Source organism: Buteo buteo, chromosome 2 (assembly GCF_964188355.1).
Source record: "Buteo buteo chromosome 2, bButBut1.hap1.1, whole genome shotgun sequence".
NCBI lineage: Eukaryota > Metazoa > Chordata > Aves > Accipitriformes > Accipitridae > Buteo > Buteo buteo.
Window position 1 is genome coordinate 62,108,157 of NC_134172.1, and position 242,173 is coordinate 62,350,329.

Genomic DNA, 242,173 nt, shown 5'->3' on the forward strand with positions numbered 1-242,173 from the left:
ACAGATGTGCTGTCATGGGGGATTACCCAGGGTTTGTGTCAAGTGGTCCCCTGAGACACTGCTCAGGCATAAACCCAAGCATTTCCTCTCTAACAACAGCTGTTCACAAAGGGTGGCCAGGGAGGTACTTGGACAGCAATGCATGTGTTCAGGTTGTCAGCACCCAGCCTGTGTGCACAGCACTCTAATTAAAATACAAGAACCTGTTCGTTGAGTTGGTCTGCTTAGTAGATATCCAAGATGTTTAAAAAACTAGCAAAGAACAGCTTTCAAACTGGTTTGCCTAAAGCCGAATACCTGGATGCTGAGAGGAACCGAGCTTGCCTGACAGCGCAGCAAATGCAAACAGGAACATTTGGCATTGCAACGCTGGCAACCACAGGTTCAGAAACTTAATTTCTCCCTACAGTTATGTGGTAGAGCAAGGAACTTGCTGCTGTTCCCATTGACTTCAGCAGGAGCATGGCTGGTCCTCAAACCCTTGACTGTGTGAGAAAGGATAAAAGATAAAGAGTAATAAACCACTTCTTGCACTCATTATAGGACTTAGTTATCAGTATGTATTAGTAAGCAGGTGGTGTGCAGGCAGAACTCAAGACACTATCTGAGGGCAAAAAGGATTAAGTTTAAGTTTTAAAAAAATCAAATTTGTATTATTTCACTGAAAGAATATGGTGAGAAATGTCAACTTGCAGATATTTCAGTTGGGGACATCTATAAACAACAAAATGGAGCAATTTTTTTTGTGATAGTTGAGAAGAACAGGAATAATGGGATGAAGCTGAGAAAACTTAGGCAGATTGTAATGCAAAACACCCTGACAGGATCTCAGATAGATGTCTGAATGATTGCCCCAGGAGACAACAAGGCCAGCAAGAAATAGCCCCAGAAAAGCCTCTGCACTGGTTAGAAATGGCGTAGGTGACCTCACAAATCCCCATCTTTAACTCTGGAGTCCTGACTGTGGGACTTTCCTTCCAGGTTTCTCAAAGAAATGGGGATTCAATTAATTTGTCAAGGCTTGTAAGAAAAAAACATCAGACTGCAGGATTAGCTTGAGGAATTACAGGTTCTGTCTGTGGCTAAAAAATAAACTCGGTTCTTGGCAAGTACCTACAACAGTATTACATTGTCTGGCACAAACATCAGCCACAGCAAAGCCAGACGGGTCAGGCAGCTCATGCAGCCCGGTGGAAGAGGGAGCAGGGAGTTACAGTGAGATGGGACAGCTGTGTCACCACTGCTCATGTTGCTGGTTGGGTGCATGTGGCCGTGCCAGCTCAGTCTCATGTCATCGGCCTTGGCCACCCACCTCTTGGCAAGTGTCTTCTGCTCTGGGCAGCTGTCCCCCAGCTCAGGGCAGCTGATGGTGGAATTCGTGTAGCCAACCCACACACAGTTTCATGTTTTCCAGTGTATGATGTCTCCTGCAGGGGAGAGAGCACCATCGCCCAGCTCATGCATTTGGACGGATCGGTAAATCCTTAGAGGATGTAGATTGAAAGCAGCAGAGCTCTTACTGGACACAAAGAGGTGTGAGAGGCTGTGATAGAGTACAAGTCCCTTGGGAACCTGTAACTGATGTGGTGGCAGGGACATACGCACCTTATTTTGGGGAGTTTTCATCCCACGGGAATTTTGAAGCAAGGCAGGCAAACCTCTGCTGTGGACATTTTTCTGACCTTCATTGCCAGCAGCCTCAGAGTTTGGCTCACAGAAAGTGACCTGGAAGCATGGACTTTCATCCCCGTGCCTGCCTAGCTTTGGGGCAAGGACTGCCCAGGAGAGCAGAGTTGATCTCCTGGTTCACAAGGGACATTCCCACCTCCACCTTCCTCCCCTGCTTGTAGCGTTTGCTACATATCAAGGTGCTGCGACTAGATCACTGGTCGGCCCGGACCAGGGAAAGAGACAGATAACACACACAGTGTGAGCATCAACTTCCGCCTTTTATTGCACAGTTAATTCCTTTTATACTAACAAGGGTAGGCGGGATTACAGATGCGTCATAGGGGCTGCAACTAACCCTCCATCTTTCTGTGACATCGCGAGATCTTCTGAACGCCATACCCTACACTGTTCTGTCCTCCCAGCCTGTTCTGGTGTGTGGCTCTGTTCCTCATCCTCATCTCAGCACTCGCCTGATCATCCATCAGGCCAGCTGAGGTTACTAGCCTGGCAAAACACCACTCACTTCTGTTTTGTGCCAGTTTAATGAGCTGATGTGGTTCATCCAGGGTTAGATGAACACCAGAACCAAGACTCAGAGCAGCAGAAGGAGCAGGACTTGATGCACGGGGAGCCCTCAGCTCAGTTCAGCCATCTCACCCACTGCATCCTTCTTTCCCCTATAAAGGCTTGTAATCATTGTATTTGATGCCCTTCCCCTCTTTTCAGCTCCCCTCTAAAAAGGCAGAGCTCTCCTTTGCTGTGGGGAGCAGTAACCCCTGCTAGAGCTCATCCCAAAGCTTTGTCAGCAGCAGGGAAGGTAGGTAGCAGGGAAGATGGCAGAAACCTTTCCTGTATGTTTTTAGTCACAACCTGTTTTAGAAAGCAGGAAAGGAAATAAAGAGCATTTGCTGCTCCATCTGTTTCCGCGTCCCATGCTGCTAAGGTTGGGTTATAGCCAGCTGCTGCCATTGCCAATCGGTAATGTGATAGCACGACTGCTTACTTTGCAAGAGAGCTAAAGACAGTAAGATGGAAAAAATTGGGACAGGATGATTTTGAAAAAGCCCCATTGCAGAACATCTGGCTTGTTACATAAATTTACATCATGCCCACTATAAAAAAACCCTGCTGATTGCTGCTTAAAAACACTTATTTTTACAAATGGCCAAATATCTCCAACTAGCTCTTTCCAAAGGACAGTCCTGGGCTATTCAATATCTTCAGTCAGCTTCAAAACACAGACAGGGTTAATTAAGAACAGGATGTTTTTTCTTTGCCTCATACATGCTAAGACCATTTGTTGGAGAGGACTCTCACAGCACACAATCCAGAGAACCTCAGCCAGCAACTCCTGCATCCAGTTCAGCCTCGTCCTGTTCACTAATGTATTTGAGACATTTGATACAAGATGTCTGTGCTCTGAAATAGTGGAGAACTCACCACATCTGCTTGCCCAGCTTGAACCTCAAGCCCCTTGACACAGAATTACAGATGCAGTGATTAGAAGGGGCCTTTGGAGGGCGTTAGCGCAAACTCTTGCTTGAAGTGAGACCATCACCATCATTAGAACAGGTCAACCATGGCTTTGCATAGCCAAACCTTGAAAATCTCCAAGGATGGAGATCCCATCACCCATGGGGGTGAACTGTACCCCCTGGTCAACCTAGCACTTCATCTTGTTTCCTGTTGGAACAAAGAGCTGCCCATGGCGAGAAATCTTGCCCATGTGTAGGCACTCACAGTAGTAGCTTGGTAGTAGTTTGACCTATGTAACATATGACTTTCACAGTACAGAACGTTTTCTGGTATTGGCTCCTTCAAGAGTGCACAGAGCTGCTCCTGGTGTCCCCCACAGCCCTGGGGGCTTGTGGTGCCAGGGGCAGTAGGACGTGACAGGCAAGCTGGAGACAAGGTGACGGCATGGCAGTGCCATACCCACCATGCAAGAGGAGCAGAGCAGGTTCAGTGATAGTAATCAGGGTCAGCCATGGCCGAGTGACTGCTGACCCAGTTGGTGGGTCAGAGTCAGCAAGGTGCCAAGTGGGGCATAGGCTTCACTGGAATGTAGCACAGGTGGGGCCAAGGGTGAGGACCTGAGCTTAAATGCAGCTCCCAAGGGGAGCAGGGAGCCACTGATGAAGCATCTCCCAGCTCATTCTCCCATCATTGCTGGTGCCCTGGAAGGCTGATCCAAGGTTGCAACTGCACTGGGTCAGTGCTGGCCGTAAACCCAGACACCGAAGCCTTGGCAGGCATTTTAGGCATCACCAGTCTCTCCTCAACACAGGGTTTGTTCCCACATGACTGGCGCTGTTACTCCCCTCTTGCTCTATATGGAGACACTTACTGTGGGGCTGGTATGGGGCTGGGCTGGTTCCAGGCTGTGCAGTCTTGCTTGTTAACAGAGGCAGTGCAAGGGCAGTGCCTGCTGGCCCAAAACTCTGGGGCAACATGCTGTCTGCGCTCACAGCTGTAGCACATCTGCCTGGGCATTGTCCCAACTCCCCAGCCCGGTACGTGCGGGCAGGGCAGCTGCAGTGCAATACTGAGCTTTCCTTACCTTTGGCATCACCAGTTCTTCCACACCCACAGATGAGGAAGACCCCTCATGCAAGGTCCTCCACCTGCCATTTCCTGACATGGAGTGTGTGCACAAGTACAAACGTCCACCAGCTGAGCAGCTTCATGAAAGGGGGGTGAGTGTATGACTCCAGGTACACTTTCTTCTACCCGGGGGCAGCATCTGAAGAAATGATTTGAGCATGATCTCAGGGAGCTGGCTCCTTTTGCACTTCTTCAGTGACAGTTGTAGGAAATATCTTTCAGCCAAGAACAGGCAACAAGGGGATACTTTGGCCTGGAAATATTGATCACACATCTCTTAATTCATCTTACAGTGATCTAGTGTTCACAGCCTCACAATTTATGAAGGCTGTTTCTTCTTGTAGGCAGTGTGGTTTTATTAGCAAAAGAGCCAGGGTTTATAACCCTCTGTTCTCAGAGACACTGCGGTGTCTTTGCCATGCTCTCAAAGTCTGTTCAGACACTTCATATTCACCTCCTGTTGCCATCTTTGGTGTATTGATTGCAGACATCATGACTGGTGGGTTTGATCTCCCATGTACATGTCACAGAGTGACCCACCTGTATCTCTGGAGGAGGACCAGGTACCACTAGTATAAGTTTTCCTCTGCCCATGACTGCCTGAGCTGTGAAAGCCTCTGAAAAAGTCACTGCAGAGGTCCCACAAAAGAAGCTGTTCCCTTAGCTGCTTAATTTTTCCCCTCTGGGATTTCTCTCCCCCTCCCTGAGTCACGGGTGCCAACACAGCTCATGTCCACCAGTGCTCCCTGGCTCTCCCGAAGAGGCAGACCCTGGTCTGGCAGCTTTGTACCTGTGTGCCAGTCACAGCCTCACAACCATCTATCATGCCTGGTACTTGAACCCCCTTCCACCAAGCTGTCCTCTTCCAGCAGTGGGGATCTCTGCTCCCAAGAGTGTCCTTGGTGCCAGTGGGTATGTGAGCATCCTCTGGTGGGGAGGTTCTGCCTTCATGGTGGTTTCCTTGCTCTTCATTTTGATGTCCTCCTGCTGCATGACTTTGTGCAAGACAGCACTACCCCATGAGTAGGACTGATCTGAGATGTCATCTCAGTGTGTTCTCTGCATCCTTGAGTGCCTCCAGCTCACCCGCTTTGGCCTCAAGAAAGGATCTCTTAGCTCACTATGTGCAGAATCATGTCCCAAGAGCTTTAGCCGCAGCAGCTAGGCAATGATGTTACATGTTCTCCAGCAAGCCTGCCAGAGGTGTAGGTTGAAAGCAGCCTACACATTATCATCAAACCCTGAAATATGCAAAATAAAATTAGCATGTCACAGAAAAAATGAATGCTTGCCTGGTCCCTCCTGCAGCCAAATTCCCATGTACTGCATCGGGTCACTCATTTTGGGATGCCCCTGAAGCTGGGGCTCTTGCAACCTCCCATCGCCCCAGCTTCTATTTGGAGTCTGTCCAAAGGCTTTTGCTAGCACAGCAACATCAAACAGGCTGTTAAAGTTTTTATACCCCAAGTCTGTGTCTACAAGAGCCCTTGAACAGAGACTGTCAGGCTGCTACAAGCATTTTCGCAGTATTGCTGTTTCTCTCAGAGTACAGGTATAGCCTTTGTTGGCAAAGGCGAATAATATCTGCATCTCCACAAGGAAAGCTGCCAATTTAACCACATTAGAGCTACACCAGCAAACTTTTATTTCCAACGCAGACCTGGTTTAATGCTTCCTTTTCTTCCCTGCTAGCCCACGCCTCAGTCCCTGAGCTTTGCAGCCCTGCAAAACTCAGCCTCCCCTGCCCACTCTCCCGCAGCACCACGGGCATCTCCAGCAGCTTCGCAGCTCCCATGGTGGCCTCACTCTCCTCTGGCCCCCACGGCACAGACCCCCCTGGTAAGCACAATGCAGCTGTGCGTCCAGCCAGCGAGCAGAGCGGCCATGATCTCACTGTCTCTCCATTTGTTATTTAAAAGTGCAGTGGGACTTTCACGTGAATGTCTTCAGATTAAGTTACTCTGAAGTTCTTCAGTAGGGCCAAAACGCCGTCTGCAAGAGAGCACCGTGAGCACGGTATCGCTCTGCGCAGGGACCCTGTCCACTGGCTCGCTTGGGATGATTAATAAGCCAAACAGACTCATTTCTGACTGTAGCAGAAATTTGCTGCACGGTGTGATATGGGTCAAAAATCACTCTGTTAGTGGCAAAATCCACCGAGTATCTGCCAAGTCTTGCACCCCCAGTTAGAGGGGTCTGAGGCATCTGGGCAGCTCAACCCCCAGGATTTGCCTCTGCATGGGGTTGTTCCTATTCTGGAATAACAGGACCCTGTATGAAAATCGTTGGCAGCAGTGCCACATTGCAGCAGTCACTGAGGTAACAGGGGCTCTACTGTGCCACCGTGCCAAGTGACATACTCCAAACTGGTGGCTGACAGAAGCTGATCTAGCAGGGCTGACCTTTAGTGCATGGTTTGTTTATTCAGACTACTCACGCTGGTCAAGGAGCAGGGCTCTACCTTTTACCAAGGCCTCTGAATTGCCATTTGTACGCTGAGGGTTGATCCCTGCATGCGCAGGGGACACACTTGGTCTTCCTGCACAGCCTTGACTAGACTGCTATGTGCTCAGGACACAGACAAACACAGAAAGTCCCCCAAACCTGCCCAGACGAAATTGCTGGGGCAAACCTTGGCCTGACCCAAGGCTTGTCACCCCACCAGGTGACCTTGCCGGGACAGCCCGGCATCCAGTGTAGGCGAAGACGTTTTCCTCTCTCGATGCTCCAGGCTGGTTCAAGTCCCAGGGGCCCAAGTCCCACTTTCCATCCCTGCTCACGAAGGGTGTCAGGAATAACAGAGGGCAGAGCAGAGCCCCTGAAGCACCCTGCGCCCCAGGGGGCAGCTGCCTGTTTGGACCACCCCCCCGCCCCCACCAGGTCCGGGTGCAGCAGGAGGCAGTGTCGGGGACACCCATCACGAGGACAAACAATTTACCGGGGCAGCTGCGATCCAGGAGCAAGCACAGGCTACATCTGGGACCTGCACCGGCTACGGTCTCCAGGTGGTCTTAAGCAGGGGGGGCAAGCGTGTGACCCGCCTGCGCTCCCAAGACCCCCGCACCACCACCTGTGACAGATAGTACAGCTCTTGCCGCTAACCAACGCTTTTCCTCGCAAACCTGGTCACGACAGCTGACCGTCGCCATTGACCTGCAGCCCAAGTAACGCTCAGCTGGTCCGAAACAGAGGTCACGGCTCTGCTTCTCCTCTCTTCATTTCCACCCCCTCGGGTCGGGCCGGGGCTCGGCGGCGCCAGGGGCTCGGCGGGCTCGGGAGGGCCCCGAAGCGGCCGCAACCGCCGCCAGGGGCTGCCCTCGGCCCGCGGGCCCCGCCGCTGCCGCCGGCCCCGGGCGCCGCTGCCCGGCCCGCCCCGCCCCGGCCCGGCGCGGCGCGGCGGCCCCCAGCAGAGGGACCCGGGGAGCGGCCGGGGGTCCCGGCGGCCGGGCCGGGCCGTGCCGGGCCGCGCCGCCCCCCGGGCGGGGCCGGGATCGGGTTTCACATCCTGCCCCGCTCGCGGGCAGAGCGGGCGGCGCGGTTGAGCGGGCCATGGCGGAGAGGTGAGTGCGGGCGCCGCGCACCTGTTGAGGCGGGCGGCGGGCATCGCCGCCCTCTCAGGGCCTGCCGGGCGGGCCCGGGGAGCGGGCCGGGGCCGGGAGGCGCCCCTGGCTCGGGTGGCGGGTTGCGGGTGCGGGGCCGGGCGAGCTGCGGGCCCCGGCGGGGCAGGTGAGGGGCGGCCGGGCCGGGCCCGGCCCCGGCCCCGTGGCGGCGGCAGGGCCGGGCCGGGCGGGGCGGCCAACTCGTGCGAGGAGCTGCTCTCCTGCAGCCCCTCTCTGGGCCTCCTCCCGTCTGCGCTGGCCTCTGGGCGGGGGAAACCCCCGCGCCCTCCCGGCTCCACCAGATCGGCTCCCCGCCAGGCCCGGCTCCCGCTGGGGCCCGGCGGCCGTTGCCGGGACCCGGCTGTTCGCAGCCTCCGAGCGAGGCGGGTGGCCCCGAGTTTCCCTGAGCTGAGCTGGCCTGAGCCCGACCCAGAGGTCCCCATCCTGCCCGGGCCTTGGGGGTCCGGCGGACTGGTAGCAGGCAGCATCGCCCTCCCCAGAGGCTGTGGCCAGGCTCTGCCGGCTGCCCTCACACCTTTGAAGGTGTGCGGTTAACCAGAAGCACCTGCTGTTTTTGTGCCTGTTTTGGGCTAGGCTCGCGGGCTCTGGGGTGAATTTCAGGTGTAGGTTGCTCTCCGTTGCTTAAAAAAGCAGACACGGTTACAAAATGGCAGTGTTTTCCTGGTCAAGCACAGGAACGGCTTTTGCACTTGGTCTGCTGGAGGGGTGACTTAGGTGAGGGTTCACTCCTCACCTGGAAGCACCTGGCAAGTCAGGATCACCTGTTGGCAGTGAAAATGGAGGGCCAGGTAGCCAGGCCAGTTTCCCAGGCTGCATCCCGCTTCTGACAAATGCGGGGGCATTTTGTGGCTCCTCTGAATAACCCTATTCAGGGAGAATTCCTCCTGGTCGCTCCTGTGCTTCAGCTTTTTGGCCAGAAGTGGTTAAGTTTGGCTCCTCTGGGAGGAAGGTACAGAGCCTGGCAGAAGCACTGTCTTCCCCATGGCTGATGCCAGTTGCTGTTGCGCTGTTTTGCCAGCATTTTTCTTCATCCTAGATGAAAAGCTCGGAATGATTTAACATTCCTGCGAGCGAGGCTCTCCCCAGGGGCACCAGATTTCAGCTGGCTTCTCACATTCTCTTTGTCTCGGGGAGAGGAGGGAGGGTTGTGTTGGCATTTTGCCGGGTACCTTGGTGATGGTGCAAGGTGTTTGGAGTAATTTTTTATTTCTCTTGCATTTGAAGTTGTTTTGCTTTTTTTTTTCTTATGTCTCTTCTGCATCTTCTCCAGCAGAACGTGGTTTGAGTTGGTGCGTAAGAAGCAGCGGCTTGGGAAGGGATAGCAAATCCGCTTGAGAGCGGATGTAGAATACCAGGATTCATCCAGAGCAAAATGATCAGCACAGCAGCACGCTCTCGGTCTGCCAGGAGCAGCAACTCGTAGCGGCTGCTTCTGCCTCCATGCCTGTGACAGCAAAGGGCACTCACTGCTCGGGGGTTGAGGTTGCAGGTTGCTCATTTCAGGGGATAAACTGCAAAACCTGACACAGCCATGTAGATTCGAGGCTCTTGTTCTGCTAGCCAGTGCAGAGAAGCGCAGGGCTTCTTGTGCTGGATTTCAGCATAATTTTTCCAGCATTTCCCCACTGACTATCTCTGGTGCTTTTTGAGTCTGCTGTTTGCCAGGTTGATGAGACAGCTCTTTCCCATCAGTTGGATGGAGGCTTTTCGGAGTGATGCTGAGATCACAGTGGATTATAGGAATGCAGATTTTCAAGCCAGGTTTTTGGTCAGATAGTTCACATGCCTTCTGTATTCACAACAGGTTTGCTTAGCTGAAACAGATGTCTTGGCCTTAGCTGGGAGCACATAAGCTACAGGGAGATCTAAGTATACTGGCCTGGTGCATTTTGTAACCAGGATGATGTGATGCAAAAGGCTGCTTTTAGCCTGTTTCTGGATCTGTGGCTGAAAACCTCATGAGAGACTTGCACTTTTAATGTGCCAACAAGACATGCAGAATCTGGTTCACTGAACACTGCCCTGCTTTAGGGGCACAAAAGGCAAATGTCTCCCATTCAACTGATTTACTTGATCTCTAGAAAAATGTTATGTGCCATGGTGCAAAGATGAAAGGAGGAGAGACTGAGACTCTTGTAGTGAACTGCCTAATGGGTAAGAAAATCTTGCAGACTTCAATGTATTTGTGTCTGAGCTTTGAGGCTTTTTTTTTTTTTTAATCAATCCTGCCGTTCTTTTGGGGTTGGCTTCATAGGATTGGGGCAACTGCCTACTGGCAACCAGGTAAAGTTTTGTAAACCAGGGAACAGGGTTTTTTTCCATAGAGCCATGGAGGAAGAACTATTAGCATTGTTGAGGGACTGTGGGAAGGACTGTAAGATCCGAATCAGCTTTAATGGAATTGCTTCTGTAATTAAAGATACCGAAGCGTAAACTGCTGTAGGATTCTGACTTTTTGGCCCATGAGGGTGGTTGTGTCTTGTTGTTTGGTTGTTTTTGTGGGTTTTTTTTGTTCTCCCCTGGCAGTGCAGTTTAATAAGTATTCATATTCATGAACTCTTTCTTTGAAGTCGCAAAAGGATGTGTCATACCTATGTTTCTTAATAGGTAAATGCATTAGTAGGACTACTACTTGATTGCCATTTTACTTATGGAGAAGAAAGCTTTTCAGTTTGGACTTGCCGTTTTAGCAGCATGTTTTTGGCTGTTTGAATTAAACAGCCTCAGGACGTGAGCAGAGGGAGATCTTCCAGCTTGCGCCAGAAGTACTGGGGATTGCTGAAGTCCTGTTAAGCTGCGTGGGCAGGACTGGAGATGGTAATGAGTGCACTTGTTCGGTGCGAAACCTATGTTCTGATTACGATGAAGACTCTAATTTTGTTATTGAATCTCAGTATCTTGAGTTTGTTGCATATAGTTAAGTCAGGCTTTAATTTGCCTTTGCCTCAATACTAGTTGTTGTGTTTTTTCGGAAGCTTTAATTTAGTAACAAGTGAAAACTTCTACACTTCATCAGCCTGCCCTCGAGTTGCTGATGGACTTCATGTGTCTGAACTCAGCCGTGGCTTGCAGCAAAGGGGTCTTCTGGTTTTGGCAGGGCATCTGAACCTCCCGCTGTTATTCAGCGCAGAGCCCCCCACATCCTCTGAACTGGGTCCATGTGCCCTGTTCTGGTTTACCCTCTTCTTAAGTGGCTTAAATAAAGCCATGAATAAATGTCCTCTCTGTAGCTAGCTGTGAGTGCAGGACAAGCTTCTGCTCCCAGCAAGTTGTCCCACTCTTGTCTGCTGGATGAGCCTATTCCTGGATGAGCGTTGGGGTAACTCACTTCACAGGAAGTGAGCTGGGGTAGTGAAGGTCTGTGTTTGCTCTCTGACATCAGCAGAGATAAGTGCAGTTGGGAGAGATTATCGGCAGCACGACCTCTGCTGTGCAGTCCTGGTGTCATCCCTGCTCCTCTGAATGTGAGCTTGCCAGGGTACTTTCCTTGGGATGAAATCGTTTAAGCGTGAAAGACTGACTGGCTTTAAGTGAAACCAAGAGTGTGTTTTTGCTCTGGTAGCTCTGCTGGCAGAGACAAGAGGAGGACAAGGTTGTCATCTTGTCCACTGTCACTGCCGTATCCTTTTTAAGCTGCTCCCATCAGCAGGCCCAGCATAGCCTGGAGCTAGCTCCTGAGGTGGAGTCATGCCTTCAGTTACAGTGTTTGACTCTATGCAGATAAAGGCTGGTCCTTGGGAAATACCTTCAGACACAGCAGAGTCTTCTGATGGAAACTAATCAGAAGTTCAAAGGAAAGAAGCAGCATTTCTTCCTTCCCTGTGGTCTGCTTTCCCAGTATTTCCATTCCTGTCGTACTACCCTAATGGCTTTCTCAGTGGATGATGCAATTAGGAGGAGATGCTTGCAAGCTTTCAGCAAATAAATACGTCAGAATTTGAAATGCTCCATTTAGGCTCCATCAATCCTTCCCGGGTGGAGCGCAATTGTTTGTGCCTTGTTGTGACATGTATATGCTCGTGGTTCTTTAAAAAGCCCTCTGGGAAAATTCAAATAGTTAGTGAAGTGCCTCTTCTTTGTAATAAAAATAAAATCCAGAGCAGACACTGGGGTTTGGTTTTAGCTGGATTCATAGAGCTCTGCTGTCGTTACTTAAATATTTGATGTTAATTCTTGCCTTTGTCAAGGTGTGCAGAAAGGCAGTTCCCTTGCAGGAAGTACAACTTTAATGATCAAGCTTTTTAGTAGCTCAGTCATGAGTATCCACTGAAGCAAGCTGTCTGTCTGATTGTTTTATACTTTTAATGGGGAAGAGTATGTAGTCTTCTGCTTTGGGCAATTTTTTAAAGCACTCAGTTTTTGGAGTGGCAGGAAAGTATTAATTAAAGCAGCAGAGGTGAAGTCCATCTGCCTAGTACATCTGGAATGAGACACTGTAGGTCAGGAGAAAATTTTTTTGCACTTGGTCTTTGTCTTGTGGAAGAATGGAAAAAATACCATTATTTGGGATATATTCTCTCATCCTAACTACTGTTCCAAGTGTTTGAGGTTACTGATGTAAGGAATAACAGTATTTTATATTTTCAGTTGCATATTGACCAGCGAATTCCAGTGTAGCTGGTGTCAATCATCCTCCAGCTACTCTCCCAAGCTTTTTTCTTTGTGTGTTGTCAGCTGCCATTTTTTTGGTTATGCAGTGCACAGAGCCAAAAGAGGTTTGGGAAGCTTATAATGAGGATGCTGAAGATCCAGATTGCTTGCTTGCAATGAAGCATGGGAGATGGAAAGGACTCCGTGATGCCCAGGGGGAGTGTTGGTATGGCAGCTCAAGGAGTTGGGGTGTGTCTGGCCTCCTGCAGTTACGTGCTTCAGGCAAAAAGAAGGGACTCGGGTTGGACAATATCAACTTCAGAAAATTCCCTCTGAAAAAACAAGCTGAAAGGCCAAAGCACTGGAGATGCTGAGATTATTTTTTCAGGGCCTTTTGTCTTTTTGGACTTAAGGTCTTGTATGAAATTCCACTGAGGGCTTTATGCTGTAGAGTGCTGGGGAACTTCTGAAATAGAGAGGTCTGGATAAAATTGTTCATTGGCGTCTTTGTCAGCCACCAGAGGCAAATAGAAGGCTTGTTCTATGCAGAGGATGGATTTTCTTACCCCTCTTGTATTCTGCTTGTGGCCAGCTTCTGCAGCCAAGCTCTCACTGCACTTTGCCTTTCTTGATGGAAACAGCTCTGACACGGGATGAAACGAAGATGACAGCAAGTGCCCTGTGCTCCCAGGACTTGCTGCATGTTCCTGTTTCAGCTGGGAGCAGAGTAGTCCTGGGCCCCTCTAAACCAACCTTTTTCTTAGCCACAGGGTTTATGATCTACCAAAAACAAACAAGCCAAGTGGGACAGGGAAAAAACCCAAACCTGTGCTGCGCTTATTTGTGTGTGTAACTTGGCAGATGTGGGACACTGCCATAAGGCACTTTGATTTGGCAGATGGGGCTGTTTCCTACCTGGGCAAACAAGGTTGCTGCTTTCTGGCTGGAAGCCTGTTACAGAGGCAGAAAAGACTCCGTGTAGTGGGATTTTGTGTCATCTTGGACATCACAAACGGGTGGCCCAGGGCCAAGTGCACTGTAGCAGGGATAACTTCTTTGTTCTGTAGATCTAGTTTTTCTGTTTGGTTTTGCTTGTGTTTATTTTTTTCCCAGAAGAATGATAAAGAGGCTTACTGTCTCCATCACCAGTGATACCAAGAAAAGCCCTGCACAATGCTGCCTGACGAGTTGGGACCGAGCTCAGTAAGTCCCCTTTAACCACATGGAGTTCAGCTGTCTTGGTTTTTTTGACTCTGAGGCAGCGCTATGTCTTGCATGTGGGTTTTCAGGTGTAGCAGCAGCCAGGGCACAGTTTAGAAGGATGAATTGGCATAAAATATTTTCAGTAACAAAGTGAAGGCAGAGAAAAAGTTATCGTAGGAGACTTCATAGCTGAATAATTAAATACGGACCTAGGGGATGTAATGGGTGAGCAATGCTGTGTAGTTTTGCCTGGAAAGATGCCCCTCTGGAGACTATGGCCAGGCCAGACCAGGTGGTGGGTGTTGGCTGCAGTTTTTGGTGCCTCTGCACTGGCTGCTGGGCCCTCAGGATGGCTGGCTTGGTTTTATTGTCAGGACCCTGACCTGCTCCAGCCAACTGGTCTTGGCCACCCCAGCTGCTCCAGCACCTGGTCCTTGCCCCTCTGCTAATCTGCGTGTGCAGTCATGCTCCCCCACGCAGCCTTATCTACTCTGGGTTTGTCCCCCATGTGCTCTTGGTGCTGTGTGGGAAATAGCAAGTGCTGGGTTGTTTCCAGACATGGGGTAAGCTGTGGGTGGTCACACACTGTAATCCAGGTTCTCAGTCTCCCTTATATGCATTTAAACAGTAACTCAAGGTCCAACTGTTAGTTTCAACATGTTCAGTTTGTCATGAAACTGTAAATGCTGTGTTTGGTCCTCTTCTGGTCTGGCGACTGTTTCCCCTTCAGTATATTGTAATACTTTGATAGCCCTTTGATAGCTACAGATATCCAGCTGTGTTATCAGCCACACTGTCTAGCTCTTCTTTGCTCCCTAGCTACAGTAATTAGGTTTGGGATTTTTTTTATTAGGCCTTCCAAGTATTGCTCTAAGCTATGGTAGAGGAGAAGCTCCAAGTGTTCTACAAGTTCTTGGTGATGAATCAACATCAAGTGAAGCAAAGAGAGATGGTGAAAGGGCTATGAGCTGAGGTGGAGAGCCTGGAGTGCAGCTGGCATGAGAAGCATTTAATGTATGCCTAAGGACAAATGCTAAGCATGCCGTAATATGGAGGTACATTTTCTTAGCAATTTATACCATCATAACACAATGGATAGTCTGTCTGGGATACAGCTGAGTTGCCTTCAGTCAGTACAGTGAATTGAGTGTGAAGCAAGTAGCATTGGGGTTTGGAGGGCAGCTTCGTGCTTGGGTTGGTACTGCCCTTGGGCTCTCACCTGCAGTCCTGCATTAGAGCACAAATGGCAGAAGAGTTGTGGTTTTGGCTTGGAAACTCCTTAGAAAACTTGCCCCTGAAATAAGCTACTTCAATTTTCATGAAATTAGTTTCAAAATCACTGAAAATGAGGGTGAAAAGCAAGTGCCATGGTCCTTTCTGTATTGTGGGTTTAGAAGCTGCTGAGGAAAAGCCTGGTGAGTAGGTGGTAGTCTGACAACTCAGCCTAAATTCGCTAAAGCTGTAATTTGAAATTAGTCTAAAGCATGGGTTTGACGTTCTGGAGGCTGAAGACTTTTCCAAAGCAGAAGTCTCTTTTGGGGTGGCAATAAGCATAAAAGATAAGAAGGACAATGGTGATCTTCAGTCTGCTGCCACCCTTGTTTCTTCTGGCCCTGGGTCCCATCACCAGAATGGTTGAGTTCACTAAAGCGGGAGAAAATTGGCTGCTTTTTAGTTAGTAAGCTGAATTGTCTCCATGCAGGATTTGAAGAGCTCCAGTGTCCTTGTGTGATGAGTGCTGGGGAAAGAGTGTGGCGGGGAATGCAGAGGGGATCCCCTCCTTCTAGCAACAGCAAGTCATTGGATCTGTGCTGCTTTCAGCCTACCATGACGTTACCATTCAGTTCCCTCTCGCATGGTCCATCGGGCTGGCTTTGGACACCATGCTGCAGGGGTGACTTTGGGTACATTGTTGAGACTTTGGCCTTGAATGCCAAAACCCTGCTTCAAGAGAGGGAGGGTGGCAGAGAGCCACTGTGGGGCAGAGCTCCCTTTGGTGGGGGACACTTGTTCAGGTTGCTCTTGTTGTTGAAACAAGGAGGGCCAGATGAGTCCAGCAAAGGGGGAGATGTCGGTGATTTCAGCCTCTCTGGCTCCCCGTAACTCTCCCCTGGCAAGGCGGCCTTGTGGGCTGTGATGGCAGAGTCCCCCACTGGCCACCCAGCACTGCCTCTAATGGCTGAGCACTTGTGTGCTTAAACTTTATTTGGTCTTGGAGGGATGAAATCACTTGCTTTTATCTGCATTTGAATAAGGAAAGCTTCTGCTGAGCTGCGAGACCTGTCTCTGCATGGGGGAGGTGAAGTTTTTTGGTAACCTGGCATGTTCAGTGCAAGGCTGCAGGGCTAGGGGGAAACTTCATCTTGGGCTGCTTTCTCTGTTCACCCCACTGTCTCTGGAGCGTGAAGCGGACTGCAGGTGGAAAAGGGTGGACAGCATGGTGGTCACCAAACAGCTCAGTGAAACAGCCTAGAGTTCAGCTCAAAATGTGAAAACGGGCGACTTGCAGTGGTTGACGTGCTCATTCCTGCCTGGCCTGGATGGCTCCGGTGGTGAGTTGTGCTTGGGGTGTGTTGATTTTGGGCTGCATCCTGCGCTGGAGTCTCCTTGGGGAAGAGCACAGTTTCCTATTTGGGAGTGTCTCCTGATACCACGTACATCTTGTACTCTGGGCGCTGAAATAAAATAGCCCCTGCAGCTGGCTGTGGCAGCTCCCTTACTGTCATCCTGGCAGCGCCTGTGGTGCCTGCCAGAAGAGGAGTTCAGCACGGGCAGGGGAGGGCATGTGTTTAATTCCTATTACCTTGCTCAAACCTCTGCTGTTCGCAGCAGTTGCCATTTCTTCAAGTGAATGCATGGGGATGGTCAGAAAACAGACAAATTTCTCATGGGGCTGCCTGCGGTGCTGCTTTCTTGCCCTCCATGTCCCAGCCAGACCTGGGTTAAACCCAGAGTTTCTGTGGACTGCAGAGAGGATTTGAGAGGCTTTATGTGAATTAACAGTATTCCCCTGAAATTACCATTTTGGGGCTCTTACCTGCAGTAGGAATTTGTGCTGCTTTACCTATAGGGCTATAGCTGTAAACTGTCCTAATGGTGTGGCTGTTTCCCCTCATAGAATCGTAGAATCATTTAGGTTGGAAAAGACCTTCAAGATTGAGTCCAACTATCAACCATGCCCACTAAACCATGTCCTGAAGTACCCCATCTACTTGCATTTTGAATACCTTCAGGAATGGTGACTCAACCGGCAGCCTATTCCAATGTCTGACAACCCTCTCAGTAAAAAATTTTTTCCTAATATCTAACCTAAATCTCCCTTGCCTCAACTTGAGGCCATTTCCTCTCGTCCTATCTCCAGCTACCTGACAGAAGAGGCCAGCACCCACCTCACTACAACCCCCCTTCAGGTAGTTGTAGAGAGCTATAAGGTCTCCCCTCAGCCTCCTCTTCTCTAGACTAAACAGCCCCAGGTCCCTCAACCGCTCCTCATAAGACTTATGCTCCAGGCTGCTCACCAACTTGGTTGCCCTTCTCTGAACATGATCCAGCAACTCAATGTCTTTCTTGTAGTGAGCGGCCCAAAACTGAACACAGTGCTTGAGGTGTGGCCTCACCAGTGCCGAGTACAGGGGAACAATCACTTCCGTGCTCCTGCTGGCCACACTATTTCTGATACAGGCCAGGATGCCATTGGCCTTCTTGGCCACCTGGGCACACTGCTGGCTCATATTCAGCTGGCTGTCAACCAGCACGCCTAGGTCTTTCTCTGCCGGTCGGCTTTCCAACCACTGTTCCCCAAGCCTATAGCACTGCATGGGGTTGTTGTGACCAAAGTGCAGGACCCAGCACTTGGCCTTGTTGAACTTCATACGATTGGCCTCAGCCCACCGATCCAGCCTGTCCAGATCTCTCTGTAGAGCCTCCCTACCCTCAAGCAGATTGACCCTGCCTCCCAACTTGGTGTCGTCTGTAAACTTGCTGAGGGTGCACTCAATCCCCTCATCCAAATCATCGATAAAGATATTAAACAGAACCAACCCCAACACTGAGCCCTGAGGAACACCACTTGTGACTCACTGCCAACTGGATTTCACCCCATTCACCGCAACCCTCTGGGCTCGTCCATCCAGCCAGTTTTTCACCCAACGAAGAGTACACTTGTCCAAGCCATGAGGCGCCAGCTTCTCAAGGAGTATGCCGTGGGACAGTGTCAAAGGCCATGCTGAAGTCAAGGAAGATAACATCCACAGCCTTTCCCTCATCCACTAGGCGGGTTACCTGGTCATAGAAGGAGATCAGGTTGGTCAAGCAGGACCTGCCTTTCGTAAACCCATGCTGACTGGGCCTGATCCCCTTCTTATCCTCGACTTGCCATGTGAGTGCTCTCAAGACAAACCATTCCATAATCTTCCATGGTACCGACGTCAGGCTGACAGGCCTGTAGTTCCCTGGATCCTCCCTCTGACCCTTCTTGTAAATGGGCATCATATTGGCAAGCCTCCAGTCCTCTGGGACCTCCCCTGTTGACCAGGATCGCTGATAGAGAGTGGCTTGGCAAGGACCTCTGCCAGTTCCCTCAGTACTCTTGGATGGATCCCATCGGGACCCATAGATTTATGAGTTTCCAGATGGCACTCTTACCTGCAGTAGGAACTTGTGCTGCTTTGCCTATAGGGCTATAGCTGTAAACTGTCCTAATGGTGTGGCTGTTTCCCCTCGGAAGGGCGAATGACATCCGTGGGCATAAACAGTTTTAATGGTGAAATGTGTCTGTACTAGAGCTTGCACCTGCTCTGTTGGTCCTCATGGAAGTGCAGCCTTTCATTAGGACAGGCGGTACGTGAGCCCCTGGACAAAGAGCAATGTCAGTGCACCAGGCTGTGAAAAGTGAGTGCTGCTGCGGGAGGTGTTCAGCAACCCCCTTTCCGAGGTGCAGCCCTGTTGTGGCAGAGCTTTCCATACTGCTCAAGATGCAGGAGAGTATCAGGCTTTATGTCTTTCAACTTCACACCTGCTAAGCTGTGACAGAAGATGTCAAGAAGAGTTATGAACAGCTGGGAGACGCAAACCCTAATTTTTCTTGTGCTTCAGGCATAACTTGATTGGTGAATTTTAAAATTTTTTTAAATTAAAGCCTGTTGCTGACTAAACCTGTTTTGCAGTTTGTTAGCAATTGGGCCCTGCCTCTTGTCTCCAGCAGGACCTTGGCAGGAGCCTTGTGGGCCTTGACCTTGACTGCATCTCTGTGCACTCAGCAGTGCCAAAACCAAGGGAGAATGTCCAGGCTGCAGGTGCTCCCTGGAAGGGAGACACTGCCACAGGGCACTGCTCTCCTGGGATCTTGGCTGCCCTTTGATGTGGTCCTGTATTCCCCCAGGAAGGAACAGCTTTGAACCCTCTGCCTTTTATCTGGTGTGTGCCTCAGGAGGTGCTTTCATTGCATAATGTGTTTCGAGCTGGAAACACATCTCAGTTTGGGCATCTGGAAACTGGGAATATGCAGTTACCTGTGAAAACTCAGTACGTATGTGCCCAGGAACCGTCGTAATAATTCCGAGCCTGTCGTTTTGATGGGCTCTTTATGACTGGTAGCATTAATAAAATTAATGAGACTTATGTGTGCCCTGCTGTAGAGCTGGCATTTAGTCCTGAGTTGGGGCTGTTGTTGCAGTTGTGTAAGAGCCCTGTTACTTGTCTGCCTTGCACGACTCTGTCCCTCTGCTAAAGAGTAGCTGATAGGACCAGTGGTGGTATGGAAGTTATTTGGTGTTGACATTGGCGGCTCAGGAGGAATGGATACCTCCACCAAGAAAATATCAAATACTTTTTTTTTTTTTAAAGAAAGAAAACAGAAGGAAATGTGCAGGGAAAGAAGGCTGGTAGAGTGATAAGGATGTTGGTCAGAAAGGGGAAGCTGTATCCACACAAGATGACCAAAAAACTATATATTTCAGCAGATTACATGTAAAATCAAAATAAGGCAGGCCAGAATAAGACTTTTGAACCGTGAACTTTCCAAATACGATAAGTTTCAAATGCATCAGAAACCTTTTGGAGACAGGCAGCAGAAGAGCTCAAGGTGTGAGAGGCATGGAAGATAAAGCCATCACAGAAAAATCTAAACCATTTTTTGACTGTCTTGACTCCTGTGGAGGAGCTTTGTAGCTTTGCAAACTGCAAGCTTGCTACAAAAGAGCTGTCTGAGAAGTTGTCTCGCATTGAATATCAGTAGAAATAGCTTTAGAGCAAACAGAGGAACTGATAACAAACTGTAAGGAACAGATAGCTTTACTCAAGAGTGCCATAGGATCTTAAATCTGAAATTGCCGAGATACTTCTGTGCGTATCCTGTTGCTGAAAGTGCCCTTGGTATCACAGAAATTGATGGTGGCAAATGTGATGGCACTTTTTAAAAGAGGGGGATCTTGGCGAAATCAGGGAGGTACGCATAAGGGGGCTCAACACCTGTGCCAGGCACACTGCTAGGGAAGGGCTGTAGACAGGATCCTGAGGACCACGGACTGGTGGGTCTGACCTCTGTTCCTGGACTTCTGCAGCGAAGAAAAAGATCACTGAAGGCATGGCCAAGCACAGCTTATTTGAAAAGAGTTAAAAGAGCTAACATAAAGGCAAGCCCTGCCTCATTGACCTGCTGGAGGTTGGTGACCATGTGGTAGTAGGATGAATAGACTTCACATATGTGGGTTTTCAAACAGACTTTGACAAGGTTCTCCATTGAAAGCTTTCAAGAAACTAAGTCACCATGGGCATGGAGGAAATGTCTTGTTATGGACCGAGAGCTGGTGAAAGCAGAGGATGCAAAGGGTGGGGCTTAATGGTCATTTTTCAGCATGGGTAGGCATCAGCAGTAAGACCCCAGAGACTGGTCCTGGGACTGGTTTTCATCCTATGGGTGACGTCAGGCATGGAGAGGTGCAGTGAAGTTCCCAGGTTTACAGAGGATCCTCAATTCCTTTGGGTGGTTGAATACCTCACTGAAGGTGAGGAAATCCGGAAGGACCTCGCAGAACTGAACAAGTGGGCAAATAAGTGGCAGATGAACTTCAGTGTAGGAAAACGTGGAGTACCTGTAGGGGAAGATTATCTATACTGGGCCTGTACAATGCTGAACCTGGAACTGGTGGTTACAGCTCAGGAAGGAGCTCAGAGTCATCATCGGCAGTTCTCTGAATCATCAGCTTAGTGTGCAACGTTAGCCAAAAAAGCCAATAAATTGTGGTCACCATCAGCAAGGGAGGTAGTAACAAAGCAGAGGGCATCGTTTTGACCTTCTATAACATGCTGGTGCATATCTTGGGGGCTGCATGTAGTTCTGGCTTCTGCATCTTGACAGTGGTGTTGGAGAGGCTGCAGAGAAGACAATTAAAATCACTGAGGGACAGAGCAGCTGCCTTAGGAGAGAGAAGAAAATTTGCAGCTCCTTGGTTTGGAGTAGAAGTTTGGCACAGCATATGATCAAGGTATACAAAATCATGAAGGTACTGATTAAGTTCAATTTTCTCTACCAGGTCTTGTGGCGCTAGAACCAGGGGCACTTGATGAAACCTATAGGAGATTGGTTTAAAGTAGGTGGAAGGAAGTACTTTTATTTTATGCAATGTGTGATGAACTTCTGAATTCATTGTCCTGGGGGGTTGTGGATGCAAAAGGTATCAGCAGGTTCAAAAAGCATTTGGGTAAACTTATGGGCAGTCAGTCTGAAACAGATGCTAGGAAGAACAGCCAGGGATGTGCCTTTAGCATCCATAATACAAGTGTGTGGCTGGGGAGGCAGCACATGCGGTGCAGGAGCACTTGGCAGTGCCTCCAGTGGTACTACATTCAACAGACCCTCCATCCTGAGAAACAGGTAGAGCAGCAATAAAAGAAGGATGCAGTCACTCCCTGTGGACACAATTGAATTGTTTCTTGCCGTGGACTAACCTTTTGCAGGTCATATGCTCGTTTCTTCAGCATCCCCAAGGAGGTTGGTAGGATAAAAGATTCTGTGTTTTCACTAAATCTTTTTCTCTCAGTTGATCGTCAGCTGTCAGTCCAGCAGGTCGGGGAGATCTGGGAAAGGATGATCTCAAAGACAGTGACATAGGAAGAAGCTGCAAGACTTAAGTGCCAGAAAATAAGGAAAACCAGAGTGCTCATAGAGACTCTTCCTTTTAACTCTCCAGGTGGTGAGGAAAGGAGGCAGGGAGGCTTTTACAGTTAATTGCTACAATTCTGCAGAAGAAAAACCAACTCCCTGGGGGACAGGAGAGTGGCCTGGCAAAACAACTTGTTCCTCTAGAGAGATGAAACTGGACGACTGCACGATTGTGACTTGTGTACAACCAGAACCAGAGCTGGGGACAGATCATGACCCCTGTCCTCATCCACTGCAGTGCATCACAGATGCTCAGGCTTGAGAGGAACCACCCAAGCACAAGCCCAAGTCCCACCTTTTCCACAGCTCCTCAGCAGGTGCCAAAAGACCTGCTGATGGTATTTCTGACACGCTTCCAACTCAAAGGAGATTCATATGGGCGTGCTAATGCAGCTGGGAAAAGGTGGATGTGCACTTGGGGGTTTTAAATGTGGCTAAATTCAACTACTGACAAGAATAGTTGAACAGAAAATTTGAATACACAGTGGTTATCTTGCTTAAATGACCAAGAGATAAGTAAAGAAACTTTGCAGACCAGAGCCTGGCCCAGATCATGTTTAATTGGCAGCAAGTTCCCCCCTTGACCAAGTCAGCCTGAAATAAACACTTAAGCTTCTGTGCATAGCTGGAAGAGTAAATATGTGTCATCTGTTTGTCCTGGTTTAAGGGGAGGAGAAAAAAAAAAATTCAGACTGGGCTTTGTTATAAATAGCACAAGAGAGACAGCTCAGCTCAGAAGGTGGCTGCAGAGCTGGCAGTGCTAGACAGGATCTCCAGAACAAAACAAAAAAAATTCCAGGAAATCCCCAGTGTCACTTCTCCCCACAATTGATTTAAAATGAGCTTATCCCTTGCACTTGGTACATGAGGAAGAAGAAACTTCCTGGCTATGACGGGGGGAAAACACAGTTATTAACAGCACCACAATGAGCAAGTATCAGAAGTTATGCTGCAGCCCTGGAAGATCTTGGCTGGATCTTGAAAATATCTGTTGCCATAGCAGTAATTGCTATACATGGTAACAGTGAACAGAGTGTGAGAACAATTTACTTTTTGATTTGGTGCCCAAAACAAGTCCCTTTTGTTTTCTCTCACCAAAACCTCAAGCATTTATTAGCTTGTGTTCAGTCCAAAACTGAGCTTTTCACTTTCAGCAGTGGCAAGGAAGGCAGCAGAAAAGGGGCAAATTCAGAAAGACATCAAAGCTGGCAGTGCGCTCTCCATCCTCCTTTTACAGCATAGCCAGTGGATTGGGGCAAAGATCTGGACCATACTCAACTTCCCTTTATATTTGATGTCCACCTAGATGGTCCTCATCTGCCTCCAGTACATAGTATTTGCCACTGATTTTAAAAAAAAAAAAGAGAGAGAGAAAAAAAAACAGAGGCACTTATTCTACTTCCAGCAGTTAGAAGCAAGGACTCCTCTGAGATGGGATGACCTGATGCTCACTTAATAGTTAACGTGATACCAGACCACAGTGGTGGTGTGACTTTTTCGTTCTGTTGTCTGCTCCCCTCTTTGCCATTCACAACCTCCTCTTCCCTTCCTGCAGTGCTGCCAAACACCGGCCGATACTTCTGCAGAAACACTTGTTACCCCCAACCTCATTCCTGAATTTCAGTGCTCAGGATTTCTTACTTCATTTGCTCAGAGCCCATCACTGTGCATGTGGATCGTGGCGCACGCTGCCCCATCCATCTGGGGGATGGCAGTGTGTACCCTCCCTGGGGAGGCAGCACATGCAATGCAGGAATTCAGCCAAGTAAGCCTGGCTGGGGTGGTACCAGCTCATGCAGCCCAGCTGGTTTTTCTCCTGGACATCTCCAAGAAACTGAGACCTTTTTTGAGAGCCTTTGGTGACTGACAGTTATTTACCAGTAACTACCTTCTTGCTGACTCTTGGGAAGGTTAATCCCACCTTTGTTTCTATGACATGGTGAGAGGAAAGGCAGATTTGGGGCTTTAACTTATCACGCTTTGTTCCGACATACAGGATTGCAGAGATGTTCAGTTTTAAAAAGGCCACGACTGTGTTTTAAGGCAAGATTGAGAGACTCAGTCTTTGTTTCTCATTAATTAAAGCCAGATCTTGTTAATGACAAAGCACCAGAACTATACATAACTAGTATTTTTGTTTATTTGGTGTTCAAAGATGTTACTATAGTCACTGCTAATCTTACAGATGTGCGTGTATAGTACACAAAGCAGAGGTTGAAATACAGCTCACAGGATGTGACTCTTACCCACACTGTAACGTTTTGGAGACCATCGGGAAAAGAATGTCAGTTCAGGGCAACACTTGACACACCTTTCCTTTCAGAGGAAGCTTTTTTCATGGCTTATTACATCAGAATTAAAAGCAATGGAAAAAATCAAACACAGGCTGTGTTTTTTCATCCCAAACTGCTAATTCACTCATCGATAGGTGAGCTTTTCAGAGCTTGAGGTATGCATGGAGCAGGGAACTGTGCGCTGCTCCATGAGGCAAGTGTGTGGGAGGGGGAAGCTGCAGGAGGGGACTGATGCTGTGCGGTCCAGTTCATTGGCTCCGCAGCATCCTTACTGTGTCATGTCCGACGTGATTTTCATTCGGCGATTCCTGCAGGCAAAACAAATATAAGAAATTAATTTCTCATGGAAATGAGGGGGTTTTGCTTATTGTTTTATGAAGGGTTTATGAACTCTCTGGCTGAGGTTTTCAGCAATTTATTTACTGCCTCTCTTCCCTTGCCAGAGGAAATTAGTGTGCTTTGGGCTGGGAAAAATGACAACTCCTAAGCAGCTCCTCAGCATGGAGTCCTGTTGGGATGAGTTTCCTGATGGCAGCTCAGGGCGCAGGGGAGAGTTACTCATTTGCGGACTCTGTGTTTCCTGTTGCCTCTGACTCGCTGCCAAATTCTGCTGCCATCCCGGCATTGTAGTGGTTAACTTGAGTCACAGTTAACAAGCTTGGACAGCTAATACTTTCAAGAGGTTCTCTGCATTTGTTCCTGCTTAGTTTTTTCAACAGAGTTGGCGGAGACAGCTGCAGCCAGAGAGATTGGCAGAAGAATGAAACAGCCTAGAAAAGTTGTGATGAAACACTGTTATCTTTGTTTTGTACTTTTAGCCACCAGTGTCTTGTGGGCTCCACCAGCTGAGAAATAACCCAGTCCCTTGCAAATCACATCTGTGCTGCACATGAGTTTTCAAGGGACTCTGTGTTTCCGCTAATAAATGACTGGCAGCCCTTTAAACGAGGAGAGACAGAGGGCTATTATTTTGCTAATGCCATGCATTTAGGAATGTCGCTGCTTCAGATATGTGGCTTTGCAGACTGGTGCTTGAAAACCTTATGCTCTGCGATCTGGCTGTTTGTAGGGAGTCAACAGCTGGCACTCTCGGTGACACCAGGCTGTTTGTGTACGGCCTTGCCTTGCAGGTGCTCTACCCTGTAATTGCAACCTTGGTCTGCTCTTACCCCCCACCACTGCTGGCTCCTGTGCCTCCTTTAGAAAAGCTGAAGTTGTGGTGGGTTTTTTATGGTCTGGTGGGGTTATTTTAGACCTGAGGTGGGTGCCTCAAGAGGTCCTTTCAGTCCCTGTGCCGGCATGATATTGCTAAGGCAGCTGCTCGGTCCTGAGGTACCAGCTGATGGGTTTGCCTTTTCTGGTTTTGTAGGTTTCTTTTCTTTTCCTGTCTTCCCAGTCTTCACTCACCAACATCATTCAGAAACCTCTGTAAATTTTTTCTCCTTGTTACTCAGTGTTTCCTTGCATAGCAAAGGAATATCTCTGTGCCTGGTGTAAGCAACCCTCTGGCACTTGGCTGTTTGCTTTGCTCTGTCATGGCTGCAATGGGCGCTCTCTTCCCTTCAATGAAGATGGTACAAAAATTGTTCTTCTTTTCCCCTTCTGTATGGGGGAAATGGTACGCCCTGTAGCACTGCAGTGTGTTTGTGGCCATGCAATGCCTTGCATGGTTTCACTAAGCCCAGGATGATCTTGTCCGTGCACAGAAAAGATGAAAATCAGTTGGCTGCAGAGTTAATGCTGCAGAGTTGTGTTCTTTGTGCAGTGTGAGTGATGTGGGCTGCTGCTGGGGTGGTGGAGCAGTTGCTGGGTTTATGTAGTGGGGCAGCTTTTCCAGAACAGCTTCTGATTGTGGAGCCTCCTGTTCCTGGGGGTGTTCTCCTTGGCATTGGCTGGCCAAGGCAGCAGCTGCGGGTTCCCTGGCTGGAGGGGCTTCATGGGAATACTGGGAGGAATCCCTGAAATTGGTAGCAGTGAAATAGGAGGCCATGAAGAGTAAATCTCAGTCTGAAGCAGCTGGGCAGCAAGCTAGATAAATCAGTACCTTTGTCAGTAATTCCTAGACTGACAGAGAGGGCAGTGGGTGCTGCTGTGTCCTTGAAATAGCAGGGATATTATCTGTGTGACATTACTTGCTTTGGCACAGGGAGAGGACTTGGCGTGTGCTGATTCTCCAGAGTTCTGGGCTTTTGCCCTTCATCCCTTTGGCAGGTGCATCTTCTCCACCTCGTTCCTGCAGCCATATCAGCATGATGCTCTTGGCCCTGGGAGCAGCCTTGTCAGCTCTGGGAAATGTTGCCCTGCTTAGGTCTGATTTATTTCTGTTCAGCAGCTGGCAAGAGTTGTGGGGGACTTAGGGGTCTGTGGAAACAGAAACAAGCCATGTCAAGCTTTCTGGTCACTGACCAGGGTTTCAGCAGAGGATAACCCTATGGTGTTGGGGTCATCAGGAAGGCAGGAGACTCATGCGCAGGTTCTGGTCTGTCCCTTTCTCTTGCTGTGTGTCCATCCCCTGATAAAAACAGGAACAACTCAGGCCTTATTTTAGGGTCACATTCATGCTGGGAGGCTCTGAGGTGCTTTGGGTCCCATCTTGGGCAGATCCTGTACGACTCCATGCCAGCACATGCTCCTGGAGGTGGGTAAAGCCTGGCTCTGCTCTGGCTGGAAGCATCTGTCTTAGCTTGGTGTGTCCCAAGAAGACATAAGGAGAAAGCAGATGTGTGAACTTGGATACCTCACTGCAGAGATTTTCATGCCCAAAAGGATCCGGGTGGTGCAGCTGGTGATGGCCTCACGTAAGTAGCAGCTGCCCCTTCGGTAGGGTCATGTACAGGTAGGATGGCCACAATGATGTTCATCAAGCTGTGCTCACAACATATGTGCCTGTACAAATCCTCCCTGAAACTGGGGGCATCACCTCTGGGGGCGATGGGAAGGTGTCAGGCTGCTGCCCTGGGGCTGGTCTTGGGTTGCCTTGGTGGGGCAGCACCATGGGATGGAGGGAGGGCAGGATATGTCCCAGCCGTGGTGGTCAGTTGTTGCTGAACTCACAGGTTGTCCTGTAATTCCTTCACCTAAGCAGCTGTGAAGTATTTACTCTCTAGGACATTGCTAAAATTGAGGTTTTCCCATGTAAATCCTGTTTGTTGAAGACAAAGTCTGGTTATGAGTGTGTTGAGGTGGGATGCAATCACTGTCAGAGTGTGGTGCTGCTGTATTGCTCTGAGTCTGACGGCATCGGACCTGACCATGTGTCCTGGGATTGATGCAGCCTGTGGCTGTGCAGGTGGGAGGACAGTACTGAGCTGCGCCAGGCCTCAGCTCCCCTCCAGAGTACCCTGTGCCCCCTGGGTAGGGACTGTCTGGCTGGCGCTGAGCCTCCCCTGCAGCTGCACCCCCTCCAGTAGCTGGGATTTGGATGGGGCTATGGATCCATGCAGCATGTTTCGGAAGGCGAGAGAGGGGATGAAAACTGCCAGTACTTTTTTTTTTTCTTCTGAAACTCTCTCAAATGTTCAGCCCTTAAAAGGAAGAACGACTCTGCTGAAGCCTTTGCTGAGCTTAGGAGGTGCCGCTGTGTCTGGGGCAAAGCAGAGCTTTCGGGAGGCTGTTTAAGGATTGGGGGTTTGCGCTGAGTTCTGACAAAAAAACTCCTACCATGGTGGCAGGAGAGATCCAGGGGATGCCATGGCAGCAGCTGGAGCACTGGATGGGTTGTCCGGGCAGATCCTGTAGCCCAAGGAAACTGGCTCACTGCTCTGTTGTGGCCTGGGGCTCAAGCTCTACAAGGGATTTTTTTCCCCAGTCATGTAAAAACCCTGGGTTGGCTGGGACAGATACGCAGGAGAGGCTGTCCAGCAACATCTGTGTCCTTGGCCAGCTTGGGGACCCTTACAAAGAGCAGAGGGAAGTGCCTGTAACTTTTTTGACACTGAATGCTTTTTGACATCTTGCATCTTTTACCTTCTGCCCAGGCTGCAGCGGCCACAGCTGGTCTGTAACCGTAATGCAGTCAGACATGTTCACCCTCACTGACAATTTGGGGACAGAGAGAAGCAAGAGGCCCTTGGCCTTCAAGGGAGCAGCAGGTCCTTTCCCCAGGCACAGCAGCCAGCTCTGCTCTGCACCTCCAACAGGAGCTGCGGCAAGAGCCTGTGCTTACCCCAACTGTGCAGGCACAGGCAGAGCTATGCCTGGTCTGCATTGTCAAGATTTCTTTTAATGGGAGTGGATTTCACTTCTCCTTCTGCCCTCAGGTGCAATTTCCTTAGTGTTGGTCTGTGCAATCCCCTGGTGACTGTGCCCACATCTCTGGTACCTGAACTCTTCCTGCTCTGTTAGTGTCCATCTAGCAGGTGCTTTATGCTCTGTCCCAAAGCCATGAAAACACAGATGTTTCCTGCCCCTTGCTCTTCCTTCTGTCACAGAAACCCTGTCCTGTGGAGGAGGGATGGAGGATGATGTGGGGGCAAGCAACACTTCCAAGTCCTTCTGTCTTCCCATCCCCATGGGGTGCTCTCTGCGTGACTCCAAGGCTTGCCTGGGAGTGATTACAGGGTCTGGATCAGTATGAGCCTGGTGCTGCCAGTGGGGCTGCGCAAGTCCTCGTGGGCAGTGCTCAGCACAGAGTGAATGATGGAGAGCATGAAGGTTGGCGTGGTGGGAGTTTCTGTGGTGCCCTCCCTTCTCCCTGCTGAGATAACAGTGCTCTTGAGATGCCTGTGCATCCATCCTGCACAAGGTGCAGGTGCTGGTGTCAGGCTGTAGGAGCTTATGCCTTTGGGGCTCTTCTGGCCTTCATTTTAAGTTGATTATCTTTGTAGTGCATGGCATAGCACTTGGCATGGTGTCTGTCCTCTCTTGGGGAGGATTCCCCTCTACCCTGCCAGGTCCTCTTGTGGAGACCCCAGGAAATCTTAGCTGTGTCCTGAAAGTCCTTTTTTCTTACTTTCACTGTGAGACAAGATCTTGGAGGAATCTGCTGTTAATTTTGGTGCTGCCCTGACCAGCTCCTATGGGCTGAGCTGCCCCATTGCTGTCAGTTCTACTCTGGAGCCAGGGTGAATTGGGAGACTTGCAGTGGCAAGATTGGAGCCAGCAGTGCTGGCACAAGGGCTGAGGGAAAGTTTGGGAACAGCTCGGGAAGAAGCAAGAACCAGCAGAGTCTGAGCAACCAAAAGACCACTAAGTTTGTCATCTGACATCTCTATCTTTGAAAATACCAGTTAGCAGAAGGCTTGGGGCTTTGTCTGGTTGGTAGGTTAGGTTTTTTTGTTGGTTTGTGTTTTGTTGTTTTTTTTAATTAAAAACACCAAAGCAATGAGATGCTTTGCATGATAGGAGAGAACCTGGAAAAGGTCTTACCTCTAACCCACCCAAGTCATGGTGCTGGGCTCTGTTCTCGTCTCTGTAATGTGTTGCTGGGCTGGGCTCTGCTTTCAGAGGGCTGCCCCCGTTCTGCTTTTGCTGGAGCTGAGCATATGTGCTCAGGCTTTGAGCAATTGCAGCCATTTGTTCTATATTTTCACAGTCTGGTCTGTCTCCTGTGAAGCAGAGGTTGGTTTGTTTGCATAATGCTTATTTTCAGAAGCAGGAGAGTTTTAGGAACAGGCTGACATTGTATTTATTTTAGTTTCTCTATAATTTTTGTTAGAAGGATGCATGTGTATTCAAAAGAAGTTCAGATATATGTATAGGAGGGGAAGAGGGTTGTTTTGGTTACTTGCTGCCCCCCCCACTCTCCCCCCAAGATCTAAATTACAGCTTTTCTGTACTTGGCTGAGAGAAGGCAGTGAATAAAGCCTAAATTGACTGAGTCAGCTGATGGAGCATTTCTGCAAGGAGCTCGTGCTAGAGACCTTTTTGAAGGCCCTCTGCAGCACCAGGATATAGATGAGTTTTACAGCCTTGTCCTGGCTTTGATGTGCAAATCTGAGCAACTTGGAGCCACATGGGTGTTGCACTTTATTGTTCAGCATTTGCACTGAGCAAAGTTGTTTTTTTGGTTTTTTGGGGGTTTTTTAGGGGACTCTGTCTGATAACCCATCCAGTGTGCTGGGGTGCTGTGCTGGCTTTGCCTATTATGCAGAAGGTGAAGGGGCAAGCATGATCCTCTTTTAAAAAAAACAAAACAAAAAGCTATGCTGATGTTGGGGTGCTTGAAGGAGGCTCTGAACTCCCTGTCTATGCAGGACAGATCATTTCAGATGCCCGTCCCTATGATCCCAGCTGCTTGCTGCAGCTCCATCCATGCATCCCCACCTCTAGCCAGTGTCACAGTGTGACTGGTCTCTGAGAGTTGTACTTCAATTTCTGTGTGTGTCTGATGGCCAAACTCTTCATTCCTCATCCTCAAGGAGGACCACTTCATAGGCACTTAGTCTCAGCATTGATACATCCTTAGATGACCTCTGATGATGGGATCTGGCTGGTCCTGGGGCCCCACAAGCTCCTGGGGCTTCACAGAGGCTTCAGCAGCCCTGGCTTGGAGCCACAGGCAAAGAACTGCAGCTCTTCGTGGAAGGACACAGCAAGGTGACTGCCCTGTGCACAGTGTGGTAGCACCACCTTGTCCCTGCAAGGTGTGGAGATGATGTAAAGGGAAGCATCAACACTCAAAGGTCATGTTGGCCTATAGCCCCTCTAGTTCTTCAGCCTCCTGCTGTCCAGGAGGGTCCCTTGCCCTCTGAGCATAGCCATCCTTCTGTGATACTCAATATGAGACAATACACAAGCTGAATTCAGACTCCTGTTTCCTGGAGGAAGAGCTTATTTTCCCAGTTGCTTTTCTTTGTGTTGGGGCCACCTTTGACGATGCTGCAGGCTCCCTTTGAGGGCATTAGTCTTCAGAAATCCCACTTAGTATGGAGTCATGTTTGACCAAGAAGGACTTGGTACTGCCCCAGCTCTCTGCAGAGCTCATCCCGAAGAAGGGAAGTGGGGGAAGGACGTGGGATCTTGGCTTGGAGCACAGAAGTCCAAAAATTACAGAACATGCAAGTAAAATGGGGGAGCAAGCCATAAGAGCTCTCTTTGCAGCCATGCAGAGGGGTTTGCTCACAGCCTGGTGTGAAGCTCCCTGAGCCAGGGGTTTCCTGTGGCTTTCCTTGGGGCTCCCTCACCCTTTGCAGGTGAATGCTTCCTTGAGTTGGTGCTGAGCAGTGTGCACACTTAATGAGTGGAGAGAAGGCTTCATGCGGAGGGCTGGGTGGTTGCATCGCACTGGTCTCAAGCTGGCAGCTCCAGCTGAGAAAACATCTCTCTACTATTCTTGTCTTTGGATGGCCTTGCAAAGAACTTGTGTCCTAGGCTTGGCTGCCCAGGATGCTGCCCACTTGGGTGATGGTGGTAAGAAAACCAGCTCTCCTGTGGAGTAGTGGCTGTTTGACTTCTTGGGGTTTCTCAGCTCTTCCTGCAAGTGACTTTTCTCCTGTATCTGGTCCCTTCCATTTCTAGTCCTTCTCCCTTCTCTTTAGTTAAAACAATTTTATTCTTTCCTGGACTTCAGCCTAACATTTGTATTCTTTGTGAGAAGATGTAATGAGGTGATGCTAGCAGGACGCTCTTTCAGGCCGAAGTACACTTTTTTAAAAAATTATTGGTTTTGTTGTTAATTCCCAGGCTTTGCCAAGCAGGAGTGGCAGCCAGGAGGGACCCAAGCTATTTTTGAAGGAGCAAAGTTTGCAAATGTCCATCACCTCTGTCCCAGAGGCTGGCAGAACAGAGCGCAGCAGCTTGGCCTCTTAACCTGCTCTGTCTGTATAACACTTCATAGAAAACAAGCTGCTGCCTGTAAGGGCTAAGCCTTCAGGTGGAAACAAACCTGTCTGCCTGTGTGACATGCAGTTGTGCACAAAAAGCCCTATGCTTCCTCCTGGTTTTTGCATGCCTGGTGCACTGTCCCACCACATGGCACCTCACAGCTTGGGGACCGAGTCCCCCGCCCGCCCCTCCATGGCCCTGCCACACCTCCAAAATTCAGTGTGCCCGAGGCAAGTGCCTTTGTGGTCAGGTGGGGCTTAGGTCACTCAGGGCAAGTGGCTGGAACTGTGGCCTATTTATGAGCTATGAGGCGTGGAAAGTATTTGTGTATTTGCTCAGGACACAGAGGAAACTCCTGAAATCTCTCCAACAATGTGGGAGGATGCACACTGGGAATGTGGGTTTGTTTTTGGAATCAAGTGGGGATTTTGTTGAAATTCCTCCGTGTTGTGGGCTCTGGTGACCGGATTAGTCCCCCAATGCTGCCATGATGCTGGCGGGCTGCATGTCCCCACACTCGGGCTGCGGTGGGGGTTCGGTCTGGGTTTGCAAACTGGGCCTGCAGGGAAGTTCTGCACCTGGGGACGTTGAGTCCCAAGAGATGAGACAGACTGAAACCACTGCAGTAATCCCGCTGGTGTGACCGTGACTCGGTGCTGCCATGCTGGTGGGAGTGGGCATGTGCTCTATAGCTGCTGCGTCACCCAGCACTTGGAGCTGAGAGGGTGGGGAAAAAGATTATTCAAACCATTCCCAGGAAAGTTCTTTAACCCTGTGAAGGGGAGTTGGAATAAATTTTTTCTGTGTCCAGGTTAAGGCCTTATGTCTCTGCAATCCTGGGTTTATCACATCTTTCCAGAGTTCCTGATGTTATGTTCAAGGCTTGTGTGGCAGCCCAGGGCTGGCCCTGCTCCAGGAATGTGCTCCTTGCCTTTCCTTTTCTTTCTTTACATATAAATGTGTTTATACCAAACTCTTTGGTATTTCAATGTGTTCTGTGCAGATTTTTTCCCTGGTTAAACTCCACCTTGGTCATCCTCAACCCCTCAATTTTCAGAGGAGCAAAGAGGTCACCAACCCAAGTCATCCACTTACATGTCTTTGCACGCAAAGATAAATGTAAGCTTGTTAAAACGGAAGACTATAGTTAGTAACACATGCTCGGTCATGGCCAAGTGCCATGAGAAGAATTTGTTATTTTCAATAGCTTGCACTTAACAGAAAATAGCTGACCTCTTCTCTCTCCCGAGGAGCAACAGCCCTGGTAGAGCGATTGGTGTTTCAGAGCTTTGCTAATCCAGTTGCTGGCAAAACAGATCAAAACCAGCGTGCTCTTCAACATTGAAAAGGTTGATCACTCAACTGCATCTTGATCACTCAGCTGGGTCTTGCAGGGTTTGGGGTTTTTTTCCCTTGCCAAGCAAATACTCCATAACTACCTCCTGTCTCTCTCCGAAGCTTGTCTGTGTGTGTGTTTCTGTGTTGCTTTCAGAGGAGGGGGTCCTGCCATGCCTGCTTTCATCTTCCAGCGCTTCCAATGCCTGCTTTCTTCCTCCTCTGCCTTTTCCCTCCCCAGGGCAGCGTGCCGTGCTCTCCACCTTTGGGTGAAGCCCCCCACCTTCCAGCACTGGCAGCAGCCTCTCCCCACCTGAAGCTGCCAGTTTGCCACCTCAGTCTAAGTCTCCTTTTCAGTTCCCTGTGCTCCTTTTCCTATTGACTGCCTGTCCTTGTTGTGAAGAGTTATGGTGCTCTCAGAGGTCACTGCTCATCTTATGTCCCCTCTGAGCTGTCCTGCGGACGGTCTTTGCCAGTTCCTTGTCCTACCTGCACTACTTTGCTGCTGTCTCCATGGACATGCTCATCTCGTTCTTCTCCCAGCACTGCTGGGCTCTGCTTCTGCCCTTGTTTCCCCCTTTTCATGCCCTGTTTATGGATGACACCCCTTTGCAGTTTACAATGCCCTTGATGATGGCAGTGACTTGCTGACTTGTTCCTGTGCCTATGGTTTGACGTTGCAACTGCATGGAAATAACTGGGCTGGCTCTGTGATTCCCACCCTGAGCCATGGCATGGGATGCTGGTATGGCTTGTGTTGCACCTTAAATAGTGGAACTGATGTAGTTTTGACCAAAAAATACCAAACAACAAACCAGATGTTTTCTGGACACAGGGTTTTCCAAGTGGGATCCCCTCACAGGTGCATTCTTGGCGGTGCCCTGTCCTGCTCTGGCAATGGTGGAAGCTCAGCAGGAATTGATGCTGTGGGGAAAGGCAGTGTGCTCTGCTCCCAGCTGCTTGTTGGACCAGTGTGAATGGTTGTGGGTGGTGATAGCCTGGTCTGGGTGAGCTGATCTGGCTGAAAACAGACCTATGCCACAAAAAAGGTGTCTTTCACCTGGATCAGCTTCTCCAAACAGCATGTCTGTGGTAGCCTGAACGTTGGCCTTCCATGAAGCTGCATGGAGGTCAGTGTTGCATGGTAGGTGTTGTGGTGGGGAGAATTGCACCTTTTCAGAGGCAGGTTGGGTTTATTTTGGGTTGAAATGACATTGTACCTATCAATTTTGTATTCTCAAAGACCTGAGGAACAGCCTGCTTTTTAGGGGTGCATGCCAGACTGCTCATTATTGAATACACCCACGGTTTTCCTAGCAGGGAGGTGTGATGTGCAATTAAATGCCCTCCCGGACTTGCCCAGTGGGAGGGGACACACTGACCTTCCCCAGAAAGCTGGGGCAGAGCTTAGGGCTGTGCTGCCCTGCCAGCAAACACCTTCTCTCCTATGACTGTGCCAGCAGGGCTGAGCACCAGGAGCCTGGGCTGCCATTTCAGACACTGCAGGGCTGCCACTGTCAACCCAGACACCTCTGAGAAACCGCAGGCCAGCAGCAGAGGGTGTGCAAGAGGGATGCAATGGGATCTCTTCTCCTGATGCTCCTCTGGGAATGACTCCTGTTGCCGTGCCCTCAGGGGAGCAGCCAGAGACTAGTGTGAGCCCCCAAGGCACTGGGCAGGAGCAGGTTTCAAGGGTGGCCCTGGATCCATCCTCTTCATATGGCTTTTATTAATAGCAAAAATAAGTTGGGTTAAATAGGGCATCCTTCCTGCAGCCTCAACTGACACAGGGTGGAGGAGGAGGGTGGAGGGCCAGGACTCGGGGGAGAGGGGGGGGCCGGGGGGGAGGTGCGAGGAGGAGCTGGGGGACATGTGTAGGTTTTCTCTCTGTTTTCAGCTGCACACTCAAGTGTGCTGCCAGGGGCGGGATCACTTTAGTGGCAGCATCTCTCCCGTGTGGGAGGAGACCTTGCTGGGGTTTGCACCCCCTTGTTCTGTTTACCTGGGCTGGCCAAAATGGTTTTGGGTACAGCATTGTGGAGGTGTTGGCTTTGCTGAGCTGCTCTGTTCTCACCCAGGCCAGCTTTTTGGGGTAGGTGGGTCAGTGTTAAAGGCTGACATGCCATGTGTGAGGACTGCGCAGCCCAATACCTCTGTTGCCACAAAACCATCACGCTGATCAGCCTGAAAACCAACCGTACAGCACTGCCCATGTTGCTGTCTCTCTGGGCCAATGTGGGTGCTGGCAAGGGGCCCTGGGGATGGAGGGGCTGCTCTGGGTCTCAGGGGGGTTACAGATCAGCAGCAGGCCGTGCCTGTCCTTTGAGTCACCTTACGCCCAAAGGGCCACCAAGGGTTTTGTCCCATCAGCCAAGGGAAGAGGGGAAGAGCTTGCAATGAAGATGGTCTCATCCACCAGTCGCTCCCCACATTTATTTTTTGGGCAAGCAAGTGTGGCTTCAAGCAGGGACTGGGTGGCCCAGAGGTCCCCTCCAGCCCCACAGCATGTGAGCCCTGCAGGCAGGCACTCGCATGAGCAGTCTGCCCACGTTGTCAGGAGCCAGGGGTTTTGTCTCCCGAGGTGTCATTAACAACAGGGTGCAGCTCCCAAAAGGAGCAGATCCTCCCTGTTCTCCAGAGCAAGTTCCCCTGCACATCTTGCCAGGCACTGGCCCTCCCCAGCCTTGATGTGAGTTATCAGAGCATCAGCAGACAATGCTCGCCTGCCCCATACCATTTGTCCCGGGCTGGTGAGTGGCATGAGCTGACATTGGAGCTGGGCTTAGGGGGTGACCTCCCCTTCCCTGTGCCAGGGAGCTGCTGATTTGGCTCTGCCCTGTCTCAGTCTCAAACCCTTCCCCTCATCTTCCCCTGAGCTTGTTAGACTGCTGAATGGCCCCAAGCAATGCTTTGATCTGCAGCAGGGCTGCCTGGCCCAGAGGCAGCAGTTCTGTAGGACTCTCAGACAACCCATTTGCCTCAAGCCTTTGGCCCAGACTAACGCAGTTCTTATGTCCCTGCAGCTCAGACTGGGTGGAGATCATCGAGCCCCGCTCCCAGGAGCGGATGTACGTCAACCTGACCACCGGTGAGTGTGGCTGGGAGCCCCCTCCCAACCTGAAGGTGCGCCAGTCGGACCAGAAGCAGTGGTGGGAGCTCTTCGACCAGAACAACAACCGCTTCTACTACTACAATGCTATCACGCAGCAGACGGTGTGGCACCGGCCCCAAGGCTGTGACATCGTGCCCTTGGCGCAGCTCCAGGCCATGAAGCGCAGCTCCCAGCCTGACTGCCAGGGCCAGCAGCACCGGGGCAGCATCGGCAGTGACAGCAGAAGCACCCCCATCCAAATGGCCCTCCTGCAGGAGATGGAGAAGGGCAAGGGGGATTGCGCCGTGGAGAAGAGGAAAGACCCTGGCAGGTGGGGAGAGCTCTAGCCTTTTCTGTTTATATCTAATGGGTGGCTTCAGTTGCCAGGCAGGCACTGGCTGCCTGGAAAATGGGCTGGGAAGCTGTGTTGCCCCAAGAGAGTACAGCGCTGGGGCAAAGTGCTGCCAGGCCAGCGATCACCACCACATACCCTCCTTTTCCCAGGGTACAGCTGTCCGCTTTCACCATTGCGCTACTGCTTTAACATCCCTGGTTTGGGCCAGGCCTCGTTTGTGTGAGGCACCATAAAAACACACATCAAAAGATAATCATTGCTCTAGAGCCCTTTGTGCTAAATAGAAGGAGAGGGGATGGGCAGGAGTGTCACACAGTGATGAGAGCTGTGTCAGACGCTCATGGCGGGGTTTGCTGGGATGACTGAGCTGCCGTGCAAGGGGTTGGGCTGCTGCAGAATGCAGGTGAGCCCGGCTGCTCTGGCTGATTCCCTCCTCACTCGCTCGGTTGCTTGCATGTGCTCGCAGCTTTGGCCAGGGTGGGAGGTGGAGCTGCAGGGACAGAGCTCCTGGGCACAGTTATCTGCTCACATGAAGGCTGAAATGAAAGAACAATAATAGGATGCTATTTTGTTTGGCTAAGAGATTTTCTTACACTCAAACCAGTCTGACAACAATCGGTTTGGGGTTTTTTTTAATTGAAACTTTGCCAACTTCAGCTGCACAAAAGCATCCCCTCCCCAGTCTCTGTGGGGACGGCCCCTCCACCTGGGGCACTGGCTGGGACTGCCCTGCCTCCCTCCTGCCCTGCCTGGGCATCATCCTGCCCTGGAGAATGTGGTACCAACAGCTGGGGAGGCCATGCAGTGAGCGGAGTTGAGTCACGCTGGGAAGTGACTCACCCAAAGGCTAGAGCAGAGCTTGAGTGAGCCTGGCACTCCTGCCATCCATGCCAGTGTTCCTTGTCCCCACTTCTAGGCAATGCAGCAAGCCAGGCTTCTCTAACAGCTTGGTTCTTTGATTGAGGTTGCCTCTCTGTGTGCCTGGTGCTGGCAGGGAAAGAAGAAAAAAGCCAGGATGATAAAAACCATGTAGGATGGTGATTTTGGAAAATATATGCTCTAGAGCTCCTTAAACTGAGGTTTATGCCTTGTCTGCTGCCCCCTGCAAGATGCTCTGGTATTCGCTTCTGATCTGCATGACTGGGAGACACTGGTGATGCACATAAAGTGCACCAGAAAGAGCCCAGAGCTTTGCTGCTGCCTGCAATGCTTCCACTGCCTCCTGCCCCATGAGCACCCCCTCTGAGCTTCAAACCCATCCAGAGGATGATCCCTGCCCTGCCGGGAGAAACCTGAACGGTGAGAAATGCCTTAAGCTGAACCCCAGTAGCTCCCACTTCCCTCTGGTTCTGCCCTGGTGACCACAGGTGAGCCACAGGCACGTGGGATTTGCCATGAGCTGAGCGGCTTCCCCTCCTTATCCCTCTGCAGCCCAGCACTCTGGGGCAGCTGGGATGGGTACTGACAAACTACGTGTTACCAGAAGAGCAAGTGCAAGAGCCTTGCACAGGATATAAAATAGTCTGAGCTCCGTGGGGTCCAAAATATTTCTGTCTCAGGCTATCAGGAGGGGAATGTGGCCTCCTCTGCCTCAGTCCGGGGAATGGCTGCGCCTTGAAGGATAAGCAATGCTAGCTGTGGCCCATCCCTCAGCTCTGCGGCCCTCTCGGCAGGGAGGACCCCATGCAGGCCCCCTTGTATAGGAGGAAAGGGAGCAATGCAATGTGGGCAGGGGTTTGCTTCACCTTTCCTTGCCAGCTAGGCTGGTGCCAGGCAGCATCTCAGGCATCACTGCCACTTCTCCTGCAAGGAAGGAAAATGGGAAGGGGTTCTTCCTCGCTCCATCCCAAGCCCAGGTTTTTGTAGCAACCTTGGGGCACTTTGAGCCTGCAAAAAAACTCCATTGAAGGGCAAGTGCTAGAAAACGTGTGAGTGGCAGCTTGCTCGGGAGCTAACAGGCTGCTTGGACATGTGGCTTTTCCAGAGCCTCACACCAGTAAGCTGACAGTATTGGCCTGTGGAAGCTGCTTTCTTGGAAGCAGGAGACTGAGTACTGTTGCCCTGCACATCCATCACATGTTGTCACTGCTGTTTGTGAGGGGGGGTTGCATGTCTGGTTATGGCACAGAGAACAATTTCCCTACCCAAGTCTGACACCTGAGGAGAGATTTCTTGCCTTTTGCTAGCTCATAAAATGGTAAGCAAAGAGCTGAGCCCAAAGCAAGTGTTCCCAGGTGGTATCTAATGCCCTTGCTGGGATGTCTGGTCTAGTAACAGCAAAAGCAAACCAAGGTTGTCAGCTCTGTAGTCTGTGTTGTTCTCCAAAGACAAACATAAGTGTGTCCTCTTCCTTCCCTTGGCAGGGATACAGCTGTATAAACAGAGGGCGAATACACCAAGTGCTGCTGGTAGCATTTGACATTTTCATAGGTACCTGCGTCCAAGACGGTTTCGCTTTTGTCTCTAACGGCAGCACAAAAGATTTGGTTTTCTTCCCTTCCTGTTTGTCATCCCATGATAGATGGAGAGGCCAGAAGAGACCAGCATAGTCCCCAACAGGGGCCTCCTGCAAGCACATGCCACAGAGCTGGGGGAAGGGATTTTGTCCTTTTTTCAGTAATACTTTGTGGTTAAGGTTTTTTTTTTTTTTTCTTTTAGCAGGCTGGTTTTTCCCACCCCTCCTCTCTCGTGCCTTCTATCAGCACTGCTAAATCTGCTGTGCCAGCTGCCATGTCTCGGAGCTGCCAAACCCTCTGTGTGCTGCTCTCGACAGCCTCAGGTGGAACAGAGATGCTCCTTGGACAGGCGAGGGCTGCACCACCACCACTACTTGCTGCCCATTCCCTCTGTCTACACACTGATCCCATCCTCTCACTTGCTGCCTCACTGCTTGCTGCTGCTTTTCCAGCTCTCTAAAACACACCAGCTCAGAGCAGCCTTCTCTAGACACTGGCCCTTGGCTTCCCCAGCAGCATGGGGAGGTTGACCCTCCTGGGGAAATGGTAGCTGCTTGCTGAGGGGAAGACACTGCTGCGATCACCGGAGCCTCCTGGGGAAGCTTTTCTGCCTGTGCATGTGCTCTTGCTCCTGTGTTGGTTTTCAGCTGCACTTCCCAGGGCTGCCCAGCCCAGTGCCAGCTCTGATGCTCCCTTGCCGGAGCAAGGACAGTGGGCAGCACTTGCCTTGCAGCTCCAAACGCCTCCTGAGCACTTGGGATCCTAGTAGGAAGGAAGATGGACTCTCCAGGGAAGATGGGGGCCAGATGATCCTTTCAGACACTGGAAAGCTCTGCAAAGGATGGACGTGTTCCCTTGGGGACCATGAGACCAGTCTGGGCCTGAAAGCAGCCTGTAGCATTTTGGAAGTCAGTGTCTTGTGAGCTGCTGCAGCCGCACTGGGGTTTGCTGGAGCTCCTTGGGCCTCATAGGTGAGAAAGGGCTGGTCATGGTGGAGGGCCAAAACCTAGAGAGGACAGTCTTGCTGGGAGTGGAGCCTGTGTGCTGGTCTGCAGTATTTGGGCACACCATCAGTCAGGGCTGTGAGTGGGCTCTGCTGTCCCCAGCCCTGCTGTCTGTGCAGGCCAGCCCTTTTCCTCCTCTTCTCATGGTTCTCCCAGGGTCAGGGACTTGTTTTGGAGTGGGGTTTCCAAGGTTCCCCTTGTGATAACAATGGATCTCAAAGTCCTCCAGGTAGAAATCCACCATCCCTAGGAACATCCTGTCCCCCAGAACAGGAGAGGCATGGGCCCCTTCTGCTTGGGCAGCAGGTTGTGCTCCCTGTCCCCTCCTTGCCCACCTTCCCCATGGCTCAGCATCCTGGGCTGGGAGGGAGAAGGGGCTTGGTCTTACCATTCCAGGAAGGTGTGCTGGAAGGGGAGTTAGAAGGGATGCATGATGTGAAGCCCATGAAGTTGGCTATGAGGGTACCTCTGCCTCTTCCAAGTCTGGTTTGCCTCGTCACAGGCTTAGGTTGCTCAATGCCCAGTGTAAGTAATGCCAATATTAAGTTCTTTATAATCAGGTAAGAAACACCATCAGGACTCCTAATACAGGCTTGTTTCCTTCTTATGCCACCGGCCTTGGGGCCGGGCGCACAAGCACAATGCGCTTTGCATGTGTCCACAGAGCTCTCCTTGGGGCTGTGCAGACCTGGGTTTGGGTGGGTTGCCTCCACAGGGTCTCCATCCCTGCCTCCAGTGTGGGCACCGGAGGCAGCAGCAGCAGTGCTGCTGAAATACAAACATCCCTGTTCATTCACCTCTGTCAAAGCACCAGGAAAACGACTGCTGGAAAGCACAGAGCTGAGGTGCAGGGCCTTTTCTTCAGGCTTCTGGGAGGGAAGAGCAAACAATGGAGCTCTGGAGCCTGGGAAGAGCTGCTGGATACGCTAGGCCTGCTGGAGCTGGGTGCGGGCTGGGAAAGCCAGTGCCAGGTTGTGGTGTTTATACTGGAGCTACTTGAAAGCATTCCTCAAAGGAACCATCTCAGGGGACTCAGCAGGATCTCTGCTGCTGGTGGCTGAAGGGCATGGCCAAGAGGCTGCATTGGGATGGCTTTGCTTTCTGTCAGGGCTTTCACTGCTCATAAGGACAAGGCTGAACCTTTTCCCCTGCTGGGAAGTCAGGAGGTCCCTGTTCTCCTCTGCTTGGTCTTTTCAGCAGCCTAGGGATGGGTTTGAGAGAAGCTGTATCCAGATGCAGCCCCAAGAGATCATTCATAGCTGTTGAAATGGTCCTTTCAAAAAAGCCTTGTCTTCTCTGCAGTGGTGCCTCTTTCCTCTGATCTCCAGCAGCCAGGGAGGCTGGAGATTGCGCAGTGTCCAAGACTGACAGGCGAAGTGGGATACGGCACATGTTTAGAGATTTCACTTCTCCATCGTGTTCCCTTACAAACTTCCTGGTCGGGGGACTGTGGTGGCTGTGGTCAGGCTGGAGCTTGGCTCCCTCTGCCCTCAGTGCCACTGGAGTGGCACAGCTCCCCTGTCTCTTCCAGCCCTGTAAGACCTCCCTGGATATCCTGGTGGAGTCATGCAAGGACACTATTGTGGCATGAGGAACATGCCTGAGTCCCACACCAGCCCTGAATGCAAAGCTCCTGGGTGCACTACCCTCTCCTTGAAGTAGGAGTGCCCATGGGCACACAGTGGGCACTGGGGCAACCCAGGGAGATACTAATACCCAGTGGGTACCGAGGAACCCCTGGCAAGTGCTTGGGTACCTGGACCACTCCTTGCATCCTGAATCACAGCCAGAGAGGAGCAGTGGCATGGTGGCCTTGCTCATCTCCTGCCTCTGACTGCCCCTTTGCAGCCCACAAAGGCTGCTCGGCTGCCCTGCGTGGCTGTTGTGTAGAAGGTCCCAGTGCCATCATCCCCCGAGAGCTGCCTGAGCACCGCTGGGCTCTGCTGGCTCTGGGGTTCATAGCAGCTGGTCTGAAATGGTCCGGGGTGGGCTGGGTCCCAACACGAGCTTTGCCCCTAAGCCTGAAGGAGGGAATGCGAGACCGCGGAGACAGCTGAGCCCGTTTCTCTGGCTGTATTGCCTGTCAGGGTGCAGACCGTAAGCGCCGAAAACCTGCTTCGGGGAGACTTGCTGCTTGCGGCAGAACCCCTTGCCCCCTTCCTTGCCGTGGCCATCTGTCTAACCCATGCTGCTGTCCTGCCGCCTGGTCTCGGTGCAGTCGTGGAGCAGGCGCAGGGAGCGACCCGTGCCGGTGCGGAGCTCCTGCCGCTCCCTGCCATGTCCCACCCAAGCCGGTGCCAAGGCCCCACCCCATTCTCACTTCCCGGGCAGGGCCAAGGCATGGGATGCCTTCCTCCTGCCCGGTGAAGTGACTCGGGGCAGCGAGGAGCTGGTGCACTGTTGCGCTTCGGGACGCCCGCTGCCCTCCAGCTGGCACCAGGTCACAGGTAGGCAGCCTGTCATCTGGGGGAGGCCGTCAGCACAGCACCCACTTTCCGGATTAAATCCCTCTTTGCTCGCTTGAAGGCAAGATCTGGGCTTTGCTCTTTTCCACAGATGTAAGGGGGGCCCTAAAATCATGTGTCACGCTGGGGCAGGACTCCTTCTCCAGAGGCTGGGCTGGTGGTGCTGCTCTGATGCCCTGCCCCGCACCCGAGCAGGGACAGGTCGGGACGTGCCCGGTGCTGCGGCGTGGGTGCAAATCGGGACAGGCGCTGATACGACCGATCGGTCAGGAGGTGGTGCTACTGCCTGCTCTGGAGGCAGGGAGAGGCTCCTCACTGCGGCCCAGAGCTGAGCGAGGAGGAGGCAGAGCTTCGGACTGAGTTCCTGCCGCTCCGGATCAGCAGGGGTTTGGTGAGTGCCGGAGCAGCAGGCACTGGTTGCCTGCCAATGCTGGACCGTACCAGCGCAAGCTGAGCCTGTGCCAGGGGACGAGTCTGGTCATGCCATGCCTGACAGAGGTGGGTCAGCCAAGTCTTTGCTGAGCTTGGGGTTCAGGTATGTGCGGAGCTGGCTGGAGGTGCAACGTTCTAGGTTAAGGAGAGGAATAACCTCAGGAGGTGGCTCATGGGATGGGGGATCCAGCGCCTTCCCGCAGAGCGCAGGGTTATTTTCTAGCCCTGCTACAGCTGCGGGTCTCTGAAGGCAGGGGGACACGCCTGCAGCTCAGGGGCTGCAGGGCTGCAGCACTTCTCCCCTGGGACCCAACAGCTGGACAGTGGTGGTCCAGATGAGATGCTGCTCTGCGCATAATGTTGAGTTAAAATCACTCCCACTTGATCGCTCCTGGCCTGCCCACTGAGTCAGGAACCCGTGAGCGGCTCTGTCCTGCTTGTCCTTGATGCAGCTCTTTGCCAGTCTCACTTCCCTGCCGCAAAATGAGCTGCTGGTACAGCCAAGTGGAGGGGTAGGTGGAGGGATGTCAGAAATGCTCATTTAAAAGCCTATCAAATGTTACTGCTCTAGTTCTTCCTGCTAGTCCAGGAGCTCTTCGAGGAACAACTGGGTCTTCAGCAGCACCTTTACTTGGGATTGGGGCTTGGCCGCGTGCAGGAGGGATGCACTGGTGCAAGGAGCAGTCCCTGTGGCCCCCAGGGAGGGATGCATGGTGGGTTGCAGGGCTGCGTGTCCTCGTGAATGCCACCTCCGTCCTGCCATTACTGCTGGCTGTTCCCTGCCCATGTCCTTGCTTGGCACTGCTGATGGTCACCCCGCTGCTCCAGGCATCACGTCTCTGGGAAGAAGCGTGTAGAGGACAAGCTACTGATGGCAAAACAGGAGTGGGAGAGCGAGGGCTGTGCTTGATGGCGGCCTGGGCAGGTGGAGGGGGGTCAGTCCCAAATCCCTTGGTGTTTCCCAAGCAGCCGCTCTTGGGACAGGGTTTGGGTCAGTCCTGGGCTGCGATGCTGTGAGCAGGAGGCAGTGGCTGGGGGACAGTCCTTCCTCACAGTGGTGGCATCTCTATCTTGAAGTAGTATCAAGAGCTCCCTTAAAATAAAACCCTTCATGCCTTAGTGGGAGATGCTGGGGGAGGTCCCTAGAACAAGGGGGACCCCAGGGTGGGACAGCATCTGGGTAGTTGCATGAGGCAGAGTCACATGTTTGTCGTGGGGAAGGAGCCAGGCCCTGCAAAGGCAGTGGTGCAGTACGGTGTGGCCAGAGGGTGGCGGGGACCTTTGGACTCTGGCTGGGAGCCAGCTGCTGCGCCTACGGCGGGGCAGCACTGGCCTCACCCGCTCCTCTCCCGACGCCACTGTGCCAAGGTGGGATTCACAGCAACGCAGTGCCATCGGAGAGCATGTTTTGCCAAAAATATGGTAAGCAGTGGATGGGGAAGGGGCATGCCACCCCCTTAGGAGTGATTGGGTGCAGATGTGGGGTATTGGGTGTGGGACAGAGGATGTGGGGCAGCTCATGGGGGGGAGCAGGTGAAATAGGGCACCCACAGTGATGTGGGGCTGCTGCTGTGGGGCCGACATGTCCCAGTGGGGTGGGGTGTGGGGAGAGCAGAGTGTGTGCAGTTGCAGCCTGCTGGTGAGAGAGCCATGGGGGGGAGGGCAGGCTCAGGGAACCTGTGCTGAAGGAGGGGCCTGTGACCCGGCAAAGTGCAAGAGGGTTAGGATGTCTGGGTATCTTGGGGCTTGGCGGGGAAGGCAGTAGCAGGGGGTAGCATCACCCAGAGGCAGCTCTGGGCATGTGGTGGAGGTAGGTCCATCTGCCAGCACAGGGGCCATGCAGGACAGGTCAGTAGCACGGGATGGGGAACAAGTGTTAAGGTTGAACTAGAGCAAAGCGACCATGAAGGTGTTACAGGAACATCTTCTGTTGCAGTGTGCCCTTAGATCTTACCCAGTGATGGCTGGTAGCGGATACATGGAAGGAGGGCACAAAATGGGGCCAGGTTCAGAGGGATTTTCCTGGTGACAGTGGTGCCTTTGAAGACCTGGAAGCTCAGGCTGGTTTAATAGCCTTTCTGTTCCCTTTTCCTCAGGGCTCACAAATAAGGACTGGCTATAGCTGCAGCCTGACAGCAGGTTGTTACTACACTGCAGAATGTGCCTTTGGGACTAGGATATTGCAGTGGGCACGTTGGGTTGTGGTGGATCCTGAGTACCACCATAGGTCAGAGGATACTCCCAGCAGAGAAGGATTTCGCAGCCATGAGAGCTGAGCGGGGCCAGTAGGTTTGGCCAAGGTAACCAGATGTGAGGGCATCTGGACCGGACTGGGAGGATGCTCTACACAGAGGCTTGGTGGGTTGTGTGGGAGCATAACACACATCCTGTGAGCCGAGGACATCTGCCCAGGTACACCTCCCATAGACCTCATAGGTTCTTCTGCAAAATAAAAGTGCATTTGGAAACTTAGATCAAAAAAATAACGTGGTCTGGAAAGACTGTCATCATAGTTTGACAATCTGAAGGCAGACAGTTGGGATTATTTTCCAGCTCTCTGCTTGAGTGGTCCAGAATAGTTTATTGGTCTTCAGCTGGTCATTCTGGGTGCTGTGCTAGCTAATGCAGCTTGGGAAGCGTAGGTTGTTTCCTATTTCAGTGCTGCTGATACCAGCCAGGTTATAGTATGATGAACTTGTTTCATCCTGTTGTTCTGCTGTTCATGACTCAGAAATTTATCATGTGTGTAACAACAATGTGTTTCTGTTTTGGGAAGGGAGATCTCCAGGAAAAAACAATGAGGAGCTGATCTAACTGGTTGGGGAATTCCAGGCACTTTGAAACTAACAATCTGGTATTTAGGTAGAAGTAGAGGATACTTCAGTTAATATAATTCTTAAATAATTCCCTGTATTTGTATCTTTCTTCCTTTAGGGAGACTCCTACCCACTGGCAGCCTCTGCCAGGTACGAAAGCAGCCATGTTGGTCAAGGTGAATAGTTTGAGGCAGATACAGAGCTCTTCAAACAGTTTGCTTCAGCTGCAGAGTGCTCCAGAGGCCAACAGCCAAAAATCCCTTCCAAAACCAGCCATATATGCTCAGCCTCAATCCACGACCCAGAGTCCTGGAGCCACAAAGCAAATGCCTACAGGAGAAACGAAGCAGTCTATGCAGATCAAAAAGATGGAGAATGGTGGGTTTTGCCTAGTGCTGATGAATGGTCCAACTTCTCAAACACCTTCAAGGAGCCAGACAGGAACCCCCCAGCCTGCATCCCCCAAGTATGCCTCCCCTGCACCTATATATGATGAGCCATCTTTAGAGTCTCCAATTTATGATGAGCCACCAGTAGATATGGACACTGAAAGCATCAGTATGAGTGGGATGTCTCCACCAAGGTCACCAAGCAATAGCTTAAAAAAGCAGCTGCAATCAACCAAATTATTACAGCATCCAGGTATGCAACAGCAGCAAGCTGCAAAGAAGCATGCAGGAAATCCCTCTTCCACTGAATACAGCCCAGCTGGCAGAGAATATATAAAACACATGGTCAATGTTGACCAGTCTTCCAAACTCTCCCACTCTTCTGCTACAACAGCTGATGCCTCTAAACTGCCTGGTCAGCTTACTTCAAAGGACAGCTTCAAGCAGTCTTGGAGGATCTTGGAAGCCAACATCCTGAAGAACATGGAAGCCCACCACAGTCAGCAGAACAGCCTGCAAACTCAAGAGTACCCAACCAGTATAAGCCACCAGGATTCTGGTTATTCGACTGGCCCTTCTCCAAGCTTGAGAAGAAGGAAAGGAAGGAGGCAAGGGACAGGTCAAGGAAGACCTGGCTCTGTGGGCAGCAGCAGTGAGCTCACAGCTTTGAATGATAAGCTGATTGCCGAGATGCGTGCTGTGGTGGGCAGGTCAGCAGCTTGCAGGGGAAGCAAAGCCAGCCTCGATGCTGAAAGTCTGGAGAGTGGCATCCCAGCAGAGAGCAGCAAAGTCAGATTTCAGTCTGACCACTTGAAAAAATGCATCAGCCGGAGCTCAAGGGATGACGTCTCAGCTAGTAATAGGTCTCTGTATAGACAGGGCCTGGAGAGCAGGGGCAGCTTTCCCAACAGTGTGGCTGTTCCACAGGATGCAGTGAGGCAGAAGAGGACTTTTGAGAAAATAGATTCTTTAGAAAAGAACGTGCCCAGCCAGACAAGTTCAGCTTCATCAGATGCTACACACCACTCCTCCCAGGTACCTCCCCATCTACACTGGGTTAAATTGCACGCCTTTGCTGGACTGTTGTACCTCATCTGCTCCCGGGTGGGTTTAGTGGATGTGCTGCAGGTGGAACACATCTGTGCCTGCAGAATAGCAAACAGGTCATAAAGCTTCACAGTTTTGCAGGTGGAGACTGCATTTCAGGTCTGTGGCATGAGAGGTGGGGGAATTGTGGAGGGGCTTGTGTCCAGCAAGCCCTCAGCGCTGCAGGTAGCTCTGCTATGTTACTTGGGTAAATCTGCTGCCTGATCGTTTTACTGACACTCATGTCTTCTTTAGTAGCCCTTGCCCTCACATGTCCTTTCTGCATTGGCATGGCCAGAGTTGGTGGGGTACAGGATGCAGGCACCAGGATTTGCATGGCTGCATGGCCACATGGCAGTGGTTTCTGGTTTTTTGTCTCTTTTCTTTTTCTAATAGTTCCTCATACTCTGTTCTCCCTTCCGATCATTCCTGAGCATTGAATGGAAATATTCAGAAAACCGGTGACGGTGCCTCTAGCATCTTCTTGTTGGAAACAGCTGTTTTAAAGCCCATTAGTGTGCGTGCACAAGTGGAGTAGTTTTTCTCTATAACGCAGCTCTTCTTCAGAATTTAGTTTGCCGTCTTTTCTCGTATTTGGATTTGAAGGAACCTCCTGCTTTCATGGTTTTAGTTCAGATTTAGGTTCTACATAGGTAATTTTATATCCTGTGAAGGTTTTGTCTTTTTTCTCTTTGATCATTCTTCCAATTATTTCACTCCTGCTGAACAGCCCGAGTCTCTGCATCTCTTCTGTGAGGCACAGCTGATAACAATCCTCCAGTGTGAAAAGTGACTATTTATTTTAACCATTTGTTCTCTTTTCTCCTGTTCGCTAGTCCATGACCTTTCATGAAGAAACTCAGCAAAGCTCCTTGACCATTTCAGATTGCTCCAGTAGACCTGTGAGGTGTAACTTTTCTCTAAAAGCCAGGCTGACCTCCCACTGTGTCAGATTTATGTGTGTGTGTTCTCCTCTTTATTGTAATTTCTGATCGATATTGCCTTGCATTCACCTGAAACCCTTTTTAAAAGGGGTGATGTTCCTGCGTTTTCCATTTTTCAAGCACAGGGCCAGCTTGAGGTTACACAACTCTCATGTTACAGTTAATAGTTCAGCAATTTCATTTCACAGCCTCTTTAAGCTTGCTGGAAGACTACTATCCGGTCTTCAGGATGTGTTAAACCTCATTGCATTGATAGGGAGAGCTGAGACTTGATGTCTTGATTATGCACAAGCAATGGTGGGTTGGGGATAGGCTGTGAATGGCCTTGAAAATGAAGAAAAATAATTCATGTGTGGTAGGATGGAGAAGGAGAATATAGTGGAAGATGTAAGAAGATGAATGTTATGGTAAAGGCAATGAGTCAATGAATAAATGCTCTATTTACAGAAATACTCTGAGATGTAAGAGTCCAAGTAAGATGGGGAGGAGGTTGCAGAGAATACAGCAGCAAAATTGCTGCCTTGCCTGAAAGTGGCACTGTGTGGCTTGAGCCACCAGCAATGTCCTGTGCTGGGCCTGCATGATGGAGAGGAGAATCGGGAGATGAGGAAATTCATTATCTGAGGAAGGTGGGCAGAAGTTCTAGGACAGGCTGAGCAGAGGTGGATGTGTACTGTCAGCACAAAGATAATAGCTGGGTAGTTGTATGAGTGAGATTAGAGAGAGAAGAGGAGAGAACCAAGAGCCTGTTGAACCTCTAGAGAGTATAAGGAGGTGGATCCTCAGAAGTAACATGCTGAAGGAGCAATTAGGGTGATAGGAGGAAAACCAACTCTGGGCATGGAAGGTGGTTTGAAGGAGACTGAGGATGGAGGTGGCAGAAAAAACTGCAGGCAGGGATTTTTAGGCAGTGTGTTGGGTGAATTCAGAGAGTGTGAGGAGGTACAGGGGTAACTCAAGGGATAAAAAACCAAAACGAAGTAGAAGAGCAGGAGAAATGATTGTGCCCCAGGCTGGCAATAAAAGGCAGTGTGATGTGTGCTAATCCTGTCATCCACATGTAGGTACATGTTGGGTGTAAGATAGGGAAGGGTTGGACTGCACAAGCCTCTGTCGTGAGTTCAGCAGTTCCTCCTTACTAAGAAGAAAACACTGACTTAGTCAAAACATTTAAGAACTACCATGTATTTTGGGGTTGACTGTAGGCCAGGACCGGAATAGAGTGTGGCACGCAAGTTAAAGGTGATCCATGAAGAAGGAAAATGCATGTTTTATTTCACTTTTTCCACTGCAAAACCAAAATTTACAGGTTTTCTGTTTCTTTGTCTCCCTTTAAAAACAAAAAACCTCAAGATTATCTTGTTTGGCTTTATCCTACTTGCTGGAGATCTCCTTGGAGAATGCATAGTGCAGTGTGGGCTGTTTAGCTCTTAGTTTCTGTATGTGGGAATTTCAAGTCTAACAAAACGTCTGTTTCCTAGAACAACTTGTTGGGTGTTTGAGTTCAATATGTGTCCCAGGTTGCTACTTCCATCCAAAACAGAGAGTTCTGGATGGGCAAAATAAGTGTCTTATTCTCACAAGTAGTTATTACACATCATTTTCTTGGGATCAGTACTACCAAAGTTCTAATTATGTAGTTATCCATAGCGATCACTGGGGAAGGATGATGGGACAAGGGCTGCATGTAAAAACTGCATACAAAGTCTGGGAGGAAGGAGGGTCTTTGTCTCTGCTGCTTATCTCTGTAAACTTGTGTCCCTGGAGCAAATGAGTTTGATCACTGCAGACTGTGAGTGGGGAGCAGCTGTTCCTAGTTCTCTGAGAAGAAAAAATAACCCAGTACTTGTGAACAATTCTGATTTAATTTGGGGAAGGTTATGCCTATCTTGGATAGGAAAACATGGTACGGAGCCCATTGCAGAGGTGTTCCTGAGTCCTGTGCAGTGGTACTTGCAGAAGCTCTGGGTCTGTAGTCACAGGCTATATCTTTCCTATGGATGCTGAGGACCAGGGCCTGTTTGGCAGGAGGTCGTGGTGTGTCTGTAGGGTACAGTGCAAGCCAGTTCCGTTGGTGGTGGAAGTTGACTGATGCAGATATCCAGTCTCCTTCACTTCACCAACTCACACACAATTTATCCTACCTGGGTGACAGCCTTGCCATCAAAGAGCTGTGCCCATGCTCCGCTGCTCCTCTCTTAGCTTCTTCTGTCCCATTTCTGTGTCTGGCCAGTATTTCTGTTAGGAGGGTCATAGTGGAATTGAGATATGTATTTTCAATGCCTCGATGCAGAGGCTGTCCAGACACAGGCTGCCCAAAGCTCAGCAGCTCCTGGTGGTTGCTAGCCATGTTGATTTGTTTTTTTCTGGGTTTTTTTTTTGCTAGATCTTAGAAAAATGGTAAAGGCAGGAACTAGCTATGGGATTGTGGGGGCCACAAAGGGTAAAAATGAGAAGGAAACGGTGCTAACAGTGCTGTGGCTGTCTAGTCTCTGCCACCCACCTCCTGGGTTCCTGTGGCTCCGCAGGAGCTGAGGGGTGAAGAGTGGGGAGAGGAACTTGCCTTCTTGGTATGTGCTTGGTGCCACAGAGCTGCACTGCTGCTCTGGGAGTCAGCCCAGCTCCTGCTTGGGCTTTCCCCAGAGCTCTGGGACAACTTGGACAGTCAGCCCTGTTACTCCATGTCCCAACACTTCCCTTCGCGACAGCATCAGTGTGTGGCTGTGCCAGCCAGGCTCTTGAAGAACTGCTGATGTCAGCCACCAATTCTGCACAAAATCATGTTTTGTACAGATTCACCACTTTGCAGTTGCTGGTAGCTTCATGACTCACTGTTGATAATTTTCCTAGCAGGCTAAGGAGTCATCTAAGCTGCTTTTAACACGTCTGTTCTCCATTGCAGCCTGGGACAATAGAGTTGGACTCCAAGCAGGAGAGCAGTGGCCAGCCTGGTGGCTGCATAGGATATCATTTCCCTTACAATACTCTACGGAAGCCCATCTCCCAGAGCAGCATGGCAGACTGGGCTTCTAAAAACCTGAACATGCACACGCAGGGCATCTTCCGCCGAAGGATCTCCATCTCCAACATGCTGTCCTGGAATGGTGGCTCTATCAAGAAGCCAATGCTCATTACTAGCAACCGCACGATCAAAAAAGAGGCATGTGAGATGTTCAAACTGGTGCAGAGCTACATGGGAGATCGTCAGACTCGCATGGACCAGAATCACGTGGCGTTGGTCACAGTCACCAAGTGCTGGAGCATGCAAGGTTTACGGGATGAGCTCTACATACAACTGATCCGGCAAACAACAGATAATACATGCTACCGAAGTCTGGCATGGGGCTGGGAACTGATGGCCATCAGTCTGGCCTTTTTCTCCCCATCACCAAAATTTCAATCTTATCTTGAAGGTTACATTTATCGCCACCTTGACAGTGATGAAAACAGTAAGTGCTTCATGCACACCCACTCTGACCCCAGCAGCATTCTGGTGTGTTGTGCCACTTATTCAGGGTTTTCTGGTTTTTAAAAAAACAGGTAGTCACCAGCCAGTGCTGTGGTTTCCGTCAGTGAGAGCACCATGTGCTGCATGGGATGAAGCTGCCACCAGCTCATCTCCCTGCAGTTCTCACTTTTGTCTGGTAAAGAAATGCCAGCCCTAGACTGTGCTCGTCTCACTGATCAGCATGGCAAGATCAGCCCTGAAAAGAGCTGATTTGGACCCACCAAGGGCAGAGTTTCTTTGGGTTCTCTGAAGACATGATTTGCTTCAAAGTTCCTTAAAGCAGGCAAAAAAAAAAAAAAAAAAAAAAAAAGATGAATGTTAATACAGAATTTTTTAAGGGAGCCATTGCAAACATTGCGAACAGGTCTTAGCTTGGCAAATAGTCGGGGATCCTGAAGGATGCTGGCTTTTGTTGTGAATAGATGCGATTTATCTGTCTTTCACAAGCCTTGTGGACCAGCCCAGGATATATTCAGTTATTACCCCAATTTTAAACTGCCATAGCATCCTGGGGGGGGGGGGGGGGGCGGGGAAGCCAAGTGCCAGCCTGGAGAGTATTTATTGGCTGATTTTCACTGTTTCAGCAGTGCTTGCTGTGTCTTGTCCAGTCTCAGGTGAGAAACCAGAGCACCTATTTCCATTTGGGGTTTCAAATGCAGATTAAAGCCCCCACAGGTCTGCAGGGCAGGTGGAGAAGTTCTGCCCCAGCACCTCTCTGCCCCTGCTAGTAAGCAGTGGTGCAATGCCAACCTTTGCCTTGTTTCATGCTTCTAGCCTTGACGTGGGGTTCCTTCACTGAACTTCTGGATGTGCAACACTGGTTTGGGTTTTCATAAGGATCCTAAACCCTTGTCACTTCTCCCCAAAACCATTCCCTCCAGCTATGCTTGGCCCAGGAGTGAAAAATCACCCTGCCAGCACCAGGGTCCAGGCAGCAAGGAGGAGTAATCTGAACTATTTGAGTGGGTTGTTCCTTCTGCTGGTATTTAGGCAATAAGTTTGTCTAGGTATAAGCTTGCTGCCTGGAGCCCCTTCTCAACTATTTGGCCATTTGGAGAAGTTGAGCGGTGTTCTGGGCTCCTCACTCTGATGTGTTCAGAGCTGGCCGTGGTACAGGACCTTTGCCCAAGCAGACCTCAAGCTGGAGTTGGGCTGGCTACCATGTCTAAGGGCAGTTCTGGGATTTGGTATTTTATCATTCCACATTGTTAATCCAGAGCCTCTTTTGAATTTTCAGTTGCCCAGCGCATCAAGGAGCTTGTGGATCTGAAAAACAAGAAGAACTCAAAATCCAGGAAAAAGAGAAAACAAAACACTGAGGATGAAGGTAAAGGCAGGCACAGCATGCAGGGAGCCAAGAGGGAGGACCACACTGACCTCAGACAGACGGGGATGCTGAGCTCCGCTGAAAATCAGATCATTTAAGTGCATAGACTTAGATTTGCAAAATTTTACTGCAGGTGGCTGGTGTGAGAGGTTTGACCAGAGCATGGATCAGCAGTGTGGGTGGCAGCTGGGCAGCAAGTGGGACATGTAGCAGTGTGGCAGCAGGTCTGGACCCCTTTCACTCACAGTTGTATGAGAAAAGGGATTTTAATTTGTATGCAGACCTGGGGCTGTAATTCAACTGGTCTGTGTATGCCACTGAGTTTTCTATAGCACATTCCAGTGCTAAAAGCCGTACAAGCCAGTGTGTTGAAAAGAACCTGTCTCAATTGTAGTAGTGGATTTTGTAAACCACCACCCAACCTGAGGACCTTCAGGGAGGACACTGATACCTGGCAAAGAGCACTGCCTTTTTCTCTCCAGTAGTGGCTTCCTCTTGTCCATGCTTCCTGGACTCTGCAGTTCAGGGCTTGCAATAGCATCTCTGCTGAATGAACAAGAGCTCACATATTCCTCCAGCCTCAGGTTTTAACTACTGGTTGCAGAATAATAATTTATCTGGCTAAAGTCTTGCTAGACAAAGTCCATTCAATTTTTTTTTTATATTGCTTTCAGGAAACTTGAGTCAACCCTGTGAATTTGTATCAGGCAGCAGTTTATATCATGTGGCCTTGGTATTTTTAATCTGGGAGAGCTAGAGTCCAGCTCCCTGCATTGCTGAGCCCTACCTGATGCCTGTGCAGACATGGCAGCTGCGCTCTCCTGCAGTGGTTTCCCTGTGTCACTGCTCCCCCAAAGCAGCTGCAAGCCTGGGAGGTGACTGAGGAGGTCCCTTGGTCACAGCCCCTGCTGTAAGAGTGTCTATCACTTCTCTGTCTCCAGTGGGATTTGGAGCAGAGACCTGAAATTGCACAGAGGGATTATATTTCTGGTAGGGATATGTCTTTTTCCTTTCCTGTTGAGGCCCTGGACAGCCCATTCTGAGTCTTTGAAAAGTCATTTTGCTTGTGCTCGGAGGGACTTTGACATCTTCATGGGACAACTCCCCGGAAATTGGTTTGGGCAGGGTGTGCTCTATCTTGTGGCTGAGCAGGCTCTTCTGTGCAATTGCTTGCCTATGTTGCATGTGCTGGAGTTGTGCTTAGTAGGATAGAGATAGTTTTTCCCTAAAACTAAAAAATATATCTAAAATATATATGTATTTATATATGAAATGTTATGAAAAAGGCATGCCAGGATAGCTTTATAGAGTTTCCAGAACGAACCACTTGAAAGTCAGAAGTGCCTGTGTGGCCTCAGATGGGGCTCTGGTGACAGGTCACACACTACTCCCTTTGCTGGACCCTCTCTGCTTTCTGGCACACAGAAGACCTGCTCTGGCAGTGAACTGGAGCTTTAGAATAAATGAGCTGGTCTGCAGGCTCCTGCCGGCTTCTGCAAACATGGCGAGGGGTGCAGCAAAAGAGGCAGGAGGGCTGGCAGGTCACTTGAACCAGCTTTTTCACAAGTGACCAGTAATGCTGAGGATTTTTTCCGGGGCCTGACCTCAGAGCTGCACCTGAAGTAAGGGGAGATCCTGCAGGAACATGCCAGGTTCTATCTGCTGCTGACTGGAAAGGTCAGGCTTTTCTTCAGGATGCCTATGTCTGCTCCACTGGCCTTGCCTGCCAGACACGTGAGGGGTGGGTAGAATGCAGCTCCCTGAAGTTGCAAGGCAAATGTGAGAAGTTGTTCATTAGTAGCTCTGAAATACTTAGATGCTTATGGATGTAGCAGCAATTTAGCAGAGAAATCCACGAGGAAATTAAATGTACTGTCTTCAAACAGAACTGAACAGAGGTATGTAGAGATGTATTTAAGTCTTTCAGTGAAAAATGGAGTTAAAGCAGTGATTACACACACACACACACTCTCACTTCTTTCAGTGCAGAGGCTTGTAAGTAAACACTTGGGTGAGTAAACATTTATCATCTGACACACACCCAAAGAAATAATTTTGAAGTTTCCCATGCTTACCTCTGCAATCTTCATCTTCTAGTGTAATTCTCTGTGAGTAAATGAAATATGAAGGTGGTGTGAGATCTTTTCATGGATCAATAACCCATTGGAAGGCAGAAGAATAACAGGTAGAAATAAATCATGTGTTTTCAGAAAGAGGATTGCTGATCCTGCAGGAATGTAAGCTGGGCTTTGAGTCTATACAAGGAGGCAAATAATGAGCTGGCAGCTCGGTGTTGGTACAAAATTATTCAGCATTGTAAAAACTAAAGGTGCAGAAGGATCTAGCAAGCGTGAGTGAGCTATCAAGCAGCAGAGATGGTGTCAACAAAAGCAAAGTATTATACATGGGAGAGACGTCCCTAACTGCATGTGCAGCAGCAGGCTCCTATATAGCTGTTTCAGGGTCGGAAAGACATTTTGCACCTTGTATATAGATTTCCAGCAATGTGTATACACAGTGCTGGGAAGTGGTCCAAAACCAGAGGATCAGGAGCTTGTAGAAAAGGGACAAAGAGCAAACCAGCACTCGGCCATAGTAGTGCTGTGCCCACTTTGCATGTCCTGCCCACGGTCCCTCCAGGGCTGATGAGTGCAGCAGGGGAAGCCCCACAGGAGCTGGACCTGGAGGAGAGAGGAGGGGCAAAGGTCAGTGGGCTGAAAGAAATTGCAGGTCACCTGGGGAAAGCAAGAGGAAGAAATTTTCTCCTTGTTTGTCGTAGCGGAAGAATTGGAAACCACCTGGTTTTGTTGTTGGGCAGCAGGCTTAAGAACGCTCTGTCCTGAAGCACAAAATTAAATCGTTAAGAGTCAGCAGGTTAGGAGAATAACAGGTTTAGGAACAAATGGGACAAATTCAAATGAGGGAGGTCTGTCAGTCGATGGTTAATGGTCCAGATGCAGCACTGCCTCAGGGTATCTCCCATCTGCTGTTAGCTGGGAGATTTTTGCAGGGGAATACTCATTTTTCAGACTTCCTGTATCTGTTTCTTATCCTCCTGGTGGCAGATGCAGGTTGCTGATTCGTACGGTCCCTTGGGCTGACAAAGCACGGCATTTCCCATGTAGGGAATGGTGATGGAGCAGCATTGCTGGGATGCAGAAGGACACACTGGTGGTGTGAGGAAGAGGAGCTAAAACACTGCCATAAAATAGGGGTGCCTGGGCAGATCTAAGCCAGGAGAGCAGCGCTGGTGCAAAGCCTAGCTGAGCTGCTCAGGAGGCACCTACCCCTGTGCTAAAGAGCACAGCAGGATGGGGCCCTGGTCTGAGAGCCTCCTCTGACTGTGCCAGACTGAGGTCTGTGAGAGGCCACCATAGATCGGAGAAATACTCAGACAGCAGCTTCTGCTGGGCTAAAATATGTGTCCTGTGGCAGGGTTCTGAATCCACGTTGTTTGCTGCATTTTTTAAGACATTTTTTGGCAGAAGAGTGTTTAAGTCTGTTCCAGAAGGTATGTTCCTGCATGTGCCCCGCCTAGATTTTAACTTGTTATAAAAGCAGAGGTTCTTTAAGAAGCTCTTCACATATGTTTCTAAGCCAGCACATGGCAGAATATTTTCCTTTGCAAACTGTTTTTCACTGTGTGGGTTGTTAGTAGTCTTCTGTTCCTGAGCTCCTGGGGCTATTGTGGTACCACAGGAAATAACAGATCAACTTGGATTTCACAGATTCATGGTGTGCTCAGAGAAGTGGAATTGCCTTCAGTATTAGCCCTTTCCAGGCCATGCAGGCAAAGCTGCCTGTCCCTGTGCCAAGGGGTGTGAGGTGGGGAGCAGAGGGAGTACCTGGCCTGCTTGTTAGGAGAACTGACCCTGCGTGATGAGCTAAATGCCAGGAGCTGGTCTCTAGCTGAGCATTTTAAAACAGCCAGACGGTTGAGTCAAGTCGCTTGTTTGGGAAAGCGGAGGCTAAAGCTAAATTCTGCTCCTCTCCCTCACGTTTCCTTCTGCAGCTCACTGCTTGCCTCCCAGCCTTTCTGCATCTCCTTTGCCCATCTCACTCTGCATGTGTGCTGGGAGCCGGGAGCACTCGCATTGGGGCGGTTGAGTTCTACTACATGGCAGAGAGGCTGCACGCTGCATGTTTAAGGTGTCAGCCCCTGCGGGAGCCATTCATTCTGTGCCTGCCGTGGCAGAGTGCTAGTCACCATATTCCTCAGGGCTCCCTTTGCTCTTTTGGCGATTCAGGTCCATGGACAGTAGTGTGTCCAGCCCCTCACGTATGGGGCAGGGCAAGTTTAGTTTTCAGTTTATTTGCTTGAAATTTGGTTGGCTCCACTCATGGCCCCAACAGTCTCCTCTGGGTCAGAGGCTGCAGCTTGGTCATCATTGGGAGCAGGACGCCTCTCTGCAGAAACGGCAGGATGTAGGTTTTAGGCTTTTCCCAGGATTGGAGAGCTTTCTGGGAAAGTACAAAACAGGCTTCAAGTAGACATGTCCGGCTGCTGCCCACACATCAGCCTTGCAGGCTCTTCAAGGCAACCAGTTCCTTTGCAACCTTGTTAAACTCTTAGGGTGATTATGGTTTCATGGTCTAATTACAGTGTGAAAAAACATTTCCTATTATTGGTTTTGAATATGCTGCCTCCCGCATATTTGGTGTGATGCAGAGACACAGTCCAGTCTTTTTCCCATTCCCTCCTTCGTGAAGCAGATGACACTTTACATCTGGGTGCGTCTGCAGATTTTAACAACAGAAGCCATAACCTGGAATAACGAAGCATCACAAAGCAGCTCCTTGGGTTTTTTCTTTAATCCTTAGACATTTCCAGTATAAATCATGCCTGGGATTAGCAGGATTTTTGCATTCAGGGAATATTTTGCTTTAGATATTCCCAAGAGAGAGAAATTCTTAAAATTGACTTTCCTTCCCATTGCCTGCAGGAGAGGGGGATGCTGTTGTACTTCCTTTGGCATTGCTCCAGTGTTACAGAGAGGCTCCGCCCCAGCTGTCAAGCAGATTGATTGAGGCAGGGGGTGCTTGTTTTGTCATGGGGAGCCAAGGACTATGGTTTGTCTGCTGGCTGAGAGGAGAATGGAGGAAAGTGGAGTTCTCACCGTTGTGAATTGTTCTGCTTGGGTAGAGCTTGTCCTCCCTCTGCTTTGAGAGGATTTGAGGAACTCCAGGCTCCTGACCAGCTTACCTAAGCCACAGGGTATGTGAAAGGCTGCTCTAAAATACGCAGCATCTGACCAGAATGTAGATTTTAAAAGCCACAAGTATTTTGAACTCTGCTGCAAGCTTTAAGCCTGGCAGGGAATCAAATAGGGCAGATCTATTCACTGCTTTCAGCAAGCACTTTGGGTTTGACTCGAAAAAGAACAAAAGGCCAACAGTTTTGGAAAAACTCTCCCAGCAATCAGTGCTCTGTCAGTGCAAACATTTCTCTTGGTGTCACGGGGGGATTAGCTCTGTGAATCCTGGCTCTGCTCGCCCTCAGAGTTCACTGAACCAAATGCAACCGGAGCAGCCATTCTTGCAGAGGGCTGCAGCTTTTGCACCAAGCTCTGGTGTGTCTGATTTTCCTTGTATCACAGAGCACACCTGAGCATCACAATACAACACTGGGTTGGAGGAGGCTGCAGGCGGGAGAGTGAGGAAGCCTTCTGCAGGGCTTTGAGAAGATGAGAGAGATTCTGCCACCTTTCCACACCTCTCCTTGCATCCTGAGCTCACTCTTGGTGCTGGTGCTGCCTCTCTGGCCATACATGCCTTTCTCTACTGCTTCCTCTCTCATAGTCCAGGACTGCAGTTCTTGAATCATAAACAATTTATTCAAAACACTGAAATCTTTCCTGGCAGGAGGCTGGCTCTGCGTGCTCTTTGGCTGAGATCTGGCAATATGTAAATACCCAGCCCTGTGTCTGTGAGCCACATAACTCCAGCCACGCCGCCGGGAACAAGGACGCTCGCATGCATGCCTGGGCTATGAATGCTGAACGGGCACCTTGCGTTGAGTCAGGACAGGGTCAGGCTGCCTCTGCGAGAGGTGGAGATCTGCAGGAGTGGAGCTGGGAGGTGCAGAGCTACGAGTCTTGACTCAGAAGACAAATCCCTCCAAGCACAAGCACCTACTTCCACTGACACTGCCTGCCACAGGGCTGCAGGGCCAGGAGGCTTTGGGGCGCTCAGTGTGAGGTTTCCGCAGTCCCTCTACCCTGCCCGCACAACAGGCTGCATAGAAGGGGGGTGGCTGTTTGTGCCGGTGTGCACTGCTGTGCTGGTGCTCTCTGAAGGGCTCTGGTGTGGTGGGTGCATGGCGCTGCAAGCTGACTGCTGGTTTCTCCTTCCCACCAGGTCTGCCCATCAGCACTTACGCCAAATACTGCTACCGGAAACTCCAGAAAGTAGCCGTCACCGGAGGCAAAAAGGTGAGCGGCTGCCCCTGCTCCAGGACCTGTAGGCTGCCCGAGCAGTACTCTGCTTCCCAGGTCCCAGAGCAATCAGCCCCTTGACTCTCGGAGGTCACTGCTGATTCAGTGATGGGAAATGGACATAGAGCTAGTGGGGGAGGCTTGCTCAGGGCTCGTCTCTCCATGAATGTGTGGGAGAAGGCTGCTGCCCAGGTCCCGCCATCCTCCTGGCAGACAGCAGTGGCTGACATGCTGGCAGCTGCATGGCTCTATGCTCCCTGGCCTTAGGGACGAGGAGGACAAACCTGATGTTTACCTGTCTCCAGGGTAAGAGGAGCTGTCTGTGCAGGGGTTGCGCATCATTAGGTTTCTTCAGGTGAGGGGAGAGTCTCCCTTTGCCACTGAGAGCTTGCATGGGCCAGGTCTTGCAGCTGGTTTACTGCAGAGTTGTTCATTCCCAGTTCAAAAAATCACACAGCAGAGATGGCTGGTGCAGAGGGGAGCCTCTGTGCTCTGTGTTATCTGGAAATCCCTCTCCTCCCTTTCTTCCACATGGTTCTGTGCATGGCTGTAAAAGCTGGCAGGCAGCCTTACCCTGTCCGTTCTAGGTCTCTGAGCCAGATTGGGGTGTCTTTTATTTCTGCAAATCCCTCTGGGGCCTTCCTGCCATCTTGACTCTGTGTACAGTGAGCAAATAGCTGAAATACCTCGGGAGGGGTGAAGGCTCCTGGCATCCCTGCAGGGGCAGGACAAGAAGTGTCCAGACACACATCGCACACAACTGCAACCCCGGTGGCTGCCACCCTCTGAGGGGTCAGCAGGAGCTTTCCCTCTGTCACACTCACACTTGGCTGTGGGGATGCTGCCGAATGGCCACCATGCTGGGCAGCCTGTCACCCCTGTGACAGCGCTCTGTGTTTCAATCTCTGCCAGGGGAGATTCAAAGCCCCTTTCAAGTGTCAGCATCTTTCAAAAGCAACAGGCCCTGGTGCCCTCTTTTCAGAGAGCTTTAGCACCTCTGAGAGCAAAGCTTTCCCTAGAGTTGGACATACCTGGAATTCCCGTCTCCAAAAGGCTGTTTTTCAGCTGTCCCGTGGCCAAGCGCTCACCCGGTGCCGGGCTGGTATACACATGCCCTCTGCTGACCTCACCACAGCTGGGACAGGCTGGGCTCCATCCTTCCTCCCACCACACCAGCAGGTAGAGCTACAGCTGGAGCAGCCTCCCAGATGTGCAAAACACGGCAACAGAATCCCTGCAAAAACAGCCCGAACTCTCCAAAGTGGTCTCCTGCCAACAGGCAGCAGCTTCTCTGCTCCTCTTGGGCCTGATGAGTTCAACCCCCACCCTGATTTTAGGAGGTGGAGGCTGCAGAGCAAGAACTGTGCTGCCAGGAGGCCAGCGAGGTGTCCATGTGCATGGCCGGCCCTCTCCATCCTGGCCGCTCACCACCACCATCCCCAGGTCACTGTTTCTGTGGGGGCTGGCTGTGCCACAGCTGCACTGAGCTCTTCTCTGTCCTCAGGGCCTCCGTAAACCGACAGTGGAAGAGATAATGCATGCCAGGAATGCCATTGTGACGCCATCGCTCTTCGGCAGCTCTCTGGAGGAAATCATGCTGCGGCAGCAGGACATGTACCCGGGTAACAAGCTGCCCTGGGTGCAGACGCAGCTATCGCAGCAGGTCCTGGCTCTGGGAGGAGAACAGACGGAGGGGATTTTCAGGTGAGCTTTTGGGGTGCTGTGTTACTTTTGAGCCACCCACATGTCAGTCCTCAAAGTGGAGAGGTCAAGATTGACCTCCATGTGCTTCCTCTTCCCTGAGAATAGCACTCTGCTGTGGATCGGACAAAACCTGACCTTTCCCAGGTTCAGGAATCGCCTCTTAAAGTAGCATTGGTCCATTTGCATGCATTAGCACAGAGGGGACAGCATAGATGTGACTTGAACTACTTAGGACAGCACGTACCCAGGCAAGGCATTGAACTTTCATCAACTTCAACAGAAGTAGTTGGCCAGTGCGGGGAAGGGATGAGCTCTTGGGTCCCTGGCAGAGCGGTTCATCAAATGCAGCTCATCAGCCTTGATGATGCACAAGATGATGCTGAGGAGTCGAGAGAGACAAAGAATCTGTATGGTGAACATAGGGGATTCTGGTTTGGGTTTGTTTTGGGGTTTTTTTTTAGTATTATTATTTAAGATTTGTGTTAGTTTTTCAGTAGCTAGTTTTTCAGTGATTTAAAGTAGCTAGCAAAAGAACTCAACCTTGCATTGTAAGGCTTTCTAATACCTTGGTATATTTAGCCAGAGATGCTTCTTATCTTTGGACTGAACATGCTGCAGAGAGGCCTAGTTACAGAAAATAATCACTTCTGAGGACAGAATGATAGTTGCTGTCTGAGCTAGTGGGAAGGAGACAAGCATTTCTTCTACCCCCACTTGAAAGCTGTGTTTAAAAACAGGCAATGCATTCTCTCTGAGGAACTGCTTCTGTAGCTGCTGCTGGTGCATGCTCCCTTCTCCCTGGGGCCCCAGAAGCAGCTTTGGAGCCATGGTTTGCCGGCCAGCTGCCACACCAGGCACGTTGCACTGCTCACTCTCTGAAGCACCTTTGCTGTGTCTCTGTTTGCAGGATACCTGGTGACATAGATGAAGTCAATGCATTGAAGTTGCAGGTGGATCAGTGGAGAATCCCAAGCAGCCTCAGTGACCCCAACATCCCAGGTATGGGAGTGCAGCAGATGTGTGTGCTGCAGCCTCAGCCGTGGTACAGTGCAGAGGGGAAGGTACAGGAGCAGCCCAGGAGGTGTGCTGCTGCCTGGGGACGTGTACCCAGGCTGTCTTCACTAACTGGGTTTTCATTCTGTGCCTTTCCACTGCCTTTCCAAATACTGCCCATAATAAAAATATGGGGGGTGGTGGGGGAACCTCTGCCTCCAGTTGGCGCCAGCACAGTGAGGCTATGCAAGCTGGGCAAGCTGGGCAGCATGCAGAGCAGCTAGGAGTCATTCAGGAGCAGCTCTTTAGCTCCAAGGTCTCATTGGCCTCTCCTTTAGGCAGCCCCAGAGCTGCTTCCTGGAGGAGCACGTAGATAAGAGCCAGTGTTTCCCTCTAACTGGCCTGTTTGGCTGCCTGAGAATTTCAGAGCCAAGACTGAAATAAGGTGAAACAGGACAAGTGCAGAATACCTTCTCTGCCCTCTGTTTCCTGGGGCATTGAGTCTTGCTGTCAAGTTTGCCTCTGAAGGTGGTGGGGAGGTCACCAGAGCTGTTCTCATGCACCCTGCTTTCTGCCCAGCCTCTCTCCTCAAGCTCTGGTATCGGGAGCTGGAGGAGCCCGTGATCCCCCAGCAGTTCTACAAAGAGTGTATCAGCAACTATGAGAACCCCGATGCTGCCGTGGCTGTGGTGCAGCTTTTGCCGGAGCTTAACAGACTGGTGCTGTGTTACCTCATACACTTCCTGCAGGTAGGCAGCCCCCGCAGTCCTGCGCCCCTGCTGCTGGCCAAGAGCCTGGAGCACATGGGGCACAGTTAGTGGGACAGCTGTGGTGGGCCATCGGCAGGGTTTTAGGACCTCTCACCTGTATTTAAGGTGGGATTGATGGAGGGGGGGGTCTGCTGTCTTTGTCCCTTATGGGAGCAATAAACGGTATTCCTGATCTTGTAGAGCATGGGCCTGGTCCCAAAGGTTGAGATCTGCAAGATGTTCCCTGCCTGCTGAGGCTCCCACGCTGTTGGCTACATCAGAGCATAGTGGTCTTCCCCTATGAACATGTGGCTGTTGGGGCACTGTCTTTTAGGGAGGCCACATCTCTGCTCTCCTTGCACCTCTTCTTAGGCCACGTGTTTGGAGTCTTTTGCCCTTTTCCACTGCTCCAGCTGAATGTCGTCTTATTATCTGCAGATCTTTGCTCAGCCATCAAATGTGGGCAGAACAAAGATGGATGTGAATAACCTGGCCATGGTGATGGCCCCCAACTGCCTGCGCTGCCAGTCTGACGACCCTCGCATTATCTTTGAGAACACACGCAAAGAAATGTCCTTTCTTCGCATGCTGATAGTGCACTTGGACACGAGCTTCATCAAAGGGCTGGTTTGAGCCGCTGGCCCTGGCATCCAAAACATTGCTCTGGGGAGTTGCTGGGTGCCTGAAGTCTTCTCCACTTAGGTTTCTTCCATTGTCTTTGCTGTTGTCACACCCTGGGTTAGCCCCTGAGCATCTCCCAGCATATGACCTCAAGGACAAGGACTAGACACTCCTGGAAGGCTCAAGCTGTTCAGCACCAGGAAGTCCTTGGGCATGCCAGGCCAGATTCAGTGGTTCCTGGCCTTCCAGCGTGTGTCAGAGGGGAGCAGCCCTCCCCCTTGGAGCCACAGGACTGGTTGCTCATTGAAAGGGCTGTGACATCTGTGAGAAACCGCTACCTGGGGCAGTGAGACTCTCCATCTCCCTTCTGGAGGCAGAGTTGACTTCAGGTAGGAGGACATCACTCCTGTGTTGTGGCATAAGCTGGTCCTGGGGAGATGCTGCCTCATTGGGGATAATCCCAGTGCTATGGAGCCAGCCTGGTTCACCTCTGCAGACTGTTGGTTGGAGGTGTGAGGGTTGTTCTGACACCCCACGATGCTGTGGGTAGAGGGATGTGAAGGTGCGGGTGGGTTCGCTGAGGCAGAGAGGTTCCTTGGACTGCGCTGGTCAGTGGAAACACATTGCAGCCCAGGGAGAGGAGATGTTTGAGCCTCTGCTGCTGGTGGGCAGGTAGGCAGACATCCCACAGCTGGGAGCCCTGGCAGGCCAGATCTACACATCATCCACCTCACCTTCTTTAGGCGGCTTCAGAGCTGCACAGCAGCATGTGGTTAGCATGTGGGACCAGCCCTGTGCTGAGCTAAACCAGCACCCACCCATGCCACGGAAGCAGGGGACAAGAGGAAGGCCATGCACCTGACAACAGACAGATAAACAACCTCTTTGGCATCCTCCTAATGAGGGCTGTATCCTCTGGAGGGGTAACCCCAGCGGCCTTGCAGCTCCTTTCTGCTACGGGCAAAGTGACCTGACACCAGCTTTCCTGAAGGGCCATGCTCAGACCAGCCTCACGGCTCTGGCACCCACCCGTCCTGGTACCACATCCTTCCCAGTCTCTGCTGGGGACTGAATACCAGTTTTGTCCACCCTTCTGGTTCAGCCCAGGTCTAAAGAAAGCTGGGAAGGCCCTCAACAGTACCTGTGCTCAGATATGCCTTTCCAGGCAGAGCAGCAGCATTGCTGTGTGCTTGTGAAATGCTTGGTACTGCCTGGAGTCAACTGTGGCACCTATGTGCCTCCCGCCTAATTCCCAGAGGATTTACAGAGAGGTTGGGAAGAGAAGGGGAAGGAAGGGAAGAGAAAGGAGGAGGCAGGTCTGAGTGGCTGAGATGTGCTGGAGCCTGTGTAGGAGCGGTGTTAGGTGGGCAGCTCAGCATTCTTACTGCTGCTGTTAAACACCTGCGACTTTCTGTGTGCCACCAGAAGTAAGGCACAGCAAGGACAGTGTCTTTCAGAGGCAGTGCATGGATTTCCCTGCAGCTTCTGGATACTGTTGCATGTTCCTTAGCAAGCAGCAATTTCTAATTCGGTGGCATCCTGGTATTACTCTTCTCTTCCTTTGAAGTGTTTTCCCTGCTGGAGGCAGGTCTGCTGCAAAAAGCTGCATGTTGGGATTACTCATGCAATGCTAAGTCTGCTGGTAGCATCCAAGCTTTCATTTATATTTCTGCATTCCTCTCCCTTTCAAGTGGGGACCTGGGATCATCCTCTTCTGATTGCAGTGGGGAGCTGAGCCCTGCTAGTAGAGAGGTTTAAAGCTGGTGTCTGAATCTGTACTAAACGTTTGGGCATAAGGTGCCATGTGCAGAGAGTGTCCCAAGCCTACTGGCTGCTTGGATCTCCTGAAGTACCTGAATGGGGTTGCCAGGGCACACGTTTGCTCAGATGAACTCCACAGAGGGAGTTCGGTTTGTGCCCAGCTGAACAAGGGTTGTGGTTCCTCTCCTTGTACCAGGTGCTTCTGTGGTCCAATGGGCCAGGAAATCTTGCTCCCACGTCAGGATTAGCTCTGTCAAACATGCCCGCAAAAATGTGTCAGGATCTGTTTCACACAGCCATCCCATCTCACCCCATCCTATCCCATCACTTTGAAGCCATTCAGCTCAGCTTGGCCTTCTGAAATGCTGAACAACTTGTACTTCAGATGTGGGGCTACCTTCCCAGAAATGTAGAGACAGGTAGGGGGACCGGCTCTGCCATATTGTACTGAAATTTGAATCGTTGAATAGGCTTGGGGTGCCACATCCTGCCCCCCCTCTGTGGGCTGGAGCAGCCGTGTAGTGCCTGCCCTCCTCTTTGGGCTGCAGATGCATGTGCCTGTGTTGGGCTTCACCCACAGCCAGCCACACCGTGTAGGTGATCCATGTTACTCCTTGCACTTAGCTGTAGCAGTCAATCAAACTGTAGGCATTTGCTGCTATTACAACTGAATGCTTCTTGCCAGGGCTGTAAAATAGGCTAATAAATGACACTGGATATTATTTTCTTTGCCAATAGATTTGTAAATACAAATCAGTAAAGCAGCCTCTCCTCTGTTCTAATAATAAATACAATCTCCATGGTTGTCTCTTGTCCTTTTTGTGAATTTCTGAAGCATGATCATGTCCACCTGGAGCTGCAGATTTCAGACTGGATGTCAGTGTTAATGAATAACATTTGGGAATCAGCGTGACATAAACACTTGGAAACCAAGCTGTGGGCTGGTTCTGTCTTAACTCTCAGGCAGCTACTAGGGACACTCAATTAAACTTGGAAGAGAAGAGGTTAAAACAGATAAAGGACAATACTTCTTTACACAGGATCTTCTGGAGCCTTTCAGAAAACAAGTCAAAAAGGGATTAGAGAAGTTTATGGGCAATAGCTCCACAAATGGGCAGTCGGAGGATAAGGAGAGATGTGCTGCTAACAGGCCTCATCCAGCAGCTGTGGGCACGGCAAGTGGACTGCAGGAGGTGGCCACACACACGTGCTGTCCCTGCATAGTCTCTGCTGTTGGAGATGTGGTTAGACAGGCTGTCGGGCTGACCCACCTGGGACATTTTTACGTTCAGACTGGAGTATTGTCTGACCTTTCCTCCATCCCTGCTCCAAGGAGCAGCTGGGAGCACTCTGTGTTGGTGCTCCAGACTCGCGCTGCTTGCACACTGTGGTGGGGCTGCAGCACAAGTGCTGGCTGTGCAACTTCAGCCACGCAGTGACGAGTTACTGCCCTGGGTCTGGCCAGTGCTGCTGATGCTCTGGGGGTGGTCACTGTCCTGGCAGCACTGAGCAAAGATGGTGCACTTCAGGCAAAGCTGGTAAGGGCTGCTCAGTCACTCCAGCAGTTCAAGATCACCTGTGCTGGCCACATCACTGGGTCTTCACACCAGCCTTGCTGGCAGGAGCGTGGTAGGAGGTATGTACCCTTCAGGAGGCAAGCAATGACAAGTGAGAGCGGAAGGAAGATCAACAGCATTGTAACCTCACGCAGCCCTTTCCTAGGTGGATTTCTGCAGCCTGATGTCTAAGTGTTCCCCAAGGCTCTGCTGTGAAATGAGCCGATTTTGGCCAAATCAAAAAAGCCCACAAACTAAGTGCTTCAGCTCAGGCTCAGAGACTTGGACTCACTCGTGCAGTCACCTTGGCCTGATACCTGGATCACTCAAAAAATCAATGGCCAGAGTAGCGGCTGGGCTCATAATGAGCTGGTGGTTTGTTCTCTTGCTTCCACCAGCCGCTCAGTAAGACCCTGTGCCAGAGGGTGGCTTGAGACACAGCTCACTTGTCTTTGGCTCCTTGTAGAGAGGAGGCAGCTGCAGCTTCTCTGAGACTTGCCACCATTTGTGGAAGGGTAATATGTCCTGATGGGACCAGCACCCTTGCGGTGCTGCATGCTCTTGCTGGTGCTGTTGAATTTCCGGCTGGTCTAAGTCTCCTTTTCACAGAGCCTGGCATGAGCCTTTTGCTGTCTCTGCAATTGTGTCCTGGGAATCTGCAAACAAAAATGGTAAAAGCAATTCTCCCAGCTACTGACTGCAGCTGACAGACACCATGCCCTCAGGTCTGCTGTCCATGCTCCACCCCAGCTCCTGAAGAGGTTCGGCAGCTGTTGGGGGATCACAGGCAGCTTTTGGACCTCTTGTAGATTCAGCTTGAGATGGAGGAAGGTAGGGCTCAGCTCTGGCAACTGCCTGGTGTTTTACAGGACATGGTAACCACAAGGCCACCCATCCTGCGCGCCTCTCCTGGTAGAGAAGCTTCCTGCAGTCTTTCCTACCCTTGCAAATGTGAGGGGTCTGCCTCCTCCCGGCCCACCAGAGATACTCCATTTCTCCCTCTAACCAGAGGTGCCCAGAGGTTGTGATGCCTCCCCAAAAATCCAGGGCAGCGGGAGGCCAGTTTTTAGCCTAATCCTCACATCGAGCTTTGCACTAAATCAGCCCTGTGGGAGGAGAGAGACCAGAGGAACAGGCAAGGCTCTGTCAGGAGCCCTGCAGCACCAGAGGGAGGCAGAGACAGGAGGGTCCCTGTCCTGACGCTGCCCAAGTGCAGGTTTGATGTGGGCGCAGCAAAGCGCTGGCAGATTCAGTGGAACTAGCTAGTGGAGATGGCACTGAGCTAGGGCTCTGCAGAGCAGGGCTCAGGCTCTGGCACATCCACAGACCTGTCTGTGGGACAGCCATCAACGATAAGATGTAGAAAGCTCATGTAGCTGCTGAGCATTGCAGCTTTTAGAGCTCCTGTTGTCCTATAGCATTTGTCAGCCACAGTTAATGGTGGAGAGAACTGGGTGTGGGTGCAGGCAGCTGGGGAACCATCTCAGGCATGAAGAGGGAACAGGGAAAAGCCTAGGCATTCAGTGAGAGGTAGACCACTTAACGGACCCTGCTGGAGTTCAGTGCATCCAGGTGGCCATGCAGGAAAACTTTTGGGACACACTGCATCACTCATGAGCTGGACTTTTCCTTTCAAAGCAGGGGGCACCAGCTGAAGACTCTGCCCAGCCCACAAAGGTTTGAACCTGCATCTCCCAGGGGCTCCTCCTGGCCTGGCCTCCACCTGGAGCTTCCTCTGCCTCACCATCAAAGCCATCCCCCTTTGTCTGAAGTGCTTAGTGTTTACTGGTACCATAAAGGGAGCCTGTGTCTGAGGATTGTGTGACCTCAGCTGTCGGGGCTGGGTGCTAGCAGAATTCAGGGCCCAAATCCATGAAGGTGTTCAGAAGCCCAAGACCAAGGCTGGTCTTACAAGCTACTACTTCTCCCAAAGGAGAACTGGTGGCTTACATCAGCTCGTCTCCACTCACAGCCCCATTTCCTCCATCCCATCTGTGCCAGGTCTGGTGCTTCATTCAGATCACAAGCAACAGGGGAGACCGGGTGGGCTGTGGGGGGGATGTGGAGGGTGGGGGATGGAGGAGGAGCAGGACCCTCCCTTTTGAGGGCAGTGAGCTATTGGATTGTTTCAGCTGCGAGGTACAGCTTCTCCCAGAATGACCTAGCCTTGGTGTCTGCTGGGGAAGGTGAAGGTACTGCAATTGCAAACAGTACCCAAATACTGGGCTGGGGTGTCCCTGCGGTGTGTGCCACCTCCCCACTCCCAGGACAGGATAACCATTCAGAAGAGCGCAAGACAGCCAGATCCTATAGCCTCAGGGGCCACAGAAGGGCCTATAGGGCAGGGTCTCTATCACCTGCAGGCAGACAGCCCCAAAGAGGACAAGGAGAGGAAGGGGTCTACAGCCTCCCCCCTACTCCCAGTTTAATCAGCAGGGGTGGGGGGTGTCTAAGTGCACTGATGGCAGAAGTGCCTGCTTGTTTGCACGTCTCTCCCACGCCACTCCATGGACGCGGCTGTCCCTGTCCCGACCAAGGGCACAGGCTGAGGGTGGACATCCTTCCCTGGAGATCTGCAGCCGGTTCCCAGCCTCTCTGGATGTTGGCTCTGGCCAACAAAGAAGGGATGAGAAACTGTCCTGAGGTAGAAACTGCCCAGCTGTGGAGTGCTGTTGTGAGGAAGGCACACTGACTTGGCGAGTCCCTCATCTCCCACCATTACCTGCACCTTGGGACCAGGCCTGGAGGTCAGCCAGACCTGTGGGGACCTCCAGCAACGCTCTGAGAAGAGCAGGTACGAGCAGGGTGAGGGCTGGTGGGGAGAACTGGACACAGAAAACTCATCCCTGGACCACTGCACGCACTTTGGTGTGGAGGGCCAGGACTATGTCCAGATGAGTCAGTAAACCCCCTGCCAAGCCGTGCTGGCCCCCATGTAATCACCAGCAGGGCTGGTGATCTGCACAACACGCTGCCTCTCTAGGCAGCAGAGCAGTCAGCTTCTGCAGTAGTGCAGACTACAGTGACCCCGCCTGGGCTGCGTGGAGGCAGCCGAGGGCCTTGTGCAGGTGAAGACAAACCCCTGCGGGCACAGAGCCCCCCACATCCCAACCGCCTGCCGGCCCCTTGCGTGGCCGGTCAGGAGGAGGGGAGGGTCCCCTGCAGGCGATTACTCCAGCCAAGTGCAGAGGCTGGCTGGCCTCCCTGCTTTGGCCCCCTTTTATAGTCAAAGCAAGAGGCATTTTCTGAGCACAGTTCCTCTGGTCCTGAAGTGGAGGCAGAAGGCTGGCCCGGTGCATTGCCCTTGCCATGTGCCTGATTTTTCTCTGTTGAGATATGGGGAGGCCAAACAACAAGCTCAGCTCTCCGGCAGGCAAGCAAAGTGCCAGCAGTGAGGCTGCCTGTGCTCAAGGCCAGCTCTTTGATAGCACAGCTGTAGAGCTGGCCTTGAAGGAAAAGAGCTGGAGGATGCCTCGCTGGGAGCTTTCTCCCTCTTTCTCAGGAATGCTGCCTAATCACAGGCCCTTGCCCTTGGGTCTCTGCCTGAGCCAGGTCAGCCACTCCTGTGCCGATCTGGACCCTGACCCCAACCCGTGGACCGACTTCCTCCCTTGACCTCAGACCTGCCTTATCGCTGCAGGACTTGCATGCTCATCTGGACACTGTCACTGGACCTGCTCTGTTCCCATCTACTGCTGGCCTGCACTGTGCTGGGTAGGGCAGTGCCCTGCCTGTCCTGCTGACAGCTCAGCTCCAGCTCACCTGTCCTGGCACAGCATGCTGCTCCTGCTGCTCCCCAACAGTGAGCCAGGTGGGGTTCATGATGCTGCTTATGCTGAGCATAAATAAAGGCTTTGCAGGTGAGACCTGAATTGCTTTCCAGACACAGCAGACAGACCCTTCCTGGCTGCAAAGCTTAATTTGTCCATATCTATTGGTTTCCTTCACGGGTGAGGAAACACTGGATCCCAATTGATTCAGCTGAGATCTTGGAGGGGTCAGGGATCTGACTGAGACACAGCTGGGAACAGGCAGAGGCAGCACTGGTGCATATGGTGGCTGCCAGCGCAGGAGGAGCACTGTTCCCTGGGAAGGGCTGCCACTCCGTGGTCAGCCAAAGCAGGCGGGTATGTCTAACATCTGAGGGTTTCCGATAATGTTAACCATGGCCGCTGACATCGGATACTGCAGCTGGAGTCCTGGACAGTGCACAAGAAGAAATATCACAAATTGGCATAGACACATCCCAGGACTGCCAAAAGCCATGTGGTGTCGGTGGCAACAGCAGAACAAAGGGTTATTTCCCACATTTCAAAACCAGTGGGATCTAGAAAGACCCATTTCTGTGGAGAAGTAAGTGGATTCTGACATGTGCCCTGTCATGGTAGATGTGCTAAGATTTGTTTGTTTTTTTAAATGAGGAAAACTCCTCAATGAAATATGGTGCTCTCAAAAAAACCCAATACACAAACAGTATGCTGACATATTGGTAAAAAAAAAAAAAAGTTTCACGCAAAACTTTGGAGTTATTTTTTTTAGCTGTTTTCTGTTTTAATTCTGCATTTTTTTCTCTTGCTTCTAGAAACCTGTAATGTTAAAACCCCATGTGAGATTTCCAGGTTAAAAAATAAATCCAAACTGATAACGACATTTTCTGCCACAGTTTTTTTTCCTGTTGTGGTATTTTTAGCAAGCTACTCTGCTTCCACAAATTCCCAGCAGATAGCTCACAGGCTCTGTCAGAGAAGCATTAACACAAGTTGCTGTACAGTGACGGGGACCATTCTGCTTTAAACCATCCTTTGTGCTCTCTGGGTCCTGTGCCACTCATGGCACTGGGCTGAGGCTGATGTCATGGGAGCAGCCAGATTTGTGCAGTGACAGCAGTTCCTGTGGGTATTTGGGAGGGACAAGACAGGAGAGGAAAGCACTTGGACTCAGGGCCCTGCTGTGTCCTCCTCTGGAGCCTGGCAGCACCTGCACCCCTAGCCCTGCTTCTGCAGACACCTTGGCCACACCAGTTACTCTTCTGATCTGGAAACCTGGCAGGCAACAATCATCCACTTGTCTGTGGCCTCTGAGCAGAAGATGGATTATCCCAGGAAAACCACCTGAACCAGAAGAGTTTACTCACCCACAGTGACAAACACTGTAATATTTGACACGAAGAACTTCAGCCCGCAAAGATTTTTGCTCTTCTGTGTCAGCCAGGTTTTGGCTATCACCTAGCATAAAACAAACAAACAAAAGATTACTTGCCCCTGTACAATTCTGTCCATAGGACAGAAGAACATGCAGTTCTCTGGCTGTACCAAAGGGTAGCCAGACAGCCGGGGGCTGTTAACAATCCCCGTCTGCTTGGCACTGGTGAGGCCTCACCTGGAGTACTGTGTTCAGGTCTGGGCTCCCCAGAACAAGGGACATCAACGAAGGGGACCAAGTCCAGCAGACAGCTGCTGAGAAGGTCAGAGGGCCAGTGCATGGGAGGAATGCCCGCAGCCTGGCCATCCGGGTTCATGGAGGACCAAAGGTGTCAGACTGCTTTGTTTGTGCCTGTATTTCACCCTTGTACAGACCCCTGCCACCCCGAAACGGTTCACGCCTCTGCTCGCAGAGTGCTCCTGATGCCTCACTGGGGATTTTTGCCAGGCAGGCTGCCCAGCTTTGGTCAGCAGGGCTCTCCGCGGCCTCCAGCACCCGAGGGCTGTTTACCCCGAGAGCTGCGTCGCGGTGCCGCTGGGGCCCGGCGTGAGAAGCTGCAGCCGCGGGAGAGGCACGGGGTCTTCCCTCTGAGGCGGCAGGAGGCTGGGCGGGCTCCATGAGCGGGTGCCGTTCCCATGGGGGTAACGGGACGGCACCTGGCCCGGCCAGGGCCACCTTGGGCCGCGCTGCCCCAGCTCCCGCCCCGCCGCCCCCTCAGCGCCTGGCACCGCCCCCCGCCTCAAGCACCCAACGAGCACGACGTCCGCCGCCACGCGGGGAGAGCGCGCCTCGCCAGCTGCGAGGGGGCGGGGCTCCCGCCCCCGCCCCTCCCGGCGGGCCCCGCCCCCTCCCTGGTGGCTCCGCATCGAGGCGGCCATTTTGTGGTGCTGAGCGGTCGGTGGCGTTGGGCTCGGCGCGGAGCGGGGCCCGGGGCAGTTCGGCTCCGTTCTAACCCTTTTTCCCGTACAGATCCCTCGGTAAGAGCGCGGCTGCGCCCGGGCGGGCTGGGCTGGGCTGGGCTGGGCTGCGCCGGGTCGGGCCGGGCCGGGCCACCTGCCCGCCCTGCGGGCCTGCGGCGTGGCGTGGGGTGGAAGCGAGGCGAGGGGAGGGGAGGAGAGGGAGGCCGGGCGCGGGGCGGCTGGCACGCGTCCCCGCGCACAAAGGGCCGGGCCGAGCGACGCCTCCCGCGCTGCGGGCCCGGGGCGCCGAGCGGGGGCCGCTTCCGCCTCGCCGCGGCTTGGCGTGCTGAGGCCGGGGGTCCCGGGCCGCGGGCCGGCCCTCGCCCGCCCGCTTGCTCGCTCCCTCCCTCCCGCCCGCCGCGCCTCCGCCCGCGCCCGGCGGCCGACGGAGCTGCGCGGCCGGCGCGGGCAGGTGAGTATGTGCGGGCCGAGTGCAGGCGCCGAGGGCCCGGCCGGCGGGGGCGGCCGAGTGACCTTGCGGTGGCGCCGGAGCCCGAGGCGGGCGCGGGGGCTCTGCCGGCGGCGGCCGGCGCTGGGCGGGCGCGGGCGGCGTCCGCGGCGGTCTGGGGGTCGCGCGGGCCGGGAGCGGCGCCTCGCGGGCCTCGCGCTGCGGGGGAGCAGCGGGGCTGCGGGAGTTGCGCGCGCGGCGGCGCGGTCCCGTCGTCGGCGCCTCGCCCCTTCGGCGCGCGAGGAAGCGGCGCGGGGCCGCTCCCGGTGGGGCTCGTCCCGGGGGGGGCTCGGCGGGGCGCCGGCCGCTGCTCCTCGCCCGGCCCCGCGGAACGAAGCGGGGAGGAACCTCGCGTGGGGCGGGTACCTGCCCCATAAGGTGTGCTCCGCGGCTGGGGTTCGTCTCCGTAGGCAGTACCGTCAGCAGGAGGCTTCTGGCCTTTTTGTGTCGTGTGAAGTCTGGGACACATTGTCATCCCACTGCATTTTGTCCCTTCAAAATGTCTTTAAGGAACAGAAATAACGGTGGATCCTTGCACTAACCCGAAAGCTGCTTCATGGCACACCTGTTTAATGCACAGAATTGAGAGGTACCGTATTCTTTTTCCTGACAGGCCTAGGTTCAGATAGGGCTTATTGCCACCAAAATGGATTGCTGTACCATTTGGCTTGGCATGGATGTGCGAACCATAGCCCTATAGCAGGGCTTGGTTAATCGAAGCAGGTTGTCAGTACCATTTTGGGAAACGGTTGTATCTCCTTTACTTATTAAAATTTTCCTGGTATCAGAGATGTTTCTAGCCTAAATGCATGAAAATAGATCAGGAGGGATATTTGAATGTTGATGAGTCCAAGCTGGATAAAATAAATATCTTTCTGTGTACAGAATTTAGTACTGTATGCAGTATGAGAATAAAAACAAATATTAAAAGCAATGCTAATGACTTGAAGTAACTTTTTGTAGGTATCTGTACAGAAGGTTGTAGCTGAGCATCTCTGTAACAGAAATGCTTTTGACCTGTGTTCATTTAATTTTCTATAATGAGCAAGGATCCTTTCACAGGACCAGTTTCCAAAAAAAGCCAAGTGAGAAGAGTTGCAACGAAGATCGCTGATAGTATAATTCTCTCTTTAATTTTTGTGTGACTTTATTAATAGTTTTGGAATTGAAGGTGGTTTAGATGAATACTCATTATTTGATCTAAGTCAGCTTGTGGAATAGTTAAGTTTACATTCTTGCTGATAACTTTGTTGATGTCTCTTGAATGGAAATAAAATTTTACTTGAGCTGTTTGAGAGTAAAATCTGCTTGTCTGTAATCCAGAGTAATTAATTAAGGTCAAATTGGGAATGAGGCTAGAATAGTAATTGCTCATAACAGTGCTGCCTTGACTGAAATGTAAGAAGCATGTAATTAATTCTTACCTTTAATTAGATAAGTTCTCTGAAGTGCTTTCTTATGCTCTTGTAGTTCCTGGATAACCTAGGCAATGATATTGACCTAAATTCTCCCCCTTGGTCAAGAAAGGAGGATGCAATCCCGAATTTAATTGTAGGCGATGATAAATTTTCTGTAACTGCGTATTTTATTTATAACTGCATCTCTAGAAGCTAGTTATTGTCTGTGGCTGTAATTTGTCAGACCTTGACAGGAACTGATGCTGTTGCAGTAGAAAAGCTGCCCTGCCACTTGGCTCTTCATTTCTGCCCATATGGCACTGTCCTGCGCAGATGTGAGCACTTGTGCAACAGTGTTGTGAGCTGAGCTAAAGAATGTACATGGGGTGGGCGCATGGGGGGAGGATTTATTGTTCAGCCCTGCAAGTGGTTGTCATCAGTATTTAAACTGCATTCTTGATGGCTGCCTAATTGCGTGGGTGCAGGTTTTTTTTTAAATTAAAGAAAAGTTGCATATACTTTGGACCTAGTGGTGCTTCGTATTGAAAAGTCTTGTGAAGTGCTCATAATAGTTCATTCAACAGCTGAACAAGTCTACTCCTTTCTTCTTTGCTTCAATGTATACCTTATCATCTTCACACTACTGTTCCTTGCTTGCCTACAGGTTTATTTTGCTTTCTTGTGCTTACCTGACTTTTTCAGGTAAGAAATAGTGACTTCGAGCTCTTGGTTTGTCCTTGGTGTCAAAATGCCAATAGCTACATGGCCTATATGTTTCAAAAAACCTTTTGGAACTGGTGGCTTTTCAGCTTTTTTGTGGATGCAAGCACCAGACTTAAGTGATTGTGCGGGTCTATAATGTGTCCATGCTGACTGACTCCAGATGTGTGTGGCAGAAAATAATGCATGTTGGAATATAATTACTTCTTTTTGAGGCTTGTTAGTTTGTTGACATGCCTTTGTGTGGTTTGAGTGGGCTTGAGAACTTTGAGTCGGCCCTGTTTTGGTATAGCCAGCTGCAGTCAGCCTTATTTTTGAAGAACTCTGTTTCAGGTGGGCTTATGAAATTGGTTAAAAAGAGATGTTATTGTCTCCAGCTGTGTCTTTTAGCTAGGTAGCCTGTATTAAAAGAAAGAGGGGAAGCACTGCTTAGTGTGGGATGGGGTATTTTTTTCAGTGTGAAGTTAGCACCAAAGAGCTTTCCTGATCTTGTTGCTGATGTTAAAATACTAGTTTCAAAACTGACTTCTTTTTTCTGCTACTTATATGCAGTACTTCTTTCCCAAGGAGATAAGCTCTTGATCCACAGAGTGCTTGAGTCAGGAAACTATCTTGAACACTTCTAGTGCTCTGGATACAGAACTGAGCATCCTTAGCCTAGACCAGTGCATCAGTGGTACAAAGACAGTGCCATTAGTAGGGTTTGAGTTTGGGTTTTTAGTTAATCTTAAAGTTGAAGGCTTAAAGCATAAAGGCTTCTGTTAGTGTAGCAGAGCTTGCAAGTATACCAGACTTCAATTGCTTCTTTGCTATAATGCAAGTTGCTAATGGCTTTTTTGTTATGTGATCCCCTGTATTTATATCAGTCCTTTGCCTAGATTGCAGTTCTGTCTTCTCAGTATTGCTGCCATCAAACTTGCAAAAAGATGCACTGATTTTTTTGTTTGTTTGTTTTTTTCTGCTGTCCTTTCATCTCTGAGCTGGGGGACAAGTCTACAAGCAGCCTTGAAGTGCACCCCTTTCTTTCCTTCTTGTAATAAAACGGGCAAGTCGCATCCTTCTTACAGTGTGGCACACACGATTTGTCTGCTTAATGCATTATCTTAAATGAAGACATAGTTTTTCATCAAAGCTCATGGCAGTGTAACTTGCAAGATTTGCCTTTATTTGACTGTCAGGAAAATATCCTCTTCTTTATCAACAAGTAGGGTAGACTTGGTCCTGTCCAGTCAGGAAGCAATTGAATAATGAAACTGAGAATGCCACATCTGAGTGTCAGAACCCTATATGCTGACTGCCTGGAAACAATGCCCTATGGGATTTTCAGTGGCCAATATTGCAGGTGCTATAAATTATCTGTGGAAAAATGTTTCTCAAATTTTTTTAATGGATGTTTTTACAGGTAGACTTCTTCTTAAGAGTCAGAAGTCCAAGTCCAGTTACTGCTGCAGGTACTGTTGCTGGGTCATTTTTGTGCTTTCCTACTGGCTCCTTTCATTTTTGGTCATAATCTTTTCTTCTGATAGCTAAAATACATGTGTATGCTCACTGATAAGAAAAATCTTAGGTTCAACAAACTGCTGTAAGTGTATAGTGTGCTACTGGAATATCCAGAGCAACCTCAAAGCCAGGGGCAGGACATCTGGTCAAAACTGAGAAATTAATTGGTCAGCTTACTGACCAACACATAGCCTTAAGCATTAATTTTTTATCTCAGGTGTGGACTTCTCTAGAATACCAAGGTATTGCTTTCAGAAGAGATGGAGGCGGTAACACTTCAGAGTGACTTAATACTTAAATGTACTTAAATGTTTGTATTGACTTTAAAACATTGGCATTGAGTGCAAAATGGTATTAGTAATCTAAGTGTTGTAGCCAAGCAGACAATATGTAGGCAAATGGAAGTCATGTTCTCGGACCCTGCCTATTTCTTAAAAGTATGTTCTTTTAAGAAGAAACCTAAGAGGAAACCTGTTGTCTTTACAAAATCATGAAATTGTCATACAAGTTTTTGAGCCCATGTGTGGTTCCTTTCCTCATCTGTCATGCAAAGCCACTCTCCAATGCTTAGCACCTTGTCCAAGGTTGTTCAATAGGTTCAACCTTAGGCTGCTGCAACACCACCCTAAACCAAATATTAAAATATAGTCCCACTGTAAGTAAGTTTGTCCAAGGAGTTCTGTGGGATTTTTGTTGGGTTTGCTTCTGAGGGAGTATAGAATGGTAATGAGAACCAGTCTACTTTTTTCCTTTTCCTGATTTCATTTTTATTTGACAAAGGCACTGTGAACCCATAGATACCCATTAGGCAGGGGAGAAGTGTCTTTTTGAGGACAGTTACACTTGGTGCATTCAGCATGATGAAGTGGTTTTATTCAGTTCAGGTAGAAAAACAGGAAAATGGCATTGGGGTGCCCAATCTGTGGGCTACATTAAGCTTCTCAGAACAATTCAATTAGCTGTAGCTTGTTTCTGCCACTCCTGCAGTCTGGAGAAGCCTTGCATGTATTGACATGAATTGGATTTGTGGATGAAGAAACTGTTGTGGAGAAATCCTTTTAGTTAATTTCTTGTATGACCAAAATGCAGATCACTCTGCCATGTGATGAATGTAGTTTATCCAACTGAGGATGTCTTCGTTGACAGGAGAGAACTAACTGCATTTGGTCATCTTGGCTTGTGTGTGTTCATGTGGCTAGACGTGCGTGGATTGATATGGTGAACTCATGATTTGGAGATTGTGCTTCCATAAGAAACAACACAGCTTGCTTGAGCTGTCTGCAGGTCTTTTAGCTGTTAAACATTTGAGCTCTTAATTTCCTAGAGAGATTTCTGGCTGTCTGATATTAATTTGCACCTTAAAATATCCTTCACACTAAATTTATTATTTCTTAACTAAGAAGATCTAAAACCATAGAGATGTTTAGAGTTTTAAGTTGCTAGAAGCTTTTTTAATGAAAGAAGTGTTCTGTGTAATGTTTTTTTTCCTTGATTTGTTAGGCTGTTTTTTTCACAGCAGTTGGAATTGCTTCTAAATGCAAGAAGGTTTTTTTTTCTGTCTCTCTGAATAGATTAAAAGATATTTTTAAATATTCAGAAATCATCAGTCTTACCATGGTATATATTGAAAAGCCATGCTTGTTAAATAAGAGTATATCTGTAATTTGAGCTTGTTGAAGGCTTGTGTCTGACCTAGGGTTTTGGTTGGTTTTTTAAATAACCCATACTGAAAGTTGACTTGTTAAAGTTTGTTAACCACTGTGGTATTGCAGCAGAAATCCACCAATACGTGTAGGAATTGTATGTTACATCAGAAGTGATGACTTCAGTTGTGCGAATCCCGGTCTACTGTAATTAATTGTTTTGCAAAAGAATTTTGATGTACTTCCAAATCTAGAAGGCATTTTGACCCTTTGACTCAGATTTGGCAGTTTGGTTTTGTTTATGGGTTGCTTCCCATACTTAGTATTTCAGAATTGAGGCTTTCTCTTTTTTTAGCTGCTGTCCTCAGAGTTAAAGACTGTTTGGGTGATAGGAGTATAATTGATGCAGTGATATTTGTGGGGGTTTCTCAGTAGCAGTTCTCAGTAAACTCCTGGGAGGAAGAGAGGGTGTTAGATTTGGGGCAGATTGGTTGCATTTAAGTATCTTCGAATGTTTCAGATACACTTGCTTAAAAGTCTTATCTACCAAGTAGCGGTTGATAGAAAAGTGTGGAGAGCAGTTAAAAATTTCTGCAACTTGGAATAACAGAGAAAGGAAAAGCAAAAAAAAACCAAAACCAAAAAAAAAAATGCCAAAAAAACCCACCAAACAACCAATAAATGAGATGAAGGGTGGCGGGGGACACCCAACAGTAGGAACTCTTGTTTTCATATTTAGCAATCCATTGGAAGAGATGGTGAACTCGTTATGATCATCTGTGCTGGATCTTTAGCCTATCATTTCACCTAGAATCATACATTCTCAATGTACAAGATAAAACTGACTGTAGCCTGTAATTTCCTTTAAGTGCAACTCGGCCCATATGGTGGATTTAACATGTCAGTGATCTAGTCTTTAAATGTCTGCAGACAGTACCTTGAATTTTGTGTTACTTGCATATACAAGGTTTGGTAGTTACACTGTCTGCTTGCCTAGTTGATGGTGTTACTCTGAAATATCTGGTGTGCCAGAGTAGGAGTAATGATAAAGTTACTGGTGGCTTCTGTTTGGCAAAGGATAAATAAATGATGGAGAAATTTGATGTGGATATGCAGAGGGAGTATCTGTGTGTCTGTAAAGATCTCATAAGTTTCTGTCTAATATGGATCACAGCAGCCTGCTGACCCTCTGTATTGAAATATTTTCAGATTAAATTGATGTTCTAGAGGTGTTATTGTATGATATTGTTGGCTGTAGAGAAAATATTTTTTTAAACTCTAATCTACTTTTAGTCTCAGAATTCACATGACTTATGTTTTTCCTTCCCTATAGTTGTACAACAGTGTTTGGAATGTTTGCAGCCATATAAGCAACGAGTTTTTTCTTGGTGAGTATAAGCATGGATCCTTGGTTTTGTTAATTGTAGCTTTTCTTTATGCTTTGGAAATTTTGCTTTAAAATTGAGGTTTTTATTAATTCTTGCAGAGGCACTGTGGATAATATTTTTCTAAATGAAATCCTTATATTCTTAAAACAAAGACTGCACATTTTCAGTTGGAGGAAAAAATGGCAGTTTTGTTGAAGTATATTTTCTTGAATATTTAGTTAGGAAAAACCTGCTTTATTTCGTGTGACTTAAATCCTTTTCCCAAATCTTTTTGCTTGTTCAGTGTTTTAAGAGTGTTTGTCTTTTGCCTTTAGTGTGTTACAGGAAAAAAGAGGGAAAACCAGAACAGCTAAATGAGCGATGATCAAATGATTGAAAAGAATTTTTTCAGTAATGAGTATTTATTTCTTTAATTGCACTTGGTAATTCAAATAGGTTTTATTATAGAAAAATATTTTTTCTATTCTGTTGAATTACCCACGTTCATAATTTCTGCTTCCATGTTGGTCTGTCCCAGTCTCACCACCAATTTGACAGCACAGTTACATGAGATGTTGTTGAGAGGATGAAAATGACATTCTTGATGTCCTCTGACCATAGGGAGGGTGTGAGGATCTTGATCTGGGGAGGGTAACTTATTGCTGACACCTTTTCACTTTTGTCACTGAGTACTTTGAGTAAGTCTTGGCTTTTGCCTGAAGAGGAGAGCAAATTAGATTTTTACTGGTGTCAGTTTTGTTAGTCTACTTGTATAAACTAGAGGAAAAATAGGAGTCTGAAATAAAATACTAAGACTAATATTAAGGGAATGTTTCAGTGTTGAGGAATTAGCTGTACAGTGTTCTTGTTACAGAAATTTTAAGTATCAATTCAGGATCCAGTTTCACTGCTGTGTTGCTCAAAGAGTTTGTGTAGTTGTTGATTGAGTCTGGGAAACCTTGAAAGCAAGAAGTCAGTGCTGGTCGAGATCTAGCTGAGGATCCTACATGGTGCAAATAAGAACTGCACGTAGTCCAATGTTTTGTTTGAAATGAGTCTTTTAGATAGAAAAAGGGAGGTGATACAGTATTCCTTGGAATTTATTTAGTGTCTAATGGTCTTCATGTCCAGTTCAAATCTCTCCTGTTTCTGTTCCTGTTGCATTAAAAAACTGCTTGACTGAAGATCTGAGACAATGTGTTTTGAAATACTGGTGCTAAGGACATCTTCTGAAACTCATGGTTGTGTCCTGAAACTTACTCATGTTGCTATGAAATGGTATGCATAAACAAAACATGAGGCAGGAGCATAGGGATCCTTAGATGAATAGTTAGTACAGAAACTGTTTGTGGATTAATACTTTTAACAGGTGTGGGGTTTTATTTCTGTTTTTATATGTAGGGCAAAATACAGTGAGGCATACTTAGTGCTAGCAACACTGCTGTAGGCAAAACCTGGTAGGCAGAATTTTTTTGTCTGCAGGCAATAAAAGTCTGTTGTAATCAGCTTCCCAAGTCAGCGCCAAAACAATTTTTAAAAGTGGTGTTTAAATGTTTGTGAGACTTGTATTTAGTCTTCATAAGATGCCATTAGGATTGTATAATATAAATGGTGTCTGTAAATACTGTTTTGCAGTCTCATACAGCCATTACCTTTTCTCATCTGCAGGTGTGTGGTTTCAGCACAGCATGGCTGTGTTCATCCACTTGCAAGGTCTTCCGATTGTGGTGGGGACCATGGACTTCTCTGGATTGACCATTCCTGATGGGGGCGTGCATATTGTAGGGGGTGAACTGGGTGAGGCTTTCATTGTTTTACCACTGATGAAGATGTGAGGCTTGGTATCATGTGTGCAGATGGTCTAAGTAAAAGGTCAAAACTAACTATTGCAGAGCAATAAAAACCTTATGTGCAAAATGTGATTGAACTTAGTCCTTGGCAGTTTCAAAATGGGCACATAGATACGTTAGCAGTTTTGGAACACTGGTGCTGGAGTGAATGGTAGAGTAGGCTAGGCTTTGTGGAATTGACTGTAAACGTGTTTTGGCATAGAAACTGCTTATACTGCTATATATGAAGGAGACAGAACAAGCTTGTGTCTTGTCACTTGTTTAGGAGCTGCAATTCAAATCTTGGGGCTGCCTTCAGTATCCCAGTTGTTACACCTGTGCTGCATCTTCAGTCAACACAGGACAATCTCTTGCTAGTTACTTATACTCCCTGGTTTTGCCAGTGCTTTTTATTAACCTGCTCCCTGTCCTACCATGTAGTCCTACTGACTCACCAGTGACATAGAATGCCTCATAGGAATTGGACAGCAAGCTTACCATCCAGAATAAAACTTTTGCATTGAAAATTTATGCAAACTGTCAAAGTTTACCATGCTCCTTTATGAAGTCAGAGAACTATGGTTTTTCATGGAGTTCCTCTTTCTCTATTGTGTTCTGATGGGGGTTGGGGGGAAATCCCTGGCTTTGGCACAGATACGCTAAAGAGTGAAGGAGACAAGAGGCTGAATTGTGGGAATGAATTGCCTTTTTTCTGAGCTGCTTATGAAGTACTGAATTGAGACAGTACGAAGTTTGGAAGTGGGACTGATTTAAAGGCAGGGGTTTTGGTGTGGTACTACATAGAGAATGGTTTAATCATACTTATCAGTGATTTGGAAAACAGTGTTTGCAAAGGTAGGTAAGGTTTTGAAAAAGGCAGCAGTGATTCTGTAGTTTCCAGAGAGGAAACAATAGAGGCTCTTGTTAGTGAAAGTTTGCCATAGCTGCTCGGTTTTGCTCCGTATGATAATATGAAAGATTTCTCCAGTTTCAAGAGGAACCCTCTTCTGTTGGAACTTAGTGATGTGCCAGGTTTGGGGCTCAGCACTGACAGAGCTTAAAACTGAAGAGAATAAGAATGGTTACGCGTGCAGGTATACAGGACCCACGCTGTTAGCAGAGCAGAAAACGTGTTTTAAAAAAACAAAAATTATGATCCCTGAAGGGATCGATATTAATGTAAGTGTGTTCTCCTCTGAATTGCCCTGATACTTAGAGGTACCAATCAGGAAGGCACATTTGTATCTGAATAGTCTTTAAAAGCTAAAATACTTCATGGTGACTTTTATGGGGAAGAAAAGGCTCTCCCTTTTAAACAGAAATGTTTACTTTCAGAGATGCAGATTTACAAATATTTTCTGTTCGAAGTAGTGACTTGTCTAAATCCTGGAGTATTTGTTCCTGAAACAGGTCTAATCCTCATAGTGGAATAAGAAGTTTTGGAGAAAAGCTGTACAGCTTTGGGGGTAGGCCTTGTAACTACCCCTTGTTTTAATCATGGTCTTGAGCACTTGAGAAAAAAGGATTCCCAGAGTTACTGGAGTGAAAAGCCTGCTCGTGTCTCAGTTTAGTTACCAAGTTAGTACAAATTCATTTTCTGCTGAAGAAAATTTTGGAAGAGATGTTCTGGTGAAGTATTCTTATTTCCGAGATGTAGCTGTGACTGTGTCTGATTTGTCTGGGGTTGTTTGTTAAACAGTCTGTTTTGATGTAGTTCAAAGTTCTTAAGTAGTCCTTGCAGGAGAGGACAGAGGCTGAAATATAAAATCTCGAAGCAGAGGCATGCCCCTCTATTCACTGCTTTCTTTCTGAGAAACTAAGTTCTCTATATGGTCAAGGTCATGCTGGTGAAATGTGGATGGGCTTTAGTGTTGCCTGTTGGCCTTGTTTGTGACAAGCTATGTGATGGCTCCCAGTGCAAGTTGTATCATATGGTTTCGGTCTTGCTCTAAGGCTGTATGTTTCAGGGTAAAATTGTTGAGGTCCTCTATTGGGTAATTTCTTGTGTAATGTTCTACCAAGTATGCATCTGCTTGAGGAAGTTGTTCCTGAAACTAGCTGCAAATGAAAAAGATAGCCGGCTTTGCAAGGCATGCTGAGTATAGGGACTGCTGGGTCAAGTGAAATCCTGTTGCAGAACGTGAGTGAGAACCCAAAGCAGCCCAAGTTTCATAACTTGGGAGGGGAGAGGAAGGATGATTTTGGGGGAGGAGGCAGTGGTATGAGATTTTTGCCCATACAATTTCACCTATTTCAACTTTCTGATCAGCTGCCTTGTAACAAGCTTGGCCAAGTTAGTGAAGTGCAGAATGTGTGTGCTCTGACAAATGCTGATGTTCAGCTTCTCTAGCTGTAAAGTGCACAGAGTTCAGATTTTTCACGGAATCTGCAGCCTCTGTAAATATGGTTAAATGGCTTCTGCTGTTTTTTTCAGACTTCCCTTTAGTTGTGATACTTGTTTTTTTAATGTTTGACTGAAACTATATTAAGGCCTTTCTCACCAAAATTGATGTTTATTTATAGAAGCCCTATTGTATGAGATCCTGTTACTCAAGCCAGGAGATGTGTATGTTCCTCTTCAGCCTCATGTAGGTGAGCTGAAATGACTCCCATTCTTCAGGATTGCAGCTGTTACTGAAGCGGACCACTGCAGAGAACTTAAACAATGTACTTCCAGTACTTTTAGGAGTACGTTGTCTTTGTGTGTCCCTACTTAGTGAAAAGGAGAAATAAGTTTACTAGCACAAGAGCCATCTTGCAGGTGTAATTTCTCCTACAAGTGTTAAGCAAAATGTCTCCTCCACATTTGGAGGCATGAAATTCTATTGCTAGTGTGAGAAAGTGGTATTTTAATGACGTAAATCTGCAGAGAAGATGGTGGATGTTTGAGGTGTGGGTGGATAAACTGTTTAAAAAAGAGAATGTAGCTTTGTACTGGCTGTTTGCATTTCCAGATTTTTTAAAATTATATATAATTTTTTTTAATTCTTACTGTTTATTTTTCATCAGAATGTAAAACCCCAACTGTCCTGACTTTTCCTTAATTTCCTTCCCCCTCTTCTTTCCCAATTAAAAGTTAGGAGGGTGGTAGTTGAATCCCTGCCCCACCCCAACCTCTAGCCATATTAAAAGACCGAGTCCTGGACTGGTTCAGATCCATGCTGGGCAAACTCAACAGTTTGTTATCAGATACTTTAGAAAAGTAACTTGCAATGTTTCTTGGTGGCTAAAATATTGTTTCTTTTGGTGTGAAATCACTGTGTTGTGAATTGAGCTTACAGGTAAGAGCATTTTTTTTTTTTCCCCATACTATTGCATGCTGCTTTAACAGTAGTGCAGATGAGTCTAAAAGCAGTGCTTTAGAGGAAGACAGCAGATCATCTTCTGGTAGAGAAGTTTCTTTGCATTGTGGTTATAATACTCGAGGTGGTGGGGGTGCCTCCATGGCCAGCCCTTGGCAAATAGCCTGGTTTGAAAAGTGTATTGATGGAGTAGCTTTTCCCTGCGTTAAAAGCTTTGACTTTCCTAAAGATCTTTGATTTCTGAACCACACTTGAACTTAAGAGTAGTTCTTCATAAAATAATGTTAACCCTTTTATAGATGCAGTTCAGTATCATTGCTGTTTATGCGTTGTGTGAACCAAAATGCTGCTGCTTATTTCTGTTGCCAGTGCATGTCTCCCTATTCTTGTAGTGTAAGATTAGAAGGTTTTTTAATTTAACCTGCGTCTGTTTTATACATCTTTAATTGAATCTTCAAGATACAGCCTTACTGTAAAGAGGACAGTATTGAATAAAACTTATTTGTATTTTTGGATCTTGTGAGCTTGAAGACTACAGGAACGGATTGTAATTTGTATCTTACAATTGTGGGAAATGACTGACAAAAATTTGGGAAAAATAACTCCTGATCAGGCTTTTTCACTAAATGTACCTTGAGAGAAACTACTTTGGCAAGATTTCTTAAACCTTTCTATTATCTGTTGGAAACATGTCTTAATAAAGACTGTTTTTATTTTCTGGTGAAAATGGTGGAGAATTGGGAAGAAAGCAATGCAAATATGGAAGCAGTATAGACAGTCTTCTAAAATTGGTTAAAGAAACTATGTATTTCTAATATCTTTGAACTGTATTGCATTTTTAGTGATGAGGTGACATAGTGTTCTTGAGTGTTTCCCTAACATGGTAGCTGTTGAAAGATTGTTACTGTGTGTGTTTTTGCCCACTTCCTGTTTACTGGATTCCTTGTTTTCATCAAAACTGGGAGGGGGGAGAGAATATTATGAAACTTCTATCTCAGTTGTGAATAAACATTGGGTTGCAGAGTTCTTAATTGACCTGGAACTTGGACTACTGGACAAAGGTTGTGCTTCAATCTTTCATGGTCCAGTAGCTACCACTTTGAACGCTTCTTTTGAATGATTCTGCACACTGTCACTTGGGAACCTTTGTTTAATAGATAATTGCCCCCATTACTTTCTGCAAACCAAAAATACAGGGGTCCCTTAACATCTAGCTTTTGGGGATTATGGTACATAAGCTTATTTTGTCTATGTCTTGATTAGTGATTGATATTTAATTGCATTTTTCAGGGGAATAAAATCAGCAGTGTTGATATTACAAAATGACAAAACATCCTCCGAATAGAAGAGGGATCAACTTTGAGGTGGGAGCCCAGTTGGAAGCCCGTGACAGATTAAAAAACTGGTATTTTTTTAAAACCATTCATATTATATTAACTCTAAGTCTTTAATATCTTAAACATTTTGTATTGGTACAATATTTAGAGCCCTGGTCATTGGTTTGTAGGAAAGTAGTTAATTTATAAAAGTTAATATACCAGTGGTTCAGATGGGCGATAGATGCTGATATGTTGTGCTGGTCCTTAAAAAGAAGTGTACTGGTGCTATCTGTATCTGGGAAATAGGACTACTCATAAATCTAGTGGGACTTCAGACTCTGATACTCCTGAATTCACACTTCAAGTTCTGTGCGATACACAGATTGCAGAGCAGAAATTATGGAGAGAGAAATCCTTCGCAATACAGAATACCCAATGTAGTTCCTCACTACTTGCTTTCCCATTGCTGTTGTGAATTCATAGGCTTTAAAGTCTGATTGAAATTGTTACAGCCTGTGCTCATTTGGGGATGGTCAGCTTTAGAATTAAAGAAGTGGGTGGGGAAATGCATTCCACACTAAGTCTGCTCTGGAGCTTGTCTTGCAGACTTCAGTTCTGAGGAGGAACACTTTTCTTGACTAACCACTGCAGTAGGAAGGGGAAAAAGGACCTAAAAGTTACTTGGGCTAACTTTGAGCCTTCTAACTCTTAATTTTAGGCAGTCAGCTCAAAAATTATCATTTAATAATGCTCAGTCAATGAAGCATACAATGAAAATTGCTGGAGTCAAAGACTACTTAAGTACAGGAATTAATTTGGTTTTGTTAGCTTCTTAAGATATCTTCTTTCTCCTGAAATCAGCTATAGTTGACTTTTATTTAAGAGTCTGTGTGGGTTAGACATGATTGTACTTCAGGCTCTGGAACCTGCTGGCAGGTTAAGTGTGCAGAAGTCACCGTGTTGAAAACCATCTGGACATCCCAGAAGGATGGAGCACTGCCTTAGACACAGGGGGCTTGTTCCAGAACATCTTGGTTGCATGCGGAGTATTTCTCTACTTTCCAGGTACAAGGGGATTGGAATTGTGAAAATGAGTAAACATAGCTCTTTATAGAAGGAGCATGAAGTACAAATGTTAAATCATACTTGCATGTTATGTTGGCTTTCCTGTTTAACCAAGAGTTGCGTAGGTAGGGCTTTGATTTGAATCTGCATGCATCTTTTGTATTCTTGATCTTTCTTTATATAGAAAAAAAACCATGCCTACAAAGAAGAGATTTCTTAGCCTGTCTGTAATGTAGGCTTATTAAAGATGCAGTTTAGTATAGATTGTGTTTGAGTAAGGCTAGTAACTTGTGTCCATGACTATTATCATTCTGACACATTTGGACAATAACAGTATCTCAAAGTATAGGTGTACACAGCTCCCACGTGGGAAAACTTTGAGGGGGGGAATTCAACACCCACTATAGTTTCCACAGATCCCTTGTCTTAAATTTGAATTTTGGATATGCTGCAAGTCCAAAACTAAGTGGTGGTGTTTGTTTTTTAAAAACACTTGATCTTAAATGACCTGTCTTATGCACAGTGTTTTGCAACTCTTTGATCTCATAACTAAACTTTCCGAACTGGAGAGTTAACTTTCTTTTGCTTGCTAAGCTTTTGAAACCTGGGTCAGAAAGTCCATATTACCTTGACTGGTCATCTGTGTATTTCTGTTTTTGGGGTTCATGAACCGAAAGTTGTAAGAGCTGGGGGCTTATTTTCTCTTAGCAATATCAGTGGTGACAGGGTGACACATGTCCCCAGGTGTGGATTTGTAGAGGACAGCAGACTTCTTTTTCCCCTACTACTTTCATCTGCTGCTGTGTGAACAGGACCACTCTATGGTGTGGTAACAATGTTCTCCTTTTATGTGGACACAAAACTTTCTGTTTGCTGATACTTGCTTTTCCCAGTGCTAGACCTTCAGAGCTCCGAGCTTTTCTTGTGTGTGCTTTTGTTGCTATGTTGGCACTTAAACATAGGCAGAAGTCTCTTGTTTGATTGGAGGGCTGGCTTTGATTTCTGTGCTTAGTACCAAACACACCAGTCAATTCATGGGCCAGTATTGCTTCTCAACAGCAATAGTGTTTTGGAAAGTATTCATCTCGGAGCCCCATTTACCTGTCTTTCATGGCAGTGGCTTGTGCCCTGAAATGTTAGTTCAAGACTTCAGGGTGTTTGGATGTGATACCAACCCTGTGAAGAGGGGGAAAAAAAAAGTGTATGCCAGCAGAGTAGTCAATGCAGGGTCTGCTCCCTGGCAAAGTGAATTTTGCATCTTTAGAGCTCTTACTGAAGGTTGCTTTGTTGTATCTGGAATCATAACGTACTGGAAGTGCACTTCAGTTCCTTGTGGAGTCATCTGTCACCTCCTAGACTTGGACTCCAGGGTGTACAGTGAGTACTTTTGGTGCTTGGCTTAGTTCTTAGGACTTGGTTGACGCATCAAAGCTGTTATGAAAGGCTTGTGACAGTGTCTTTTGACCTCAGAGCACTAAAGGGGGAGAGCTCTGGCCATCAGGCAGTACCTTTGTGCATGCTGAAAGATCTCTTGGTACATAGCACTGGAATTCAGAGGATGGATTAGTGGGACTGCCCCAGCAGTGCAGTCCTAAATGGAGAGATCCCAGAGAGGCTAGCTGTAACAATGTACATGCACACATTGTCCTGGCTGAATTGAGTTCTTGAAACTTTTTGCATTGGATCATTTAAGCTCTTCAGCGCTGGCTAGCTGCAGACAGCCTCTCTTACTGAAAAGGTTGTATGACTCTGCACTGAATGCCTGCAGTAGGCAAATGATGACACCTCTTGTGTTAACCCTATTGTAATGACACCTCTTCAAGTTCTTCTGTCTGTTGTGCAAGCAAAATGGATATGAAGAGACTTTTGATTCTGGTTGATGGTCTTGAGCATTGAAAACAAGATTAGTATTGTTAGAGTATTGTGCTACGCTGTTAAGGTTTAGATTGTCAGTGCCACGAGTTTAATTGCTTGTGCTGTTAGAACTTTGTCTCAGTGCTGGAAAGATGTAACCCCGTAGCTGTTGTCCTTCATAGTACTGCTTCTCTTAGATGCTTCCTTTCCTCTCAGCATTGCTTTGACTGCAGTAAGCTTGTCGTTTCCTAGCTCTGAGAGAGGGGGGGTTTACAGCAATTCCATTTTGCTATATGGGAAAGGAGGAGGGAGACACACTAGTCTAGGACTGAGAGATAAGAACTCCCCCAGTCAGCACCCTGATTTTGAATTTCGAGATATTTACCTCTTTCCAGAAGAGGATGGTTTTACACTCGTGTCTACAAGAAACCCCTTTTCATATTGTTTGCTGTGCTCTGACAGCAGAAGTCTGAAGTTGCCAGTCATTGCTAACCCCTGTCTGTTGAGAGTTATACTGGTGGGGCTTTTGATTGTTGCTTGGGTTCTTATCAAAACTAAGGCCAGCAGTCTGGGCATCTTGGATATTTTCCCTTGCTCTTTAGCCAGTGGAAAAGGCCTTGAAAGGTACTTGTCAATCCTTTTGAATTGAGCTGGAAAACTACTTGTTTTGGCCTCCCAATATATTTCAAGAAGTTGTGTCTGATTTTAGCTTATTTTTCACAGTGTGTTAGATAAATATTGAAATCTGTACCTGTTGGGGATTTCTTACACAGGATCGGTTAGCTGTCTTGAAAACCCATGGAGTCAGCTAAATGCTTCCTTAGTGGTTTGGGAGAGGATGTGTTGGACCATCACTGGACACATGGCAGTTGTACTCTTCTTTTTCAGGCCTTAACCAGGCTTCAGCTATTGGCCTTTCACTTTGTGTGTCCTCACATAATATGTTTTCTTGATAAACAAGTCTGAACTTCTTTTAAGTTACCTCTACCCCTTGGCATGTTCACAGACTTTTTGGTGCATGTGTATGGATATGCTTTATCGTTCCTCTTCTGTATAGATCTGTGAGGACTTGTACCTCCTGATGTGGCATGCTTGCTCAACACTTTGAAGGCTAGGGTACAAATGTTGGAGTAAGGAAGCTTGCACTGTCAATGTATGGTGCTCAGAGCTGTTGACAGCCTGTGAACCTTTCTTCTTTGTTTTGAAGTTGCCAGGGTTATGTTTCTGAATGGAAGGCGGTATCAGGGAGGGGGCTGTCAAAGTTTGTGGCTAGATCTAGCACAGCTTCTAATAGGTTTACTGTTCCAGTCAAGAGCACCGAACGAACATGTTTGCTGACGTTGGTTGCTTCAGAAAGAGAAGATTTGTTCAACCTTTGTAGCATGTAATTCAGGAGCTGGCCGAGAGCTCTAGTGCACCCATACCAGCTCTCAACCAGGCTGAAACTTGGTCTTGTCAGGCATGTTTTTCTTGATGATCCATCAGCATCTCTCCCCCATCAGGGAGTCTTTAGAAGGTGAGGTGGCATAGGTGCAGATGATATTCGTGCATGGTTCTAGGATGATGGTTCTTCTGGTGGAGAAGGTTCCTCCTTTTACTGGCTTATGAAGCAGGGAACAGTCTTGCATCATAGAGTTAGTTGGCTCTTGTCACTTGGGCAGTGGGAGAAGGTGGATTGAGTGTGTTTACCAGAGGTGGTTATCTGCATGGACTGGATTCTTAGCATAATGTTGAGTCGGTATTCTGTCATTTTTGTCAGCTTCCCTCTTGATCTTTGAGAATCTGGAGAAGCCCTAGGCCCATTGCAGTCCTGATGGCAAAAGCGTCTTTCTGGGTAGTCTCTTGTTGAGAGGAACTGGGAATTCCTACCCCTGTTTTTGCTGTACTTCGTAGGCAACTGGATACTGGTTTTTGTCATTACCAGTAACTAGTGATAGGCAGTTGCTGAGATATCTAAGAATAAGCTACATTTAATAGAACTATGTTGTTTTATGTGGAAAGACTGTGAATATTCTCCCCTCATGAACATGTGCAGGCCAGTGCTTGGGGTTACCTATGTATGAAATATGTTGGCTGTCACACAAAGGAAGTTAGTTACTTCCTTCCTAGGAAGCTGGTAACCAATTAGTTGTCCCTGCCATAAGTATCTCCCATTTGTGTTCCTCTTCTCCACAGCCTTTGCTGCATGTGTCTTGATAATATATTGGGATGAACTAATGGCATAACTTGAGGCATATGGCATTGAGTGTTAGGCAGGGCCTTAGTCTGTGGTTGCAGTGTAAGTCTCTAGCATGGCCTATTTGTATCTCTTTTGAACAAGTCATGACTAGATGTCTCAGATATGCTGGAGAATTTCAGTTGTAGGTAGCTTTTCATCTGTGTAGGATTGTAGAATGGTAGTCTGCATTTAAGTCTTAATTCTGATGTGTCTGGGTTTTGTTTTTAGCATCAGGCTTGATTCTTTTGAGATGCCATTTCTTTCTACCACTTGTTCTATCTTTTTTAAGTGTGATTTACCAGCTACAGAATAATTGTGGATTTGGGTTTCTTTTTCTTCAGACTTTTGTTGAAGAATTCAGTGGGGCCTTGCCTTTCTTCCACAAATAACTGAAAACACTGACAAGTGAAGATTTCCTTCTGGCACTATTATTGAGGAGCAGAAGATGTCAATACTTGGGATGTTACTTTCAGTTGGGATAGTGAAATATGCTATTATTCTGAAATACTTACTGAAGTTACAAATTACCAATGCAATTAAAGAAATGCATAGTTTATAAGGTCTTCCTGATTAGAAACAATGGGATTTAACTCATCTCGGATTCCTGTACTTCTAAAATACTGAGAGATTTTTATTTCAGTCCTAGGACTTTGCAGATGAAATTTAACTTTGGGAATCTGTAGCTTAAATTAGGTTTAGTGTGCCTGCTAGACTTTTGCTGTTATGCTGGGAAGATGATTCATGATGTCTGTTGATGGATATCTCTGAGAGAAGTGAGTGTATTGACCTCCAGGTGTTATTCTTGATAAGAGGGAGCTGAAGCTATCAGTTTTCTGAATATGTGAAATTTCTAGGTGTAGGGAAGGATTTTCTGACTTCTTGATCTCCAGTTATTTTTTTTTTTCCACCCCAGACTAAGAACTCCTTAGTTGTCTCTTCTTCCTGCAGCCACTGTTTGCCTTTGCTGTTCAGTTTTGGGATTTGTCCTGTGCTGAGCTCTTGGTAATTTTGTAGCATCTTTATTGCTTATACAAGTGATATACCAAATAATATTGAGATTGTAGAAACTAAAGGTTGTTAGGTGTAGTTACTTGGCTCCCCATGACACCTGATCAAGCAGATCTTCAGATATTTTGCTTTTGATCATGCAGAAGGCTCCATTTGTGTCATGTTTTGTACTGTATTTAAGTTTCTGAGACAGATTACCTTATTCTTAATTGAAATATTTTAATCTACCTTTTGACCAGGTATCCAGCTCACATTGAAGAAATTGATTATGAAGAAGGAAAAGTACTTATCCATTTCAAACGCTGGAACCATAGATATGATGAATGGTTTTGTTGGGACAGTCCTTATTTGCGTCCCTTAGAGAAAATACAGTTAAGAAAAGAAGGATTACATGAAGAAGAAGGTTGTGCAGTAAGTAGAAAATAGAGGACATTTGAGTATGTTACATTTAACATGCAGTTGTATGAATTGTGACCATTAAAATGCTTCACTGTTGCTGTGTTGCCTGCTGTATAAGTTTTATGATTTAAGTATTGGAAAACTAATAATTTTGCTGTTTTAATGAAGTTGTATGTTTCAGTAATTCTCATATGAAAACACTTTTAACTCCTGTCTTGTAGGGATTTCATATAAATGATCAGGTATTGGCATGCTGGTCTGATTGTCGCTTCTATCCAGCCAAAGTTACTTCTGTTAACAAAGATGGTAAGGAGTCACTTTTGGTTTTGTCATGCTTTTTAGTAATGCATTTCTAATTGTATTCTAACCTCTTTGCTTAGGTGGAGACAGCAGGTACAGCAGACAGAAGACAGCTGTGAAAAGTTTTATTTTCAATTATATGTTTTACTCTGCCCTCAACACTTTTAACCTAACCTCTTACCTTTTTCATGAGATAAAAGAACTTTCTGCTGGGATATCCAGTCAGTAATTGGTTTAAGTATATATTTTGGAGAAGTTGTTTCTTAAGTGTATTGTCAAGAGATGCATGTAACTGCAGTAAAACTAGTGTCAGAGCTGCAAAAGCCCTTTACAAATAGGGAAGAAAAAAAGTACAGCCATGCTTCTCCTTTTCGAATATCATTAAGGAACCATGAAGGACTTGTTCTTGTGCTGTGCTTTCTTTAGATTGCCTATATGTTGTAAGATCAAGGAGAAAAAGTCTGTAATTATCTATTGGAGTATTCTACCAGAAATGTTTTGGGGTTTTGTGAGGAAAGTATATCTAAGGAGCAACTCTAAGCTTAGACATGCAGCTTTATGCTTGCCATAATTATTTTTGGTAACTTCACTGTTTCTTCCTTACCTGGCCTGTGATAAGACCTCTGCTGTTGCAGTTTCTAACACAGATAAGGCAGCTTTTACCTAGAGCTAAATATGCAGCTAGAGTATTGGAGCTGCCAGCAAATGCTCTGTAAAATAACTTCTAATCTTTAAATTCTTATGCTTTATTTTCAAATTTTAGGTACATACACTGTGAAATTTTATGATGGTGTAGTTCAGACTGTCAAAAACATTCATGTCAAAGCTTTTTCCAAAGATCAGGTAAGTATTGTGTTCATACTACTAGTGTGTTCTAAAATTGACAGTTCAGGTGGCTAGATTTGATGAATTATAAAATATGAAATTAATGAAACATCTCAACTGCTAAGATACAATACATCTGAAATAAAATGTTAAAATGGAAAGGTTATGCAAATCTTCATGGTATGATTTGCAAAGCTCTCAGGCTCATGTTCTCATGAATGCATCTCTTGAACTAAAGTTGTCATAGGCATACAAATAAAACAGTTTTCTAAAAATCATTGGAAGATTCAGAATGTACGTACTAAAGCAAGTGGTAGGTTATTGAAACACTTTGTTTCACCTGTTTGAGATTAGTTTAAATGCATCTTAAAAATTAAGGGATGGGAACTATGGAGTTGATGGAAACTATTCTTTCCCAAAATAACTACTTGATTGTCTTGAGACTTTTAAGGAAGCTGTCTGGTAATCTTTCACCTCACAACTTTGAGAGGATAAGCTTTTTTACTAATCCCATGTTCTGCTTCTATGGTTCGGTTGTTCTACCAACTCTTCACCTGCTCAGCGCTGTAGTTTCAACAACCTTCAGCTTATGATGGAAAGTAGTAGTGAGCCATTCTAAAAAAAAAAAATAAAATTTCCTGCTGATGGTGAGAAGGAAGAAGTGCTGCTTTGTACTTCAGTTTTCATGTGCGGGCACTTTGTAGGAAAGGCTGACAAGTTATAGTCCTATATAACTTGGTTAAAACTTCTCAAGTACCTGCTTCAGAATAATTTTTATTACAGAAGTGGTTTTAAGTTTGACATCTTGCCACACATTCCTGTTTGGTAGCTGTAGGCTGTGTTTTTAGTCATACCTTTCGCTTTTAGTTTTTTGGAATGTTAAGTTTGAGCAAAGAAACTGAATCCCTCCCCCAAAACACAAGTCTTAAATAGAGATTCCAATACTGAGTATTAATGGATACAATTTAAATCTGTCACTGTTGTGAAGAGGCATGCCATTCCTTGAAGGTCTCCAGATTTGTGTATCTGCAAGGCTGGGAGGGAATGCTATTTCAGATTTGCCACAAAGTGCTCTTAATAGCTTTCAAATGGTAATAATTGTGCCTGGTTGAGGGTTGACTAGTACTCACAAGGGAACTACTTGAAGAATCTTCATTGCCATGAGAAATATTTCTACCATATTTAACCCTAAATACATGAAATTGAACAATCGTAAGAAATATTCTGCATAAGAAAGGCAAAATATTTTGTCTCTCCTTTAGGGAGTTTCATGTTTCTGCATAGCTTTGGGTGGGTTTTAAAAGGAGTTTAAGTTTTTGTCTCCATTTAACCACTGGCAGGGAAGATTTCTTTTAACCCAAGAGATAAGTTATGCTAGAACATTTTTGTTCTGTTCTTTAGCGTAAAAAAGCATAAAGGGAGAATTTCCTAGTGAGCTCTGTTTACACAATCAGAAGTAAAGTTTAAAAAAAATACTTCAGCCACTGGAGAGCTCAAGATTCAGTTGTGAATGTAAGTTACATAAGTAATGTATGGATTCATGTATAACTGCATGCTGGCAGTGGAGGGCAAGTGTCGGATTCCTCTTCATCATTTGGAGAGACTGTAGCCATGAAGACAGACATAGCTTAGATCTTAGCTGTTCTTAAAAAGTCCCCAAACCACCTGATTTCTGAAGGGAGCAATGTAAGCTGGTTGTCTTTTCTTTAATGACGGTGTTACCCTGTCCCCATGTACAGGGTGTAACATGCTATATTGAACAGTGATGGTAAAATGCTAATGACCTGCACAGCATGAATGTACTTGTACAAGGACACACAGCTTTTAAGAGTTCAGTAACATCAAGAGGTAATTCAGACATACTGTATTTATGGTTCAGTTTCTTGAGAGTAATTTGATTAAGATGGTTCATGTGTGTTCCAGTACCAGATACTTGATTCAAATCAGATGGTTCTTTGAGCAGCACAACTGATGAAACTTAATGTCTGATGGTTGTGCTTTGATTTTTTTACACTGAGTTTCCACTGAAGATTCTCCCATAGCTGTGGCATTTAAGGAATTTACAGGTGACAGATTTCTATGATGTTTTGTAAAAGTGGTGCTCAGACACCTAAGAAGGTGAAAGACTTTCTTTCCCTTTGTGTTGCTGTTTTCATGAAATATACAGCAATTTGATCTCACATTCTTAAAAAGTGCTTTTTTAATCACCTCTGTGCCAAGTATGGTTGAAATAATATCATAGAGGGTGGAGCAGATTACACATTCACTATTTTATTGCATTAAGATTATTTCTTAGGACTGTGGTCTGAAAACAGCAGTCTTAAAAGGTATTGGTTCAACTAAGCCACATATAGATAGGAAGACTGGGGTGGGAAGAGGCAAGAGGTACTGTCTAGTACAAGGAGATAGTAAGTCTTAAGTTTATTCTCAGAATTTGGTATAACATGGTCAGCTGCTTTCTTTCCCCAAAAAGGTATCGAGGTATTTAGCCCTTCTTGTCCTCTGACCATTGTTCAAATTTTAAGCTTGTTGTGCCTTGCAGAACTATGGCTGGAAAGGAGTATGGTTGTTCTTTCATGCTTGAATTTGTTAGGCAACAGGAAGAGGGAAGTTAGTTCAACTACAGGCACTGTTGACACACGACCAAATATAAATTATTAATCCAGGCGCTAAGTTAGAAGGTTTCTGTTCATCAGAGCAGAGAACTTCTGGGACAGCCTATAGCAGAATCTTTGGAAGGGGAAAAAACCAAAATCGGCATCCCCCCCAGGTGGTATTGATGTGAAACCTGATCAGAAAACGGAATGGACATTGAGTAGCAGTGACCTGTTGATATAGGGGTGTTCTTCCTGGTTTGGTGTTATTATATAAGAACTATAGGGAAATGAGATTATGGTTGAATCTGTATTAGTAGCTTGCTGGCCAGGGACTGTTAAGGATTTTCATGTCCTCATGCTGAACACAAATTACAGAAAGATAAAGTTTAAAGTTTTGTTTTTAAATATGTAAATTTTAACATCATGTGTTTACTGATGAAGTTGGTAATTGCAGTTGCTTTACATGACTCTTTACTTAGCGCATTTCAGTAGCAGTGATAATTACAAGCTAAGTACTGGTCTATTTTGAATGAGACACTTTTGTGAAAGGAAATGGTTTTTGCATCCAAGTGATTGAGCTGTTTACCCTTTTTTGTGCTCTTGACTTCCACTCTTTCTTCAGTGTCCCAAGCAGGCTTTAAGTAGTACTTCACCAAGCTAGTATGGACCTAACCCGCATGTGAGAACAAAGAAACAGCGAATCTTTTATGTCAGAGTTGTGAAAAGAGTGAATCTGTTGCACTGTCCTGTTGAAGATTCATGGGTCCTTGAGCAGTTCAAGTGCCTCTTAAGTTTTCATCTATGGGTTGCAGTAGAATATATGCTTTTATCCTTTGAAAAATTGGACAAGGATGCAAGTCTACTAAATATAGAGGCAGGGGAGGACTTTCATATTGCAGTAAGTTAATATTCATGTGTCATTCTCTTAATTCTAGAATACTGTGGGTAATGCTAAGCCTAAGGAAAGAGGTAATGAAATTCTGTCATCTCCTGAAAAGCAGGAGAAATTTAAAGAACAGAGGAAAGCAACAAGTAATGCAAAGAAAGACAAGGATGAAAAGACATTGAAGACTGAGAAAAGAGTTAAGCAACCTGATAAAGAAGGAAAATTGATTGTCATCTCGGAAAAAGGCAAAGTCTCAGAGAAGAATATATCTAAGAATGGAAAAGAAGATAAAGAGAATATATCAGAGAATGATATGGAATATTCAGTAGATGCAGAAATTGAGAAGAAGCCTGAGAATGACAATGTAAAGAGTCCACAGGAAAATACAAAAGAAACTAAACGAAAACGTGGAAGACCGCCGATAACACCTCCAGCAGGTATGTAGCTAAACTTAAATGTTTAGGCCATATATCAGAACCCTTCTAAACTTACCTAAAGGAATGAAAAGTATCTTGCTCTTTCACAGCCTAAGTTTCTAGAAACTTTAAAAAAATTTTAAACTCTTCTTTGTTCAGGCTTGGTTAGGACAGCTGAGAGCATACTTGTTAGTCAGATTTGGAGCTTCAGTGGTTTGGTCAGAGAGGAGATTTAGGCAAGTAATCTTCCTATATTATAAGACTTGTCTGCAGTAGGATTAAATACTACTATGTAGACTTTGGAAAGCCAGGTGAAACTGTACTTATGCAAGTCCAGTTTTTTAAGTTGTGAGGCTTAGGAGTTTATGTTTTGAAGAGTTTTGCAGCTTTGTATCCGGTCAATTTTTGTTCTCTATCTAAATATGTAGAGCCAAGTTCTCAGACACTGCAGCCAATAACTTTGGAGTTAAGACGTCGGAAAATACCTAAAGGAGGTGAAGTTCCATCAAAGCGCCCCAGGATTGAAAAAAACTTGTGTGAGTATTTTTTGGTATTCAACTCTCACAGTATTTTTACCTATGAGTTCTTGAAGCTTAAGTGGAGGGGGGGAAAGTCTGTAGTATTAACCTTGAACTGTGATACATGAAATGGCTGAAGTGCAGCACCTGTTTTTCTTAAATTGGCCATTCATCATGCTGAAATTCTCTCCTAAATCTTGGAAGCTGCATTTGGATAAAGGAGACACAAGCTGCAAGTCTTGATGCAGAAGTTAGTTAACATAGGGGAGGCAGTGATTATATTGCCTCCAATACGTAGAAGGTTATAAAAGCCTTTTTCGAGATGTAGAAACTCTCTAGTTACTAGATGGAGGATCTACCATATCGCTTAGCAAAGAAACTGTAATACTAGATAAATATTCATGTCACTGCAGTCTAATAGTTTCTACTTTATCTTGATATGTTGTGTAGTGATGTTGAAGAACTTGAGTGTGTTGATGAGGAGAGAAAACTGTATTTGCTTATAGTAGTATCATGAACAAGGGGATGCAGATCTGAAGAAGGCTGTCTTTCCCTTCCTTAGGACCACAAAGTCTTAAAACTTCAGTGCACATACATTACCCAGCTTAGGGTCAAAGTTGTTTGTGTGTCTGAGTTGTCTCATCTAACTTCTGGCATTACTTTGTCTGTGGGACAGTTGCTGTTTAAAGCGGTGTTTTATCAGTAAGATATTGATCAGTATTCTTACTTCAAATCTGTTACTAAAAGAAAATTTTGAGACACCTGTAAGATAAGATTTTGCTCTAGTTTTATGTGTATTTATAACTGCTAATATGATTGTAGCTTTTACAGAGAGGTGTAATCACCAGGGCTGTTTAGCTCTTGCTATATTAACCTCAGTCCTTAAATGCACTTTCAAACTGGGAGGGGACACCTTTAACTTTTGCTTGTGAGCTTATTTAGTAATTCTGTAACTGCATGGTACTATTAAATTTGTCTATTCCAGCTCAGGAAAAATTGAAGAACTCTTCAGATAACCCTGAAAGAGACCAGATCAGGAGACGATCTTCAAGGCTCTCATCTAGTATTAGCCATGAGATTTTAAATACTGATCATGTCACAACTTCAACAGAAATTCAGCATTTGAAAGATGCAGTATCTAACCAAAAGGAATCTGAGAAGGGTAAGCAGCTTCCTGGTATAGTCTAGATTTGTGGTGGCATGGCAGTAATCTAGTTGTTGCAAGCACTATATTTTCACTTGCATAGCCTGCAGGCTCTATATTTGCAATTACAATCTGATTTCATCAGCAGTGCAGAGAAAACTCAAGGAAAGTTTATATCTATTTCTGCTGCCTGGATTGCCTTTTACTTTTGATTCTCTCTCTGTCAGTAACCCTAGCTTTTAACCTTTGTGTGATGGGAGCTTTTCCAGTAGAGGGATAACTGGCTGGGGTAACTAGCCTTGCAAAAGCAGAGCCCCGTAGGTCATAAAATAACTTAAAGGAAATGTTGTGGTTGGGGTTTTTTGCCTTTTTTTTTTTTTTTTAAGGGATGCAGGTTATGCTTGTGAAAATAAGGTGATTACGCAGTTTTAACACTTGCAGATTGAAGAAGTAACGCAAATGCTAAACTTACAGTTTAATCCTCTTGTTGAACACTAAAAACATTAAATGGGATGCTTTTATTCTTAGACTGGGTGGAGATAATGCTCCCTTTTTCTGCCCTGTGCTTCCTTGCTATTCCCTTTCAGGGGGAGCTCTGATAATGCTTTGAGGAGACCTGTCCCATTTTAGGCTATAAAGAGTTAGCAGCCTGTGTGTTTCTAAGCAGCTCTAAATTTAGAGGGTTGCTACAAGTAGCTGTGTTGTAAAAACTTGATTTTGTGTTAATGCAACAGCAAGCAGTCTCAGCGTGGGTGGGTATCTGTCACCACTGTAATGTGATGAACACACACATTAGTGTTCTGGAATATGCTTTTGTGTGCGTTTTAATCAATGAAAATTTTTTTCTCCATTCTAGTCCACTTAGAAATTCCTGTTGAATCTGACCAAAGGTTCAGTGAACAAGAGTTGCCTGGAAACACATCACATAGCACAGCACTCAGTACGGATGCCAGTTTACAGGAAGAAAAAGTTGAAGACACTGAGTCTTTGTCTGTAACTGTCCGAACTCAAGAACCTTCTGCTGCTACAGGTTCAAATTTTGATTTTGTATTTAATGTTGATACGTTTAAGGCAACTGATGCCAGGTGTTTTGTGCTTGTATGTGTGTCACAAACAAAAGTTGTGTGTTCTTGCAGTGTTAACCATGGGACGGGGGGGAAATGCATATTTTTATTCCTTATGGACTGAGTTTTGATATTATGCTTTGGAGATCGACAGCAATCTCCCAAAAAGTGGCAATCATAATTTTTAAATGACTGGGTGTAATATTTTTAGCATGTGAATGGTGAAACTAACAAACGCTTGTTTTCAGGTTATAATTTAATGTTTGTAATTCTGGATTAAGTTGGACTAACATCTTAAAAGATCAGGTTCTTTTGTAATTTCTGTGCTGCAGGTATGTGGTAGCCTTGATGTTTGGGAATCCTGATTGTGGATTTCTATACCCTTATGTTTTGGCTTTTGTTGTACTTAAGTCCTAGACTACTTAGAGGTTTTAGTGCAAATTTATGAAATTGTTCAAACATTTCAGTGTCTGTCTTAATGTATATATTCTATTTTCTCTTGGCTGGGGAGTGTACTTACCATGCTTTTTCAAATTAAAATTTCCTATGCAGATAGTAGACTATGCCAAAATAGTGCTGTCCTGTGATTATTTTTTGTAACTTTAATACTTATATCTGCAGCTAACTGGGGGAACTTGAACTACAATTTCCCTGGTTTATGCTCTATCAAAGAAGCTTAATTTTAAGTAGAACAGAACATTTAGAGGGATTTACAGTTGCACAGCATTGCTAATCTGTATGTGCTAGCTTTCATCCTGTTTGTTGGTTATTCCAAACTTATCCTCCCGCTTGCATGTGTCCTCTTCCACCCACTCTTATGTAACTGTACAAATTAAATGTCCTCTCCCTTTGCCACTGATGTGCACCTTCAGTGCAGGAAGGAATTTACCTCTTTTCCTTTGCTCAGGTTTGATGTATAAATGGTCTTTTACTATTTAAAAATTAGAGCTCTTCTGATCTTGCTCTCCTTCCTAACCAGGCTGATGATATTACCCACCTGTATTCTAACTGTGGTATATCCAGAGTCTTTTCAGTTGATGTGTGTTGGGGCCATGCTTTTACTTCCCTACATTCTGGTGGTGAGTTTGCAAGATAGTGAGTGGCTGCAGATTCTTTTTGCTAGTCAGGCTGCTGTGTCCTTTTCAGTCCATTAAGTACTTCTGGGTTTAACTTTTTTTAAACTGATGTGTTGTAGCTTGTTTTGGCTCATGAAGGCAAAATCACTGTTTGGCTGTTGTACGTGAACAGAACATTAATCTCTCTGACACCAAGGAAATGCCATTACTCTCTGTGTTGGCTCTGAGTACATGAGCTATTGACAGCCTGCCTGCAAATCTCTGAAGCAAAGGAAGGATGTAAAAAGTGTTGCTCCTTCCAGTGGCTATGAATTTGTTCTTCCCCCTCTTGTAGCAGGTGGAACTGATTTAATGTACACTTTAAAGTTTAGGTTGAATACTTCCTCTGGGTAATTGCAGTGTAGTATCACTGGTTTCCTTAAGGTCATGTGCTGACAACTGGTGAAGCTTCTCACAAGTGCTTTGTCAGGTACTGCTGTAGTAGTCTGCTGTCTGGGTTAGCTAAACTGATACCCTGTCTAGAAGTTTGCAATGCCAGCAATATTAGCAGCTAGTGCTGTGAGCTCTTTCCTTCAGAATTTGAAGTTCCTCTCCTCCAAGGTGCCCTTGAAACTGGACAGGCATCCTTGAATGTAATTTTAAGATGAATAGCCATGTCCAGTTTGCAAATTCTCATGCTGAAGTAGCTTTTGTGGATGGCAGGAGGGGCTGTCTGCTGTAGCAGCAACAGAGCATTCTTTTTTTTTTTTCTTCCTTCTTTGAATCTCGGGAAGATGTCCGAGGAGTTCTTAATGGAAAGACTGCAGACATTTGTGTCACTGGGAGTGCAAAGAAATGATAAAAAAACAGTGGTGCTTCTTGATCCTGTTGGAATCTTGTGCTTCAGGCAAGCAGAAAGAGTGGTGGCTGTTGAGTCTCCAGTCAGGCATGTGAGAAGGTGTGCAGGTACAGGCATGGCTCCAAACAGGTACAGTGAACTGAATTGTTCTGAGGTGAAGTGCGCAGGACTTGCACCTTAGAGACAGCTCTTCTAAGAGATAGAGCAGGCTGTAGCAGTTTTGAAAATGGAAAGAATTTTTAGTATGTCTGAAAATACTCACTTTTCAGCCTCTGACTAACTATTTAATAGCAGAGAAGGTATGGCAAAGCTTTCCACTACAGTGGATACAGTCACCCTTTGGACATGTTTTATATAGGAAAATGGTATGACAAAATGCTTTTTAACTTCAGTGATCTTGCATGATAAACTCACTGCATTTCTTAAAGTTTGGTTTTTAGCTGACAACCATTTAGCTTTTTATTTTGTAAATTCCTGCAAATTTTCAGTTTTAAGTGCAGCATTTTTAAGATGACACTTAATGTTTTGTGTAATCTTTTGGAGGTACTCATTGCACTATAGATTGACAAACCACAACTTCGATAAGGTCTGAGAATTTGGAGAATGGTAAATCTTGGTTTTTTGAAAGAACACAGTGTATTAACAGTATGGAAAAACTGTGTTAATGGTTGCAGATGTTCTTCAAACAGTTAATGCAGTATTAAGAAGGCATCTGCTGCTGTTGCCTTTGTAAAATAATCCAGAAGTAGTGTCACGACCCAGACTGGACAGACCAGGGAGTCGTGTTTAACTCAAAATTCCCTCGGGCTAAATTAAGGTGAAACGACACCAAATGATCAGTTAAAGATTTTATTCATGACAGAAGCAAACTGAACTGGGGAGGTGTGGTAGTAGGTGGCAGGGTTTCTCACAACAGCAATTGGCATAAGACTACTTCTGTAAACTGTGTAACCATATACATCAATTCAGGGAATAAGGAGATCCCTCCCGTTGAGTCACGAGGTTCAGAGCAGACCCCCTTGCTTTCCAGACTCCTCCTCAGAGAAGGGTCTAGGGCCGGCTGGATCTACTCTTAGTCTCAGACTTGGTCAGTGGTTTATGTCTTGAAATGATGAGGTGTAGGGATTGTGGAAAAGGAAAGAGAGAAGAAGACAGAGAGAGAAAAAGGAAGAGAGAAAGATTTCACCAGTCCTGGGTCCAGTCAGCCGAGGGGTCCAGTCAGCCGAGGGGTCCAGTCAGCCGAGGGGTCCAGTCCTGGTGGGCTTGCGCACCCGGGGCTTCAGTTTGTGTCCTTTTATCATCCTTGCCCCTCCTTTGGGCGGGCACCCAAACTTCTCAGGTTAATGAACAGTTTGTGAACCTTTGGGCTTGGGGGTCGTTTATGGAGTAACTTTTCCTTTCCTGCAGACACTGCCATTGTTTGATCTTTGTATCAGAACAGCTTATTAGAACAGGGAGCTGGGCACCCTCCAGCATGCCCTCCCCGTCCTGTTGCTGATGTCTGAGCTGATGGGCTTTTCGCCTTGGCTCCTTGCTGTGCAGGATTTGTCTCTAAGCAGAACATGCCCCACCACAATGTTTGAGACATTAACTCTTTCAGTCTCTCACAAGTAGTCACGGAATATTCTCAGAAATAAAGAAGATTTTACTTGGTACCATAACATGTATAATCACAAAGCTTTGGCGTTAGTGGTTAAATACTATTAAAAATGCCTCCTTCAAGGGCATCTACTTTCTTTCTTAAGTACTCCTTTAGGATGCAAAGCTTTTCAGGGTGCTTCACAATGTCTTAGTTTCAAGTAACTATGAAATCAAAGGTGTTTTGAAAATTTTTACTGGTGTATGTGAACTGCAGTGTTGTCATAGCTGTATGATCATCTTCAGAGAAGACTTCTTTTGAAAAAAGAAAAGTTTGGGGATCTGAGTTCAGGGCTATAATGTAGTAAGAGCCTGGTACATACTCAGCAGTATGTGTTAGCGATTACAGCAAACAAATCACTTCTACTGACTATGAAAGAACAAATAGACAAAACAGGCTTGGTTGTGTAAAAATGTTATTTCTCTGTATTTGTTGCTGATGGGGAAATCTCTTCTTCCGTGAAAAAACTTTAGGGAAATGATTGACAGGTTTAAGGGTTTAAAGTTGAACTAAAATACCAGCAGATTTTTTTCCTCTACTTGCATACTTACGTTCTCTTGAGATGACAGTTGCATTTTATAATTACCTTGTTTTATTCCCTTGAACTTGTATAATATGTGTTGGGGTGAGATGCTATGTTTTGTGAGGGAGGAAGTAGGGAGAGGAAATCACTTGTACATTTGAAATTTTTAAGGTAGAATTTCTGAATTCTGCTTTTTCAGCATTTGGGGAGCATAATTTTGGTGGCAGGTAGATGGGGCAGGACACCAGTATAATGCTGGTGTGTGACTGAACCATTGGGAGTTCAAAAAACTCTGATCCCTTTGAATACCTTTTGCCATTATTACCACTTCCCTCTGACTTCCTGGTGTATATATTGCTAAGCATTTGTCATTTGGACTTAAAACTGGGGAGAATTCCTGCTGAATGTGTAATACCTACATGTGTGGTGTCAGTCTCGCTGATGTGACATGTGGGATGTGGCCTTCTCATGAGTTTGCTTAATTGGATACAAGCAGTAAAGCTGTGGGAATGTGACTTGGTTTGCTTGCCTACCCAAAGCCTCTGGTACAGCATGTGTACTCCTGTCAGCACCTGAGTGAGCTGGATTAAAGTTAATTCAGGAATAGGCACTCATTGAATTCTGATTTGAAGTTCAGCTCTGTGGTGATGTCTGAAAATCCACACTTTTGAGCGTGGATTTTTGTTGTGGTTTAACCCCAGCCAGCAACTAAGCACCATGCAGCCGCTCACTCACTCCCCCCCATCCAGTGGGATGGGGGAGAAAATTGGGAAAAAGAAGTAAAACTCCTGGGTTGAGATAAGAACGGTTTAATAGAACAGAGAAGAAGAAACTAATAGTGATAACACTAATAAAATGACAACAGCAACAATAAAAGGATGGGACTGTACAAATAAATGATGCTCAGTGCGATAGCTCACCACCCACCGATCGACACCCAGCTACTCCCTGAGCAGTGATCCCCCACCCCCACTCCCCCCAGTTTATACACTAGATGTGGTGTCACATGGTATGGAATACCCTGTTGGCCAGTTTGGGTCAGCTGCCCTGGCTCTGTCCTGTGCCAACTTCTTGTGCCCCTCTAGCTTTTTTGCTGGTTGGGCATGAGAAGCTGAAAAATCCTTGACTTTAGACTAAACACTACTTAGGAACAACTGAAAATGTCAGCGTTATCAACATTCTTGGCATACTGAACTCAGAACATAGCACTGTACCAGCTACTAGGAAGATGATTAACTCTATCCAAGCTGAAACCAGGACAATTTTGTTTCATTTAATTAAAGCCATCTCATTTAACGTTAGAAATGCCAGGCATGCACCTGGATGGACATCCAGATGTGGCAAGCAGCTGTTTTTATTGGAGAAAACTCTTAAGGTTGGGGAATAAGAATTGTACAGGGTGTTTCTGAATAAATACTGTCACCTGAACTCCAGGTACAAAAAAATAATAACCTACATTTCCATACTTAACCAACATTAAAAATGTTGTTAATGAGTGGTTTGTTGATACAAGAGTTTCAAAATCCATAGATCCTATCATGGATATATCTTCTGTCGTTAAAAGTAGATCACTGTTCCTGTACGTGCTTCTGTCTCACTTGTGGGATTGTGCCTGTACACTTTGCTGCCGATGAGCTGCCTGATGGGGGAACAGTAAGACTTGGGCTTTCACCTGGGAGTAGTGCATGTGCACGGCACCGACAGAGGCCTCTCGGTGTGGGATCTGAAAATGTCTCAGAAAATTGCCAGTGGCTTTCTGCTCGGAGTAGGGTGGGGTGCTGTTAAGGAGTCTAAGCATGCTGTCCTAAAATAACTGGTGTTGGAGGCTGAAAGCTGAGTTAACTTATTTTGCGGGTAATTATCAAGGGAACAGATAGACATCTCTCCAAATATTAATAACTGTATGTCAAGCAGTTATGTTCTCACTGCCATGTGTATTAAATTTGGGGTTTGGAAAGGCGAGAAGTATGCTGTCAGAGTAGGCAGTGCGGGTGGAAAAAAGGGTATTTTTTTCCCTACAAGATTACTATAAAATAAAGCATGGAAGCTAAGGTCAAAGATAACTTTTCAGAATAAGTGTAACATTGTAACCTGATATTAACTTCTTTATTTGTCTGTTTATTTGTCTTTCATTCTAGTCACGTGATGGGAATTCATTCTCTTCCTGTAGGAAAATACTACAAAACATAATAAAATTAATAACCTTCATTTTCTTCAGTGCGTTGTGTTTGGCATGGTTGAGTGATGCACCCTGGTAGTACTAGTTTTCATTTGCATGACGTATAGGAAGGACATGAATCTTATACCATTTGAATATCAGGAATTTTTAAGGACAAAAGTGCTCTTTTTAAAAGAGTTTTCACAGTCACTGGTTGGTAGATGATTCAAAGTTTATAGTAGTTGCAGATATTTCTAACAGCAAATACAATTTGGAATGTTTATATACTTGTTATATTTTAAAATGTGTATGTCTGTAATGTGTTCTGAAAGGGCAATATGGCATTGCCTGTCAAAACGTAAGTTCCTTTTTTGAAATTTTCAGCAAAATTCTGATTAATTACATGTACTAGAGGACAAAAATCCTATTCTGCTGGGTTTTGGCTCCTCTAATGTTTAGGGACCAGAATTAGTGATTAGGGTTTAGCTAAATCAAGTTGCCTTTCAAAAAAGTAGGTCTGTTGGCAAATTTTTGCAGCCGGTTAAAGTTCTGTTTCATTTATCTGAAAACAGGCTTAGAAGCACTCTACAGCTGTCTGTGTTTTTACTCTTACAAACTGATTTGACTTTAATGGTGAGCTGCCTTTGCTTTGCACAGATCTGCTATTGTGTTTGTAGTTGTATTTCCCAGAACTCTTAAGGTTACTTTTTTTATTTGCATAGACATGCGTCAGGGATTCCATTTGCCTTATACTGACCATGTGTTTTTCTAATTTTGTCACTTTTAGCTTTGGGTTTCAGTTAGGAAGCATATCTTTGCATCCAGTTTCAGGGAGCAGCTGTTTATCCTGCAGTTCACGTAGGTAGGCTTTGATCCTTCGAGGTAGTGTAAAAGCTGCCATTTTAAGCCTAGCAATATAGTACATAAAGAAATCCATCCTGCCTTGCTCACTTAAAGTTTCTTACAGCTAGACACCATGATCTGGACATGGTGTTTCAGTTACACCTCAAAGTGCAGGTAAAGCCTTTATATCCACCTGGCTGCTAGCCCTCTCTAAAGGTATGTCAAGGTTTGCACAGTGGTGCACTGCATGCATACAAGATTTTTTGTCAGAGTACACACTTCCCTGTTTTTAGTGTTGGAAACTTAGTGCCAGCACAGGGAGAAGATGGTGAGTTAGAGGATTATATGAAATACTGTCTTGAGTAGTTCTTGCAATGTCAAGTAATGTTTCAGGCTCAAAAATCACAACTTTGTAAACGTGTAATGATCTGTGATTATTGATGCTGTATGTATTTATTACACCAAGCATCTACTTGAGTGAATTCTGGATGCACTGGAAATGGTTGGATGCTGTCTTTACCTAAAGTAGTTTGACAAGAGCAATCAGGCAAGATGTTCTTTGTTTCACAACTGAGATCTTGAAAGACAGAGGTGTCTGAAAATAAAGGAAGAAACATGGTTTGGGTGCTAAAATGATGAACAGGAACACTTCTGGTGAGCTCAAGAATAGCACCACAAGATTTCAGAAGAAATAAGACCAAATAAATGGATAATTAATGAGGAAGCTAGCCCAGTGGTGTGAAGTGATCCAAAGCACAGTGTAAAAAGTGTCAGCTCAAGAAAGGTATTGGTAACAAGCAAATAATCTTGAAAATAATACAGATCTCCAGAAGCACTGGAGAACATAAGTTCTGGAGAGACTCAATCTGTGTAGCTTAACAGCAGGTGAAGGAATAATTTGATCTTCACTTAATGTTTCTTATCAGTTTAACAGGCAGTTGTGTGTGAAGATCTAATGGCCTTGCTGCAATTTCTAGCCAACCTGAATTGGGGGAAAATGCTTAGTGTTATGTGCGCTGTTGGTTTTCTGGGATAGCTTACCAGTGTCTTGCAGAAGATGCCTCAGGATGGCAGACTTTCAGTCAAGATATTGTGCTGCTGCTAAACTTTCCTGTCCCAGCATGAGTCAATTAAAACAAAGAATTCAGGGGGTGGGGGGAAATCTCTAGTGGACTCAGAAGCTTTACATGGTGACATTTTACTGTAAAGTTACTGCTGAACGTGGTCATAGCTTGAACCTTGGATAATACAGCACAACAGGAAGTGAGAGAGGTTCTGACTTGAATGCTGAAGGGATTTTTTTTCTCTGTAGTGAAAGTTAAAGGAGACACTCTTGCTTGACCTTGAGTCTGTGTGCTTAATATTGTAATGGCTAATTGAATGCCAGGTGAGGAGTTTTAATTTTGGTTATAAACATGGAAGAAATAGCAAGTGGTAGGTCTATCATTAACTTCCCTCTGTACTTGGAGAAAACACCCACTAAGCTCCTCTGAAAAGGCAAGTGCCTGAAAATCTGAAGCCGCTAGAGCAAAACTTTCTCTCTATAGAAACCAGTTTTAGTACCATGTGTTGTGAGCAAAAATTGTATGTATGTGTAAGGATGGAAGTTCCCCCCCTTAGACGTTGGTGTAATGGGTCAGCTTTGGAGCATTTGGCTGGGAGCACAGGCTCTTCAGAGGCCTTCCTGGGTGGCGGAGTTGGGCATCAGTTTCCTGCTGAGCCCTGGTTTCAGGGAGTTCTTATTGTGTTACTTGTAAAGAAGGAATATGCCCCCAAATGTGGTGGTGATGCTAATAATTTAAGCTTTATTTCAAACTGTGAGGGATTGTCTGTGGTTTTATTACTCTGAATAAATTCCTTTTGCATGTTGTACTAAGTTTTTGTCTGCTTTCCTTGCCCTGTGTCTTTGTTACCTCTGTTTCTAAACTTCAGCTGACACGATCCTGTGTTCCTCTTCTAACTTGTAGCTGATCAGTTAGAAGCCATTCCCTGTATCTTCTCCAGAATTTCTGTCTCAGTGGAGGGGAGTTGCTCTGAGCTTGGATACAGGGCCTTATCATGACAGTTGTGTGATGGTATAATAGTTTCCCTTGTCATCTTTTGTAATATTTTTTGGCTAAATCTTCAGACCCTATTACCCCCTTCTGCTGCAGTTAAGTTTTGCCACCTTCGTGTTAGTTAAGTAGAAACAAGTTCTCTTTCATTGTCCTGAATGTTGTTTTTCAGCTTTACTGTCAAGAGAACCTTTCTGCACTTTCACTAAACCCACAGGCCATTTCACTGACTGTTCCTGAAATATTTTTTTTTCATTCTTTATGAATGCAACTTTTGATGGTGTACAGTATCTTTCAATTTTGGTATTGGCAAACTTTGTTGTTCTGCAAGCGTGATCCAATTGTCTGGCTTTGTTGCAATCTTATTACCATAATGGCTTAAAGCGGCATCTCTGCCAGCATTTTCTTAATATGGCTACACCAAAATGTCTTACTCTTTCTCCTTGTCGTTATTTTTGTGAAACACCCAAAAGCAGTGTCTTCATTTTTACTGTTCTCAAAATTAACTGAATAGCTTTCTTTTAACCAGTCTGATATGCATATGACTTCTTAATCCTTCTCTGTCCGTCAGCCTCCATAGTACCATTACTTGTTTTTTCTCTATGAATGACTTCCAAGTTTTGTTTCTTTGTCATAACACAGTACTTAGACAAAGCTTTTCTTTGCTATGACATAACTCTTAAGTATGCAGCTCACTAACACCATTTTTGTTGCTATATGCTAAAAATTTCTCAAGCTGTCCTGTGTTCTTACACCAAGATTGTGTCGACGCTACCTTTAACACTCCCATTCACTGCGTTCCTGCATATGTGCACTTGTGGAAAGTCTTACTCTTTCTGCACTTTTGTTTGTAATGTTTCTGGGTCCTTTTGTGTTCCTTGTTTTCAACTACTTCTAATATAATGTCTTAATTTTCATTCATGTGCTGCCTACCTTCAGTTTTGCATCACTGTTGCTAGGTCTGGGTCTTAGCTTTAACCACTTCATCTTTCTTAATCCTCCAAGTTTGAAAATAGTGGTAAATATGGAAATAATATTTTAGTACTGGCAAAACAAATGGAAAAATGTATTTGGAAGCTGTTTTGTAAAAATGACACTTCCTTTCCATTGTCCTTTTGTTGGTGAGAGATTTTTTTTTGATGCTGTGTGCATATTAGTGATGGATAATTGCCTGGATCTCTTTATGTCTGTGTGTTTCCAAATTTCTACCTCTCCTTTGTTATACTGAGTACAGATACTGATGACAATAATCTGATTTACTCTTAGTTCAAAATGTTTCTTTTGTGTATTTCTTAGCAAAAACATGGATTAAAAGTTTCTGAAATGCTGGAAGAAGTAGGAGTTTACCAGGTCAAGTTTAGGTATAGCCCTAGATTGCACAGCAGTGCTCTTTAAAACAGATGCCTTAAGGTTCTTTCATTTGAGTCTGAAGACTTTCCTTGCTTTTTTTGAGAAACTAATTAACTATAGCTCATAGGGGAAATTTTTTAACAGATGCAAGCCATTTTCCTTTTGCTCAGTTTCATTCTTTCATTGCTGCTTGAAAATTGAAATAAATTTAAATTAAATAAAATAAACTGAAATTTATTTCAATTTTACTTGAAAAATGTAGTTCTGAAGTACTGGTTCCTTTGTTTTTGGCAGTAACCAGACTTTAGTGGTATGACAACACATCCAGAAAGCAGGCAGCAAAATAATTATAAGCAAAGAAGCAGAACTGTTTTTCTTGGAAATTGCTTTCACCAAAGATGTGAACAGTTATAAACAATTAAATAAATACTTGATAGAACATAATCTTCAGTGTTCTGACTAAATACACAATCTGTGTAATTCAGCCTCATATCTATAGTAGCACTATATACAGTGATATTAGCTGTTGGGGAAGGGACTCATGGAAGCAAAATGTTGTTTCCTGATGATAACTCATTCATAAAAACACTGGCATCATGACAACCAATTTTTAAGAGCACAGTAGGGCAGAGTTTTCCCTTAAAAGCTATTGACCTTAACAGCAGATACAGCACTAAAACTTTATTTTTAGCATTTCATAGGTAACATGTTTGTATGCATGCCCATTTCTTATCTTTTTTTGTTGTTTTAAGTTTAGGAAACCATTTGATAAATATAGCAAATGCATGGGGGAATTTATCTGTTTTGTTCTTACAGTAACAAAACCTTGTAGGAGAGCAGATTTTCTTGCATCAAAAAAAGCTGCAACTGTTGATCAAGATCACCAGTTTAGATGCAAGTTCTTGGACTGTTCAAAATCCTTCCGCAAAGCCAAGTTGTTGCATTATCACTTGAAATACTTTCATGGAGTGGAGAAGGCTGCAGAATCACAGCAGAACCCTGTAAAAAGAAATATTCAAACCAGAGCTTCTTTGGCTTCTGAAAAAGCTAATCAAGAAAGGTCAAAAAGAGGACGGATTGCAGCTAGTTCGCTCTGTAAGTATGTTGCTGATCTCTTCCTTTTTTTCAACAGCAGCAGGCAGGACAAGCTGGAAAGAGCAGAAATAGATTTTCTTTTGGGCTGAAGGAATCTCTTTTGGGCTCCATCTTAGTATATTTCTTTGTGGACAAGCAGCGTAATATGTGTGAACATTATGTTTTAGAGAAGATAAAACTGAAGGAACTACCTTATCTAGAAATATAGATCATAATGAACCAACTGTGCAGCTTCTCTTATTCCTTTGTAATAGCTCACTTGAGTATTAAAGCTCTGTTCTTTTTTCGAAACTACAATTCCCTGAATTCCTGATTTTGTGTTTTGTTTTGTTTTTGTTTTTTTTCCCCTGGCTTAACAAATACCTAATTAGTATTGTTCAAAGACTATTGTCCTTTTCTGTCTTAACGAAACAGTCTGGGTAACTCCAGTGCTCTCCTATTTCTTACTTGGTCTTTACATGTCATGGTCTGACTTCAAGAGTATATTTGGCTAGAAATCCAGTACCACTTTCTGCAGTATTTACTGTTCTCATTGATGGACCTGTGGGGAAAAAAAGTCCTAGTATTTAACACAAGTAATTGCTACAGCTGTACTTGAAAAAAGATCCTCACACAACTGATGGGTAGTGGAAAGGGATAAAAACTTAATGGTTAGGAAAAAAAAAATCAATGCTTACGTTATAATTTCTTCGCAGTCTTCAGAATCACATTAACTTCTGCTTCACCATCTCGCTCTCTGAAGCACTTTCTTCCTAGTGTCCTGTGTAACATCAGAGTGGCAATCTAGGTCTAGTTGTGAATTGCAGTGTTGTTTTTATAACCTATCCAAACTTTGTTCTTGTGGACTGACTTCCCTTTGTACTGCAGGTCCATACAAATTGTCTTCTCTTTTGTATTCTGGTTGAGCCTGTTTTATAGAATCCAGCTTTCTCTTTGCTGAATTCCCTGGTGTTTTTTGTCTTTGCATTTGATCTTTCATTAATACTCTGTTTAAGAATTTTGAAGTCTTGAAAGTTGTTCACTGAGCTACAGCTCGCTACAGCAGAATATATCTAGCCTTACTTTGCTTTGTGTCTGCTTTCCCTAGTGTGTCCATCAACTGTTTTTTCATTTGAGGGACTACTGCCAGTTCCTAAGAGGTATAACATAACATACTGCTATTACATGTAAACTTCTATGCCCCAGATACTTCTGTAACTTTAAATAATGCAAAGGGATAAGATTTGGCTAGGTAGAGGAAGATTTTTCTTTAAATGCGTTAGGGTGTGCCGACTGGTGTTTATTATACTTTGCATGCAGCTTAAATGAAACCCAAGCACTGCCTTGACAAACACACCTGAGACGAGTGCTTTATGAAGACTGGCTGTTAATAACTGCACAGTGATCAAAGTAGGCTTGCATGTCACATGCTTTTCCATAAATGGACTTCTATTCAGCTTTTTGTAACTGCATAATTATTTTGGTTCGAGAAGTTGTTTTCCTGTGGTTGTCTTGAACGAACTGATGAGTGACTCAAGGTCTTGACCCTTTCATTTATCCTTTCCCCCATGTGTACACTGTTGGTTTGATATCATCATCTTGGCCACATGGGCAGGTAATTCATTATGGTGTTGAGTTGTAACTGTATTTGATTATTTTAAGCCCCCACCCCTTTCATTCCTCATTTGTGGATGGGCACTTTTAACCTGGATTGTTTCGGTGATGCATTTCATAGCATATCCCTGCAAATAGCCCCTGGGTTGTGCTGACAGCTGTTGAACAGTGCATCAAAGTGAAAGGTGGACCATAAATTTTTCAAGTCAGCTTCACTGTCAAAGCCTGTTATTGTGGAGCTACAGTAAGGTTTTTCTGGATGAGGAAAAGTAATGTTGTCATGTATCAGTTATATTGTATGTCTGATACTAAGTGCCATTTGGTTTTTAACTCATTGTGTTCTTAATTCTTCTAATTTTTGTTGTGGGGGTACCACACATTGTGAGGTAGAGTTAATGGGGTTTATGAGCTCATACTGTTGCATTTTGTGTTCTGTTCTGTCTTTTTGGAAGCATCTCTTCTGTTGTTAATGACATGTATAGGAAGATAGCCTGCTAAGCAAGACTTTCTCCAAGTCCACTGAATGCTTTTATGTCACCTTTTTAAAAGGCTTTTCAGGAGTACTGCTTAGTGAGAGCAAAGGCTTTTGAATACATAATTTAAGTATGGTACACGGTGGGTTTACTTTTCATCTTTACAATCCTTTTGTGAGCAAAAACTGTCCTGGTCAAAGTGAATATATTTAAATCATTAATCATTTTACCTTTTGGTACAAATGTCCTTTTCTTTTCTTTTATACTTCACTATATTAGATAGGTTTTAGTGCTTAAGAAATGGTGGCAGTTTCTAACAGATAAGACTTTAGAAATCATGAGTCTTGTTATTCCATAAGCTTGGAGATACTCTTGCTTTAGAAGCTTTAGTTCACTTAACTCTTTATCTTACAAGTTTTATATTAGAGTTCTGGAACTCCTTACTATTTCTGCTACACATCAAATTAAAATAATAAGTAAATGGTGGGGGTGGACTGTTGTCTGTATTTAAAGTGAAAATGCTTACTGTTTTTAAAGTTCTGGCAAATTATGCAATATTCAGCAAAACCTTTTCCTTGTGCTTAAAATCAGAATTTTGACACATAGAAAAGATGGATGTAAGTGGTCTTCAATGACCATGTTGTGGGATGCAGGAAGGAACAATTTAAGTATAATTACTTTGCACTAAAGTGGAGACTGAAATTCCAACATCTGAAGTGTAAATCATGCCACTTGGTGTTGGCTTCAAAACTTGAGCGAGATGGACAGGTTAATGTGGAACTAATTTATCTTGTGTCTCTCTTTTCCCTAAGAAGGATCTTACTTTGCAGCAGCAAATTCAACAGATATCTCTCTAAATTCTGTAGTGGCTCTTCATTGAACAGAGGGGAAGGAACTACCATTGCCTAGCTTGTATTTTAGATATGCCTTACTACTCTGAACAGAATGATGCAGACTTAAATCGCTACTGGATGCATTCAGGCAATACCTCTCTTTAATTTATCAGGAAATATTGCAAGATCATTGTGATGAAACAACTCTTCCCGCAACCCCATGTTATAATACTTACCTCCATGAGTATTGCTACTATTTGGTCTTCACTGAGAGCATTGTCCTTACAGAGAATAAGGCACTTGCTTTTTTTGTCCCTTTGGAATATAGAAGATGCAGGCATTTCTGCCCTCAGCTCTTAAGTTGTGTTTCACCTCTGCAGGTGCATTATAGAGCCACCTGCAGCCCTTCTGTTAAAGAGGAGAATCAAGACCTGCACAGACATAAATAGATGCACAGGCTTAAAACAAGCTTTTTGAGCATAGGCTGCAGATGGCTTCTCAAAGCCTGTCTTCCAGGAAAGACTTGCTTAAGTTTTTGACAGTTCAAATTGAGATGTTCTATCAAATTTATCACTTGAAATTGAATGTGGTATAGTATGTATTAAAATTTTTGGCAGTTAGTTACTACTTGTGGATTGCTGTAATAAAAAAAACTGAGTAGAACCACATTCCATCTTCATATGCATTAACCTTAGGATAGACTTTGTTGTCCCTTCCCTTTCTCTGCACAATCAGTTTTCTGTTGGAAGTATGTCATCCCATACTGTGACTTGTGTCCTGCAAACACTTATTGTAAACACTTCCTCTGAAGGTGTCAGTTTTCTCTTTCAGATGCCTGTCTATCCATGTTATTTTATGTGAAGTGCCTACAAAAGGTTATTTTTAATGAAGTTTGTTGTTTCCGGACATAGACCACTCCAGGGGCACAAGGCATGGAATAGTTTCATTTAATTCTTTGTACCTGCAACTCCTAACTTTAATGTCTTAACTTCTTGACTTTGAGTCTTTCTGAATTGGTGGCTTTCATTTTTTAGTAAAATCTTTTTCATTTGGAGGTTCAACAAAATTTAGTTCAAGCCCTTGTGTTGAACTATTTTTCTGAAACCTGAAAGTCAGCTTGTGCCAGACTTCAGTGCTCGCACAGGTGGTGCACCTCATGTCAGACCTTCGAAACACTCTATACTTAGGTATACTATAGGTACTGAAGGTTTGTCAGGAAGTTCTAACCTCATTAGATGTGAACAAGTAGGGGATTTGATAATGTGTGTGTAAGGAAATGCCATCAAAACCTTCACTAAGGTGTCTGGTGTACCCTTAATGATCTTACTAACCACTTAGTAGTGCTGACAGACTTGATGCTGCCCTCAGCACAACTGTCGTACTGACAGGGACTTTGTCAGTTGATACCCTTACACTCCTAGGAGATAGTTCAGTTGCCCTGAGGAGTTTTGCTTTAATAGAAGTTAAACCTGATTTTGAGACTTTAAAAATGCTGTGCAGTATTAGGCTGCAGTTTTTATATGTGGGTATATAATGGCAGCTTCAGTCTGGCAAGTTGCTGCCAGTCTTGGCTCTGCTGTTCTCCTTGCCATGAGGAAGAAAAGAAAGCAACAGACTGTGATTTGTAGTTCAGAGACTGTAAAAAAATCTGTCCCTACTGAGGAGTCCATAAAAGGTACTTAAACATGCATATTGTCACTAGGTTTAAATTTTTGTACATGACCTTGTTCTTAGAAAATTCTGCCTCCTCGGAGTTAGTTACAGTGTGTTTTGTTAATGTATAAGTGTCTTAATGCCAGGAATCTGTGTGAAGAAAAAAGTGGTCTCATCTTTACTCATGTTACTGATGAGATCCTAACCACGCGTGCATAGGCAACAGGTTGGCAAACTTGCTTTGACAACTTAAACATCTAAGGCATCTAGCTGTCAACTGATAGCTGTTAATATGAACCTCTGGCATGTGGCTTAGTGGTTTTCAGGGTGACCCTTTGGGGGGGCTTCCTGTTTCCTCTGAATATTGGCTGACGGATGCCTCTTTGCTAGACAGTGGAATGTGCATGGGTAACCTACAAACAGAGGGTTTCTTGTTGGAGTAGGTGAAGATCTGCATTAACACCCTCTGTGTTCTGCAGAATTGTCAATTGTCTTTTTGGCTTATTTTGAGAATACTGCATTTAGTTTGTGGAGGATGGCTGTGTAAAATACTACAGCTGTAAGTCAAGATGATATGTGGTCTTTCAGTTCTTGGAAATACAAGTGGATATTCTCAGCAAATGATCTCACAGCTGTGCATGGTGAATATTTTCTAATTTGTAACACTTGGGAATTCAGTCTCTTTGCTCCCTGTGAAGGCTGAATTATCTTCTTAACTGGGGTCTGACATCTTTTGTGTTCCACTGGCCAGAAAGCTATTGCCTTGTCTCTTGCCAAGTCTTGACATGCTTAGGTGTAAGTTCTCTTAAGGCTCTGTCCTCGTGGCTTCTAAATGGCTGAAGTGGTTTCATATCTCAGGTCTGTATTTGTTAGTTTCCAAGACCTTCACTGCTGCTTGATCAGCTCTTTATATGGAAGAGGATACTTTTCCCAGGCTTAAAGAAGAGAGGCCTGATAGAACTCTGTGGAAGAGGGCTGTGGGCAGTTAATCAGCAAGCCTCCATTTTTTTATGAACATATCTCCTGTTCCTGTTAGTGGTATTTAGTGTCATCTGAGCTAGAAACTAATCTGCTGGTGGTTAATTACAATGTCACTGTTCAAGAACAGTGGAACTGTTCACTGCTCTGGATGTCAGGAGGGCTTTTGTGGTCTATTTGTAGAGAATAGTGTAATTCTAATGATGATAAATGATATTCTGGATCATAGAGGTATTGAAGGGTACTAATAGCTATTTTGATTTTTGTTTGAGTTGGTCATCATCAGGAATGTGTGGAAGTTGTAGCTTAGATGCTACCTGTGTCTTATCTCAGGATATCTCTGTAAGACAAGTGCAAGTGTCTTCATGGGACCTGCATAGACAGTTTTAGGAAATACATAGGAGTCTCTATGAGCACGATCCTGCTGTTCACTACAGACTCACAGTACAGTCATCTTGTTGCCTGGTAGTCTCAGTAGAGTGCTTACATGGACAAGTAACTTGCAAGAGAAGTTTGTTATAGCACTAACAAAAGTTGAAGGTTGTCCATGTAAATTCGGTGTATTGTGTGCTCTGTGTTGGCCTTTCCTGAAACAGCGAATCAGGAGTTGCTGTGACTGGGAGGAGGCAGAGGAGTAGGAAACCTTCTGGAGAGTGAAGGTTGGCTCAGGGAGTCAGGAGGGTGAAAGCACATGGCACACTCTGTAGGCGGTGCCAACACAGAAGGTCTGAACTTGGGGAATGTACAAGTTTTAAAGGCATATGCCTAAATACAGCTTCTTGGTTGTGGTTGTTACGGTAAGTAATTGCTCTTTGTTCTTTTGTGGGCAATTTTATAAATTGGCCTGTCTGAATTGTACTTGCTGTATTGAGAGGAAACAGGACACTAAATGTGGAAGGCTTACAAGTTTGGGGTTTCATGGCACAAGTTTTAACATTTACTTTCCCAAAAGTTTATGATAACTTTCCAGTTATTTAATCTCATCTTCTTCTCAAATCTAGTCTCAATTCCTAAGATATATTTCAGAGTGCTCAAAGATCTCACAGAGACTCTAAACTTTTCTGTCAGTGGAACAAAAGGTGTTTCAGAATTTAACAGGCTTGTTGATAATTATTTTTTGTCAGTTATTGAAGAAAATTACATCCGGTGTATGCTAGAGTACCCCTGAACTCTCCCAGGACAGTGTTACTGGTGGCTGAAAAATCTTACAGAAATATATTAACCTTTATGTGTCATAAAAGATACAACATACTCTTGGCAAAAATGTCCTTAAACTTCAATCTCACAAAGCTAAAAAAACTAATGGACTTGAAATATGGTTTTGTTCCACCAAGAGTCTGTGTGCACAGATCTCAGCCCACAGGAATCCCAGATGCCTTGTGCTCTTTGAAAGACTGGTGGGATCAAGGTGGCCTTGGGGTTCTTCAAATGTTAATTCATGAAATGGAGTTGGGAGAGGGGAAAGTTAAGCTGCCTAAGTTAAGGTTGTCTGGTTTGCATAGATTTTTGTATTATAATTTTGGAGTTTCCTGTGAATGGTGTTCCCATAAATATTTTTGAGAATTAATGCAAGATGGTGGACAATCAGAAAAGCTCAAGAAAGGCTTGTTTATGTGACTTCTCACCCTGTACTGCTACAGAGAGTTTACATTTCAGAAAGTTTTAGGACACTGTTCCCAAACAGGTTATGAAGTACCTTAATCTTATTTTTCAGCTGCCATGTACCATGGGAAAATGTTTTGTCTGTCTGAATGGATGATGTCTTGTTCAACCCACTGGTCATAGAATTCCTCAGATGAGCAAATTCTGTTAGCAAGAAGTCGTACAAAAGTAGACCTGTAGTTAAAAACAAAAACAAACCCTCTTTGTACTTGCTCCTGCAAGAGAAGTTAGTTCTGTTGAAAATGGAAGGCCATACACATACTGCAGTATCTTACCAAGGAGTGTCTTCTGGTTTTGGTAGTTCTTCATGGACAAAACATGCTACTTTCTACAGTCTTGCAGCTCTTGAGGTAAATAAGCACCCAGGGAAAGGCAACAGTGAGTTGCCTTACTGGATAAAAGGTACCCTTATGAGACAATCTTGTGTGGAAATTTGGAGGTTGGTCTAATTTCTGTCTTCTGTTGTGGCTGCTGTAAAGTACTATGGAAGGTGACTAGAAGGTAACAGTTTGGTTACAGAAATACTATGAATGGCTCCTATTCTCTTTTTTTTTTTAAGTTCTTATGCAACTTCAGAGTTAGAGAACCAGGGAAAAAGTCATTTGATGGCCTTCAGATTTCTGGATCTTGTGAGTTTCTTTTGCCTGAAGAGGCCTACGTGATTCTGAAAGCTCTGTAATGACATGTGTTAATGTGCCTTGTTACAGCTTCAACTTGAAATGTTGGTCAGGGCGGAGTACTTGATACCATTTCTTCTCCTAATATGTTCTCTTGGACTCTCTTTCTTCTTTTTTTCAGTCACTTTCAGGTACTGCTCACAATTATTTAATTAGAGGTGTTCAAGTGAAAATGCAGCTGGCATGTAAGTCTTAAGACAAGAAGGAAGTTGCCTTTTGTATCCACTGAACTTTTGAGAAGCTTATGGTGCTAGAATTGGATGTTCCGGATGAAAGTCAGCAAGCTGACACCTTGGCTACTTGGGTTTCATTGACCAAGATACTTGATGTCATACTCCAAAACAGCAGTGTACTTGTCTCGTTTAGTGTGGCTGTCCTACCTGCTGTGTATGTAGCCTTAGCTTTTATCAGCTTCACCTCTCTTTTTCCATGTCCAGGAGTCTTTCAGTAGGAGTTGCTAGCTGTAGGTAGGAAGCTGAGAACTATTTGACTTGACTTAAATAGTAAATGGAATATCAGATGAAGCCATGTCTGTATCTCGTGATTTTTACAAATTTTAGGTAGTGATCCTGAATTCTTGCATCTCACTCTCAGCTGTAACACTGTTTCAGTGGTATGTGTTTAAAAACTGCCCTTCCTTAGATGTCCAGAACTTCTCTATGCCACTTCTATATGACTCATTACAAAGCACACTTTTGAGAACAGGCCGTGGTTCCTGTAACTAATTCAACAGGGCCACTTTTCTCTTAAAGAAACTAATAATAAAAATTACCTGACCCATATCACTCCCAAACTGAGCTGTTTCTCTTTCTATCTTTCTTCAAAGCTGCAGTATTTCTGGAAGAATAGAGCTTGGGGAATGCATTTGCATCCATGGTTTCTTTTTTTGGGGATGAGGGGGTGGGGGGAACCCAACAAAACAAACAAACAAAAAAACCACAACCCAAAACCAAACCAGTGAAAGCATTACAGGTTTTAGCCTTTAAATCAGTGTCTGTTCAAAAGCTTTTCTGTGGACAAGCTGTGAATTGAGCAGTGTGTCTGATCAGAAATACTCCACATGGACTACCAGAACTGCTGCTGGTGAAGTAGACTTACATTTTGAAAGTATTTAAAGCTTGGACTTCATCTTTATTCTCTTTGTAGATGCTCCTCTACACATAGCCCTGAGGAGTACCCCATATAGAGATGAAAAAATAGAAAAGAGAAGAACTTCAACTCCTGTAAGTGCATTAAATAGTCACCGACATACTGTTAGAGAACAAACCAAGAAACACATAGCGAGATCACTGCGGAAGCCTCAAGAAAAAGAAAGAGTTGAAAATGGTACGCCTTTTTAGTTTAACATGAAGTTAAACGTGAAAAGTCTTGGAAAAGTTTTAAGCATTGAAAGGAACTGGTAATATTGGTAGAAAGTATTCTATATACCTTCTTTTAGAGAGTTTAATTTTTTATGAATGTACAGTATAAAATGTAAGTGGTGTTTTTTCGCTGTTTCTTTGCAGTAGTTTCAAATGAAGAATCAATATAAGGAATTTTATAAGTTTTCTAGCTATACACATTGGGGTTTATTCTTCCCAGTCAGTGTGTAGTTTTTTAAGATGTAAAAAGTACTAAAGTATTTAAGGGCATGAAAAGATTCTTGTGGGGTTTTTTTGTGTGCTTGTTTGATGCATGTGTCTTAATTCTGTTAAACTTTTGGTTGTCAAAAGTATTAAATATTTTAAGTAATCCTGAACTTATTTAGAGATCTAAACATAATAAAAAAAGGAAAAGGGGAGGCAGGATGACCTAGTTTTTTCTTTTGTAGTTTTTTTAATAGCATTTGACTACTTCTGGTAGTCAACACTCCTTCCTACTAAAGGACTCTGAACAACTTTACTTCATGACTTTGATCAGTGGTATATAGTGTAAACCTTTTTTGTACTGGAATCTACTCTGGTATAGGTGCGTAACAGCCATACAGGGGGTGAGGTGTGCGTATATACACATATATATGAATAATACATATATTTAAATTTATTTTCATATGTGTGTATATATATATAGTTTGCAGCATACTTCCAGATTTACTACATCACTACTTTCCTTCACATAAGTGATGAGAATTTGAGTCACAGTGATCAGGAAAACACAAAAAATTGTGTGCTTAGACTATTCTGTCTGTAACAGGTGATCTTTGTTCTGGAGATAGTCTTGAGGAGATTACCTTACATGCCTGATACTTTATTGTTCTCTTGGTCATAGTAGTCAGTCAGTACTTATCATGTCTGTTTATTCTCGGGTATCCTTTGCCGCTTTCCCTTGTAGGAAGGTCTGAATGAGATCCATTAGTGTCTCTTCATTGGGCTGACTCAGTGGGACATTTCTTACTTGAGAGTATGGCATATAGAGATGAGAATAAACTTTCATGGTGGTGGTAGAAGATGTGACTGAGTACTCACCCTGTTCCTCCTTAGTCTCTCTGCTATTCAAGGAAATTGAGATGGCTTAGGTCTCTATGTTTTTGCCAAAAACTCCTTTTTAAAGATGTAGTTTTGTGATGAATTTTTAGGATTATATAGGGCAGTTTACCTTTCTTTTTGATCACATGAATCTATGAGAGTGCTCCTAACCTAGGTAGCCTCCTTATCTGGTCTTTTTTCAGTGAGAATTGATTGGACTTCAGAGTGCTTATAAGAAACAACTTGAGACAAAAAGATTCTTCAGTACAGGGGGTTTGGAAAGTCCCTTTTATAATACTCATTCTTTGCAGATTTTTTGTTTTATTAGGAAAACTGGCATTAACTGTTGTGCAGTCAAGAAGATAGCTGTATACAAAAATTTGCAAATACTTGTATTTTTTCAGATTTTTAAAAGACATAACTGCCAAGCTGAAGGGGAAAAAGTGTGGAACAAAGTGACAATTTTTTGTCCTATTTGTCATGGATATGTTGGTATTGACTGAAGAAGCATACTCTGTGCACTTGGATATCTTAAATCAGATGATCTGACCATGCAAATTTCTATTTTCAAAATAAAAGATGCAAAATTTTCCTACCGTTGTTGACCTCAGTTATTCTCTCTTTGCCCTTCTGGAAGAATAAAATGGCAGAACTTACTTGCATCCCTGTGAGCAGGGAGAAGGAAATGGTACCCAGAGGATCTTGACCACTGGAGGACTAGGAGATGAGGACAAAGGACAGTAAGAAGGAAGTTGGAAGCTCTGTGCTAGGACTTATATATGAACCTCTTTTTCCTTTTTTTTTTCTTTTTCTTTTTACCCCCCTCAACAAATGGTAGTGGAGAGGGGATGAAGTTTCTTTTGTGCTGCTAGTCATACTGCCTTTGAAAGACATGTAATTGGTGTGGCAGGCTGCCATCGGTGTCAGCAGTTAATGTGGCTGCTGGCAATGCACAATTTTAGCAGCCATCACTAATGACATGCCAAAAGAAGAACATGAATGGCAAAGTAGCAGGAGATATTCAAGGTCTAAGAGGATGGGGAGATACAGAGCTGAAGACTCATGAGGAGGAGCTAATAAGCATGTCTCCTGCATGCTTATCACAGGTGGTAGAATGTGAGTGAGACTTCAAGTTTCTCAGAGCGAGCTGTTTGTACCATAAATGTGTAGCGTTAGGTTGTGAATTGGGGAGTTTACTATTAGCACGTACGAAAGAGGTTAACATAATACACTGGTTTGCTTCATGAGACCAGCTAGGGTTCTTTAATGTTTTGTGCAGGAGAAGATTTCTTACAGTCTAGAGTGTCTAGGTGCTTATTCTGATATCAGTAATCAGAAATTGCAATAGGCTTCTAAATGGGATGGTGAGTGGCTTAATCAGCTAAGCACTCTCGAGGGCAAAGCCCTTTTGAGATGCAAGGCGTCTTTCCGTAATAGGTTTTATGATTGCACCTATAGTCTCGACCAAGTCAAGATAATTTACTTAAGGAACTGTGTAAATATCTAGAAATTCCGCTGCAGACACCTAAATCTGAAAGACAGGAGTTGTAAACCAATGTTATGATATGGAAAGCAAGGGTTTGTGCATATTACCTTGCCAGCAGGATTATACTTTATGGCAAGCGCTCTGGAAGCATGCTTTGAGGATGGACTTGATTGAAGGACATCACCCAATCATTCAAAAATTATGGTTTTTTTTTATTCCCATAAAAATAGAATGGAGAACAGATGGTGAGAGAATACCAGTTAAAGCCAATCGAACCAGTTGTTACTCCATTTTCCATGAAAACAAAATATTTGACTGAAACTGTACTAGAGTTTGGGGAGTTGCGGTTTTGTTCTTGTCAGACTTCTGTCACAATGCTACCGATACGTTCAGCCATAATAATTTAGAAAACGGATATAAAAAATCTCCCAGTATCTTCTTTTTTAATAACCTCTGAAGCACGTAAGTGGTAAATGGGCATTGGCATACAGTTGATTTCTCCCATATGCTATTGTAATTATTGTTATGGGACAATCAAATTAGGACTTAAAACAGACCATTCGAGTTATGAGAGCTGGGAATTCTTACAAATAAGTTTTCTTGTTGGTTTGGGGTTTTTTTCAGTGAACTGGCCCTGATGGTCCAAAGAAACTGTGGAGGTCTTTAAAAAAAATTAATAAGTAGAATAAGTGTGGATATATCTTAAAAATTAAGTTGGAATATTGTCTAATTTCAGCTGTTAAAGAACATGAGAAGAACAAAGAAAGAAAATCCAAAGACTATGGAAAGTCCAAGTCAAAGAAAAAGAAAAAAAAGAAAAAGCGATCTAAGCCTGGTAAAGTTCTTTTCTCCTTCTGTAGAGGAAACTGGTTTCATTATTTTGTTTTGCCTATTACGCAGTTTCACGCTCTTAAGACTGGTTTCTTCAGTTATCTGATAGTTCTGATTTTATTAAGTGGTTAATATTAAATTGTGATTGGCAAGATAATTTATTTCCTGGCTGAGGTGCATCATTAATGCTGGATGATGGCTTATAGTAGTGCTTGTGATGGCACAGAATAAATCAAGCTCCAAAATGTGTACGTCAGTCTTCTAAGTCTGGCTTTTCATTAGCAAGTGTACTTGTATGCAAGTTTTACCAGTTAAAGTGGGTGCAGATCCTCTTGATTTGTTACCAAGTACCCTGTGTACCAGATGTTCTCAGTTATATGAGTTAGTTTTGGGGACCTTGTATGAATGATGGAGTTTGGAAATGTTGATGGGTCCTCTTTTTCTGCCGTTAACTTTGTTGTTTCTTACATCTTCACTTAGTATGGGGCGGGGTTTCAGAGGCTGTGGCAATGAGCTGTATTAAACCTGTCGCATCCTAAATTTTTTTTGTAAAGGATAAATCTCCCTTCTCCTGGAGAGATGAAGTGAAAGCCTGATTTAAATACTATACTCATGCTGTGTCCCCCTGTCATGTCTCATAACTGCTGTTCCACCTACATTAATAGGGTTGCAGTAGGAAGATGTCTTCTCTGTTGATTTCATCTACAGAGGCTTGGGAGTGCTTTCCTCAGGCCATTTTACACTTTGAACTTCATATGTAGGCCCAGGTGTTATTAGTGATTGGATTCCTCACTTCTGAAATGGCAATTGATTCTGAAAGATTTGTCTAGTAAGGTGTTTACAGATCAAGCATGGCAACTTTCTCTGCCATTGATGGATGTCTAGGATCATTAATGCAGCACATTTCAATCTGATATGCATAATTTGTTAAACTAGAGCTCCTTATGGAGGAGTTTCTGAGACAGGAAAGAGAATACCTTTTTGTTTGCTGCCATGAAGAAATAGGGCAAGCTGTCATGAGAGAGTAGACAGGAAGAAAGAACCGCAGGCAGGCTGGCTCAGGATTGTACTGAAATGAATAATTTCAGTGAGTTTCTGATTGTATGGTGCCCTCAAATATAATGATAATATGCGAAGTATAATTTGTAAACTTATGCAATAGTTGCACAACTAGTACCTGCAAACTGCTTGTCTGTCTACCCTTGGGTTTTAAAAAGTTGCTTGCCTTTTTTTGATGTTGCCCTTGTGGTTCTTCAGTCCAGGAACCTTGAAGGTTTTCTCCAGATAACTGATTGGAGGGTACTGCTTAACTGCTGACAGCCTCTATTTATACAGTCCAGGACATGACAAATGGGTATTTCACAGAGGAACTGTTCTTGGTGTTTTCTCCACACGTTCCTAATTGGGGCCTTTCTCTTCCACCCATGCATCCTGTACCTACACTAGAAAAATAAGAGAAGAGATGCTTTCTGTCCACTTTTTAGTCTGTGAGATTAGGGAGTGTGCGTAGCCCATGTGAATAATAGCAGGGTGTGAGGGAGAGGTCTCCAGCTAACAGTGCTTGTGTTAGAAGTGCCTGTGATGCAAAAGCATTTGTAGACTTACTCACTCTGAAGAATAGTTAGGTGTAAGTAACCAGTGTTTTCAGCCTTTCTCATGTCAGCAGTGAAGGATGACTGAGCTGCATAAGATTTTTCTGGTTCAGACAATTTTCTAGCCTTTAGAAAGCTTACACATCTTTCAGCAGCATAGTGAAGTCCCAGAGTCTTAGCATATTGAAGTGAAAATTGTCTCAGTGGATTATACATGCTTGCTATGGGCATGCATGGTGCTGGTTTTTTTTCTGTCAACTTTTCTTGACCACAGATTTCTAATAATGATACTTCTTTCAATTTTACAGAATACTCTGGCAGTGAAGAAAACACAGATATTTCGCAGGAGCTTTCTTCTGAAAAATCAGTTGTCACAAAATGTATTTCTTCAAATAAATCATCTGCACACCCAAGCACGCTGCTGCAGTGCTCTGATTCTGGGCAGCACAGAGGAAAATCAAAAACAAATGGTAAGATGACTCTCCTCATTGGTTTGTTGGTTCTGTCTTTCAATACCAGTAAATGTGTGAGCTGCACTAATAGACACGAAAGCTGGTACTCATGATGTAAACTTGGCTATTCTTACGTAGGACTGTGTGTGTTTCCTTTTCCCCTGCTTGAAGAAGTTGAACCCAGTTCATTTGCCAGAGCTTGATGTTGCTGCTTTTTGCTTTGCTTTACCTTCATAGAAGCTAGAAGACTGTTGCCCTTATTTCAGAACTGCACCTTTTTGCAGCACCTTATTAGCTCTGTAATAACTATGTTCACACTTCAGTAATTAAAATTTTCATATTTCCAAAGATTTCTACAAAGTAGTAACTCATTCAGAGTTAATAATAGATTATATGCAAGTTTATACAATGTGTGTGCTGTGTTTGAGAGACCACTGAATGTGGTTATGTGTACTTGTATAGATACAGTATGATACATGGTTAGAATGACTTTCTGAGCTTCACAATGATGAGCTCTTGAGTAGCTATTTATTAGTGTCTTCATAGCACTTCATAAACAGAGCTCATAAAAATGTGGCTGCTGTGTTCCAGCTTTCATAATTTTTAATATCTTGGTCCGTCTTCCTGTTTACTGTCACAAGCTGGTACAATAAAAAAGGAAGACAAACATTTTGTTCTTTCTGTTATTCTTAAAGCTTGCAAATTTGAAGGAAATGGGAAATGTATGACAGCTTGATATGTATGGGAACCTTAAATTCCTTATTGTACAGATACACTGTTGATGGTAATTTGATTTTTTTTTGACACAACTGTTTTCTTGTTTGGTATTAGGCAAAATGAAAAAATTAAGTTCAGCTAATTCCATTGTATAGGGAAAAGAGGAAACATTAAAAATTACTGAGGCGAAGATTGTGATAATGTCTCAAAACATGTTCTGAAAGTCAGAGCAGTTATGGTTTTGGAGCATATTGACCATAGAATGCACTCGCAGTTTAGTAACATGGTCATCCGTTGCTCAGACTTCTGTTGATCAGCTCATAGACATTGAAAGACGTGAAAAGTATTGGAAATAGTTTTATTTCATCCTTTTCACAATTGCTTTGCTGCTTTTTGCATCTGCAGAATTTGTACTAACAATAGAAGCAGTGCCTAGATAAAGAAGACCTGGTGTAAGTAATAGTAAAACTCTTGTGTAGAATGAAAGTGCAGGGTGCTTAACCTGTTGCTTACAGAGTACTTCAGAAAAGTGTGTCCTATCTCAGAGGTAGAATAAAACTTCTAAACATGAAAATTAACTAATGCATTGGCTTCTCAGCCCCCTAAATTTGAGAACAGATGTTTCTTCAAAAGATCTAGTTTATACTACAGACTGGTGGTTCTATTTCTACAGTCTTGTTTTAGGGGCTAAGTGATCAAAATAGGTCCACCCAATATAGGTGAGACCCCACAATCTGCTTAAGAGTGACTATAATTTTTCCCTTCTGCTCTCCTCCACCTCACTAGAGTATTTCCCAAATAATTAAAATCCTTCTCTTCTCCCTCTGACCCTCCCATTCTATCCCCAAGGAAGGTGTAGACATTGCATTAATATTATTAAGGTAAGCATCTCAATTTAGCATGTTGTTCAGTAAAGATTTTATTGGCAGTCTTACTCCATCCACAGAAATGCATTAATGCTTTAAGTAGCGTGGGAGCATTCTTAAAGAATACCTTGGGCAGCGCACTGCCCCTGAATTGATAAATGTGTCCTTAACAGGAGACTAAATGAAAATAATCACTTCTGAAGCAGGATTAAATTCTCTGTTGGACTCTGAATGTTTCTGTATGGAGACATTACTTTGTGAGATCGAATGGTTTGTAAGACAGAACCCTCATATCTTTTGGGGAGCTTTACACTTAAAGTACCAAGTCATAATTCTGTACAAATTGCAGAAACTAGTATGAATCCTTTTTGAATTTATAAATCTGGTTTTGTTTATTATACTTACTTGTCTAAAGAGACTTTGTGCCTTTGGTTTGAGGCACTGTATGTTGAGAATACAATTTTAATGACAGCTGTTAAGTTGGAATATTTTGAAGGAGCTATTAATGAGAATATAAAACTTCATTATGTAGTAACATTGTGATGTTCCTTAAATTACACGGTGAACTCATGCTTTCAGAAATGTATGACTGCATACTTGGGATGAAATCTTGAGAGTTATTTGACCTTTTTATAATTACTTGGTATTTTATCTAACTACTTTTTGTATAGAGGATGACGCCCTGAGTGAGTCATCTATGGATAGCTTGCCTTGGAGTGATGATGACTGCAGTCAAGATGTTGATGTAACCACGAACCCTGATGAAGAAGTTGAAGACAGTGATTTTGAGATTGTTCGGTGTGTTTGTGAAGTAAAAGAAGAAAATGACTTCATGATTCAGGTATGATGTAGAGGGTGAATGCACATTTCAGTGAATACAGTGGGAAGTGTCAGTGGAAAAGCTAGTGTAGAAATGTGCACAGGTACGTTCTGTACATGAAATAAACTATTGTTGTCCTCTGAAATCATAAAACTTTTTAAGGTAACTTATCAGGGTGAGCAGCTGCTATGATAGGTAGAAAACCACTTTTTGATACAGTTTGGTTTTTTAATTGAAGGAAAGTGGGGGCAAAGGGACAATTCTATATAAGCCATTAACGGTTGGCTTGTCACTTGTGGATTTGCATTTTTCTAAAAATTACAACATTTCCTATGTTTAGAGAATATCTATTTAAAATCAGTGGCTTATTATCTGGCTTTTTTGCTTCCCTTTAGTTCTAAGCATGTTCAGAACATTGCCATGAGATGGTGGTACCCGTCTGCTTCTCTGCCCTTGCAAGAAGCTTGACTTAAAACATACAGTCCTCTAGATAGGATGAAGAAAAAAATCCTTACTTGAGTCTTTTGTTTTGAAGCAGAGCTGCAGTTGTCCATTCTGCAGCTTGTTGTTTTTTTTTTTTTTAGGAGGCTCCTACTCCTGTCTAGATAACTTCTTGCTTGTTGTAGGACCTCAGTTCAAAGTGGCAGTAGTATAGCTTGGCAGCTGCACTCATTGCATATTTTAAGGTAATTATTGCATTCTTTTGAGGAGTTGGTTTTATTTGTGAAAGGATATGGCATGACACTGATTTCAGAAATACTTTTCTGACACACGAAGCTTGCTCTCATCTGCAGCTTTTGAATTCACTTTCCCAGGCATTCTGTTGCTAATTTTTGAGAGGTTTGAATCCCACTTTATGGGACCCCTTAATGGGATAGTTCGTGGCATGCTACTGTGAACTGCATTTCTTTTTTGCTGTTTGGAACTAGGAGGAAAGACAGAAGCTGATCTATACCTACCTCACAGCTGCTGATAATTTTTTTGGTGGACTTTATTGCATGAATGGAGGCAGAAGCCTGTTAAGGAGAAGGTGTGCACTGATCAAATTGTGTGAAGAATTCTTGGCTTCTGCAGCAGGACAGTAGAAAAACTTTTTTTGCTCTGAACATCAACAACCTAATTTAAAAAAAAAATTAGAGCTAGCAAATGCAGCTAAATGTGATCTTTGTCCTCAGTGGTCGAGTTTAACAGCTAACTTAATTGGGTATTTTTCTTTGGCATTCCATACTATTTTATGGAGATTTGCTCTGGAACGTATGACACTTCTGTTAGTGCCAAGTACATTTTGATGCACACCTTTGTAGTAGTGTGGGATCCAGACAATGCAGGGCAAAAGATACCTTGTGCATTAGTAGGGGAGGGTGCAATGATGGGCTGTGGTCAAAATTAGATAAGTAACACCTGAATGTATAGGAGGAAGAGGAGTCTGACAGTTGGGAATAAAGGGGGCTGGCTGTCCTCTGAAGAGATGGCTCAATGAAAGACACAAAGATATAGTCTGGAGTATAATTTTCTGGCAAAAGCAGTCTCAGTACTAGTCTATGCAGAATGGCAGAGAACTGACAGCTAGCTCAGGACGTAGTCTATGGATAGCTTTCATGTAAGGTTTTGCACGCTGCGTCCGAGATCCGTTTTCTAGGTTGAACTAGTTGGGGGGTTTGGTTTTTTTTTGAGTGTATTGCAAAGTTTTAAACACTTCAGCTGTGTTATAAAAGAATTGTCTAGGAGAGCAGGTTATTCTCTCTGGAAGAGAGATGGAGATCGACGGTGTGGTGAGTACCTGCATTTGTTATGGGGGCTGAAGCAATAGGAATTGGAGAGCGAGGAGGTGGTAATAAGATTGGGGGCGGGGGGTGGGGGGTAGATTAGGCAGATAGTTTAAGGTACCAAGTGCTGTGCTCTCCACATCTTTCTGTCAGCCTGTAGTTTTTGGGAAAATGTTTTGAACAGTCTGGTCTGCTGCTGTTGATGTGAAAATGTCTGACCTAGCTCTTTAACTACAGAGCATTAATACAAAGCAAAGATGCTATGTTTTACAACTGTGGAATTATGATGAGGGAAACTTATTTTCCGCTTTTCAGAGGTGTAGTGCTGAGATTGACACTTCCCTTTGACTCTACAGAGTGAGGATCCCATGTAGTTGTCATAACTTTATAAGAAGGAGAGATTTCTTCCCTATTTCCTACTCAGACTTCAATTTGACACTTGGAAACACGAATTTGGAAGCCTCTATCCTAAAGAACTTGCATTCAGACTTGTCCTCTCTTCCTGAAGATACGTGGTTTTGCTTGGTGTGTGGGTTTTTAGAAGAATATTGTCATTCTTTGCACTTGTCTCCGCTGAAGTGCTTATTCTGCTCCTGCTTATTACTGATGAGATCTGACTGAAATATGCTGACACTTGGGGTACTTGCTTGAGCATGTCCTTGTGTGCCGGTCTGCCTTGACTTGGTATCAAAATTAGAAGCCAGGGCATTTTCTCCATGCATGTGACTGGAGGTTCCTCCCTCCCAGGGTACATGTATGGTGCCCTCTTGCAAGAGGGAGAATGGTAAATCTTTTTTTTCTCTGAATGGTGCTCATTTCCAGGAATTTGCCGAATTTAGAAATAATGAGGAAAAAAAAAAGTTAATTTTAAACATAAGCAGCACCTGTATTTTTCCTGAAAAGATTAGGGACCATTAAGGTTTAATGAAACTCTTACACAGTTAAACCAAGAATTTGTTCCATTTAGGTCTTTAAACTAATAATAAAACCCACAAAAAATTCAGCTTAGAGATTTTGCAAAAAACCTGTTCCTTTATCTTGAACTTGCCTTAAATTAATTCTCTCAAGCAATTTGCGCATAAAGAATACCATTCATTACACCAGGATACAGAAATATGGTTTTGCATTTAAGTACCTGCCTCAGTAGAAGGTAAAACTGGAAAAAAGTATAAAAAAATAATATATCATTGGTCAATGCTATTTCATTCTGGTTTCTGTAACTTTGCAAGGAGGTTACTAGATATAATTTATGGAGCCTGTGTACAGTAGTAGCTTAGCGTTGCTGTGTGTTGCTTCTGAAGGCACAGCACTCCCTTTTTTAGGGTAAGGCTTGGGGCCAAAAAAGTCCAGACAAAGATGTCATTGTCTGTTCATTTTGATTTTTATACATAAATATTGGTGAATATGTGTGTGATGTAGAGAATTCTGGGGCTGGATTTGGTGGCCTTGGAGGTGATGGATGTAAATGGACTTGGGATATTTTTGTTCCGGTAGATGAAAAGCAGCTTTAAATACATGTCCATTGGGTTTGGGTATTTCGTTCACACTTGAACTTCAATTTAAATATTATTGCACAGCTCTGTGTGTTTTTCCTCTTCAAAATGTCTTACTTGGCTTGCTTTGCTACTACTTCATGTGCAGGGTGTAGCTTCTATGTAGCATGTGTCCAGAGCAATAGCCTTTAGCCTGGCCAGCCAAGTGGTAAAGTAGAACATGCAGATAAAAGGAAGGACCTGTGCCCTGATGGGGTGGATATTTTACTCAACTGATATTTAAATAAAAAAATTGGGATGCTTCATTAGAGTCCTAGGCAAATTTGCCTGGAAAATCACTGTGTGTAGCTCTATGCCATATGGCATGATTTACAGGGTGCAAGTGTAACTAGGTCCAGAATCTCCCTCCTTACTTTTAGCATGCATTCTATTTTTCTTAATCGGTTTTCTTCATTTTAGGACACATTTTTCTGGCTCCTGCTAATCATCTTTGTGAAAGTAGGATGGTCTCTCAGCCTTTTTTGAAAACATCTCCTTATTGCTTTAGGATTGTTAGCCATTTTGTAAGGCAAAACATTGTTAGTCCCATCTGTCAAACCTGTTTCTCTCTAAACTTTTACATTCTCCATTCCCAGTGCTTCTATTTCCTCCACACCTAGACAACTAATTTAATACAGTGATGTATGCAAAACCCCACTAATTTAATACAATGATGTATGCAAAAACTGGTGGTCCCTTTCTGTCTTTCCTAGCTTGAGGAAAGGCAGGAGACAAGAGCAGCATTAATAAAAGTGGTATAAGTGGTGCTCAACACAGGTGAGATGTTTATCAAGTTGGCATCTTTGTAGGTCAGTGAAGAGCAGCATCTGAGATTGCTTGGGGTTGCTGTTTGTGTTTGGTTTAGCTGATTTTGAAAACCTTTGCCAATATTGACAAGATCTCTGCATTAAGCTTTTGGCTTGTGCTCTGAGAAATAAAGGTTATGATGTATTGTCTCACTGCTTGTGAAAATAGTAATTCTGAACTGACACCACAGTTTCAAATCAAAATTGACCTAATATTCTGAAGTGGGGTTTGGTCTCACATTTCAGGGGTCTTCAGACTACAGTTGAAGTTTTGTCTGCTTGTTAAAGTGGGGGGTGGGTTGGAAGTGACTGAAACAGAACATGTGGCTATAGTTTTTCCTGCTCTAAAACTGTATGAGTTTAAGTACAGTGATTGCATTTTAAATAGCATAACTGTGCTAAAAAAGTAGGACCAAATTATATTCAGTCTTTGCCAATGCGATTGCTCACACTTAGAAAGATGTCAGAAGTTTTTAAAGCTAGTACAACTGCATCTGCACTGGAGTTTTATATTAGTAGAGCTACCTTTGAAATAGATAAAATGCTAGAGATAGAAGTATCAGTAAAGCATAATATTGGCTAGTCCTGTGTGACATAAATATCCCTTGGATTTTATAATTGAATATGATTTACCCTTTGAGGGGGAACCTTTTAGTTCTGAAAACTTGATATATTTTGCTAAAGAAAGCTTGATTGCATACTGTTTTCTGTCCTGATTATGTGTGCATGCATCTTGTGAAGCATTTTCATCGCCAAAGGGAACATTTTTGCACCTTTCAGGATCTCAGCTTCCACTTTTGTAATTGTTGTCATTCTCCAGAAATCCATGTGAAAAATGTGTGGGAAGGGTTCAGACTTTATTGCAGTCCACTTCTTTAATGTATTTGCTTGTAGTTGGAAGAGAGGGGTAGGTATTAATACATTTTTTTGTCTTAAAATATGTAGATGATGTGTCTCTCAATTGAGGTAATCTTATTGAGCTCCTGTAGGCTTCATTTCTGTTGATGGTGCACTTCTTGACTTTAAACAGTGTGAAGAGTGTCTGTGCTGGCAGCATGGAGTCTGTATGGGCTTACTGGAAGATAATGTACCTGAGAAATACACCTGCTATGTTTGCCAAGATCCTCCAGGTACAGAAATTTAAGGTTACAGAGCCTTCTTATATATGTGTCTGTTGTTATAGGTAATTGAGTTCAGTTATTGATACAGAAAGTTTAATTTATGTGAATGTACATGAGTCAGTATTGTAGAATTACAGCTGGACAGGAATGGAAATGAATGTTTTAACTGTGATGACCATCTGTCGCATGTTTGCCAGTAATAAGGATTGTGGTGTCTGGCTTTGGAAAATGAATTTAAGAAGCACTTGGGAAACTTAAGCAAAGACTCCCCATGGGCACATCTTACAGGATGTGAGTGCAGCTTTCCTCCAACAAGACCAGGCTTACGTGTTCTTTAAAATGAGTCAGCAAGAGGCTCACTGGTTCTCAACAGCCATGGTTCTTATCTGTCTGAGTGTGTTACCCAAGATAATTTATATTTGTATTTATGTTGAGTAATGCAGTCAGAGTTGATCTACCAATATTTTCTCTACTCCTATGTATTTTAAAATGCCTTAGTCCATCTTATGCAGCAGGTAAAATTACACTTGTGTGGATCTTTTCTGGCTTCCTAACTCTATGAATTATAAAGCCTTGCTGAATGTGGAAACTTTTGAGGTTCAGGCTTGAGTCTATGCTCATAAATTATGAGAAAATGGGATCTCTGCCTAATCACAAGACTGTTTTGGTTTATATACATATTTGGATTGTGATCTCTGCTTTTTTTGGCTGTTTAAAACTACCAACTCTTTTGTAGCTTAACTCATTGATTTGTGTGGTTCATATGCTAATGTTGTGTTTACTCATAGCAAGGAAGACACACTGTGCTTACATTCAATTATCCAAGTAGTAAAATAGTTTAACATTTTTTTAAGTTTTTTACAGTATCTTGCATCCAGGATTTTAACCCTCTATTTTCAAGATATTTTGCTTTTGATTTGTGTCAGTTTGTGTTAGTTGTGCACATTAGTTAGGTTTAAATGCAGACTGAAGTTGTGTCATCATACTTGAACTATGTCTATTTAGTAAGAAACTTTATCAGAATGCTTTTTGGTAAAAACTGATTACAACTAACACTTCATTTGCTTAATTAGTTTAATTGCTTGAATCAGCTATTGCTTTGAAGATCCTGAAACTTTTTTATTTGGACTTAGTTTTACTTGTGTCTTGGAAAAGGAAAACATATCTGACTTTTTAAGTGCAGAAGTGTCTTCTCGATTTCAGTGAATCTGCTGTTGGCTTGAAATGAGCTAAATAGGCCTTATGAATCAGCACAGAAGTTGCTTTTAAAACTGGGCATAGCCATTCAGCAAACTTTTATTTAGGAGCTTTCCCCAGTTTAGTACTGGTACTTGTAACAACACCATTCATATTATTGGAAATAAAAGCAAGTTTAGTGTAATTATGCCTAAAAACTGTACCAACTGTCATTTTGGACAGTTCTTCTTGAGTCAAGTGGGATTTTTAAGAGATTTGGTAACATTTACCCGTGCTTAAACATTATCAAAATGTTTGATGTGACAAATTAATTCAAGCCATAGAAAGCATGCATTGTTGGATATCTTCTTGTGTCTTCTCTTAAGCTAACACAGCTAGAAAGAGAGTACTTTTGGCTCTGAGTACACCACTAAGTAAACAATGTTGTGGATGGGCTTCAGTTGGATAATCTCAGTGTTGTTCAGATGACCATGGAGTTCTAAAATTCATGATTTTATTCTTGTGGACTGAAGTTAATTTTCTGTCACAAATGGTAGTTTCTCTAACACAAAAATAAATGTGTGGGAATTAATACAGGTATGTCAGGAGTGTCTCCAAAGTGGTTCTGGCCATCCCTAGAAGATCTCTTGCTTGTTACACTGTATCTGCCTGAAAAGTTGAGTTATAGCCTTGAAAATTTGTTCTTGTCTGTGTTGGTTTCTGTTTGAGATTTTTTGGAGGTCTTGCCTCAAAACATTTGAGTATTATCCTATACAGCCTAGTGGCTGAGCATGCTTACAAGCTGTTTCATTTGCTTTTATTCCTTTACTGAGACAGAGTTAGTATCAAATTTAAGTTTGAAAGTGTTCTTAATGTGCACAGACATTCATACAAGGCATGACATAGAAACCATTTTGTTGCCATTCTATAACTACCATCCAAAAGCATATAAACACCTGTTCTGCTTATTTCTCAGTATGGCTTCCAAAGAGTTGTGTTGCTTCATTGAGCCGAAGTTAATAGCATGGGTAGCAATGATACCAAATACGTGTGTAGTGCAATCCCTTATTGTTTCTCTGCTGCCAAGTAACTTTTTTTTTTTTAGCTTCTCTTTAACTGCTGAAACTTCTAGTCAATATTACCCTGCTAATATTGGAGACATTTTGTGAATGTTGTTCTAAGTCTGTGCTCCAGTGTTATCTCTGATTTTGTAGGTTTGCTGACTGGGCTCTATATAGGCCAGTGAATGAAGTGGTGTTTCTCAGGGTGCTGAGCTGTCTTCTGAGAACATCTGTTGTAACAATACATTTTACAGGGGGTGTGTGGGCTTTTGTTGGATTTTTGGCTTGGATTTTTTTGTGTTTGTTTTTGCAGTTTAGCAAGGATCTCAAGTTCCACTCTTTCCTGCTAATACCATTTTGTTTGGCTGCTTAAGTTACTTTTACTGATGCATTTATCACATTTAACATAATTTCATTTTGGCTGTTGTTAATATTCCAGCCTTTTAAGCTAGAATTAGCAGTATTAATAGCCTGACTTAGACAAGTTTTCCATCAGAACCTCATCACTGATTCCTTTAAAATTTACTGTTGAATGACTGTATTAATACATGTATGATGCTTAAAAACAAGACTACTGGAGAAGGGAAGGTCACTGCCTTTTGCTGCATTTTTCTGTCTGCAGAGAGCTGTATTTGAACTGTAGCTTTAGTTATAACCGTGGTTACTAGGCAGTGTAATACCCTGCTAAAAATACACTTTTCTGTGTGCATCAGCTGCAATTACCTTTTGTGAATGTCCTTCAGAATTTGAGGTCTGAATGCTTTTACAGTTGGACAGAGGTTTCTGAGGTTATTGTCTCACTTCCCACTTTACAAGTTTTTATGTCTTCAGGGTTTTGTGTGCTATTATAGGATCTTTATTGGTACTATTGATAATAACAAATAAGCTGTTGCAAGACTTTGAGATAATCAGAATTACTACCAGCAATGTCAACATACCATAGTTAATGCTTCATTTTAACACGTTCATTACTGTTGCTTTAGGTCAGAGGTCCAGCTTAAAGTACTGGTATGAGAAGGAGTGGTTAAGTAATGGTCACATGCATGGCTTAGCATTTTTGGAAGAAAATTATTCCCACCAGAATGCCAAGAAGATAGTAGCCACTCACCAACTTCTTGGCGATGTACAAAGAGTGATAGAAGTACTGCATGGACTGCAGCTGAAGATGAGCATATTACAGTAAGCAGTATTTAAGTATCGGTCGGCATGGTCTCAATGTGAATTAGATTTCAAATAGTAGAAAAATAACCAAAAATTCAGACTTATTTTTGTGCTTCTATAACAACATAGTTTGAATTGCTAATGTGATCTTGGCTGCTTAAAAACTATTTGTGTTGAGGATTGTAAATTGACTATGTGTATAGAAGAGTTGGGAAAGTATGAAGGAAGGAGGGAGAAAAAACAGCTTCTCCTAAAGCACCTAAATAGATTTAAGTAACAAGAAGAGGACAGGTGTATAACCTATGGCAGCATTCTTACAATGCTTGCATTCTCCATTTCAGTAATTCTAAATCATAGCTTTTCCAGCAGAAATCAGATATTTTTGTTCGGCAAATTGTGTTGCTTTGTTGTAGTAGGAGAAGTAGTTGCACCTTCAGCAACCTATTGCAGTTCATTTCTATGCAAAGATTATTACAGATATATATGAAAAAATAACATATTCAGTAATCACTGTAGAAATCAAGTTTTCTGCATCTTTTCCTCTTTAAAGTCATCCTTGGGTTCTGATGACTGAAAAATTTTTTTCTAACTCAAATCCAGCAGTTGTAAATTGATTGAATTCCAAATTTATTAGTTATTAAATTTCACAGCAGCAGCTATTTGGAAAGCAAAGCTTTTAGTGTGTCCAGTGTTCTTTATAACTTTTTCCCTTAAATTTAATCTATGATGATGTAGTAGGGCTAGTGGCAGTACTTGAAATTCTTAAATACGCTTAATAATGCTTAAAGCAAAAGAGTAGCAATTTTAGCATAAGGTTTTGCTTTTCTATTATGGTGTCCTTTAGTCAGATCTGTAAGTAATCTCTTTCCTCTTTGGAGAGGGTGGAACATAAATATTGTAAGATCACTCCTTAGGCCTTTTCTTAAATAGCAAGAGTTCAGATTGTGACTTTCCAATTGTAGAGTAAACTGAAATTTGCACAGTACTAAGATATGGAGCACTGGGCAAGTATATGATGCTTGTTACAGACTTTGTTCTTTTTCTCTCCCATCCTGAACTTGGTGTAATGACCTGGTTTAATTAAAGATGAGGTGTGGTCCTGATAGGATAATCTTGTTAAAAGCTATAGCCCCAGGTTTTTTATCAGATGAATCAGAAAGGATTTTAAAAATTGCTGAATTAGAAGAATGATTATATTGTTGATGCAGATCTACCATCTAGGGGAGAAGAGATGATTTCACAGCTGCCTGAAATTATTAGAAGAGTTTTGCTCAGTATTTCAAGAAGGTGGCAAAGGATCAGAGGTGACATTGACAGTTTCTGTGCAATGGCAGGGAGAGCCAGCCTTCAGAAGGCAGTAGTTAAAAGGTTGCTCAAGTATTAAGCATTCAATTTTTCATCCTTACGTAGCTGGGGCATCATCTTTCAATTTTCTGTCTTCTATGAAGTTATCCCTTGCTCTTTGACGAGCAAAATAATGCCTTTAGGTGTAGCATATCAGTGGAGCTGGAAGAGAAATTTAGAAATTTACCACTTTGGTAAGTGGACACCTGGCTTTTACTTTTCTAGGCGTGCCTTCAGGCTTGCTCATGAAGCATATCGTAGACATGCAGTCACTGGAGGTAGAGTGCTTGTGTAAAGTGGTCTGAGCAAGTCCTTGGCAGTTGTAGTTTCCTCTGATAGACACTGAAGAAACCTTAGGTACTATAGAACAGATCAGAAAGCAGTTACTTTGGAAGTAAAATGGTCATGTTTTGTTGAGTGCTTTGGAGAAAAGCTGGATCAGCCTAATGGAGTAAGTCCATCTGCCTTTGTTTGCAAGGAAGCACAGAGTTGGATTTTGGGGCAGACCCCTTTCTTTCCATATGACTGAATGCAGATGCTCTAGGGTCAGGATTTGCTTCTGCTGCATTCTTGTAGCCTGTAGCAGATGAGCTGCCTACCCTTTGAAGATAAGCAGAGTGATTCTGCTTTGCTCTCCTTTTTACTGCTGTTTTAATGCCTGATGGATGTGGAAGAACAGTATCGGTTACAATGCTCAATATAAACCTTTTGTTTGTTATATCCATGTAAGAATCTGATACCTATAGTTGTCCCTGCTGCTGGAATAAAAAACGTATTAGTCAATTTGAAAACAATTAAAATATGAATTTTTTATAAGGAGCAGGTGGGGGGACTATGGCATGTTGGTATACCAGGCAGTAGAGTTTGCTTAGCATCTTGGGATTTAAAGGAAAGTTAAAGTCTTAAAGGAAATAATAAGGAAGTTGTACACCACCACCCCAGCCCCCAACTCCCCAGTTGCTGTTGTTATTAGAGTGTTATAAAATATCAATGGAATTAATTTTGATGCTTATTTTGGGGAACTACAGGGTAAAGTTTGATACTGAGTGATTTGAGGGGGTGTTTTTGTTTTACTGGTGTTTAAAATTGTTAAAATCTTAGTTTAGCTTCGGTGTACTTGACTTACCTTACTAAAAATACCCCAGTGAAAATGAGTTTATGCTGTTAATAAATTGCAAATACTGAAGCAAAATGCTCCTTCAAGGGCAACATTGGTAAAAAGCTCCATATATCAATTTGAAACTTATTCTACAATTTTTTTTCTTAATGCCAACACTTGGCTTACATACCATGTTATAGAAATGAAAATAGTGAACATAACAGAACATTGTAGGAAGATACACAATTGAGGTCAGTGAAATTGTATTATTTCAGAATACTTGGGTATTTTTTTTACTGATTACAATGACTAAAGCATGTAGTAGTTCAAATATTCTTATTTAATTTCTTGATGTAATTAGGATAGCTTGCTCAGTCACTTAAGCATTTAAATTTGGATGTTTTACTACTTTTATGTTTGAACAGAAATAAAGAACATCCTGACCTAAAGCTTTGGTGCCATCCATGGAAGCACATTACGGTGGATGAAAAAATTCATACGAAACATATCATTCACATTGAGGAAAACTGTTGCAAAGAGGATACGGCAAGTTATAGAACTTGGAATGGGACAGTTGAGAAACCCTCAACCATTCCTTCTGTGGAGGAATCTTACATTACGAGTGAACACTGTTACCAGAAGCCTCGGGCCTACTACCCTGCGATAGAGCAGAGATTGGTTGTGGAAACAAGAGGTTCAGCCATGGATGATGGAGTAAATAGAATAAGGGAAAATGGGGATGATGCTCTGTCAGAGAGATTTGGCTGGAATCTGGACCGAGAAATATGCAAGGTGGAAAATGAATCCAAACACAATTACTCTAAGGTATTTGTATTAAAATAACCCTGTCTGCATAGAGGATGTGTTTGCCTGCCAAAGTGCAAAACTCAATCCTTTTTAATAGTAGTTTGTTTATTTGTGTTTAGTTTTTTCCTATCCTGTTAAATCTATAGTTGCCACTATACATTAAAATGATAGACATAATCAACTCCTCCATTTCAAGTAATAACTTTTAAAAATAATCTAGGTTGAAGAGGACTTCTGGACCTTAAATCACCTGCACAGTCAGTGGAACATGTATTATGGTCCACTAGCAGTTCATTGCTGCTTACTTTTGTGTGTGTTTAAATGTAAAAATAAACACTAGCAATGGGATAGAGAGAGAACAAGGCAAGCATGTATGATACTACCAAATACACTGGCATTCCAGCTTTTAGTTATTTCCATCTTGTTCCCGTGTTTCTTGTAATAAATACATTAACTAAATTAATTCCAAGTTCTTCAGGTAGCATTTCCTGGTGGGGGGAAAAAAAGTAGTAGCCTAAACTGGTCTTTAAGAATGATCGTTATTGAATAGTCCTGTATCTTCTTCCTACTGGAGCACTCCAGTGTTATCTTTTCAACTCTTGGTTGTCATTTTCAGCCCTATCAGGTCTATCAGAGGCATTTATTTCTACACCCCAAGGCAAAAATTTTGCTTCGATTAGTGCCAAGTCATATGAAATACAGACTGACAAATGCAAGAAGGACTCTGGGAAATACTGACCTCCCTATTTTAGATTAAAATGTTGTTTAGCTTGTGTTTCATGCATATGTAAGCTGTAATTTATGTTCTTTTTAACTTATCTATCAAATCAATTGAGGTTGCTTTTTGTTTCCCAGAAAGACATATATTTCAGTTCTTCAGTCTTTTAGGAGCCTTTTTCTAAATCCTGTCATATTTTAGCAAGATGATGAAAAAAAGTAGGGGAGTAGAATCAACGCTGATGGTGTAGTCACATTTCATAAGTGGTGGTAATGTTTTTTTTCTAGATGCTTCTATGAAAGTTTTAGTGGAATTGAGATTAGATTGCTTCAGGAAAAATCCCTTCTCACTGCAAAATCATTTGCTCTTTAGTTGATTACTGTCACATTTAAAATGGCTTTAGTGTTCCCTAGGATGCACAGATTAAGTGCAGTATCTTTCAGCTGGAGGTTGGCAGGGAGCTAGCTATGTGTATATATGTTACCTTTTGAAAATAATGTGCTTGTGAAGTGCGAAGAATAGATCTTAGCAAAATACCTATAAAAGTATGTCTACATTTAGATACGCTTGCCCAAACTGCCTTAATATTTGTGTACAATCTCTTCTCTGTGTGTCTCTATCCTCCGCTAGCCGAAGATTAGTTGAGCAATTAGCTTGGATAACTGTAAGGACCCAGACAGTCTGGCTCACCAATTCTATTTCACTGTAATGAATATTAATGTTTGTATTTCTGCTAGGTAAGAGAGTCTGTCTCTAAGAAGGTCTCTCCAGAGGAAGCTATTGAAATGAAATTGCTGGAAAAAGACAAAGAAGGAGTTGTGAACTCGCAGCTGCAGTGGCAGCTTAATCTTTTAGCTCATGTGGAATCTCTGCAAGATGAAGTCATACACAGAATGGATTTCATTGAGAAGGAGCTAGATGGTAGGTAACATTTTTCTATTTAAAAAATTAACTGTATTTAACTGAACTACCTGTTCAAAACATGTTAACTTGAATTTTATTACTTCAGACCTACAGAGGTGATAGTTGCTTTGTCAGATTTACTGCATTTACTAATAGAAAGTAGACATGCTGATGATGATGTGGGCTGGATTTTAAAACAAAGATCAAATTAAAACTGAGCACCATTTTGTAGAAAAAGATCTAGTTAGATCACCTCTAAGTACTTGCATCAGATGATGTAGTAGAATGCCTTTCATGTCTTCTTGTTTTCAGGTTTTTGTCATTTTCCATAGCTCTTCCGTGTGTCTGAACTTCCCTGTTCTCCAGGGGCTTGCTGGCTGTGCTAGCCTATTCTATGTGGCCTCTTTGGTGCACAAGGCTCTCTTCCTGTCTCTTCTGAATTCTTTACTTAAATGTCTCTTGAAATTTGTTTTCCTAGTAATGGAAGACTTCTAAACCCTTTGTGTTACATTAAACAATCCAGGATAGTTCTTTTTCTTAACATCTTTAAGTCTGACCATTAGTTCTTATAGTGGTTTACAACAGCAGCTTGTCTTGCAAGGGTATTGGGAATCTAACCTTTGCCAAAGTAAGAGTCCTCTCTTTTGTAGTTAGTAAGGTACTGTAAAATTGAACTACTAAAGGAATATTTCAGGTAATGAAGATCATCAAGCCTGTAATCATAATGCTTGTTCCATAAATGAAGAAGCTCTGGTTCACAAAAGTCAGGCTTTTTGTATCTGCTGCTGAGCTGGAGGGCTGCTCAGAGCATTGCTACTCTGATCAGGAATTTTTTTATTTCAAGGCTGGATATGTCAGTAGTTGGGTAATGGCCACCGGTTCTTCAGCAGATACTGCCCTTGGGTTAAACTACCCTGTTTATCTAGTTTAGTGGCAGTGGCCACTACTGCTTCTCTTGGCAGATGTATTCTGTCTTCAAGGTTTCAGTCTCCTTCTACGATACTGTCCCATCCCCTGAACTCATCGTAGTTCAATCTGACCACCTTTCTTGTGGTTGTATTACATTGTCACCTGAGTTATCTTTTGGTCAGTAGTATTTCTGGTTCTCATTTCCCACTGAGAAGCTTTAGAGCACGAATTCTTTTTTTTTTTTTGTGCAGTAGTCTGCTGTTCATGTCTTTGGATTTCATCCCCATTTTTTGTTTTCCAGTTCTTTCTGTCTTGGCCAATTATATTCTGTATGGACAACAAACTTCTTCCATTAGTGTAGTCCTACCCTTTTAAGATCTTCAGTTGCATCTCATGCTGATCTTAAAAGGTATTCTAGTGGTATAAACTTCCTGTATCACAGTGTCCTTACTGTGGAATTGATACAGATCAGAGGGAGTTTAGCACCAGATTTTACAGTATCTAGTCCTGAGTTTTCCTTCCCTGCTTTCTCCTGGAAACACTGGGGTTTTTTTCCTCCTTTCTCCCTGCACCCCCCCACCCCATGAATTGTTTTGTTGTGTATCAAAAGCTATTTGCAAAGATTGGTATGAGGAGCCTGGTTTTCTGATTTTTCAAATATTGCCCACCGGTCTGTCAAAATTCACAAAAAATTTAAAGAATTCCTGTTTTCTGATTTAAGGTGATCTATTTGCTGAGAACTGGAATAGTTTTGTTTTTCTTTGCAGTTTTGGAGAGTTGGCTGGATTACACAGGAGAGCTGGAACCACCAGAACCACTAGCTCGACTCCCACAACTCAAACATTGTATAAAGCAGCTTATAACGGACCTAGGCAAAGTGCAACAGATTGCACTTTGCTGCTCAACGTGAGACTAGAAAATGTTGGAGACTGAGTGTGAAGTTGGAGCATCTGATGTGAACAGCTCTGTATATTTAAATGAAATTAGCATGCTGGTTGCATGTGATGCAGATTGACTTCAGGGATTTGTGAAGAAGTGCTGTTCAAAGAACAGCAAAATGGTTATTTTATCTCATAATTCCGGGTTTATTAGGCAATTATAACGCTATAGAAGAGGTCATACTGTTGTCTTCAGAGGTTGGGTGTTGGTTGATAAATTATACTTAAATTTTCACTCCTTACAAGTTGCTCATTGAAACGGTAGACTTTTTCATAATTAAATTGACTAAAAATTGTGCCACTGAAGAACAGAGTTCTAAGAGCCAAAAATGTTTAGTTGATAGAGGTTGTAAATAACGTTGCATAGTTTAAGTGACTTGTGTCATGTTTTACTCCTCCTGATTTATGCATAATAGCACATGGTATTTAATCACTAGGAAATGTTATAACAGTTTTCAGACTTAGTAAGTATGAATGTCCAGCTCTTAACTATAAAGTGTTATGTGGAGGTTTGCAAGTAACAGTGGCCTAAACCCCACTTCTATTATGTTAAATAATGTAGCAGAAGGTCACAGGTGGATTGCACTTATTTTCAGAATAAATGATTGTTTTCTGTATTTATCCTGTCACTATCACATGACTCGGTACTGGGGAGACCCATTAGACCCATTAATGTTGTGTTTATGTGCGTTCTTGAGCTCTTAAATATGGCCATACTGTGCCTCCTGAAGCAGTGCTAGTGGGATGCCCTTGTTGCGGTAGTATGAAATACCACCGTGAAAAGACTGGAGATGTGCTTGGAGTTCCAGACTTCAACAAGGTCTGTAATGGACGTTATGTAGTTTTCTACCCATTTGTTAATAATTGCCATTCCTGTTATATTTTGAAATGTAGACTTTTTTCAATACTCTGAACGTGTTCATTGTAAAAACTTATTCAATGAATGTGTGGGTTTGGGAATCAGTTTATTTTATATTTGTGTAAATAAAGCCTCAAGATCTATGCATGAGGTACTGTCCTCACAGACAGTGAGTGGGTTATTATCTTAAATGGTGTATGTTCACAAAGTCCTTTTTTATACCTTAAGTTTTAATTTTCTGATTTGTATTACTTTGTGAGAGCAAGGTGAAAATGCTGCTTATGTTGAAGTCACATTATACAGTATGTTTTGAAACATTGGTGTAATGTAAGTATTTGAGATGTTAAAAGTCTTTCAGCTGCAGATCATAGCTCCATAAATAATGACTGTGACTTTAGTTTTCCTTCCCAAATGTTGCTGAGTTATGTTCACTGTGGAAAATGGTAAGCTGTTTTTGCAGTGAGAGGGTGTCCTTAAAAAGCTGGATTCTTTATCTTGACTTTGTGTGTGATGGTACCACCAAAGGGTAAAATTTAAGCACAGTTGTAATTGAAAGACCCATAACTGTACAAATTACTAATTTTTTATATGAATCTGTAATCTTTGTATACTGCAAAGAATAATGTAAACTTGAAATATCCAATATTATTGTAGGAGTTAACACTATCTACACAGTGAATACTTTATTTCCTTCAGAAAACAAAATAATTAGGCTACTCTAGGTAGTAACTAAGGCTTTTGTGCCAAGACTCATTTCAGGGAATAATTTGTCTCAGTTTTATAGTACTAGTTGGTATATAGTGAATACAACATATGTACAGCAGAAAAATAAACTTATTTTTCTGTAACGCAGTTGGAATAAAGCTTACATGATATTTAAGAATCACTTTGCTCTCTGAAGATGAGACCAATGTTCATACCTTGTCTCATTCCTGTTCATGACACCTGGATTCATGTATACTGTGTAGCTCTAGAACAAGCGGCAGTAACCAGACCACCAGAACAGCATCAAAAGGAGCACCCTGGACAACTGTGAAGGTTTTTTGTTTTTTTCAGGTGAGATCGACCAGAAAAGCATTCCCTGGTTCAAATCTGTAAAGCAAGCACTCCAAACAGGTGTCTCTTGAGAAGAACATAGCTGGATTGTTAGCAAGTCAGCTGTGCTTACAGTTTGAGGGTATGACAGCAGTTAAATCCCTGAGCAGACTTTTCACTCCAGAGTGGAACTTCTCCTTCCCAACCAATTGCTTTTTGTGTGTTCATTGTATGTTTTTACTTTGCCATTTTATTTTTGCTCAGGGCAGTATTTAAGATTTGGAAGAAAAGGCAGTTCTGATGGGTGAATCAAATGGCAAATACTGGAGACTTGTTTACCTTTACTAGAGCTAGGGAAGCCCTTGCAGATAAAGACTGAAAATATTTATTTAAAATAGAATAGCATTTCTCATATTCAAGAAAGATTCTTTATTGTGCTCTGCCTGGATTCATTTTTGTCCCTGTTTTTGCAAGTTTCCACATTGTTACTTCTTAGTCTGGACCAACTGTTTGGTCTGGCAGGTCACTTTTTTATTTCTTTAAATCACTGGTAAGTGAATGCAACGTGGAGCCTTGATGAAATGAGCAAACATTGCACTGTGGACACATAAGTATATTTGTCTTTGTTTATGCACTATTAGAACCGAGGGCGCTGTATATAGAATTTTGCTTTGGAGCAATATTTGCAAAACTTGAAAACTTCTGTATCTTGGTGTTTGGAGTAAATAAATAGGTTTTGTTGGTTAAGTCTTAGTAAAGTCTTTGTTTCAATTAATGATTATTCGGTAAAATAACTTTGGACTTTTTTTTTCTTCACATAGCATTGAAATGCAGGTACTGTAGTTTGACAGGAGTATAGATCTTAACTGTTCCTGAAGTATGGAAATGTTTGCTTTCAAGATCTGTCTCATATAAATATTCTTAATAGGTAAACTGTTACGTATTGTTTTATATTGGATATTGTTTTAGTGAGGAGCTTGTACATTTGATTCCCAAATCCTAATATTTGTAATATATTGGGACCTAGTATATGTAATCTGACCCTAATTTTTGTTCCTATTTCAACAAATAGCCTACCAGGGCTGCTGCTGAGCACTTGGCAGTGTTGATGAGAGAGGGGCAGCTGGCTCATCCCTCTGATTCCTTTCACAAAAGATGAGTGTTGCAGGTAAGGAAGCTGCTGTAACCAGCACAGCACTGTAGCATCTGGAAGTGTGTGTATGAGACTTTTGCACCGGGAGACAAGTGTGAAGCCAGGATGCTTATTCCAAGAGTACAGAGACCTAAAGGTGTAGCTTCCCTGAACAGTTAGTTTCTGAAGAGTTAGTTTAGGGCAAGTGATGTCAGCTGTACAGTGCAGACTATGTAGAGAAAAATATGTAATTCCTATACAATTTTCATGTGAAAATGTGTTTTGCCCATGTAGCAATGGGCTAGCAGTTGAGTTTCAGGTAGGTTAGGGAGGGTTGAGCTGGAAGGGAACACCATGTGGGTGCTGTGCCTGTGATGTTCTCCTGAAAGCTGCTGTCATGCTTCTGGGCAGCAGCAGCAAGCGTGGTGTAGAAGCTGCTGCGTGTTCGCTGTGTGAGGAAGTGCTGCTTTAGCATTAATGCAAAGGAAGGACTTTTGATGTATTTGAACAATCCATATAGAAAAAAAATGCATAGGCATGGGAAGGCGAGAAGCTAGGAAGAGCTGGAGAGGAAAGGACCTGGCACAGGGTGTCCCTAAAGGCAGGGGCAGGCACTGATGTGCCTTCAGATGCGTTTCTGGTTCCATCTCTTCCCCTCTCTTATTCCCTCAGTAGCAGGAAAACAAGTTTATTCCCTTATCCTAACAAATTGACCTTCCTAATTTCATTCTCAAAACAAGATTTCCTGTAAAACTCCTGGATTTTAAGGCCCGAGGGTGCATCACTTTGCTAGAGCCTGGCTTGTGAAGCCTGGAGAACGTTTGGCCGCTGGTGGCAGATCAGTCATGTGTTTCATGGTTCAGTCAAATTGTGTAGGTTTTGCTGGTCATTTAAATGTCAAAATCAGGTTTTGAAGATGTGATCTGGATTTGAAATAACTTACTGAAATGTGTGCTGGCCATGTTTCTGGGAATGTGTGCCCTCTGATTTGAGCTTGTCCAAGCTCCCCATTTTACTTGCTTGTCTTAAGATTCTTGTAGGGGCAGACTCTCACATCAGGAGGCAGTTGCTAAGTCATCTGTCAGCCTTCATGCAGGTAAATTTACCTTGAAGTTCCTCAGCCTAAGAAATCTGACACAACCATTTTAATATTCTTACTTTTATTTGACCAAAAAATCATTTCTTGTAATTACATGATCTACTGTTGATCATCGTCCAGACAGTGGATCTCATTTGTGCTCAGTTTGATGCTAGAGTAGCCTCCCTGCTGCTGCAGCGCTGGCATTTTGTCAAATTGCAAAAGCATTTGTGACTGATACTTGGTCTGGTTTTTCCAGTGGCGTTGTTGAGCACCTCAAGCTGTTAGAGTTGTTTAGAAGAATATTCCCTGTTGTCATACTAAGCCTTCAGTACTTGCATAGCAACTTTCCTGTGAAGGGTAAAGACTATGTACAGCTCTTGTCTGGTTAATACCTGCCACAGCTAACCACAAAAAGTCCAAGTTCAAATAGGCAGGTAGTTAAAAACAGAAAATACCATGGGGTTTTTTTTCCTATTAGAACATACATGCAGACAGCAAAACTGGGAACAAAACAACAAAAAAGCTGGAATTCATCATGTTCTGCCTGCAGGGTGTTTCTGCTGGTGGTGCTCGTGTGCCATCGAGGTGTTTGCTCAGTAAAGGCTGAATGATGCCACAGTCTCCTTGGTTAACACTCCACACCAAGTTCTTGGGGATGGTGTGGGCCCTGTTTCCCATTGTTTCAGGATGTAAGGTGCATTGGGCCCAGGAGGAGGAGAGGAGCTTTCAGACTGTGGTGGTTTTAAGTTTTGCAGATGGAGTACATACACTGTTTTAAGGGACACCAAGGGAAGAACCATCTCGTGATGTGGTGGGTTTCTGTACCCTCGTGTCAACTGGAGTACTGGTTTGCTGAATGCCACACTGAATCTAGGTTCCAGAAATGGCTGTTTCCTCTGAATAGAGGTCCAAAGCTACTGAAGATACTTTGGCTATTTTGCAGCTCCTCCAACTCCCTTCAGAAGTCCCTTTGAACCCAGCACGTGCTTGGTGGCTGCTCTTGTAAGAGAGATGCCCAAGCAGTCTAGTTTCAGGTGGGTGAGGGGGCAAAGCATAGGCTTGTATGGTGAGCTTGCACATCTGGATGTCACTAAGTACTTGTCACTTCAGAGGAGGTTGGTGATGAAGCTCTCGGAGGAGGTCAGTGCTGGCCACAGGCTGGCTGAAGCAGAGCTCTGCAAGCTCAGCATGCCCTCGGCACACAGCAGAAAGCATCTGAGCAGCTCCTCTTCCCATGAGCATCCTGGGCACTTGGAGCACCTCTGGTGAGGATGGATGCTAGCCCTGGTCCCTGCTGGGTCTCCATAGCTGCCCACCCTTGGGTGGCGGAGGCAGCTGGCAGGTCCTCTGCTACCCTGGCACTGGTGCATCTCCTCAGGGCTTGTTCTGTCCCTTTGCAGCCTTCAGCGTCCAGTCCTGTGCTGCCTGGGCAGCCCCTGCCTCTCCCCTCTGCCTTCCCCTGTCTGCGGCAAGAGCTGCTGCTGGGAGATGTCATGACCTGTTCTGCCTCTTCCAGCTGTTAAAAACCTGGTTTGGCATCTGGCTTTGTGCCTGTGATGTTGACTGGGGTTGCAGTGTTCAGCAATGGGAGGCAGGGAGGGGGGATGGCAGCAGTCTGGGCTGGGGACCCTGGTGTCCCCGCCGGCAGCATCCTCTGCTGCCCTGAGTGCCACTGCCCCGTTGTTCTGGGGACCTGTGACAATGTTTCCCAGCGTGAGTGAAGTGTGCCCAGAAAAAGGAGCTTGTGGGGCTTGGCAGAGAGCTGCCATGGGGCTGGAAGAAGGAGGGTTCAGAGGTTGCCAGTGTTGCGGAAGGGTTCAAATAGGCTTTCCAGCCAGGTACTTCCCATCTTACCAGTCACCAGGATATGAGTATTAGAGCAGCAGTTTCTTGACTGGCTGTATCCAGTCTGAGGTAGAACCATCACTGTGGTATAAAAGCATCTGACAACCTGCATCCAGGTCGGAGGTGGAGGAAGGAGGCCCAAGAGTCGGCCTTTGTTCACACAGTGTGAGTTAATGGCGAAAATAAAGGAAGCAAAACCCTCCACTGCCTTGGGGGCCTGGGGGTGACAGTGGGCTGCAGGTCAAGGTCAAGGCTGAGGGCTAAACCCTGACCTGTGTACTGTGCTGAAAAGACAGCTGGGTTTGAGGTTGATGGGTGAGCAGGTGGGCTCATCAAAGCTCTGGGCTGTGGTGTGGAAGGAAATGAGAAAGCGACAGTAGGTTTACAAGAGCAAGCTCATCAGACATGAAAATGAAGAGATGTGAGCATGTCAGAGGCAGGAAACCTGCAGGTAGCGGGGGGGTCTGCTGCACCAGGCTCTGGGCGCAGAGGAAGAGGAAGGAAGGGATATTGCCACATGGTGAAATTGCTTCTGCACCAGTTCTCACCACAGAGGAAGCTTCGGGTGCTTTCCCCAGGCTCTTCTTTGCTGATAAAGGGCTGTTGAAAGCAAAGGCTCAGGTGTGTTGCTCTTCTGAGGCATTTCTGCTGCTTTTAAGGCCCCCTCCAGTCTAGAGGTGTAGCCTAGGTCAGGGTTGAACATGAGTTATCTGCATTCTGCCTTTTGGAATTTAGTTGTGGCATGCACCCATTTCTTGTCCCATTGTTCCTGAACAGGAGTTGTGATGTTAAACATTTTTAAACCTCTAGGGCTCATTAATTTGCCCTAAGCAAGTTGGCCAAGGACCAGACCTGATGGCAGGGCTGGGAGTGATGGCTGTGGCAGGAGCAAAACCCCCCAGGCTGTGGTGGGTGGAAACCTGCCCCGCGATTGCAGCTGGCAGTTCACAGTTTATTCACAAACCCTTGACTGTGAACAAAGTGCCCTATAATTAAGATATTACAAATGGTTATTGCTGCGTGTCTACCAGGATCGTGTTTTATGGACCTTAAAACCAGTACAATCCATATGTTTAAAGGTTTAAAAATCAGCTACTTGGGTTGCCGTGAGGGGCTGGTTTCCTCCTGGCTGCTGCTGTGCTGGTCCCAATAAGCAGAGGGGTGAGTTATGGGTGGATGAGAGCGCGAGGGTCTGCAGCTGCTGCTCACAGATCCTGTCCTGCACAGACACCCCCCCAAAAGTTTGTGCATGAACTTGCAGGCTCTGACAGGGTCAGGCTGTTCTCCCACCTGGGCCAGGCTTTGGCTTGTTGGGTATTTGCATCCCATTTCCCTGCTGCTGTGGGGGCGGAGATGCAGTGGGGCACCATTGCAGCCCGTGGGGCAGGCAGGGCTCCTGTGTACAGTCTCTGCCTTCTCCTCCCGTGGGTGCGGCGGTGATGCTTGGGGTGCACAAACATCATGTCCTAAAGCACCCGGCTTTGGGGGGGATGGGCCCTTGGGCAGCCCTTTCCTCCAGTGTTGGTGCCCGCCCCTCCCCACCTTCATCTTAGCTGTCCCATGTCCAGGCCAATGCCCCCAGGTGCCTGGCTCCCAGGGCATCGGCAGTGACTGTGCCTGAAACCAGGTGAGTGACAGAATGAGGGCTGGGTGTCTGCCATGGGGCTGTGGCCAGGTGGGGCCCTGCCCTCAGCTGTTCTTTGCCCCCTTCCCCGCAGGGCTCTGCTTGGGTGTGGCTGTCTCTGTCAGGAGAAGGTAGGAGCTGATGGCTTCCCTCAGGCCCAGGCTGATGGGAGAGTCCTCCTCTGGTGGGGATGTGGCCTCTGAGAGCAGGAGGGAGCTGTGGGAGGGCAGATGGCGCAGTCAGCAGACAGACCCTAGACCCCTGAGTGTCTGTCAGGGGTGGTAGGGGGAGCCTCAGCCCCTTCCCCGGCCATCCCTACCTGTCAATCTTGTCCCAGTTGAGCGATGGCTTCATGACAGTGGGCAGGGTGGAGATCGGGGCCACCTTTGCCCCTTCCATGGAGCAGGGCTCCCTGAGGAGGCAGCACAGCCCCTCTCCAAACTCTGGGCAGGGAGCAGGCAGCGTCAGCAGGGTGCCCCCACCTGCACCCCAACCCCAGGGGCACTTTTCCCCCGCTCCCTCCTTTGCTGCAGGGCACAGGGCATCGCCCCCCATAGACTGGGGATGCCAGTGGCCTGGAGGAGCATTACCAGAGTAGTGGTCCACCAGGTCGTGTAGAGTGGGGAAGGTGAGTCGGGGTGAGATGTAGAGCCAGCCGTTCTCCAGGCGGTAGATGCGGTAGTGTGTCACCGAGTCCCAGGAGGCACGCTCGCTGCGGCGCACCGACAGCGAGTAGCAGCCTGCTGGGGCACGGGGCGAGGGGCACATGGCCAAGCTGCCCTGGGTACCCACCCTGCTCAGCCCCACTGCCCTGCACTCTCCCCCATCAGGGATTTTATTGCCCCATGGGGGTGGCTGGCAGCACCCTTCTCCCTATAGGGCTGCAGGCTGTGAGCACCCCTGTGCCAGCCCCACACCACGAGCACTTCCAAACCAGGGGATGGGGGAGTGCCAGAACATGGGATGACCTCAGTAGCACAGCGGGTGCTGTGGCTCTGTGCCCAAGTCTCCACTTCTGGGGGCCATGCAGGGATGGGCCATACCCAGCCCCATGACCCCCTTGGTGCCCATGCCAGGGGGCATGGCTGGGAGGGGGTACAGGAGTCGGGGCCTGAGGGCTCTCACCTTGCCTGGTCTGGCTCTCCCGTATCAGGAAGGACCCGCTGCGGTTGCCTGGCTGGAGCAGCAGCTCCTCTGCCTTCTGCCGGCTGACACCCTCATACAGCCACCTGCACAGGCAGGGGGCACTGGCAGAGCCCCTCCTGGCTGTGCAGGGACAACGCTGTGCCCCAAGGCCTGTCCTGCCCTGGCCAGGGCAGAGAGGACAGCTTGAGGTGCAGCAGCACATGTCCTAGGGCTGTCTTCCTGAGCCCCAGTGCTGCTCCATGGCTTGGGGAGAGAAACAGGGCAGGATATCCCCATATCCCCCTGTGGTGGTGCAACACAAAGCCTTGGGCTTGGCCAGGCTTTCTGCAGTGGGGCCATGTGCCCTGGGGCCCACCCTGAGCCAGAGCCTTCTCAGCATTTACCTGTGCCTGACCTTGGCCACGCAGCTGCTGGGGACCTGGCACTTTTTGCCGGACACCTCGGATGCCACCAGCCACCACTCTCCATCCCTGTGGGGGAGGGGGATGAGCCATCCTGAGGGGCTGAGGCTGCTGGGTGTGGGGGGGGGACGACACCCCCAGGATGGGTACCACCATCTTACTCGGAGAGGACACGGAGTTGCTCTCCCATCCTCAGGACGGTGGCTGCCCCTGCGCCGGCAGGGAAGTCGCAGAGGGCCAGAGCCAGGAAGCCGCTGGGGTCTGTGGGGAAGGTGAGGGGGCTCAGAGCTCTCCTGGCACCACCCAGCCCCAGCTGGGAGGGGAGCACCCTGCACCCCAGGGGACACTGACCGAGCTTGTAGCTGCTGGGCACTTACCTGCCTGCATGGGCGGTGGGGGCTGCGCTGTGTCAGCAACTGCTGGTGGGATACTGAGCGGCTTCTCCCGGCTGGGCAGGGTCCCCATCCCTCAGGGTCAGCATGCGCCCCTGGCCCCTCGGCCTCGGCTGCTGCTGCCTGGGAGGGACAGAGAGGCTCAGGCTTGGTGCCAGCAGCACCATGGGCCCTGGGCAGAGGGGTTTGCCCCCTGCCAAGCCACAAGCCCTGTGGCACAGCTGTGTGGGGATGCAGACTCAAGGGTTGCAGTCACCCAGGGCAGGGCGTTGATGCAGGGGGATGCCAGCATGGCAGCTCATGAGAAAGGTAGGGCTAGGGCTGGGCTCTGGGCTGGGGTTGAGCCTGGGGGGCAGCTCTCTGGGGAGCCTTTTGAGGCAATCAGCTCTCCTTGCTGAGGGCATCTGGGGCCTCATGCCCACAGCTGGGGGCCCTTCCCAGGACAGAGCATCCACATCCCCATGGTGAGCAGCACCTGGCCATGCTCACCTGCTGTGTGCTGCCAGCCCAGTGTCCTCCAGCGTGTGGGGCACCCTGTCTCAGCACCCCAAGCTGCCGGTCCCCATGGGGCTCTATGGGGACACCCCTCTGCCTGTTTCGGTTCCTCAGCCACAGAGAGGTGCAGCCAAAGCTGTGTGTGACCCAGCCCTCCCCCACCCTCAGTGTGGGGTGAACCCCACTTACCTGCTTCTTGCTGCTGTCACCATTGTGTAGGAGTCATCAGGGCTAGGCAGACATCAGCTGGGCTCTGCCCTGTAGGGTGCTGCTCCAGCGTGGTGGGTCCACAAGACACGAGCGTGTCCCCCTGGTGCAGTGGGTCTCCTTCAAGTAGGGCAGCTCCCTGCCCTGCAAGACCCGCTTGGTTTGCCCTAGTCCCCCTGCTCTAAGGCTGGGTGTTTTCAGGTGCCAGAGCCAGGGCTGCTCCTAGCAGCACTGCTGACAAAGGGTGCGAGGCACCAGAGCTGGGGCTGCGGGCTGCCGCTGTTTCCTGTGACGTGCGCATGTACTTGCAGGGTTTTCTCTTTTTCACTCAGCCAACAGGTTGCTCAGCTGTGCCCCTGGGGGGACCTCGGTATGGGCACAAGGCCTAAGAAAATCCCTGAGGGGACTCAAGGCACTATGGTCATCGCATGGGATTTGGGGGTGGTTAAGAAGAGGGATGGGCAGCACACGAGAGCAGGAGCCGAGCCGACTCCAGGATTCAGAGGTTGAGGCTGAACAAGTGCTGTCCCTAGCCAGGACAAACCATGGGGGGGTCCCAGGGTGCCTCCTCTGCATGGTGGCTGCTGCCGCCCTGAGCTGCTCACTAGTGCAGCAGGTCCATATGCTGCCCTTGGGATGATGCATGGTGCTGGCTGTGGGTGGGATGCTGCGCAGCCATGCATGGGTGCCTCTTGGCACAACGCTGCTCCGCAGCCAGCACTGCCAAGCCCAGCTGTGCCTGTACCTGGCTGGGTTATATGTGGGAGAAGCCCCAGCTTCCTATCTGTTGCATCTCCACCCTTAGTCCCAACCCCATCCAGCATCAGCCTCCACCCAGCCAAGTGCCAGCAAATGCTGGCCCAGTATGCAGCCATTTCCCAACATGTGTGTGGATAGTTCACTTTTCAACGCAGTTTGGTTCAGTCAGCACCCTGCACCCCTCCGCCTTGTGTAAAGTCCTCGGGATTTGCTCTTGGCAGCTTTTGTGCCACCATCCTGGGCTGAGACCGGCCATGCTGTGCTGGTGCTCACACCCCGGCTGTGCAGTACTGTCCCCCCCACTTCCTGCTGTGTCCCTGCTGTGGGGCTCCTGCCCCAGCCACAGTGGTGTGGCTGAACATCCTGCTGCTATTTATACTATACCCTTGAAAGTTTCTGGTCAATTGTAAACTACTGTGACAGCGTGAAATGTCCATGAAAAAGAGCTTTTACAAAAGCAGCTGCCCAATGGGGCTTTGCATGGCTGCTGAGGTTCACCCCCCCCCCCACCCCGAGCCTGCTCTGAGCTTGGACACTGCTGGGTTGCAAGGAGTTGATTATGTCTGGGCGAAGATTCATTTGCACTTGGAAGTGGTGGTGAAGCCCTGCTGGGGTCCCCAGGGATGTGGGGGAAAACACTTGGGTGTGCCATGACTGGTTCCCAAATGTGGCTCAGCTCCCCCAAGGCCAGCGCTGTGCTGCCCAGCATCTTCTTGGATTAGTGCTGGTGAACAAAATGGGACCTTCAGTCACCCTCCCCAGCTGGACAGTAGGGCTGGGCAAAGGGGCACATGGGCGGGAATGCAGCATGCAGAAATGCCAAAAGCATAACCACAGATTTCTCTGGCCACAGGATGCAGCCAGCAGCAGCCCACCCCCCGCCACGGCTCCTTTGCCAGGCAGCCCCATGCCACAAGTGGGCAGGGACAGCAATAACATGCCGGCTTATGCACCTCAGATCCAATGGAGAGGGACAAATCTCCAAGCAAAGTAAGCCACAGCAACCATCCCTGCAGGCTGTTTCAGGAGTTAAGATCAAATAATGGTCAATTTGTAGGGAAGGAGCCCTGGAGGTCCCCAGTCCTGCCACCGCCTCAATATGTGACTGACACCAGCTTGGCTGCGGCTCCATCTTGAAAAACCTCCAAGGATGGACATCCCTGCCCACGTCTCATCCCACAGCCGCACCACCCTCCTGGCTTAAAACCAAGGAAAAAATCCCAGTACCAGTTCTGAGCCTCCCAAACCAAAATTTTTGGCTGTTACTCCTTGCAACATCATCTGGTACTGCCAATAAGAGTTTGTCTCCATCACCTTTTGCCAAGGAACATGTCCAGCTGTGGGTGTGCAGCATGCTCCAGCCTAGGCAGGGGCTGCCTGTGGCCGCAGCTGGGGCCATGGGGCTGGGAACAGCAGAGCAAAACTGCCTTCTCACAAGGACTGTGGTTTTCTGGGTAACATGCAGCACAAGAGGCACTGCAGCCCAGCAGTCGCGTGGCAGAAACCTCAGCCCAAGGCTGTGAGAAGTGTTTTTTCCGTTGGTGATCCCAGAGAAAGTTTCAGCAGAGCTGAGCTCAGCAAGATTCTCCCTGTGCTGCTGAAGAAAAGGATGCACACTTTTACTGATACAAAGATTTGGGATCTTGGGCTGGGAGTGCTGCTGAATGAGCTTGTCCCAAGGTTTTGAGCAATTGAGAATTCAGTCCTAAGGACGTGGGACAGTTGGAAAGCATCGGCTTCATCTGCCTTCCCACCCCCAGCTGAGCCCCCTCCCTGGGCATCCCAACTGCAGCCAGAGGAAAGAGGTCTAGGAAACACTCCGGTAGTTTACAGGGAGTGAGTCTAACCTCAGTGCTGCCCCTCGAAGTGTGGAAATGCACAACTGTGCCCCCTCAGCTGGCGGGTGTCCAGCTTGCACCCCCGGCAGCTAGTGGAACCAGTGCTAGTATGGTTTGGGGCCCCAGCCCAGGGAAGCCCATCCTGAGCTCAAGGTCTGGTCCTGGATGTGGTTGGCATTGCTCATGCCACCCAAAGAAACATTTTGCCCTTTATTAAACTAATTTCTCAACTTGTATTTAGCTTTGATTGTTGTATTTTTACCAGGAAAAGCACTTGCTTATGTGAAAACAAGTTTACTTTTTCCAGTTCTCCTTGGGGTAATTAGGTATATGACAGCCTTCACTACAAACCTTGCCTTGCTTATGCCTATGAACCACCATGGCAACAAAGCTCTGTTCTTAACCATCCCCTTCCAAATTGCTAAAATCTCATCTATTTACTCTCTTGGGCTCCTTGTTCACGGGCAGCTGGTAGCTCTGAGCTCTCCTGCTCCACATCATCATAAACGCTCGCACCAACCCCTGCTGTGGTATTATTTCCTCTAACTCATTTCATTGTCATTTTAATATTGTTTGCCTTTCTTTTGGTCTGTTGCTGTATTTTCATATGGGAACTTGAGGAAGAACCATTTCTCAGTGTAGTCAGCTGGCATTAAATCACAGTGCTGCACATACATCAGGTCTTCTCTTGCATACACTGCTTTGCATCCAGCACTTGCATTTAGCAGCAATGAACGTCACATGGTATCTGGTGGCCTGGTCTCTTTGATAGTCTCATGTCTTCTATAGACTCAAACTTACGTTTTTGTTTATTTAATCACTTTGTCACTTCACTACTTGCTCATTAATACAACTGGCCGATTGCTCCCATTTCTCACCTTTCATTCAGTTTGTGATTCATGAAAACACTTTGTCTCACTTCCTGCAACGACATCCCCCAAGGTCTTCAGAGTCGAAGCAGGAGGCTGTGGGAGCCCACCCTGTGGGCATGACAAGACCGGGACTAATCTGTGACCAACAGTTTAACCCCTCTTCAGTCCCAGCTAGCTTTCTGTGAAAGTCAAGATGACAGACATCTGAAATTTGAGAGTAAAAGCTGGATCTGAAAAGCAGAAGATGAAGAAACGGTTGTGTTAAATGACCGGCTGCTACGCATTGCTCCACCTGCACCTGGCTGCGGTGCAGGGGGCAGACGTGCGAACAGACCTCATGCTGCCTTCCAAACTGCCCTCTGCCTTTTTGTGTCACAACCACTGCTTGTCACAGAGTTTACAGGTTAACTATGTGTTATACCCGTAACACGCTGGTGCAAATCACTGCTCACCAGGGAAGGCAGCTCCTAGCGCTCACCTTTGTTTGGAGGCAATTCTTGGCGACGTGCCTGTTTTGCAGCAAACCTGTTGTTCAGTCTCCACTCTGTCAAAGCTGGAAGTTTCTTTTTACATTTACGCTGAAGCCAGCTCTTCAGCACCTTTAGACAGCCTCTTCTAGCAGGGCCACCCAACCACGCTGCTCCCACATGGCTGCAAGGACACCTCTGGCAAGTGGTGGCCAGTGCTACCCCTTCCATGGGAAAGAGTTTGCCTCTCACAGTAAGAGATGCCAAAACTGACAAAACCGGCCGGGTTTTTGGGTCATGCCAAGAGAAACAACATGAGCACACAGGGTAACAATGAAACTCAGTTATAGCTTTATTTAGTAACTGGTACAAAGTCCCCCTCAGGCAGAGCCTACCAGTCTCATTCCCTACCTGAAATGGAGCAGAATGTGAGCGTGACCCTCAGAGGAGTTGGCTCCCAGTGAGTCAGGACTGCTCAACAGTTAAGAAAGGATGTTTTGCTCATCTACTGAGACCTGTAGTAGCCTGATCACTCATCCCTTTTCTCCCATTAACAGCTAGACCCTGGCATGCAGCAGGCATTTGCCTCCCGCCCTCTGTGACCTGGCCAGATGTAAAAAGGCAGCAGAATTGTGAATTCCACAGACAGTAAATAGTACCTGCACAGAGGCATTCACTGCTCACACTTCTGACCTGACTCACACAAACATGAGTCTGCTGGCCATCATTACATTCAGTGGTATTTCCTGAGCCTCAGTTAATACCCTGTGCAGACACTCTGCCTGGGGCTGGCAGCAGTGGGAAGCAGAGCTGGCAGTGCAGGAGATTTCTGATCTCCACATGGCAAGGGGCACTGCTGCCCACTTCACAACCTACTTGATGTTAAAGATTCACCTGTGCCAGGGTAGAATAGTGACTAGGTGTTAATGCATCTGGCCCTCCCGCAGGAGAGGGGGAGGGCCAGCAGAGGTGGTCTGGAAGCCAGGGCTGCTGTAGTTTAATCCCTTGTACTCGGTTAATAGTGCACCTTGGTTAGTCTAAGTTGACTTGTTAATTGCTTTTGCCTTTCAGGAGGCTCAGGTAAGAAATCACTCTGCTCCTTCTTAACACACATACAGAGATGAGACCAAGACAGTATTTCTGACCATTTGTTTTCCCCATGGCTGCCTGGCACGCCAAGAGTCCTGGGAACACAAAGACCTTCTGGTGGGTTCTGCACTCCAGGCACAGCTCTGCCAAAGAGCATCACCTGCTCCAGTGCCTGGAGTTTCGTATCATCATGGTCTTGCTTTCCCACATCCCACAGATGCTATACCAACTGCACCACAAGGATCCTTTAGCAGAAGCACAACTAGAAAGCAATTCTAAACCTCACAAAGCCACGGAAATTATATTTAAATGAACAGGGGAGACAATGGCTGTCATCTGGATTGATACACAGCACAAACAGGAGATGGTATCAGCATGTACAGTAACGTGACTTACTAAGACCGCGGAATGTTAACGAGTTTTAAAGAGGTTCTGATGCCAAGGGCATACAGAAAGGAACAAAGTAATGCCAAGTACAGACTACCAAGGAGGTGGCAGCTCAGATGGGCATGCACAAGTTAGAGAACAGTTAATGCCATGTTGGATGAAATGCTAGATTCTGAGTGGGTTCAGTGGGGGCGAGTGGAGTTGTCTGAATCCAGAAGAGGGGCTCCTGCCTAACAGGATACTTCCATGGTTTGAGGTGCATCCTGGAGGTCAATTCCTTCTGGGGTTCCAGCACTTCCTTCACCATGGTTGCTAGTATGAGACCGGCTGCGGACACTGTCGCCAGAGCCCACGCTAGAGGAGGAGTGAGTACGGGAGCGCATCAGCCTGGTCATACTAGCTGCTGGCACTGCAAGAAAGAGCAAGTGTGGGACTTAGAAAAGGAGAAAGTTCCTAGAGAAAGTGTCACAGTCACTCAGATAAGTGTCACTGGGTAAGCACAAAAAGAGCTCTACCCTCAGGAAGAAAACTCACTCTTCACTGCCAAAATTTGCATGTCTAAAGCAAGGTGTTTAAGGCCCAATTTCAAAAGGTCCAAGGTGAGCAAATGCCAGAAGTGTAACTGATCATTTGCAAGTGCAGTCATGGTGAGTGTCTGTGCAAACCAAGGCAGCTGTTGTAGATGACCTTTTGAAAGTCAGTCTCATCACTCTAGAAAACCACAGAGCTGAAGTCATGCAACAATCAACAAAATACAAATGAAAGGTGAAAAAACCATAGCATACAAGTTGTACAATGAAATCAGCCTAGCCCACAGCAGGCCAGCAGGACATGCCGAGACAGAGCAATGCACCCAAAGAATCATTCAACTCAGTACACAGACTTGGGCTGAGGCAGATGCACAGTTGAAGGTACCTGACTCAGTGCTTAGATGGCTGAGCTGCACATAAGGGACTGGAAACAACATGAGACAAGGAAAGGGATGAATACAGGAAAGAGCCAATTAGTTGCAGTGTGTGACTAGCAGCTGCACTGCTCCTGGGATCCCCAGCTACTTTCCCTTCCACTCCCAGCTCACACATTGTGCTGAAAGCTCCCAGTATTTGTGAACACAACTGCTAATGAGCATCTTGGGGAGATGCCAAGCTGACTCAAAAATCCATCAGGGCCAGATCTCTTCAATGCCTTTAGCTGGAAATTGCAATGCACCTGGTGACCCTACCTCTCCACTGTACACACCACAACTGCTCAACAGAGATGTCATCTTCCTGTGGCGGGGAAACTAGGGTATACCCTGTAACTCCAGATACAGAACAGAAATTCATGTCCTTCATTCAGTTGACAGCATCAGATTTCTGCTACAAGCCTACTGCAAGGCATTACCTTCCACCTGCAGTGTCAGCACAGGCAGGTCCAACTGTTTTAGCCAATGTGCAGAAGGCACAAGAATAGCTGTTGAGGAACTGGCTTGTGCATTTCTAGAAATGGCAAGCTGCCTATTTGATTCTCTCTTGTTCTCCCTGAGAGGAGGACTTGCTGGCCAAGCTCAGCAGTGCCAACACAGTCTTGCCCACTGAAGTTAGGAAAACCATTCTGGGAGTAGCTACTAATTCTGGAAGTAGAAAATTACCCCCTGTCCTTCTCAGTGCTGTGCATCCTATTTGCAAGAGAACTGACCCCCAAAGTGCTGCTGAAGTCCTTGCTCTGATGACAGCACTTACTGACTTTACTAATGCCAGGAACACAAGAGAAGTGAACACTGAAATGCTCTCAGGCTGTGAGGCTGAGGGAGCCTTCTCACATGTCACCCTCCTCTGCAGGACCAGGCCCTTCTGGCCAGCCTTGGAGAACATGATTGTCCTGCTATGTTCACATCAACTACACATAGCTCTAAGGAAAAGGACAGCTTCTTCTGAGTCCTGATGCCCATGAGTTGGCAAAGTTCTGGCCATGTGGAGACCATTGGGAGTGTCACGGCTACCACAGTGGCCATCTTAGTGGTTAACCAGCCACATGAACCAACCCCTCCCATGATTCCAGCTTTTGAGGGTTCATCATCCACAGAAGGGAACTCATAGCCCTGGCCCCTGGCAGGCAAGACAAAGCTGTGCCAAGGTGCCTGCAATAGAGACAGAGTTGCTTTAGTGCACTGAGAAGCCATTCTCCTGAAGTCCCCCAGTCTCTGGAGTGCCGAGGGCAGGGGAGCTGAACAGCTGTCAGCCTGACACACTCAGGAGACAATGTCTTCTGCCTCCAAGCACAAGAAGAAAGCCATAGGGCATGGCATGCATGGGATCAAAGCACAGTTCCCTCTGGGCTCCCTGGGTGTCTCAGAAGTCACCCAGCTCTCTGTTCTCCCATTAGAGGGTTTCATTCTGAGATATTGCTTACCCCTGGTTAGAGTCTGAAAGAAATAGGTATGTCCAAGGAGAAAGGAAGGAGCTCTCATGTACCCATCATACCTGTGAGGCTGCACTGCTAAATCCTTCCCCTCTGGAGAAGGTATGCACAGAAGATTTCAGAAGATTCCCCATTCTTGGGAGCACACTTTTCTGGACTAGCACAAAGACGGACTTAAAAGGTTTTAACAACACCAGAGCAACCGTAAAGGGATCACCGCTCCAGCTGCAGTGCGGATTAAACACATGTCCGGGAACAGCATTGGTTTGCTAAGGCTTGTTAGAACTCTAGTTGATTTTCCAGCGTGAATGGATTTCCTGGCAACCACTAACTCACAGGTGGGGACACAGATGCCAATGGGCTCAGATGGACCAGAGAGGCTGAGTTCCCTTTACAACAAAACTGCTCCAAACCAGAAAATTGTATTTGCCACTTACTGTAGCCCATTCCCTGTACAAAGTATTTGAAGGCTTCAGTCAGCTTGCCAGGCTGTGGAAACAGAAAGTGTGGCTTTAGTGTGAGCAGAACAAGGGCGTTCATACAACCCAAATGCCGTGGGAGAGCCAAGAGGCGTTTCTCACCTGAACCACCTGGGGCAGACCCCCGCAGTCAGCCATCTGCAACAGGAAACAAAAGGGAGGTTGAACCACCCCAGGAGGACAATCCCAGCACCATGCCAGCACTGCCCACCCTACCGGGGCTGACGGCACCAGGCTGCACTGCTACATGAGGCACACTTCTACCACCTTGTCTCTAAAGCCAAAAAGCAAGGCCTGGTGATATGTCTTCTGGGAACCTGTTGCTGAAGGAACCCAGCACCTTGGAGGCCGCATTACCGAGTGATCTCAGGCCATACTGTAGAAGCCCAGGAGTAACCCTTCACTGTCCCGGCTCCCCTGCCACTCCTCCCAAACCTGTCACTTTGCACTTTTATACAGCAGCTGTCTGGCACACTGCAGAGCCATAGGTGAGGATGGGAAGGACTGGTGTAAAGCTAGAAAAAGTGGTGTTGTTGCTGGCAGAGAGCAGGGTGGAGGCAGGGCACCTCTGCTAACTCTCAGCAGGTCTTCCCTGCTGGTTGAAGATAACAAGGAAGTAGCCATAGAGCAGGGATTCAGGGACACCCTGACAAACTCTTCTCTCCCAAGTCTGACTCCACGCAGGAGAGTACACAGCCTGGAATGACTGTCCACAAACTTCTTAAAACTAAATGTATTGAAGGCAAAAACCTAAGTGGAGCTGGCCTCAGCAAAAATAATGTCTTTGTGCAGGCTGGAATGATCCTGGAGTGGCACTCACCTTCAGAAGGGTAGTTTTGGTTGGGTCAAGACGTGAATTGCATTCAACCTAAAAAAAAAAGGAGGAAAGAGGGACATGATATAACACAGAAAACTTGAAGAGTCAGATGTAAAATGCAAGGCAGCTGCATGAGAGGCAGTGGCTGTCTTCAGCAATGGGAGCTTCTTTGGGGCCAAGAAGGACTGAGCAAGAAAGCAGAGGGCATGTAGGAGGAGAACAATGATCAAAAGATGCAGGGAGGAAAAGCAGGTGTTCCCATCCAAGGGGACCTTGTGGTGACAGAATGTCACTGTTCTGAGATGTGGCTGTGACTTCAAGGGAAATCATCCTCTCGTTTGGGGGATGTGCTGTGAAACCCTGGAGCACCTTCTGGGCTCCAACAGCAAGACTAGGAGGGAAGAAGACTTCTGCGCAGTGCAGCCCGGAGGGAGATCACTCAATCCCCTAGCCAGACAAGGAGGCCACAGCCACTTCTTCTCTGTAAGGCTGCTGCGAAAAGGGAATAGGTGGGGACCCTGTAGCAAAAGCAACCCCAGCAGGGGAGATTGTCATGAGCTGGGAACCCGGCCAGCCAGATCGGCAAGCCATGATCCAGAAGACCCCATCCTGTCCCCCAGCTGTGGCTAGGAAGCAATGAGAATCCTCAGGGATAGTATCCTAGCAAAAGTCAAAACCTGTAGAATGTCTCAAGACTTCCAGACCAGACTGATGAAAAGGCAACAGACTTCCAGACCAGACTGATGAAAAGGCAACAGGCCATGACCAGAAAAAGCCCTGCATGCACAGCTCCTAGGTCCAAGCTACTGCTTTAGGAGACTCCTACACTCTTCCACAGTTTCTTAAGACAACTGCTTTTGTTCACAAACCCCTGGTTTCCCCACAATCACTGTCTGAAGGGGAGGAGCAACATCCACCACAACCACACTGCACTGTGCCATGCCCCATTTCTAACTGTGCTGAGAGGGAAGGGGGTTATAGATGTCTGCAGAGAACAACAGGAAGGAGATGCTTGTAAGTGTTGCCTTCCCTGTGATGCAGTGCTTCCGCAGAGCTCTGTGTGACTCCCCACCACAGGAACTGCAGTCACACTGCTAATTTTTAAACCCCAGGTAGCCTCAGCACAACAGCAAGAGAACAGTAATTCATTGCTTGAACTGAACTCCCGGCAGCAGCTCGGCAGAGCTCGGGGAAAGATGCAAGTTCCTGAAAAGGGTACTCTGTATCATTTGTCGAGCAAGATGCTTAGGCACAGCAACCCTTATTCAGGTCCTGCCATCCTCACCTTAGAGCTGCCCTGTGGGGCCATTAAGTCTCCCGAGCTTCAGCTCTCCCATGGCTGACGGTTCTCAATAGCTGGGGGACTAGAAAAGAGCTTGGGACAAAGAGCCACTTTCTGTGACTAGTTCTGGGCAAGCTGAAAGCACTGCTGGGTGAGGCAGGTTTGCTAAGTGATTTGTGGGGCTAATGTCATGAGACGAAAGAGTTCACATATACGTACCACTGCTTCCACTGCAGGTGAGTTGTCACCAACCACTAGCAAGGCAGGGCACCTGGTCAAAACCCAAAACAGAGCTGTTACTCACAGTGCATCTAAGGGATTTCTGAGAAAGTTGAGCTGTGTGAACCAACAGCCTTATGAAATGTTAACAACACTCAGCAAAATCCCTACTGGCCACCACACCATGGCATTTTGTTGCACAAAAACATCCTCCAGGACTTGCACACACACCCATGCTGTCCCCTACATGCACATCAACTGCCACTACTATTGCACACATGTTAAAAGATGTGCCTAGGTCTGGGAGAAACACCATCCCTGGCTGCATAAAAGAGCGTGCTCTCTGAAATTAATGTCTGTTAGGAATTTAAGAATAACCACATCCAACAGAGGAGTTTAATGCTTCTGAGGCTGGCTACTGCTCTGCACTGTATTTTGGTTTGAGTTTTAGAAAGAAACAGAAAAAATGTCAGGGAATATATCAAAATGTCACAATATCAAAGCCTCAGTTGGCAAATTTGTGCTTTCATACCCTTTTTTATATGTTATTGTAATTTTAGAAGAACAATTAACATTCAAGGTGTAAAACATACACAGGAGGTCACTGACCAACTGTCTGTGAATTTACACTATTCATTTACAGATCAAAGTAAGAAAGGGGTGGCTAGAGGCCCCACTTCTGTGTGTTGACTAGATGACAAAAATTTGACTAGAGAGGCTGTGAGCCACAGACCTCAGAGTCAGTGCAGTACCACCTCTAAGGAGACAGAGGATCTATATGCAAGTCTACTGGCACAGAGATCCACACTTCCATAAGAAATATTTTAAGGGTCTGCAGATCCCTGTGAGTCACCTGAATGGACAGACAGTGGTCTGTGGCTTACAGCTGCCTGCATGACAGAGAGCAGTACGATTGGCTTTGCCTGGAGACCAAGCAGGGAAATCCACTACTTTTAGATTAGCCAAGGTCTAGAGGGTTTGGCTGTGGAAACCTAAAACATTCCTGGGACTGGCAGGAGCAGAAGTCCATACAATTTCCAAGGAGTGAAGAGCAGAGCCTGGGCAGCAGTCTCTAGCCCAGCCTAGGCATCCTGCCTCAGCACTGCAATTCACGGTCTTCACGTGCTCTGGATGTTGGAGATAATTTGCCCCTTTTGCTTTCTTGCTTGGAATCTGAAAATTTACTTATACATGCCCTGAGCTGATTATTACTAGTTCTCCAGTGTCTGTCCCTTCTCAGCTGTACTCTGCACAGACTATCCCCTCCCAGATGAGAGTCACTGCCACTGGGAAAACACCACTGCATTCTCTGCATTCAGAACCCACTGCTATCTCTGGGAGAATTGTGCAGGTAACTTTTTTCAGCAAGGTGGGGGAAGCCAGACAGTGGCAACAAACAAAAACCTGCCTCCCTCATTTTTCATGCAAAACAACCAAACTAACAGTTCAGCAAGTACAGTGACTGCTGGGTAGATACATTTATTCCTCTGACCCTGCCTTCTGGAGAAGTGTGTTCTTCAGTGTGTTCTTAATGACAGGGCTTCCAGACACCAATCTGCCCCATTCTAGTTGACAGCACTGCACTACAGCCTGGGACTGTCTTGAACAGTCTTCCCAGTGCTTGGGCTTGTGGGGTTCTTGCTTAGAAGCAGCAACAGCTTTTCTGCTGAAGGGACTGCACAATAAGTAACTGAACAGGCTGATTCAGAGCAACTTACTTGAGTGTTTTTGCAGTATTTTCATTGATGCCAAGAACTGGTCTCTCAATTTCCAGGTCTCTACGACTGAAAGACAAAACAGAACAATTCTCCATCAAATTCACCAGAGGAAACTGGTTATCATGGGAGCATACAAAATCCAATCAGGAGTGTTAGCTCCAGCACCCAGGCAACAGGTTATCACTCCCTGTGTCATGCCATGTGCAGGAGCCCCAGCAGTCACCGCCAGAAAACAGGATCCATGCTCTCATGGCAAGCTTGCTGTGTGCCTAGAGAGATGATCTACTGAGGTGTGAAAGGGTCATCCAGGCATGAGGGCTGAGCTTGGCTCAGGATAATGGCTGAAGACTAGGCTTAGGACAAAGCTTCATATGACATTATATCCAACAGAATAATACATATGGCAGCAAATCTACTGAGCAGGGAAGCTACGGGAGGAATCTAGCAGGCAAAAAGGTATGCTGTACCTGTTGTATGAGGTGAGGAACAGCTGAAGGTTATCTTGGTTAATGTCCTGTGCGATATGAAGCCTGTATGTTTGGATCAAATCTAGATTTGCCTGCAGTTCCTCCTGTACAAAAGCAGAAGAATTCAAAGACAGGGAACTTCATCTTTTTCACAAGTAAAGAAACAATACTCATAAAAATACTGAAGCATTAAACTGCCTCCATACACATCATTCCCCTGTGAACAGTAACACAGAGGGCAGCGACTTCAGACTGCAATAGTACCTAGGCTACATGAAGTGTTTCTGTGACATGACTGTTATGTGCCATACTTTGGTAATGTGACTACGCTTTTACAAATGGCAGCTCACATGCTGCTGCAGGAGTACAAAGTATCTTGAGATGGGATAAGTTAGCTCCCAAGCCTTAGTAATGCTTATACAGATACAAATCACTCTTTTTTAGGAAGGTCTTATGCTTAATGTTAAAGAAGCAAAGCTTTATAGGTAAGCCCCAAGACTGGGGCCAGAGGAAAATTGAATTCCAACACGCAGTTCTACAAAGAAACTCCATTCCAATGAGAGCTAGAGAGAGAGACAAGAGAAAAGGGAATGCAGGGAAGCACTACAGATAATGGAGGGGCCTGAAAGCAGGAAGAGAACAGCATGTGCTCTAAGCAGGAGGAAGCCACGTGACTCTTTCCAGTGCTGATGTGTGTTTTTGCAGGAGGGCTTCAGGTCAGGGACTGATCTGCTGCATGACACATATAGTGTGCATGAGGCACACACCCTTTCAGTTGCCCAGTAATCTTGCTGGTTGGGAGCTAGCAAATTCCAAACAGAAGGCATTGCTGTATGCAAAGTTTTCAGAAGGGGCTGGTTTGCCTCTGCTGAAACTGAAGGGCAAGACGAAGAGCAGAATGCAGCAGTTCAACATCTCGACACATACAATATCCCACTGTCAACTCCCAGCTGATGTGTGCTCTACCCACAGCCCAAATGCTTCCATGCTGGCTACAGAGAACCAGCTGCCACTTGTTTCTGCAGACAGTTGCCTGGGCACCACAAAGACAGGAATTAGAGCACTAGTGTGTGGGACACTACTTCCTTAACATGTCTGGAGACAGGGCAAGCATGAGGATGTGTGTGCTCCCCACAGTGTGCAAAGCCCTGATGTGAGCTTGACACACAGAGAAGATAGTACTATCTGTGGCAACCCTTATTTGATGGACCAGAGCTATTTCAGAGGAGGTACATACAGAAGTTATAGCTCCATGTACAGTTGCAAGGGCAACATTAACACCTGCTGGGTACTTACATGGCCAAAATGATGCGCCAAGACAATATCCACTATGTTAGTTGTCCAGCCTGAAAACTGAAGAGTGACCATAAATGAGGAGGAGGGAGAGTAACTGAAAATGCAGTTTCATTACAAATTTCAAAGCAGCTCCTCAGAGTAAAGAAAATAACAAAGAAACTATTCAAGTGATATAAGAAACAAATGCCTGAAGCTTGGGGTGGGTGTGCAAGGCTCCAAAGAAGTGTGTGCATGCACAACACAGGTCTCCAGAATCCTGGAACCCTGAATAACTGCAAGTGGCCAGATAACAGAATAATTAAAAGATCCATTCAACCTCAGCCAAATGAAGCCTGCAAGCATGAGTACTAAATCAGAAGAAAGCCGAGTGCTCAACAGCCACTTATCTCCAAGCAGTTTACCAGGATTTCTCATTCACATATGATCACACCCACCCCTGCTCCTACGGTGGAGGCCATGCTACACCCAGACTGAGAATGCAGCAGGGACAGAAATGAGATTGTACAGTTTTTGCCATAAACTAACAAATTCCTGTACTCTGTCCTTTTTCTTCTTACTCTACACACTGTTCATTAAGCACTGAGGAGAGGAGATGTGCAGGAGAAGGAGAATCTCACCTTGGATGCTGCCCAGTCAATCCAGCCCTTTGCGCATGGATCAACATTAATAAGAACGAGTCCCTCCACCAGGTCAGGGTGGCTGAGCTGTGGGGAGAGAGCACAGGCACACTCAGAAAGATGATTCAGCCCACTCATTGGTCAACAGCAGGTGCAGCAGCTGGAAAGCTTCTTGCAAAAGGAAGACAGAATAAAATGAAGACTAAGTGGGGAGCTCCTGTGCCAGGCAGCCAGTGGCCTTTTCAGAGTCTGGCCCAAAGCTGGCTCCCAGCCAGACCTTACTCTATTGAGTTGTTGGCACTGAGGGATTGACTGCTCACACAGCACCTGCAGCCTGAGCAGGTCTCAGCAGCGTCTTCTGGTGACCCATGCCTCTGGTGCAGCCGCAGGTCCTGCTCAGGCTCCCATGTATTACAGGGCTGCAAGCAGTGACTCTCTCTGCTCCAGTCTGGCACCTCCAGGAAGGACCTGGACAAACTCCTGTGCCCAGAGAGCACCTCCCTCCACTCCTGAAGGAAGAGGCAGTCTCCCAGTGGAGATGTGGCAAAATGGCAAGATTTGGCAAATGGCATGGGAGTTGGTGCTGAGGCCCTGCACGACCTACAGCCTGAGCAGAGGCCTGGGAAGCCCCAGCTGCAGGGGCACCTGGCTCACCAGAGGGCACCCCCGCTGCCCCCCCCCAGCCCGCTGCCCCCCCTTCCCCTGCTCCAGCCTGGCATTCCCAGCACCCTGCAGTTTACCTTGGGGTATGCATGTGGGGAGCACGAGTACAAAATACTTTGAGAACGGCTTGCAAACACAAAGCCAGCAATCTAACACAACCAGAGAACTTTGAGCTCTAGCCTCACTCTAAGGCTGAAATTTTACAGCTGCTCTTCTGCTCCATTGTATAGATTAGCACTAGTTAAGCAGAAGGAAACAACTCTGTCCTCAGCAGGAAACTGTCTGCAATCCAGGCAGCATGGCAAGGGCTTTCTGGCACTTCAGTGAGCTGAGGACAAAGGCTTATTTGCATGATCTTCTCTTTAGCAAGACTGAAAACTACACAAGATACAAAAGGCAAGTAACAGAGCAAACACCAGTGCCTCACACTGCCCCAGGCTCAACCCTGACTGGAGGAAATGGGAAGCAGAGAACTTTCTGTAGGAGGGGCAGCTGCATGGTAAAGTGGCTTTAAGCAGCAGTAATGTCCTAGATAATCAGCAACTCTCCACGCTCAACTACTTGAAGCAAACTTTACTGAGATTGTCAGATTTCTGTATTTTTTTTAACACTGTCTCTGAAAGATTCAGGCAAATTCCTTAGTAGCTAAACTAAGTCCACTGACTTCACATACTTATAAACGCTCCACTAGAGAGAAATGTAGAAGTATGTACCAAGATTAAGTTAGGACTCTTGTCAAAGGGTGGAATGCAAAATCTACTTCCTTACAGTGAAAAAGCACATTCCTCAGCGCTAGTTCACAGCACATCACCATATCAATTGTTTGGTGTCACAAACACTGGAAACAGCATACAGTAATGCAGCCAGTCTTTGTGAAGACAGGAGGCTGGATACTCCTAGCAGTCAGGATGGGCTCTGCTGACTCAAAGACATCACATTACAATCTTTCCATGTCTGGCATAGCTTGAGAGTAATCTTGGCTGCTCCAATTTAACCACCTGGATGTGAAGTAGCTTTCACATGGCTCCCTGCAGGCTTACTGTAATTACTGACTACTACTTTGCCCATGCCCCACAAATGGTCTGTTTGAACAGTGGAGGACCACAGCTCATGTAAGTCACAAGGAAATGAAGAGATACTTACTGCACACCTGCTGAGGACATAAGCTCCAGCTCCTAGTCCAATCCCAATGAAGCTTTTCAGGCTGAAATATAGGCATTTCACAATCAGCAAGGCTAACTTAAGCTCACTTATGCTGAAGCACCCCTAGAGGCAAATTCTTTCCCCTCACTGCATCCAGCTGTTCACTTATGGTTCATTCTCAAAACAATCCAGCAATGATGCAGCAGCCATAAATTGTCTCATGTGGCAGACAGTGTTCCCAGCATAAGAACCAGACAGGGTTAGACAGGTTAGGACATGCTCAGGCCTCTTAGGACAACTCAGTAAGCATATCAGATGTTGCAAGGAGAGATAGAGATAGGTGCTGGAATGGCTGTATCTAGCTGGCTCACCCCGTTTCCTTTCAGAGACTTACTTCAGGTGCGTCAGAACAGCAGGCAGCATTTCAGCCAGTTCATCCATACTGGGATACTGATACCTGAAAATCGAGAGAGACTGAAATCAAAGCACCTCCAAATACAGCTTGACAGAGGTTACCTTCCAGTTCTACCCAATGTAGGAGAGACAAGGAACATCTGACAGGCATGTGCACAGGTGATTATTTCACGACGACACTGTACACTCCAGCCAACTGCATGGATCCCATACCTCAGAGCAAGACTTAACACAGAGCTGTGTTTTTTGGGGCAGTCGGGCTTCTGTGGGAGGATGGACATATGGACCAAGGAATACCAGCTAGATTGCAGTATGCTGGGCTCATGCTCAAGTCAGAAAGCTGGTACCAGCACTCACCACTAGTAAGGGCTTTACCCACGCCTCAATAATAGGAGAGTTCCCTGAATGCCCCTTGGGAAGCATCCTCATCTTCCCATTTCCTCTGCTCCTGAAAGCTGCCTGCTACTACACTCAGCCTAGCAGTCCCAGCTGGCTTAAACTGGATGCTACCTCAGTCCAGACTGCAGTCCAGACCACATCTGGAACAACAAGGGTTTCTGCAGAGCTCTTACCCAGATGGGAATGGGGGGGCTCCTTCCTGCTGGCCTGGTGCATCCACATGGCACACAGCAAAATGCTGAGTGATCTCTTGCATGTCTTCAAAGTTAAAGAATGCATTAAAACAGGATTTGTCTACAACAACAACAAAAAAGAAATGAGACTTTTCCTGAAGTTTTGTTGCGACCCACCCTCCAAACACCACGGCACACACCTGCATGAACCCAACTCCCCTGCTGAGTCTGCTGGGCAATGGATGCTGGGTGATCCATGCTGCTGTGTCCCCCTGACTGCAACGCAGCAGCAAGTCCTAGCAAAGTAATTGTCACGACTGGAAGGCAGGCAGACAAATAACACCCCAGCATGCATGCCCAGGAAAATAGGGCCTTGCAGCACTTAAGATACTCACAGTACATACTGAGGAGCACCTGTGTGAACATAACACTATATGTTGGGTGGGAAGACATGTGGAAAGAACAACTGAGCCTGCTAGAAACACACTGCTGCAGCCTTGTAGAAGGGACTGGTTCACCTGCCCAGCATCCAGGGAACAGATGCCTTTTGGCAGCTCTGTCACACAGTGCAAGAAGTCAGCTAGAGCACTATCTTGTGGTGGGTGGACCTATTTCCACGTTTCCACCTTGGCCCTATCTTTCAAGGGCTGCTGGAATGGACAGGGGCATGCTACATACTCTCTCTCCTGCAGACCTTTATCTTTTTACACTGGAATGACCTGTCTCATCTCAGCTTGAGGACAGTCTCACTGGTCCCCACACTCAAAAGCAAATACCATGAACAACCACTTTTTCAGGGTCCTGGGAATGCAAGGGCTTACGGTTGAGGCCAATGTCATGGTATGTGAGGATGACAGGTCTGTTCCCCTTGGGTGTGCCCCGCATGGTGACATGGACCACTCCAAAAGCTGTCTCAATGTCATGTTCCTGCAGAGAGAGAAGAAGGAGCCTCAGTGTTACGTGTGCTGCCTGTGCTACAGGGAACCCTAACTGAGGGCCAGCAGCAAGGGCATCATCCACACTTTAACATTGCTCTCCTATGCACAGCTCTTGCAATCTGCAATCCTTTCAAATCTCTCTCTCCAACCACTGCCAAAAGCAGGTTGCTTTTGTACAGATGTGTGAAGGGTTTGGGGCTGTGTCTTCCTGTGACCAAGATCTCATTTCAACGGCCTTTAGTGATGTTGCTGCACCATAGCAGAAGCTGGGTGTCATGTGTCCATCTGTCTCTAGGGGTTCATGGCATCACAAATGCAGCTCCACTCCCATAGCCAAGCCTGCGCTCCCCAGCTGGCATCCCTCTCCTTCCAACCCACCAGCCCACAGTCTCTTTTCAGTGTGCCTCCAACCCACACCCCTGGGAATGTCCTGTCTGTGGGCAAGCTGATGCAAGGGGACGCAGCAATATCTGAGAGGCTGGCAGCAGCCCCAGCCCCTGGGAACCATCTACCAGAGAGTTCTCGAAACAGCATGACAATGCAGAGCAGGCAGATGGCTGGGACAGCAGACCCAAACTCTGCAGATCCAATCACTGGCTACCTGGGAGGTTGTATCTATCCACAGGGGAGTGGGTGGCAGCTTTTCCTTTCAACAACAATAAAAATGAAAGATGCAGATCCACACATACCTGTTCTCCCAGGCTGCCTGTCTACTGCAGTCCCACCTTGGCCATTTGGCCAATAGCCCATCAGGTCTCGAGCACACTGCTGCATTGACGTTCACTGATCTGTCACCCCAGGGAAGGCTGAGCACTGTGCCTTAACCAAGCACTTTTTTTCCCTGCTACCAGGTTTGGTAATGTGACAGTAAAACACCCTTAGGCTCTTCCAGCAGCTGGCACAGATACAGGAGGTTATGCTGGTTTCCAGCTGGGTACAGTGAAGCAGTTTCATGACCTGCTTCATGATTATTTGCCAGCAAAACTATGTGCCTTTTCCCAAGCAAAATATTGAGGGCTTTTTGCACTGCACCTTGCGTAAGAGAGCAAGAGGACCATGAGACCTCTGGGTACCTCTCCAATACTTGTCCAGTGCAGAAACAGAAGCCACAGCCTCACGATGATGAACACAGAAATGCCCACAAAGTTATCTGAGTTTAACTAAAATAGCTGCAAACACATTTAGACAAACGCTGATCTGGGATAACTACAGACTTTGGAAAAGCTGCAGAGATGGCAGTAAGGCTGTGTACACAATATCACCTGTAAGTCCTTTCTCTCATCTACAGAAATCAAAGGAAAGACATGCTCTGACTTACAGACAGTGTAAAAAGGACCAATTATTTTCTTAATATTAAAATAATACCTACTTAGGGAATAGCCTCATGTTTCAGCCTGAAGACAGGACATTACAACCTCAAAAATATTTTTTACGAGTTTACACAAAGTATGTTAACTTTTTTTTTAAACAGTAATTTCCAATAACCTGAAAGTGATTAGACCAAATACAGGACAGTTGAGAGTACCTAGCTTGCAGCACATCAGAAATTCACCTCACCCCTCCCAAGGGCTGCCTGTGAGCCAGACTGATTTAGTTCTTGCAGTGAAAGTTCCTCTTACCCTGAGCTGTACTTCTGTTTGGGGGCTCCAAAGCCTCTCCCCTTCCCCCAGAAGTGTGGCAACAGGAGGAAGCTGCCACAGCCAGATCACCTGAGGTAGCCTGAAGCCTTCTCCAGCTTAGCTTTGAAAGATAAAGAGACACCTCTGACTACTCTCGTCTCCAGAAAGGGGTTGCATTTTACTTCCACGCAGCTGTTGCATTGTGCACTTGGAGAAGCTGGAGTACCTACAAAGCAGCAGTGACCTGCCTGCAGGAGACACAGGCAACAGAATAGAGCAGGTGAGGTTATCCAGCCTGATGCTCACCCAGCTCACTTTTCCTTAGGAGTGGGCTGTGGGCCAAGGCATCCTGCACAGGTAGGAAATGACTAGTCCATGTGTGCAAAGTGAGTCTGGGTCCATGCAGTAGGACTGCCTGCCTTTGCAGCAAGGGTGCACAAGGAAGCCCAGGGTGCAGCCTCCACCTCCTGAGCCTCTGGAAAACCACCAGGCTCTGCCCCTTGCCTGTCTTCTCAGCGCTGCTCTGCTAAGTTGGGCAAAGTCCTGTTTTGCACTCCAGCTGGACATGTTGTGCAGACATAGCAGTGGCCCTCATTTTAGCGTTCTCCAAGTTTGCAGGTGTTAACAAGCCCTTTAACAAAAGCGGCAACTTTTGGATGAGGCCAAGGGTGGTGACTGGCAGTACACATGGCTGAAACGGCAAAGCACAACAAACTCATGGAAGAGCCCAGCCAGGGCCAAAGCAGCCGGAGCTTGCAACCCCCAACTGCATTTCCCTATGCATTTGAGCTAACCAAGTGGTTGACTGCCATTAAAAGCAGGTGTCTCTGCCAGCTCTGAAAGTTGTGGTCTCTTCCGTAAGCAGCTTTAACTCACTGACCTGACAGGAAACTATCCAGCTGCCTTTTATTTTTTTTTTTAAATCTTACTTTGTTAGATTTCTGCCAGGTCACCGAGTTAAGAAGCTCACAGAGAGGTCTGGCAAATGCTGGTTCTGGCTCAGAGCCCAAGGGGAGTGCATGGGGTGGTAGAAGAAATAACCCTACCCTGAGCACGAGGCCAGTTAAACTGACTCACGTCTCATGAAACTGCATCTCCAGAGGACTAGGGAGGGTTTTATAAGCAGCAGCAAAAGGTTGACTATCAAACAGAAGCACAAAACCCAAACTGAGCCAACAGTGAGAAAAGCATAGAAGTCAACAAAAGAGCTGATGTTCTTAAAAAAAGTCAGCAATACAGTGCCTTTTCTGGAATTACATTCAAACTTACTACTAAGGTCACATGTGCTTCCACTAGGTAGAATACTAGACAAGGTACTAGAAACAGAAATACCCACCTCTCTTCAGAGCTTTTGTTCAAGCACCTCAACGTGCTTCATATTGCAACACCCTGCATTTTTGTTTTCTGAAGTTCAGCTTGGGTCTTAGCTCTCTAGTAGGGAAGGAAAAGAGTTTCCTTGCACTAAAAAACAATCCTTGCTCTCCAACTTACTTTGACCTTGCAGATAATGTAAACTGCAATCGGGGGAAATGAGATAGTTTGTCAAGAGGTTTTTCATGCCACCACCAGGCACCAGCCCAATCTGAAGGGTACTCACCTCACTACTCCTTCAATCACATTAGTGATTCAGATATGTCCGCAAAAGATGGAAGCAACTTAAGAAATCTCATCTTTAACAAATCTCAGCAAGTAGCACTTTAAAAAATTTAGGATGCTAAATGTGCAAACTTCTTACTCTGCCCTGTACAGTGACAAAGCCTTAGACTGGGAGTGCTTAAGGTTATTTCTTTTCTCTCTTGCTAGTTCCCAGGCAAGGTGGAAATCTTCCTCCTGGGAAGCAGCCTCCCTCCTTTGCTTCCTCTAGTTAAAGCCTTTTACTTTTTTAAGGCTTTTTCCAAGCTCTACAAAGCAAGTCGCAGACACTACATTCAAGATAAGGGTTTCTACATTCACTTTTTTAGCTACACATTGCAACATTGTGCTGATCTCCTTTTCAAGATTACCTGGAGAAATAAGACTGAGTTTTACCCCTAACTTCCCGACAGGTAATTCTATGTTCAGTTTTCCAGTGAACCTTATTTTCTCTGAAATTTTGCCCTGTAGCTTCAGGGCTTTTACAAAGGACAAAAACATTTTCAGATGTCACACAACTACAGTGCACAGGACTTCCCTGTCACCTGCTTTTCTCCAAAACAGCTCTCTCCCACATATCAAAGCCAAAGGACAGCATGAGGCAAGTGCTTAATACAGAGCTTAGGTATCATGCTTAAGACGGCAATGACAGTCTCTACACTTATAAGATAAAACTGCTACCTTGAATTGGCCAAAAAAAAGTTATTATTTCATTATATCACTACTGGTTTATTGCTCTTCCAAACATGGAGCAGAATAACCCAGTTACAATGGGTACCAGAGTACTCAGTGAGAAAACAGCAGCTTAGCAGGCTGCACCCTCTGCCCTTGCCAAACACGCTTTCTTCACGTCCTTCTTGTACATACACGTTCCCTGCCAGCCACCCACCAAGATGAACTTCCTGTGTCACACTGCCTCTGTAATGCTGCCCACCCACAATTCTGTATATTCTCTCCTGGTATTTGCCCATTGCTCATGTAGAAATGTAGCGCTGCCCACCCACAATTCTGTATATTCTCTCCTGGTATTTGCCCATTGCTCATGTAGAAATGTAGCGTTGGACAGTATCAGACACTTGTCATCTTTGCTTCTTAGACACTGGCACGCTTCGTTTCCGGTCTCTGTTCAGACCAGCTTTGACACATTGCAGCAGAGTAGCTTGAATGGAGATTCAAGGATCGTTACCTTGCAGCGAACTACAGCTATAGTCTGAACACTGATCTGGTCCATAGTGCAGGGAAGCAGTGATAGGTGAAGGCAGGTGGAAAAGACATGGCCAGGAGACAGCCAGATTTTAACAACTGTGCAGTCTGCAAAATAAGGACAATGAATGCGAGAGAAGATGATGATCTGCAGTTGTGTTTTGAAAAGCTTGGTAAAATTTAGTTTTCACTTACAGACTGGAAACTTTATCAGAGGTTTCTCTGAAGAGATTTTATCTTCTGCCCTTATCTGTACAGTAGCTAAAAAACAAACAGCAACTACAGACAACCTGCTGTAAATGGGTACTCAACAGCAGAGGCAGCCTTGCTCTCGGCAGCCTGCTCTCACTGGCTGTAGGCGCAAATCTTGTGACGCACACATGCTGAACAGCAGCCTGCTGCTGGGGACACAGAGCAGAGACACTAGTCCTGTGCAGGCAGCTACTATTGATCAACTAAAATAAGCTGGGAACCATCGCTTCAAAAACTAGCAGTTCCCTCAGGGCATGGATGAGAAGAGCAATGATGGAGGAGGATCAGGAGGTATGGAGACCAGCTGTAGCTGGTCAGACCAAAGGTGCAGCTAGCCTCCTAGTCTGACTTTAAGAGCATGTCCTTGTGGAAAAATAAAATAGAGCAAGCGTGTAGTGATACAAGATGTAAGTGTTTGAGGAAGTAACAGTTTTGCTTAATTTTCCCAACCTCCAGTAATCTGTAGGTCAAAAGAGACTTCCCAAACTGGAGGTATGGTCTTCACTTTGACTTTCTCTTCTGAGAACTGGGCAGTCACCCCCTGCTACCTATGCCTTTTGCATCTGCCTCACCCTGTGACCAGAAAAGCCAAAACTTAACAATGTGCAGGGTGAAGAGCCACTTGGTTCCCCACCTTGTATCTGCTGGTTTTGCATGAGATCCCCCAGTCATTGGTTTGGAAGATGGAGAAAAACTGATGCCATTTCCATAACCCACAACAGTGCTCACCTAACAGCTTGTTGCGATTCCCCTTCACCTGCCCCCTTCTGGGCTGATGTGCTCTGGACAATCTGGCCAGTCCTGGTAGAGCAGCTTTTTTCTAACCATTCTGCTGTTCTCCAAAATTGCCCCATCATGCTCTGTTCCTTCTGAGACAAGAGGGCTGGCAGTATGTCAAACACATATGGGTGTGCTGTAGATTTACATGGTAGCACAATGAGGATGCTTTGGTTCTCTGTTCCTGATAAACAAGAATTCATTTGCTTTGTTGAAAGCCATGAACCCTGAGCTGACGTTTTCATCCATCTCTTGCAACGTTAAGGCCTTATGCCTGTGGGTTATCATCAGCCTTAAGGCTGCCCTTTTATATTCCACTGTAGGATGGTTTTACTCAATGTGCATCACACTTTATGTTTATCCAAAGGCAGATAAAGTTTGCCATTGCACCTTCCATCACTTTTTCCAGATCATTTAAGAGTAGATTTAAGCAGCACAGGTCCCAACACAGAACTCTAATGTGCTCCTTTAGTGATCTCAAACAACTGTGAAAATAATTGCTGGAGTTTTTTTCTTTTTTAACCAATATTTCACCCATGAAAGGACCTCTCCTCTGACCACATGGCTGCCTAAGTCCCTTAAGACATATGTCTTAGGACACCCTTTGGTAAGGGGTCTTGTCTTTTGGAAATCCAAGGAGGCTGCAGCAACTGAACTGCCTTTATTTATATGGTTGCTGACTCCTTCAAAGGATTCCAACACCTCTGCAGAGCAGGACTTCTTCCCTTTACAAAAACCATGTTGACCCTTTCCCAATATTTATCCACATAATTCATCCCACTATACTCCTTGCTAGTTTTACCAGTCTGTCTGGTACAGCAGGTCAGTGAATCCCCAGAATTCCTCTTGGATCTGTTTTAAAAATTGTCTTACAGGTGAAGCACTGCAGTCCTTAGACACCATGGCAGCTTCAACAGAGGAGCAAAACCTCTCACTTAACTCAACTATTTCATCCTTAAACTGATGTAAAACTCCTGGACTGATAGATTCAGTTGTGGCAACTTGCTATAAAAGCATATATTTTATCTTTTTTACAGCCTCTGCAATAGGCATTGCAGTTTAAGGCAGGGTCACTGCTGACTCCCCACAAAGAGCCTCTGTGAGCTGCTCTGTGGCAAGCTTGCATGCAGAAAAATTTAAATTTAGTTTTTCTGCTATGGCTAGATCTTCCCCAGGTCCTCCTTTCAGAGCCTGAGCAGTCAGTAGCACTCTCCAAACTCTCTCCTATGGTTCCATTTCCAATAGGTCTGAAACAGGACTATCTTTTTCCCCCTTTAGCAAGTCATCTCTCAGAATTCCTTTTTGCCTGCTTTGTTCTGTTCATGTATTTAATCTGCTAAAGTTTATAACCTTTTCCATTTTCTCCAGCTTTTTGAAGAATGCTTTTTTGTTTTCAATAGCCTCCATGCCCTTCTGTTTAGTCATGCTGGCTCCTCTGCACCATTTCTCATGTCTGCTGTGATAGATGGTGGGCATTTGCTCTCTGCTTAGCTTATTTTCAATAAGCTTCTCCATTTCTGTGCAGTTCTTGCTTTGAACTTTGAGTGCAAAACCAGTGAAGTTTTCCATGGTTCGTTTTTTTTTATTTTTCCCCAAGATGTTGATCTGGAGCACATTACAGTTCCTATAACAGAACAGCTCTCCGAAGACACTGTTTTGAACATGTTTCTCTGCCCTTCTCAGAATCACGTCAGTAGTGGCCTTCTCCTCCCTGGGGCTCCCTAACCTGTTGCTCCCATAGAAGCTTGTGGTCCCACAGCTGCATCTGTCTAATTGACACAGGGCAGCTGAAGCTTCTTACCCTTGCCCTGTCTCCTAGCCTTGTAGCTTCTCTAATCACCATCTTAGGCCTTCACTCACATAATTACAGACAAAACGTAAGTTCCTTATTTAGGCCTGGGATTTCAGTCTAAGGGGAGTCTAAGTTATCACTGACATTAGTTAGAACCAAGTCAGATCAACAAGCTTCCTTTAACATCCACCTGCACCCTCTACCACCACCTGCATCTACCCTCTCCTTCCTGTACACTGTATCCAGTTATTAGTGTTCCACTATCAGTGTCCACCAAGAGGGACCTCAACTCTCTCCTGTGTTCTCAGACAAGAATACAATAACCACTGGCAGAAACAAAACAGCACTGAGATTTTGGGTGCAACTTCTTGTTACAGATTGGCTGACTTGATGATGAAGTGCTATGCCCTGCCCCATGTCCAGTGAGCTGATGGTCTCACAGAATCCTGTAAGTGGGAGTGCAGTGCTGGATTCACTGTCCCACTACATCGGAAAACCACAGCAACTGACCCTGCAGCCACAGGATCTCTCATTCACATGGAAGGTAAGCACTGAGAGCGCACACACAGTGGCAGAGGCACTGACTTGCCTTAGATATACTGTTAAGATATACTTTCAGGTAGGAGTTGGGCAGAAGAACAGATAGTAGCCAGAGAAAGGCCACCAGTGCTACTGACAATCTATGAAAGCCCTGTGATTTTTGCTATATGCTTTCTGGTCCCAGCTCCTGAGAATCACTGCTCTTAGTCAAAGAGCCCTACACTTTAGAAAATGAAATGCGTGTGAACCATAAAGGCTCAGACACTGGAAGGTGTTAAAGACAACCCAACTGCAGCTTTAAAACATTTGAGACTAAACACAAGCAGGAACTGCTGGGAGGTTGTCGTGGTTTAACCGCAGCCAGCAACTAAGCACCACGCAGCCGCTCACTCACTCCCCTCCCATCCAGAGGGATGGGGGAGAAAATCGGGAAAAGAAGTAAAACTCGTGGGTTGAGATAAGAACAGTTTAGTAGAACAGAAAAGAAGAAACTAATAATGATAACACTAATAAAATTACAACAGTAGTAATAAAAGGATTGAAATGTACAAATGATGTGCAGGGCAATTGCTCACCACCCGCTGACCAACACCCCCCCCAGTCCCCGAGCAGCGATTCCCTGCCCCCCCCCTTCCCAGTTCCTAAACTAGATGGGACGTCATACGGTATGGAACACACAGTTGGCCAGTTTGGGTCAGGTGCCCTGGCTGGGCATGAGAAGCTGAAAAATCCTTGACTACAGTCTAAAAACTACTGAGCAACAACTGAAAACATCAGCATTATCAACATTCTTCACATACTGAACTCAAAACATAGCACTGTACCAGCTACTAGGAAGACAGTTAACTCTATCCCAGCTGAAACCAGGACAGAGGTATTCCTTGCTGGGGAGCTCCAGAAAGTCAGACTAGATTGGGACATTATCCTATTTGGCCTTAACATCTTTGAATGATCCTTAAACTGAGGAGGAAAACACACATCCAACTATGACTACCAAAGTCTAAATTTACTGTGGGACTGATTATGGGAAGAAGTGGGCACATGCCCAGGTGGGGGAACCATCTCTGACTGCCACCCTCTGCCTTTGGCCAGAAAGGGAAACAATGCAGTGCCACTGACAGGTGCCACAGAAAGTTTCCCATATTAAGAAAAAACACTTCTGAGTGAAGGAATGAGGCATCCAACAGCAGCTCCAGAGGTGCTAATGCCTTGAGCTCCAGAGAGTCCCAGGCAGCAGAGGTACCCAGGTGCCAGACTGCAGCAGTCCAAATTCCAGCCATGCTCCCTCAGCTCCACGTCAGACTGTGATCCAGAACTTAAGTTTTAAAAGTTATTAAAGTCTGAAATAAACCATTTGTTTCACAGTGGGAATGATTAATGAAGAGAATTCATATTACCAGTGCTTTTCAAAACTAATTTATTAAGCTGCTTTTTTGGCATTACCAGATGAGTTTTACTCCCAATGTGAAGCTGCTCAAAGTTCAAAATTAATTCCATGGAAAAACTGAGAATTGATTTAATTTGGGGACCGACAATAAAGATGACACCTGTGAAATCCCTTCAATTTATTTATTTTCTTTTTAACATTCAAATCTGGCAGAACACAGAGCAGCAATGTGTCTGTTGCTCACATTCTGCTCAAGCTTGTAGAATGTCTGTTCTAGTAGAGGGCTAGAAATATCCCCCAAACCCTTTCAGTTTAAGGACACTCAGGTCCTGGTTCACCCAAGCCAAAGAAAACTGCCACTGCTGCTTTGCTGTGAGGTGGAGGAGATGCAGATTACTCAGGTCAGGTTTCCCCCTTTTTCAGGGATACTGTAGCTACAGCTATTATTTACTTAATGTCATCTTCACCAGTCTTGGAAAAGGTGGAAAACAATTGCAGCGTGCTTCTGGGGCAACCTATCACAGCTATTAACCATGGAGAGATTAAAGTAGAGATTCCATTGTATTGCTCTTTGCAACAGCTGCCCTCAAATTTCTACACATTACTAAAACACCACCACAAACTATGCCTATAAGCTAAGAAAAAAATATTGTAAGACTGTAAAACATCACCATCTGGTAACTCTTACCATTACAGTACCACTGACCTTAATGCAGTTGAGTAGGTAAGTGCTTACCACATCCTCTCTCTACAAAATTATTTTGGAAATAGTAGAGCTGAAGAAGACAGCTGCGTAGGAAGCAAGCCTAAATCAGATTTAAGGCAACATCTTGAACTAAATTATTCATTTCCATACAGAGCAGAAATTTATTAATAGAAAACACAGTACAATCTATGCAAACAGGCAATGGTTTCTAGTACTTTGTGTAATTGGATTAAGTCTTAAATTAGAGAAATGCTGGGTGAGGATCAAAAGCAGCAGAAGAACGAGGTATGTAATCTGGTTACACAAACACCAAACCATCAGGAGACAGAGGTGCTGCTGGGCTATCCCCAACCTATTGCTGTGTATACAAACAAGCATTTGTGTTCCTGTTCCAAAGGCATGTGATGCTGAAGGACAAACCTCATGTGTACCTGTAACCTGTTCTAATACTCTGTGTCAGCCAGAGAGAAATGGCAAGTCACCTCCAAAACACAGATTCTGCCAGAGGACAGATACTGGCTCTGCTGTCAAATGAACTGAATTCAAGAGACCTACAACAGGACTACAGCTGACAGGTTGGGTTTGTGTTCCCAAATCAGAGATCACAAACTCCTACAACCACACAGTATTGAGGCCAATAAGCAATTAATGACAACAACTATGTGTTGGGGATGGAGCAAGATGTACTTCTCCATCTCCTGCCCTGCCTATGTATTACAAGAAGCAGTTAAAGCCACAACTTTCTTGCACTCTGGTCAAGTATCCAATGTCATGAGCAAGGCACCCAGCACAGATTTAGAACAAACATGTGGTCCTTCTTACTCCTGCTCTGAGGGTAAATCCCCCCTTCCCCAGCTAATGCAGGAAATTGGACCTGCCTAGATCCATAATAGTTCAGGGTGAATTAAACCACTTGCAGATCAGCTCTCATCTGCCCAAGTCTGGCAGTGGGTTGGTTTTTTCCAGCACTTTGTACCACTATTTTGAGTCAGTAGGGTATCAGTAGAGTATGCAGCCTTCCCCATGGGCTGCAAACAGAACAGGTTGATGTCTCTAGCACTCTTCCATCCCCTGGGCAGTGGGCTCAAGGTGCCACAATCTGCAGACACACAGCCTTTGTAAACCTGAATCCTACACAAGGAAGACTTGAATGTGCAATGGCACAGGCAAGTCCAAAAATATTTTGTGTGACTGCTAGACCCCAGATCATCTTAACCCCTAAAGGCAACCTGGAAGATAAGCCAGGGGCCATGTTTCCAGCCAAGGACAGTCCACCTGCTGACATGATGTGCCAAACTACATTTCGGTATCTTGCTGAAGACTATGAACATCTTAAAATCTCCTGAAGAAGAGAAAGTAGGCCATATTCTGTGTCTCCAAACCCTCAATGTCCTTGGGAACTAGACCTGAGTAACTGCATTAAGTTATAACTAGTATTGCAATTACTCATTAGTTGCTCTGAAACTTTGTGTTTCAGAGAGTTGCATAATGGATGGAAACAGATCAGTCACTGTTAGTGGAAAGGCACCATTCATTTTTCTGAAGGCAGGAAGGAGGCAAATCCCTTTCTTAACATAAAGCGCATACATTTGCTTTGCTGTAAGAACTCACTGACAAGAACAAAAAAGCACAGGTACTTCAAATACCACATCTGCATAATCAGCCTCTTTAGCACACTGTTGTCACAAGCATACAGAAAGCAAAAGTAATGTTTAAGTAAACCCCATGGAAGGACTGTGCTCATATGTTTAAACATAAAAGTCATGTTTCAGTCCAGCTAGCAAAAGCTTTCCAGAACTCAACACTGCAGTTTTTCAGAAAACACAGTTTTTAGATGGAAAGCCAGTGATGGGAAGAATCAGAGGAAGAACTTCCCAAGAAATCAGAATAATGACAAAAAATTTCCAAAATAAAATTCCATTTTAATCATTTTTAGCTTTACAGTATTTGTTGCTATAATGTCAGCAGAAGTCAAAATCAGTACTTTAGTGGTGACACTAGTTTTAATAAGATTAGGAGCAGCTCCTAATTTAGCAGACATTAAAAAAACTTGCTTTCTAGATCAAAACATCTTCTGTGTTGTAACTAATATCACTCTAGCACTTTGAACTAGAGGACAAAAGAACTCATTGTACAAATCAGAAGAACAATGGTCCTCAATATCTTAGGCAAAACGTTTCAATGCTGGTGAGAACAGCTCCCTGTTATTCATACAGAGAAAGCAAACCCTTCCTCAATTGCTAACGTTTCATGTTATTTCGTTACAATCAACAGAAGATGCTTTAAAACATCTTGTAGTCAATGCCACTGTGTAGCAATCACAAGCTGGCTTTAATGATTCCATTAAAAAATGAACAGTTTCGATTCAACATCCATGACATCAGCAAATGCACACGATGGAGTATTTCAACAACCTCTCAGTAGCAGAATACCATCTCCTACTGCACAGCAAGCAAAAATAAAGCAAAGGGATTGGGCAAGGATAAGCAAACTTTTAAAAACGCAGATTAAAAAGCTTCAAACAAATGTACTTGTGGAAGAACTCAAAAATTGAATCAGTAAAAACCTGGGCTTATTGAAAAGTTATACCTTCAGTGGAAAAAGTGGCAAAAAATTTCTCATTGAGGTCTGTCGTTAACTCTTCAAACATTTTGCCATGTTTTACTCTCGGCAAAGGCAACACTGAGTAACTCTACATTTTCAATTAATTGCAGCAATGCATAGAAGCTGTTGTACAGGCCAGCTTTAATTTCTTTCCTCCATGGGTTTACGCATGTCTTGTCTTTTCTGGTTCAGCTGAACTCTGCATGTCCTGGACTTGCTTATTCCCACCTCACCTTGTGAGCTTTCTGCAAATACTCTGCCAAATCCCAGACCCATCTCCACACCCCAGGTCCTCTTCTTCATGGTGTGTGCTGGAGGGCAAAACACATCTCTCCCTCCCTTCATGTGGGTGGGAGGCAGCAGAGGAGAAGTACTAGCTACAGATCAGATGAAATGCTAGCTTATAACAGACTGAAACATAACGCAGATGTATTTGGATAGTTTTACAAATATATCAGCATATTCCTTCATTTGTATTTAAAGCAAATCACCTGGAAAAAGGGGACAGATTTAAGCTAACACAGAACACCTACTTCTCAAAGCAGCTGAAGAGAGTCTGGAGATAATAATAAAAACACAAGCACAGCTCTATTAACCGTGCAGATCACCATACCATCTGTCCATCAGCAACCCAGACCATTTAATCCGCCATCTGCCTGCAAACATTAGAAGAAGCCAAGTCTAGATTTCACTAGGATTCATACAGCTTTCAAGTAAAATGTAGGTCTCAGATTTAGGTTAATACATTTTATTTCTGAGAATAACCTCGATTCATATTGATAAAGAACCCTAAGCCACCATGCTAGCTCTCCTTTTTATCTCCATTGCAAATGGTTATCAGATTACGTGGGGGTTGTTTCAGCTGATGCCCAGGCAATCTGTTATTTGTCAGGGTTAATTGCAGTTGCTTATAGATGAACAGTTTAAGAAAACCAGAGCACCAGTATCTGAAAGTCAGCTGTATCAGAAAAGCTAAAAGCTGCTTCACACCACATTCACCCAGAGTAACAAATTTCAGAAGCAAGAGGATGCTTGTTCTGTTGACTTTGCCCAGATCTGATCCTGGCAAGTTATTCAAAACTAAAAACAAACACACTGGGGAAATTAATAGAAATTCACAACGGCATCACCCACTTTCCCCAAAGGAAAGAAAGATCTTACAAACCTTAAATATACATGTTACCTTGAACAGTAACACATGCCAAAGCTTTACAGAAAACAGCGTGCCTAACCTGTGTGCCTAGCACTACGCAACTCATGGAGTCAGTGACGGTGCTAACGACATGCTCATGAGCTGGGATTCAACTAAACACTTATCCCAGTCATAAGCATGGATCAGCTGTAGAAAATATTTTAAAACTTCATCTTCCAGCCAGAAGGGGGTCTAGAGGCACTGCAGGATGAACAAACACTATGGCCAGATGTGTTACTGCTCCAGCTGTATCCAAGGCAGAGTTCTGCAGGGGCATGGGTCAGTCCTAGAAGGAGCTGGGATGGACTTACAGCAAATCGCCTCATGGCCGAGGGCACAGAATAACACAGGCTGAAATAATACAGGACTCACTCCAGTACGTCAGTGTCTTGTACTGAGGAGCTCAAACTGGACCTGCACTGTCAACAGGGTTGCCACCAGTGCTGACAGAGGGCTCGCCCTGCTGGCTGCAGCCTTGCAAGAGACCTAGGATGTGGTTGGCTCCATGCAAAGCCACAGCTTTATCTCCATTTAAAACAGCTTTTTTTTTGACTATTAGAAAAATAAAAAGGCCTGAAATGTGTGTCTTGCATCACTGATGCCATGCTCTCATACTGCAAACACTACACTGTGTAAGATAATATAATCCATCCCACAAACCCCCTAAATTTTTGTCTTAAAACCCACCAGGACCCTTGCAGATGTTACTGCTACTGAAGGCTGATCCAAGAACTTCTGTAACTGGAAGCCATCTTCCAGTTATCACCCTTCGTGAATTTGTGGCCAGTTTGTGCCCGAGATCCTTCCCAAGGCTCTTCCTCCCTGTGAAACTCTGGACAAATTAAACCCCTGCCTCAGCCTAAGTACTTTTAAGTCTCTCTTTACACAACAGGATCACCATTCCTCTGATAGTGAGCAAACTCACTTTGAATTCCCCCTTCTCCAACACTGGTAAGTAAAGTCACATCAATTCTGCAGAGGCCTGAATGTGGCAGCCAGACATGCTTTGCCAGATTAAAAAGCAGCAGTAATTTTTCACAGGACAACACAAGAGCGCCACTTCCTAGTTTAGATACTGTTCCTGGTATTAGCAACTGAGGCAGAAAATCCAAGGACCCAATGCACCATCTATCCTCTCTGACAGATTTCAAACAGAGACTTAATCCACCCCTTGGGGGTACCTTCCAGGTAGGACAGAGGCCCAAGACAGGTGTGCTCTGAAACCATACCTTGTAGGGAGAGCCACTGGAGGGAAGTGAGGCTGGGACAACATTTACAGTCACAAGAGACACTGTGTTAACTTCTTGCTAAGAAAAATATTCTAAATGAATTACCAAGAGGGCTCCCAGAAGGAACATCTTGTCTCCTGCCCAACTGTTGCCATGGCCACCAGCTCACTGCTGATCTAAATCAAAGCACAGAGAAGCAACAAGCAAGTCCTTCCCCGGCCCAGCACTCCTGAGAGCCCCTCTCCCTGGCTGCAGGGCCGCTTGGTAGCTCTTCCCGCAGATCAGCCCCAGGGTGGACAGGGAGCCAAGACAACAAACAGCACCAGAATGTGCGGAGTGCACATAAATTGGTGGTTGCAGCACCATGTTTCTCTGGGGCTCGCACAGCTTCAGATTTGGGGTGTTTTTTAAAGAAGGGCGCAAAGAGGCTTTGCTTGTTGAAGGAAAGTGTAGAGCGAAAAGGCAGCAGAGATGCACAGCTCCGTTACAGGGACTCCTTCCTACCTTCTCACTCTGCTCAGGCTCCCAAGACCATACTGCTCACAGACAGGCAGGGCACGGGAAAACCCAGAGTTTTGTTGGGTCATTAGAGAATTTACAGTAAAGGCTCAGACACTCAGGCACTGTATTTATATTCTTTCCAGTCATGGCAGACAGGCCTCAGTAGGCAATGCGTGTACTACCTAATGCTCTTACTCAAAAGCATTGCACCTATTTTTACCCATTACCCATCTGACATGGGAGCACTCTGTACCTCTAGAATAGAGATGGAGAAGATTCAGAAAGACAGATGGAGACAGGATGGTACAGGGAGGTGTTTTGAACCCATTACCTACCCTTATTAAAACAGAAAGATCATTGCCTAACACTGTTGCCACTTCTAAGACTAGACACTAAGGTTTCAACGTGCTAAGATTAGTAATTTTTATACTTAGAGGCTTTAAGATAATACTAAAACTCACAATGAATCAAGCTAAAGCAGTACAGTGACACGTGCTTGCCCAGATGGGGTGTACTTTCAGTGTCTGATATCAGGAGATGGAAAAACTATCTTCTTAGGACTGTATTTATTATATTCCTGTTCTGCACACACTAGCAGAAGGTTTTCTGGAATCATCTATATCAACAGACTCCTATAAAAAACTGTCACGTGATGTTCACAGCTCTATCCCCTAGCTGCACCACTGGTGTAATACAGCAGCAAGAACCTGTCCTGTGCTAAGCAGAACACTACAGTCACAGCAGCCTTCTAGAGCTGAAGAGAAAGAAAAGCCGCCGGCTGCATATCAACATGCTGAGCAGGAATTCAGCAAGGTAATCCAGCATGGTAAACGAACCTGCACTCTACAAAATGCACCACGTAATCTCAATGCTGTGCTCCGCCTAACAAAGAATGTGTCCTCTGTCTTGGATGCTTGGGGTGCAACCACTCCTCTAAAAGGATTATTCCTACAGCAACCAGAGTGATCAGGCTCATCTCCGCACTACTCTGTCAGGTGAATAACCTTCCAGAAAATGACCATGGCTTTGTCATGACCCAGGCCCAGCAAAGCAGGGGTGCTATATCTGGGGCAGCTTGGTGACTTCCATCTCCTCTCAACACAAATAGACAGAGGATGAAAGCTCCTCCTTTCCAAGCCAGTGAACCAGATGGGATGTGACAGAGCTGCAGCTTTTCAGCATATTGCATGTTTCCAAGAAACTGCTTTTCAGGAGACCAGCCATCCTGCGAGATGTGAAGCCTTGGCAGAGCAGTCCAGGTCTGCATCTCAGAGCTCAGAACAACGTGCTGTCCATGAAAGGGTGAAGGGCAATTTCTGCCGACTAGACATATTCAAGTTCTTATTGATTAAACCTTAACAGGAGCTAAAATTAAGATATAAAGCTTTTTCCTTTTTCACATCTCTCTCTCAGCATTACTGATGGGCCATGGGGAGTCTGCCCGTAGATCCTTGTCTCCTGCATGTGTCTTACCTGACAGTCGAAGTCTTGGAAGTTGCGAGCTGCATTCTGTTAAAAACCAGAGAGAGAAAAGAAAAAAAAAAAAAAAAGTTCAGCACAGTACCCCAGAACACCCCCAACAACATCGTGAAAGTTGCCTTCAGAGACCTCTGCTTCAGCATAGTCTAGCCTGACTGCAGTCAGGACAGCAGCAAAATATGAGACCCGTACAAGAAAACTCATGCAAGTTCTCCCCGTTATTATACAGCAAGGTTGCTGGGGGCTGTCCCAAGGCTGTCAACCAAGGAGAATACCTGTGGACACCAGCTGAGAGCATTGGAGCAGGGACAGATGTACACAGGAAGGACCCTGACCAAAGTCAGGCTGGTTATGAAGTTGGGTTTTGTCTGGCCCTGGTGCCCATTATCAATTTGAATGCAAAACTTTTGAAAGGATTACCATTAGGATCTCACCTAAAGAGCACAAGAAAACAAGCTATGCAGTCAGCTACTCTGCAGTAACTGCCGTGTGCACGGTATCATTCCATGACAAATGCAGTGACCTGTAAGCTACTGAAACCAGAGTGCATGGAAACCTGGCTCAGCAATTAACAACTGACTTTTCCCAGAGGGTGACACCACACATACAGGTGAGCACAGTTAGTACAGCACACATTTGGTGTACTGCAAATTTGAAGGCCTGCAGTAACTTGTCTGTATGCCCACATGCTTACTAAGACTCTGTCTCTGACCACAGAGTAGGTTATGCTACCGAGTCCTGTCAAATGCTGCAAAAGGCTGAGCAAATCATTTGAGACAGCATTCTAGCTTATGTGTTTTAAGCATAGCACCTTAGTGCTAAAATTACAACTAGGACCACATGACAGAAACACCCCAAACGTTTCTTCTGGCTGAGCACCCTAACTCCTCTCTGTGCATAAACAAATGGCCCTGTTTTCCTCCCCCCAAAGCTTTGCCACATTAGCAAGAACACAGGTTGTTACCTATGGTCTTCAGCCTGAGACGTTTAAGTTGAGGTATCTGCAAATCTGTTTTAAGAATCCCCCTGGTGTTAAGTATTGAACTGTGTCAATGTTTTGAATATGACATGGCACAAAGCACCAAATCCTCAGGCTGGGGGAAAAAAAAATAAATAAAAAGCAGCCCCCTCTTATTTCAGTTTGAGATCCTGAAGTTAGTTGAGGTTTGACAACTCTGCCTATGCCTCTTTCCCTACTCTGTTAAATGTAGGCAGTAGAGCCTTCTCACCTACCAGGTCGTAAAGAAGGTCGATTCAGTCATCCAATGCCACAGTGATTAAGGACTGTAACAAAGCCTATGAAGAAATGAGAAACTTCTGTATCCAGCACTGGACTTGGACAGTGCATGCTAAGTAAAGGCTGATCTGTATTTGTACTGAGAAAAGCACAAGATTCCCCTTGCAGGGAGTGGGGAGGAAATAAAGCAAAGAATGAAGGTCTGCAACTCTGTTGCTTGTTGCATGGCATACCATGATGCACAAGTAGCATTAGGGCTGACATGTCCTGACTCCTGGATACTTGACTTTAACACACCAAGATCTGACTTTAAACCATTAATATATTCCTTGAGAAAGTTTAAGATTAAGGCAAGTTTTTCAGGCCTCTGAGGGTGTGATGGCTGCACCTCAAAGGCAAAAAGCTAGCTGGAATGACCCAATCCACCCTAAGGGCTGTTCATTCAATCTCCTGAATTAAGCTGTTGCATTTCAGTAAGTTTTCACTAAGGCTATATTAATAGGAATCAAAAGTGCCAGAATACAGACCATACAGAATAATAAAGTGTCACTGGGATAAGTTTTCTGATCAGGTTAAAGGCAGTACTCCCTTTTTCTCTTTCAACTAAATGGGAACATTTGAAGTTGATTTTTTTTTCCCAGTATAAAGTCACTGCATTTTAGTGAGCCTGAATGAAGTGAACATACATAATCTAATGTATTTTACTTCCCTACACTTGCTATTAGGCCTAAGTTACACACAAACATAAGAGTGTTTGTGTTCTTCAAAAGTCAGGCTTGTAATTTTTTGCTGACTTTCATTTGAGACAAATTTCCATTTCCCAGGCAATTCCACTGGTTTTAGAGTTTGAGTATAAAGACACCAGAGCTCCTTTTCTCTGTACAGCAGCCTTTGTAGCTGAAGAGTTCATAAGCGCTCACCCATTAGCACCTTAAGAGTTTTACTGTACTATTTCTGGCCATTAATCCATATTGGCTCAAACTCCTGTATCTAAAGTGGGTTGGTCAGTAAAAGTCTTAGTGAACTGCCAGCTCAATACTTTTTGGACTCTGATATGCTGCACAGAACAGCACATTATGGCACCACACCCATATGATCCATAAAACTATGTCTAAAAAGTACATGTATTATTTCAAGCTTGAAAGCATTAATAAGGGCCAGACCTCAAGAGACGGTAGCTCCCCTGAGGCATTTCTTTTGTTAAAACAAAGTACAAAAAGGAGAGCCACAGCACACTTCTCTTCCCATGCAGTGCTGAAGATGGTTCTGGAGCCACTCTACATATTTTTTCCTGCTGAGATAGTATATACTTCCTGTAACTTCAAAACTGAGTCAAGGAAACCAAATACCACTTTGTATGTGCCCTTCTGTATGCTGGTTAACACCACTGGGCTGTTTAGGTGAGCACTTGGCATTTAAACCAGAACTGTCCTAGCTATTAGATAAAAGAAGTCACTGTGTAGATGACACCATGGCAAGGACCTGATGGGACTGATTGGGCAATACTTGACAGAGAGACTGAAAACTTATAAAGTGAAAAACACTTGGTTTCTGCATGCTTCAATACCTCCTACCTAGGTCAGCTCACTGAAGCAAGGGCAACTACCTTCAAACTCAAACACTGAAAAACCTAGCAGAATCATGAGCAAGACCTGGGGCACTGCATTTAGGAAGCTTGTTTTCTGTAAATGTTTATCTCTCATTTTGAAATCATAAGCTGCTTCCAAAGCCTTTTGGCATTTTCATCTGCTGGTCCACACTGATTTTGTTCTTCCAAGACTCATCCTCCCTGGAAACATTTTAAAAAATTATGTTTAAGCTATAGTGGAAGCCTAGTAGTCAGCACTAGGCTGTAAGAATAGGCAGCTGGACTGCAGATTTCAGCTGAATTTTTAGAGTTCACAGATATTAAACAGATATGGTAGTACACTAAAAAAGTGACCAAAAACCAAGCAGCACAGACTAGAACATAGCAGAATTTCAGAGATTTCACCCATTTTGTGTGGGAGTCTGCCCTAGACAGCGCAGTCTTCCGCAAGCACACAGTGAGCGGACAAAGTACTGTATCCCTTTGGCAGCACTAGCTAGTTCTTGATGTCAGCCACTAAACAGCAAAGCATCAGGAACGGCTTCACACACCAAACTTGGCTGTGAGGTATGGAAAGTGACCAAACTGCATTGCTCATAATCACGATTTGCAGATGCAAGATTCTAGATCTTGTTGGGATGGCCCATAATGACTTAGGCACTCAGAGCAACAGTTTGTGGCAGAATCCAGTGAGGCTAGGGCTTTTCTAAAGCCCAGATGGCTCTCTTCCAGCCCACAGAAGACAGAGTGAAAGCCTTAAAGACCTGCTGCAATACAATGATTTTCCAAAGTTTCAGACTGCTCTAGCTAGGCTCTGCAGATATTAAGAGGAAATGGCTTTCCATTACTAAATCTAGGGAGACAGGGTTGTTTTGGGGGTGCAAAACACAACGGGATAATTTCAGACAAAAGATTTTAAACAAAAAAGTTAAAAAAAAAAAAGGGATAAAACCCAAGGTTTCTCTAACAAGCAGGAACTTATACAGGTTCTACAGCTCTGCCAGGTCAGGAATGGTATCACCTTTCCAATTTCTGCCCTGCCTTTGTAAATCCTCAGTACAGGCATGACATACTGTTTGGCTGGGATTCCAAACTTACCTGAACTGTGGCGGTCTGCCTTTCCCTGAGATTTTGGAAGAGTGTGTGGTGGTGGATTATCAGAGTGGGGAAGCATTTACTGTTTTTCAGTACTTAAGGTAAACAGGTGTCTGGCAAGGAACCCTGATTGCCAGAATAAAGTCAGCCAGAGTACACCTGTGAGAGCAAGTAGCAGCTAGCATTACCTTATCATTCAGGAGCGGTTTGATCTCTGTCAACTGAACATCCTGCAGTTCATCCATGGTGCTGTAAGTGGAGCCAATTAATCCTCAGGGCAGCAAATGGGTGATTCTGAAACAAAGGCATATTGTTAGAAACAGTATTACAATAGATGCTAGCCAAAGAAAGCTTTAAGATCTTTCATTAGACTTTTATATGGTCAAACTGAAGCCTGAAAGTCTAAAAGAAGTTGGTTCTTGGTGTAACAGAAAGCACCTGTAACTGTAGAAGGCAAACAGCCATGCTTGCACTGAATGTGTCAGTTATGCTACTCCTTACCCTTCACATTGCCTTGCCCATTGAAAGCTGTCCCTGAAAGCTCAGGCCTTTCTACTGAGAAAGTCAGGATCCACTTCCATGCATTGCTGGTACTTCTGCCATAGTCTGCCTAGAAATGAACTGGAAATGACTGGAACAGCAGAGTGAAAAACTGTGTTCAGTATGCAGGAGCACTTATATCTCACTGCCCTGCCTGACACACCTTAACCACAGCATCCAGCCACTGAAGACAGTGCTGTGCCTGTAACCCACAAGACATGCAGCCAACACTGCATTCGCACAACGGAGACAGAGGTGTGGCGATCCAGGTAGCTTGTTGGCAGAATGTAAGACAGCCCAGAACCCAAGGCAGCCCTTGTTTTATGAGGTGGGATATAAAAATGGCCCCCAGATAGTCCTGGTCCATTTGAACACATGCAAGGTAACACTGTTAACTGTGCAGCCCAAACAATCATTCTTCATCAGGTGGTACAGAGGCATCAAAGGAAAGAAAAAAATGCAAATCAACAGTATGCGAGGTTGCTGTGTGTCTACGGGAAATCACTGCTACCACAGAGTCAGAGAAGAAATCCTCTAGTATAAACACAGCAATGAGGATAGACGAAAAATACGGCAGAATTTACCAGGGATTTAATTTTTCTTCTTGAGGCTCTACCTGTGTTTCTAGACAGAATTTCTAGAGCAGGCGGTTGCAGCACTATGAAGAGCACTCTGGCAATAGGAGATGATCACACCTGATGGTACAGATTATTTGGTTGTTCAGGAAAACTATACATATTACTGTAGATGAAATAAAAGAAGTCATGGACATAAGTAGGGACAGGAATAGGCATGTGGTGGGCTTCCTGGGCATTAGCTGAGTGTGGTAGAAAAACAACTCAAATACTGTCACAAATCAAACTCATTATCTAAGATAATATATTGCTGCTAACCACAGAAGAAAAAAAGTGCAAAAAGAATACTGCAGCTGTGCTTCTCCAGCCACCTTAATTCCACACAAACACGCACTGCACTGGAAAGGAAGGGTTCCTCTTACCCCAAACGCTGTGCAAAGCTACACATTCTCATCATCCCCCTTTGTGCCAGGACTAACATTGGTGTGGCTGAAGCCACCCTGGCACAAAACAAATCATAATGCCTTTTCCCTCTGAAAATCAGCCACAGCAGCTCCCCTCTTTTAGCTCCTTTGCTTTGGGAAACTTGAAATTATTCTTCTTTTTCAGATTTATTTTTGCTGTAAAACACATCAGCTGTGAGAGTTCCAAGAAACCAGTCAATTTACTGGTAACATCCCTCTTACCCCATTAAGAATTTTTATTCAGAAGAGCAGTAAGAGTCATTATACAATGCACTGTAAGCCCCAGAGGAAGAGCTAGTTACCATAGCCGTAGGAAACAAAAAAAATATTTTATACTAAGGAATTACAACTTTTGTATATACTGGGACTGATTAAGAGCTCAACATCTACCAAGTTCTCTCCAAAACAGCATCCCACAAGGTTACAGACACCAAAGGAGTTTCAAACAAGCCTCACAAAGCTTATCTGCAGCAGATGACACAGTACTAGAACAACCACCTCATTATTTGGGGACCTTATTCTTCTCTTATGCTCTTATGAAAAGACACCCACTGGACCTGATGGCAGGCAGGAAGGTGATATTTATTCTTGGGGTCACCCAAGAGATCAAAGTTGTCCACTCTACCCAAAGGGATTACAAAACTGTGCACACACCAGCCACCTTTCTGTGTGGGTTTTTATACACAAGGGAGTAGTAAGTTACACTTGTTTTGTGGTTCATGCATCTTAGGGTCACACCCAGCATTTCTGCCTAAACCAGAGTCTACAGTAAAGCAGGGCATCTAATAATCACTCTCTAATCTACCAAACTTTGACTGACCAAAGAACAACTCAGAGCACAAATTGCTCTGTGTTAGATTGCTCAAAGATATTTTTGCTAAAGCTTTGCAGATATGCCTCCTAGTTTCCCCTGCGCTATATAAGGAACAACTCCTCCCAGAGAGCCCTGGGATGCATACTGCATAAATCTGCCCAGGGACATCATTTGCTGCTGATACAAGCATGCAAGCCCATAAAGTATGTAAAGTCTAGAGAGAGGGAGACAGACACATTTTGTAAATCCCATGCACCACTTCAAGCATTTGTTATATAAGAATAATAAAAAACTAAGTAGGTGTTCAAAGCAAGGATTATCAAATGCTTTTATCTCATCTACCTCAATTTCATACTTGGTCTCTAAATGCAACTACAGTGCACACAAACAATGTCACTCTGCAATTAATTTATCTCCCTGGTCCACTATTGTTCCAAACACTGTTTCAGGGGAAGGGGGATCTCAAGGGGCTAAGGCAACAAACTGCTATGTTACACCTGCACTGTGTGTTGCTCCTTTGTTAAAGCAAGCTGGGCAGCAATAAGAAAGGCTGCTGTTTTGGATGCTGGGCTCAGAATTAGGTAAAACTTTTCAAGAGAGAATAGACTACCTTCCTTAACACCAGCTGGGCTCATGCAGCTGGGAAAACTTCTGTAGAGGAGCATGCAGGAAGAGCAAGAGACATGCTCTACATGCACAGTCTGCAGCACAGTGAGCTTGGGAGACTGGCTCAGAGCAGACTGTAGGAGCAGGCTGCAGGACCTCCAAAGGGGCCAGAGGGAAACGAATGCTAAGGTGAGCCAAGAAGCCACTGAAAATTTCTGAACTGAGATCAAAATCAGACAAAGATTAAACCTGCACAGCCATAAATGGCCAGATGGTGGATTTCTTTTCTGAACCTTTTGATTCTAATCTGCTCATCCAGCGAATCTGAGTTTTTTTTCTGCTTTCCTAAAAACTCAAAGCTTTTGAAAGTTTTTTGAAGGAAAAGATACAGGGGGGCCCCATCACTGCTTGCAAGCAGCTTTTTTTAGATTGCTGAACCAGCTTTCTCAATCCACTCACTTGTGAACTCTCCAGAAAACGGCTGTCACAGCCTCAGGACTTAATTTCAATCCATTCAGAGGATATTCTGTAGGCAGATGCACACACTTTTCTCTTCCCAAGGTCTCAGCAAGCTGAATGTGATTGCCCTGGACCAAATCTGGATATTTAACAAGTTATTACAGCATGAGATCTGACTCAGTCTACATGATTGTTCACCACAACTTCACCTGAGCACCCTGCTATACTAACAGGAACATGGCTTCTGGTTTAAAACATGGCAAAGGGGCACATTTGTCCAAAAAAGGCCACAAAAATTTCTCAAAAGAGAATGCTTTGTAGCAGAGAGACCTGGTAAATCACATCTCCAAATGCAGAGGCAAAGGGGTATTGGTGAGCTGCGCTATCCTCTGCTCCAAACATGTCAAAGACTCCTTGTAAAAGATCTGCAGACATGCCTGCCCAGGAAACAATCAATTCTCTCCCTCCACTTCTGTTATTTAGAGAGACAAACATGTCATTTTGTAAGCTGAAAGCAAGTTTAAAATACCACAACAAAGCAGCATAAATATTCATAACACACAGAAGAGCTCTGTAGAAGACGGGCTACAGGCAAAGCAAAAGGTTTGCCTGGAATGATCCCTGTATAAATCATACATTTTTCTATAAATGTCCCAGTACCACCTGCTTTGCAAGTATTCCTCTTGACTCCATTTATGTATGGTTATAATTACACTCAAATACCCCAATTTAAACCATCCATCACTTTCAAAAGGCTGGAGTAGACTCTTTGCTCTTTGAAAACCATTAAGACAAGAATTGAGGAAAGACATTTGGTGAATCACTAGCAGAGAGACTAGAAATCAGGACAGGACACAGAAGGCTGCAAAAAACCAAGGCAGGTGAGCCTCAGAAAGAAACCATCTACCTATAAATAAGATCTGAAATATGTGCTCACATGCTTACTCCAAGATAAAGGTGCTCTCAATTTATATCATTTCAATATACAAAAAAAGAAGTTGTGTTAAAGTAAGTTCAGTAAGTCAAGAGCTTGAGTACTACAGACCTGCACCCACAGAGCCAGCAGTATAAACTGCACCGCCTGTGGGTACTTCGGCTCTGGTTTCTAGTTGGCGAAGTTCTAGCAGTACTGCTCCCCATAGGGTTACAGGCTGCAAGAGTTGGATCTTGAATCCCACTCTGTGGGCACCTCCTTGAATATTCTGTTTTATTACAGAGGTGCAATATTTCCACACTGTTTAGGAAACTCAGTGCCACAAAATCTGGTATTCAGAGGCTGAAAATTCTTGTTCATTCATCTCGACTACAGCTTCTGATTTGTTAACTCTATAGCCCATTACACTCCTGCTTTGTACGTTAATCACACTGAGGCAAAATTACACAAGGCAGTTATCAAGCTATGCTACAAAACATGGCATTAAATGTACCTAAATATATGCTCCCTTGTTGGGCAGCCCAGCAGAGGCTGGCTGAAGAAGCTTCCTTTCTAGGGATGGATTACACTTACAGTCATGACAGCTACCCACTTCTTACAAGACAGAAAGAAGAAATGCTGCTCCAGGGTGTGCAAAGGGAGATGGGAACAAATTCAGAATGTGCAGCCATTGCAAGAACCAAAGTATGCTACTCATGGTCCTCAGGTTTGCAGCTCAGGCGTTTATTCAGCCACATGTGTTGTACAGCTTAGCTTTTTCCTTTCTACATAAGGGGATTCCTGCCTCCTGTGCCTCCTTTGCTTCTCTCTCTCTCATACACACTGGAAGACAAGCTGCCTGATGAGGCTCCTCAGTGTGGTTGGGCAGACCACAGTCTTGGCGTATAGATCTTAATTAAATATGTTACATTTATGGCCCTTAAGACCTTTGGGCACTCCTGTTATGTTGCTCCTCAGTCCTTTTTAAGCCTCTTGATAGCAGTGTGCTTCTGAACCACCTGCATATGCTACTCTGTTTTCTATACTGAAATGCTGGCTGACATGGTAAACTTCGAGCAAAACAGGCAAAGGGTCCAAATTCACTTTCAAAATACTTTCCTAGGTTACTCACTTTGTGTTCCAGCTCATACATTTTTGGGAATGCACCGCATGGTGCTCCACTTCCAAGACAAACTGCGAGCCTGCAGAGAGAAATTACATTCCGCTTAACCAACACAGTGCCAGCTACTGCACATGAGCGACAGCAGCTTCCTAACACAGCATGCTTTTACCTCCTTTAAATCTGGGCTACACCCAGGACAGAAATGCCAGCTGCTAAAAATACTTTCTAAGGAGTTTAAATGAGACCTACATTTAACAATGGTTTTGTAAGGAAAAGGTCCGTGCCTAGCTTTGCATTAATTTTGGAGAAGGAGTCCAATTCTAATTACAAGAATCATCACACTGCCACGTCTGTAACTGAGCTCAGCTAAGAGGACATCATCCTTCATCACCGTTTGAATTAACGGGCATCAATTATAAGGCTGATTAAGCAAGAATGCAAGAAAAATGTATAAGTCTTCAAATTGTTTTGGGTTACCTGGACCAGTGCCCATGAAAACACTGAATCATGCCGAGCTCTCCTGTATAGTACAGTCCAAGAAGTTTTAGAGTGGGGATACCCAGGATATAAACTGGAATGAGAAATTTCTCCTATGAAAATGATGCAAATTATTGTCTCTGAAAGAGCCTTTTCTGGACATGGTATCTCTTTCAAATAGCTTTGCAGCACTTCCCTTAATAAGCTGTTCTCCCCAATGCAAATGAAATAAGCAATGGCCATTATCATCAGTCATGTTATTCACATGATTTTTCCATGTCCGTTTCTTGCCCAGTGGCAACACTCTAAAGCAATACCTGCATTATCCAGCATCAGCAGCTCACACAGCTCAAACTAAACCACAGAGCCATTTTTATTAGTTTTATGGTGAAGGACATGTTGAAATGGATCTGTTCAAAGATGCTTTCCCCTCTACTGAGTCACCTGCTTCCATAACCCCGTAGTTCAGGAGGTCCCACCCAGGCATGGGTGAAGGCTCTTGAAGACTTCAGTTGGACATCTGCCCCAACCAAAACATTTGTAGCTCTTCACCAGCACTACCACCACCGCATTCACTGCAGCTACTCCCCATGCCATCTCCACTATCTGTCCCATGACAACACCTTCAAGCTCTCACCCACACAGAGGCAAATATGTGTAGCTCAACTCAACTACTCTGCAAGCACACATTCTCCCATCTGACACAAGGGAAGTGGGGAAATTGGTCTCTTCAGCAGCAACTTACTCTTAAGCAGCTTACAAATAATCTGACTGCTTTCCATCAGATCCTTTGGTTCCCTCTGCAGTTTTATTTTCAAGCTTGTTTCTGCTTTATTTCAACTATGCTTCCTACTAACTGACTGTGCGTTTTTACATTTTAAGTGAAAAAAAGTTAATCAAATGTGAATATGTATCCCATTGAGCAAAATTAAGTGTTGCAGAGCAAGATGGATTGGAAATCTGTTTAAATGAGATTTTAATAATGATTTTTATCATCAAGCGGCACATTTCAATTTACTGAAATTTAACACTAATTTTGCATTTTATTTATCTTACTGAAAAGGTTGCATTTTCACTGGCTACCAAACATTAAATTGCATTGATAAATAAAAACTTTACACCCAGCTGAGCCTTCTTGCTGTCTGGGATGAACCACCATTCAATTTACAGTATAGCTAAACAAACATCTGACTAGACCTCAGCTTTCATGTTTTGTAATACAATTGTGATTGATCTTTTTTAACTCATTTCTTTTAAGCGCCATTGGGATGGAAGAAAAATATTAAGATCAAATGCATAAGAAAAGTTTGTAGAGTCACTTTCATTTTAAAAATAAAACTACCTTAAATGCTTTGTGTTCACTCATATATATAAATTGTACAACCTAAACTGATGTAATAACATATATTCAGCAGTGAAGGAATTACACCAAGTAGTTTTGGTCACATCTCTTGGTATGTGTAATGTAGTGCAGCCTGGATAAACCTAGCTTAATGCGGGGTACAGAAATCATCACAGACATGTGCAAAGCTCAGGAAGAATGAATATATTTGCTCCTCAGCAGCTAAGACAACACAACTGCTTCTGGTATCAGCTCATTCAGGTAACTAATACCCTTTCATTGTCCTGTGTATGTACATACATCTACATCACTTCTACTAATGCCTTTGCAGAGCAAATCCATACCTTTCTTACTTCATTCTAACTTGAATAAATGGATTTTGGCCATCAAAAAATAGTATACTTGCAGGCAAAAGCTGATCAAACATTTCAACATCTCCAAGTTATCCACCAGACATGGGAGAGACCTTTTGTCACAGCAAATACATATTGTTTAGTATTAAATATTATGTCTGTTGAATATAAGAATACAGACGTACAGAGAAAACAGATTTAACTCTCAGAATGCAGTTCCACTATTTTAATGTGCTCTAACTGCAGACCGCTTGCAAAAGTGGCATTCACAGGATTGACGTAAATTTTAAGAACATATTATTAAGAACAAGAATATACAATATTTCATATTGTATGAAAAACAAACTGCTAAAATTAGATTTTTATTACATGCTTTTCCCCCCCTTCTTCCTCATTAATTAAATGTATCTTTCCCTTACCCATGTAGCACTGTTCCTTGGACCTTGCCAGAACAAGCTCTTTCAGTCTGGCTTGTTGCCCATCCTACATCATCTGAAGGACACACTCTCCAGTATCAGTGTCATTACTTCAAAACCATCACAACTGCTGTACTACTGTCCTTTCCATCATTTCCAGTCTGTGAATTCTTCCAAGCAGAAAACATCCTTGTGTGTGTCAGGCTGAATTTTATGCCCTTTCTCAGGCAGCTGGCCAGCGCAGGAGGGGTGACTCAAATTAACACAGTTAAAATCAGTAACAGATATACGGCAACTCGGAATTAATTCAGGATGCAATTTCATTATTCATTTAATATAATTGTGGGTTGCTGCCAAAAGGGATGCTCCTGTCCTCTCTACACCAGCCAGAAATTCCTTCCTCTCCTTCCCTTGCACCAGTTCAATGATGATGCAGGTAACGTGGCAAGTCAGGTCTGCTTACTGCCTCCTCAGTTGTTTTTTCCAGGACTAGTTTTCACTTGGATAAGTGAACTGACTGATGAAAAGGCTCCTTTAGCTCCTTCTCTACCAACTTTTTTCTAAATCTGTCAAGTATAAAGACCTTGCTTTGAGATTTGATTGTAAGAAACTGGGGTTTTTGGCAGTGTTAGCTCTTCAGTTGAATCATGGAGCAGATAAAGTATGTGCTCACAACACTGCCAGATGATATGCAGGGGCCTGTGCTTAGCTTCAAGATATGCTAAATCTAATCAATTTAGATAAAGTGCATACAGAATATAAGACAGAACTCAGTTTGCTAATCTACAATTACCCTACCTTGTTGTAGGGTATTATTCAGGATAAAGAAGAACTAAAATTTCACCTCACAGCCTCTGAAAAGGAACTCCAGCTCACTTCCCTGCCCCTCCATCCCCTTGCAGCTGTGACCCAAACCCTGCCTGACGCAGTCTGGCATGCCTGATGGCAACGTGAGCAGATTTAATGCTGACTTTTTGCCAGGCTAGCTTTCTGCTCTTTTAGTGAACTGAATGAGCCTATCAGACAATCACATGAACATCAGGACTGACTCATGTAATGAGGACCAGACTGTAATGAGCTCTGGAGTCAGCTCCAAATCCTGCAGTCTATGTTGAGGATCATGTGCAACATACAGAGTAGGCAAACATGCAAATGAAGTTGTTAATTCACTACAGTCTTCATGGTGCTCCCTGGATACAACTAACCAGGCCTATAAATTAACATCTAGCACACATCAGCATGGGCATTCATGTTATAAATTTCTGAAATTGATAGAAGCCTTTTGATAAAGCAGGTAATAATGTCTTATTTCAGTGCAGGTGGAAACAGATATGGGATGCAGCAATTGACCACATCTTATTCCAGCCATTGTGAGCAATTCTGGGAGCAGTTTGTAAACAGCTGCATGAATACAACACAGACATAGGATAGAAAACACCAAATGCTTCAGCAGGAAATCAAGACTGCTCAGTGTGCCCGAGGCTATCAGCTCCCTGCAAGGAGGATACTAGTGGAAGATCTGCTTTTCAATAGAAACCACAATACCATAAGGCTAAAAGCTGTAGTGTGAGAGAAAGCCACCCAACCTGGCTCATAGACACTAAATTTCAAGAAAAGTAACTATTTAAAAAATGAGGCAACTTGTCAAAAGAGAATTAAAAAAATAAATAGAAAAAGCAACAAAAAGAAGGAATCCTACAAGGACCCTGGAGACTCTTAAAAATGCTTTATGGGAAGCCCAGGTAATGTGTGTGCCACTATGCAAGCATAAAGAGAGCCACCTTACATCCAAACCCTGCATGACTCAATAGGAAGTTTAAGGAGGCCATCCTGGGAACGGCTGGAATTTAAAAGAAGTGGGAACTTTATCCAGATGAGCAAAACAGGAAATCCCATAAGGCATGGCAAACCAAATGCAAATGGGAAACTAAGAGGACTAAAAGAAAGAGAGAATTCAAATGGTCCCTTGGCAAAGGATGCTCAGACTGAGAGTTTGTGTTACTTGTTTACTTGCTAACTATGTTACTCAAACATGTCACAACCAGGAAGCCAGCTACAGAGTGGATGAGATCACCCGACCACCCGATGTTCAAGGGGCACTGCGGACCAGCAAATACTTGACATCAGCCATCACTTCCAAAGCTACCATGGAAATCCCACACCAGCATGTTTTGTGGTGCAGACAGAGCACAGGAGTTAGAGCATCCACAGGAACATCAGGTGGTTCAGTACTTGTGAAAACGTTTGAAAGTTAAAACTCATTGAAGAGTTTAATTTATAAACACATTTTTATTCTTGCTACATTTGTAAAACTTGGGGGTGGGGGATGTTTTTCCTAAGGCACAGGTTTGCTTTCTACTGTTTTAGTGAATTGAAGCAGCTTACCCTGTGATCACAGGAGCAAGGGAGCCAGTGCAATGGTGGGAGTGAGGGGAAAGGAGAGGAGGATACGACCCACCATTCAGGAGAACTATTAATAGAGCTCAAATATTCAAGGTTTTAGAGGTAAATAATTTCAGGACATTAAAAAAAATGGTTTGATACATTCAGGAGAACAGGTCCGTAAACAGACACTGGATGGCAAAAAAATAACAAAATGGATATATCCTCCAGTCTCTATAGCCCAACCTGTGTGGATCCTGGGAGAGGAATGGGGAAAAGCAGCAGAAAGCTGGCCAGCCCATAGCTTCTCCCTAAACAGCTTCCCCCACTGCCACTGCTGGAGAATTGGATGACTAGATGCACTGCTGGGCAGGCCAAACAGCATCTCTCTTACGTACGTCTTTATCTAACACACTTCACATGACACCCTTACCATGCATTTCTCTACATGCTGAAACAAGCAAATAGCAGAGAAGCTGCTCAGCACAGCCCAGGGTGCTCAGCCTGCGAGGAAACTACAGAATTACCTGCCCACCAGCATCAAATTGGTTTTGACTGGGCCTGGATTTGGGCAGTTACTCTTCAATTGTGAAATAAGCATCACCTGAGCAGGGACCCACCACCCTGTAACCCCCCAACTATATACGGTAAGATGGCAGGTTCTGGACAGCCAAGTCCCTCCCTATCACCAGATTAAGTCACCTCACGGTGAAATGCAGAGGTGAGAGAGATGTATTTCACTATCAGCTGTATCAAAAGGAGGCCAAGAGCTCCAAAACAGATGCCAACCCTCCCTCCCTTGCCAGTAAAACCCATCCATCAATGACACAAACTGCTTAAATTCTTTGTCCAGGTGCAGAATCATGCTACAACAGGCCTGGGATATCATCAGGTATGCTGACCTTCAGCTAAGTTCAGCAAGTTTGATGATAAACAGGATGCTTGAATCTGGGTGGCAGCTGCCTAGAAAACATGTTCATGTGGGTTTCCTCAGTGTTGGTCAGACGATCAGACAAGAAAGAACAAAGCAAGAAAAATTATTTTCCTGCAAAATGCTTTAACTATTTCAGGAATGACATCAGTTGCTTCTGAGGTTTCAGCAGCAGAACAGGGTCAGTGTCTCTCTCAGATGCCCCTGCTCGACATGGCTGCACAGCTCTGAGCAGTCTGGGTCCCAGCGGAGTGTAGGAGGCAGCACAGAGGAGCCAACTGCTGCTGGTTCATAAGCTCTTATGACCAAGTGGCATTTTACCCAAAATAAAAAAAAAGAGCTCTTTCTGATGATGGGCCTGAGCTCTGTTGATCATTGCCACTTGTGGCTGCTCAAGTAATTTGTCACCCTTGACAGGCTCATGGGGCAGTGTTTAACAATCTCATCACAGCCTCATGGAAATCTCTAGGGTCTGATTCCTGGCCATCAGTAACTGATTTCAAATCACTATTCATAAGAATGACTTCTGTTTGAAGTCAATTATAAAACTACATATAAAGCAGATGCCTAAAATATCTTCGGAGGAAAGCGATGTTTTCCATCAGATTAGGAATGCCTTTCTGAAAGTAGCTGGAGGCCAAAGGAGAATGGCACTCTGTACCAAATATGCCTTCCCAAATTTTAAGTTTGTCAGATAAGACCTAAAGAGGAATCTCTGACCTAATTACTGGGTGCCATGTGCACCCATACCCAGTTTGCTCTCCACAGATACCAGTGGCTGTTCTTGGTTCTGGATGCGAGTTTAGAACTTCCTTCAAAAGCCCGGGCCATTAGTGCCTGAGATCAACCGAAGTATGACAGACAAATCCTCTTGAAGGTGCTTCCTGCCCTGGTAAGATCTTGTTCCTCCAAATCCTAGCCCTACTGGCATTTTAGGCAGGAAAGAATTTCTGTTTCCCTTTTTCTCCATCCTTCTTCCACTCCCTTTCCTCAGTCATTGCCACACTGATTCACATTAAAATTTGTGTGGTCAAAGTTAGAAGCTGAAGCTATCTAGTCAGTGAACTGGACTGTGTAAACAACTTATACCAAGAAAAGAACAGTTTTTACAAAGGTAGGTTGAATCTGCATGGCTTTTGCTGCAGTATCTCTCAGGTAAAAGTCATCTTTTCTTTTTTGTCTCACCCAAACTTCTCCAAACTCAAATCCATGGTGTAGACCAACTCGGAGTTTACTTTCTACTAAGAAACAAAAGTATAAGTTAAGATGATTCCTATTAAGTGAAATTCTCCTTTTTAAACTTGGGATACAGCAAGAACATTCATAAGCTTAAGAGAGCTTCACATCATGTATCTCAGAGTGGAAATCCATGATACCACAGACACTCCAACTAGGACATGTAGTTATTGTAAACAAAGCCCTGAAGATATTAAAACAGAAAGATTTTACTTCTTTCAAAAGTAGCTGAAGATCTCAATTCAAGTGATTCAGTTTCAATACTCTAGTTCTGAATGAAGTGGAACCATCACATGGGGTTCACATTTAAGCCCTCCACGTTTAGAAAGACTTGGTTAAAACAGATTAATTCCTGATTTCATTCCCTAGAAACCAGCATGAGACCAAGACATAGCACACCAAGGCGACAGTGAAGATAAAGCTGAGTACACCAAAGTCTAAAACTAATTCCTCGAGTAAGAACTACTAAGAGGAAGTTTTTCAGAAGTCTCTTCACAGCCTCTTCTGCAGGTGAAGGTGTCACAGCAGAGACATTGCAAGGTTTTCATTTACAGGATCTGAATGCAATAGCAGAACAATGTAGGCTGGAAGGGATCTCTTTAGGTCATCTAGCACAACCTCCTACTACAAGCAAGAGTAATTTCAAAGCTGGATCCAGTTGCTCAGGGCCTTACAGATTTGAAAATATCTAAGGATGTAGATTCCTGCATTACACACCATTCTCATCACAAAAAATTGTTTCCTTTTATCCAATGCAAATTTCCCTTCCTGCAGGTGGAAGATAGATGTATAAACAACGAGACTTTTAACCTAAAAATATCACAGAGCAGAATAAAAATAAAAATGAAAATCCAAAAGTAGTGACTGTTACAGCCACACATCAGCACTATTTAAAAATTCCCTTTCTAAAACTGTTTAATAATGAATAAGGAATCAAGTCAGATACTTCACATTAAAGGCGTAGATGGAGCAGAAATTCATCTCCTGGTAGGTTTTTCAGGGCAGATGTTAATATGTCAAAACAGCAGGTTTAACATTAAATTGATCCTCACCCCTGAAAAATATTCACTATTTTCCAGAATAAGAACACATGAAGAACTACACAGGATCCATGTAGCACAAGATCCAGTTTGATACAGTTCAAGAGCAAATGCCTAGGAAACAGCAAAAGAATAGCACCAAGTAATACTTCCTCTTTGCTCATACATCCACACATACCTCAGACGAGCGTCAGTCTCTCTCAGGTCCTGTAGAAGCTTCTTCCCTAGTGCACTGAAATGCTGCTGTTCTTTCTGAACACAGAGATTATTTATTCTTAAGCTTTATGAAAAACTGGTAAGGCAGCCTTACCCGTGAAATCTAGTTTGGTGCCTCTCTCCTTCCCTAACAGTCACATAAATTATGAACATCTTTATGAACATCTGTATTAATATACAGAGAATACTCTTTCATCCCAACATGACAAAAAATATAATTCAATACAACACACACTCCAGAAGATAAATCAATGACTAACTTTTTCCGACAGGCCATTTCAACAGCTCTGAGCAGCTATAACTTTCCGGAAGTCAGCATGTCTCGTCCAGAGAAGGACCTTCCCAATGCAAGGCCCTTCGCAAACTGCAAGCATTACAACACCAGCCCTGACCCTGCAAAAGCCTGTTGATAATACCTTCTCTAAAGACAGGCTAGCTTGCCAACACTCACCTGGAGAGAAATTATAAAATATTTTTACCTGGTTTTAGTATTTCCTTCCTGTAACATTACATTCACATTTCTCCCATATTAACCTTTAAGCAGAATTTAGTTCAAAGACATTGCTGATGCAGTCATCTCAGAAATAAAATGAGAGCCCTAGTTAGTTCTGGATTGATTTTATTCACTCTGATATTACTTTTTTCCCCTCCCTCTCCAAGCTTCATTGCCTTATCTTTTTGGAAAATGGCAGATACATTTACCTACTCCATGTCCAGTATTGCAATTTACAGCCATGAATTCTAAAGAAACCCTCAAAAGAGATTTCAAATGTTCTGCAGGAGGGTAGTCATACCATAAGATGTAATTAAGACAGTATTAGTGAGGTGAATTGTGGTACTAACAGGTGCCAAATCCAATTGTAAAGAACATCATATTAGTTTAAGCCACCATCACGGAACCAAAGCATAGATTCTCTTTTGAGCCTCCTCCACAGCAATTTAAGCTAATGAGTTTTAGCTCACTGGTGGAGAGGTCTAAGAGCATCCACAGAGCATAACACAGTTATCTGTCAACCCCCAGTAACCCAATTACTCTGGATCATACATAATACTTTAAAGGTAAAATCATAATAACCCACCTTACCACAGAGTACTCCCTCACCATCTCAAGAGCCTGATTCAGCCTTGGGCACAGCCATACTCTGCTCAGAAGCGAGGTGTCCCTGGGCAGACATCAGCCTCTCCCGGGGAGCGAGGTCCCCGAGGCTGCGGGCTCACACTGCAGCTCAGCACTTCACAGCGGTTACAATGGAGGGGTTATCTAGCAACACCAACAGACCCCATTGCTCCTCTCCCTGCTCTTTCAACCTCCAAATATCTCAAAGATTTGCAGATTGAGGTAATATCTTTTATTTAACTAGCTGGAAATAATGACGAGCTTTTGTGACCAGAAGCCCTTTTCCAAGGCAGGAGCAGACGTTAAACTAAAACACAACTCAAAGCACAATTCACCCGAGCAGCCTGTGAGCTTAAGTAAGTGACATGTCTCTTTACAATTAAGTAAAGAAATGTTTAGCAAGGTGCTCTGAATCAGCCTAAAATGGCAAGAAATTAATTTTGTCAATGAATATGTGAACACAACAAGCCACAGGTAATAAACCACAAATAAATAGCACCTGTACATTGGAACGATGTCCAATTTCCACGAATCCAAAACGTTCTCCTTCAGTCTGTCCTTTTCTAAGTCCTATGGAGCAATCCCAAAATAACACTACTGCCACTGGCTGGTATTTTATTGTTGTATTATTTCTGTAGAAGCTGAAGCTGGAACTACCCACCACAACTCACTATCAGACAAAGAGGATACATCAGCTCTCGCTGTCACAGAAGTTTTAATCCTTCAATAACAACCACAAAATACCAGCCACAAGACTGTACGAACTGTAGTTGACTTTACTAGGTATTTCCACCAAAACACTTTGTTGAGAAGTCACACTGATTTTGCCCAATGAAAAATGATCAGAGGGGCTCTTTCAGCCTGCCGGGCTTCCTATTCCTACTCCAACGTTCAAAAGGATTTCTCTTACGAACAGAGCTCTAGAGCTAAGCTTTCAAAGCCCTGTGAACAGCTTTCTGATGAAGTGTTACCGCAGAATAAATCAGTCTAAATCCAGGGAATTGTTCCAACAGATTAAAACCGCAATGCCAAAAAGCAAAGAGATGGTCCTGCTCCCACTTTATAAATATCTCACTTTGTTTTGAACCTGCCACCCACTACTTTCATTTGGTGGTCTTAGTCCTTTTATCAGAAAAGACAGTAAATAGTGGGTTCATATATGCTCCATGCTAATAATACTTTATATGCTTCATCATACCCTCTTCAGAGATATCTTTTCGAGACTGAAGAGTTTTGATCTCTATCATTCTATATAAGGAACTAATTTCACACCCTTGATCATGCTTGTCAACCTTTTCAGGATCTCTCACAGTTTCACTAAGTCTTTAAGAGCGACGAGACCAGTACGCATGCAGCATTCACAACATGGGTGCACTATGGATTTACACAGCAGTATGTTTCCTAGTTTGATCACTTATTTTTCCACAAGCATCTAACTCTCAATTTGCTTTTCCAAACACCGAGATAATATTTTGAAAGAATTGCCTATTATAACCCTCAAGTTTCATCTATGGCTGGAAAGCCAATTCAGAGCTCATCACTACACACATAGAGTGGGGGCTGTTCTCCAGGTGCACTACTTCACTACACTGAATTTAAAATGCTATTTTATCACTCTGTGCCAAAGGATTTTTCCATGTTTCCTCAAAGTTAACTCTTCTATTTATCATCATAAATTAATTTTTTTATCAACAAACAAACATTGTCACCTCTCTTCTATTTATTTTTCTAACTTTGACTTCTCTGTGCTTTTGGCCTCCACATCATTCTCTGGCAACGGCTAACACTGTGAAAACACTGTATAAAATAAATCTTCCTTCTGTCCACTTTACAGCTAAATTTTTATTGGATTTCCCAACAGTCTTCATGCTCTCAGAACTGCCAGTTATTCTTTACTCACCTTCTGTGCCACTCATGCTTTCATAAAGCTTTATTACATCCTTTTGTTCCCTAAGTGACTCCCTTCCAAGGTGCAAAGTCCTAAACTGTTTAATATCTCCTCCTCTTTCTTCTCATTCCATGCCTTTGCTCTCTCTTGTCATCTTTCTCTCTCTTTTCTAGTTCTCTTATACTTGAAGAATTTGCCAGAAATTATGCTGATAATGAGCTCCAGTGTAGATTATGTCTAAGATTTTACTGCTCTATAGGACCATTTTTCACGCTTCCTCAGGGAGATATATCAGGATTTCTCTTTAGAAATGTGCCTTAATACTGTCACATACCTTCATAAATGTACACGCAACCTTCCACATCACACCCTGCTTCCCCCACCACTCCCAGAATTAGGAATTTTGTTAAAAGCAGTTTTTTATTTATCATTTTAAATCTAAGCTGTTCATATTCTTTGCCCTTGGCCTCAAGTTGACCTAAATTTTTATTTATTTTTTTTTTTAAATCAGCCCTTTTATGTACATTTTCTGCATTTGTGTATTAGCTACACGAAGTTAATGCCTGGAAGCTTCAAAGACAAAATTGTCCATCCACTACAGCAGTGGAGAAGTCCTATACGCCTCTACTTGTTCAAGGGCTTCAATCAAAAGAAGGACACAGTGGGAATCATTACAGACTCAGGCATCCATTTCTTTTCAAAACAACGTGTTGATCTAATTTAGTTTCAGTAGTTCACCCTAATTTATTTTTAGGCTGTACTTTTGGATTTCTTGGACGCTTCAGGTAATGTTTCTTATGTTAATATTCAACACGGTAAAGTCAGAAGAGATCAGCTTCATTCATCTGTCTGACCCTCCTGCCTAGCACAGGAAAACAAATTTCTCTATACAATTCCTTCACCAAGCCATGCATGCTGGAATTGAGCGGTGCCGTTTCTCTTGGGATCTTTTGAGTCAGCACTGATTGACTTTCCATTTAATGAAGGGACCAACACTTTCCATTGCAACCCAATACACTGGCACCTGATACACTCCTCCTGTTAAATATGCACCTCAGGTAGAGTTTAAATGTTTTGGGTTTCCTTCAAATGAAGCTGTAATCGGGAGAAACAGAGAAAGAGGTAAGAGCTCCAAGGCAACCTCCCCTGCAGTGACTCTGCAGCCAGTCTGGAGTAAAACACACACCCTCCCCTTACCACCGCTGCCCTGCAGACAGATTGAAAGCTGTTTTCTACCTTTTATTACCCAATCACCAGTAATAAAACTCGTTGCTCTTCATCTAGCCACTGCACAAGAAAGACAGCACAACACTGCTCAACCAAGCTCCTTACTAGACCATCGGCGATGGCTATCACCAAATTGTGTTAATGCAGGTGCTCAGAGAAAAAGGCAGCAGCTGTCATTTTTGAGATGTGACTGCTCATCCCTTAAAAATGATGAGTATACAGGTATACCAGTAAAAAAAAAAAAAAAAAAAGGAACTTTCTAATAGCTGCACAAAAATCACTACAGTCCTTGTCTGTTCAGCCAGATAACAGGAAGAGTTCCCTCTCCTGCTGCAACTGCATTCATGAGCTTGGAGGCACCAGAGCTCCCAACCAGCCCCTGGGAGCACAGCACCTCCGCTCCCCACATCCTGGCTTTCCCTGTACCTTTTATTCACACAGATGCTTGAACCATGCTGCACAGATGCAGAGGCCAAGATTGCAGAACAAGTCCCTTGATTTATGGAAAGGTGATTGCCAGTCTTGAAAGCCAAGGCCCCAGACTATGAAAAGCAATTTGGAGTCTCTGCTGCTGGGAAGACCTGGGGTTCTCTTAAAAATGCAAAAGAAAATTTGAGTCTAATGATTTATGATAGGATAAGAATACTTCAGACTTCACTAAAGGAAATGTTTAAATATCAGGATTTAAACTTTGTGAGCCTTTCCTTATTGAAAGCTTTGACAATACTAAGACTGTATTCACTTAAATAATTTTTAGGCCAACAAGGTGACTGATGATGGCTTCTACTTAAGCAGTTTATTTTAATGTGGAGACATGATAAAAATAGCAGCATAAGTGCCATGTTTACAATCAATCCACAGCCCAGAATGACGTTTGAAGACTAGAGATCTGAGAAAACATTAATACATCACATCAAAGAAATCAAACTACAGAAAAGCAAGATGCTTGCATTATAACACTTCTCAGTTCATGCAATTAATGCTCAGGTCACAAATGAAGCTTTCTGGTGCATACATTTCAAGCCATTTCAATCTCTTGCCCCACCAACTACTACCTACCAATCAGAGAATGTGAAGAGATTTATATTCTGGAGACCTCCATAAAAGGTTGAATAATATTTCTGCCTAAACAGTTCCTATTTTATGAAAATGAAGTACTGACAGTATTTCTCCTGCCTTTATGTAAAGTCTTAGATTCATATTCATATGCCTATTCTACTATGAATTTCTCCAAAGGTTACTATACCATACAATGAACAATATTCTATTTCTTAATTTTTTATTTTTTTATTTTTACAGAGAGCACAAGCTTCTCTGGCTGTTTTATTGCTTTCATTGTTAAGAGACTGCTGTCTTTAACAAAGAAGAATGAAGCAATTAAAGTCAACGGGGGAAAAAAAGCAGTTATCTTGTGAAAGGCCAAAGGAAAAACCTTCACTATCCTTCTACTACTGACAAAAAAATATCTAATGCTCAGTGAATGCCTCCATCTATCTGAGAAATCCTGTGCAACACTATTTTAGAAGCTGGTGTTTGAAGACAGTCTTGTGCTTGTTTTGCAACCTCAATAAAACATTTTTAAAATGAGTTACAAAAAGATTAAGGTTTTTTTCCAGACCAAAACAGCTTCTCAGGATAGATGAGAAGAGCAGCTCAGCCTCTGTGCTGCAGCATCACTGCGCACACTGTTTCTGCGGGAAGCGTGGCAGAAACGCACTGTCTGGGAGCAGAACCAAGGATGCTGTTTGCAGCTCAGCCATGAGCAACGTGAGCACACAGCTCACTGTCCCTTCCAAAGGCATCTTCTGCTCTGCTCTGCATCACAGCATCACAGACACCCATCTGTTCTTCACTATCAAGGTTTAAGTGTCCTCCAGGAATTCTGCTCCCTTTGGGATATCACAGTTAATAAAAAAAGCAGGACGACAGACTTCTAAGAAGTCTTTAGGGGTCACTGCACTGCCAAAAAAACCTGTTATCGGTGAGGAAATACCATTTTCCAACACCTAAAAACACCACCAAAAATGGAATACATTCATGTGGAAGAGGCACAGGAACCCCCTCCTGAGTAACCAACTGGTGAGCTCTACAAATTGTTTTAAAGACATTTTTATACTGGTGAGAGTGGCAGCATACATATAATTATAGTGGCCTCAAATTACCCTTGAAAACATTTCATTTAGACAGTTACTAGCAGGCATAACAATAAAAGCCATTTCTCACAGTGTAAGCTGAATCACTATCAGAAGGGCTTGATGGTCTCATTATACTAGTGAAGCTTCTGTAGTACACGCGTGACACCTCAGCCCTGGCACTGAAGCTATTGCTTCCCAGATTTCAAAGGACTGCTGAAATACCCGGATACAGGAGTTGTCATAAAGCCAATAATCCTCTATAACAGCAACTGTCAGGCTACCCAAAATTTGGGAATCACTGCCAACATTCCTATGCATTTGCAAAGACTTCATGAAGACAACATGAGAGTACACATCACACAAAATATATCAATTCATATTCAACATGCATGAACAGGAAACAAAAACCAAAACAGCAAAAAGCATTTGGTAAGAAGGGTGCAAGAAGTCTCCAGCACTGTCTTGGTATGACTGTCTCAGGCCAGAGAGGGGCCAGAAAGGCTGCATGCATCCATAGCCAGTCAGGTCATCTTTATTTAAAAAAATAAAATAAATAAATAAAAATCTTCCATTCACCACCAAAAGTATAGTTATTTCAGAAAGTAAGAATTTTTGGGGTGGAGGAATGGCGTTTCCCACCCCAACACCTCCACCACCTATGCTCTCCAGCATGCCACAGAACCACGGAAGTTCAGAACAACCAGGATACTCCCCAAGGAAATCACATCAGCAAAGGTCTCTGACTTCCTTGCAGGCCTGGGGTATAAACCTGGAACACTAACTGAGTGACAGGGAGTGCTGCAGTAAAGTCAATCACTCTTCGGGCAAATAACATCTCTAAGCAAGAATCACATCTGAGATGGCTCCCTTCATTAGAGAACATCCGCGGAAAATTCATTCAGCAGCTACTCACACAGAGCAGTCTGGACACTTACCCTCTTACCACGTGCAATACATCCAGACAAGCATATGTTCAAATACAATGAATAACCTGAGCTAAAGGACAAAATCAACCTGCTTTAAGCCCCATTAGCTCCTTTTTTAAGGAGCATTCTCCAACTGCAAGCATCACACTCAGCAATTGCACATAAATAACCCTTCTGTGTGTAGAAACCAGGAGAAATCCCAATGATTTATATTTTCTAAGATTTAGAATGCTGCTGAAAAGATCAGAGAGATAGCTTTTGTGAGCAAGAGAGATCACACAAGCGCTGGGTTTCCTGAAGCTTGACTGGCAGCAGGACTTAGACTTTGTATTGTTTGTGGCATTTTAGTGGAAGTTTAGAAAAACTTTGTGAACCCCTGGAATCACAGCCAACTTGCCTCAGCTCCTGCTACATGTGGTCAGCCCCATGACAAAGTCCAGGAGCAGAATAGCTATGAGTTCCAAGACCATTTAAAAACAGCTACAAATGCACAAATTAAGTGTCCAAAAGATAACAAACACCTGGGTACCGCCCAGCTGGTGCACTGCTTCTGCTCAGTGTAGTCAAAATAATGTTTTAAACCTTCACCCTCTTACGGCAAGACCCCATGTACTGCCAAGTTCCCAGGCTGGGGTACAACTGAGTTGCTACAGCACACAGACCCTATCACCACCATGGAGGCCTTGCTTTTTTTTTTTAATATGTCACTGAAAAAATAAATAAATAAAACTGACACTTAGCTCTCCAAAAACCCAAATTGCTTTAAATTCTTCCTGGAGGCAGAGACAATCTGAACTTCTTCATTAACTCTTTTGTACAGACAAAGCTACAACCTCCTCTGTGCTTTTGTATTCACTCTGCTGGAAAATTCCAGCCCTTTTTGCAATTTAGACATTTGTGTCAAAATCTTCATGATGATGGGCCAGTAACTGAAAAATTGCAGTTGACAGTCCTAGATTACTCTGTGCTGGCTCCTCAGTCATAATCATTCAATTATATGACACAGCAGTATGAATGAGCGTGGTACCAAACACTACAAAATGATAAATGCACCAGTTGTAGCCAGGGAGACAATGTTACAGCCCTGCATTTGCAGACTGACACAGGCAAGTGCAAGGTCTCACCACGGAGACATCTTGAACGACAATCTTCTAAACAACTCCTCCTTCCTTTTGTTTCTTCCAACACCATAACAGCAGCTATAGCATTTGCTTTATATAGGTATTGTACTGTGTAAAATGCTGAAGAATAATACACCTCCTTTTAAAGCAATGTCCTTGCTGCAAACCAGAAGCCAGCAGACCTGTGGTCCCACAGTTCAGCTCCCAACTCCAAGGTATTCCCAGACTCCCCACACAACGAGATCTCAGCAACACAACCACACTCACCTTTGCAGGAATGGAACTAGGAGGCCACTCACTGCCAGGTGATCTGGCAAATTATTTATTAGCCAAACATGAACCAGATGGAATACCTGCGGAGTGTTCCATCCATTTACTGCTAGAAGTAACCAAAAGCATTTAGGGCATACAAGCTCCCTTACTGTCTTTTTTTTTTTTTTAAATAATGAATGTTTCCAATTAACTTTTTATCTTAAAAATGTCAGGAAAGTATAATTTTGTTCTGTGGCTGAGCTAATCCATGTGCAAATTTTCACCAAGCTCTAAGCCTTCTCTCTGTCAGCTCATGGATAAAGCTCAATTGCATTGTAAAATGAGAAAAAAAATCTTCCCTGGCTTTCCCGAGGACCATAAGAAACATATTTGGCAACTTCTTCATCTGGACTGAAGGAAAAAAGTTGAATCTGTAACAAGGACCATTTATTTGATGAAAACCATGTCAGAATGAACTACATGAGCAAAATAGCAAAGGTAGAATACTATACAAGAGTTAAAAGGGTCTCTATCAAACTGTGTGCTTGCTTGACACTCCCAACACTGTTATATTAATTCTCCAGCCATGGCAGAGACAAACCATGCAGCACCTGAACTGGCAACACCAAAAAAGCAGACTTAAACCACCCCCCAAGCCCCCACCTTCTACAATCTGGAAAATAAAGCACAAAACCACTTATAAGCCCTCCTCTTCTGGAAGGAAATAGGCCAATCCGAGTCATATAAACATACATTTACGCAAATCAAGTTTTTCTTTCTGCCTATGCAAAGGTAGAAACACCTACACAAACTGGAAAACAACAGACCTTATTGGCTAAGCAATACATTTCAAAGCTAACACAGCCAAAAGAAACTGTTAAAAACAGAAGCATCTAACTTCAGTTCTCCACACAAAGACAACCCAAAACCCCCCTCAGCAGAAAACTGTTATTATGTATGACAACAGAACTGGTGAATCTGGATATGAATTTTCAAGAACACAGCTGAAAAGCCTATTTAGTGAATAAATTTCATTAAAGACCTATATTCTTTGTATTTAGGAAACTTAAAGGTACATAAATCCCAAATAATTCTAGCATTTACAAAACACTACAAGGGCATCAGTAGCAAAATTTGTGAATTTCTAGTTATGTATTTTTGAAATATTTATGATGCAATTGTTCCTAATAAATTAGAATAAAGTCCATATATAGGATAAAAAGTAATACTAGATCCCTATTAATTTACATAACTGCACTAAAACCCACTCCTCCTTCACTTTGTTTAAAGAATTCCAGATATTAACCCATAGTCAGATTGGTTTTCTGCCTTGGTACAGTGAAAGAGTCCAAGAAGCAGTCACAAAATCAATCAAATTAGTACCTAGGTGCAATTCATACACCAAGTCATACTAATCTAACTACAGCATCAAATTCATGCCAATTTGAAATAAAAAGTGCAAGTCTGTGTACAGACACACTGCCTTCAGTCTAGACTACAGTTGAGCCTGTAAGGTCACAATTTCAATCATCAGCAGCAAGCATAGAAATATGCACTTATCTAACTGAATTGATTCTAATTAAACCCACACATTTGTATACTATCAGTACAGCAACACTAAATCAGCATTAATTTATAATTTGCTGGGTTCATTTCCAGCCAGATCTGTTTCCAGACTGGATTCGCTGCACAGCCGCAGGAGTGCTGGAGGGGAGCATCAGACAGGGCTGTGAGGACGGGCAGAACCTCTCCGTTCACAGGGGCGTTCATGGCCGTGGGTTTATAGCAGTGACAAAACTGCAATACAAGATAACATTCGGATAGCCACTGAACTTCGGCAGCTCTGCAGCTAGAAGATAAATGGGAGAGCCCTCCCCTGGACTACTAACTAGCTGAAAACAGACGACAAAAGGTAGGCATAAATGGTCAGTTTTCACAGGGAGGGAGACTGCGAGGAGCCTTTTACAGTGTATAGCAGAGCACTGCATTCATAAACAATGTGGAAAAAAGGGCAAGGAGTGGACTGAATATAGGCTATTCTGATAGTAAAGAGAAGGGCTGACTGAAGACCTGCAGAAAAACCCTGTGATGCTGAATAATCGGGAAATAAAATAACAGAAGAATTTCAGTGCAAATAAAGTAGCAGGCCAAAGAAAAATCACCCTAATTTCACATACAGAGTGATGTGCTCCAAACTGATCATTAACATTCAGAAAGTCTTGCTGGAGTCATGACAGACTGATAAAAGCATCAGCTCATAGCCATTCAACATACTAAAAAAAATAAACCTAATGTTAGGAAATTATTGGTAATTAAACCACCATATAAAGCTACAGAATGTCTGCAGCTTAAATCCTGGATGCAGTGCCTGTTCCTTCATTTCAAAAGGACATAATGGAAGAGGAAAATATTTTTAAAGAGGAAACAAGGTTTGAAAAGATGAATAATGAGGAATAATCAATTAGGCTAGAGTTATTCTGCCTGGAAACAGAGATTACTGCAGTGACATATGACAGAAGCCTATAAAATCATCGGTGGCATGGAGAAGGTAAACAGAGATCAGTTGTTCACTGTTCCAAACAATACAAAAGCTAAGAGATAGGAAATGAAGATAGCATCTGTCAAGTTCAAAAGAAAACAAGCAGAGGTAGTTAGCACCTACAACACTATTTTGTGCTCTGGAAGGTCTCCCCTGGGATGTGTCAGTGCTATACATTTAAATGGACTGGAGACACGGGCAAGTCCCCAAAAGAAAAATACATTAACAAAATAAAAGCAAACAACATCTACCTCTTGACATCCTGCAGCTGATGAGAGACAAGAGGGCTATCAGACAAAGGTTTATATAATTTGCCCTGACCTTATGCTCTTCTCTTTGGTCATTGTCAGAAAAGGACAGCAAACAAGATGGTTCCACCTGATTCTATGGCTGTTCTTACACTACAAAAATCAATTACATCTCTGGTACTCCTTAGCCCTTCTTTGAACTCACTCAACTTGCTTACCTGGCAAAAGCTGATGTTCTGGGGAGATGGGGACACAGGGGGGCTGGATTAGTGCCCTGCTTATTTAACAAACTGAACTGGTTTAGAAAAACATCCAGTAAATGCTGGAGGTGGTATGAGACAGAGCAAGAATAGGACCAACCCTTTTGCGTGCCAACCAGTCATTAAATCAGTTTAAGATGTAACACACAGCTTCATCACCAAAATACAGACGAAAAGGAAAGCAGTAGGTTGCCTATATCCTCTGTTCGAACACACAGGGAAAAGCCACAATTCCAGCTCTTGCAGGAGTAAAAAAAAAAAAAACAAGGGGCCAGTTTCACATTTTTAATCCATCTGGTAATTACAAAGAGAATCTGGTTTATATACGACTGAATAGTAAAGGTTACGTTAAAATTACATATTGCCTTTATAACCTCTACTGTATTTATACTACGTAAAGCAAGGAACACCCCTTTGGTGAACTAAAACCCGTTGTAAATTCAGAAATGCATCCAAGTCTGCTAAGGATGACAGCCAAATGAAAACAAAGCTATTCCTCCCTGTGCTTCCCACAGCATCAATTTGATTACTACATTAAATGGTGCTACCTCAGTCACAAAAGCCAAGGGGATATGTCCAGATAGAAAAAGGTGAATGATCAATAAGAATATATTATTAAAAATCCAGCAAGTCCCATTTACAATTCAGAATTTACAAGAATAGAACTGAAGACCAAGTGAGATGATTAAAACCTCTCATCAACTCTGATTTGCACAGTAGAAGGCACAGTCACCCCGTCCTTCCCATGTCAGGACCAAATCACAACTGCTTTGCTTAATAATTGACCTGATCTGGCCAGAATATTGAGAATTCCCAGGGTAAAGCAATACAGAATTTTCTTATTCCTCCAAAACCACATTCGTATGAAAATAAGACACTGAGATGTATCAAGATACATATCAGGAACATTTTCTTCAACAACACACAGAGAAACAGTAGCAAAACAGTCCTCTGTTCTCCTTGAACTATGGCAGATTAAACCAGACTGTAATAATTACGGACACAAATAGTCTTAACCAGTACTGCGCAACTGTCCAACACGAGGCTTAAGAGTCATAAGCAGCAGAGGCATATTTACTTTTATCCAAGATACAGCTGACAGATGATGAGCACAAGATAAACCCTGATAACGGAGGGTTATGGTGTCAGCACTGCCTACAGAAATAGAACTCACTGAGTGTTTGGCTTTACTTTTTTCCAGGAAGCAACAGTGGTAGCAATCCAGCTGAGCTATTATTTGTGAGAATGACAGGTAAATAATTAAAAATTAAAATCCCTATTCTGTTACATATGAAAACTGAACCTCCCAAAAAATTAAAAGCTGATTTGCTTTCTCCTATTTATTTTTTTTTATTTTTGTGCTTAGACTATATTATGACCATAATTTTTTGAGCTTCTTACTAAAAATACCATACCTATATATTACTACTTAGCTATAATGTTTGCCTTGAGCATGCGACAGAGGAATGTTTAAGAAAACTGTCCTAGAAGCATCTTTAAGAAAATTTCCTACTATATCTTTAAGGAACCAAAATATATGTTGTATGTAATAAAGCCTCTGAAATCTAAATGTACCATTACACTTACGCTTTCCAATGAAAAACACTAAAGAGCCTGTCACGTATGACCAATGTGAAATATGAGCTGCCAACAGAAGCACTGGAGAATATTTCTGAAGGTGATCTGAGATCAGGAAAATGCAAATTAAACAGTTTTGTTAATTTCAATTAGTTTTTAACCTTAGATACAAAATGAGTAGCTAGGAATGTAATTATAGCCTCCAATAATGCTGCTTCCAGCAGTTGTTTAATTTTCATTTTATAACATTTCCAGCTTCTACATTCTACATTCCAGCATTTGCAAACATGTCAATATCAGCCAAGTATAGCCCACACTAAGTTTCTGCCCTCAAGACAAGTTTCAGTGACTCGCGTGGCATGTGCAAGCTAAGTTTCAAAATCCCAAACAAATAAATGAAATTGGAGCAGTCATTGCCAGCCCTGAGCTGTCTCCACAATCCCAATCCAATGGCTAATAATCCAAATGAATCCTAGTGACTGCCTTGCTTCTTCAGGAGTCTGTCCCCAATTCAGCAAGACATACATTTGGCAAGTCCTGCTCCCCTAGTCCAAGTTATTTTGCTAGAAAAGCTCCACGCTGATTTTAAACTCAGCTCTTACCTTTTTACTTTTCACCATAGACTGGTGCTAAACACGGTTTGACAGGCTCCAGGATTTGGAATACGGTTGTCCTCTTGTTTCTACAGAAAAGGAAAGGCAGAAGCTAAAGTAATGAGCCCCCAAGTCCTCCTATCTGAACACGGGAGACTCATGAGTGTGTCTGACACAGGAAGCACAAGTGGCTTCTTCTTTACTTGTAATCCCCATCTTCTCATCACCTCAGTATTCAAGCACAAAAAACTCTCTGGGCTTCCCAGATGCAACCCCCGACACATACCAGACCTTTCCTATTTGCCGGAGCAAACACACATGTGACTGAGTCACCCCAGTTCTGCTACAAACTTTGACTGTGATTCACGTGTTGTGACCGCACTGTATTGCGACTTGATCACGCAGCGGTTCCAGACTCCTCAGACTTGAGAGGAATCAAAAAACGGATCAGACACCAGGCTCTCAATTGCCAGTACAACACCCTAAGCACGACATGGCCACTGAGCCAGCTGATGGCACTCCCAACACCTCCTGGGAAGCCAGTGACAGCACTACACGGCATCATTTGTTTTGTAACACTGCATTTTCTGCGCCGGACTTTATAATGATGATTTTTAAGACAGTAGAAGCATCTGACTTTGCTACAATGTTTTGAACTACTCCCTACAACTTACACTAAATATAAAAAAACAGAAATGGACATTGACCTAAAGTGATGATGCAAGTCAACAAAAAAATTTTTACAAGCTGTTCCTTGCTCATTCACATACTGACAAGACTACTGAAGAAAAATGCCCTCTTTCCGTTGTCCAAAATAAATAATACAACAGAGAATTTCGAGATCTCTGACCAGATTAACCAGAAAGAAAAGCTACAGATGAGAGCAAGCAGGAAGCCCAGAGCACTCCTGTCCATTAGTTACATGAAAAAAAATAATCTCTGCAATAAAACCAGGGGCAGTTTCGAGGTGTTTCTCTTCCTCCCCAGCGAAGCCCCTTATGACGAGGGATTATCTCCTAAACCCAGCTCCGTGAGGGAGCGGTACTTTCCTCCGGCGTCTCGTAACAGCAGAGGAGCCGAACCGAGCCCTCCCTCCCTCAGCGGCGGCCTCTCGCCGGGTGACGCCGGCGACAGCGACGGCCCGGGCCCCTGCGGGCTGCGGCCGCCTCAGCGGGACCCGCCCGGAGAACACCCCCCGCCCCCGCTCAGGTAACCCTCGCGGCGTAACCATTCACCGACGGCGCCCCGGGCTCGGGGAGCGGCGGCAGCGCAGGGCTCGGCGGGGCAGACGGTGCCCCCGGGCGCGGCCGCCGCTGACCCTGGCCCGCCCGCGGAGCCGCCGTGCGGCACCTGCTGCCGAGCGGCAGCCGAGCGCCTCGGTGCCGCTGCGTCGACACCCAGTAGCAGCGGAGGACGCGCGGGGCCGGCCTAGGGGCGTACCGGAGCCGCTGCCGGAGCTCACCTGGACGGCAGGTACCTCAGCACCTCCGGCCGCCGCGGCATGCGGGGCACTCTGCGCCTGCGCGCTGCGCTGCGGGGGCCGCACATGCGCAGGGGCCGGGACTACAAACAAGATGGCGGCCGGGCGGCGAGCCGGAGCTGAGCGCCATCTTGGGGGTAGTTCCTCCGGCACCGCCCTCCGCCCGGGCCCCGGCCGCCTCTGCCGGGCTGCAGCGGCCCGCCCGGGCGGGAGGCGGCGCCGCTCTCCCCGGCGCAGCGGCGTTTCCTCAACGGCGCCGGCCTCCCCGCGCCTGTGGTGTGCGACCCGGCCAGGCCCAGTTCTTCCCGCCTCGGCCCCTCCTGGCTCTCACAGCAGTCGCTGGAGCGCTCAGAGCAGGATAGGGCTCCCCGGCGGGCTGGGCGCGCTGCCAGGCTACCGAAGCCCCAAGCACACGCTTGCCCGTGCGTCCCAGTGGTGAGCGAGGTCGGGGCAGCGACCCACCCCGGGAAGCTGGGGCTCGGCGTCACCGAGGCCGGAGGCAGGCGAATTGCAAGCTAAGGGAGCCTGCCTGCAGCCAGCCCTGGAGCCGCTCCAAACCCGAAACGCCTCTTGCGTTGGTTTTAGTTAGGTTGGTTGGGTTTTTTTTTTTCACCTCCAGAGGTAAGACTAGTTTCTTGGAAGGCCAAACAAATCTGCTTGTTCCTTCCCCCACTGGAGATTCTGGCAACGTGCAAGTGTGAGTGTTGGGGGAGCCCTCCCCGAGGTCACGGTTATCCCCCTGTACCCACTGCCTGAGTCCATGAAGGCAGCCATCCCCAACGGACAGCAAGCTCTGTGCAACCCCTGGCGTTTCCAGCTGTGCCCCGAAGGGGTGCGTGTGCTGTCCTCTACCGCCTGCTGCCTGCCTGCCCCTCTTCGGGAGCGTCTCCAAGTGGAAATACTTGGTTCCCAGGTCAGTGTGGCATCCTCAGCACGTCTCACCTTCCCTTTAGTAGGGCCCTGTCCCAAACATTTAAAAACAAGGTATTGCCAAAACTTAATCCATATTCCGGTTTCTGGTGCCACCCAGTGGTGCTGCATACTGCTTCTACCTCAGTTCTTAAGTAATTACAAGCTGTTACTGAACAGCAACGGCAGAGGGCAGGCAGAGCTGAGATGGTATGTAGGTAAACCGTTCCCGAGTGCATTCCAGCCCTGGACAACACTGCCACTGAGGTCATCCCAGCCCTACACAGCATCACTAAGTGCCTTGTGCTCCTCTCCCCTTATCTCTGAGTCTCAGCCCTCCCTCACACCACTCCCCTGAACCACCTGTGAAATCCTGCCACCTCCCTCAGCACCAGCTGCTACTTTATCACCTTTTCTCACTTACCTGTTATCTCTAGTAATTTGTCAGTAGTTTCTCCCACCCTATCCAGCTAGCTGAATATCAGGCCAGGGCCTTCTCATTTGACAGCAGTCCCCACCTTTGAGGTGATACCAGAAGAAGCTGCCATAGTGGGGAAGCTTCCACTCATACAGTTGCAAGAACTTGCAGCCTAATCTCCTGCCACCAAAACCCAGTGAGGGCAATACAGGGAACGCACAGGGAGGTATTTTAGATAAATAACACCCCTGTAAGCAGGCAGACAAGTCCAGCTCTTTGGCTTTGTTAGGCACATGATGCTTCCCAGGGGTTGGTAGCAAGGTGGAGTATGTTGGTTGTCCTTCAGGCTCCTGGTGCTGGAGTGAACCCAGTTCTTGCCTGAGTCTCAGGTCTTTCGAGACAACCCTGCAGATCTGCATGATCCACCTCAATGGTCTACTTCATTGTAGGTCACAGTATTGAATGCTAAGTCAAGTCTGCTTCCTGGGAGTCAGATTCAGTTCAGAACCACAGAGTTAGGCAGCGTTACACACTCACTCTAGCCTGGAGGCAAGCAGCGCTCTGTTTTGCCGGCCAAAATTGGTACAACCCTCCCAACACACCCATTCATTTATAGTGCACCATTGCCTGGCTTCACCAGAGCTATGTATTGAAATTCAGGTGGTATGGTGATCATCTCTCCCATAAGTTTCTAGTTCAACCCAGACACATTCCCCTTCTTTTAAGGAACTGCCAACAAAAAAACAGGATCCAAGATGAGTGTGCACTTACCACAGAAGGTACCTAAAGATGGTATCCAGGTTCAGCTGAGAGTCCAGATCACCAGGCAAGTTCACGCTGATAAGGCACGTCCAAGTCAATCTGCAGGATTGGGGTCAGGCCTGGTGAGAATAACCAGGATCAGATGCAGCCCAGTGATTGCTGGGCAGGTCCATGGGCATGAGGCAGGTACAAGATCAAGCTGGAAAGTCAGTCTGTGGGTCAGGATCAGTTTGGGCCAGGCATAGCTGAGGCAAGGCTAGAGAATGGTTCTCTTATAGCTCAGACAGGGACTAAAGGCCCAGGTCTGAGCTTAAATGGAACTCCTGGGTGCATGGGTAGGATGTGGGTGAAAGGCCCAGATGAGGCTGGTCAGGGCCTTTAAGGCCTATTAGTATACTGAGGGCCCTGGCAGTACCTCCCAAAAATCTGTGTATGGGATTACCCTGTGCACTGTGCATGGGTCTGATATCCACTCCCTGCTCCTTACACCCAGCATTGTCAGATTGCCCTCTTGCAGCTTTCTCCCGGGAGCCTCCAACAAGTCTTAGAGCACTTCAGGTAGGCAGTACCAGCTGTACCTGCTGTACCTCGCCTACAAGGGCAGTGATTTTCTTTCAGGTCCCTCTTAAGATATGAGAAGTGTGCAGTAAGTGATCACTGGGCACCACCCAGCCCCTAAACATGTTGGCTAAGATGGCCCTGTGATGGACCTGAGTGTACCAACAGAGGCCTGAGTGGCCCTGACCAACCTCCCCTGGGACCCCCACCCATGGGTCCAGGAGCCCCATTCCAGCTCAGCCCTGGGCCCTCCCTCCCTGCGTGAGCTATGGTTGCAGGGGGTACCTGTCTCCAGCTGAGTCTCTCGCCTCAGCTCCTGGCTGGACCTTGGCTGTTAAGTAGTTTATCTCTTGGGCAGAATCCCTTCAATGTATGTTATAGCCCACCAACCTTATCTTAATTGAGCAATTATTTTTTTTCTGTTTTACTTTTGTTTCATACAGATATTTTTTTGTATAAAAGCATTTAAAGAATAACATGCCTAGTGCACAGGCCCAAGCATAACTCTAGCTCTTCATGATACTGTTGTTCTTGCCTGGACTACCAAGAACAAGAGGGGAAGGAAGAGGGGTAAGTGTGGACCTGTGCAGGCACTACATGCAGAAACAGTCAGTACCACTGCTTAAATTTTTAGGTCTTATGTAAACTAAATTGGCTGTTGAACAGAGGTGGAAAGAGGGGAATTTCCCGCTACAAGACTGTACAATCATTGCAATAGTCCTCCAGCCCAGGGAGTTGTATTTAAGCTCTCTGGTGCGGTTGGTCCCCATGCTGTGCTTGCTGTTGTCAACATGGGTTATTTCATCTGTGCATGTACTGCAGCATGGCAGTCCAGGACCCTGCAAAAGGTAGCAGCATTTGACCTAACTAGGCTAAGACCACTTCCTCCCCACATGTTTTTGACTGACCTGTGTCTTTTTTTCTGCAATCCTCACAGAAAGGATTGTTACTTCCTATTTTTCTCAGAGAACACACTAATAAAAAGAACTCCTGCTGGAAATGACTTACAGAACCATATGCTGTTGTGTTGAGGATCCAATGTGGTAATAAACATGTTGTGGGCATAAGTGAGGGCTGGGAAGCAGAGGGCTCTCTGGCTGTAAAGGCATTCAGGGTTGGGGTTCCTGGATGCTTTTGCAGTCATTCAGTTACATGTCAGCACAGGTGTTCTGTGCCCTGGCACAGTGTGGCTCTGGGCTAAGGCACCAAGGGGGATGGGGCTGCTAATGCAGCTCTCAAATGAGCTCTGGATGGGCCAGCTGACTTCGCACCAGGAGAACATGGGTCGTCGTTTATTTCTAAACAAGCAGGGTATAACTGCAAACTTTCTCATGTCAGCCTCAATCCTTCACAAAGCTTTGGCTGAATGTTCTTTCTTACCAAAATCTACAGCTTACACAAGTTGATCTAGGAGATCAGCAGGAATGAAGCAACTACTCTACACATCCAGGTCCATAGTTCAAAATACTAAGAAAGTCTTGAAATGATATTGTATTTTTAATCCAATTAATTATTTTTCAAGCTTTATAGAAAAATTAATTGTTCACTACAAACTGATAAAACTGTCTTAAGCCAACTTAACCCTCATCCATCACTTGTACAATGTGCATATTTAGTGCAGCTAAATGCTTGGAGTGTTTGCATTCAGAGGAAAGCTGTATTTGGAAAATAACAGCTAGAATTCAGTCTATCTCTGCCAACCTCTCTTCTGCCTAATCCAAGTCAGATTTTCCCAAATACTGTTGGTTTTTTGTTGCAGTCAGAGATGTTAGAGCCTCTTCCCTGCATATTTGCATTCAACCCTCTCTAAGGAAAGCATGTCTGCCAGAGATACCAGCTTTGATGAAACAGACTCCCCATCAAAGCATCTAATTGAGCTAGAAGGCTGCTGTGAGTGGCCTGATTCTGCAAGTAGTTAAAAATCTAACATTTCTCCCTCTGACAGCTTTTGTGACAGCACAGAAGGAAGCATGTAGCACATGCAGCTGAAGTGCAAGGTAAAGGGAGCTTATTCCATTAATTTTTCCACAGGAAACTCATTTGAATCGCTGAAGGCTGTCCCGGGTGATGGATGGCTTGTTTCCACCAAACACCAGGAAGGGACAGCAGGCACCAGCTAACAGCCTGTGAGGAGCCTGGGGCTGGCCCTTAGCAGGCACCTCTGTCTTCTGTTACAGTAGTCAGGGGAACAGTGGGCTACAAACAGTTATATGCCATCTATACATACACATGCCTAATCAGGTTCATTCAAATCTACTGGGCCCGTGTGATTTCCCATGTCTTTCCAGTTTTATGCAGAGAGAAAAGCTGTCTGGGTCCAGAGGGCAGAGCTGTCCCAGCAGCAGCAGCTGGAGCCTGCTCTCCTGCAGGAACAGCCTACAGCTCTGCCTCTCTGGATGGGTCTCTCCTGCTGGCTGGACTTTTCAAGCATCTTCCCAGGCTACAGAAGTCATGATTGCTCATCTTCAGTCACAGATGGGGAATGAAGAATTGTGCTACACTGTGAGGCCAGAGGTACATGGAGAATGGCAAGACTGTAAGGTAAGTTGTGCAAGAGGACCTGATGTAAGGGCATGTGTTTCTGAAGCAGTGGACTGCTCAAGTCTGGTAAGCTCACTGTGTTGTGCTGGCATCAAAAGGAGCCCTTGACTCAAGCTGGCTGCTCAAAGAACTGCAAAAGGCTTCTCCTTCCCTGTAAGACAGAGCACTGTAACGCATGCTCTCAGGGCAGGGTTGCAAAGTTGCTGTCCGTAAACCTCATTTCTTTGTATCACAGTCAATGATTCACTTGTGTCTTTCTGGGGCTTTCCTGAAAGTGGACGAGTGGAAAGGAGCTTTCCTCTTACTTCATTGGCACACTGAAAAACACTTTCCACATCATCACTACATGTCCATTGTATTGGCCATTTACTGAGAAGTCTAAGTGGGGCAGCGCAGCTTACTGTGCAAAAAAGGGCAACACTGAGGTTGGCTGCTCTGTTTTCTCAAGGCAGAAGGCTGTCTTCTGTGGGCTAGGTGGTTTGTGGTTGAGGGGCACAGACCAGGCGTGAAAGGATCGTATACCTGCTCAGCAGCTCCACTGAACATGAAAGACTGTTCTGCTCATTTTCAGCATGAACTCCTGTTTCTGCCTGAGCTGTGCCCTGCACTGGGCACAGCAGCTGGCAGTGCTGGCTCTTGGTGTGCAAATAGGGGTGGCTCCTTATCTTCCAGCCCAGAAAAGAGACCGCATCAGATTCATTTTTCTTTTATAAAACCATGCCTTTTCTTCAGTAAATGTTTAGTATTTACTTTCTCTGTGTTCACTTCCCAGTAAGTATGAATGGAAAATAAAGCAATGAATGCTAAGCATGCCTGAAAATAAAGCTATGTATTAGAGGTGTGCAGTAGAAGTAATGGGAAATGTAAGAATGTAACTGATGGAAAGTATTTTTTTCACATTTTTATTCTGAAAAAGCTCTAAGTGGGACAGCAACACTAGGGTTACAATAAAGGATGGAAGAAAATCTTCACAAGACACCTGGGGTATTGTCTTGGTGCAGAAGAGCAGGCTGAGAAAGTAGCCAAAATATCCAGATTAAAGCTATACATATATATGTATATGTACCTAAATGAATGGTTATGATTATAGGTATGTTACATATGAGATATATTAATGATATATTACTTATATGCATTATATGTATGATATATAGTGAACTGATGTAATATGGATATAGAATTAACTGAATGCATGGTCCTGGAGACTGAGTAGTTTGGGCTGGAGCTTTGGATTGGAAATACGCTCAATGTGTATAAAAATAATTAGCAAATTAAAACATGAATGCCAGAAGACAGCCTATAAGAAAATGCATGGTGTGGTGTAATGAGGAGCTGATGAAATGCTTATAAAACAGAGCTCTAGCTTATATTTGAGTTCCTGAAGCTCAGGCATCAGTGTGTGGCTCAGTCACAGCACAACACTTCCTTGTCCTGGTTTTGGCTGGAACAAAGTTAATTTTCTTCCTAGTAGCTGGTGCAGTGCTGTGTTTTGGATTTAGGATAAGAATAATGTTGATAACACGCTGATGTTTTAGTTGTTGCTAGGTAGTGTTTATACTAAGTCAAGGACTTCTCAGCTTCTCATACTGCCCTGGCAGCGGAGGCTGGGGGTGCATGAGAAGTTGGGAGGGGACACAGCCAGGACAGCCGACCCAGACAGCCAAAGGGATATTCTATACCACGTGACATCATGCTCAGTATATAAACTGGGGGGAGTTGGCCTGGGGGGGCACTGTGGCTCAGTGATTGGCTGGGCATCAGTCAGTGGGTGGTGAGCAATTGTATTGTGCATCACTTGTTTTGCATATTCTATTATTAATATTTTCCCTTCCTTTCCCGTCCTATTAAACTGTCTTTATCTCAACCCATGAGTTTTACTTTTTTTCCCCGATTCTCTCCCCGATCCCACTGTGGAGGGAAGTGAGTGAGCAGCTGTGTGGTGCTTAATTGCCAGCTGGGGTTAAACCATGACAGTGACAAATCTAGTGCCTAATCAAGCTGGGCTGAAGCAGTCCTGTTCCTCATAGGGTTCGGAGCTGACTCTGAAGCAGACAGTTGTGGGCAGAGGTTGTTTTCTGGGCATGCAGGGTGGGATGATGGTCCCAGGCTTTCTGCCCAGCTGGGTGCCAGGAGTGGGCAGGGGGAGAGGCAGACCCTGGGAGGAACAGCTGGACTCAAGTGTGATGATAGACTTCTCCAAGAGGCCCAAGGTCAAGGTGACCCCTATCTCTGTCCACTATCCAAATGCACAGAGGTTCACACCGAGAGAAAATTTGAATGGTTTTCGAGAAGCCAGCTGAGTGAGGCCTTTGCATTGCTGAAGTAAGTAGAAGAAATCTTAAGACAAATTGCTCTTTAGAAGAAATTGCTAGTACTAGATCATGCTTACTCCTGTGTTGTAGACTAAACAAGAAATTAGTCACCTACCTGCTTACGTAACCATAAACCAAAATGCCCTTGATATGAGAAATGGGACTTGGCAAAAATGATTCCACTTTTAAAAAGGGAGTTGGGGAACTGCAGACCATTGAGTTTAGTGTCTCTATCAGGCAAATGTATGGAAGCTATACCAAAAACTGTAAATTGATAGAAATATGGAAAAAATATGGTAAAATAGTGATGAGTCATGATGGTTTTACAGAGGGCAAAGTGCTTCACTGGTGAAGCAGAGAGGTTGGAGGTCCCCAACAAGTGAGGGCATGGGTCCATCTGGGTGCCAGGAGATAGAGCAGAGCGCCTGGCTGAGGAGCAGCGAGGCCAGGGCTGAGCCCCATCCCCTTTTCCTGGCTGGGCTGCTGCTCCCTGGCAGCTGTGCTCACTGCCTGCTTCAGAAGGGTGATGGGTGGTAGCACCCCGGAGTGCCCTGGCTGTGCTGCTGGGGAGAAGCACGAGGGAGCTGAGATGGCGTGCAAGTGGTGATGGTCCTCCGCCTGCAGCTCTCGGTACCGAGTCACTGGATGGGTGAAACCAGTGACTCCAGACCAAACCGTCTCAGATAAGATTTGAAAACAAGCCATGAATTTTGAAAGGACCTTTTCAGAGAAGGAGTTGAAAACTGCATTTTTACTTCCCCATTCTCTGTTGAGTTTAAGTAATATCTTGTCCCAGTTAGTGCTGCATGCAATGTAAACCACAATAGGGCTTCTCGGAGTTAATAGCCCAATTAGTGGACAGATGACATTCTCTAGCATGCAAAAAGGCCTTAAATGTAAACCAAGCTTTTTCTTTTTGTTCTTTGAATGCCAGTGGCCTTTCTCTGATGTTATCCTTTGAGAGCTGTGGTTCCAAACATGGATGAAGACTGTTTGCTGAGCGCTGCTGTCTTCTACCCGGTCAGCCAGGCTTGTGTTTTGAAAGCACACCATAAAATCCTCATTGGCCAAAGGATAAGGGAATACAGCTAGCACAAGCTGGTACTGCAAAACAGTGAATACAAGTGGTTTTAAGCTCAACTGACAGCTGTGGACAAAGGGAACCCCCACCTGATACTGACCCCAGTTTTCTGTCTCTAATCCCCTGGCCCAGCCCTCTTTTCTCCGAGCACATGTGGTCTTTCCCTGGAATCCCTTTGGGGTTATTGTCCCCACACAAGCTTCTGGGAATTTGGTATTTATTTCTGGCTTTCCATTTCTGTGGTGACATTCCTGTATTTTGCACAGCACAAACACCAAAGGCTGCCCCAGTAACAGCGGCTGGTCACCCAGCTGGCTTGGAGCCATGCGTGGGAGCCTCCTGACTGGACACAGGCTTGGTCTCTCCTTTGCATAGCTGGCATTGGGTGGGTGCCTCTTGGGCAGCCCACAGGCCTGGCCCCGAGGCCTGGCCATGTATGGGTTGTTTGTACCCCATGGGGTCAGGACTGCCTAGCAGACCTGCAAACCATGGTCCCTGAGCTTGCCTTCTTGTTTCATTTTCTTTTTATTTGCAGTTAAACTTTAATTATTAAGTTCACATCTTATTAAACAACCTTTTCATGGATACGCTTTTATATATATTTAGGTTCTGCAAATAAAAAAAAAGTAAAAGTGTATCTGTATAATACATTTCTACATATTTGTACAGCTTTGCATATGTAGAGATAGGTTTGTATATAGAAATATCTCTCCCTATAGCAGGTCATGTAACTGCCATGATGGAGCCCGGCACCCTGCAGCCTGCATGGCTGTCATCATCTACCACCCACCCCGGGCTTCTGCTCACTGCCCTGGTGCAGGTGCTTGGTACGGCCCCTGGAAGAATGGTGGTCTGGCTCTGTGAGGAATCGATTAAAATACCTTTACTGGAGGGAACATGAGAAGGAAAAAGAGGCTAGCAGAGACAGCCTGATGCCCCTGCCATTGTGATCTTTGGGGTTTTATAGGGTTTTCCCCAAAGTAAACAACTCCATTCCTCATTTCTGCAGTTGAGCAAAAGGCTGTTTAATGAAAACACGCTGCTTCACTTTAAGATAAAGACAAGGACAGGCCAGTGGTGTCATTGCCATGTGCCAAGCGGGAGATGCCTACAGGCTTCTCTGGTGCAATTAGTTGGCGAAGCCCATCCTGCGGCCAGGAGGTGCGTGCACCCCAGTGCAGGTCTGCTCCTACACAGGTCAGCCATTATGTGGATCACTGACTCCTTGATGTACAGTGGTCTTCTGGTTAGGATCACTACACTCCGCCCCTTGATCCACATTTGGCTGACTTTTCCTAAGGATACTATTATTTGCAGTTCACATCAGTACGCTTTTTGGCTACTAGAAAGATCCTTATATACAAAGTCATTACTACAATTAGCAATACAAGAGTAGCAACAAGTGAAAAAATTGTTGAGTGCAAGAACAGGTGTACAACAGAATGGGTGTTGGAGCTAAACCCACAAAAACTGTCCCACCATCGGGCAGCAGCAGCACCAGCTACTTGCCTTGTGGCAAGGAAGAGGTGTTAACTCTGGTGTAACACTTGTACTTCTACAACATCACGTTGTAGACATCTACAGCAACAACAGAACCTTGCTCTTCTACATCACATTGCTGTTCAGTTTCTATCAATGATTTTATGTTATCTTTTAAATTTCTTGTGGACCACAGAGTGCTGTTAAGGAAACCACCTGTTCCTAGTCCAAGGAGGGTCCGTGTTAGGGGCTCCATGTAAAGACTGCATGACATAGGATGTGTCAGGTGTGATATGCACAATTACCAACCGCTCTCACACTAACAGTATCGTGACACTCATGAACTGGAGATGCACTACAAAAAACAGTGTAGTCTATAGGAACAACACAAAGTCAACCATCCCAGCTGGTGATAATTGTGACCTTATTGTATAAAGCTGTTGAGGTACCTGTGATGGAAGGGTTAACTGCTGAGCCTAGATGGCAATTGTGAGAAGGGACATGAGCAGTGTGCCCTAAGGAAAAGATGGACCTCAAGCTGGGTTATTAAAGTCAGCTGATTCACTACAGATAGCAATGAAGGGAGGCAAACCGCCCTCCTTAAAACAATACCCATTATCTCAGGAAGCAAGGGAAGGTATAAGACCAATAATTGAAGATTCTCTGCAAAAAGGGACTTTAATTCCTTGTCAGTATCCCTGTCATACTCCTCTCTTGCCAGTTAAAAAAACCTAAACTAGGCCTGGATGGAAAACCAGTTTATAAATTTGTTCAAGACTTATGAGCAATGAATAAATTGGTAACTGTACCACATCCAGTAGTTCCTGATCCTTCAACAATTATAACCATGATGCCGGCTAATGCAAAGTGGTTTATAGCAATTGATTTGTGGGCAGCTTTTGTCATATTCCGGTGCATCTGGGATCTCAGTATATTTTTGCCCTCACCTGGGAAAGGAAACAGTTAACATGGACTAGATTCCAACGTACCTGGTGGGTGTGTTATAAAATGTGTGGCCCACACAAAAGAAATTTAGAGCTATCGTTTTGGAAGTTCAGCTGTGCCTAATATATACTTGTGCTTGGTTATCATCCAAAATCAAAGTTTTTTCTATGCATGGTCCAATCACCGATTACCCCCTTTCCCGCTTGGTGCAGCCTGAGATTATTGCCCTGCGCCCTTGCGAGCCATCGAGCTCCATTCCTAGTCGCGTGCCCCACAACTTGATGATGGTGCAAATTCCACCAAGCAGTCCGCTGTGGTCCAGCAGCCAAGGAGGAGCTTTGGAGTGGCTGGAGGGCAGGGGCATCCAGCACTTTGCATTTGCTGGTACACAGCACACAGTGAGTGAAAGCTGTCTGTGAAACCTGGGTGAGGCTCCACACAGTGGTTCTGCATGAGATAAACCAAATAATAAATTATTTGACGTACTAGATATGTTGAGGGACATGGTGAGGGATCTCTGCTTGTTCTTCCAAGATGAAGTCAATGCTCCTGGCCTATGTGCCACAGTTTCTGCAGGCATGGGTTTTCCCCGCCAACAGCTGGGAGACTGGGGATGGGCAGGCGGTTGGGAGAGGACACAGCTGGGACAGCTGACCCAAACTGACCAAAGGGGTATTCCCCACTATATGATGTCATGCTCAGCAATAAAAGCTGAAGGAAAGGATGGGGGGAGCCCAACAGTTGTCTGTATTGGAGGCTGAAGTGAACTTAACAGGGGACAAGTGGCAAAAGCAAGCTCTGGTGACTGGCCTGGAGGCCCCATGTACCCTCAGCACAGATTACCTCGGGGGGGGTACTTCAAGGACCCAAAAGGGTACTGGTGGGCCTTTGGTGTAGCTGCCATGGATGCAGAGAAAATTCGACAGCCGTCTACCTTGCCTGGCCTCTTGGAGGATGCCTCCATTGTGGGCTGCTGCGGGTTGAAGAACAGCAGGTGCCAATTGCTACCATGATGGTGGACCGGTGGCAATATTGCACCAACTGAGACTCCCTGGTTCCCATCCATGAGCTGATTCATCAATTGGAGAGCTAAGGAGTGATCAGCAAGACTTGCTCACCCTTTAATAGTCCCATATGGCTTGTGTGAGAGTCTGAGTGTGGTGGCCAGCAGTGGACTGTCGTGACCTGAACAAAGTCACGGCACCACCGAGTGTTGCTGTACCAGACGTGCTAGAGCTCCAGCATGAACTGGAGTCCAAGCCAGCCAAGTGGTATGCTACAACTGATGTTGCCGATGCGTTTTTCTCAGTCCCTGTGGCAGCAGAGTGCAGGCCACAGTTTGTTTTCACGTGAAGGGCTGTCCAATACACCTGGAACTGACTCCCAGGGCTGGAAGCACAGTCCTACCATTTGTCATGGACTTCTCCAGACTGCACTGGAACAGGGTGACGCCCCTGAGCCTCTGCAGTACATCGATGACATCATTGTTACGGATGCAGAAGAAGGGCTGAGACCACTTCTCCTCCAGATCTTGGTGAAGGGATTTCTGGTCTGAAACCACAGGAGTCCAACAGTGAATATAACAACCAGCAATAGAGGGTCCCTGACTTTGGCTCAGTGGGTGAAAGGAACGACCAGATTTACTGCACTGTGTGGATTCAATGGCCCAGCACATTGGATCCATGGCATATAGGGCTATGGGGTACACAAGTGCAGAGCACACCCTAATGCCATCAGGGTACAAGGGGACATGTGTGGTTATGGTGTTCGTCTTCCCCAGGACTCGTTACGTGTGCTGGTCCCTGCTTTCCAGGAAGTGGCTGGACATCCCCTGGCTGATGGGAAGTAGTGAAAAAAATCCCTTCTTTGCTTTGCTTGCATGCATAGCTTTTGCTTCACCTATTAAACCGTCTTCACCTCAATCCACAAGTGTTCTCTATTTCCTTCTATTTTCTCCCCATATGTGAGGTCATCCCACCACAGCTTGTGACTGCCCAGCACCAGGGATGCTGAAGGAGGCATTCATCAAATTGGTGGCACCAAGCTGGGTGCTGGCCCCAGCAGGGTGACACTACCAGAGCAGCCACAGCCCTGGGTGGTGCTCACACCCGCTGGCTGACAGTCTGTGATGGATGCACTCGACCCCGCTTAACCAAACTTGCAGCAGTTTGGTACAGACTCCAAAGGAGGTAAAGGCCTGAGCCATAGCCGGGCCAAGAAATCCCCTAGGAAATCCATGAAGGAACAGAGTGACACAGTGAGTATTGGTACATATGAGCTTGGATCACCAATCATGAGATTAACAGATGAATAGTGGGTGGTTTTTCCAAGACCCATTCATCAAAGAACAAAGAAAATTGTGGGTATAAAGAGTCTTGTGCATACCTTTTCCATTGTATGCAATTTGGCTATGAACCAACCACTTTATCCCATAAATATGACAGCCTAAGTGAGCCTTCTTTGAGCTCTCCCTGCTAGGCAGTGTGGCTGCATGGTGGTGATCTCCCCTTGAGCTGGAACACCTCTCAGGGTTGCTCCTTGAGGCAGCGAGACCTTTTACCAATGACAGATTGTTGCCTGAGCCCAATTTAAGTTCTCCCTGAATTGCAACTGGACAGCATGCCAGGCAACTCTCCCATTGAGCAGGGACACCTCTCAAGGTTTGAGATTCCATGCCTGAGACTAAGAGATCCTTCCTTACCCAAAGTGGAGAGACTCCTTATTTGCAACAGATCCTTGGTAAGTGACTGATAGCATGCTGAATTAATACTAATGAAATCCATGTAACTAATTCCATTAGACATAAACCATTGTCCAAGACTGGGACTAAGTCTGGATCCAGCTGCACCTAGAGTCCTCTCTGAGAAGACGTTGAGAAAGCAAGGGGAACCTTGTGACTCAATGGGAGGTTTTCTTTATCCTTTGTATTAATTCTATTAGACATAAACTGTTGACCAAGCCTGAGCCTAAGATTGGACCTAGCCGCACCTAAGCACCATCAGGAGTTTAGAAAGCAGGGTGGTCCACCCTGAACCTTGTGACTCAATGGGAGGGTCTCCCTTACTCTTTTCCATCTCTGATCTCTGTGTAAATTGTGTAAATCATTCTAGCTTGATTCAAACTCAATTTTCCTTTGTATGTTTCTTTCATGTAGTAAGTAATAGAGTGAACCTTGCCATCAAACCTTGTTAAGTCACACTTTTACAACATCATATTAAAATCACTTTTGCCAATACCTTTGATGATGATTTCTTACATGATCTAAATCACTCATCCATGACAAATTGGTGTAGTCAGCAGGATCCTAAATTGGGATTTGCGACACGGTCCCACACCAGGACAAAGACAGGGCTATGAGGAATTGAGTGTGCTGCTCTGAGGCTGCAGGCTTTGCAGGGGATGAACCTCCGTGCAATGAGCGCCTGGGCCCAGACTGATTGGATCCCAAAGGGACATTTTACCCCAGCGGTACCAAAAGTCTGTGCTACTAAGAAATCACCAGCTGTGATATATTCAGGAATCTGGTAATCCACGCTTGATCAGTAAAAGGTGGAATTTTCTAGTTGCAAAGGTTTGAAAAGTTTCTTGAGATGGTCCCCTCCCTCCCCTGGCTCCCCAGTGTGTTAATATTCATCAGTTGATTCTTGGGGTAACAACATGGATTTCTGTCAATTACAGCTAACTTGGCCCTGGCATCTATAAGATCCATACCCAGCACTCATTCTGCCAGCCCCGGTGGTTACAGGGAGAGCGGAGGGGTGATGGCCCCCAGGCCCAGGGCTGCCTGTCCCCTATTCTTGCTTCCAGTGGGGTGGGGGACACACACGCACACCAGTCAGAGGAGGCAGGACCTGTGCCCTAGCACCCCTCCTTTGCCCCTTCCCATTTGCTTATTTATACGAGCCCCGCAAGTCAGGAATTAGTTTGCCATCCACCTGCTGCCTGTGCATCCCTGCCTGCACTGATGCAGGCAATGTCTCCTCCTCCTGACTCACCATCCTCTGCTGCTTTTGCACCTGCAATGACCTGTAGCTTCTTCCCTTCCCCTCAGCCAGGCAGCTGCCATGCTGCTGGGCTAGAGGTGCCCTCAGAGCAAATAGGGCAGCTGCTAATACCTGTTTTTTCACGCCATGGGGGAAAGGTTCCCTGAGGGGGTTTACCAAGCTGCATGGATATCTACCTTGCTGTGTGGCAAGTTCCCCTACGTCCTGGCAAGCCTCACCTGTATTTTTCCAAAGCACTACTTTGTTGCCCCCTGATCCCAGGGCGAGGGACAGGGTCCCTGCAGCCACTGGGCAAGTGGCAGGTTTGGGGAGGTGGCTCCCGAGCAAGTTGTTGAGGGTTTGAATGGACGCTGCCGGCCCCAAGGTCCCAGGCATGCAGCAGCCTTTCTCCCATCGCCCCTGCCAAATTTTGCAAATCAGTTTGTCTGAAAACAGGGGTGTGCTGGGCTGCCCCCGGCGACCCCTTTGTTTTGTTAATCACTGACAGCTGGGCAGCAATGCTGCTGCCCTACTCGTGCTCCAAAGCCTCAGCACCCAAGTCCCAGAGGTGCTCATCCCATCCACCACACCCATGGCAAGCGGCTAGGGCCTCAACAGCTCCGCTCGCAGGAGACTCCATGCACCCCTCCCCTGCCCTGCTGCCCGCTGCCCCCCTGCACTGCTGCACCTGCCCTTGCCTTCGTGTGAGATGGAAACACTGCCACGTCTGCTGCAAACACACCCATAACCACTGCACTCAATGCAACTCCGGCTGAGCCTTTCCTTTCCCTGCCCCTTCTTTTCGGAGACAAGGGAATATCTCGGTAGGAGTAGAAGACACAGATAACTCCTTCTCCCAGCTCCCTGGGGGGGTCAGCCAGGCCAAAAGCCATAGGACAGCTGCCCATGGCTGCCTGTGGGGCCAGCTGGGTACACCAGCACTCTTTTCCCCACTGCCCTTTTTCCAGAAAGGCATTCCTGGCCAGGATCCTGCCACCAACACCAAATATAAAGTGCAGTGGCTGCTGCTTGTTAGGGATGCCAGCAAGAAAGGTACTTGGACTCTGTAAGGTATTGATTAAAAATACCTTTAAATTAAAAGACCTAGCGATAACAGGAGAAAGAATAAAAGGTATAATCTTACATCCCTTTGGATGCTGGGAACTCCGAGTCATGCAGCATCTGATGGACCTCCAGCCAGGGCATGGCACAGGGTGCAGGGGAGAGGTTCACTGGCATTGTGGTCTTTAGGGTTTTATAGGGTTTTCCCCAAAGTAAACAACTCCATTCCTCATTTCTGCAGTTGAGCAAAAGGCTGTTTAATGAAAACACACTGCTTCACTTCAAGATAAAGACAAGGACAGGCCAGTGGTGTCATTGCCAGATGCCGAGTGGGAGCTTCCTACAGGCTTCTCTGGTGCAATTAGCTGGCGAAGCCCATCCTGCAGCCAGGAGGTGTGTGCACCCCAGCACAGGTCTGACAGATGGAGCTTCCCCTGCGGTGCACACACCCAGGCCCACGCCCCTCAAGTCAGCACTTGCGTGGGTCACCAGCCCCTCAGTGCCCAGCAGTCTCCCATCAGGATCAATGCGGGTGCTGGAGATGGGGATCTTCCAGTGTACTCCAGGAGCAGTCCTGCTGTGGCTTGGGTTTGGGGAGGGAACCCTGCGTGGACAGGGAAGGAAGAGAGACAGCAATCTTAACTTTTTTATGCGTAAATACAGGTAACATGACAATGGTAAGGTGCATGAACCCTGTGATAAGACACTGAGAATCCAAGCAGGGCAAACTGCACTGAGCTGGGGCGGCAGCGCACAGGCAGCAGCAGGCAGCCCTGAGGCCATTCTCAGTGGTTTTGAAAACCACATGTAGAGAGTGCAAAGGAAAAGAGCAGAAAGGTGGCTTGTCATGGGCTGCTGCAGATAAACGCCAAGTTCCCTTCCTCTGCCCGTCAGGCTTAATGTAGGAGACTGGAAGGAGTGTTTGCACCTCTGATATAGCAGGCAAGGGGCTGAGAGGAAGATGGGCTCAGCAAACAGACTGTGGTTTGGGGGGACGAGGGATCCGTGAGCCAGCTCTGCATGGTTTTAGTTGCATCATGTCTCTGCACGTGTGGTTGTTGGCTCTCTGAGCCTCTGCTTGTGCACCGAACTCCCTTTCCACTCAGCCTTCTCAGTCCTTGCTGCACACACCACCCCAGCAGCCTCACTAACACCTCTCCAGAGCGCTTCTTTTTTTTTATTAGGCACCAGAGATTCATGGTACTATGAAGTGTTGTGTCCTGCAAGGGCCCCCCTCTCCCCTCAGGGGAAGAACAGATTTACCGTGAAAGCACTGAGCAAATCTTTACTGCAAAACTCTTGCCCCTTGCTATCAGCAGCCTCCTGCGCACAGGGTGCGTGGAAGGACAGAGGTCTTGCTGCAGGACGGGGGTACAGTTTGCCCTGTGACACATGGTGTTCCTTCAATGGATGGCAATAGAAGGTGTTAAAAATATTCTTGCAGGCTGCTGTTTGTTCGGGCTAACATTTTCCTGCTGCACTGAACAAGGAGCAGCGCAGGTGAATGCTACAGAAGGAGCCCCGACCCCTGCGAAGCAGCCGATGAGGGATCTGTAAGAGCGGGCTCACCTCCCCAGCAGTGCACCCGCCGAAGCATTTTGCAGAGACCAGAGAATATTGCACACGAGGTGAACATGACGTGCCCTCCATGGGGGTATACAGCTAGCTGCACCGTGCTGTTCACCAACTGCTTGCAAGCGGTGATGCTGAAACAGCCATGCTGCTGCCCTCCGGCCCGTTGCGGGGGCTTACATGACCCTCACACCCTCCCTCAGTGGTCTCAGTTGCCATCTCACACAAACCGATGCCTGGCTGTGGGGCGTGGGCGCTGCTCCCTCCAGCGTGCCCCACGCTGCCTCTTCCCCGGCTGTGTTTGGGTAGAGGTAACTCCTAACGCCGTGGCTCAGTACTTTCAGAGCCTGCAGAGAACCTCCATCAGTACCGAGGGACCGGGGCAGCAGCAAACGAGAGCAGGACGGAATAAAGCCAGCTGGCAGGGAGAGACGCGGCCCGCGGCAAGGGGAGACGGAGCTGGTGCTGCTCGGCGTTACCTCCCCCAGCTACGGCTGGCCCCGGCTGCAGCTGCTGGGGGTGTCAGCCGGCAGCGGTGCCTGAGGAGAGGGTGACGGCCAGCCCGGACGCCATCGCACCCCAGAGACCCCTCGGGCCCCTCAGCGGTCGGAAGAGGCGCCGGCTGCCAGGAGGGGTACAGCGCCCGCGAGGCCTCAGCTGGATGAGGCCCGGCTCTATCCCCTGCGGACGGCAGCAGCTCCTAACGCCCCGGGGGAGGGGGGGAGGCCCGGGGGCAGACGGGCCCTGCTGCCACGCCGCGGCTGCTGCCCCCGGCCCTACGTGGAGTCACGGTGAGCCCTCGCGGGGCCCTGCCCTTAGCTCAGGGGCGGCAGCGCTCAGAGAAGGGCGGGGAGAAGACGAAGGCCTCCCCAGAGCCGAGGGCGGCGAGGAGCCGCGGGCCGGCCC

At 45.4% G+C, this 242,173-nt stretch overlaps 4 protein-coding genes across 22 annotated transcripts; 2 read left to right on the forward strand and 2 right to left on the reverse strand.

Annotated features, from left to right (window-relative positions):
• The first annotated feature begins 7,689 nt into the window (after window positions 1-7,689).
• LOC142044787 (rho GTPase-activating protein 39-like) lies at window positions 7,690-65,698 on the forward strand. 2 transcript variants are annotated; one of them, XM_075057633.1, is made up of 10 exons: window positions 7,690-7,835; window positions 36,266-36,664; window positions 45,980-47,285; window positions 51,183-51,729; window positions 53,026-53,115; window positions 59,473-59,546; window positions 61,054-61,253; window positions 62,161-62,252; window positions 62,826-62,995; window positions 63,434-65,698. In XM_075057633.1, exons 1-10 carry the CDS (start codon window positions 7,825-7,827, stop codon window positions 63,626-63,628), a joined length of 3,084 nt encoding a protein of 1,027 aa, XP_074913734.1. In that variant the 5' UTR covers window positions 7,690-7,824; the 3' UTR covers window positions 63,629-65,698. The 2 variants fall into 2 exon arrangements, with proteins under 2 accessions (XP_074913734.1, XP_074913743.1); XM_075057642.1 differs by lacking the exon at window positions 62,826-62,995.
• Window positions 65,699-72,980: 7,282 nt separating this feature from the next.
• PHF20 (PHD finger protein 20) lies at window positions 72,981-147,548 on the forward strand. 11 transcript variants are annotated; one of them, XM_075057684.1, is made up of 23 exons: window positions 72,988-73,112; window positions 74,053-74,131; window positions 77,062-77,110; window positions 80,136-80,190; window positions 81,838-81,966; window positions 86,591-86,705; window positions 93,004-93,175; window positions 93,385-93,469; window positions 94,227-94,306; window positions 97,821-98,208; window positions 98,616-98,723; window positions 99,691-99,867; window positions 100,706-100,879; window positions 112,211-112,489; window positions 121,505-121,684; window positions 125,025-125,123; window positions 127,020-127,181; window positions 129,418-129,587; window positions 134,701-134,800; window positions 138,012-138,207; window positions 141,058-141,457; window positions 142,895-143,078; window positions 144,737-145,916. In XM_075057684.1, the coding sequence occupies exons 6-23, from the start codon at window positions 86,623-86,625 to the stop codon at window positions 144,877-144,879; spliced, it is 3,180 nt and encodes a 1,059-aa protein (XP_074913785.1). In that variant the 5' UTR covers window positions 72,988-73,112; window positions 74,053-74,131; window positions 77,062-77,110; window positions 80,136-80,190; window positions 81,838-81,966; window positions 86,591-86,622; the 3' UTR covers window positions 144,880-145,916. The 11 variants fall into 11 exon arrangements, with proteins under 11 accessions (XP_074913758.1, XP_074913829.1, XP_074913838.1 ...); XM_075057657.1 differs by lacking the exon at window positions 74,053-74,131 and having other exon boundaries at window positions 72,981-73,112; XM_075057728.1 differs by lacking the exons at window positions 74,053-74,131; window positions 121,505-121,684 and having other exon boundaries at window positions 72,981-73,112; window positions 144,737-147,548.
• Window positions 147,549-147,963: 415 nt separating this feature from the next.
• Window positions 147,964-155,726, reverse strand: SLA2 (Src like adaptor 2). 6 transcript variants are annotated; one of them, XM_075057789.1, is made up of 8 exons: window positions 155,107-155,726; window positions 154,408-154,545; window positions 154,192-154,291; window positions 154,013-154,099; window positions 153,609-153,712; window positions 153,074-153,223; window positions 152,803-152,926; window positions 147,964-152,699 (listed from the first exon to the last, which is right to left on the reverse strand). In XM_075057789.1, the coding sequence occupies exons 2-8, from the start codon at window positions 154,493-154,495 to the stop codon at window positions 152,549-152,551; spliced, it is 804 nt and encodes a 267-aa protein (XP_074913890.1). In that variant the 5' UTR covers window positions 154,496-154,545; window positions 155,107-155,726; the 3' UTR covers window positions 147,964-152,548. The 6 variants fall into 6 exon arrangements, with proteins under 6 accessions (XP_074913890.1, XP_074913881.1, XP_074913873.1 ...); XM_075057780.1 differs by having other exon boundaries at window positions 153,074-153,226; XM_075057772.1 differs by having other exon boundaries at window positions 152,803-153,223.
• Window positions 155,727-159,388: 3,662 nt separating this feature from the next.
• NDRG3 (NDRG family member 3) lies at window positions 159,389-223,702 on the reverse strand. Of its 3 annotated transcripts, XM_075057808.1 has the most exons (18): window positions 223,628-223,702; window positions 222,175-222,254; window positions 194,583-194,688; window positions 190,469-190,504; window positions 173,445-173,550; window positions 172,624-172,744; window positions 172,032-172,094; window positions 171,638-171,698; window positions 169,832-169,918; window positions 169,215-169,271; window positions 167,919-168,022; window positions 167,452-167,517; window positions 165,734-165,785; window positions 164,236-164,283; window positions 163,518-163,553; window positions 163,374-163,425; window positions 161,452-161,490; window positions 159,389-160,945 (listed from the first exon to the last, which is right to left on the reverse strand). In XM_075057808.1, exons 3-18 carry the CDS (start codon window positions 194,637-194,639, stop codon window positions 160,767-160,769), a joined length of 1,164 nt encoding a protein of 387 aa, XP_074913909.1. In that variant the 5' UTR covers window positions 194,640-194,688; window positions 222,175-222,254; window positions 223,628-223,702; the 3' UTR covers window positions 159,389-160,766. The 3 variants fall into 3 exon arrangements, with proteins under 3 accessions (XP_074913909.1, XP_074913918.1, XP_074913927.1); XM_075057817.1 differs by lacking the exon at window positions 161,452-161,490; XM_075057826.1 differs by lacking the exons at window positions 222,175-222,254; window positions 223,628-223,702 and adding an exon at window positions 191,708-191,770 and having other exon boundaries at window positions 194,583-194,683.
• Between the last annotated feature and the right edge of the window lie 18,471 nt (window positions 223,703-242,173).

What these genes read in the sequence shown, in the direction of transcription:
- SLA2 (XM_075057756.1), bottom strand. Translation starts at nt 154,495, where the DNA reads ATGGGGACCCTGCCCAGCCGGGAGAAGCCGCTCAGTATCCCACCAGCA. An exon ending in GTGGCCAAGGTCAGGCACAG is followed by an intron (nt 153,713 to 154,012) that starts GTAAATGCTGAG and finishes CTGCCTGTGCAG; the next exon opens with GTGGCTGTATGAGGGTGTCA. An exon ending in AACTGGGACAAGATTGACAG is followed by an intron (nt 152,700 to 152,802) that starts GTAGGGATGGCC and finishes GCCCTCCCACAG; the next exon opens with CTCCCTCCTGCTCTCAGAGG.
- NDRG3 (XM_075057808.1), bottom strand. Translation starts at nt 194,639, where the DNA reads ATGGATGAACTGCAGGATGTTCAGTTGACAGAGATCAAACCGCTCCTG. An exon ending in GCCCCCCCATTCCCATCTGG is followed by an intron (nt 172,095 to 172,623) that starts GTAAGAGCTCTG and finishes CTCGATTTTCAG; the next exon opens with GTATCAGTATCCCAGTATGG. An exon ending in CCATCTAAGCACTGAGTCAG is followed by an intron (nt 160,946 to 161,451) that starts GTACCTTCAACT and finishes TCTTTCTTGCAG; the next exon opens with TGCCAGCAGCTAGTATGACC.
- PHF20 (XM_075057657.1), top strand. Translation starts at nt 86,623, where the DNA reads ATGACAAAACATCCTCCGAATAGAAGAGGGATCAACTTTGAGGTGGGA. An exon ending in AGAACCTTCTGCTGCTACAG is followed by an intron (nt 100,880 to 112,210) that starts GTTCAAATTTTG and finishes TTGTTCTTACAG; the next exon opens with TAACAAAACCTTGTAGGAGA. An exon ending in CTGAAGATGAGCATATTACA is followed by an intron (nt 138,208 to 141,057) that starts GTAAGCAGTATT and finishes ATGTTTGAACAG; the next exon opens with AAATAAAGAACATCCTGACC.
- LOC142044787 (XM_075057633.1), top strand. An exon ending in CTACACACCACTCCTCCCAG is followed by an intron (nt 47,286 to 51,182) that starts GTACCTCCCCAT and finishes TCTCCATTGCAG; the next exon opens with CCTGGGACAATAGAGTTGGA. An exon ending in CAGACGGAGGGGATTTTCAG is followed by an intron (nt 61,254 to 62,160) that starts GTGAGCTTTTGG and finishes CTCTGTTTGCAG; the next exon opens with GATACCTGGTGACATAGATG.